The 288,358-nt window shown below is 43.8% G+C and overlaps 8 protein-coding genes across 10 annotated transcripts; 7 read left to right on the top strand and 1 right to left on the bottom strand.

Moving 5' to 3' along the window:
* The first annotated feature begins 48,078 nt into the window (after positions 1–48,078).
* On the top strand, positions 48,079–58,432 carry LOC123757272 (leukocyte elastase inhibitor). Its single transcript, XM_069323828.1, has 6 exons — positions 48,079–48,439; positions 51,571–51,906; positions 54,419–54,557; positions 55,378–55,621; positions 57,119–57,354; positions 57,658–58,432. Exons 2-6 carry the CDS (start codon positions 51,575–51,577, stop codon positions 57,997–57,999), a joined length of 1,293 nt encoding a protein of 430 aa, XP_069179929.1. The 5' UTR covers positions 48,079–48,439; positions 51,571–51,574; the 3' UTR covers positions 58,000–58,432.
* Positions 58,433–70,041: 11,609 nt separating this feature from the next.
* On the top strand, positions 70,042–78,524 carry LOC138364278 (leukocyte elastase inhibitor-like). Its single transcript, XM_069323826.1, has 6 exons — positions 70,042–70,180; positions 72,384–72,719; positions 74,720–74,858; positions 75,685–75,928; positions 77,426–77,661; positions 77,967–78,524. The coding sequence occupies exons 2-6, from the start codon at positions 72,388–72,390 to the stop codon at positions 78,309–78,311; spliced, it is 1,296 nt and encodes a 431-aa protein (XP_069179927.1). The 5' UTR covers positions 70,042–70,180; positions 72,384–72,387; the 3' UTR covers positions 78,312–78,524.
* A 21,205-nt stretch (positions 78,525–99,729) lies between these two features.
* Positions 99,730–111,879, top strand: LOC138364277 (leukocyte elastase inhibitor-like). The gene is made up of 6 exons (XM_069323825.1): positions 99,730–99,883; positions 104,714–105,049; positions 107,859–107,997; positions 108,824–109,067; positions 110,565–110,800; positions 111,106–111,879. The coding sequence occupies exons 2-6, from the start codon at positions 104,718–104,720 to the stop codon at positions 111,448–111,450; spliced, it is 1,296 nt and encodes a 431-aa protein (XP_069179926.1). The 5' UTR covers positions 99,730–99,883; positions 104,714–104,717; the 3' UTR covers positions 111,451–111,879.
* Positions 111,880–123,435: 11,556 nt separating this feature from the next.
* On the top strand, positions 123,436–134,814 carry LOC138364276 (leukocyte elastase inhibitor-like). Its single transcript, XM_069323824.1, has 6 exons — positions 123,436–123,575; positions 127,300–127,635; positions 130,800–130,938; positions 131,760–132,003; positions 133,501–133,736; positions 134,042–134,814. Exons 2-6 carry the CDS (start codon positions 127,304–127,306, stop codon positions 134,384–134,386), a joined length of 1,296 nt encoding a protein of 431 aa, XP_069179925.1. The 5' UTR covers positions 123,436–123,575; positions 127,300–127,303; the 3' UTR covers positions 134,387–134,814.
* Positions 134,815–146,283: 11,469 nt separating this feature from the next.
* On the top strand, positions 146,284–158,342 carry LOC123757271 (leukocyte elastase inhibitor). The gene is given in 7 exon segments (XM_069323823.1): positions 146,284–146,439; positions 151,264–151,599; positions 154,388–154,526; positions 155,354–155,570; positions 155,573–155,596; positions 156,994–157,229; positions 157,569–158,342. Coding segments are annotated over 6 exon segments (1,284 nt in total). The 5' UTR covers positions 146,284–146,439; positions 151,264–151,267; the 3' UTR covers positions 157,905–158,342.
* Positions 158,343–173,069: 14,727 nt separating this feature from the next.
* Positions 173,070–221,962, top strand: LOC123757270 (ipis-1). Of its 3 annotated transcripts, none has more exons than XM_069323822.1 (7): positions 173,090–173,202; positions 200,326–200,712; positions 207,899–208,249; positions 214,804–214,942; positions 220,351–220,594; positions 220,754–220,989; positions 221,273–221,962. In XM_069323822.1, the coding sequence occupies exons 3-7, from the start codon at positions 207,903–207,905 to the stop codon at positions 221,615–221,617; spliced, it is 1,311 nt and encodes a 436-aa protein (XP_069179923.1). In that variant the 5' UTR covers positions 173,090–173,202; positions 200,326–200,712; positions 207,899–207,902; the 3' UTR covers positions 221,618–221,962. The 3 variants fall into 3 exon arrangements, with proteins under 3 accessions (XP_045596766.2, XP_069179923.1, XP_045596765.2); XM_045740809.2 differs by lacking the exon at positions 200,326–200,712 and adding an exon at positions 174,155–174,343; XM_045740810.2 differs by lacking the exon at positions 200,326–200,712 and having other exon boundaries at positions 173,070–173,202.
* A 19,753-nt stretch (positions 221,963–241,715) lies between these two features.
* Positions 241,716–279,602, bottom strand: LOC123757358 (plasma serine protease inhibitor). The gene is made up of 6 exons (XM_045740925.2): positions 279,351–279,602; positions 258,880–259,250; positions 257,554–258,011; positions 253,294–253,520; positions 245,452–245,602; positions 241,716–244,713 (listed from the first exon to the last, which is right to left on the bottom strand). Exons 2-6 carry the CDS (start codon positions 259,230–259,232, stop codon positions 244,580–244,582), a joined length of 1,323 nt encoding a protein of 440 aa, XP_045596881.2. The 5' UTR covers positions 259,233–259,250; positions 279,351–279,602; the 3' UTR covers positions 241,716–244,579.
* LOC138364417 (uncharacterized) lies at positions 270,455–277,692 on the top strand. The gene is made up of 3 exons (XM_069324044.1): positions 270,455–270,528; positions 274,177–274,776; positions 274,902–277,692. The coding sequence occupies exons 1-3, from the start codon at positions 270,455–270,457 to the stop codon at positions 277,690–277,692; spliced, it is 3,465 nt and encodes a 1,154-aa protein (XP_069180145.1).
* Positions 279,603–288,358: the final 8,756 nt, after the last annotated feature.

Genomic DNA, 288,358 nt, shown 5'->3' with positions numbered 1-288,358 from the left:
TAATTTATAAGGGCGTTACCGCCCTTATATATTGAATCCACATCGAAATCCCCATTTACGTCACCTATCGCTGGGTTCATGTCTCGCTCCAAGACCGGCCCCCCACCCCATACCCAAGACTTTCCAATCAATTTGACCCAAAAAATTTCTTAGGCTATTAAAATCAGCTTTTCGAAAATCTGGCACTTTAACAGAATTTTCTCCTACAGGTCTATTCCATTCTATGCTAAATCTGATTTCTTTGTGATCACTGCTCCCTAGCTCACACCCTATTTCGATGTCATTAATTTGTGTTTCCCTGTTAGTTAACACTAAATCTAAAATATAATTTTCCCGCATTGGTTCCTTAATGTGTTGCGTAAGAAAGCAATCGTCAATTAATTCTAGAAAATCTTCTGCTTCACTATTCCCTGTTTTGTTCAACCAGTTTATTCCCCTAAAATTAAAGTCACCCATGACATAAATACTGTTAGATCTAGATGCTCTAGATATTTCATCCCATAGATGCTTTGCTTCCATTCTGTCTAAATTTGGTGGCCTATATATAACTCCTATTATAATATTATTAGCTTTTTCGTTTAATTCTATCCAAATAGTTTCTGTGTGTGGCTCAGTTTTGATTCCCTCTTTGAGACTACATTTCAAATTGTCCCTAACATATATGGCTACTCCACCTCCTCGTCTAATATATCTATCTGTGTGAAACTCCACCTCCTCGTCTAATATATCTATCTGTGTGAAATAGTTTAAATCCATTTATTTGATATTCAGCTAATAGTTCTCTATTTTCTACATTCATCCACGTTTCGGTAAGTGCAATAATATCTATTTTTTCTGTGCAGACAAGAGCATTTAATTCGTTAATTTTATTTCTTAGACTTCTACTGTTAGTGTAATATACCCTAAGTGAATTGTTATTTTGAGGCCCTTCTCTTTCCCTGATCATTTTGCCAATTCCTTTCTCCCACAAACACATACTTTTATTATCTCCTTCCTCCAAATCAATTCCCATACCTCTATCTACTAACAGTTTAAACCCAAACAAACACCTCTAACCACTTCTTCCAACGAATTCGCAACAGCAACAACCCCAGCTCTCGATAGATGCACCCCATCACGAGCATACATTTCATTTCTTCCATAGAAGTGTTCCCAGTTGTCTATGAAAGATATTGCATTTGATTTGCAATATCTTTCCAGCCGGCAATTGACACCAATTGCCCTCGACATCTATTCATTTCCCACTCCCTTTCTTGGAAGAATGCCACATATGATCGGGATTCCTCCCTTGCTCCTAACTAATTCAATGTCTGTCCTGAATCTCTGTATTAGTTCCTCACTCCTAACTCGTCCAACATCATTACCCCCTGCACTAATACAAATAATGGGTTTGTTCCCATTTCCTGTCATAATATCATTCATGTTTCCAACAATATCACCAATTCCAGCTCCCGGATAGCAAACCCTTAATCTGTTCCCCCTATCTCTGGCACAAAACGTTCTGTCTAAATACCTCACCTGGGAATCTCCCACAACCAAAATTCGCTTCGATTCTCCCTTTTCCTTTCGAGCAGTTTGAGGGACCTGAGCTTCAATGCTCCTCATTACTTTGTCTTTGCCAGCTCGTTGAACAACAGGTTCAACACAGCACTCGTCCTCTAATACGTCAAATGCGTTAAAAGTCCTTAGGTGTAGGCTATTAGTTGTCGGTTTTGCCAAGGTCTTCTTAAGACCCCTGTCTTTCACAACTTGCCAAGACGAGGACTTCTTAATACTGGTCCCGTCAGTCCTTCTTAATGAGGTCCCGTCAACACTGGCCTCCTCCTTCATTTCCTCCCGAATGCAGGCGATGAGTCACAATAACGTGGCTGAAGTATGATGACCAGACCACACACTAGAAATTGAAGAGACGACGACGTTTCGGTCCGTCCTGGACCATTCTCAAGTCGATTGTGACTTGAGAATCACAATCGACTTGAGAATGGTCCAGGACGGACCGAAACGTCGTCGTCTCTTCAATTCCTCCCGAAGTCTCAGCCGTCGTACCTCCTCCCGCAGGGAATCCATCTCTGCTCTCAGAGCTCCAACCAGACTCACCAAATCCTTCACTAATCCTTCCATTATTGCAATAATAATGTTATTAGAATCGGAGCTCCAGCTAACACAACCTCTCACTGTGACTGCACCTGAATTGCGGTATGACATTTGGGTTGCTGTTATACTTTTGCACTTATCACCAAATAATGATTACAGTTGTGGATAATTAAAATGTATATTCTTAAACCTCTGATTAGGTTAGGTGGGGATGGCTTGTCTAGTCATTTTTGAATAATAATATCAAATTCACATGCCAGTAGGACGCTAAAGGTTGCATTGGTTATCTGGTGACGTCACACTTAGTTGACCAGTCAGGTGCTGTGATACCTTGACACTTATATGCTAATGGCCATCAATACCTTATCCCTATACCTGAGGTCGCTTTTTGTGATGTCACTAAAGAACAACAACTGGTCTGTAGAATGTATTTGTTTGTTATATATAATAAGTTAGGTTAGGATGGTTTGATAGGGTTTATGAATAGCAGAAAATAGGAGCAATGAGCGAAAATACGAGCCATTGTAGCTGAATATCGACTCTGGTGAAGCACAGAGTACTGTTTAGGTATTAAGCCTGATTAAGAGTTCGCACTTATGTGTGAACCTCCTGGGGTCCGCATTTAGCACGTTGGCGCCTCGCACCGCATTAGGTATGATGACGTCAGAAAAGAAGGTAATTGCAGAAGGCCTTATTTCAAAACATGAGAGGCTTGCTTTTACTGAATGAGTAATTTTGATCTGTTATATGCTACAGTAAGGTGTGCGAGGTGTGTTTTGAGCGAATGTGAGACGTGTATACGGTTAGGGACAATATTGGATTACTACTGAACTTGCATTGAAATTGCCAATGCCCAGGGCCCTGTTTTTTTTCATAAAAATGATTGATAGCGGTTTTCATTTTTATTTTGCTCTATGACAAATAAACGATCCTTTAAGGAAGATTGTCAAAGCTTAAATTACATTCTCTAGAAAGACGAAGAAGAAGAAATAGGGGTGGCATGATACAGGTGTGACTGAATGGTCATAGTAAAGGGGGATATTAATAACCTATTAAACGTATCAACATGAAACAGAACGGGAATGAATTGGATAAGTTTTACATTTTGGAAAAAAGACCTGGGTAAATACTGGTTCAGTTACAGGGATGAACGCTGAGATACATGGTAGTTCATGCTCTGTGTTGCTTCCCCTTTTGCAATGGACGATAGTTGGAAGTAAATAGGAAATTTATAATCGACTAGGGTTGATGGTATTTTGCATTAGGTTTCTGGACCACTGTTGTAACGCAAAACACACGACTCACAGGCCGGCTTTTTAATCCCCTTGATTGTGCCTGTGCAGGAACGCCGAGCGGCTTGCTGGTGACGTCATTGACCATTGGCTATGCCTGTGCATGGGACCGGCCATGAAAGAAAATTCGAGAAAAACCCTGGGGCCAATGACCGGCTTTTTAATCCCCTTTAACATGCCTGTGCAGGGTCACTGAGCTAACGAAATTTTGGGATGACTGGAGGCGGCCGTTTAATCCCCTTGAGCGAAAATGGCAGGGGCCAATGTCCGGCATGGTGAAAACAGTTCGTAAAACCCAGGGGCCAATGACCGGCATGGTGAAAACAGTTCGTAAAACCCAGGGGCCAATGACCGGCATGGGAAAAAGAGTTCGTTAAACCCAGGGGCCAATGACCGGCATGGGAAAAAAAGTTCGTAAAACCCAGGGGTCAATGACCGGCATGGGAAAAAAAGTTCGTAATACCCAGGGGCCAATGACCGGCTTTTTAATCCCCTTTAACGAGCCTGTGCAGGGTTACTGGGGTAACGAAAAACACACGACTCATAGACCGTCCTTTTAATCCCCTTGAGATAAATGACAGGGGCCATAGACCTACTTTTCAATACCCCCCTTTATCATGCCTGTGCAAGGTCACTGAGCTAACGAAATTTTGGGATGACTGGAGGCGGCCGTTTAATCCCCTTGAGCGAAAATGGTAGAGACCAATGACTGGCCATGAAAAAAAATTCGAGAAAACCCTGGGGCCATAGACCGTCCATGAAAAAAAATTGAGAAAACCCAAGGGCCATAGACCGTGCTTGGGAAAATATTCGAGAAAACCCAGGGGCCATAGACCGTGCGTGCGTGGGAAGAAGCAAAACGCACGGGCATAGGCCCGGAGAAAACACAGGGGCCTATGCCCGTGCGTGGGAAAGTCTGGGAGACACAGTCGTTGAGTCACACAGTCTGGGAGCCACACAATCTGGGAGCCATACAGTCTGGTATCCACACAGTCTGGGAGCAACACAGTCTGAGAGCTACATAGTCTGGGAGACACACAGTCTGGGGGCAACAAAGTCTGGTATCCAAACAGTCTGGGAGCCAAACAGTCTGGGAGACACACAGTCTGGGAGCACAAAGGCTGGGAGCCACACAGTCTGGGAGTCACACAGTCTGCGAGCCACATAGTCAGGGAGCCACACATTCTGGGAGGCACACAGTCTGGGAGCCACACAGTCTGAGAGCCACACAGTCTGGGAGACACACAGTCTTTGAGTCACATAGTCTGGGAGCCACACAGTCTGGGAGACACACAGTCTGGGAGCACACAGTCTGGGAGTCACACAGTCAGGGAGTCACACAGTCTGGGAGCCACACAGTCTGGGAGCCACACAGTCTGGGAGTCACGCAGTCTGGGAGCCACACAATATGGGAGCCACACAGTCTGAGAACCACATAATCTGGGAGATACACATCTCGGGAGCCACACAGTCTGGGAGCCACACAGTCTGGGAGCAACACAGTCTGGTATCCAAACAGTCTGGAAGCCACACAGTCTGGGAGCCCCATAGTCTTGGAGACACACAGTCTGGGAGCCACACAGTCTGGAAGCCACACAGTCAGGACGACACAGTCTGAGAGTCACACAGTCAGGGAGATACACAGTCTGGGAGCCACACAGTCTGGAACACTCACAGTCTGGGCGCCCCACAGTCTGGGAGACACACAGTCTGGGAGCCCCACAGTCTGGGAGCCACACAGTCTGGGAGACTCACAGTCTTGGAGAAGCACAGTCTTGGAGACACACAGTGTGGGAGCCCCACAGTCTGGGAGACACACAGTCTGGGAGACACAGTCTGGGAGCCACACAGTCTGGGAGATACACAGTCTGGGAGACACAGTCTAGGAGCCACACAGTCTGGGAGCCACACAGTCTGGGAGACACAATCTGGGAGCCACACTGTCTTGGATAGACACAGTCTGGTTGCCACACAGTCTGGGAGACGCACAGTCTGGTATTCACACATTCTGGGAGACGCACAGTCTGGTATCCACACTATCTGGGAGCCACACAGTCTGGTATCCACACAATCAGGGAGCCACACAGTCTGGGAGCCACACAGTCTGGTATCCACACAGTCTGGGAGCCACGCAGCCTGGTATCCACACAGTCTGGGAACCACTCAGTCTGGTATCCACAAAGTCTGGGAGCTACACAGTCTGGGAGCCACACAGTCTGGGAACCACACAGTCTGGGAGAAACACAGTCTGGAAGCCACACAGTCTGGGAGCACCACAGTCTTGGAGACACACAGTTTGGGAGCCACACAGTCTGGGAGGCACACAGTCTGGAAGCCACACAGTCTAAGAGACACCCAGTCAGGGAGACACAATCTGAGAGCCACACCGTTTTGGATACACACAGTCTCGGAGCCATGCACTCTGGGAGCAACACAGTCTGGGAGACACACAGTCTAGAAACCACTCAATCAGGGAGCCACACAATCTGGGAGCCACACACTCTGGGAGTCACTCAGTCTGGTATCCACACAGCCTTGGAGCCACACAGTCTGTGAGCCACACAGTCTGGGAGCCACACAGTCTGTGAGACACACAGTCAGGGAGACACACAGTCTGGGAGCCACACAGTCTGAGAGCTACACATTCTGGGAGACACACAGTCTGGAAGCCACACAGTCTGGGAGCCACACAGTCTGGGAGAGACACTGTCTGGGAGCACACAGTCTGGGAGCCACACAGTCAGGGAGTCACACAGTCTGGGAGCCACACAGTCTACGAGTCACACAGTCAGGGAGCCACACATTCTGGGGAGACACACAGTCTGGGAAACATACAGTCCGGGAGCCACACAGTCTGAAAGTCATACAGTCTGGGAGACACACATCTTGGGAGCCACACAGTCTATGAGCCACAGAGTCTGGGAGACACAGAGTCTGTGAGTCACACAGACTTAGAGCCTCACAGGCTGGGAGACACACAGTCTTTGAGTCACACAGTCTGGAAGCCACACAGACTGGGAGCCACACAGTCTGGGAGAGACACAGCCTGGGAGTCACACAATCTGGGAGCCACACAATTTGAGAGCTACACAGTCAGGGAGCCACACAGTCTGGAAGCCACACAGTCTGGGAGTCACACAATCTGGGAGCCACACAGTCTGAGAGCCACATTGTCTGGGAGACACATCTTGGGAGCCAAACAGTCTGGGAGCCACACAGTCTGGTATCCATACAGTCTGGGAACCACACAGTCTGGTATCCATACAGTCTGGAAGCCACACAGTCTGGGAGTCACACAATCTGGGAGCCACACAGTCTGAGAGCCACATTGTCTGGGAGACACATCTTGGGAGCCAAACAGTCTGGGAGCAACAAAGTCTGGTATCCAAACAGTCTGGGAGCCAAACAGCCTGGGAGAAACACACAGTCTGGGAGCACACAGTCTGGGAACCACTCAGTCAGGTAGTCACACAGTCTGGGTGCCACACAATCTGCGAGTCACACAGTCTGGGAGACACACAGTCTGGGAGCACACAGTCTGGGAGTCACACTGTCAGGGAGCCACACAGTCTGGGAGCCACACAGTCTGAGAGCTACACAGTCAGGGAGCCACACAGTCTGGAAGCCACACAGTCAGGGAGATACACATTCTGGGAGACACACAGTCTGGGAGCCACACCGTCTGAGAGCCACACAGTCTGGGAGACACACATCTTGGGAGCCACACAGTCTATGAGCTACAAAGTTTCGGAGATACAGAGTCTGTGAGTCACACAAGCTAAGAGCCACACAGTCTGGGAGACACACAGTTTGAGAGCTACACAGTCAGGGAGCCACACAGTCTGGGAGCCACACAGTCTGGGAGCCACACAATCTGGGAACCCCACAGTCTTGGAGACACACAGTCTGGGAGCCACACAGTCTGGAAGCCACACAGTCTGGGAGCCACACAGTCTGGGAGTCACACAATCTGGGAACCCCACTGTCTTGGAGACACACAGTCTGGGAGCCACACAGTCTGGAAGCCACACAGTCAGGGAGACACACAGTCTGAGAGTCACACAGTCAGGGAGCCACACAGTCTGGAAGCGACACAGTCAGGGAGACACACAGTCTGAGAGTCACACAGTCAGGGAGCCACACAGTCTGGAAGCCACACAGTCTGGGAGACACACAGCCTGAGAGCCACACAGTCTGGGAGCCACACAGTCTGGGAGACTCACAATCTGGGAGACACACTGTCAGGGAGCACACAGTCTGGGAGCCACACATTCTGGGAGACACACAGTCTGGGAGACACACAGTCCGGGAGCCACACAGTCTGAAAGTCATACAGTCTGGGAGACACACATCTTGGAAGCCACACAGTCTATGAGCCACAGAGTCTGAGAGACACAGAGTCTGTGAGTCACACAGTCTGAGAGCCACACAGGCTGGGAGACACACAGTCTTTGAGTCACACAGTCTGGAAGCCAAACAGACTGGGAGCCACACAGTCTGGGAGCCACACAGTCTGGGAGTCACGCAGTCTGGGAGCCACACAATCTGGGAGCCACACAGTCTGAGAACCACATAATCTGGGAGATACACATCTCGGGAGCCACACAGTCTGGGAGCCACACAGTCTGGGAGCCACACAGTCTGGGAGCAACACAGTCTGGTATCCAAACAGTCTGGAAGTCACACAGTCTGGGAGCCCCATAGTCTTGGAGACACACAGTCTGGGAGCCACACAGTCTGGAAGCCACACAGTCAGGGAGACACAGTCTGAGAGTCACACAGTCAGGGAGATACACAGTCTGGGAGCCACACAGTCTGGAACACTCACAGTCTGGGCGCCCCACAGTCTGGGAGACACACAGTCTGGGAGCCCCACAGTCTGGGAGCCACACAGTCTGGGAGACTCAGTCTTGGAGAAGCACAGTCTTGGAGACACACAGTGTGGGAGCCCCACAGTCTGGGAGACACACAGTCTGGGAGACACAGTCTGGGAGCCACACAGTCTGGGAGATACACAGTCTGGGAGACACAGTCTAGGAGCCACACAGTCTGGGAGCCACACAGTCTGGGAGACACAATCTGGGAGCCACACTGTCTTGGATAGACACAGTCTGGTTGCCACACAGTCTGGGAGACGCACAGTCTGGTATTCACACATTCTGGGAGACGCACAGTCTGGTATCCACACTATCTGGGAGCCACACAGTCTGGTATCCACACAATCAGGGAGCCACACAGTCTGGGAGCCACACAGTCTGGTATCCACACAGTCTGGGAGCCACGCAGCCTGGTATCCACACAGTCTGGGAACCACTCAGTCTGGTATCCACAAAGTCTGGGAGCTACACAGTCTGGGAGCCACACAGTCTGGGAACCACACAGTCTGGGAGAAGCACAGTCTGGAAGCCACACAGTCTGGGAGCACCACAGTCTTGGAGACACACAGTTTGGGAGCCACACAGTCTGGGAGGCACACAGTCTGGAAGCCACACAGTCTAAGAGACACCCAGTCAGGGAGACACAATCTGAGAGCCACACCGTTTTGGATACACACAGTCTCGGAGCCATGCACTCTGGGAGCAATACAGTCTGGGAGACACACAGTCTAGAAACCACTCAATCAGGGAGCCACACAATCTGGGAGCCACACACTGTGGGAGTCACTCAGTCTGGTATCCACACAGCCTTGGAGCCACACAGTCTGTGAGCCACACAGTCTGGGAGCCACACAGTCTGTGAGACACACAGTCAGGGAGACACACAGTCTGGGAGCCACACAGTCTGAGAGCTACACATTCTGGGAGACACACAGTCTGGAAGCCACACAGTCTAGGAGCCACACAGTCTGGGAGAGACACTGTCTGGGAGCACACAGTCTGGGAGCCACACAGTCAGGGAGTCACACAGTCTGGGAGCCACACAGTCTACGAGTCACACAGTCAGGGAGCCACACATTCTGGGGAGACACACAGTCTGGGAAACATACAGTCCGGGAGCCACACAGTCTGAAAGTCATACAGTCTGGGAGACACACATCTTGGGAGCCACACAGTCTATGAGCCACAGAGTCGGGGAGACACAGAGTCTGTGAGTCACACAGACTTAGAGCCTCACAGGCTGGGAGACACACAATCTTTGAGTCACACAGTCTGGAAGCCACACAGACTGGGAGCCACACAGTCTGGGAGAGACACAGCCTGGGAGTCACACAATCTGGGAGCCACACAATTTGAGAGCTACACAGTCAGGGAGCCACACAGTCTGGAAGCCACACAGTCTGGGAGTCACACAATCTGGGAGCCACACAGTCTGAGAGCCACATTGTCTGGGAGACACATCTTGGGAACCAAACAGTCTGGGAGCCACACAGTCTGGTATCCATACAGTCTGGGAGCCACACAGTCTGGGAGACACACAGTCTGAGAGCTACATAGTCTGGGAGACTGTACACAGTCTAGGAGCAACAAAGTCTGGTATCCAAACAGTCTGGGAGCCACACAGCCTGGGAGAAACACACAGTCTGGGAGCACACAGTCTGGGAACCACTCAGTCAGGTAGTCACACAGTCTGGGTGCCACACAATCTGCGAGTCACACAGTCTGGGAGACACACAGTCTGGGAGCACACAGTCTGGGAGTCACACTGTCAGGGAGCCACACAGTCTGGGAGCCACACAGTCTGAGAGCTACACAGTCAGCGAGCCACACAGTCTGGAAGCCACACAGTCAGGGAGATACACATTCTGGGAGACACACAGTCTGGGAGCCACACCGTCTGAGAGCCACACAGTCTGGGAGACACACATCTTGGGAGCCACACAGTCTATGAGCTACAAAGTTTCGGAGATACAGAGTCTGTGAGTCACACAAGCTAAGAGCCACACAGTCTGGGAGACACACAGTTTGAGAGCTACACAGTCAGGGAGCCACACAGTCTGGGAGCCACACAGTCTGGGAGCCACACAATCTGGGAACCCCACAGTCTTGGAGACACACAGTCTGGGAGCCACACAGTCTGGAAGCCACACAGTCTGGGAGCCACACAGTCTGGGAGCCACACAATCTGGGAACCCCACTGTCTTGGAGACACACAGTCTGGGAGCCACACAGTCTGGAAGCCACACAGTCAGGGAGACACACAGTCTGAGAGTCACACAGTCAGGGAGCCACACAGTCTGGAAGCGACACAGTCAGGGAGACACACAGTCTGAGAGTCACACAGTCAGGGAGCCACACAGTCTGGAAGCCACACAGTCTGGGAGACACACAGCCTGAGAGCCACACAGTCTGGGAGCCACACAGTCTGGGAGACTCACAATCTGGGAGACACACTGTCTGGGAGCACACAGTCTGGGAGCCACACATTCTGGGAGACACACAGTCTGGGAGACACACAGTTCGGGAGCCACACAGTCTGAAAGTCATACAGTCTGGGAGACACACATCTTGGAAGCCACACAGTCTATGAGCCACAGAGTCTGAGAGACACAGAGTCTGTGAGTCACACAGTCTGAGAGCCACACAGGCTGGGAGACACACAGTCTTTGAGTCACACAGGCTGGAAGCCAAACAGACTGGGAGCCACACAGTCTGGGAGACACACAGCCTGGGAGTCACACAATCTGGGAGCCACACAATCTGAGAGCTACACAGTCAGGGAGCCACACAGTCTGGAAGCCACACAGTCTGGGAGTCACACAATCTGGGAGCCACACAGTCTGAGAGCCACATTGTCTGGGAGACACATCTTGGGAGCCAAACAGTCTGGGAGCCACACAGTCTGGTATCCATACAGTCTGGGAGCCACACAGTCTGGGAGCCACACAGTTTGAGAGCTACATAGTTTGGGAGACTGTACACAGTCTAGGAGCAACAAAGTCTGGTATCCAAACAGTCTGGGAGCCACACAGCCTGGGAGACACACAGTCTGGGAGCACACAGTCTGGGAACCACACAGTCAGGGAGTAACACAGTCTGGGTGCCACACAATCTGCGAGTCACACAGTCTGGGAGCCACACAGTTTGAGAGCTACATAGTCTGGGAGACTGTACACAGTCTAGGAGCAACAAAGTCTGGTATCCAAACAGTCTGGGAGCCACACAGCCTGGGAGACACACAGTCTGGGAGCACACAGTCTGGGAACCACACAGTCTGGGAGACACACAGTCTGGGAGCACACAGTTTGGGAGTCACACTGTCAGGGAGCCACACAGTCTGAGAGCCACACAGTCTGAGAGCTACACAGTCAGGGAGCCACACAGTCTGTAACCACACAGTCAGGGAGCTACATATTCTGGGAGACACACAGTCTGGGAGCCACACCGTCTGAGAGCCACACAGTCTGGGAGACACACTTCTTGGGAGCCACACAGTCTATGAGCCACAGAGTTTGGGAGATACAGAGTCTGTGAGTCACACAAGCTGAGAGCCACACAGTCTGGAAGACACACAGTTTGAGAGCTACACAGTCAGGGAGCCACACAGTCTGGGAGCCACACAATCTGGGAACCCCACAGTCTTGGAGACACACAGTCTGGGAGCCACACAGTCTGGAAGCCACACAGTCAGGGAGACACACAGTCTGAGAGTCACACAGTCTGGGGGCCACACAGTCTGGAAGCCACACAGTCTGGGAGCCACACAGTCTGGGAGCCACACAATCTGGGAACCCCACTGTCTTGGAGACACACAGTCTGGGAGCCACACAGTCTGGAAGCCACACAGTCAGGGAGACACACAGTCTGAGAGTCACACAGTCAGGGAGCCACACAGTCTGGAAGCCACACAGTCAGGGAGACACACAGTCTGAGAGTCACACAGTCAGGGAGCCACACAGTCTGGAAGCCACACAGTCTGGGAGACACACAGCCTGAGAGCCACCCAGTCTGGGAGCCACACAGTCTGGGAGACTCACAGTCTGGGCGCCCCACAGTCTGGAAGACACACAATCTGGGAGCCCCACAGTCTGGGAGCCACACAGTCTGGGAGACTCACAGTCTTGGAGAAGCACAGTCTTGGAGACACACAGTCTGGGAGACACACAGTCTGGGAGACACAGTCTGGGAGCCACACAGTCTGGGAGATAAACAGTCTGGGAGACACAATCTAGGATCCACATAGTCTGGGAGCCATACAGTCTGGGAGACACAGTCTGGGAGCCACACAGTCTGGGAGATACACAGTCTGGGAGACACAGTCTAGGAGCCACACAGTCTGGGAGCCACACAGTCTGGGAGACACAATCTGGAGGGCCACACTCTCTTGGATAGACACAGTCTGGTTGTCACACAGTCAGGGTGACGCACAGTCTGGTAGCCACTCAGCCTGGTTTCCACACAGCCTGGGAGCCACTCAGTCTGGGATCCACAAAGTCTGGGAGCTACACAGTCTGGGAGCCACACAGTCTGGGAACCACACAGTCTGGGAGCCACACAGTCTGGAAGCCACACAGTCTGGGAGCCCCACAGTCTTGGAGACACAGTTTGGGAGCCAAACAGTCTGGGAGCCACACAGTCAGGGAGACACACAGTCTGAGAGTCACAGATTCTGGAAGCCACACAGTCAGGGAGACACACAATCAGGGAGCCACACAGTCTGGGAGATACTCAGTCTGGGAGACACAGTCTAGGAGCCACACAGTTTGGGAGCCACACAGTCTGGGAGACACAGTCTGGGAGCCACACAGTCTCTGAGATACACAGTCTGGGAGACACACAGTCTTTGAGTCACACAGTCTGGGAGCCACACAGTCAGGGAGACACACAGAGTGGAAGCCACACTGTCCGGGCGCCATACAGTCTGGGTGTCACACAGTCTGGGGCCACACAGCTTGGGAGAAACAGTCTGTTAGTCACACAGTCTGGAAGCCTCACCGCCTTGGATACACACAGTCTTTAATACATACAGTTCGGGAGCCACACAGTCTGGGAGCCACACAGTCTGGCATGCACGCAGTCTGGTATCCATACAGTCTTTTAGCCACGCAGTCTGTGAGCCACACAGTCTAGCAGCCACACAGTCTGGGAGCCACACAGTCTTAGAGACAGTCAGTCTTGGAGACACAGTGTGGGAGCCACACAGTCTATGAGAGTCACAGTCTTGGAGACACACTGTCTGTGAGATACACAGTCTGGGAGTCACACAGTCAGGGAGCCAAACAGTCTGGGAGCCACACATTCTGGGAGCGTCACAGTCTGGGAGAAGCACAGTCTTGGAGACACACAGTCAGGGAGCCACACAGTCTGGGAGACTCACAGTCTGGGAGCCCCACAGTCTGGGAGACACACAGTCTTTTAGCCCCACAGTCTGGGAGCCACACAGTCTGGGAGACTCACAGTCTTGGAGAAGCACAGTCTTGCAGACACACAGTCTGGGAGCCACACAGTGTGGGAGCCACACAGTCTGGGAGACTCACAGTTTTCGAGCCTCACAGTCTGGGAGACACATAGTCTGGGAGACACACAGTCTGGGAGACACAGTCTGGGAGACACACAATCTGGAAGCCACACAGTCTGGGAGACACAGTCTGGGAGCCACACAGTCTGGGAAACAAAGCCTGGGAGCCTCATAGTCTGGGAGCCAAACAGTCTACGAGCCACACAGTCTGGGAGACACACAATCTGGAAGCCACACAGTCTGGGAGCCACACAGTCTGGGAGACTCACAGTCTTGGAGAAGCACAGTCTTGCAGACACACAGTCTGGGAGCCACACAGTGTGGGAGCCACACAGTCTGGGAGATTCAGTGTTTTCGAGCCCCACAGTCTGGGAGACACAAAGTCTGGAAGCCACACAGTCTGGGAGACACAGTCTGGGAGCCACACAGTCTGGGAGCCAAGCAGTCTGGGAGCCACACAGTCTAGGAGTCACACAGTCCGGGAGCCACACAGTCTTGGAGCTACACAGTCTGGGAGTCACACAGTCTGGGAGCCACACAGTCTGGGAGCCACACAGTCTGGGAGCCACACAGTCTGGGAGACACAATCTGGGGGGCCACACTGTCTTGGATAGACACAGTCTGGGAGCCACACAGTCAGGGAGACACACAGTCTGAGAGTCACAGAGTCTGGAAGCCACACAGTCCGGGAGCCATACAGTCAGGGTACCACACAGTCTGGGGCCACACAGCTTGGGAGAAACAGTCTGTTAGTCACACAGTCTAGGAGACACAGTCTGGGAGCCTCACCGTCTTGGATACACACAGTCTTTGATACATAAAATTCGGGAGCCACACAGTCTGGGAGCCACACAGCCTGGCGTCCACACAGTCTGGTATCCACAGTCTTGGAGACACGCAGTCTGGGAGCCACACAGTCTAGCAGCCACACAGTCTGGGAGCCACACAGTCTTAGAGACAGTCAGTCTTGGAGACACAGTGTGGGAGCCACACAGTCCATGAGACTCACAGTCTTGGAGACACACTGTCTGGGAGATACACAGTCTGGGAGCCACACAGTCTGGGAGCCACACAGTCTGGGAGCCACACATTCTGGGAGACACACAATCTGGAAGCCACACAGTCTGGGAGACACAGTCTGGGAGCCACACAGTCTGGGAGCCACACAGTCTGGGAGAAACAGTCTGGGACCCAAACAGTCTGGGAGCCACACAGTCTGGGAGCCACACAGTCTGGGAGACACAGTCTGGGAGCCACACAGTCTTGGAGACACGCAGTCTGGGAGCCACACAGTCTAGCAGCCACACAGTCTGGGAGCCACACAGTCTTAGAGACAGTCAGTCTTGGAGACACAGTGTGGGAGCCACACAGTCCATGAGACTCACAGTCTTGGAGACACACTGTCTGGGAGATACACAGTCTGGGAGCCACACAGTCTGGGAGCCACACAGTCTGGGAGCCACACATTCTGGGAGACACACAGTCTGGGAGACTCACAGTCTTGGAGACGCACAGTCATGGAGACACACAGTCAGGGAGCCACACAATCTGGGAGACTCACAGTCTGGGAGTCCCACAGTCTGGGAGACACACAGTCTTGGAGCCCCACAGTCTGGGAGCCACACAGTCTGGGAGACTCACAGTCTTGGAGAAGCACAGTCTTGCAGACACAGTCTGGGAGCCAAACAGTCTGGGAGACTCACAGTTTTCGAGCCCCACAGTCTGGGAGACACAAAGTCTGGGAGACACACAGTCTGGGAGACACACAATCTGGAAGCCACACAGTCTGGGAGACACAGTCTGGGAGCCACACAGTCTGGGAGCCACACAGTCTGGGAGAAACAGTCTGGGACCCAAACAGTCTGGGAGCCACACAGTCTGGGAGCCACACAGTCTGGGAGACACAGTCTGGGAGCCACACAGTCTGGAAGCCAAACAGTCTGGGAGCCACACAGTCTAGGAGCCACACAGCCCGGGAGCCACACAGTCTGGGAGCCACACAGTCTAGGAGCCACACAGTCTGGGAGCCACACAGTCTGGGAGCCACACAGTTTGGGAGCCACACAGTCTGGGAGCCACACAGTCTGAGAGTCACACAGTCTGGGAGTCACACAGTCTGGGAGCCACACAGTTTGGGAGCCACACAGTCTGGGAGCCACACAGTCTGGGAGCCACACAGTCTGAGAGTCACACAGTCTGGGAGTCACACAGTCTGGGAGCCACACAGTCTGGGAGCCACACTGTCTTGGAGCCACACCGTCTGGGAGCCACATCGTCTGGGAGCCACACAGTCTGGGCGACATACAGTTGTCATAGGCACCTCCCATTTCTAGACAAAATCAAAGGCTATTTTGCTCCCAAATCCTTTTAGGCCTGTAAGGCGTCAGGAAATAGCTGACCTTGCGGACAGTGAAGGTTGCGTGCGTGACACCTCTTATTCTGCCCGCGGGTGCGTATACACACGCCGGATGTTCTTTCTTCTTACTGTTCTCCATTTCAACACTGTTCTTTACACATGACCAGAGGCTTCCTAGACTTCAGTTACAAAACAAGAAACTTGCTCCGGCTGAGGCTTCGGGTGCGGCTGCGCTCTGTAATGACTACCGTTTGTTTCCTCCAGTGTTCTGAGCACTGTAGACAGCGTGTGAAACACTGTAATGGAAATTCCATCTCACGACTACATATAAAGTATAGTAGACTTATATGCTTCACCGTATAGAGGGATTGTATATGCATCACCGTTGAGAGGGATCGTATATGCATCACCGTTGAGAGGGATGGTATATGCATCACCGTTGAGAGGGATTGTATACTCATCACCGTTGAGAGGGATGGTATACACATCACCGTTGAGAGGGATGGTATACTCATCACCGTTGAGAGGGTCGGTATACACAACACCGTTAAGAGGGATGGTATACTCATCACCGTCAAGAGGGATGGTATACTCATCACCGTTGAGAGAGATGGTAGATGCATCACCGTTAAGAGGGATAGTATATGCATCACCGTTGAAAGGGATGGTATACTCATCACCGTTGAGAAGGATGGTATACACATCACCGTTGTGGGGGATGGAATACTCATCACCGTCGAGAGGAATTGTATACTCATCACCGTTTAGAGGATGGAATACTCATCACCGTTGAGAGGGATGGTATATGCATCTCAATTGAGAGGGATGGTATATGCATCACAGTTGAGAGGGATGGTATACTAATCACCGTTGAGAGTGATGGTATACTCATCACCGTTGAGAGGGATGGTATACTGATCACCGTTGAGAGGGATGGTATACTCATCACCGTTGAGAGGGATGGTAAACACATCACAGTTGGGAGGGATGGTATACTGATCACCGTTGAGAGGGATGGTATACTCATCACCGTTGAGAGGAATGGTACACTCATCACCGTTGAGACGGATGGTATACTAATCACCGTTGAGAGGGATGGTATACACATCACTGTTGAGATGGATGGTATACTCATCACCGTTGAGAGGGATGGTATACTCATCATCGTTGAGAGAGATTGTATACACATCACCGTTTAGAGGGATGATATACTTATCACCGTTGAGAGGGATTGTATACTCATCACCGTTGAGAGGGATGGTATACACATCACTGTTGAGAGGGATGGTATATATATCACCGTTGAGAGTTATGGAATACTCATCAGCGTTGAGAAGGATGGTGCACACATCACCGTTGAGACGGATGGTATACTAATCACCGTTGAGAGGGATGGTATATGCATCTCAATTGAGAGGGATGGTATATGCATCACAGTTGAGAGGGATGGTATACTGATCACCGTTGAGAGGGATGGTATACTCATCACCGTTGAGAAGAATAGTATACACATCACCGTTGAGAGGGATGGTATACTCATCACCGTTGAGAGGGATGGTATACTGATCACCGTTGAGAGGGATGGTATATGCATCACAGTTGAGAAGGATGGATTACTCATCACTGTTGAGAAGGATGGTATATGCATCACCGTTGAGAGGGATGGTATAATTATCACCGATGACAGGGATGGAATATATGTCGAAAAATCCGACACCATTTAATAATATTAGATGCAATTGCAGATAATATTGCTGCTGCGTTGTGTTCACAAGTTATCCCATAAAACGGCAGTCTCCGTGGTGTAGTGGTAAGACACTCGCCTGGCGTTCCGCGAGCGCTATGTCATGGGTTCGTATCCTGGCCGGGGAGGATTTACTGGGCGCAATTCCTTAACTGTAGCCTCTGTTTAACGCAACAGTAAAATGTGTACTTGGATGAAAAAACGATTCTTCGCGGCAGGGGATCGTATTCCAGGGACCCTTAGGATTAAGGACTTGCCCGAAACGCTACGCGTACTAGTGGCTGTACAAGAATGTAACAACTCTTGTATATATCTCAAAAAAAAAAAAAAAAAAAAAAAAAAAAAAAAATTTAGCTTGTAGTGGAATTTTCCGTCAATAGAAAACGGGATATCATTGCCACATACTATTATAAATTCACCACCTATTCTGGTGAGAATTATTCTTAAATACATTAGTCTTTGGACTTTTTACATCATAAAAACATCTCATTTGAATTAACTTAATTAACAGTATCAAAATAAAGTAAATGTGACCCTTCTATCAGTTACTGATATCTGAACATAATAGGCCAGTAGCGTCAGTGAGGAGGAAGAGGTCAGCCATTGTTGTTAAGACCAGGGGCCGGATTCAGGAAGGTACTTACGAAGGTTTTTCCTCTTAGCTAAGAACGAATTCCTTCTTAGCGCCTACGTGGCGGCTACGTCCGTATTCAATTAACTACCCTAAGTGGAAAAATCTTCGTAAGTTCATTCCGGGATTTAAGTGTGGTTTCGACCACTCGTAGCTTTACGTAAACTGGATATAAGTCATTTTTTCTCTACTATATAACACTGGGATCGATTTATGATATTGGAACATGACCAAAATATTATAGCTGGTGAATCTAGTGAAGAGGAATCCTTCGTGTTAGTTATATATGCATTCTCTGCTTGAAACTTGAAGTAAATATGTGTTTGATGATAGTAGAATTAGTTTTATAATAGCAAGATATTATACCCGTAGTTATTAAGTAAATAGAACACTGGTGAACATGAAATATGAGAGAAGGTGATGAGCCCTGCCTGATGGGATCATTTACTATCACCAAATGCGCCTGTTCACCTAGTAGTAAGGGTGTACCTTAGCTATACATACCCATTTCTAATTTATTTAGTTTGTTTTTATTTTTAAATTAAATCTGGGTGAGACATAAAATAAAAATATGCTGCACAAATGATGTTAGGTAAGGAAAAGGGTAAAAATGTAAAAAACTTTATTCATTGAATACTTAAAGCTATAATTATGACTATATAGATTAAAAAAGAGAGAGGGAAGTAGGGGTCCAAGACCTCTTCCTGTTATACAATTTGGGTGTGGAACAAGTAATTATCAAAAGAAGGCACCATGCCGGGAAGGCTATGTAGCAGTAAGGCAGTGAGGTGAGGCAGCTACTTATTTGAGAAATGCTTATTTTATTTACCTTATAAGCTGAGGCAACTTATTTTATTTGAGGAATACTCAGCTGATTCCTCTACATTTAGCATGGAACAAATTTGTGTCCAAGACCTCTTCCTGTTACACAATTTAGCTGTGTGTAACCAAACTAGAAGTGCTCTACAAATCAAGGGACACAAAATGTGGAATGACCTCCCGAATCATGTCAAAAGCTGTACCTCTCTCAACCAGTTTAAGAGTTAAACCAAGTACTGCCTAATTAACTCCATGTAACCTAACTTACCTCCTAAATGTCAACCCATGTCTTGCTATTTTTTAAACAACGCTGTTCAACATGTGCAATTGCTGATTTATGCTATGTTAACCCCCCTTTTGTATTTTTTATTCCTTCTTTCAACACAATTTATACCTAATCCCGATTACTATTAAGTTTTAGTCTGTGTTTTTTCCCCCCACACCTTGCCCGCAATGCTATGAGTATTAGTGGCTTTAGGTATTGTATGTACTAGCTCTGCCTATAAATCCAACATTATGTTTGTAAATCAACTGTATGTACTTTTCCTGAATAAAATGTATTTATTATTTATTTTTTAATCAGTAAGTATTAAAAGAAGGCACCAAGCTGGGAAGGCTATGTAGCACCATTGTGTGTAACAATAAACCAAATTTTTTTTAACAAATAATGCACCTGTATGGGAAAACAAATCCTGTCAGCTGTAAAAATATTGATGCAGTTATTTAAATGAAAAATATAATGAAAGAAATATTACTGGTTTATTTTTATCCTATCTTTTGGTACTGTACAGTATATCCAAGGAAGTGAAAAATTGAGACATAATGCACAATTTAATGAATGATTAGCATGGATTAGCAGTTCAAAAGAAATATGACTTGTATTACATATCAACATGAGATCTTAATGATCCATGGTCAACATGATTTAATAAGGATAATACAGTACTGTATTTGTAATAATACAAACTATAATTTAAAATCTTTATTACTGATTTTTTTTATTAAGAAGATTAGGTATACACAGCAATGTGCTGCTACCCTATTCTATATGGAATATTACACAGTGTAGATAAAAAACTAGCTATAAGTTTATCTAATACTCCCATCTCACAGGAGGGTTAGACATACTGTACATGGAATCAATTTAGAAAATACCAGCCTCAATACAAAAAACAAATCAACTCTGACTAAACAACTCTAAGCAATTTTCACAAGAGGTAAGCACTGAATCATGGAAACATTATAATTACTCTTACCAGTTTCTACAAAACTCCTCTCAAACAATGTATTTTTAAACATGTTTAGGTATACACAGCAATGTGCTGCTTCCCTATTCTGTATAAAGGACCACACAGTGTAGATCAAAAACCAGCTACAAGCTCACCCAACATCCTCACCTCACAGGATGGCCAGTCATATATGGAATTAGGAGAGAACAAAATACTTAATGCTGATCTATTAACCTCCACTGGCAAAATCTGGGAGCAGCACAAGAATATCTTCCAATATTCCTGAGTGTATGAAGTAATTACAGAGCTCAAAATACCTCATACCATTTGGTATGAAGTCACTGATAACAGGACAATCACAGATATAGTGTTGTAGAGTATGTTCTCTCAAGTTGGACTGAAAACAGATGTTTTTTTTCCACCAAGAGGGCTATAAACCCATGGAACCGCCTACCCGCTGAAGCCGTAAATGCCAAATTCCAGCTAAAAAATATCATTAAGACAATTGGCGGGCCCTTTAACAAGCCGCCGGCTTTCTGTCCTCTTCGAGGTCACTAGATAGTTAGTGGCCCTTGGGTAAATTCAGTAAATATATACAATAATTGTCAGCGCATCTTCCGAGCAACAAGGACAGCTACACAGTATCTCTTAGAATTACGTAGGTAAACAACAAATGTAACATATTTGTTTACTACAATGTCGGTGCTGGCTGTAGAAGTTGAAAAAACATTGTTTTACTTCGAAACATACTAATTTTATAAGAAAATTCGACGTAAATAGGAGGAAGTAGAGCTCCGATAAGCCAGCGCTAAATCTTCAATATGAAGAATGTTGCTGCTCTCTGATTGGCCAAACGAAACACAGTAGTGACCTCTATCGGCACGCAGGTGAACCAACAATTTTCTTCCTAAGTATACCTTATTGAATCGCACCTAAGCATCTTCTTAGGGCGCACTTAGGAACCTTCGTAGCAAACCCACTTACGAAGAAATACACAGAGCTTCCTGAATCTAGGTCCAGAGGCGCAGGGAGCAAATTCGGCTTCTATCATTTCTCTTGGACGAAGTGTAATGGAGATCATATTAGTTCTGTACCATCATCAACACGCTGTCAACAGTAATCAAGGGAAGTGTTCTACCGAAACCCGTTTATCTAATCATTTTTGGCCATTAATGTTAGGTAGACATTGGGCAAACCGGTTAGAATGCGAACTCACCTCATAAAAAAGGTAATTAAGCCTTGGTCCTTATCTGAATCATTATACAGTGTTTTCTCTGATATACCTGTCATATATTAGGATTCTGGCTTTACAGCTAGCGCCCTTTGACAGGAACAAGAAGAGGAAGCAAGCTTGGTACATCAGTTACTGGGTGATGGAAGCAGCCTCAAACAAGGATAATTTGGTGTCTACATCCTAGTTATATCTAGTGGACTAAGCCTGCTGTATAATAAGATAAGGAACCTCCTCAATGTATACTTATACATGTAGTTTAATACTGTAGTTTGATTGGCTGCATATATATAAATTCAATATAAACCCCCCCCCCCTAATGTGTATGGATCGATTTGTGAGATTACTGCAGAAATACAGTCCACTGAACATCATACCAATTGCTATCGAAATATATAAATTAACGTAAATATAAATTCTATATTAATTCATATAAATTAAATACAAATCTCACAGGTCGGTGCCCACAATATACATCTCAGTTGAAAGGGATGGTATACTCATCACTGTTGAGATGGTATATGCATCACCGGTGAGAGGGATGGTATAAACATCATCGTTGAGAGGGATGGTATACTCATCACCGTTGAGAGATGGTATACTCATCACCGTTGAGAAGAATAGTATACACATCACAGTTGAGAGGGATAGTGTACTAATCACCGTTTAGAGAAATGATATGCACATCACCGTTGTGAGGGATGGTACACTCATCACCATTGAGAAGGATTGTATATGCATCATCATTGAGAGGGATGGTATACTCATCACCATTGAGATGGATGGTATACTCATCACCGTTAAAAGGAATAGAATATGCATCACCGTTAAAAGGAATAGAATATGCATCACCGTTAAAAGGAATAGAATATGCATCACCGTTAAGATGGATAGTATACTCATCACTGTTGTGAGGGAGGGAATACTTATCACCGTGGAGAGGGATGATAAACTCATCCCCGTTGAGAGGGATCGTATATGCATCACTGTTGAAAGTGATGGTATATCCATCACCGTTGAGAGGGATTGGATACTCATAACCGTTGAGAGGGATTTTATATGCATCATAATTGAGAGGGATGGTATACTCATCACTGTTGAGAGGGATGGTATGCTCATCACTGTTGAGAGGGATGGTATATGCATCATAATTGAGAGGGATGGTATACTCATCACTGTTGAGAGGGATGGCATATCCATCACCGTTCAGAGGGATGGTATACTCATCACCGTTGAGAGGGACGGTACATGCATCACTGTTGAGAGGTATTGTATGCTCATCACCGTTGAGAGGAATAGTATACTCATCACCGTTGAGAGGGATAATATATGCATCACTGTTGAGAGGGATGGTATACTCATCACTGTTGAGAGGGATGGCATATCCATCACCGTTGAGAGGGATAGCATACGGTTATGAAAATGGTGGGCTTGCTATGGGGAACTGATACTATTAAGGGGTAAGGGTAGTTTGAATACAGAGTTATCAAATGAGGGAGAACTAAAAGGCCCGGCCCCCAAAATAAACTATCCACAGTAATAATAACTTGCTACTAGACCATGTCAGACTAAGGGTTGATCAATGCACTCCCACACAGGAAGAAGGGATACTCTGTTCTAATTTACTTATTTATTAACCCCTTAACAACCCCCCATATACACTCACACCAATAACAATAATAATAATAACTTTACCACACTATCTTACGGTAAAAGCCTTGGTCCACATAGACAGGATACAAGGTTTACACTGTGAACAAGCTAGGGTAAAGTACTACTGGATAAGCACTGAAGCTGGATGCAGCTTAGAGTAGTGAGACCATGTGGTACCCTAATACAAAACACAACACTTAGGGGGTACCCAAAACACTGGCAAATACTACCCCTAGGTCTCACCAATCGTTACTACCAGAGTAGGCACACTTAAACACACAGTACTTAACTTAATGGTACAGGAACTTAAAGTAAGGGAAATAAGAGAAGGGAGAAGAGGAGAAATGCAGCCACAGAGTAGGTCTTGTCCCCACGAACGCCAGCTAGACAAGAAGGCTTCCAGCGACCAGCTCAGGCCTCCCGCATTGTGGTGGTGCCGGGAGGAGCCTAATTGATCGTGCAGCTAAGCACATTAAAAATCTTCCCCTATGCAACATATTGTTACTTTACAAATGATTATAAAGTATTAGTAAACATAGTTGGTGCCTATGTTATTATTTAATAATCAACCCCAAGCTCAGTCTTTAAATGCTCTTTGAGAAACAAGAATAGTCTTACGTCTGGCAGGGAAGATACAAACCATTTCAGCTCGTGATGCGTCCAACAATACTATAGGAAAGTTTAAAAGCTCAATTTTGACCTCTGGTTTCCACTGAGGAACCCAAGGTCGTAACACATACTCATCACCGTTGAGAGGGATTATATATGCATCAATGTTGAGAGGGATGGTATACTCATCACTGTTGAGAGGGATGGTATACTCATCACTTTTGAGAGGGATGTTATATCCATCACCGTTGAGAGGGATTGTATACTCATCACTGTTGAGAGGGATGGTATATGCATCATTGTTGAGAGGGATGGTATGCTCATCACTGTTGAGAGGGATGGTATATGCAGCATAATTGAGAGGGACGGTATACTCATCACGGTTGAGAGGGATGGTATATCCATCACCTTTGAGAGGGAATGTATACTCATCACCGTTGAGAGGGATGGTATATGCATCACTGTTGAGAAGGATGGAATACTCATCACCTAGGAGAGGGATTGTATTCTCATCACTGTTGAGAGGGATGGTATACTCATCACTGTTGAGAGGGATGGTATATTCATCACTGTTGAGAGGGATGGTATATGCATCACTGTTGAGAGGGATGGTATACTCATCACTGTTGAGAGGGATGATATATCCATCACCGTTGAGAGGGATGGTATACTCATCACCGTTGAGAGGGATGATATATGCATCAATGTTTAGAGGGATGGTATAATCATCACTGTTGAGAGGGATGGTATACTCATCACTGCTGAGAGGGATAGTATATACCATCACCGTTGAGAGGCATAGTATACTCATCACTGTTGAGAGGGATGATATATACACCAATGTTGAGAGGGATGGTATACTCATCACTGTTGAGAGGGATGGTATACTCATTACTGTTCAGAGGGATAGTATACTCATCAGCGTGAGAGGGATGGTACACACATCCCCGTTGAGAGGGATTGTATACTCATCACCGTTGAGAGGGATGGTATACACACCACCGTTGAGAGGGATGGTATACTCATCACCATTGAGAGGGATGGTATATGCATCACTGTTGAGAGGGATAGTATACTCATCACTGTTTAGAGGGATGGTATATCCATCACCGTTGAGAGGGATGGCGTACTCATCACCGTTGAGAGGGATGGTATACTCATCACCGTTGAGAGGGTGGAATATGCATCACAGTTGAGAGGGATGGTAAACACATCACCGTTGAGTTGGATGGTATACTCATCACCGTTGAGAGGGGATAGTATATGCATCACCGTTAAGATGGATGGTATACTCATCATTGTTGAGAGGGATGGTATACTCATCACTGATGAGAGGGAAGGTACATCCATCACCATTGAGAGGGATGGTATACTCATTACCGTGGAGAGGGATGGTATATGCATCAAAGTTGATAGCGATGGTATATCCATCACCGTTGAGAGGAATTATATATGCATCACTGTTGAGAGGAATGGGATACACATCACTGTTGAGAGGGATGGTATATCCATCACCGTTGAGAGGGATGGTATATGCATCACTGTTGAGAGGGATGGTATATCCATCACCGTTAAGAGGGATAGTATACTCATCACCGTTGAGACGAATGGTATATGCATCTCTGTTGTGAGGGATGGTATACTCATCACTGTTGAGAGGGATGGTATATCCATCACTGCTGAGAGGGATGGTATACTCATAACCGTTGAGAAGGATGGTATACTCATCACTGTTGAGAGGGATGGTATATGCATCACTGTTGAGAGGAGTGGTATGCTCATCACTGTTGAGAGGGATGGTATATGCATCATAATTGAGAGGGATGGTATTCTCATCACTGTTGAGAGGGATGGTATATCCATAACCGTTGAGAGGGATGTTATACTCATCACCGTTGAGAGGGATGGTATATGCAGCACTGTTGAGAGGGACGGTATACTCATCACCGTTGAGAGAGATGGTATACTCATCATCGTTGAGAGGGGTGGTACATGCATCACTGTTGAGAGAGATGGTATACTCATCACTGTTGAGAGGGATGATATATCCATCACCATTGTGAGGGATGGTATACTCATCACCGTTGAGAGGGATGATACATGCATCAATGTTTACAGGGATGGTATACTCATCACTGTTGAGAGGAATGGTATATATGCATCACTGTTGAGAGGGATAGTACTCTCATCACTGTTGAGAGGGATGGTATATCCATCACCGTTGAGAGAGATTGTATACTCATCACCGTTGAGAGGGATGATATATATTCATCAATGTTGAGAGGGATGGTATACTCATCACTGATGAGAGGGATGGTATACTCATCACTGTTGAGAGGGATGGTATATCCATCGCCGTTGAGAGAGATGGTATACTCATTACCGTTGAGAGGGATGATATATGCATCAATATTGAGAGGGATGGTATACTCATCACTGATGAGAGGGATGGTATGCTCATCACTGTTGAGAGGGATGGTATATCCATCACCGTTGAGAGGTATGGAATATACATCACCGTTGAGAGGGATTGAATACACATCACCGTTGAGAGGGATGGTATGCTCATCACCGTTGAGTGGGATGGAATACTCATCACTGTTGAGAGGGATTATATATGCATCACAGTTAAGAGGAATGGTATACACATCACCATTGAGTTGGATGGTATACTCATCACCGTTGAGAGGGATAGTATATGCATCACCGTTAAGATGGATGGTATACTCATCACTGTTGAGAGGGATGGTATACTCATCATTGATGAGAGGGATGGTATATCCATCACCTTTGAGAGTGATGGTAAACTCATCACCGTCGAGAGGGATGGTATATGCATTACTGTTTAAAGGGATTGTATACTCATCACTGTTGAGAGGGATGGTATACTCACCACTGTTGAGAGGGATGGTATATCCATCACCGTTGAGAGAGATGGTATACTCATTACCGTTGAGAGGGATGATATAAGCATCAATATTGAGAGGGATGGTATACTCATTACTGTTGAGAGGGATGGTATATCCATCACCGTTGAGAGGGATGGTATACTCATCAGCGTTGAGAGGGATATGGTACACATATCCCCGTTGAGAGGGATTGTATACTCATTACCGTTGAGAGGGATGGCATACACTCCACCGTTGAGAGGGATGGTGTACTCATCACCGTTGAGAGGGATGGTATACTCATCACTGATGAGAGAGATGGTGTGCTCATCACTGTTGAGAGGGATGGTATATCCATCATCGTTGAGAGGGATGGTATACTTATCACCGTTGAGAGGGTTGGTATACTCATCACCGTTGAGAGGGATGGTATATGCATCACTGTTGAGAGGGATAGTATACTCATTACTGTTGAGAGGGATGGTATATCCATCACCGTTGAGAGGGATGGTATACTCATCAGCGTTGAGAGGGATATGGTACACATATCCCCGTTGAGAGGGATTGTATACTCATTACCGTTGAGAGGGATGGCATACACTCCACCGTTGAGAGGGATGGTGTACTCATCACCGTTGAGAGGGATGGTATACTCATCACCGTTGAGAGGGATTGGATACTCATAACCGTTGAGAGGGATTTTATATGCATCATAATTGAGAGGGATGGTATACTCATCACTGTTGAGAGGGATGGTATGCTCATCACTGTTGAGAGGGATGGTATATGCATCATAATTGAGAGGGATGGTATACTCATCACTGTTGAGAGGGATGGCATATCCATCACCGTTCAGAGGGATGGTATACTCATCACCGTTGAGAGGGACGGTACATGCATCACTGTTGAGAGGTATTGTATGCTCATCACCGTTGAGAGGAATAGTATACTCATCACCGTTGAGAGGGATAATATATGCATCACTGTTGAGAGGGATGGTATACTCATCACTGTTGAGAGGGATGGCATATCCATCACCGTTGAGAGGGATAGCATACGGTTATGAAAATGGTGGGCTTGCTATGGGGAACTGATACTATTAAGGGGTAAGGGTAGTTTGAATACAGAGTTATCAAATGAGGGAGAACTAAAAGGCCCGGCCCCCAAAATAAACTATCCACAGTAATAATAACTTGCTACTAGACCATGTCAGACTAAGGGTTGATCAATGCACTCCCACACAGGAAGAAGGGATACTCTGTTCTAATTTACTTATTTATTAACCCCTTAACAACCCCCCATATACACTCACACCAATAACAATAATAATAATAACTTTACCACACTATCTTACGGTAAAAGCCTTGGTCCACATAGACAGGATACAAGGTTTACACTGTGAACAAGCTAGGGTAAAGTACTACTGGATAAGCACTGAAGCTGGATGCAGCTTAGAGTAGTGAGACCATGTGGTACCCTAATACAAAACACAACACTTAGGGGGTACCCAAAACACTGGCAAATACTACCCCTAGGTCTCACCAATCGTTACTACCAGAGTAGGCACACTTAAACACACAGTACTTAACTTAATGGTACAGGAACTTAAAGTAAGGGAAATAAGAGAAGGGAGAAGAGGAGAAATGCAGCCACAGAGTAGGTCTTGTCCCCACGAACGCCAGCTAGACAAGAAGGCTTCCAGCGACCAGCTCAGGCCTCCCGCATTGTGGTGGTGCCGGGAGGAGCCTAATTGATCGTGCAGCTAAGCACATTAAAAATCTTCCCCTATGCAACATATTGTTACTTTACAAATGATTATAAAGTATTAGTAAACATAGTTGGTGCCTATGTTATTATTTAATAATCAACCCCAAGCTCAGTCTTTAAATGCTCTTTGAGAAACAAGAATAGTCTTACGTCTGGCAGGGAAGATACAAACCATTTCAGCTCGTGATGCGTCCAACAATACTATAGGAAAGTTTAAAAGCTCAATTTTGACCTCTGGTTTCCACTGAGGAACCCAAGGTCGTAACACATACTCATCACCGTTGAGAGGGATTATATATGCATCAATGTTGAGAGGGATGGTATACTCATCACTGTTGAGAGGGATGGTATACTCATCACTTTTGAGAGGGATGTTATATCCATCACCGTTGAGAGGGATTGTATACTCATCACTGTTGAGAGGGATGGTATATGCATCATTGTTGAGAGGGATGGTATGCTCATCACTGTTGAGAGGGATGGTATATGCAGCATAATTGAGAGGGACGGTATACTCATCACGGTTGAGAGGGATGGTATATCCATCACCTTTGAGAGGGAATGTATACTCATCACCGTTGAGAGGGATGGTATATGCATCACTGTTGAGAAGGATGGAATACTCATCACCTAGGAGAGGGATTGTATTCTCATCACTGTTGAGAGGGATGGTATACTCATCACTGTTGAGAGGGATGGTATATTCATCACTGTTGAGAGGGATGGTATATGCATCACTGTTGAGAGGGATGGTATACTCATCACTGTTGAGAGGGATGATATATCCATCACCGTTGAGAGGGATGGTATACTCATCACCGTTGAGAGGGATGATATATGCATCAATGTTTAGAGGGATGGTATAATCATCACTGTTGAGAGGGATGGTATACTCATCACTGCTGAGAGGGATAGTATATACCATCACCGTTGAGAGGCATAGTATACTCATCACTGTTGAGAGGGATGATATATACACCAATGTTGAGAGGGATGGTATACTCATCACTGTTGAGAGGGATGGTATACTCATTACTGTTCAGAGGGATAGTATACTCATCAGCGTGAGAGGGATGGTACACACATCCCCGTTGAGAGGGATTGTATACTCATCACCGTTGAGAGGGATGGTATACACACCACCGTTGAGAGGGATGGTATACTCATCACCATTGAGAGGGATGGTATATGCATCACTGTTGAGAGGGATAGTATACTCATCACTGTTTAGAGGGATGGTATATCCATCACCGTTGAGAGGGATGGCGTACTCATCACCGTTGAGAGGGATGGTATACTCATCACCGTTGAGAGGGTGGAATATGCATCACAGTTGAGAGGGATGGTAAACACATCACCGTTGAGTTGGATGGTATACTCATCACCGTTGAGAGGGGATAGTATATGCATCACCGTTAAGATGGATGGTATACTCATCATTGTTGAGAGGGATGGTATACTCATCACTGATGAGAGGGAAGGTACATCCATCACCATTGAGAGGGATGGTATACTCATTACCGTGGAGAGGGATGGTATATGCATCAAAGTTGATAGCGATGGTATATCCATCACCGTTGAGAGGAATTATATATGCATCACTGTTGAGAGGAATGGGATACACATCACTGTTGAGAGGGATGGTATATCCATCACCGTTGAGAGGGATGGTATATGCATCACTGTTGAGAGGGATGGTATATCCATCACCGTTAAGAGGGATAGTATACTCATCACCGTTGAGACGAATGGTATATGCATCTCTGTTGTGAGGGATGGTATACTCATCACTGTTGAGAGGGATGGTATATCCATCACTGCTGAGAGGGATGGTATACTCATAACCGTTGAGAAGGATGGTATACTCATCACTGTTGAGAGGGATGGTATATGCATCACTGTTGAGAGGAGTGGTATGCTCATCACTGTTGAGAGGGATGGTATATGCATCATAATTGAGAGGGATGGTATTCTCATCACTGTTGAGAGGGATGGTATATCCATAACCGTTGAGAGGGATGTTATACTCATCACCGTTGAGAGGGATGGTATATGCAGCACTGTTGAGAGGGACGGTATACTCATCACCGTTGAGAGAGATGGTATACTCATCATCGTTGAGAGGGGTGGTACATGCATCACTGTTGAGAGAGATGGTATACTCATCACTGTTGAGAGGGATGATATATCCATCACCATTGTGAGGGATGGTATACTCATCACCGTTGAGAGGGATGATACATGCATCAATGTTTACAGGGATGGTATACTCATCACTGTTGAGAGGAATGGTATATATGCATCACTGTTGAGAGGGATAGTACTCTCATCACTGTTGAGAGGGATGGTATATCCATCACCGTTGAGAGAGATTGTATACTCATCACCGTTGAGAGGGATGATATATATTCATCAATGTTGAGAGGGATGGTATACTCATCACTGATGAGAGGGATGGTATACTCATCACTGTTGAGAGGGATGGTATATCCATCGCCGTTGAGAGAGATGGTATACTCATTACCGTTGAGAGGGATGATATATGCATCAATATTGAGAGGGATGGTATACTCATCACTGATGAGAGGGATGGTATGCTCATCACTGTTGAGAGGGATGGTATATCCATCACCGTTGAGAGGTATGGAATATACATCACCGTTGAGAGGGATTGAATACACATCACCGTTGAGAGGGATGGTATGCTCATCACCGTTGAGTGGGATGGAATACTCATCACTGTTGAGAGGGATTATATATGCATCACAGTTAAGAGGAATGGTATACACATCACCATTGAGTTGGATGGTATACTCATCACCGTTGAGAGGGATAGTATATGCATCACCGTTAAGATGGATGGTATACTCATCACTGTTGAGAGGGATGGTATACTCATCATTGATGAGAGGGATGGTATATCCATCACCTTTGAGAGTGATGGTAAACTCATCACCGTCGAGAGGGATGGTATATGCATTACTGTTTAAAGGGATTGTATACTCATCACTGTTGAGAGGGATGGTATACTCACCACTGTTGAGAGGGATGGTATATCCATCACCGTTGAGAGAGATGGTATACTCATTACCGTTGAGAGGGATGATATAAGCATCAATATTGAGAGGGATGGTATACTCATTACTGTTGAGAGGGATGGTATATCCATCACCGTTGAGAGGGATGGTATACTCATCAGCGTTGAGAGGGATATGGTACACATATCCCCGTTGAGAGGGATTGTATACTCATTACCGTTGAGAGGGATGGCATACACTCCACCGTTGAGAGGGATGGTGTACTCATCACCGTTGAGAGGGATGGTATACTCATCACTGATGAGAGAGATGGTGTGCTCATCACTGTTGAGAGGGATGGTATATCCATCATCGTTGAGAGGGATGGTATACTTATCACCGTTGAGAGGGTTGGTATACTCATCACCGTTGAGAGGGATGGTATATGCATCACTGTTGAGAGGGATAGTATACTCATTACTGTTGAGAGGGATGGTATATCCATCACCGTTGAGAGGGATGGTATACTCATCAGCGTTGAGAGGGATATGGTACACATATCCCCGTTGAGAGGGATTGTATACTCATTACCGTTGAGAGGGATGGCATACACTCCACCGTTGAGAGGGATGGTGTACTCATCACCGTTGAGAGGGATGGTATACTCATCACCGTTGAGAGGGATGGTATACTCATCACCGGTGAGAGGGATGGTATATTCATCACAGTTGAGAGGAATGGTATACACATCACCGTTGAGTTGGATGGTATACTCATCGCCGTTGAGAGGGATTGTATATGCATCACTGTTGAGAGGGATGGTATATCCATCACCGTTGAGAGGGATGGTATATCCATCACCGTTGAGAGGAATGGTATATGCATCACTGTTGAGAGGGATTGTATACTCATCACTGTTGAGAGGGATGGTATATCCATCACCGTTGAGAGGGATAGTATGCTCATCACTGTTGAGAGGGATGGTATACTCATCACCGATATGAGCGATGGTATATGCATCTCTGTTGAGAGGGATGGTATGCTCATCACTGTTGAGAGGGATGGTATATGCATCATAATTGAGAGGGATGGAATACTCATCACTGTTGAGAGGGATGGTATACTCATCACTGTTGAAAGGGATGGTATATGCATCACTGTTGAGAGGGATGGTATATGCATCACTGTTGAGAGGGATGGTATATCCATCACCGTTGAGAGGGATGGTATACTCATCACCGTTGAGAGGGATGATATATGCATCACTGTTGAGAGGGATGGTACATGCATCACTGTTGAGAGGAATGGGATACTCATCACTGTTGAGAGGGATGGTACATGCATCACTGTTGAGAGGAATGGGATACTCATCACTGTTGAGAGGGATGGTACATGCATCACTGTTGAGAGGAATGGGATACTCATCACTGTTGAGAGGGATGGGACATGCATCACTGTTGAGAGGAATGGGATACTTATCACTGTTGAGAGGGATGGTACATGCATCACTGTTGAGAGGAATGGGATACTTATCACTGTTGAGAGGGATGGTATATCCATCACCGTTCAGATGTATGGTGATCCTCCCCAAGATCGGATGCCCACCCAGGCTCCTCAGTATCATCAGATCTTTCCCTGAGAACATTAAGGGCCCTGTGGTCTTTAATGGCTTAACATCAGATGCCTTCGACGTCCGAAGTGGAGTTAAGCAGAGCTGCGTCCTGGCTCCACCACTTTTCGGGATTTTCTTCGCAGTTATGCTGCAGCTCGCCTTCGGATCTGCCACGGAAGGCATCTACCTCTGGACCAGGTCGGATGGAAAGCTCTTTTACCTCGCCAGGCTGGGAGCCAAGACCAAGGTTCGGCTGAGGTGTCTGTGCGACTTCTTTTTTTGCTGACGACGCAGCAGTCACCGCCCTCTCAACCGAAGACCTCCAACGGCCCATAACCCGCTTCAGCGAGGCCTGTCAGGCTTTCGGACTCACCGTCAGCCTTAAGAAAACACAGGACAAGGAGTGGACACCCCTCCTGACATCGGCATCTCCGATTACAAACTGGAAGTCGTTCATGACTTCGTGTACCTGGGCTCCACAATCTCTGACTCCCTCTTTCTTGATACGGAGCTAAACAAACATATCGGTAGGGCATCTACTACCATGTCCAGACTGACAAAGAGAGAGTGGGCCAACAATAATCTGACTAAATGTACAAAGATGCAGGTTAATAGAGCCTGTGTCCTGAGCACTCTCATATATGGCAGTGAGTCGTTGAAAACTCCACGCCCGTCAGGAAAGACAGCTGAATGCCTACCACATGCGCTGCCTCTGACACATTTTGGATATCACCTGGCAGGACAAGGTGACAAACAACAGCGTCCTGAGGAGAGCTAGAATCACCGGCATGTACACAAATGCTGAAGCAGAGACGAATGCGCTGCCCCGGGCACGTTGTGCGAATGAGCGACGGCAGGATCCCCAAGGATCTCTTGTATGGAGAGCTGACGCAGGGAAAGCGTTCAACAGGCAAACCCCAGCTACGGTACAAAGACGTATCCAAGATGGACCTGAAAACCATGGACGTCGATCTTGCTATGTGGGAGACACTGGCTGCAGACCGTTAAGCCTAGGGGCAGTCTGTTCAAAGAAGTCTCTCCAAGTTCGAGGAGTCACTTGCCAAGAAATTGTAGGCAAAGAGGCAGAGAAGGATAGCCGGTAGCCAGGAAGACAGACCAGAATCAGACTTCATTTGTGCTCAGTGTATGGAGGATCGCTCTGGTTGTCAATCCTGGGTGCAGCGTCTGGTGTGACTGATGAGGCCAATCCGAGAGTGGCAGTCCATCAGTCACACCAGACGCTGCACCTGGATTGACAACCAGAGCGATCCTCCATAGTCTCCCAAGACTGAGTGATGACTACTACTATCAGAGGTATGGTATATGCATCACCGTTGAGAGGGATGGTATACTCATCACCATTGAGAGGGGTGGTATATGCATCACCGCTGAGAGAAATGGTATATGCATCACAGTTGAGAGGGATGGTATATGCATCACAGTTGAGAGGGGGTGGTATATGCATCACAGTTGAGAGGGGTGGTATATGCATCACAGTTGAGAGGGGGTAGTATATGCATCACAGTTGAGAGGGGGTGGTATATGCATCACAGTTGAGAGGGGGTGGTATATGCATCACAGTTGAGAGGGGGTGGTATATGCATCACAGTTGAGAGGGGTGGGGGAAAATGATCTGTGAGATTCATATTTATTGACTTTATATTAGCTAATATAGTAATATATATTTTACGTTAATTTATATTTTCGATAGCAAACTATGATGTTTAAAGTGGACTTTATGATATAAAAATTCCCACAAATAGTTTCCTTACACATTCTGGGAGGTTATGGATTATACATATAGTCTATCAATCAAAATTATTGATTGGTAGACATTCACTACAATATTACTAGGTGTTAAACTACAACTCCAATGTGTTAGTTAATACTAGGGAAGCCTTATCTGATAAGAAGGCTTCAGCATTAATGGTGTAGAGTAAGTGGGTAGCCTGCCAGTCACATGGTCTCCCTCTTTGAGTGGATCCACATTAATGACTTCACTTCTCAATTTATCTGCCAACGAGATTGCACAGTAATATTTGCTGCACATAAATAATTCTGTTACAGGTTTATTATAGTATTCTGAAATAAAGAGATGGGATTATTGCTCACCCTGTTTTGTGTCTCGCTAGCGTCCTAACTGGTTTGCCTTGGTTTGCCTAACATTACTGATCAGGAATGAATAATAAAAGGTTTCCGAATTAGGACACTTCCCTTGATAGTAGACGATGAATGTGTTGATAATTGGAGTACTTTACTTTCCATAACACTTGTATATGAAGTATAGAACACCTATTATATACATGCCTCACCTATGAAAGGTAAAAACATGCTTTTCTTAAACACCGCCATCTGTTGGATGTAAGAGCAACACACACGCTGTAATCTCCGAAAGTCCTTCACCAATTGCTTTGAAATTTTGACACTACGTTCTATTCAAATACGTGTGTTTTTATATACGTACTATATACATGCAACACCTATGACAGGTAAAAACATGTTTAAAAAAAAAAGCAGTGCCATATGTTGCACGTAAAACCAACACTTGCTATACTAAATATATCACGATTTCATTTCAATGTTTCCAATTGCATTGATAAATTGAATTTTCATAGATTTAGATTTATTTTAATTTTGACTGAATTGTTTTGTGAGACATTGTGTTGCAACTGAGCTGTGTGTTTCCATACCATTCATTTCGTGAGTATAGTTTATTTTATATTTTGTCATATTTTTCCTTTCGTTTTTTAAACTGTTCTGTTTATTTTTCAGTGATAGATCATTTGATGTTCCCATTTTTCTGATAGAAACATCAGATCAATTAGGAACGCATCGAAAGAGGGAGTGGGGAATGGTAGAGAGGACAGGTGGGTGGGAGTGGGGGGTGATGAGGGAGAATGAGGGAACGGTTTAGTGGGGGATGGTCGGGACGAGGGGATGGGGGAGTGGAAAATGGTGGGCGAGACAGTGGAATGGGGAATGGAGGGGAGGGCGAGGGGATGGGGAGAGTGGAGGATGGTGGGAAGGACGAGAGAACGGGGGAGTGGGGAAGATGAGGGGACGGGGGAGTGGGGGATGGTGAGGAGGACAAAGGGACAAGGGTGGGGGGAATGCTGGGGGGAGTGGGGAATGGGTGGGAGGACTAGGGGATTGGAGAGGGAGGAATGGTAGGAAGGACGGAGCTGGGAGAGAACAGGGGAGGGGTTGCTGTGGCTCAGCAGAGCGCATGCAGTGCTAAGGCACAGCAATATTTACAACTTTTTATTCAATCGATCTTTAACAAATCAGGGATCATTGTTTACTCATCAGGACTTAGACTATACACATGAATGTTAATACTATGTATCATTATATGTATCTGTTCTCAATAAATAAGTGTGTAAAGGGAAAAACACGATCATCATTATTACCAAGTTTTTTATTCAATCGATCTTTAAGAAATCAGGGAACATTGCATACACATTACGACTTAGACTACACACATGAATGTTAATACTCATTATCATTATCAGGACTTAGACTAGGGCCACATTTGACTTGTGCCACATTTATGCCTGGCGCCACCAACAGCCAAACATAGAAAACAAATACCTGCCTGCCGCACCAAGGATCAGCTGACAACATAAACACAACATCACGCCCCTACAGTGCGACACGTCTCCCTCCAACACACGCCTCTGTTTAGTCACAGCTCCTCTATCTACACCACAACACAACAAACACTTTGTTGTCCCGCCGCCACAGGACAAACACGAGAGCTGGAGGCATTACGACCACAGTGGAGCAAGGCTGTGTGGGATAATGAGGGTGTGGAGAGGTGCGCTTTGCTTTCATAGCCGTCAACCGCACCATCCGCTGGCAGACCTTTATCTCGCTTGAGTGGCTTGGCTTTAGTGGGTGGCTTATACTCAGTCAAAATGACAGGTGTGATAGGATGTCTGTTCTTAAATCGCTTTTTCCGTTTGGTGAACTGTCTTCCCAACTCCTTACCCGTTAAACCAAAGTACTTTTCCATCTTCAAATAATAATATAGCTCAGTTCAATGTCTTCTTAACTAACTTTATGATTCATTCAACTTTAAAAAATAGTCAAGTACGCCATCTTTACATCATTTCTAAACTAATGTTCTCCACATACAAATTCTCCGTCAGTCAGCCAGACTGTGTTGAACATGGTAAACATAACGTGATAACGTGTGTAGATTATAGTTTTAGTTTAAACGCACTTTTCATCATCCAGCATCTATGTTGAGAGACTCAATCAGTCAACTAGATTGGACTGAATAAGAGGGAGACATGTTCTCCACATACAAATTCTCACTCAGTCAGTCAGTCAGTTAGAGTGGGATGAACATAGTAATAATAACATGTGTGTATATTTTAGTTTAAAATCCATTCCATCGCCAGCCCTCTGTATGGAGAGACAGTCAGATGGAGGAGCATGGTATCTAGAGAAAAATAGTAATAGACAGACATTCAGTATTAATATCGCCCACCGCCACCCATCAAATAAATAAATATTAGTGTGTTTTTAGTTAAAATCTCAGATGAAGCGCGTGGAGATTGACTCAGCCGTTCATTGCCTTAACTGATCACTAACTGTAGGTGTTGAGCTAGGGGTTGTTAGAGTGACACCACCTCCTTCCCCATGGAGGTTGAAATGAACAGCGCTATTAGCTATCCAAGCTTTTCATCAATATTTCCGTGCAGTTTAAACATTATACACGCTTATCATTTAAGTAAAGTCTCTAACACTCTAAATTTCAAGTTTCATTTCTCTAGTCTCTAACATTCTTAAATCCATATTGTTTGCTGACGATACTACCCTCATCTACTCAGACTCCAAACCACACACACTGAATAATGTTGTAAATAATGAACTAAAAAAAAGTCTACTTATGGATGTCAACCAACAAACTCACACTAAACATAGTAAAGACCTACTATATCTTATTTAGAAGTAAATCAACAAATGCAATTCACCTTTAGATAGACAATGTTAACATCAAGAAATTAATGTACTTGCAACTGAGTCAGGCAATAATACTACTCTGCCTACAGCTCAACCTAAGCTAATTAATAAGAAGTCTAGAGTCAATACTAGAGGTCTTTTCGATCAAAGATCACAGAAGACCTTCATCACACAACAATTAGTTGAGCAGGCGATGAGTCACAATAATGTGGCTAAAGTATGTTGACCAGACCACACACTAGAAGGTGAAGGGACGACGACGTTTCGGTCCGTCCTGGACCATTCTCAAGTCGATTGAGAATGACATATCGACATATCGACTTGAGAATGGTCCAGGACGGACCGAAACGTCGTCGTCCCTTCACCTTCTAGTATGTGGTCTGGTCAACAATTAGTTGAGCAGTTGAAGTTAAAACCTGCCAAACGTGTGAAACTAAACATCTCTGCTTTCTTAACAAATAGTGGACCTCGTGAATACCAGGTAGTCAAGTTACTGGTACGACTCGGATCTTCCACTAATTCAATACAAGCTGTAGTAGTGGACTAGCTTCCTTCAGACCTGCAGGTCACAGGGCTCGCCCACACTGTGAAATATCTCAGACGTAACGGCATGAGGCTAGCGGATTATAAAATAAATTCTGACCGCCTCACAGACGTTGGTATCCTTATAGGAGCCGACTATTATTACAGATTTATTACAGGATGCACCCGACAACTAGGAATGATTTTTTTTTTTACATGCAAAGCATGCAATTTAAATAAAATAAAAACAAGAAAAGAACATAGAAAACATAACAGAACAAAACAATAAACCACCGGCCAGAAGGGCCGACAGCACAGTACAACAAATTACAAGCACGGTAAAACCATTGAAAAACACAGCAGACACAAAATAGAAACAATGACAAATAATCAAGCACAGTAACATTTCAAAACAAAACATAATAAAAGAAAACAAACATCAAGAGGTATAACATGAAACATGACAAGAAAATTACAATACACATCAAACAAACAAAAATAACAAACAAGTACAACATGTAATGCAACAATAAAACACCAGTGCAAAGATACAGCACATAAACAAGACATGAATAAAAACACTCACACCAAACCAACCGCCTCGCAACAAACAAAGGGAGAGGCCAATATGTACAATAATACCAAACATGCAAGCCATGCAATCAAGAAAATAAAACAGAGTAACATACACTACAACAAACAAGCACCGGCCTGAAGGACCGAGAACAAAACACAACATAAAGGACATCATGAAATAGAACAAGAAAATCGCACAGCACACACAAGCCAAAAATAAAAGCAAAAATAAAAATAAAACAAAGATAACAATAAAAACACAAAACACAACACATTCTAGCAATGCAGAAGTAGAGCACACATGGCAATGTAATAACACAAACACAAAAAGAGGAGTAAAAACGCCCCCACCAAAACACCGGCCTCGCAACAAATAAGGGAGAGGCACTGGCACAGAAAACAAGTCGGGCAAACAAAAGGCCAGAGGGTCACACAACACTACAGTAACATGAAATCAGCTGACATACTTGCCCGGGAACAAGACCTGGGGGAACCGCACATTGAACGCCTCCCAAAGCAGCCACCTCCCCCAAGAGGCTTGACCTCCCACCTGGGGCGCCATATCATCCGGAACCCTGGCAATAAACACTCGCAAACAGGGAACCCAAACGGTGTTACCCCGAAGGCGAGTAACCGCCACCCTACTCCATACACCGGGAACCTGCTCACCAGAAAAGTCCTCCGGCCATTCAGACAGCATGGCCTCGGCAACCACGACCTCCAGGTCCCCAAGTCGCCACCCCACAGGAGGGGGCCGGCCAGAGAGCACCACATGGGCACCAGCGGCCACGGGCACACCACCAGACGACAGCAGGAAACCAGGGCGGCGCTCATCCTTTCGTAAAGTCACTACCAGGGCCCCGCCCAGCACCAGCATCCACACCATCCCTGGCAGCGGAAGCCACCACACCCCACTGCGGAGATCCCCCTGGCGGTGTAGGAACAGAAGGCACACCTGAGACACGAGCATCAGCACCAGCAGGCACATGAACCTCCGCCACAACCACCTGTGGAGACAACGACGCATCCGGATCCACGCCGTCAACACCTGAAGATCCACAGTCACTGAAGTCCCCAACATCAGCCCAGGCAGTAGACGAACGCCTGGAGCGTTTGGGCTCTGGCCGGATATCGTCAGAGCCGGAAGCGGATCCAGAAGCACGGGCACCACTAGCCGGACAAACCGACGCCTGACGCAGAACGGCAGCAGCCTCTACCACAGGTGGAACTGGACCATACACAGCAGGAAGCTCTGCAGCCATCCCAGCACCCAGCACAGTAGGGACCCGAGGTGAGGAGGCAGGGCCAGGTTCAGCAGCCGAAGACGAGGGAGCAGACGGCGACACCCCACAGGGAGTACCAGGAAGGCCCACGGGAACAGCAGGAGTAACATCCGACGGCACCGCAACATCCGGAGGAGGGCCGGCGACAACCGGGGGAACATCGGGTGACGCTGGGGGATCCTCAGCAGCGAACGGGACGCTCACCTTCTCACCCTCGGAGTTCGCCTCCAAAGGGAGCAGCGGGAAATCCTCTTCATAGAACAAATTCACGGGAGCGACCGGATCAGCAGTACACCTGGCAGCCTGATGCCCCAACAAGCCACACCGGAAACAAGTACGGGGCTGCCGGGCATAAAACACCTGCACGTTGTACCCTAACAGCCGGACAGATGACGGAATGTCCGACCTCAATCGCATCCTGAGGGTCCGAATGATGGACTTCACACCCGAATACGTTCCAGACGATAGCGAGTTCAACCGCACACTGACGACGGAGCCGTACCTCTGGAAGAAACGCCGGAGCCGTACCTCTGGAAGAAACGCCGGAGGAGAGTCTCGGGAAACTCCAATGGAGGTGCCATGGACACTTATATAGGTCACAGCACCACTACGGTCCGAAATGGTCACAGACCCGTTGCCGTCCAGCAGCTGCAACGTACGCCCCTCGTACCTCCGGAGAAAATCACGGTTCACTGCCTCACCCACAAACTTGATGATTACACGGCGAGCAGTGACCAGCTGAACACCGTAGACGTCCTGGACCGGGACCCTCAGCATGCCACTCAAGACCAAGTCCACAAGCGGGTAACCTGCACGGCCAGTAAACTGTTCTAAACCTATGGAGTTCACCTGCACAATAGCTGGAAGATGGCTGCCCATCGTAAACACGCCACGTCCACACCACCAGAAACAGCAGGGAGGGTAGAGACACCCACACTCCCCTGCCGGCGAAAACGGCAACTACCCCAAACTGCCGGAGCGGTCAAGCGACACGTCTACACCAAACGGCAGCTCAGGTGCAACTCGGAATGAATTTGTTGTCATCTGCTGTAGGCAAATTGCTGACAGGACCGGTACTTTTCCAACAAAAATCTGCGTCAATTACCAAACAATTCAATAGTGGCGTGACTAGGCTTGGAACAGTCACCCATACATTTCAGAGACATATCTGAAGATAATGAGTCTGATCCACCTGTAGTAGTGTAAGAAGACACAAGTCGTGTCTGTTTTGCTTTTTTCAGCGGACACGACTTGTGTCGTGTGTTTTTCGTTACCCCGGTGAAGTAGTCAAGTCATTTTTCAGTGGACACGACTTGTGTCGTGTGTTTTTTCGTGACCCCGGTGACCCTTGCACAGACATCGCTAATGGTTAATGACATCACCAGGTAGCCTCTCAATGACCCAGTGCCGGCGGGGAAGTGATTCAAATAGCTTCGGCTATCACTTCCTTATGTCCGGTCGTGATGGTCAAGTGGATTAAGGTGTCCTGTAGTTACCAGTTGTGTTGCTCCTGGGAGTATGGGTTCGAGTCACTTCTGGGGTGTGAGTTTTCAGTCGCATATAGTCCTGCGGACCATTCAGGCTTGTTTGCATATATATATATATATATATATATATATATATATATATATATATATATATATATATATATATATTACAATGAATAAAAGCAAGCCTCTCATGTTTTGAAATAAGGCCTTCTGCAGTCACCTTCTTTTCTAACGTCATCATCCCTAATGCGGTGCGAGGCGCCAATGAGCTCAAAGCTTCTAGCCGACGTGCTAAATGCGGTTCCTAGGAGGTTCACACATTAGTGCGAACTCTTAATCACTCCCAATACCTCAACTGTACTCTGTGCTTCATCAGAGTCGATATTCAGCTACATTGGCTGGTATTTTCGTTCATTGCTCATATTTTCTGTTATTCATTTCATAAACCCTATCAAACCATCCTAACCTAACTTATTATATAACAAACAAATACATTCTACAGATTGTATTACTGATTTTGCACGCTCACGGGTAACTTTTGCCGACTTTAGGCTTTGCTGTTGGGAGTCACGCCAGGCTTTTAGACATTATATTTATACACACCTGTAGGGAATTTAATTGCAAACACAATGATACCAAAACGAGCGACGTAGCACGAGAATTAAGGTGAAAAAAGCTGAAACAAGTATACACATTTAGGTGTCACTGCGTGCTCGGTACATGACCCCTAAGTTTACCGGGCGCCTGCCCGGTGACCGATAGTGTTAAATAAATAAAGGGCAAACTCCTCATGCAAGAATGCTGGCAGAAAAATATGGAATGGATGATCTATTATCAATTGAGTTGCAAGATAAATGGCAAACACTCACAACGGATTTCAATCAATTAGGTGTTTTGAAATTTCCTCGTAATGCCTCAGGACAAAACTTACCCACAAATTTGCACGTCTTTTGCGATGCCTCTGGTAAAGCGTACGTCGCTGCAGCCTACTTAGTCAATAATGCACAATCATTTTTACTCACATCAAAAGCAAGAGTTGCTCCAATCAAGAAATCTTTACCCCAAATGGAGTTGACTGCATTGCTGGTGGGAGTACGATTGGCTAATTGCCTGACCAAGACACTCAATAATATTCACTTTGGTGAGATCGTAGTGTGATGAGACAATGAGGCAGTCTTGCAATGGGTAAGAAACAATAACAACAAAACTCCCTACGTCAGCAATTGAAATAAGTTTATTGAGGTAAAATACACACAAAGGGATGAGGTAGCTCAAGCTATTCTCACCCCGTTCAGTACATCGTGTTAATACATACATAGACACACAACGTCAGCAATCGTGATAGGGAAATACATGAATTATCTGCTAGATATAAACTTAGACATGTTCCTACCAAGGACAATCCAGCTGATAACCATTCAAGAGGTTTATCATTAAAACAGCTGATCAAGTCTCAGATGTGGTTTAATGGACCTTCATGGCTTGTTAGTGGTCAGTGGCCAAAACAAAAGCCACAAGTCATAGTGACCCATGACAGACCCAGAATCTCATCAGACCTTAGCTATTAACCCTCATAATTATTCCAAGTTGAGTAAGTTACTAAGAATAACAGCACATGTATTTGATTTTCTTGATAAGATAGGAATCAGACATAGATTTCCCAGTCCTATCCTCTTATTAGATCATACGTACACAACAAAAGACATTTGGTAGTGAATATGAAAATCTTCCAGACAAATTAACTAAGTCTCTAGGCATCTGGCACGATGCCAATACCTACAATATATTGAGGTGTGGAGGATGTCTGCTTCGTGCAGAAATTAATTTGGATACAAAAAATCCAAGACTAATACCACGTCACCACATTATCACAAAACTTCTAGTTTTACACCACCATCAATATGGTACTTTACATGGTGGAGTGTTAGACACCCTCACCGACCTCAGACAGAAATATTGGCTTCCCCAAGGTCTTCAAACTGTCAAATCACTTATTAAATCTTGTGTAATCTGCAGGAGGTTCGACACTCGAGTGTGTCCTTACCCAGGATCTCCACTACTCCCTAAGGAGAGAGTAGTCCACCTTCGTCCCTTTGAGACCACTGGTGTCGATTACATAGGAGCCTTGCTTCTCACTGGCACTCCAGATAAGGTACTAGTGAGAGCATATATTTGCCTTTTCACGTGTGCAACCACACGAGGCGTTCACTTGGAAGTGACTTCTGACATGAGGGCAGAAGCCTTTATCCAAGAATTTCGTAGATTTGCTGCACGCATATCCTGCCCCAAGCTAATGATTTCCGACAATGGATCAAATTTTGTGGCTGGAGAAGCCTGCCTACGAGAGATATGGAATCACTAAGAGCAAATAATTCATCATCCAATTTAAGGTAGTCATGATGATACCGTGTTGTGATGTCCAGTAACTAACCAGTTACAAGTCACAGTGACCCTGGACGTTCACCTCACTGTAGATTCGAAGTCTCCTTAATTTGAATGATTTAACCATTAATTTAATTTGAGTAGGCTACAGACTACACCATTATCACATCTAGAGAATATCTCTGAGTTTGCAAGACTTTGAGACTTAGTAACATAACCATTACACGTCATAGTGACACAAGTCCCTGAGTACATTGTAGGCTTTAGAAGTTATTAACTTTAGATGATTTAATAATTCAATGTTTCAACATTTAACATAAGTTCCCTAAGAAGACTTATTCTTATCTGTTTCTAACAGATTCGGGACATCCGTTATGCGCATACTAACGTACTAACATACAAACTTTAGAATAACTTCAGGGAAAGGGAAAGGAAAGGTACGTCAGTACTCAACATTGAACTGCGACCTGAGAATTCCCCCCCCCCCCGGAATTATGTTGGAAATAAACCAACATTTAATTACCGTTGTATGCTAAGCATAGTATATACAAATCCTACTAATTTGTAGAATTAACATCAATTAATATTTTCCTATATGCGTGTCATTTACTAAATTCTTCCCACATAGAGGGACCGTATTGTGTCAGATAATACCCAGCAGAGGTATAAATATTGTCAACGTGTCAGAGAACTGAATAATATTATCGCCTGTTGTCAGTATTCTTTACAAGAATTAATACCTGACAATATAACAACTAGTGATCTAATAACAACAAGTTATCAACTAAAAGATCACTATATAACAGTTTATGTTTTCCTAAACTAATATAGAGGAAGCAGAAAATTCTCTCCATTTCTCGTTAAATAAGAACACTGTTCATATTAATTATTATTTAACGAGAATTTAAATAATGTATAACTCCCTATAATTGCAACCCTATTCTCATTAATTTTTAAGTAGAGCAATTACAAGGAAAAGAATTTTCTGTTTCTACTGAAATATGTTTGTGCATGCGCGAGGAGAGGGGTTGAGGGAGGAGGAGGGAAACTTGGCCACGAGACACCGAGACGGCCATAAGTACAGAGAGTTTTTGCAGGGATATTCCTGCGCGGGCCCTAAGCCTCTGGTTGGCCGACTAACTGTTGCTTGTTTCTGTTTAACTTGGGTGGAGTATGAGTAGTTATGACTCGTATGGTCGCTTCAGTAAGATGTTGCCATATGTTTTTAACAACATATGGCAACATTTCTATTAATCGGGCCCGAAGTGCATAATTACTTCATCAGCTATCTAAGGATTGCATCGGCGGACAGCAATTACGTTAAGTGGTTTAGTTTTATTGTTCTGAGCTCTCAACATGTAAACTTTAACCTTAGTTCGTCGTTACATCATGCTCCCTCCTCTAAACACAAGTATGTTCCCAGTGAACCAAATTTACCCCTTCTATTAACCCATAGTGACATAATCTATTGTGTGTAATTTTTTTTTACACCATATTGAGTTTCCAGTGTGTTGAAGCAGCCTGAGGTGAGACAAATTCTCACGCACGCTAGCGGGTCACGTGTTCCCGCAGATTCTAGATGACGCCGTCGCCCAACCACGCTACCGTTCACTGTTACAGCTAAGCCGCTGATCTTTCGTTAATTTATTAATTAACTTCTCATAAATTGATGAGATTTAATAATATTTCGAATATATATTTAATTTAGGTGAGCTAGGATTTTAATCATATTTCGTATAGCCTCATGAACCTTTACATAAGAACAATTTTCTTGTCTAACATCTATTACTATATGATCTTATCATTAGCCACATTATTGAATACTTATACAAATTATATTTCTTAGTATATCTTATCAACCCTTTTCGAGGAAGAACCAGTCTCGATTAAGTGTACTAGGAGTAATTCTGCTTCTAGTGTTAACTCCAATTGTGAAGTTTGGTAATGCTCAACTTTTGAATAATAATTATTCTTACAGTCCATTAATGTCCAACAAGTAATTCTGGATGATTACATTATCTACAGAGACTGGTATCTCAGTCCATTTTATTGCATTAGTTATCTGTTTCCCTTTTCAGTATAAATAGGGTAGTCCTTGCAGTAATTCGATTCAATCAATTAAATATCATTATATTAAAAGTTAGCTTTTCGTTACGACACACATCACCGTTGAGAAGGATGGTATATGCATCATTATTGAGAGGGATGGTATACTTATCACTGTTGGGAGGGATGGTATACTCATCACTGTTGGGAGGGATGGTATACTCATCACTGTTGAGAGGGATGGTATACTCATCATCTTTGAGATGGATGGTATACTCATCATCGTTGAGGTGGATGGTATACTCATCACCGTTGAGAGGTATGCTATACTCATCACCGTTGAGAGGTATGGTATACTCATCACCGTTGAGAGGTATGGTATACTCGTCACCGCTGAGGGATGGTATACTCATCACCGTTGAGAGGGATGGTATACTCATCACCGTTGAGAGGGATGGTATACTCATCACCATTGAGAGGGATGGTATACTCATCACCGTTGAGAGGGATGGTGGACCATAACTGACCGCGCTCATCAATTCCTCACCTGAACCATTACTCATGCTCGCCTCTCGTAATATTAATAAGGTGTTGCATTACCCTCGGGATATTTCTGATAATAAACTCTTAGGAAATTAGGAGTGAATTTGTAAACATCATATTACTGAAGCAAGTATGCCACTGTCACGCTACAGAGAGAGAGACAGAGAGAGAGAGAGAGAGAGAGAGAGAGAGAGAGAGAGAGAGAGAGAGAGAGAGAGAGAGAGAGAGAGAGAGAGAGAGAGAGAGAGAGAGAGAGAGAGAGACGGAGAGACAGAGAGGCAGAGAGAGAGAGAGAGAGGGAGAGAGACAGACAGACAGACAGACAGACAGACAGACAGGCAGACAGGGAGAGAGAGAGAGAGAGAGAGAGAGAGAGAGAGAGAGAGAGAGAGAGAGAGAGAGAGAGAGAGAGAGAGAGAGAGAGAGACATAGAGAGAGAGAGAGACAGACAGACAGAGGGAATATGTTAAATTATTGTACCTGTTAAATAACCACTTTTCCTTTGAATATCTTATAAATTAATAAATCTTATGATTACTGTTATTATTATAGGCAGAAGGGCTTGTGTTGACGCAGCAACAAACCCAACGTTGCACACGAGGGGTGGCGGGGAGTCCACTGGGAGCGGCAAATCCACTCTACATGGAAAGAGTTGCACAGTTGCATAACCGCGAGAGTGGGAAGTTGATCCGTCATGTTGAGTGACGTCACGCGCTCGCTCGCGCGCACTCTCCGGTTTTCCCACCGGCAGAAGTTTTTCCTAGAACGGGTTACATATTTCCCTCTGGTCAACGTTCACTCTCCGGAGTGTATCGTTCACTCTGCGTCCTCAGCATCTTCCCATAGATGCACTTAAGCGCGTTCACGGACACTGTTGGCTGAGACTCGTTTGACGCGTGTGGCAGATAGACAGCATGTTGTCCCGATCAGAGCCCTGGCCCTCACCACTACAACCACACCACAACTATTACCAGACTACAACAGCGCTGCATGTGTGTGTCCCCTGCCAGAAGACACACACAACTGGAAGATGAAATGTATCATCCTGCGTCACTGGTCCAGAGCCGGGGCGCCACAGGATGCTAGAGGGAGGGAAAAAGGAACAGTGAGTGAAGGCGGACAGTCGGCAGGCGAGCGGGGCGGGTATATATGCTGGCCCTGAGCACCACCACACACAGTCACCAGCGTCCTCACCCACCACCGGTGCTTCTCCCGTCACTGTTGACCATCATACAGCTCCAGTGACACTGTCCTCGTCTCTTCCAGCAGCCATTAACCGGTTCCTCCAGGTTGGTTGGTCTTTGCTGTGTGGCTTTGATAAGGAAACAGTTCAAGGGGGCTGCATGGGTAACAGCTTCCCTGACTTTGCGCCCTGGAGAGACCGCCCCAGACCGACAACCAGAGCGCAACTCCATATTCTCCTGAGACTGATGGATGACCGCTACTACTAGTTCAAGTGTGGTGTTGATTCACGGAGTGGTGGTGTCATCACCAAGTGAGCTCATCACCTGCTCATCACCAGCAGCATCATTTGTTGATTACTCCCGCCTTGACACCAGACACCTGTGGCCGGTCATGGCCTCATGTCACTTGTGTCATAAGTTCACAGCACTAAAGGATGTGTTGTGACACTCTAACCAGATGGTGTCTGGTGTCAACCTCACACTAGAATGTGTCATATTACCTCGCCTCACGCGACTTGTGTCATAAACTATCGACATTGGAGGACTGTGTCATAATCTCACGAAACTTGAAGTTGTGTGGTGTCAAACTCCCGACACAAGTCGTGACACTAGTGCTCTGTCATACGTTCGTCACATTAGAGTGTTGTGTCATAACCTCACGACACTGGAGGATGTTTAGTGGCAGTCTCACGATACTTGGGTGTTGTGTCATAACGTTAAGTGTTGTTGTGTCAAGTTTGATCACGACACTGAACAGCTGTGTCATAAGCTTATGCCCGCCTACCTATTGGCTGGATAAGGTGTGTGTTGGTGTCATAAGCAACAACAACAGAAGTGCGTGGTGTCAGAATCTCATGACACTAAAGATTAATTGGCCGGTGAGCGTTAACAACTGTGGTTTGTGACTGACGTTGCCGACACAGAGGAAGCTTCAGGTAGTTTACTTCACTTATTAGGCAACCCATACCCACCCCCGTAGGCGGTAAAGGGCACTATACCCACCCCGTGGGCGGTAGTGAGCACAATACCCACCCCGTGGGCGGTAGTGGGCACCATACCCACCCTGTGGGCGGTAGTAGGCACCATACCCACCCCGTGGGCGGTAGTGGGCACCATACCCACCCCGTGGGCGGTAGTGGGCACCATACCCACCCTTTGGGCGGTAGTGAGAACCATACCCACCCCCGAGGGCGGTAGTGGGCACCATACCCATCATGTGGTTGGTAGTGGACCCCATACCCATCCTGTGAGCGGTAGTGGGCACCATACCCACCCCGTGGGCGGTAGTGGACCCCATACTCATCCTGTGGGCGTAGAGGGCACCATACCCACCCTTTGGGGGGTAGTGGACCCCATACCCATCCTGTGGGCGGTAGTGGGCACCATACCCATCCTGTGGGCGGTAGCGGACCCCATACCCATCTGTGGGCGGTAGTGGGCAACATACCCATCTTGTGGGCGGTAGTGGGCACCATACCCATCCTGTGACGGTAGTGGGCACCATACCCATCCTGTGGGCGGCAGTGGACCCCATACCCATCATGTGGGCGGTAGTGGACCCCATACCCATCATGTGGGCGGTAGTGGGCAACATACCCATCCTGTGAGTGCTAGTGGACCCCATACCCATCCTGTGAGCGCTAGTGGACCCCATACCCATCATGTGGGCGGTAGTGGGCAACATACCCATCCTGTGAGCGCTAGTGGACCCCATACCCATCCTATGGGCGGTAATGGACCCCATACCCATCCTGTGGGCGGTAATGGACCCCATACCCATCCTGTGGGCGGTAATGGACCCCATACCCATCCTGTGGGGGGTAGTGGGCACCATACCCATCCTGTGGGGGGTAGTGGGCACCCTACCCATCCTGTGGGCGGTAGTGGGCACCATACCCATCCTGTGGTCGGTAGTGGGCACCATACCCATCCTGTGGGCGGTAGTGGGCACCATACCCATTCTGTGAGTGGTAGTGGACCCCATTCCCATCCTGTGGGCGGTATTGGGCACCCTACCCATCCTGTGGGCGGTAGTGGGCACCATACCCATCCTGTGGGCGGTAGTGGGCACCATACCCATCCTGTGGGCGGTAGCGGACCCCATACTCATCCTGTGGGCGGTAGTGGGCAACATACCCGTCTTGTGGGGGGTAGTGGGCAACATACCCATCCTGTGGGTGGTAGTGGGCACCATACCCATCCTGTGGGTGGTAGTGGGCACCATACCCATCCTGTGGGGGGTAGTGGGCACCATACCCCATTCACTCTCCCTCTCGTTCCCTCTACCTCTCTCCGTCACTCCAGTTCTCTCTGCCTCTGTCACTCTAAATCTCTCTGGTTCTCTCCCTCTCTCCCGTTCTCTCTCACGTCTCTACCTCCTGTTCTCCCTCCCTCTACCTCTCTCCGTCCATCCTTTTCCTCTCCTAATGGGCAAAAGATGCTCGAGTAATATTCAGTCAACGTTATTGATGTTGAATCAATGGAATGGACGTTGATTCTTTAGGATAACAGCTGTTAACTCTGTTTAACACTCTATGGACAGTCAAACCCTCATTTTATATTTCACAGGACTTGCAGGTGGACGCATAGGAGCCGATCCTTCTTAATTAAGGAGAGGTCGACCCCAACCGTCCTATGGCTTTGACTGTAAAATCACAAATCAGGATGTAATGTTCTGTGAGAGGCTAGCCCTAAGCGTCTGGCTTCCCTTCTCTGACAGACAGACAGACATCCTAATTAATAGATACAGATAATCGGCTCAGAAACGGAATCCCAAAGCTGGTTTAGTGAAACAAGTTCAGCCTTGATGAGCCAGTTACATGGCCACGTCAACAGTCACAGGTTAATTAGTTTATTATGATCCCCATTAATCATATCTGGCGGGTGAGTGACAGAAAGGTTTCAGTTTCACATGAAGGGTTCAAGAGATTTAAGCAGTCACCGTGGTGTAGTGGTTTAGACCCTCTCCTGGCGTTTCGCGAGACCTTTGTTTCTAGGTTCGTGTCCTGGCCGGAGAGGATTTACTGGGCGCCAATCCTTAACTGTAGTCTCTGTTTAACCCAACAGTAAAATGGGTACCTGGTTGTTAAACGATTTGGCGGGTCGTATTCCAGGGAACATTGGATGAAGGACTTGCCCGAAACGCTACGCGTACTAGTGGCTGTACAAGAATGTATAAGAACTCTTGTATATAAAAATAAATAAAAATATAAAATAAAAATCTTGTCTTCCGGCAGAAATATGAGGTGGGAAGCTGTGGCGGGAGTTACCATGGCGACGGTTGTCGTGGCAACGGTGGCCAGCGTCGTCCCACAATGCCTCTCCGACAGTGGCAACTCCAGAGGCGTCAACACTGACCTCTCCGGCATCAACGACTTCAGCTTTGATCTCTACAGACAACTTTCCCGCAACACCCCGGCCGAGAACCTCTTTTTCTCGCCCTATAGCATTTGGACAGCGCTCACCCTGACCTACTTCGGGACGGCGGGAAGCACCAAGACCCAACTGGAAGCCGCGCTCAGGGTTACGGACAAGGCGTCAACACTGCGGTTGTGGCGCGCACTTGACGTAATGTGAGTAACGACTCTATCACCTCACTACATTATTATCATACACGATTTCTTCAAGCACATTACAATATTCACTTACACCAATAGTATTCCCAGACACAAAGATGCTTATAAACACTGATAATGAGTTCCCCAGCAACGCACATGCTACATGGCTGACCAGACCACACACTAGAAGGTGAAGGGACGACGACTTTTCGGTCTGTCCTGGACCATTCTCAAGTCGATTGTGATGAGGAAGTAGATGCAGGCAATAAATAAACTAGAGAGAAGTGAGGAGCAAAGTGTAGTAGAGGAGATAGTAGTAGGAATAGAAAATGCAGAGGGCCTATATGCCCATACTCCTATTATAACCACCGAATGAGGAGATAGTAATAGGAAAATTAAGAGGATAGTAAGGGAACGTAAAGGAAACAAAGAATAGAAAAGAGAGAAGAGAGAAAGAAAAGGAAAGAGAAAGAAAGAATTCGTCTTGTCCTCTCCAATACTTTGGCGAAACTGGCCGTACACTGAATTACAGACTTAAAGAACACAAGAGAAGTGTTAAGTCTGCAGACACTAACAATGCTCTCTTCAGTCATGTGAGGGATTCCAATCATCCTATTGATTGGTCTTCCTCTAAAATAATTTTTAGAGGAAGACCAATCAATTTTTTTTATTATTTTAGACTAATTTTTTTTTTAATTATTACTATCCTATTATTATTCCTACTACTATCTCCTCTACTACACTTTGCTCCTCACCTCTCTCTAGCCTATTTATTGCCTGCATCTTCTTCCTCATCACAATCGACTTGAGAATGGTCCAGGACGGACCGAAACGTCGTCGTCCCTTCACCTTCTAGTGTGTGGTCTGGTCAACTTACTTTAGCCACGTTATTGTGACTCATCGCCTGCATGCTACGTGACTCCTGCAGTGCAGTAGGCTACAGCCTCAGCTCACACGCGAGGAACTCGAATTCAATACTCCCGGGCAAGACACAAGCACCTGGCCACGTTTCCTTTCACCTGATGCACCTGTTCACCAAACAATTAATTGGTACCAAGCCAATTAAGAAAATTGCTGTGAGTTAGAATCCTGGGAGGTTGTACCCCCCATTTGGTGACTGATGAAAGAGTATGATTCGTTCATCATATTCTTATTTGTCTACGATCACCATCACTAGCACCAACACCATCACTAGCACCAACACCATCACTAGCACCAACACCATCACTAGCACCAACACCATCACTAGCACCAACACCATCACTAGCACCAACACCATCACTAGCACCAACACCATCACTAGCACCAACACCATTACTAGCACCAACACCATCACTAGCATCATCATCATCACTAGCACCAACACCATCACTAGCACCAACACCATCACTAGCACCAACACCATCACTAGCACCAACACCATCACTAGCACCAACACCATCACTAGCACCAACACCATCACTAGCACCAACACCATTACTAGCACCAACACCATCACTAGCACCAACACCATCACTAGCACCAACACCATTACTAGCACCAACACCATCACTAGCACCAACACCATCACTAGCACCAACACCATCACTAGCACCAACACCATTACTAGCACCAACACCATCACTAGCACCAACACCATCACTAGCACCAACACCATTACTAGCACCAACACCATCACTAGCACCAACACCATCACTAGCACCAACACCATTACTAGCACCAACACCATCACTAGCACCAACACCATCACTAGCACCAACACCATCACTAGCACCAACACCATCACTAGCACCAACACCATCACTAGCACCAACACCATCACTAGCACCAACACCATCACTAGAACCAACACCATCACTAGCATCATCATCATCACTAGCATCATCATCATCACTAGCATCATCATCATCACTAGTATCATCACCATTACTAGCATCATCACGATCACTAACACCAACACCATCACTGGCATCAACATCACTAGCATCATCACCATCACTAGCACCATCATTACTACTCCCACCATCACTAGCATCATCACCATCACTAGCACCATCATTACTACTCCCACCATCACTAGCACCAACACGATCACTAGTATCATCACTATTACTAGCATCACCATCACTAGCATCAACACCATCACTGGCATCAACACCATCACTAGCATCATCACCATCACTAGCACCAAAACCATCACTAGCACCATCATTACTACTCCCACCATCACTAGCATCATCACCATCACTAGCATCATCACCATCACTAGCACCAACACTATCCCTTGTATCATCACCATCACTAGCATCATCACATCACTAACACCAACACGATCACTAGCACCAACACTAGCATCATCACCATCACTAGCACCATCATTACTACTCCCACCATCACCACTACTGCCACCATTACCACTACTATTCCCACCATCACCACTACCACCACCATCACCACTACCACCACCACTAATGCTACCACCAATACTGCTACCATCACCACTACAGCCAGGCTCTCCCCCACACAGGTACGCCCAGCGAGCCAGCAGCCAGTCCCAATACACCTTCAACATCGCCAATCGTGCCTACTTTGACGACCTCCTTGACCTGCGACCTTGCATCTCCACCATCCTCCACAAGGAGCTCCAGAAGATCGACTTCTCAGACGTAAGAGATAAGGGTTTTTACTCATTATTTTCAAATACCTTTTATCATGTTTTTCTCGTATTTCTTGGCGGTAATTGACCTGTTAAATTTGGGTTAATTAGATTATTATGTGTCCGAACCGCCTTGCGATGTTGTGGGTCACTTAATGGCTTCAGGAACTGGACCCTAATGTTATGTAGTTAAGACAGTTATATATGTTGCGGATAAGTTTCAATTTTAATTTGCCTCGAAGTTACAATTGCAACGGCAATTGATTAAGTTATAATTAAAGAGATCAAGTTGCAATTGCATTGATTAAGTTACAATTGTAGAGATCAAGTTACATTTTCCGTGATTAAGTTAGAATAGCCGTGAAAAATTATCAGTTATAGTGATTTAGTTTCAGTTGTGTTAAGGAAGGTACTATTGCAATTATCAAGTTACAACTGTAGTGATTAAGTTTCAATTATTGCTAAGAAATTACAATTGTAGTTATTAAGTTAAAGTGACCAAGTTACAAGCGATCAGGTTAATTGCTTAACTTGGTTAAGCTGTTACTAAAATGATCATGGTAGTAGTCGTGATCAAGTACGAAGAGGTGAGTAGTCAGTGAAGTGTACACAAGGCAATCACAGTTACACTATTGTCACTTCGTTGTGTATTTGACTGGAGCGTCTGGTAGAGGACCACCTCCACCTTCCCCAGAGTCGGGCGGGTTATCTACAAGACTTGGGTTGGCCATCCCCATGTGAGGGGATGTTTTGGCTCATCTGTTGTGAAAAGTTTTCATTGTTGCCCATTTATCAAGATGAATATTAACGAGCAATTTGTTCATCACCAGCTTTACGGTTCTTCGGCCACCATCAACGAGTTCGTGTCCACCACCACCAAAGGCCTCATTCCGAATCTGGTGAGCCCTGATGACATGGTGGACGCCATCATGATGCTTATCAACGCCGCCTACTTCAAGGGCACCTGGAGGTACCAGTTCAAACCCTCGCACACACAACCCAGGCAGTTCTTTGTCTCCCCCGGCCACTCTGTCGACGTGGCCATGATGAGGATCAAGACAAAGCTCAGGCTAGGTAAGGTTACATCACCAGGTGAAGCTCGGCCAGTGTCCTTGTATTATCGTCATTATTATTAAGACATTTGATGGAGTTCCAGAAACACTGCAGGGTCGGAGGACCAGCGTGTAAATACGACGGAGGCATTGTAATGAAGTGAAGGGAGTAACTAGATTAAATACGGGTTATGGGATCTGATTCTAGTTGACTACACTTCAGTTACCATAAGCCTTGCACTGGCCTGTTTCTTAGTATAGGGAGAGTGAGAGACCTTCACTTCCAGATCTTAAGTGAGGCCGGCCTACTACGGTAACCACACTCCTGATAGTTACATTAGAATGGGAGTGATAGAGTCTTGATAACCAGAGAAAAGAGGGAGAGAGGCGGACTATATTCATTCTAAGGGGAGGAAAGATGAGATGTTTTACCCACTTAAGGTGTAGGAAAGGAGAATACAGCTACTGCTTATTAATTTATAGACATATCGGGTGTCTGATATCTTAATTCTTTACCCATTAATGATAACATTTACTCAGTTCTTCAGTAAATGCTTTGACTTTCTTACATCAAGTCTGTGTAATAATTTCGAGGTGGATAAAAGTGTGCATTTGACATATTTATGTCCCCCTTGATCAACCAACATTTCAACACAATATTTTAATGCATTACTGGTCTGGCGCTCCTAACTAATTTCCAGAATATATATAAATTTACTGGACTTCATCTAACTTTCCAAAGATACTAACATTAGTTCAGTCGCCGATAGAAAACTGTGTTGCTACACAATTGATCTACCGCTGACATATTCCGGACATTTTGGTACACAATACTACGCTTACACTCACCAAAGATCTTCTACCATGGACGCTACATGAGTCTTCCCTCCCAAATAGGGTCAGAGACCACTGTGCTTGGCTGTCCTGCAGCACCTCTGAGAGAGGCTTCCTCCCTGGAGTCTGGATCCGTATCTGAATATGGATCGGAAGTTATTCCTCTCTCAAGTGCTCCAGTATTTCAGATACTGGAAATGGAGAACTGGAGCACCTGAGAGAGACAGAGAATTCCATAGATATTCGAGCCACATTCAAATATTAATCCCAAATATAGAGAGCTAGTGCCCCTTTCAATTAGCCTGAGGTTTCTTTCCTGTCGGTCATGTCAAAGCAGTTATCAACTACATCCTCTCTATGTGACCCAACACAATCATGGGATTAGTAGGTCGTACTGTAATTAAAACCTTCATTAATGGCATTATACGAGCACTGATCAATTTTGACAAAACATTCTGCATTATTCCTGTCCACCAGATTTTATTTCGTGTCTTTTTTCTTGCATAGGGCCTCCAGTGCCTGCTTCTTTTCGCCCTTGACAACGTTCATAACAGGACATTATCACAAACTATTATGTAATAAGTGTATACAAATTTGACGCTGGTTCACACAAATACCAACTCACTAAAATCAAACTACAACCTCTATAAGATTGTACATGATAGCTCTTCCTCCACACTATCAGCCCACTCAGAGGAGCTGGCAGCCCAAGTTCTGGAAGTACCCTACGCCGGAGACGCCATTTCCATGTTGTTGTTACTGCCGGACGTCGAGGGAGAGGAAGGGTTCCGGCGCGTGGTGTCAGCGCTCACTTCCGGCACCCTGTTGAGAGCCACCCAGGAACGGGCCCATACTGACACGGTCGAACTTTTCCTGCCCAAGTTTAAGTTGGAACAGATGCTCGAGGATGATTTGAAGGAGGTAAGACATAAGCTAGTTCCAGCTTTACTGTGTAATTAACATGATCCAAACTTTAATAAATTTATTCCTAATGAAAAATATATAAAATTGCTCATTAAAATATATGTTTCTTGGGTCAGGCTTCAGATGAGCTGAGATACGATAGTAGCTTTCTAGACTGTGTTTAATCTGTTTAAGAGTGACAGTAGGGTGGAGATGATGGTGATGAGGACTATGATTTGGTTATAATTAAAAGATCAAGTGATTGATAAAAACAAAAACCAATACCATAATTAACACCCTTTGTGTCCCTTCCCTGACCAGGGCCTCAAGAACCTGGGAATCCGTGACCTGTTCAACGGTAGTTCAGCCGACCTGTCGCAGTTCTCAGTCAACAAGGAGCTCGTCGTCAGCAAGACAATCCACAAAGCTTTCGTCGAGGTGAATGAAGAAGGGACAGAGGCCGCAGCTTCGACGGCGGTGGTGGCCGTAGTCAGATCCGGCTTCAACAGGGCACATAGTTTCGTCTGTAACAGACCGTTCTTGTTCCTCATTCACGACAACCAAACTAAAAACGTTCTGTTCATGGGAGCCTACAAGAAGCCGCTGACAGGCTCCTACAGGAAGACGCAGACAGCCTACAGGAGAGGCAGTGGAAAAAAATAAATAGTCATGAGGAACGACATGGGTTGAGAATATTGAAAGCGGTAGAAATGCATTTAGAGAATGTAACACATAATGAGAATCAACAAGAGAAAGATAGATGAATGAAATGGAGACGTACAGAGACACAATACATGTCTTTACACAATACATGAAAGCCTCAAACAGAAATTAAACACAAAATGAAGACTGATACATAATATGCACAAAAAAAATCACCTTAACGTGATATAACAATGAGAAAATCAGTAAGACCCGTGTGTGCAAGTCCAAATCCTCCTCACAGCTCATACTGATGTTCTCACACATAAATGTACTAGAGTTGTATAGAATAAGGTGCCTCAGTACTGTATATATAAAGACATTATTTTATTTTAAATAAGCAAAATTTTATTTGTTTACTGTTATGAAGTTATAAATATATTTATAAAGTTAATTTATCAATGATTTAACCAACAATAGTTGATAAGCAATATAAATTGGTAAATAAATAAATAATTATTGTTAAATATTTGTAATTACTGATATAAAATGCTGATTTAAAGAACTTTGGAAATGTGTGAGGTGCTCATACTCTGTTTTTAGCAAGTATAATGACTAAACAATCAGTATTATGAAAAGAAATACTTTAATACGAGATTACTACATCACAAGCATTGCAAAGGTGTTAGATTATAATTCAACACTTCTAGTACGAGCATATAACACAAAATTTTAACTTTTAATAAGTTTATGGACATTTTACTAGGGTGAACTTTTGACACTACTAGTGTGAACTTATGACACTACTAATAGCGTGAGCTTATGGCACCACACTCCTAGTGTAGGCTTATGACACTACGTCTAGTGTGAGCTTATGACACTGCACTTTTAGTGTGAGCTTATGACACTACAATCCTTGCATGTGCCTATGATATTACTCTACTAGTGTCAACTTATGACACTACACTCCTAGTATAAGCTAATGACACTACACTCTCACTGAGTGTATCCCACCGATGCCACCATTTGCAATACTTGAAGAATGTAGGTAAGGAATTGGAAGGGAAATTCAAATGGAGAATGTGAGTAGGAAGAAATAGGTGTGAGAAAATTGTCGGGATTGATTAAAGAGGTGAACTACTTGGGACTTGTACTGTATTAGATTAAAAATTAATGTATGCAAAATTTATACAACTAAAATCCCTAGATTGGGTCGTAAAGCCAAGCTTTTTATGTCTTAATGGCAAACTGTGGGCTGTTAGGGGCAGGTGGAGGTTACTAAGGGTGAATGGAGAAGTTGCAGATGAGGTGTCACAATAACGTGGCTAAAATATGTTGACCAAACCACACACTAGAAAATGAAGGGACGACGACGTTTCGGTCCGTCCAGGACCATTCTCAAGTTGATTGAAGATCCACAATCCACCTGCAGACAATTCGACACATCAGCTTTTATTGTTAATACAAGGATAAGATTTAATAACTCAGTTCTATAACTGAAAACTGGTTCTGTTTAAATCAAGGATCAAAACATGTACACAGTCCAGCCTAGAACTCTAACTATAATAGCCAATATTCACATACTAATAAACACAAAAAATTATTAGATTTAGATAAAAAATCAATTTTAGAGGTTTATCTAAACCTCTAAATTTATTTAGAGGTTTAGATAAATGAGTGTCTAGATAACTTCAAAAGCTTCAGTGACTGAAAGATAAATAAAAATTTACTGAAATATGGGGCGTCGCCCCGCTCTGTGATGATAAACATACTTATTGGATACATTAAGGTTATACAAGCATGCAATTGACCAATCAACGCACTACAATAACACTCAATACTTATGGTTATCCAATCTGCGTGCCGGTGCCTGTCTGACATATTTGTCAGACAGGTTGTATAATTTCTCTTGGAGATAATAGGCACTCTATTTTTTATAATAAAATAGCAGCTTTGCTGTTCAATATGTTCTTAGTTGCATTGCAGTAGGATAAGATTAGGTGTGATGGAGGCTGCGTCACATGGTGTGCTCCACTCTACACTCTTATTTAGATAAAGTACTAGGAATTTTTCCTTATAGATATTGTCCAGGTACTCCCCCAGTTCTAGAGAGTAATAACTGTGATAATGATAAGTTAGTGTGGTGTCCTTTACTGAAAATGTTCGCAAAGCATCGTGTCACGTGTTCACTGCTTGTAAACATTCGCATTCTGCCCTTGGGCGTTGGTGGGCGCTAGAAGTCCGAGTTCGCTCCGTGAGCGAGGTAGCCTTCAATACACATTGATTGATTATTTGTATTGTATAGACATATGATTGAGATAAGATTTGATTATAATATAACTAGATATAAGATTTATAGATTAATGGTAGTTCTGGATAGTACTATTGATTCTTATTAAGGATTTGATTTAATCCTTACCGGAAATTGATTGATGTTCCAACAACTTTTTAATTAAGATATTCTTCTCGAAGCTTCTAGATCCTTGCAAAAGCATGCACTAAGTCACGTAGGCACCATGGGCCCTATGGCGTACAAAATCATAGTGGCATTGTAATGAAGGATCCAGATGTAGGATATAATTATTTTGTAGTGATTCTGATATGATTTTTATATGATATAGAAATAATGCCTTTTTTAGATAATGATATTATTATAGTGGGTAAAACTTCCCACAATAGGAATATATGTTAAATATGAACTGAAGAAACTAGTTGCTTACATGAAAGATCAATACTTAAACTGATCAGTGATCAGTACTGACTCACAATATTCATTGAATTTCTGAAACAAATAGGTGTTGTGACGTGAAACAGTATCGCAGCTACACTAGGCAGGTGTAATGTGGCTCTCATGTATTATCAAATAAAAAAAGTTATGTTTTGCCCCATGCAGTGTGAAAGTTGCACCGGGTAGAAAGAATAATCAAATAAAAACTAACAAAATTAACTATAATATTAAATATTAACGAACATGAAAAAATTATATCTAAAAGCGTGTTTGATTTTAGATAATGAAGGCCACATGGCCCTCATACAAGAAAACAATTGACGAGGTGTGTGAGGTCAGGAATATCCATACTCTTACTGGTGATGTCACATCCTCTGTCACCGAGGCCTGGAAGTTGAGGCCGGCAGCGTAACTGCTAGTTGGCCACAGGGAAGGAGCATGACGGTGGACGCCGGCAGGTGCACCTGACTTTGGCCTAGGGCTGGGTGGAGAGTGACTGGTAGGGTATCCCAGACATACGTCTGGGTCTGGTGTCGTATAGGTGATATGTAGAGTGAGGTACATGAAGGTGAGTAGGAAGAGGCAGTTTCCTCTGCTATGCGGGGAATTACGTGACGGTGTGAACTTCCATGAATCATTGAACATTAATTTTCCATCATCATTATATTCTGGGCATCCAGAAATGTTGTATACTAACCTATTTATACAAATATAAAATGTCATAATTATTTTGACTGCCTGAATCACTGAGCTTCAATACAAGACATTAAATTAATATTATAAAATTATGACTCATACTGAAAACTAAATACATACAACCACTTAAATTAATCCAAAGATTAATTCACAGTTCACTAATCCACACACTAGAAAATGAGGGGACGAAAACGTTTCGGTCCGTCCTGGACCATTCTCAAGTCGATTTGAGAATGGTCCAGGACGGACCGAAACGTCGTCGTCCCTTCATTTTCTAGTGTGTGGATTGGTCAACATACTTCAGCCACGTTATTGTGACTCATCGCCTGCATTAATTTACAGTGAATAATAGTTATTATTATTGTTTAAAGACATTCAAGAATATCTTCCGTGGGAAAGAAATTCATAAATAATTAACCTACACACCTCACAGTGAGTGATGAAGACGAGGAAGCATGTGTGTGAGGAGAGATGAGTTTGAGCGGTGTGAGGGAGGTATGAGGTAGTGAGGAAGGGAATGGAGGAGTGTAGAGGTTAACTCACCCGCAGTACATAGAAGACATTTTCCACGGGACGGGACGCTTGATACATGTGACTTTAAATATTATTTAGAATTTATTTATAAGAATTTAATTATAAGAATAATTTAATTGTAAGAATTTCATGAAATAATGATGTAATTTTGGTAAACGCAGAATATGCATAGCTAGTTTCTGTAACCTCTCCACCACCGGTCACAGGATGGGTATGGTGTCTCTGTAACTCTCCGCCACCATTCACTGAATGGGTATGGTGTGCCTTGTAACCTGTTCACCATCGGTCACAGGACTGTGTGGCTCTGTAACCTCTCCACCACCGGTCACAGGATTGTGTGACTGTAACCTCTCCACCACCGGTCACAGGACTGTGTGGCTCTGTAACCTCTCCACCACCGGTCACAGGACTGTGTGACTGTAACCTCTCCACCACCGGTCACAGGACTGTGTGGCTCTGTAACCTCTCCACCACCGGTCAACACTAGGAGAGAGGCAGGAATGTGTCAAGACGGGCGGCGTCAGAGGTATGTGATTCACTGAGGGTTCCATCTAGGGACAAGTGAACCAGAATGCACAGAAAGCAAGACTTACTATCATCTTGAAAATCTGGACATTGAACAAGGAGGTGCACGGCAGCAGTAGGGATGACACGCCAGAGGCAAATTTTCATTTTTGGGGCAATTTGCCACTGGCGTGTCGGGTTTCCTTATAAATTTCCCATTTGTCTCTGGCGTGTCGGGTTTCTTGATACACTTACCGCTTTGTCACACTCGTTTAAGGCCAAAATAATTTCAGAGATATTAGAAGTTTGTTAAGAGTTCTTATTGGGATAAATCAAAATTTTTCACAGTTCGGTTTTATGAAAATATATCAGAGTTCATATAATTATAGAAGTGTATTTGCGAGTTTATGACCAAAATTTGAAGAGACCATTTGAAGACCGATTTTCTTCAGAGTCCATTTTAGACTAAATTTCAAAGACCATATAAGACCAAAATTGAACAGGGATTATTTAAGACCCAAATATTGTCAGAGACCATTTTAAACCAAATAATTTCATAAGAGAGATTATTTTAGACCCAAATATTGTCAGAGTCCACTTCGAGATCAAATCCTGTCAGAGTCCAATAAAAGACCAAAATTAGTCAGAGTCCAGTTCATGACCGAAAATTAGGCAAGGTCTGTTTTGAAGACCGAAATTTGACAGCGACCATTTTCAGACAAAAAAAAGATACTAGTTTAAGCCCAAAATTTAACAGAGTCCATTTTAAGACCAAAATTCGTCAGAGTCCACTTTGAGACCAAAATATTTCAGAGTTTTACTTACACCTGAGTTCTTAAAGAGTTCTTATGGAGGAAATTCAAATATTGTCAGAGTCCGTTTGAAGACCGAAAAATTAACTGGGTTCACCTTGAGCCTAAAAATATTCAGAGACCATTTTCAGACCAATTTTCATCAGAGTCCAGTATAAGACCCAAATTTGTCAGAGACTGCATTTTTGCTACTAATATCCCAATTTAACCCAATTTTAATCAGTCAAATTTCAGATGAAGTAGATCAAATCCAGTGACACGTTATCAACAGCAAGTATATCAGATTTCTATCTATGCCGCTCTCAAGTATAACTAGACTCCTCTCTGTTGTCACTTCGAGCTGATACATGAACTAACTGAACAATATGGGTGCACACTTAGGACTCAAATTGCATTTAAAACGCTTGCAGCAATCTGCAATTAAATAACAATGTTAACAAAACAAGGCGAGTTCATGAGACAAATCTCCAAGTTACTTTAACACTCGTCTCCAAAGACGATAATCAAAACAATAGTATAAAAATTTACAGTAATTGATCTCAATGATTAATTACGTTAATTGTACTGTCAACTGGACAGTAAACAACAAAGTACTTTACGTTAATCACTAACTAGTATGTCAGACTATCAAACAAATCCAAACTGTAATTAGCTAGGAGTTGCGTGGTGACCGCCAGCCAGGTCGGACGTTCCTGAGGTCTCTCCGCTTCTGGCTAGTGTTTACGTTGGGTGATCGCTTGTTTGCCCTGCTAGTGGTGGTTTGCCACTGACAGGGTGACGTTTGCTTAGCCATGGGGACGTCTCAGCCTCCAATGACGAGGACGCTGTCAGCTGGTCTGGCGTTTACGGTGCCTGTGGACCATCCATTGGTTGCTGTCGCCCTGGTGGACGTGCTGCATGTGGAGCTGTCGGACCTGGTGGGCATCCAGCTGCTTCAGGGCCACCGTGCTGTAGTCAAGTTCCGCCTCCAGGCTGCCTTTCAGGCGTTTCTCGAGCGGTGTGAGGGGCGTGTTTACCCTCTCCCCGATACTGCTGGCTCCATTAAGGTAGTGAATCTCAGTGTCACCTTGACGTCTGTGACGGTGCATGGTGCCCCCTTCGAATTGCAGGGCGACTTTTTTAACCTCCTGTTTCGAACGGTTTGGGGCTGTGTTAAGTGTTCGATGGAATAAGGTCGTTGCCGGGCACTGTGTTGGTATGCTTGACGGCTCCCGCACCCTGACGATGTTGCTGAAGTGTAGTGTACCGTCGTCGATGTCCGTGTTGGGTTACACGCTCCGCTGCCAGTACCGGGGTCAACCGCGCACCTGTTATCGGTGTGGTCACGAAGGTCATCTGGCTGCGGCGTGCGACGTGGGAGCAACTGGTCGGGTGCATGTTCTTTGTGCGAAGGATTTTCCGCCCCTGTTGCGTTCGGACGGTGTGGGTGCTGTGCCTGAGGCGCCTGACTGCCTGTCTGCTGCTCCGCCTGTTGAGGCGAGTTCTCTGGCCCGTGCGACACGTCAGGTGACTGCTGTGGCCCCTGGGGTTGTTGAGCCGGTGTGTGAGGGTGACGGGGCGTCGCCTGCGCTGCGTGTAGTGCAGGGTGTCCCGGTGGAGGTTCATGTCCCACCCCCGCCTATGGATGTGGTAACGGCTCCCGGGGACGCGGGTTCTGCTGTTTTGGAGGGGGTGCTTCGGCAAGGTGAGGTGCCTGCCGTGCCTGTGTGTGTTAACGACTGTAGTTCTGCTCTTTCCATTCCTTTGCAGAAGCGTGCACGTCGGTGTTCTGAGGCTGTTTCCGTGGATGATGTAGACAGTGTGGGTGATGTGGCCTCTGTGGACTCTTCGGACGGTGCGGGTGTGGCCTGTGTGGATGTAACGATGGTGGCCGTGCCTGCGGCGGGGCCTGCTGGGCGTGGTGTGGTGCGGCCTGTCTCGAAGCGTTCGCGGCGGGCTCGGAGTGTGTCTCCCCTTCGTGGTGTGCCTTGGGAGGAGGTGGGGGAGTATGGTGCTCAGCTGGCGTCCCCCGCCGTGAATGATGGTGCTGTGCGGGGCTCCGAAGTTGCTACCTGTGTCCCCCTTCCTGTGTCACCTGCTGTTGGATCCCCGCAGTGGGGGGTTGTCCCTGATGATCGGGACCTCGTCGTGATGTTGCGGAAAGATGTGCGCCGGGGGGCCTCGGCTCCTGTGCCCTGTGGTGGGGTCGCTGCCGCGCCTGCATCCCCTGCTGTTCCCCCTCCTTCATTGCCCCGGTCTGGTGGTTACCTAGTCCCGTCTGCTGGGGTCGTGCCCTGTGAGGGTCCGGAGTTGGGCCCTTATTGGGATGCCCGGGTGCTTCCGATCCCATGGTGCTCGTCCACTATCTGGGTATCGTCTGAGAAGGTGTTTGTTTATAGGGTGCCGGATAGAATGTCTCAGCCGAGGGTACTGCCTGATGGCCGGCTGCCCGCCGACCTGTGGGTGATTTGGGAAGCGTACTGCTTGCGCTTTCCGATACGCAAGTTTCCGGAGAAGTATTAGTTCCCATCTTGAGCACACGGCTACGCCGTGCCTGGATCAGCTGCCGCCGTGACCACGCCTCCCCGCCCCCCGGTGCGGGGAGTCTCCCTCTAACGTTCGCCTCTGTTTTCGTCGCCACTCCTCTCTCTACGGCCCATCACATCTACTGCTTTTGACTTTTTTCTCCTCCTCACCATCAACGCGTCTCCTTACATCTGTCCTGGTGCAGTCATCGGGAGGGTTACCCCTTCATGCAAACTGCACCTATTCTCAAGAAGAAGTAATTAGCTAGCCATAATTACTCAGTCACTTGAATCATCATGCATTCAGTAAAGTAATTACATTAATTACTGTTAAACCGACAGATAATCGAAAACGAATTACATTAACACAATGCCGTCACTCTCGACAGCTTGCCAATCCAAACTATGTTAAATCAGCTTGATGATATTAACTACACTTAATTAACTTAAGTAATTAATTACTGTCAAATGGACAAATAATTAATTCAGAACAAATTATATTAACTAAACACTGCCAGGCGATGAGTCACAATAACGTGGCTGAAGTAGTTTGACCAGACCACACACTAGCAGGTGAAGGGACGACAACGTTTCGGTCCGTCCTGGACCATTCTCAAGTCGATTGTGATGAGGGAGGTGATACAGGCAATAAAAAGTCAAGAGAGAGGTGAGCTGATAGTATATTCATCACTGTTGAGAGGGAAGGTATACACATCATCGTTGAGAGGGATTTTATACACATCACCGTTGAGCAGGATGGTGCACTCATCACCGTTGAGAAATGGTATACGCATCATCAAGCAGAATTAAGGAGCTGAATGCTAAGCTTGCAATTAGGATAGCCAGAGATCCCCATTACAATGATATTGTTAAGAAAAAATTGAGCTCTGTGCTACTTTCAGGGGGAAACAGGAGAAGCAAAAAATGGCATCACAGATCAGTCTGCTACCTCGAAGAGCTTCACCTGCTTGAGCAAGCTCGTGAGCTCCTGCCTGTAGAGAGGTTACCTCCCTGGGAGGATGACTCATGTATGATTATCATCAATGAAATGGCAATGAAAAAATCCCACATGTTACCACAAGAAATGAGGCACAAATATCTCGAGGAAATTTATAAAGAAGCCGGAGATGAACTAGATCAAATCTACACAGACGGGTCATCTAATCCTGTCAATGGAAGTGCTGATGCAGCATACACGGTAATCAAGGATAATACTTTCCAAGGCAGAAATGAAGAAAAAGCGCGTATTGAGAACTATGCCTCTTGAACGCAAGCAGAGCTAACTGCCATTGTTATGGCGTTAAGGTTTCTTAACGGAACACTAATGGTGCAGTGATTTGCACTGATTCAAAAGCAGCACTGCAAAGCCTAAGTAAAAATCGGGCAGAAAATCTTGCAATAGTTGCTGAAATTAAGAGAGCTGTGAGAGTACTTACCAATGAGGGAAGAGTCATGAAGTTTCTGTGGATCCCCTCCCATGATGGAATATGTGGGAATGAACGAGCAGATGTGCTGGCTGCTGAAGGCGCTGAAGGAGACCATATTGAATACTTCATACCCAAGACTCTACTACAAATTAGAGGTATTGTCAGGCAACATCACCGTGACAAGGTAAATGAGGAAAGGAGGATAGAAGCACAAGCCAGTGAATCTGTACGATGGTACAACATGGTTGCAGCTGGTAATCCCAGTCATTATGGCCGAAGAGGAGGAGGACGAGAGAGAGAATCAGTAATAGCGAGAATCCGTCTTGGATACAAATATCCATGGAGATATGGAATGGAAACAACAGTTGATCAGCGAAATTGTAGAATCTGTGGTGAGAGTGATGGACACCGCCTTGACCACTATCTACGTGAATGTGAACACCTGAGAGACATCAGAAGTATCTGTAGAATAATAAACCCCACATTGTTCGAGTTAGGAAAACACTATTTGTCAAATATTGATACTGTTCCTAAAAGATTCCCCCACTTTGCACCCGCATGATAACGTAAGCTTTTAAGGGTTGATAGATGTTAACCTTCTTGTTTGAGGAGCTGTTCACTTGAGACAGTTAAGCAAGTTCCAGCTGTGTCTGGGTACAAGTGACAGGATGAATAGCCCAGCGGGTTTTTTTCCTATTGGGGAGTGTTGTACATGCTGCTATGGCGGCATGTCCACTCAAAAGATGAGTGGCGCTGCCCAATAAACTCGCCCCTCGGGGCAAAAATTTAAAATTTAATTTAAATTGAGAGGGTTGGTATACATTACCGTTGAGAGGGATGGTATACTCATCGGGGAGTCCACTGGGAGCGGCAAATCCGCTCTAAATGGAAAGAGTTACACAGTTGCAAAACCGCGAGAGTGGGAAGTTGATCAGACATGTTGAGTGACGTCACGCGTTCGCTCGCACCCTCACTCTTCTTTATTAAAACAGTTAACACTGAAAAGCATCACTGAACGTACTCAGAGAATGGGTAACGATGTGTATCAGTGCTATACCGACGGCTCTGTAGAAGAAGGTGGACGATGTACCGGATGTGCATGTAATATATTTGAACAATGTTCTTCTCTCGTACATACAGCAATGAAGCGCGTCAATGACTGGGCAAGTACAATTCAAACCGAGCTTGCAGGCCACTGCCAATTTTCTTGCAATGAACCTTGCCACTGAATTTATAAAAGACAAAGACAGTGGACTTATATACTGTGACTCGCAGAGTGCACTACTGGCATTGAACGCACATAGTAGTGACACCCGTAAAATAGTCAGTGATATTCGAATGAATGTTTTAGCTGCTAAAGAAAACAGAGTTGAAATTAAATTCCTATGGATACCATCACATGTTGGCATCTCAAGGCATGACACTGTTGATATGCTTGCAAAGACCGCCTGCAGAAAACCAGTGGTAGAAATTGATATGGGTGTTTCATTAGCAGTGACAAAGAGAATACTTAAACAAATATCTAATAAAGATCTCACCGACCTAACAAATTCACAAAGACCGGAAAGGTGTAGCATTAAATATTATGATAGATATCGTGAGGAGACATTCACATATAAGACTAATTGAACAAGAACCTGGCAATGTGATGTTATAGTGGCCAGAATACGCCTGGGATATAGACGTATTTGGCAGCTTTCTCAAAACCCAAATGTCCAGTACACAATGTGTCAACTTTGTGAAAGAGAAAACATGCACTTACTTGAACATTATATTGTAGAATGTCCCCTATTGACTGACTTTCGCCCTCCTGGGGTAAGGTATGCTGAACTGCGTAATTACTATATGAGTATTGGAACACTTGATGATATATCGGACTTGTAAACAAAAATAACCATGTAATGTATCAATTTTACAATGTATGTATGTGTTGTAACTATATAACCTGAGCTTGTAAAAGCACCTTAATCACCTTCAGTGATTAAGTGCTTAATTGCACACTAGTTTCTCTATCAGCAATCTTACCCTGTCAGAGTAAAATGTATGTGAATGCATGTGTGTGTATATATGTATGTATATATGTATATGTACGTATATGTGTGTGTGTATGTATATCTTGTAAGTATATATGGAAGCTGATCAGAATTACATTTCACCTATGTAAATGCACATTAATGACACTGTAAAAGACACATCGAACACTTTATGTAGGGCATACGTAAATCTGTGTATCTATGTATCTGCGTATGTAGGTTAACTTAGCATTTTAAAAGCACCGAATCACCTTCTGTGGTTGATTGTTCAATAAACCCCTAAACTATATGTTTAACACATCTCTAACCCTGTCCATGGAGAACAGAAGAAAATGTATATATGATGGTTAGCATTGTGAATGTGTGGCCACGTCTGTGGTAGAAAATAATAATAAAAAAAACTCTCCGGTTTTCCCACCGGCGGAAATTTTTCCTAGAACGGGTTACATATTTCCCTCTGGTCATCGTTCACTCTCCGGAGTGTATCGTTCACTCTGCGTCCTCAGCATCTTCCCATAGATGCACTTCAGCGCGTTCACGGCCACTGTTGGCTGAGACTCGTTTGACACGTGTGGCTGATAGACAGCATGTTGTCCCGATCAGAGCCCTGGCCCTCACCACTACAACCACACCACAACTATTACCAGACTACAACAGCGCTGCATGTGTGTGTGTCCCCTGCCAGAAGACACACACAACTGGAACATGAAATGTATCATTCTGCGTCACTGGTCCAGAGCCGGGGCGCCACAGGATGCTAGAGTGAGGGAAAAAGGAACAGTGAGTGAAGGCGGACAGTCGGCAGGCGAGCGGGGCGGGTATATATGCTGGCCCTGAGTACCACCACACACAGTCACCAGCGTCCTCACCCACCACCGGTGCTTCTCCCGTCACTGTTGACCATCATACAGCTCCAGTGACACTGTCCTCGTCTCTTCCAGCAGCCAATAACCGGTTCCTCCAGGTTGGTTGGTCTTTGCTGTGTGGCTTTGATAAGGAAACAGTTCAAGGGGGCTGCATGGGTAACAGCTTCCCTGACTTTGCGCCCTGGAGAGACTGCCCCAGACCGACAACCAGAGCGCAACTCCATATTCTCTTGAGAGTGATGGATGACCGCTACTACTAGTTCAAGTGTGGTGTTGATTCACGGAGTGGTGGTGTCATCACCAAGTGAGCTCATCACCTGCTCATCACCAGCAGCATCATTTGTTGATTACTCCCGCCTTGACACCAGACACCTGTGGCCGGTCATGGCCTCATGTCACTTGTGTCATAAGTTCACAGCACTAAAGGATGTGTTGTGACACTCTCACCAGATGGTGTCCGGTGTCAACCTCACACTAGAATGTGTCATATTACCTCGCCTCACGCGACTTGTGTCATAAACTATCGACATTGGAGGACTGTGTCATAATCTCACGAAACTTGAGGTTGTGTGGTGTCAAACTCCCGACACAAGTCGTGACACTAGTGCTCTGTCATACGTTCGTCACATTAGAGTGTTGTGTCATAACCTGACGACACTGGAGGATGTTTAGTGACAGTCTCACGATACTTGGGTGTTGTGTCATAACGTTAAGTGTTGTTGTGTCAAGTTTGATCACGACACTGAACAGCTGTGTCATAAGCTTATGCCCGCCTACCTATTGGCTGGATAAGGTGTGTGTTGGTGTCATAAGCAACAACAACAGAAGTGCGTGGTGTCAGAAGCTCATGACACTAGAGATTAATTGGCCGGTGAGCGTTAACAACTGTGATTTGTGGCTGACACAGAGGAAGCTTCAGGTAGTTTACTTCACTTATTAGGCAACCCATACCCACCCCCGTGGGCGGTAGTTGGCACAATACCCACCCCGTGGGCGGTAGAGGGTACCATACCCACCCCGTGGGCGGTAGTGGGCACCATACCCACCCCTTGGGCGGTAGAGGGTACCATACCCACCCCGTGGGCGGTAGTGGGCACCATACCCACCCCTTGGGCGGTAGAGGGTACCATACCCACCCCGAAGGTGGTAGTGGGCACCATACCCATCCTGTGAGTGGTAGTGGACCCCATACCCACCCTTTGGGGGGTAGTGGACCCCATACCCATCCTGTGGCGGTAGTGGGCATCATACCCATCCTGTGGGGGGTAGTGGGCACCATACCCATCCTGTGGGGGGTAGTGGGCACCATACCCATCCTGTGGGCGGTAGTGGGCATCATACCCCATTCACTCTCCCTCTCGTTCCCTCTACCTCTCTCCGTCACTCCAGTTCTCTCTGCCTCTGTCACTCTAAATCTCTCTGGTTCTCTCCCTCTCTCACGTCTCTACCTCCTGTTCCCCCTCCCTCTACCTCTCTCCGTCCATCCTATTCCTCTCCTAATGGGGAAAAGATGCTCGAGTAATATTCAGTCAACGTTATTGATGTTGAATCAATGGTATGGACGTTGATTCTTTAGGATAACAGCTGTTAACTCTGTTTAACACTCTATGGGCAGTCAAACCCTCATTTTATATTTCACAGGACTTGCTGGTGGATGCATAGGAGCCGATCCTTCTTAATTAAGGAGAGGTCGACCCCAACCGTCCTATGGCTTTGACTGTAAAGTCACAAATCAGGATGTAATGTTCTGTGAGAGGCTAGCCCTAAACGTCTGGCTTCCCTTCTCTGACAGACATCCTAATTAATAGATACAGATAATCGGCTCAGAAACGGAATCCCAAAGTTGATTTAGTGAAACAAGTTCAGCCTTGATGAGCCAGTTACATGGCCACGTCAACAGTCACAGGTTAATTAGTTTATTATGATCCCCATTAATCATATCTGGCGGGTGAGTGACAGAAAGGTTTCAGTTTCACATGAAGGGTTCAAGAGATTTAAGCAGTCACCGTGGTGTAGTGGTTTAGACCCTCTCCTGGCGTTTCGCGAAACCTTTGTTTCTAGGTTCGTATCCTGGCCGGAGAGGATTTACTGGGCGCCAATCCTTAACTGTAGTCTCTGTTTAACCCAACAGTAAAATGGGTACCTGGTTGTTAAACGATTTGGCGGGTCGTATTCCAGGGAACATTGGATGAAGGACTTGCCCGAAACGCTACGCGTACTAGTGGCTGTACAAGAATGTATAAGAACTCTTGTATATATAAATAATTAAAAATATAAAATAAAAATCTTGTCTTCCGGCAGAAATATGAGGTGGGAAGCTGTGGCGGGAGTTACCATGGCGACGGTTGTCGTGGCAACGGTGGCCAGCGCCGTCCCACAATGCCTCTCCGACAGTGGCAACTCCAGAGGCGTCAACACTGACCTCTCCGGCATCAACGACTTCAGCTTTGATCTCTACAGACAACTTTCCCGCAACACCCCGGCCGAGAACCTCTTTTTCTCGCCCTATAGCATTTGGACAGCGCTCACCCTGACCTACTTCGGGACGGCGGGAAGCACCAAGACCCAACTGGAAGCCGCGCTCAGGGTTACGGACAAGGCGTCAACACTGCGGTTGTGGCGCGCACTTGACGTAATGTGAGTACCGACTATCACCTCACTATATTATTATCATACACGATTTCTTCAAGCACATTACAATATTCACTTACACCAATGGTATTCCCAGACACAAAGATGCTTATAAACACTGATAATGAGTTCCCCAGCACGCACATGCTACATGGCTGACCAGACCACATACTAGAAGGTGAAGGGACGACGACGTTTCGGTCCGTCCTGGACCATTCTCAAGTCGATTGTGATGAGGAAGTAGATGCAGGCAATAAATAGGCTAGAGAGAGGTGAGGAGCAAAGTGTAGTAGAGGAGATAGTAGTAGGAATAATAATAAGATAGTAATAATTAAAAAAAAATTGGTCTAAAATAATAAAAAAAATTGATTGGTCTTCCTCTAAAAATTATTTTAGAGGAAGACCAAACAATAGGATGATTGGAATCCCTCACATGACTGAAGAGAGCATTGTTAGTGTCTGCAGACTTAACACTTCTCTTGTGTTCTTTAAGTCTGTAATTCAGTGTACGGCCAGTTTCGCCAAAGTATTGGAGAGGACAAGACGAATTCTTTCTTTCTCTTTCCTTTTCTTTCTCTCTTCTCTCTTTTCTATTCTTTGTTTCCTTTATCTCCTCATTCGGTGGTTATAATAGGAGTATGGGCCAATAGACTCTCTGCATTTTCTATTCCTACTGCTATCTCCTCTACTACACTTTGCTCCTCACTTCTCTCTAGCCTATTTATTGCCTGCATCTACTTCCTCATCACAATCGACTTGAGAATGGTCCAGGACGGACCGAAACGTCGTCGTCCCTTCACCTTCTAGTATGTGGTCTGGTCAACTTACTTTAGCCACGTTATTGTGACTCATCGCCTGCATGCCACGTGACTCCTGCAGCGCAGTAGGCTACAGCCTCAGCTCACACGCGAGGGACTCTAATTCAATTCTCTGGCAGGACACAAGCACCTGGTCACGTTTCCTTTCACCTGATGCATCTGTTCACCAAACAATTAATTGGTACCAAGCAAATTAAGAAAATTGCTGTGAGTTTGAATCCGGGGAGGTTGTACCCCCCATTTGGTGACTGATGAAAGAGTATGATTCGTTCATCATATTCTTATTTGTCTACGATCACCATCACTAGCACCAACACCATAACTAGCACCAACACCATCACTAGCACCAACACCATCACTAGCACCAACACCATCACTAGCACCAACACCATCACTAGCACCAACACCATCACTAGAACCAACACCATCACTAGTATCATCACCATTACTAGCATCATCACCATCACTAGCATCATCATCATCACTAGCATCATCACCATCACTAGCATCATTACCATCACTAGCATCATCACCATCACTAGCACCAACACCATCACTAGTATCATCACCATTACTAGCATCATCACGATCACTAACACCAACACCATCACTGGCATCAACACCATCACTAGCATCATCACCATCACTAGCATCATCACCATCACTAGCATCATCATTACTACTCCCACCATCACTAGCACCATCATTACTACTCCCACCATCACTAGCACCAACACGATCACTAGTATCATCACTATTACTAGCATCATCACCATCACTAGCATCAACACCATCACTGGCATCAACACCATCACTAGCATCATCACCATCACTAGCACCAAAACCATCACTAGCACCATCATTACTACTCCCACCATCACTAGCATCATCACCATCACTAGCATCATCACCATCACTAGCACCATCATTACTACTCCCACCATCACCACTACTGCCACCAATACCACTACTATTCCCACCATCACCACTACCACCACCCTACTGCCACTATCACCACCCTACTGCCGCTATCACCACCCTACTGCCACTATCACCACTACCACCACCATCTCCACTACCACCACCACCACTACTGCTAACATCACTACTACTACTCCCACCATCACCACTTCCATCACCACCACTACCACTACCATCACCACTACAGCCAGGCTCTCCCCCACACAGGTACGCCCAGCGAGCCAGCAGCCAGTCCCAATACACCTTCAACATCGCCAATCGTGCCTACTTTGACGACCTCCTTGACCTGCGACCTTGCATCTCCACCATCCTCCACAAGGAGCTCCAGAAGATCGACTTCTCAGACGTAAGAGATAAGGGTTTTTACTCATTATTTTCAAATACCTTTTATCATGTTTTTCTCGTATTTCTTGGCGGTAACTGACCTGTTTAATTAATTTTGGTTAATTAGATTATTATGTCTCCGAACCGCCTTGCGATGTTGTGGGTCACTGAATGGCTTCAGGAACTGGACCCTTATGTTATGTAGGTTAAGACAGTTATATATGTTGCGAATAAGTTTCAATTTTAATTTGTCTCGAAGTTACAATTGCAACGGCAATTGATTAAGTTATAATTAAAGAGATCAAGTTGCAATTGCATTGATTAAGTTACAATTGTACAGAGTAAGTTACATTTTCAGTGATTAAGTTAGAATAGCCGTGAAAAATTATCAGTTATAGTGATTTAGTTTCAGTTGTGTTAAGGAAGGTCCTATTGCAGTTATCAAGTTACAATTGTAGTGATCAAGTTTCAATTATAGCTATGAAGTTACAATTGTAGTTATTAAGTTAAAGTGACCAAGTTACAGGCGATCAGGTTAATTGCTTAACTTGGTTAAGCTATTACTAAAATGATCATGGTAGTAGTCGTGATCAAGTACGAAAAGGTGAAAAGTCAGCGAAGTGTACACAACGCAATCCCAGTTACACTATTGTCACTTCGTTGTGTATTTGACTGGAGCGTCTGGTGGAGGACCACCTCTACCTTCCCCAGAGTCCAGGCGGGTTATCTACAAGACTTGGGTTGGCCATCCCCAAGTGAGGGGATGTTTTGGCTCATCTGTTGTGAAAAGTTTTCATTGTTGCCCATTTATCAAGATAATTATTAACGAGTAATTTGTTCATCACCAGCTTTACGGTTCTTCGGCCACCATCAACGAGTTCGTGTCCACCACCACCAAAGGCCTCATTCCGAATCTGGTGAGCCCTGATGACATGGTGGACGCCATCATGATGCTTATCAACGCCGCCTACTTCAAGGGCACCTGGAGGTACCAGTTCAAACCCTCGCACACACAACCCAGGCAGTTCTTTGTCTCCCCCGGCCACTCTGTCGACGTGGCCATGATGAGGATCAAGACAAAGCTCAGGCTAGGTAAGGTTACATCACCAGGTGAAGCTCGGCCAGTGTCCTTGTATTATCGTCATTATTATTAAGACATTTGATGGAGTCCCAGAAACACTGCAGGGTCGGAGGACCAGCGTGTAAATACGACGGAGGCATTGTAATGAAGTGAAGGGAGTAACTAGATTAAATACGGGTTATGGGATCTGATTCTAGTTGACTACACTTCAGTTACCATAAGCCTTGCACTGGCCTGTTTCTTAGTATAGGGAGAGTGAGAGACCTTCACTTCCAGATCTTAAGTGAGGCCGGCCTACTACGGTAACCACACTCCTGATAGTTACATTAGAATGGGAGTGATAGAGTCTTGATAACCAGAGAAAAGAGGGAGAGAGGCGGACTATATTCATTCTAAGGGGAGGAAAGATGAGATGTTTTACCCACTTAAGGTGTAGGAAAGGAGAATACAGCTACTGCTTATTAATTTATAGACATATCGGGTGTCTGATATCTTAATTCTTTACCCATTAATGATAACATTTACTCAGTTCTTCAGTAAATGCTTTGACTTTCTTACATCAAGTCTGTGTAATAATTTCGAGGTGGATAAAAGTGTGCATTTGACATATTTATGTCCCCCTTGATCAACCAACATTTCAACACAATATTTTAATGCATTACTGGTCTGGCGCTCCTAACTAATTTCCAGAATATATATAAATTTACTGGACTTCATCTAACTTTCCAAAGATACTAACATTAGTTCAGTCGCCGATAGAAAACTGTGTTGCTACACAATTGATCTACCGCTGACATATTCCGGACATTTTGGTACACAATACTACGCTTACACTCACCAAAGATCTTCTACCATGGACGCTACATGAGTCTTCCCTCCCAAATAGGGTCAGAGACCACTGTGCTTGGCTGTCCTGCAGCACCTCTGAGAGAGGCTTCCTCCCTGGAGTCTGGATCCGTATCTGAATATGGATCGGAAGTTATTCCTCTCTCAAGTGCTCCAGTATTTCAGATACTGGAAATGGAGAACTGGAGCACCTGAGAGAGACAGAGAATTCCATAGATATTCGAGCCACATTCAAATATTAATCCCAAATATAGAGAGCTAGTGCCCCTTTCAATTAGCCTGAGGTTTCTTTCCTGTCGGTCATGTCAAAGCAGTTACCAACTGCATCCTCTCTATGTGACCCAACACAATCATGGGATTAGTAGGTCGTACTGTAATTAAAACCTTCATTAATGGCATTATACGAGCACTGATCAATTTTGACAAAACATTCTGCATTATTCCTGTCCACCAGATTTTATTTCGTGTCTTTTTTCTTGCATAGGGCCTCCAGTGCCTGCTTCTTTTCGCCCTTGACAACGTTCATAACAGGACATAATCACAAACTATTATGTAATAAGTGTATTCAAATTTGACGCTGGTACACACAAATACCAACTCACTAAAATCAAACTACAACCTCTATAAGATTGTACATGATAGCTCTTCCTCCACACTATCAGCCCACTCAGAGGAGCTGGCAGCCCAAGTTCTGGAAGTACCCTACGCCGGAGACGCCATTTCCATGTTGTTGTTACTGCCGGACGTCGAGGGAGAGGAAGGGTTCCGGCGCGTGGTGTCAGCGCTCACTTCCGGCACCCTGTTGAGAGCCACCCAGGAACGGGCCCATACTGACACGGTCGAACTTTTCCTGCCCAAGTTTAAGTTGGAACAGATGCTCGAGGATGATTTGAAGGAGGTAAGACATAAGCTAGTTCCAGCTTTACTGTGTAATTAACATGATCCAAACTTTAATAAATTTATTCCTAATGAAAAATATATAAAATTGCTCATTAAAATATATGTTTCTTGGGTCAGGCTTCAGATGAGCTGAGATACGATAGTAGCTTTCTAGACGGTGTTTAATCTGTTTAAGAGAGTGACAGTAGGGTGGAGATGATGGTGATGAGGACTATGATTTGGTTATAATTAAAAGATCAAGTGATTGATAAAAACAAAAACCAATACCATAATTAACACCCTTTGTGTCCCTTCCCTGACCAGGGCCTCAAGAACCTGGGCATCCGTGACCTGTTCAACGGTAGTTTAGCCGACCTGTCGCAGTTCTCAGTCAACAAGGAGCTCGTCGTCAGCAAGACAATCCACAAAGCTTTCGTCGAGGTGAATGAAGAAGGGACAGAGGCCGCAGCTTCGACGGCGGTGGTGGCCGTAGTCAGATCCGGCTTCAACAGGGCACATAGTTTCGTCTGTAACAGACCGTTCTTGTTCCTCATTCACGACAACCAAACTAAAAACGTTCTGTTCATGGGAGCCTACAAGAAGCCGCTGACAGGCTCCTACAGGAAGACGCAGACAGCCTACAGGAGAGGCAGTGGAAAAAATAAATAGTCATGAGGAACGACATGGGTTGAGAATATTGAAAGCGGTAGAAATGCATTTAGAGAATGTAACACATAATGAGAATCAACACGAGAAAGATAGATGAATGAAATGGAGACGTACAGAGACACAATACATGTCTTTACACAATACATGAAAGCCTCAAACAGAAATTAAACACAAAATGAAGACTGATACATAATATGCACAAAAAAAATCACCTTAACGTGATATAACAATGAGAAAATCAGTAAGACCCGTGTGTGCAAGTCCAAATCCTCCTCACAGCTCATACTGATGTTCTCACACATAAATGTACTAGAGTTGTATAGAATAAGGTGCCTCAGTACTGTATATATAAAGACATTATTTTATTTTAAATAAGCAAAATTTTATTTGTTTACTGTTATGAAGTTATAAATATATTTATAAAGTTAATTTGTCAATGATTTAACCAACAATAGTTGATAAGCAATATAAATTGGTAAATAAATAAATAATTATTGTTAAATATTTGTAATTACTGATATAAAATGCTGATTTTAAGAACTTTGAAAATGTGTGAGGTGCTCATACTCTGTTTTTAGCAAGTATAATGACTAAACAATCAGTATTATGAAAAGAAATACTTTAATACGAGATTACTACATCACAAGCATTGCAAAGGTGTTAGATTATAATTCAACACTTCTAGTACGAGCATATAACACAAAATTTTAACTTTTAATAAGTTTATGGACATTTTACTAGGGTGAACTTTTGACACTACTAGTGTGAACTTATGACACTACTAATAGCGTGAGCTTATGGCACCACACTCCTAGTGTAGGCTTATGACACTACGTCTAGTGTGAGCTTATGACACTGCACTTTTAGTGTGAGCTTATGACACTACAATCCTTGCATGTGCCTATGATATTACTCTACTAGTGTCAACTTATGACACTACACTCCTAGTATAAGCTAATGACACTACACTCTCACTGAGTGTATCCCACCGATGCCACCATTTGCAATACTTGAAGAATGTAGGTAAGGAATTGGAAGGGAAATTCAAATGGAGAATGTGAGTAGGAAGAAATAGGTGTGAGAAAATTGTCGGGATTGATTAAAGAGGTGAACTACTTGGGACTTGTACTGTATTAGATTAAAAATTAATGTATGCAAAATTTATACAACTAAAATCCCTAGATTGGGTCGTAAAGCCAAGCTTTTTATGTCTTAATGGCAAACTGTGGGCTGTTAGGGGCAGGTGGAGGTTACTAAGGGTGAATGGAGAAGTTGCAGATGAGGTGTCACAATAACGTGGCTAAAATATGTTGACCAAACCACACACTAGAAAATGAAGGGACGACGACGTTTCGGTCCGTCCAGGACCATTCTCAAGTTGATTGAAGATCCACAATCCACCTGCAGACAATTCGACACATCAGCTTTTATTGTTAATACAAGGATAAGATTTAATAACTCAGTTCTATAACTGAAAACTGGTTCTGTTTAAATCAAGGATCAAAACATGTACACAGTCCAGCCTAGAACTCTAACTATAATAGCCAATATTCACATACTAATAAACACAAAAAATTATTAGATTTAGATAAAAAATCAATTTTAGAGGTTTATCTAAACCTCTAAATTTATTTAGAGGTTTAGATAAATGAGTGTCTAGATAACTTGAAAAGCTTCAGTGACTGAAAGATAAATAAAAATTTACTGAAATATGGGGCGTCGCCCCGCTCTGTGATGATAAACATACTTATTGGATACATTAAGGTTATACAAGCATGCAATTGACCAATCAACGCACTACAATAACACTCAATACTTATGGTTATCCAATCTGCGTGCCGGTGCCTGTCTGACATATTTGTCAGACAGGTTGTATAATTTCTCTTGGAGATAATAGGCACTCTATTTTTTATAATAAAATAGCAGCTTTGCTGTTCAATATGTTCTTAGTTGCATTGCAGTAGGATAAGATTAGGTGTGATGGAGGCTGCGTCACATGGTGTGCTCCACTGTACACTCTTATTTAGATAAAGTACTAGGAATTTTTCCTTATAGATATTGTCCAGGTACTCCCCCAGTTCTAGAGAGTAATAACTGTGATAATGATAAGTTAGTGTGGTGTCCTTTACTGAAAATGTTCGCAAAGCATCGTGTCACGTGTTCACTGCTTGTAAACATTCGCATTCTGCCCTTGGGCGTTGGTGGGCGCTAGAAGTCCGAGTTCGCTCCGTGAGCGAGGTAGCCTTCAATACACATTGATTGATTATTTGTATTGTATAGACATATGATTGAGATAAGATTTGATTATAATATAACTAGATATAAGATTTATAGATTAATGGTAGTTCTGGATAGTACTATTGATTCTTATTAAGGATTTGATTTAATCCTTACCGGAAATTGATTGATGTTCCAACAACTTTTTAATTAAGATATTCTTCTCGAAGCTTCTAGATCCTTGCAAAAGCATGCACTAAGTCACGTAGGCACCATGGGCCCTATGGCGTACAAAATCATAGTGGCATTGTAATGAAGGATCCAGATGTAGGATATAATTATTTTGTAGTGATTCTGATATGATTTTTATATGATATAGAAATAATGCCTTTTTTAGATAATGATATTGTTATAGTGGGTAAAACTTCCCACAATAGGAATATATGTTAAATATGAACTGAAGAAACTAGTTGCTTACATGAAAGATCAATACTTAAACTGATCAGTGATCAGTACTGACTCACAATATTCATTGAATTTCTGAAACAAATAGGTGTTGTGACGTGAAACAGTATCGCAGCTACACTAGGCAGGTGTAATGTGGCTCTCATGTATTATCAAATAAAAAATGTTCTGTTTTGCCCCATGCAGTGTGAAAGTTGCACCGGGTAGAAAGAATAATCAAATAAAAACTAACAAAATTAACTATAATATTAAATATTAACGAACATGAAAAAATTATATCTAAAAGCGTGTTTGATTTTAGATAATGAAGGCCACATGGCCCTCATACAAGAAAACAATTGACGAGGTGTGTGAGGTCAGGAATATCCATACTCTTACTGGTGATGTCACATCCTCTGTCACCGAGGCCTGGAAGTTGAGGCCGGCAACGTAACTGCTAGTTGGCCACAGGGAAGGAGCATGACGGTGGACGCCGGCAGGTGCACCTGACTTTGGCCTAGGGCTGGGTGGAGAGTGACTGGTAGGGTATCCCAGACATACGTCTGGGTCTGGTGTCGTATAGGTGATATGTAGAGTGAGGTACATGAAGGTGAGTAGGAAGAGGCAGTTTCCTCTGCTATGCGGGGAATTACGTGACGGTGTGAACTTCCATGAATCATTGAACATTAATTTTCCATCATCATTATATTCTGGGCATCCAGAAATGTTGTATACTAACCTATTTATAGAAATATAAAATGTCATAATTATTTTGACTGCCTGAATCACTGCGCTTCAATACAAGACATTCAATTAATATTATAAAATTATGACTCATACTGAAAACTAAATACATACAACCACTTAAATTAATCCAAAGATTAATTCACAGTTCACTAATGCACACACTAGAAAATGAGGGGACGACAACGTTTCGGTCCGTCCTGGACCATTCTCAAGTCGATTTGAGAATGGTCCAGGACGGACCGAAACGTCGTCGTCCCTTCATTTTCTAGTGTGTGGATTGGTCAACATACTTCAGCCACGTTATTGTGACTCATCGCCTGCATTAATTTACAGTGAATAATAGTTATTATTATTGTTTAAAGACATTCAAGAATATCTTCCGTGGGAAAGAAATTCATAAATAATTAACCTACACACCTCACAGTGAGTGATGAAGACGAGGAAGCATGTGTGTGAGGAGAGATGAGTTTGAGCGGTGTGAGGGAGGTATGAGGTAGTGAGGAAGGGAATGGAGGAGTGTAGAGGTTAACTCACCCGCAGTACATAGAAGACATTTTCCACGGGACGGTGTGGGAAATTTTTACCCACCATATCTAATAATCATCTAAGAAATGTATAATTTCTATATCATATCTAAATCATATCAAAATCATATCTAAATCGTATCAAAATCATATTAGAATCATGAAAGATTCATTATATAGCTTGATCCTGGATGACAATGGCACCATGAACACGTACGCAACAGGGGCCCTTTTGATGCCTACGTGACTTTGTACATGATTTCTCAAGGATCCAGAAGCTTCTAGAAGGACTTCTTAATTAAAAAACTATTGGAACATTGATTCAACATCCGGTAGGATTAAAAATCGAATCCTTAATAAGAATCAGTGGTACTTTCAAATACTACTTATAATCTTTAAATCTTATATCTAATTATATTATAATCACATCTTATCTTAATCATAAGTCTAGACTGTAAAAATAATCAATCAATATTCATTGAAGGCTACCGTGCTCAGAGAGCATGGCAGGGCGATGGGGGGAGTGAAGCGCCCACCAACAAAGCCCGAGGCACTCCGCGTTTGTTTACAAATGAGTGAACAAGTGACTGATCCTTAGCGAACATTACCAGCTCAAGGACACCTTATTTAACATTTTTATCGCCAGTGAATACTCTCTAGAACTGGGGGAGTACCTGGACAATATCTACAAGGAAAATCATAGAACATTCATAAAATAAGAGTGTATAGTGGAGATCACGGTGACACGGTTTCCTCCACCTTCATTCTTTATCTTTATCAAATATCATTCTTCTGCAACGCAGTTAAAGAAAAATCCAAGTAGCAACGCTACCAGATCATCATACAGCAACGCTGTAGCAAAATATCGTGCCTAAACTCAACAAGAGAGAGTTAATCAGTCTGGCAAACTTGTCAGACAGGCACCCCGACTGGCAGAGAAGTATATTGAGGGTTATTTGGTGTATGATTGGCCAATTGTATGCTTGTGTAACTTTAATATCCTATAAATCTGTCTGTTGGTTAAAAAGCGAGGCTAAGCCTCACATTTCAGTAAGTTTATTAAAATTGTAGTGTAGCTGTGAATCTTATCCAAGCACTGAACCTCATGAGTGTCCATTGTGCCAGAAAGAATTCAGCCTCAATAAGTAAAAACCTCACAAGTGTCCATAGTTGGAAAAGATTCAGTCAAGCTAACTGTATAAACTGAATATGTCTGCATATATATTTGAATATATAAATTAAGTTATCAATTGCTTGCTTAGTTAATTTTTAAGTTATCATATAAGTTCATTTAATTGAATATAATTTCTAGTACTTACTTAATAGTATTAAGACTACATTTAAGGTCATTTATTATACTTTTACAATTTAATTTGTTGTTTATAGTATAAGTACATATTGGCTGTTAAGTTATGGTGCTAGGTTAGACTATGTATGTTTAAATCCCTGATTTAAACAGAGCCAGTGTTCAGTCAGATAACTGAATTTATTAAATCTTATCCTTGTATAAAATACAAGCTGATGTGAGATCCCTGTCTACAGGTGGATTGGAACTTCTATCAACTAAGTCATTCACCCCACCTGTCCCTTACAGCCCACAGTTTGTCATTAGGAAAAGAGGATCTAGGATTTACAACCCTAGCTAGAGATTTTAGTTGAATTAATTTGCAGACAGTAAATTTTTAATTTAGTTCAGTACAAGTCCCTGGTAGTCTCCTCTTATATCAATCCCAGCAGGTTTTTCCCACATTAATGGTCCTTCGAACCGGATAATAATGGTCCTTTGTACCTAGATATTTATGATCATTCGTTTACCGAATATTTCAATGCCAAATACATAAGAAACTTCTTGATTTTGCATTGGAATAATTCTTACATATTCTAGCCTAACCTAGCTATCAGCCAATATTTATCATAGCTATATATCTAAGTAAACATATTGTTTGCAGTGGCTTAAGCCACCATATCCATTAACTAGTAAGCATTCATAGCATACTAATATTGTTTTGTGTTAAGAAACCACAGTACTTAAGTATATCAGTGTCACAGACACAACTGCATCTTAATCATAAATACCAATTACAGTACCTACCTCATTGTGGTAACATTACATGTATATTTAAGTGTATTATCTAGCATTATCTCTAATCTACTGATTTTCAGAGCTGCTCATTACATAATATTCTTTAAAAAAGTGTTATCATCACTGTAAGAGCATTCCTTACAATCTAACCATAATCAACTATATCATACCCTATTCAAGGTAAAACCAGTAGGCATTCTACTGTATTTTATCAATCAATTATTATGGTAACAGATTTTGTAATAATTTTGCAAAAATAGTGCCATTTACTATTTTTAAAAAATTATTACAGGATTTACCAACTTGGTGCATTCGGGTCACAAATCAAATTATTACAGTACTTTTGATAATTGAACACCTGCTACAACCAGATTCCAGGGAGGAAATGAAGGACGATCTTTGGAATCATTACCTAAGTAGACAGGAAAGCTCATTTATCAAAATACATTAACATCATACATATTTATCAGAAAAAAGAGAAAAATCTCGGAATCTCCGAAACTCGGAAAAGGTCAAAATGACTAACAGTATTCCACCAGCAACTGAAACAGAAAAGAAAAGGACACAAAGTGTCTAAAAAATCACTTGAATCTACAGCCTACAGACCATTTAAATCAGGTGATAGACAAATGTCATCATCACTTGGCTACAATAGTCTACAATTGGGGATTAAGACCAATCTTAATCTCACATCACAATCTGAAAGGCTAACAACACATTGACAATGTCAATACAAATATTATCATCCATCTAAGATAACTATCTTAATCCAAGAATATAGTCTTGATCACCTAATCTCATGCTTTCACTGGAGTGAAAGCAGCCTCAGAAAATCTGAAGTTAATCAAGCATCTCAAAGAGACTTACTTAATAGAAAAGGCAAAGCCGAGAAAAAAAGAAAAAGCAAAATGCTTCATCACATCATGAATAATGTAGATACACATTATTACAGATACAATTCATCCTTTAAGGAAATCCTTGGAGGAGTACAAGTGTTACATGCTTGTATGACCTACTTGCATGTAATTACTTACCTACAAGTTTTACATACTTGTAACAACATCTTATCACAAAGCCAAATCTTTGATGGACTTCGAGCTTACGTACAAAGATTACGAAGCCGAGGAAAACTTAGATCTCAAGAAAAAATCCCCAAAGGTGAATCCAAGGACAAAAGCAAAAATGTCCAGAATGGCAGTCAAAAATCAAGGCAACAAAACTCCTCTTCTGCAAAGTGGAAACAGAATAATGTTGGCTCTTATGCTATATCCCCCACAGTTAACAGAACTGTAGGAAACCAAGCTCCTAAGACAGATAAGACAAAAGGAGCTACAAGTGCCCCAAAATGTTTATTCTGTCAAGAAGCACATACCATTTATCAATGCACAGTTTATGTAGGCCGTGCCAGTCGAATCGATCGACTGAAATCTCTGAACAGGTGCATCCGTTGTCTACGGAAGCACGATACAAGTGAGTGTATCACTCAATTGCAAAACTGCAATATTGTCATAAAAGTGTACATCACACAGCACTCTGTAGTGATATTAACACTCAATCCAGATCACAGACTTCCAATAATCAACATGCATCTCAGGCAAAGCCCAAAGATGATAATACCACAACAGCCGTACAATTCTGTACAGTAATGAGCAATGTCAACGACTTGGATACAGAAATTGTTACAGCAGCCATATTGCCTACTGCACAGCTAGAACTATGCAATCAAGGAATTTGTATTCCAACTAGAGGCTTTTTTGATCAAGGGTCACAGAAAACCTTTATCAGTAAAAAGATGGCAGAAGATTTACAACTTAAATCTTCAAAGCAAGTATCTACCTCCATATCAGGGTTTTTTACTAATTCTGGTCGTAGAACCTTTCCAGTAGTAAAACTCAATGTCTGTCTAGGTACATCCCAAAGGACAGTAGAAGCCATAGTAGTTGATAAAATTCCTACTGAAATGGAAGTGACTGGTCTGACAGCCACAATTAAATTCCTAAAAGAAAAAGGAATAGAATTAGCAGATCCTCTACTCGATTCTGACTACATAGGGGATATCGGAATCCTGATTGGAGCTGACTACTATCATCGATTCATTCTAGGATCAGAAGAATCTATGGGTATGAATATACTCAAATCAGCAGGAGGCATATTGATGACAGGACCTATACTAGATCTTGAACCTTCAACTCCTGAAAAATCACATCATACAGAAACTGTAATAGTGGCATGACTAGGCAAAGAACAGTCACCACTTAAAATCCCCCACATGATTGATGATGGATTAGAATCTGTACATCAATTGTGGGAACTTGATGCCATAGGAATAATTCCTGAACAACCAAGTTTTGATGATGTCTGTGCATACAATCAATACTTAGAAACTGTACAGTACCATGATGGACAGTACTGGGTAAGGCTACCATGGAAAATCAACCATAAAACCTTACCTACCAATTATCACATGGCTTATAGTCAATTTAAAGCACAACTAGCAAAGCTAAGAAAAAGGCCTGAGCATTTAAAACTCTATCATGAGATTATTGCTCAACAATTAAAGAATAAATTCATCGAAGTCGTGAAACATGACAATAAGCAAACAGGCCATTTTTTACCTCACATGGCTGTAATGAGAGAATCAAAAACAACTCCTTTACGGATAGTTTTTAATTGTAGCTCTAAATCTGGACCCCAAGGAACCAGTCTAAATGATTGTTTACAAACAGGTCCAAGTCTAACTCAGAAATTGTATGACATACTGTTGAAGTTTAGACTTAACAAATATGCGTATTCAGCAGATATAAGTAAGGCCTTTCTAAGAGTTGGCTTACAAGAAGAAGATAGAGACTTCACTAAGTTTCTATGGGTAGAGAACCCAGAAGATATCAATAGTCCTCTAGTGACTTTCAGATTCTCATCAGTTCTTTTTGGCGCGACAAGCAGTCCATTTCTATTGCAAGCAACTCTAGATACTCATCTGAAGAAATCATCAAGTCCCTGTAAGACTGAAATCAGTCAAAATCTATATGTAGATAATTTTCAAGGGACAGTTAACAGTACTACTGAACTGTTACAATTATATCAAGAGGCCAACAAGGAGCTACAAGGTGCCAACATGCCACTACAATCTTGGGCCTCTAATAATGCAACATTGAATAATCAAATAGCAAGAGATTACCCTGAATATCACGTACCAGAATCACAAAAGGTGTTAGGTATGGATTGGGATTTAATCTCGGACACAATATCGATCAAATCTGTGCCAGTAAATTACAACATCACTACAAAAAGGGATTTGCTTTCACAAGTTAGCAAAGTATTCGACCCACTTGGTCTACTAAATCCTTTGACTATCAAGTGGCGTTTATTGGTGCAACAAGCATGGAAAGCTAAGGTTGGTTGGGATGATCCACTACCAATCCAGTTACAAAAAGCTTGGATGGAAGTGGCTCAAGAACAAACTTTAGTTGAAAAGATAATCTTTCCGAGACACATAGTCGAGGAAAATGAAGAAGTATCACTACATGTATTCGCAGACTCGTCAGCCAAAGCTTTTGGAGCTTGTGCTTACTTAGTGACTTCTAATCAATCATATCTTATCACCTCTAAGGCCAGAGTCGCTCCATTAAAAAAGAGGACTTTGCCTCAGATGGAACTAACAGCACTGCTAACTGGTACACGCTTAGCTGTGCATATCAAACAAGTCTTGTCTACCATGAACATCAAGGATGTCATCATATGGTCTGACAATGAAGCTGTCTTACAATGGGTACGAAACGACAACTGTCCAACTCCATATGTAAAAAATCGCGTCTCGGAAATTAAAGAAATTTCCGCAGGCTTTCAATTGTTGCATGTACCAACGAAGGATAATCCAGCTGATCTCTTATCAAGAGGTATGACATTTAAACAATTTGCAAAGGCAGATATTTGGTTTCATGGGCCTCGATGGTTAGTGAATGGTAGTTGGCCTGAACAAAAGCCACACGTCATTACGACACAAACCATAACTACCACCAGGCAGCAAGCTCAAATATCAGTCTTGGATTGTACTCGTTACTCCTCGCTCATCAAATTAATCAATGTAACACAGAACGTGTTTCATTATCTCAGGAAAAAAGGTATAAAATACACTTTCCTGATGCACTTATCTATTGGGTAAGACAAGCCCAGAGAGAAACTTATGGGAATAACTATGAAAATCTTCCGCATAAGTTAAAACACAATCTCGGTCTGTGGATAGACCAAGAAAATCACAACATTCTGCGTTGTGGAGGGAGACTTAAACACGCAGATATCAATCTAGATACCGTGCATCCATGGCTTTTACCAAAAAATCATTGGATCACAAGGTTGATTGTGTTGCATACACATCAACAAATCATCAAACATGGAGGAGTGTTAGACACACTCACACAAATCAGACAGCTGTACTGGATTCCTCAGGGAAGACAGTCAGTCAAATCAATCTTAAAGAATTGCATGATATGCCGAAGGTACGATGCAAGAACTTGCTCTTATCCAGGGCCACCACCCCTGCCAAAGGAACGAGTGGTCCATCTACAACCTTTCGAAACGACAGGAGTAGATTATACAGGAGCAATATATCTAACAGGGACTGCAGATAAGCAACCTATCAAGGCATACATCTGTCTGTTCACCTGTGCTACCACCAGGGCAGTACATCTAGAGGTAACACCCGATATGACTGCTCAATCATTTATTCAAGCTTTCCGCAGATTCGCAGCATGCCGATCATGCCCTAAGCTGATGATTTCAGATAACGGAGCAAACTTGGTAGCTGGAGAAGCATGTCTACGGGAAATCTGTTCCCATCCTGCAGTTACTTCCACACTGGAACAGCGTCATTGCAGATGGAAATTTATCCCTCCGAGAGCCCCATGGCATGGAGGATTTTATGAACGGTTAATAGGAACTGTAAAAAGATCCTTGAGAAAATCTCTACACCGTCAGAAAATCAATCTTCAAGAACTCCAGACAGTAATCACGGAAATAGAATCAAGGGTGAATAACCGGCCGTTGACTTACTTGTCTGAGGATCCTACTCAACATGAGCCATTAAGTCCTGCCCACCTAATGTATGGAAGACTTCTGACTCCAGTACCATCTCTAGTGGATGATGAGATCAGAGATCCCTCATATGTGGGTCAGAGCGAGTTGGTTCAGGGGTATAAGCATCTGTCCAGCATAATCCAAAAATGGAATGATGTTTGGACAAAAGAATATCTTACATCTCTACGAGAACATCACTATGGGGCCAATGTCCCACATAATATATCTAATCTCCAATCTGGCGATATTGTCTTGGTAGACAGTGATGGCCCTAGGGCTGACTGGCCATTAGGTAAAGTTGTCTCAGTCCATCCAGATAGTCAGGGGATTTTGAGAATAGTCAAAATCCTGTCTAAAGGAACAACTTCCCTGAAGACATTGGACAAACTCATCCACATGGAATCAGTGAGCCAGCTGCAGTTAGATCCTGAGAGACCTCAAGACACTCTAACTCCACAAGACCCACAGACTCCTAACAGACACAATCGTCCACAACGGACAGCAGCAGAAAAGTGCAAGCAAAATTTGCACTTGTATTATCAATCCAATGGAGAGTAAATAAATACATATGGTTACTATTGTCCTAAGTATTGGACTCTGTGCCAGTTCTCTCCCTCTGGAAGATGTGGGAAATTTTTACCCACCATATCTAATAATCATCTAAGAAATGTATAATTTCTATATCATATCTAAATCATATCAAAATCATATCTAAATCGTATCAAAATCATATTAGAATCATGAAAGATTCATTATATAGCTTGATCCTGGATGACAATGGCACCATGAACACGTACGCAACAGGGGCCCTTTTGATGCCTACGTGACTTTGTACATGATTTCTCAAGGATCCAGAAGCTTCTAGAAGGACTTCTTAATTAAAAAACTATTGGAACATTGATTCAACATCCGGTAGGATTAAAAATCGAATCCTTAATAAGAATCAGTGGTACTTTCAAATACTACTTATAATCTTTAAATCTTATATCTAATTATATTATAATCACATCTTATCTTAATCATAAGTCTAGACTGTAAAAATAATCAATCAATATTCATTGAAGGCTACCGTGCTCAGAGAGCATGGCAGGGCGATGGGGGGAGTGAAGCGCCCACCAACAAAGCCCGAGGCACTCCGCGTTTGTTTACAAATGAGTGAACAAGTGACTGATCCTTAGCGAACATTACCAGCTCAAGGACACCTTATTTAACATTTTTATCGCCAGTGAATACTCTCTAGAACTGGGGGAGTACCTGGACAATATCTACAAGGAAAATCATAGAACATTCATAAAATAAGAGTGTATAGTGGAGATCACGGTGACACGGTTTCCTCCACCTTCATTCTTTATCTTTATCAAATATCATTCTTCTGCAACGCAGTTAAAGAAAAATCCAAGTAGCAACGCTACCAGATCATCATACAGCAACGCTGTAGCAAAATATCGTGCCTAAACTCAACAAGAGAGAGTTAATCAGTCTGGCAAACTTGTCAGACAGGCACCCCGACTGGCAGAGAAGTATATTGAGGGTTATTTGGTGTATGATTGGCCAATTGTATGCTTGTGTAACTTTAATATCCTATAAATCTGTCTGTTGGTTAAAAAGCGAGGCTAAGCCTCACATTTCAGTAAGTTTATTAAAATTGTAGTGTAGCTGTGAATCTTATCCAAGCACTGAACCTCATGAGTGTCCATTGTGCCAGAAAGAATTCAGCCTCAATAAGTAAAAACCTCACAAGTGTCCATAGTTGGAAAAGATTCAGTCAAGCTAACTGTATAAACTGAATATGTCTGCATATATATTTGAATATATAAATTAAGTTATCAATTGCTTGCTTAGTTAATTTTTAAGTTATCATATAAGTTCATTTAATTGAATATAATTTCTAGTACTTACTTAATAGTATTAAGACTACATTTAAGGTCATTTATTATACTTTTACAATTTAATTTGTTGTTTATAGTATAAGTACATATTGGCTGTTAAGTTATGGTGCTAGGTTAGACTATGTATGTTTAAATCCCTGATTTAAACAGAGCCAGTGTTCAGTCAGATAACTGAATTTATTAAATCTTATCCTTGTATAAAATACAAGCTGATGTGAGATCCCTGTCTACAGGTGGATTGGAACTTCTATCAACTAAGTCATTCACCCCACCTGTCCCTTACAGCCCACAGTTTGTCATTAGGAAAAGAGGATCTAGGATTTACAACCCTAGCTAGAGATTTTAGTTGAATTAATTTGCAGACAGTAAATTTTTAATTTAGTTCAGTACAAGTCCCTGGTAGTCTCCTCTTATATCAATCCCAGCAGGTTTTTCCCACAGACGGGACGCTTGATACATGTGACTTTAAATATTATTTAGAATTTATTTATAAGAATTTAATTATAAGAATAATTTAATTGTAAGAATTTCATGAAATAATGATGTAATTTTGGTAAACGCAGAATATGCATAGCTAGTTTCTGTAACCTCTCCACCACCGGTCACAGGATGGGTATGGTGTCTCTGTAACTCTCCGCCACCATTCACTGAATGGGTATGGTGTGCCTTGTAACTTGTTCACCATCGGTCACAGGACTGTGTGGCTCTGTAACCTCTCCACCACCGGTCACAGGACTGTGTGACTGTAACCTCACCACCACCGGTCACAGGACTGTGTGACTGTAACCTCTCCACCACCGGTCACAGGACTGTGTGGCTCTGTAACCTCTCCACCACCGGTCAACACTAGGAGAGAGGCAGGAATGTGTCAAGACGGGCGGCGTCAGAGGTATGTGATTCACTGAGGGTTCCATCTAGGGACAAGTGAACCAGAATGCACAGAAAGCAAGACTTACTATCATCTTGAAAATCTGGACATTGAACAAGGAGGTGCACGGCAGCAGTAGGGATGACACGCCAGAGGCAAATTTTCATTTTTGGGGCAATTTGCCACTGGCGTGTCGGGTTTCCTTATAAATTTCCCATTTGTCTCTGGCGTGTCGGGTTTCTTGATACACTTACCGCTTTGTCACACTCGTTTAAGGCCAAAATAATTTCAGAGATATTAGAAGTTTGTTAAGAGTTCTTATTGGGATAAATCAAAATTTTTCACAGTTCGGTTTTATGAAAATATATCAGAGTTCATATAATTATAGAAGTGTATTTGCGAGTTTATGACCAAAATTTGAAGAGACCATTTGAAGACCGATTTTCTTCAGAGTCCATTTTAGACTAAATTTCAAAGACCATATAAGACCAAAATTGAACAGGGATTATTTAAGACCCAAATATTGTCAGAGACCATTTTAGACCAAATAATTTCATAAGAGAGATTATTTTAGACCCAAATATTGTCAGAGTCCACTTCGAGATCAAATCCTGTCAGAGTCCAATAAAAGACCAAAATTAGTCAGAGTCCAGTTCATGACCGAAAATTAGGCAAGGTCTGTTTTGAAGACCGAAATTTGACAGCGACCATTTTCAGACAAAAGAAAGATACTAGTTTAAGCCCAAAATTTAACAGAGTCCATTTTAAGACCAAAATTCGTCAGAGTCCACTTTGAGACCAAAATATTTCAGAGTTTTACTTACACCTGAGTTCTTAAAGAGTTCTTATGGAGGAAATTCAAATATTGTCAGAGTCCGTTTGAAGACCGAAAAATTAACTGGGTTCACCTTGAGCCTAAAAATATTCAGAGACCATTTTCAGACCAATTTTCATCAGAGTCCAGTATAAGACCCAAATTTGTCAGAGACTGCATTTTTGCTACTAATATCCCAATTTAACCCAATTTTAATCAGTCAAATTTCAGATGAAGTAGATCAAATCCAGTGACACGTTATCAACAGCAAGTATATCAGATTTCTATCTATGCCGCTCTCAAGTATAACTAGACTCCTCTCTGTTGTCACTTCGAGCTGATACATGAACTAACTGAACAATATGGGTGCACACTTAGGACTCAAATTGCATTTAAAACGCTTGCAGCAATCTGCAATTAAATAACAATGTTAACAAAACAAGGCGAGTTCATGAGACAAATCTCCAAGTTACTTTAACACTCGTCTCCAAAGACGATAATCAAAACAATAGTATAAAAATTTACAGTAATTGATCTCAATGATTAATTACGTTAATTGTACTGTCAACTGGACAGTAAACAACAAAGTACTTTACGTTAATCACTAACTAGTATGTCAGACTATCAAACAAATCCAAACTGTAATTAGCTAGGAGTTGCGTGGTGACCGCCAGCCAGGTCGGACGTTCCTGAGGTCTCTCCGCTTCTGGCTAGTGTTTACGTTTGGTGATCGCTTGTTTGCCCTGCTAGTGGTGGTTTGCCACTGACAGGGTGACGTTTGCTTAGCCATGGGGACGTCTCAGCCTCCAATGACGAGGACGCTGTCAGCTGGTCTGGCGTTTACGGTGCCTGTGGACCATCCATTGGTTGGTGTCGCCCTGGTGGACGTGCTGCATGTGGAGCTGTCGGACCTGGTGGGCATCCAGCTGCTTCAGGGCCACCGTGCTGTAGTCAAGTTCCGCCTCCAGGCTGCCTTTCAGGCGTTTCTCGAGCGGTGTGAGGGGCGTGTTTACCCTCTCCCCGATACTGCTGGCTCCATTAAGGTAGTGAATCTCAGTGTCACCTTGACGTCTGTGACGGTGCATGGTGCCCCCTTCGAATTGCAGGGCGACTTTTTTAACCTCCTTTTCGAACGGTTTGGGGCTGTGTTAAGTGTTCGATGGAATAAGGTCGTTGCCGGGCACTGTGTTGGTATGCTTGACGGCTCCCGCACCCTGACGATGTTGCTGAAGTGTAGTGTACCGTCGTCGATGTCCGTGTTGGGTTACACGCTCCGCTGCCAGTACCGGGGTCAACCGCGCACCTGTTATCGGTGTGGTCACGAAGGTCATCTGGCTGCGGCGTGCGACGTGGGAGCAACTGGTCGGGTGCATGTTCTTTGTGCGGAGGATTTTCCGCCCCTGTTGCGTTCGGACGGTGTGGGTGCTGTGCCTGAGGCGCCTGACTGCCTGTCTGCTGCTCCGCCTGTTGAGGCGAGTTCTCTGGCCCGTGCGACACGTCAGGTGACTGCTGTGGCCCCTGGGGTTGTTGAGCCGGTGTGTGAGGGTGACGGGGCGTCGCCTGCGCTGCGTGTAGTGCAGGGTGTCCCGGTGGAGGTTCATGTCCCACCCCCGCCTATGGATGTGGTAACGGCTCCCGGGGACGCGGGTTCTGCTGTTTTGGAGGGGGTGCTTCGGCAAGGTGAGGTGCCTGCCGTGCCTGTGTGTGTTAACGACTGTAGTTCTGCTCTTTCCATTCCTTTGCAGAAGCGTGCACGTCGGTGTTCTGAGGCTGTTTCCGTGGATGATGTAGACAGTGTGGGTGATGTGGCCTCTGTGGACTCTTCGGACGGTGCGGGTGTGGCCTGTGTGGATGTAACGATGGTGGCCGTGCCTGCGGCGGGGCCTGCTGGGCGTGGTGTGGTGCGGCCTGTCTCGAAGCGTTCGCGGCGGGCTCGGAGTGTGTCTCCCCTTCGTGGTGTGCCTTGGGAGGAGGTGGGGGAGTATGGTGCTCAGCTGGCGTCCCCCGCCGTGAATGATGGTGCTGTGCGGGGCTCCGAAGTTGCTACCTGTGTCCCCCTTCCTGTGTCACCTGCTGTTGAATCCCCGCAGTGGGGGGTTGTCCCTGATGATCGGGACCTCGTCGTGATGTTGCGGAAAGATGTGCGCCGGGGGGCCTCGGCTCCTGTGCCCTGTGGTGGGGTCGCTGCCGCGCCTGCATCCCCTGCTGTTCCCCCTCCTTCATTGCCCCGGTCTGGTGGTTACCTAGTCCCGTCTGCTGGGGTCGTGCCCTGTGAGGGTCCGGAGTTGGGCCCTTATTGGGATGCCCGGGTGCTTCCGATCCCATGGTGCTCGTCCACTATCTGGGTATCGTCTGAGAAGGTGTTTGTTTATAGGGTGCCGGATAGAATGTCTCAGCCGAGGGTACTGCCTGATGGCCGGCTGCCCGCCGACCTGTGGGTGATTTGGGAAGCGTACTGCTTGCGCTTTCCGATACGCAAGTTTCCGGAGAAGTATTAGTTCCCATCTTGAGCACACGGCTATGCCGTGCCTGGATCAGCTGCCGCCGTGACCACGCCTCCCCGCCCCCCGGTGCGGGGAGTCTCCCTCTAACGTTCGCCTCTGTTTTCGTCGCCACTCCTCTCTCTACGGCCCATCACATCTACTGCTTTTGACTTTTTTCTCCTCCTCACCATCAACGCGTCTCCTTACATCTGTCCTGGTGCAGTCATCGGGAGGGTTACCCCTTCATGCAAACTGCACCTATTCTCAAGAAGAAGAAGTAATTAGCTAGCCATAATTACTCAGTCACTTGAATCATCATGCATTCAGTAAAGTAATTACATTAATTACTGTTAAACCGACAGATAATCGAAAACGAATTACATTAACACAATGCCGTCACTCTCGACAGCTTGCCAATCCAAACTATGTTAAATCAGCTTGATGATATTAACTACACTTAATTAACTTAAGTAATTAATTACTGTCAAATGGACAAATAATTAATTCAGAACAAATTATATTAACTAAACACTGCCAGGCGATGAGTCACAATAACGTGGCTGAAGTAGTTTGACCAGACCACACACTAGCAGGTGAAGGGACGACAACGTTTCGGTCCGTCCTGGACCATTCTCAAGTCGATTGTGATGAGGGAGGTGATACAGGCAATAAAAAGTCAAGAGAGAGGTGAGCTGATAGTATATTCATCACTGTTGAGAGGGAAGGTATACACATCATCGTTGAGAGGGATTTTATACACATCACCGTTGAGCAGGATGGTGCACTCATCACCGTTGAGAAATGGTATACGCATCATCAAGCAGAATTAAGGAGCTGAATGCTAAGCTTGCAATTAGGATAGCCAGAGATCCCCATTACAATGATATTGTTAAGAAAAAATTGAGCTCTGTGCTACTTTCAGGGGGAAACAGGAGAAGCAAAAAATGGCATCACAGATCAGTCTGCTACCTCGAAGAGCTTCACCTGCTTGAGCAAGCTCGTGAGCTCCTGCCTGTAGAGAGGTTACCTCCCTGGGAGGATGACTCATGTATGATTATCATCAATGAAATGGCAATGAAAAAATCCCACATGTTACCACAAGAAATGAGGCACAAGTATCTCGAGGAAATTTATAAAGAAGCCGGAGATGAACTAGATCAAATCTACACTGACGGGTCATCTAATCCTGTCAATGGAAGTGCTGATGCAGCATACACGGTAATCAAGGATAATACTTTCCAAGGCAGAAATGAAGAAAAAGCGCGTATTGAGAACTATGCCTCTTGAACGCAAGCAGAGCTAACTGCCATTGTTATGGCGTTAAGGTTTCTTAACGGAACACTAATGGTGCAGTGATTTGCACTGATTCAAAAGCAGCACTGCAAAGCCTAAGTAAAAATCGGGCAGAAAATCTTGCAATAGTTGCTGAAATTAAGAGAGCTGTGAGAGTACTTACCAATGAGGGAAGAGTCATGAAGTTTCTGTGGATCCCCTCCCATGATGGAATATGTGGGAATGAACGAGCAGATGTGCTGGCTGCTGAAGGCGCTGAAGGAGACCATATTGAATACTTCATACCCAAGACTCTACTACAAATTAGAGGTATTGTCAGGCAACATCACCGTGACAAGGTAAATGAGGAAAGGAGGATAGAAGCACAAGCCAGTGAATCTGTACGATGGTACAACATGGTTGCAGCTGGCAATCCCAGTCATTATGGCCGAAGAGGAGGAGGACGAGGGAGAGAATCAGTAATAGCGAGAATCCGTCTTGGATACAAATATCCATGGAGATATGGAATGGAAACAACAGTTGATCAGCGAAATTGTAGAATCTGTGGTGAGAGTGATGGACACCGCCTTGACCACTATCTACGTGAATGTGAACACCTGAGAGACATCAGAAGTATGTGTAGAATAATAAACCCCACATTGTTTGAGTTAGGAAAACACTATTTGTCAAATATTGATACCGTTCCTAAAAGATTCCCCCACTTTGCACCAGCATGATAACGTAAGCTTTTAACGGTTGATAGATGTTAACCTTCTTGTTTGAGGAGCTGTTCACTTGAGACAGTTAAGCAAGTTCCAGCAGTGTCTGGGTACAAGTGACAGGATGAATAGCCCAGCGGGTTTTCTTCCTATTGGGGAGTGTTGTACATGCTGCTATGGCGGCATGTCCACTCAAAAGATGAGTGGCGCTGCCCAATAAACTCGCCCCTCGGGGCAAAAATTTAAAATTTAATTTAAATTGAGAGGGTTGGTATACATTACCGTTGAGAGGGATGGTATACTCATCGGGGAGTCCACTGGGAGCGGCAAATCCGCTCTAAATGGAAAGAGATGCACAGTTCAATAACCATGAGAGTGGGAAGTTGATCAGACATGTTGAGTGACGTCACGCGTTCGCTCACACCCTCACTCTTCATTATTAAAACAGTTAACACTGAAAAGCATCACTGAGAGTACTCAGAGAATGGTTAACGATGTGTATCAGTGCTATACCGACGGCTCTGTAGAAGAAGGTGGACGATATACCGGATGTGCATGCAATATATTTGAACAATGTTCTTCTCTCGTACATACAGCAATGAAGAGCGTCAATGACTGGGCAAGTAGAACTCAAACCGAGCTTGCAGGCCACTGCCAATTTTCATGCAATGAACCTTGCCACTGAATTTATAAAAGACAAAGGCAGTGGACTTATATACTGCACTACTGGCATTGAACGCACATAGTAGTGACACCCGTAAAATAGTCAGTGATATTCGAATGAATGTTTTAGCTGCTAAAGAAAACAGAGTTGAAATTAAATTCCTATGGATACCATCACATGTTGGCATCTCAAGGCATGACACTGTTGATATGCTTGCAAAGACCGCCTGCAGAAAACCAGTGGTAGAAATTGATATGGGTGTTTCATTAGCAGTGGCAAAGAGAATACTTAAACAAATATCTAATAAAGATCTCACCGACCTAACAAATTCACAAAGACCGGAAAGGTGTAGCATTAAATATTATGATAGATATCGTGAGGAGACATTCACATATAAGACTAATTGAACAAGAACCCGGCAATGTGATGTTATAGTGGCCAGAATACGCCTGGGATATAGACGTATTTGGCAGCTTTCTCAAAACCCAAATGTCCAGTACACAATGTGTCAACTTTGTGAAAGAGAAAACATGCACTTACTTGAACATTATATTGTAGAATGTCCCCTATTGACTGACTTTCGCCCTCCTGGGGTAAGGTATGCTGAACTGCGTAATTACTATATGAGTATTGGAACACTTGATGATATATCGGACTTGTAAACAAAAATAACCATGTAATGTATCAATTTTACAATGTATGTATGTGTTGTAACTATATAACCTGAGCTTGTAAAAGCACCTTAATCACCTTCAGTGATTAAGTGCTTAATTGCACACTAGTTTCTCTATCAGCAATCTTACCCTGTCAGAGTAAAATGTATGTGAATGCATGTGTGTGTATATATGTATGTATATATGTATATGTACGTATATGTGTGTGTGTATGTATATCTTGTAAGTATATATGGAAGCTGATCAGAATTACATTTCACCTATGTAAATGCACATTAATGACACTGTAAAAGACACATCGAACACTTTATGTAGGGCATACGTAAATCTGTGTATCTATGTATCTGCGTATGTAGGTTAACTTAGCATTTTAAAAGCACCGAATCACCTTCTGTGGTTGATTGTTCAATAAACCCTTAAACTATATGTTTAACATATCTCTAACCCTGTCCATGGAGAACAGAAGAAAATGTATATATGATGGTTAGCATTGTGAATGTGTGGCCACGTCTGTGGTAGAAAATAATAATAAAAAAAACTCTCCGGTTTTCCCACCGGCGGAAATTTTTCCTAAAACGGGTTACATATTTCCCTCTGGTCATCGTTCACTCTCCGGAGTGTATCGTTCACTCTGCGTCCTCAGCATCTTCCCATAGATGCACTTCAGCGCGTTCACGGCCACTGTTGGCTGAGACTCGTTTGACACGTGTGGCAGATAGACAGCATGTTGTCCCGATCAGAGCCCTGGCCCTCACCACTACAACCACACCACAACTATTACCAGACTACAACAGCGCTGCATGTGTGTGTGTCCCCTGCCAGAAGACACACAGAACTGGAAGATGAAATGTATCATCCTGCGTCACTGGTCCAGAGCCGAGGCGCCACAGGATGCTAGAGGGAGGGAAAAAGGAACAGTGAGTGAAGGCGGACAGTCGGCAGGCGAGCGGGGCGGGTATATATGCTGGCCCTGAGTACCACCACACACAGTCACCAGCGTCCTCACCCACCACCGGTGCTTCTCCCGTCACTGTTGACCATCATACAGCTCCAGTGACACTGTCCTCATCTCTTCCAGCAGCCATTAACCGGTTCCTCCAGGTTGGTTGGTCTTTGCTGTGTGGCTTTGATAAGGAAACAGTTCAAGGGGGCTGCATGGGTAACAGCTTCCCTGACTTTGCGCCCTGGAGAGACCGCCCCAGACCGACAACCAGAGCGCAACTCCATATTCTCTTGAGACTGATGGATGACCGCTACTACTAGTTCAAGTGTGGTGTTGATTCACGGAGTGGTGGTGTCATCACCAAGTGAGCTCATCACCTGCTCATCACCAGCAGCATCATTTGTTGATTACTCCCGCCTTGACACCAGACACCTGTGGCCGGTCATGGCCTCATGTCACTTGTGTCATAAGTTCACAGCACTAAAGGATGTGTTGTGACACTCTAACCAGATGGTGTCTGGTGTCAACCTCACACTAGAATGTGTCATATTACCTCGCCTCACGCGACTTGTGTCATAAACTATCGACATTGGAGGACTGTGTCATAATCTCACGAAACTTGAAGTTGTGTGGTGTCAAACTCCCGAAACAAGTCGTGACAGTAGTGCTCTGTCATACTGTAACGGGGGGTGGGGGGAAATAGCTCTAACTTGTCCATTATTCCACCCCCCAGTTAACTAACGAGGCCGGGGGAAACAGCTCTCTCTAGTCCGTTATACCGTCCCCAGTTAGCTAACTATTCTAGAGCACCTCCAGAATTCCTAAGGCAACCTCTCTCGTTCAACACCTTGTAACCTAGGTATTTGACTACCTAGGTGCTAAGACTACAAGGCGCCGTAACTTGATCAACTACCCGAAACTCTAGAGAGAACTCTAGAATACATTTCACTGCCACAAACGTATAAGAGGAAACGAAAGGAAAGAAATGAATAGTGAAGTAATTAGTGAGGGTTTGGGGTGAGAGAGGTGGGAGGGGCGAGGAGGGTCATTAGTTGAAAGTGAGAGTTTAGAGAGGGGTGGAGGGAGAGGTGTAGATAGGTAGAAGTAGAAGAGTAGATAGTAGTAGAAGAGTAGATAGTAGAAGACGAAATGCTGCCACCATCCATTCATGATCATTACATACAAGACAAGGAATGGAACTTGTCTGTATCACAAAATTCTCAAAAGATGTTCTCAAGACATTATTAGTATGTCCCATCTTTCCTGTACTCAGTAAAATCAGGGAACCAATAATCCCAGAGGCTTTCTCACCTCAACTCAACTCTAGGGGACACAAAGGCAATTTAAATAATAAATTCAATTATATTTCACATACTAAGTATCATAATTTAAGCAATGTTCAAGATCTATATATGTAAAGTGAGTCATCCTCCAAGAATCTGAGAACACTACAACTGACTGCCCCTGATCATCACACAACACTTGTAAAACACGACAAGTCACCTTAATGTTCAACTCACCAAGTGCCTGCCTATAGCTGGATTGAGAGGGGGGGGGAGAGAGTCTGCAGCTGTCAGGCAGCTTCACCCCCATCCGACCGACAGCCTGTCTCGGCTGTTGTCCTCCTGCTCTGCTGCCTGGTCTTCTGTCTTGTTAATCCTCTCGAATCGATAGCTCTCCGAGTATATATTGGGGAACCTAGTAGTTAACTCCGCCCACAAGTAGATAGCCTCCGGCTCTCTACCAAGCCACTCCTTAAATGTCGGCATGTTTGAAGGCTACCAGGCTCCAATTATAAGATTAGTAGAAGTAAGGTGAAATTCGCATGATCTGACCTCAGGTCACTTGGGGTCATTAACTATTAGAGGTGTGAAACTCAGGCCGACCAAGCTGGCGCCTTCTCAAATTCCTGTCTGTGACTCATGTACTCTATGTATTAAATACAACTAAACCAAACACTTTTACAGTGTTTCAATACGTTCGTCACATTAGAGTGTTGTGTCATAACCTCACGACACTGGAGGATGTTTAGTGGCAGTCTCACGATACTTGGGTGTTGTGTCATAACGTTAAATGTTGTTGTGTCAAGTTTGATCACGACACTGAACAGCTGTGTCATAAGCTTATGCCCGCCTACCTATTGGCTGGATAAGGTGTGTGTTGGTGTCATAAGCAACAACAACAACAACAACAGAAGTGCGTGGTGTCAGACGCTCATGAGACTAGAGATTAATTAGCCGGTGAGCGTTAACAACTGTGGTTTGTGACTGACACAGAGGAAGCTTCAGGTAGTTTACTTCACTTATTAGGCAACCCATACCCACCCCCGTAGGCGGTAGTTGGCACCATGCCCACCCAGTGGGGGGTAGTTGGCACTATGCCCACCCTGTGGGCGGTAGTGGGCACCATACCCACCCCGTGGGCGGTAGTGGACACCATACCCATCATGTGGGTGGTAGTGGACCCCATACCCATCCTGTGGGCGGTAGTGGGCACCATACCCACCCCGTGGGCGGTAGTGGACCCGATACCCATCCTGTGGCGGTAGTGGACCCCATACCTATCCTGTGGGCGGTAGTGGGCACCATACCCATCCTGTGGGCGGTAGTGGACCCCATACCCATCCTGTGGGCGGTAGTGGGCACCATACCCATCCTGTGGGCGGTAGTAGACCCTATACCCATCCTGTGGGCGGTAGTGGGCACCATACCCATCCTGTGAGCGGTAGTGGGCACCATACCCATCCTGTGGCGGTAATGGGCACCAAACCCATCCTGTGGGCAGTAGTGTACCCCATACACATCATGTGGGCGGTGGTGGGCACCATACCCATCATGTGGGCGGTAGTGGACCCCATACCCATCCTGTGACGGTAGTGGGCACCATACCCATCCTGTGGGCGGTAGTGGACCCCATACACATCATGTGGGCGGTAGTGGGCACCATACCCATCATGTGGGCGGTAGTGGGCAACATACCCATCATGTGAGCGCTAGTGGAAACCATACCCATCCTGTGAGCGGTAGTTGACCCCATACCCATCCTGTGGGCAGTAGTGGACCCCATACCCATCATGTGGGCGGTAGTGGACACCATACCCATCATGTGGGTGGTAGTGGACCCCATACCCACCCCGTGGGCGGTAGTGGGCACCATACCCACCCCGTGGGCGGTAGTGGACCCCATACCCATCCTGTGGCGGTAGTGGACCCCATACCCATCCTGTGGGCGGTAGTGGACACCATACCCATCCTGTGGGCGGTAGTGGACCCCATACCCATCCTGTGGGCGGTAGTAGGCACCATACCCATCCTGTGGGCGGTAGTGGACCCCATACCCATCCTGTGGGCGGTAGTGGGCACCATACCCATCCTGTGAGCGGTAGTGGGCACCATACCCATCCTGTGACTGTAGTGGGCACCAAACCCATCCTGTGGGCGGTAGTGGACCCCATACACATCATGTGGGCGGTAGTGGACCCCATACCCATCCTGTGGGCGGTAGTGGACCCCATACCCATCCTGTGGGCGGTAGTAGGCAGCATACCCATCCTGTGGGCGGTAGTGAGCACCATACCCATCATGTGGGCGGTAGTGGACCCCAGACCCATCCTGTGGCGGTAGTTGGCACCATACCCATCCTGTGGGCGGTAGTGGACCCCATACACATCATGTGGGCGGTAGTGGGCACCATACCCATCCTGTGGCTGTAGTGGGTACCAAACCCATCCTGTGGGAGGTAGTGGACCCCATACACATCATGTGGGCGGTAGTGGGCACCATACCCATCATGTGGGCGGTAGTGGGCAACATACCCATCCTGTGAGCGGTAGTTGACCCCATACCCATCCTGCGGGCGGTATTGGGCACCCTACCCATCCTGTGGGCAGTAGTGGGCACCATACCCATTCTGTGGGCGGTAGTGGGCACCATACCCATCCTGTGGGCGGTAGTGGGCACCATACCCATCCTGTGGGTGGTAGTGGGCACCATACCCATCCTGTGGGGGGTAGTGGGCATCATACCCCATTCACTCTCCCTCTCGTTCCCTCTACCTCTCTCCATCACTCCAGTTCTCTCTGCCTCTGTCACTCTAAATCTCTCTGGTTCTCTCCCTCTCTCACGTCTCTACCTCCTGTTCCCCCTCCCTCTACCTCTCTCATTCCATCCCATTCCTCTCCTAATGGGCAAAAGATGCTCGAGTAATATTCAGTCAACGTTATTGATGTTGAATCAATGGTATGGACGTTGATTCTTTAGGATAACAGCTGTTAACTCTGTTTAACACTCTATGGACAGTCAAACCCTCATTTTATATTTCACAGGACTTGCTGGTGGACGCATAGGAGCCGATCCTTCTTCATTAAGGAGAGGTCGACCCCAACCGTCCTACGGCTTTGACTGTAAAATCACAAATCAGGATGTAATGTTATGTGAGAGGCTAGCCCTAAGCGTCTGGCTTCCCTTCTCTGACAGACAGACATCCTAATTAATAGATACAGATAATCGGCTCAGAAACGGAATCCCAAAGTTGGTTTAGTGAAACAAGTTCAGCCTTGATGAGCCAGTTACATGGCCACGTCAACAGTCACAGGTTAATTAGTTTATTATGATCCCCATTAATCATATCTGGCGGGTGAGTGACAGAAAGGTTTCAGTTTCACATGAAGGGTTCAAGAGATTTAAGCAGTCACCGTGGTGTAGTGGTTTAGACCCTCTCCTGGCGTTTCGCGAGACCTTTGTTTCTAGGTTCGTGTCCTGGCCGGAGAGGATTTACTGGGCGCCAATCCTTAACTGTAGTCTCTGTTTAACCCAACAGTAAAATGGGTACCTGGTTGTTAAACGATTTGGCGGGTCGTATTCCAGGGAACATTGGATGAAGGACTTGCCCGAAACGCTACGCGTACTAGTGGCTGTACAAGAATGTATAAGAACTCTTGTATATAAAAATAATTAAAAATATAAAATAAAAATCTTGTCTTCCGGCAGAAATATGAGGTGGGAAGCTGTGGCGGGAGTTACCATGGCGACGGTTGTCGTGGCAACGGTGGCCAGCGTCGTCCCACAATGCCTCTCCGACAGTGGCAACTCCAGAGGCGTCAACACTGACCTCTCCGGCATCAACGACTTCAGCTTTGATCTCTACAGACAACTTTCCCGCAACACCCCGGCCGAGAACCTCTTTTTCTCGCCCTATAGCATTTGGACAGCGCTCACCCTGATCTACTTCGGGACGGCGGGAAGCACCAAGACCCAACTGGAAGCCGCGCTCAGGGTTACGGACAAGGCGTCAACACTGCGGTTGTGGCGCGCACTTGACGTAATGTGAGTACCGACTCTATCACCTCACTACATTATTATCATACACGATTTCTTCAAGCACATTACAATATTCACTTACACCAATAGTATTCCCAGACACAAAGATGCTTATAAACACTGATGATGAGTTCCCCAGCAACGCACATGCTACATGGCTGACCAGACCACACACTAGAAGGTGAAGGGACGACGACGTTTCGGTCTGTCCTGGACCATTCTCAAGTCGATTGTGATGAGGAAATAGATGCAGGCAATAAATAAACTAGAGAGAAGTGAGGAGCAAAGTGTAGTAGAGGAGATAGTAGTAGGAATAAGAAATGCAGAGAGCCTATTGGCCTATACGAGGCTGCTCCTATTATAACCACCGAATAAGGAGATAGTAATAGGAATAAGAAGAGAATAGGAAGGGAACGTAAAGCAAACAAAGAATAGAAAAGAGAGAAGAGAGAAAGAAAAGGAAAGAGAAAGAAAGAATTCGTCTTGTCCTCTCCAATACTTTGGCGAAACTGGCCGTACACTGAATTACAGACTTAAAGAACACAAGAGAAGTGTTAAGTCTGCAGACACTAACAATGCTCTCTTCGGTCATGTGAGGGATTCCAATCATCCTATTGATTGGTCTTCCTCTAAAATAATTTTTGGAGGAAGACCAATCAATTTTTTTTTTTTATTTTTTTAGACCAATTTATTTTTATTTAATTATTACTATCCTATTACTATTACTGCAGAAGGCCAATAGGCCTTCTGCAGTTCTTATTCCTACTACTATCTCCTCTACTACACTTTGCTCCTCACCTCTCTCTAGCCTATTTATTGCCTGCATCTTCTTCCTCATCACAATCGACTTGAGAATGGTCCAGGACGGACCGAAACGTCGTCGTCCCTTTACCTTCTAGTGTGTGGTCTGGTCAACTTACTTTAGCCACGTTATTGTGACTCATCGGCTGCATGCTACGTGACTCCTGCAGTGCAGTAGGCTACAGCCTCAGCTCACACGCGAGGGACTCGAATTCAATTCTCTGGCAGGACACAAGCACCTGGTCACGTTTCCTTTCACCTGATGCACCTGTTCACCAAGCAATTAATTGGTACCAAGCAAGTTAAGAAAATTGCTGTGGGTTAGAACCCTGGGAGGTTGTAGCCCCCATTAGGTGACTGATGAAAGAGTATGATTCGTTCATCATATTCTTATTTGTCCACGATCACCATCACTAGCACCAACACCATCACTAGCACCAACACCATCACTAGTATCATCACCATTAGTAGCATCATCACCATCACTAGCACCAACACCATCACTAGCATCATCACCATCACTAGCACCAACACCATCACTAGCACCAACACCATCACTAGTATCATCACCATTACTAGCATCATCACCATTACTAGCACCAACACCATCACTAGCATCATCACCATCACTAGCACCAACACCATCACTAGCACCAACACCATCACTAGTATCATCACCATTAGTAGCATCATCACCATCACTAGCACCAACACCATCACTAGCACCAACACCATCACTAGAACCAACACCATCACTAGCACCAACACCATCACTAGCACCAACACCATCACTAGCACCAACACCATCACTAGCATCATCACCATCACTAGCACCAACACCATCACTAGCATCATCACCATCACTAGCACCAACACCATCACTAGCACCAACACCCTCACTAGAACCAACACCATCACTAGCACCAACACCATCACTAGCACCAACACCATCACTAGAACCAACACCATCACTAGCACTAACACCATTACTAGCATCAACACCATCACTGGCATCAACACCATCATTAGCATCATCACTATCACTAGCACCATCATTACTACTCCCACCATCACTAGCATCATCACCATCACTAGCACCATCATTACTACTCCCACCATCACTAGCACCAACACCATCACTAGTTTCATCACCATTCCTAGCATCATCACCATCACTAACACGAACACCATCACTAGCATCAACACCATCACTGGCATCAACACCATCACTAGCATCATCACCATCACTAGCACCAACACCATCACTAGCATCATCACCATCACTAGCACCAACACCATCACTAGCATCATCACCATCACTAGCACCATCATTACTATTCCCACCATCACTAGCACCAACACCATCACTAGCACCAACACCATCACTAGCACCAACACCATCACTAGCACCAACACCATCACTAGCACCAACACCATCACTAGCACCAACACCATCACTAGCATCATCACCATCACTAACACTAACACCATCACTGGCATCAACACCATCACTGGCATCAATACCATCACTGGCATCAATACCATCACTACCACCAACACCATCACTAGCATCATCACCATCACTAACACTAACACCATCACTGGCATCAACACCATCACTGGCATCAATACCATCACTACCACCAACACCAACACTAGCATCATCACCATCACTAGCACCATCATTACTACTCCCACCATCACCACTACTGCCACCATTATCACTACTATTTCCACCATCACCACTACCACCACCATCTCCACTACCACCACTACTACTGCAACCATCACAACTACCACTACCACCACCACCACTTCTGCTAACTTCACTACTACTACTCCCACCATCACCACTTCCACCACCACCACTACTGCTACCATCACCACTACTGCCACCATTACCACTACTATTCCCACCATCACCACTACCACCACCATCACCACTACCACCACCACTAATGCTACCACCAATACTGCTACCATCACCACTACAGCCAGGCTCTCCCCCACACAGGTACGCCCAGCGAGCCAGCAGCCAGCCCCAGTACACCTTCAACATCGCCAATCGTGCCTACTTTGACGACCTCCTTGACCTGCGACCTTGCATCTCCACCATCCTCCACAAGGAGCTCCAGAAGATCGACTTCTCAGACGTAAGAGATAAGGGTTTTTATTCATTATGTTCAAATGCCTTTTGTCATGTTTTTCTCTAATTTCTTGGCGGAAAATTGACCTGTTTAATTAATTTTGGTTAATTAGATTATTATGTGTCCGAACCGCCTTGCGATGTTGTGGGTCACTGAATGGCTTCAGGAACTGGACCCTTATGTTATGTAGGTTAAGACAGTTATATATGTTGCGAATAAGTTTCAATTTTAATTTGCCTCGAAGTTACAATTGCAACGGCAATTGATTAAGTTATAATTAAAGAAATCAAGTTGCAATTGCATTGATTAAGTTACAATTGTACAGAGTAAGTTACATTTTCAGTGATTAAGTTAGAATAGCCGTGAAAAATTATCAGTTATAGTGATTTAGTTTCAGTTGTGTTAAGGAAGGTACTATTGCAGTTATCAAGTTACAATTGTAGTGATTAAGTTTCAATTATTGCTAAGAAATTACAATTGTAGTTATTAAGTTAAAGTGACCAAGTTACAAGCGATCAGGTTAATTGCTTAACTTGGTTAAGCTATTACTAAAATGATCATGGTAGTAGTCGTGATCAAGTACGAAGAGGTGAGTAGTCAGTGAAGTGTACACAAGGCAATCACAGTTACACTATTGTCACTTCGTTGTGTATTTGACTGGAGCGTCTGGTAGAGGACCACCTCCACCTTCCCCAGAGTCGGGCGGGTTATCTACAAGACTTGGGTTGGCCATCCCCATGTGAGGGGATGTTTTGGCTCATCAGTTGTGAAAAGTTTTCATTGTTGCCCATTTATCAAGATAATTATTAACGAGCAATTTGTTCATCACCAGCTTTACGGTTCTTCGGCCACCATCAACGAGTTCGTGTCCACCACCACCAAAGGCCTCATTCCGAATCTGGTGAGCCCTGATGACATGGTGGACGCCATCATGATGCTTATCAACGCCGCCTACTTCAAGGGCACCTGGAGGTACCAGTTCAAACCCTCGCACACACAACCCAGGCAGTTCTTTGTCTCCCCCGGCCACTCTGTCGACGTGGCCATGATGAGGATCAAGACAAAGCTCAGGCTAGGTAAGGTTACATCACCAGGTGAAGCTCGGCCAGTGTCCTTGTATTATCGTCATTATTATTAAGACATTTGATGGAGTCCCAGAAACACTGCAGGGTCGGAGGACCAGCGTGTAAATACGACGGAGGCATTGTAATGAAGTGAAGGGAGTAACTAGATTAAATACGGGTTATGGGATCTGATTCTAGTTGACTACACTTCAGTTACCATAAGCCTTGCACTGGCCTGTTTCTTAGTATAGGGAGAGTGAGAGACCTTCACTTCCAGATCTTAAGTGAGGCCGGCCTACTACGGTAACCACACTCCTGATAGTTACATTAGAATGGGAGTGATAGAGTCTTGATAACCAGAGAAAAGAGGGAGAGAGGCGGACTATATTCATTCTAAGGGGAGGAAAGATGAGATGTTTTACCCACTTAAGGTGTAGGAAAGGAGAATACAGCTACTGCTTATTAATTTATAGACATATCGGGTGTCTGATATCTTAATTCTTTACCCATTAATGATAACATTTACTCAGTTCTTCAGTAAATGCTTTGACTTTCTTACATCAAGTCTGTGTAATAATTTCGAGGTGGATAAAAGTGTGCATTTGACATATTTATGTCCCCCTTGATCAACCAACATTTCAACACAATATTTTAATGCATTACTGGTCTGGCGCTCCTAACTAATTTCCAGAATATATATAAATTTACTGGACTTCATCTAACTTTCCAAAGATACTAACATTAGTTCAGTCGCCGATAGAAAACTGTGTTGCTACACAATTGATCTACCGCTGACATATTCCGGACATTTTGGTACACAATACTACGCTTACACTCACCAAAGATCTTCTACCATGGACGCTACATGAGTCTTCCCTCCCAAATAGGGTCAGAGACCACTGTGCTTGGCTGTCCTGCAGCACCTCTGAGAGAGGCTTCCTCCCTGGAGTCTGGATCCGTATCTGAATATGGATCGGAAGTTATTCCTCTCTCAAGTGCTCCAGTATTTCAGATACTGGAAATGGAGAACTGGAGCACCTGAGAGAGACAGAGAATTCCATAGATATTCGAGCCACATTCAAATATTAATCCCAAATATAGAGAGCTAGTGCCCCTTTCAATTAGCCTGAGGTTTCTTTCCTATCGGTCATGTCAAAGCAGTTACCAACTGCATCCTCTCTATGTGACCCAACACAATCATGGGATTAGTAGGTCGTACTGTAATTAAAACCTTCATTAATGGCATTATACGAGCACTGATCAATTTTGACAAAACATTCTGCATTATTCCTGTCCACCAGATTTTATTTCGTGTCTTTTTTCTTGCATAGGGCCTCCAGTGCCTGCTTCTTTTCGCCCTTGACAACGTTCATAACAGGACATTATCACAAACTATTATGTAATAAGTGTATACAAATTTGACGCTGGTTCACACAAATACCAACTCACTAAAATCAAACTACAACCTCTATAAGATTGTACATGATAGCTCTTCCTCCACACTATCAGCCCACTCAGAGGAGCTGGCAGCCCAAGTTCTGGAAGTACCCTACGCCGGAGACGCCATTTCCATGTTGTTGTTACTGCCGGACGTCGAGGGAGAGGAAGGGTTCCGGCGCGTGGTGTCAGCGCTCACTTCCGGCACCCTGTTGAGAGCCACCCAGGAACGGGCCCATACTGACACGGTCGAACTTTTCCTGCCCAAGTTTAAGTTGGAACAGATGCTCGAGGATGATTTGAAGGAGGTAAGACATAAGCTAGTTCCAGCTTTACTGTGTAATTAACATGATCCAAACTTTAATAAATTTATTCCTAATGAAAAATATATAAAATTGCTCATTAAAATATATGTTTCTTGGGTCAGGCTTCAGATGAGCTGAGATACGATAGTAGCTTTCTAGACTGTGTTTAATCTGTTTAAGAGAGTGACAGTAGGGTGGAGATGATGGTGATGAGGACTATGATTTGGTTATAATTAAAAGATCAAGTGATTGATAAAAACAAAAACCAATACCATAATTAACACCCTTTGTGTCCCTTCCCTGACCAGGGCCTCAAGAACCTGGGCATCCGTGACCTGTTCAACGGTAGTTTAGCCGACCTGTCGCAGTTCTCAGTCAACAAGGAGCTCGTCGTCAGCAAGACTATCCACAAAGCTTTCGTCGAGGTGAATGAAGAAGGGACAGAGGCCGCAGCTTCGACGGCGGTGGTGGCCGTAGTCAGATCCGGCTTCAACAGGGCACATAGTTTCGTCTGTAACAGACCGTTCTTGTTCCTCATTCACGACAACCAAACTAAAAACGTTCTGTTCATGGGAGCCTACAAGAAGCCGCTGACAGGCTCCTACAGGAAGACGCAGACAGCCTACAGGAGAGGCAGTGGAAAAAATAAATAGTCATGAGGAACGACATGGGTTGAGAATATTGAAAGCGGTAGAAATGCATTTAGAGAATGTAACACATAATGAGAATCAACACGAGAAAGATAGATGAATGAAATGGAGACGTACAGAGACACAATACATGTCTTTACACAATACATGAAAGCCTCAAACAGAAATTAAACACAAAATGAAGACTGATACATAATATGCACAAAAAAAATCACCTTAACGTGATATAACAATGAGAAAATCAGTAAGACCCGTGTGTGCAAGTCCAAATCCTCCTCACAGCTCATACTGATGTTCTCACACATAAATGTACTAGAGTTGTATAGAATAAGGTGCCTCAGTACTGTATATATAAAGACATTATTTTATTTTAAATAAGCAAAATTTTATTTGTTTACTGTTATGAAGTTATAAATATATTTATAAAGTTAATTTGTCAATGATTTAACCAACAATAGTTGATAAGCAATATAAATTGGTAAATAAATAAATAATTATTGTTAAATATTTGTAATTACTGATATAAAATGCTGATTTTAAGAACTTTGAAAATGTGTGAGGTGCTCATACTCTGTTTTTAGCAAGTATAATGAATAAACAATCAGTATTATGAAAAGAAATACTTTAATACGAGATTACTACATCACAAGCATTGCAAAGGTGTTAGATTATAATTCAACACTTCTAGTACGAGCATATAACACAAAATTTTAACTTTTAATAAGTTTATGGACATTTTACTAGGGTGAACTTTTGACACTACTAGTGTGAACTTATGACACTACTAATAGCGTGAGCTTATGGCACCACACTCCTAGTGTAGGCTTATGACACTACGTCTAGTGTGAGCTTATGACACTGCACTTTTAGTGTGAGCTTATGACACTACAATCCTTGCATGTGCCTATGATATTACTCTACTAGTGTCAACTTATGACACTACACTCCTAGTATAAGCTAATGACACTACACTCTCACTGAGTGTATCCCACCGATGCCACCATTTGCAATACTTGAAGAATGTAGGTAAGGAATTGGAAGGGAAATTCAAATGGAGAATGTGAGTAGGAAGAAATAGGTGTGAGAAAATTGTCGGGATTGATTAAAGAGGTGAACTACTTGGGACTTGTACTGTATTAGATTAAAAATTAATGTATGCAAAATTTATACAACTAAAATCCCTAGATTGGGTCGTAAAGCCAAGCTTTTTATGTCTTAATGGCAAACTGTGGGCTGTTAGGGGCAGGTGGAGGTTACTAAGGGTGAATGGAGAAGTTGCAGATGAAGTGTCACAATAACGTGGCTAAAATATGTTGACCAAACCACACACTAGAAAATGAAGGGACGACGACGTTTCGGTCCGTCCAGGACCATTCTCAAGTTGATTGAAGATCCACAATCCACCTGCAGACAATTCGACACATCAGCTCTTATTGTTAATACAAGGATAAGATTTAATAACTCAGTTCTATAACTGAAAACTGGTTCTGTTTAAATCAAGGATCAAAACATGTACACAGTCCAGCCTAGAACTCTAACTATAATAGCCAATATTCACATACTAATAAACACAAAAAATTATTAGATTTAGATAAAAAATCAATTTTAGAGGTTTATCTAAACCTCTAAATTTATTTAGAGGTTTAGATAAATGAGTGTCTAGATAACTTGAAAAGCTTCAGTGACTGAAAGATAAATAAAAATTTACTGAAATATGGGGCGTCGCCCCGCTCTGTGATGATAAACATACTTATTGGATACATTAAGGTTATACAAGCATGCAATTGACCAATCAACGCACTACAATAACACTCAATACTTATGGTTATCCAATCTGCGTGCCGGTGCCTGTCTGACATATTTGTCAGACAGGTTGTATAATTTCTCTTGGAGATAATAGGCACTCTATTTTTTATAATAAAATAGCAGCTTTGCTGTTCAATATGTTCTTAGTTGCATTGCAGTAGGATAAGATTAGGTGTGATGGAGGCTGCGTCACATGGTGTGCTCCACTCTACACTCTTATTTAGATAAAGTACTAGGAATTTTTCCTTATAGATATTGTCCAGGTACTCCCCCAGTTCTAGAGAGTAATAACTGTGATAATGATAAGTTAGTGTGGTGTCCTTTACTGAAAATGTTCGCAAAGTATCGTGTCACGTGTTCACTGCTTGTAAACATTCGCATTCTGCCCTTGGGCGTTGGTGGGCGCTAGAAGTCCGAGTTCGCTCCGTGAGCGAGGTAGCCTTCAATACACATTGATTGATTATTTGTATTGTATAGACATATGATTGAGATAAGATTTGATTATAATATAACTAGATATAAGATTTATAGATTAATGGTAGTTCTGGATAGTACTATTGATTCTTATTAAGGATTTGATTTAATCCTTACCGGAAATTGATTGATGTTCCAACAACTTTTTAATTAAGATATTCTTCTCGAAGCTTCTAGATCCTTGCAAAAGCATGCACTAAGTCACGTAGGCACCATGGGCCCTATGGCGTACAAAATCATAGTGGCATTGTAATGAAGGATCCAGATGTAGGATATAATTATTTTGTAGTGATTCTGATATGATTTTTATATGATATAGAAATAATACCTTTTTTAGATAATGATATTATTATAGTGGGTAAAACTTCCCACAATAGGAATATATGTTAAATATGAACTGAAGAAACTAGTTGCTTACATGAAAGATCAATACTTAAACTGATCAGTGATCAGTACTGACTCACAATATTCATTGAATTTCTGAAACAAATAGGGGTTGTGACGTGAAACAGTATCGCAGCTATACTGGGCATGTGTAATGTGGCTCTCACGTATTATCAAATAAAAAAGTTCTGTCTTGCCCCATGCAGTGTGAAAGTTGCACCGGGTAGAAAGAATAATCAAATAAAAACTAACAAAATTAACTATAATATTAAATATTAACGAACATGAAAAAATTATATCTAAAAGCGTGTTTGATTTTAGATAATGAGGGCCACATGGCCCTCATACAAGAAAACAATTGACGAGGTGTGTGAGGTCAGGAATATCCATACTCTTACTGGTGATGTCACATCCTCTGTCACCGAGGCCTGGAAGTTGAGGCCGGCAGCGTAACTGCTAGTTGGCCACAGGGAAGGAGCATGATGGTGGACACCAGCAGGTGCACCAGACTTTGGCCTAGGGCTGGGTGGAGAGTGACTGGTAGGGTATCCCAGACATACGTCTGGGTCTGGTGTCGTATAGGTGGTATGTAGAGTGAGGTACATGAAGGTGAGTAGGAAGAGGCAGTTTCCTCTGCTATGCGGAGAATTACGTGACGGTGTGAACTTCCATGAATCATTGAACATTAATTTTCCATCATCATTATATTCTGGGCATCCAGAAATGTTGTATACTAACCTATTTATACAAATATAAAATGTCATAATTATTTTGACTGCCTGAATCACTGCGCTTCAATACAAGACATTAAATTAATATTATAAAATTATGACTCATACTGAAAACTAAATACATACAACCACTTAAATTAATCCAAAGATTAATTCACAGTTCACTAATCCACACACTTGAAAATGAGGGGACGAAAACGTTTCGGTCCGTCCTGGACCATTCTCAAGTCGATTTGAGAATGGTCCAGGACGGACCAAAACATGGTCGTCCCTTCATTTTCTAGTGTGTGGATTGGTCAACATACTTCAGCCACGTTATTGTGACTCATCGCCTGCATTAATTCACAGTGAATAATAGTTATTCTTATTGTTTAAAGACATTCAAGAATATCTTCCGTGGGAAAGAAATTCATAAATAATTAACCTACACACCTCACAGTGAGTGATGAAGACGAGGAAGCATGTGTGTGAGGAGAGATGAGTTTGAGCGGTGTGAGGGAGGTATGAGGTAGTGAGGAAGGGAATGGAGGAGTGTAGAGGTTAACTCACCCGCAGTACATAGAAGACATTTTCCACGGGACGGGACGCTTGATACATGTGACTTTAAATATTATTTAGAATTTAATTATAAGAATAATTTAATTGTAAGAATTTCATGAAATAATGATGTGATTTTGGTAAACGCAGAATATGCATGGCTAGTCTCTGTAACCTCTCCACCACCGGTCACAGGATGGGTATGGTGTCTCTGTAACTCTCCACCACTATTCACTGAATGGGTATGGTGTGCCTTGTAACCTGTTCACCATCGGTCACAGGACTGTGTGACTCTGTAATCTCTCCACCACCGGTCACAGGATTGTGTGGCTCTGTAACCTCTCCACCACCGGTCAACACTAGGAGAGAGGCAGGAATGTGTCAAGATGGGCGACGTCAAAGGTATGTGATTCACTGAGGGTTCTATCTAGGGACAAGTGAACCAGAATGCACAGAAAGCAAGACTTACTATCATCTTGAAAATCTGGACATTGAACAAGGAGGTGCACGGCAGCAGTAGGGATGACACGCCAGAGGCAAATTTTTGTTTTTGGGGCAATTTGCCACTGGCGTGTCGGGTTTCCTTATAAATTTCCCATTTGTCTCTGGCGTGTCGGGTTTCTTGATACACTTACCGCTTTGTCACACTCGTTTAAGGCCAAAATAATTTCAGAGATATTAGAAGTTTGTTAAGAGTTCTTATTGGGATAAATCAAAATTTTTCACAGTTCGGTTTTATGAAAATATATCAGAGTTCATATAATTATAGAAGTGTATTTGCGAGTTTATGACCAAAATTTGAAGAGACCATTTGAAGACCGATTTTCTTCAGAGTCCATTTTAGACCAAATTTCAAAGACCATATAAGACCAAAATTTAACAGGAATTATTTAAGACCCAAATATTGTCAGAGACCATTTTAGACCAAATAATTTCATAAGACCGAAATGAGACAGATTATTTTAGACCCAAATATTGTCAGAGTCCACTTCGAGATCAAAACCTGTCAAGAATTCAATAAAAGACCAAAGTTAGTCAGCACTTCGAGATCAAAACCTGTCAAGAGTTCAATAAAAGACCAAAATTAGTCAGAGTCCAGTTCATGACCGAAAATTAGGCAAGGTCTGTTTTGAAGACCGAAATTTGACAGCGACCATTTTCAGACAAAAGAAAGATACTAGTTTAAGCCCAAAATTTAACAGAGTCCATTTTAAGACCAAAATTCGTCAGAGTCCACTTTGAGACCAAAATATTTCAGAGTTTTACATACACCTGAGTTCTTAAAGAGTTCTTATGGAGGAAATTCAAATATTGTCAGAGTCCGTTTGAAGACCGAAAAATTAACTGGGTTCACCTTGAGCCTGAAAATATTTAGAGACCATTTTCAGACCAATTTTCATCAGAGTCCAGTATAAGACCCAAATTTGTCAGAGACCGCATTTTTGCTACTAATATCCCAATTTAACCCAATTTTAAACAGTCAAATTTCAGATGAAGTAAATCAAATCCAGTGACACGTTATCAACAGCAAGTATATCAGATTTCTATCTATGCCGCTCTCAAGTATAACTAGACTCCTCTCTGTTGTCACTTCGAGCTGATACATGAACTAACTGAACAATATGGGTGCACACTTAGGACTCAAATTGCATTTAAAACACTTGCAGCAATCTGCAATTAAATAACAATGTTAACAAAACAAGGCGAGTTCATAAGACAAATCTCTGGACAAAACTCCAAGTTACTTTAACACTCGTCTCCAAAGACGATAATCAAAACAATAGTATAAAAATTTACAGTAATTGATCTCAATGATTAATTACGTTAATTGTACTGTCAACTGGACAGTAAACAACAAAGTACTTTACGTTAATCACTAACTAGTATGTCAGACTATCAAACAAATCCAAACTGTAATTAGCTAGGAGTTGCGTGGTGACCGCCAGCCAGGTCGGACGTTCCTGAGGTCTCTCCGCTTCTGGCTAGTGTTTACGTTGGGTGATCGCTTGTTTGCCCTGCTGGTGGTGGTTTGCCACTGACAGGGTGACGTTTGCTTAGCCATGGGGACGTCTCGCCCTCCAATGACGAGGACGCTGTCAGCTGGTCTGGCGTTTACGGTGCCGGTGGACCATCCATTGGTTGGTGTCGCCCTGGTGGACGTGCTGCATGTGGAGCTGTCGGACCTGGTGGGCATCCAGCTGCTTCAGGGCCACCGTGCTGTAGTCAAGTTCCGCCTCCAGGCAGCCTTTCAGGCGTTTCTCGAGCGGTGTGAGGGGCGTGTTTACCCTCTCCCTGATACTGCTGGCTCCGTTAAGGTAGTGAATCTCAGTGTCACCTTGACGTCTGTGACGGTGCATGGTGCCCCCTTCGAATTTCAGGACGACTTTATAACCTCCTGTTTCGAACGGTTTGGGGCTGTGTTAAGTGTTCGATGGAATAAGGTCGTTGCCGGGCACTGTGTTGGTATGCTTGACGGCTCCCGCACCCTGACGATGTCGCTGAAGTGTAGTGTACCGTCGTCGATGTCCGTGTTGGGTTACACACTCCGCTGCTTGTACCGGGGTCAACCGCGCACCTGTTATCGGTGTGGTCACGAAGGTCATCTGGCTGCGGCGTGCGACGTGGGAGCAACTGGTCGGGTGCATGTTCTTCGTGCGGAGGATTTTCCGCCCCTGTTGCGTTCGGACGGAGTGGGTGCTGTGCCTGAGGCCCCTGACTGCCTGTCTGCTGCTCCGCCTGTTGAGGCGAGTTCTCTGGCCCGTGCGACACGTCAGGTGACTGCTGTGGCCCCTGGGGTTGTTGAGCCGGTGTGTGAGGGTGACGGGGCGTCGCCTGCGCTGCGTGTAGTGCAGGGTGTCCCGGTGGAGGTTCATGTCCCACCACCGCCTGTGGATGTGGTAACGGTTCCTGGGGACGCGGGTTCTGCTGTTTTGGAGGGGGTGCTTCGGCAAGGTGAGGTGCCTGCCGTGCCTGTGTGTGTTAACGACTGTAGTTCTGCTCTTTCCATTCCTTTGCAGAAGCGTGCACGTCGGTGTTCTGAGGCTGTTTCCCTGGATGATGTAGACAGTGTGGGTGATGTGGCCTCTGTGGACTCTTCGGACGGTGCGGGGTTGGCCTGTGTGGATGTAACGATGGTGGCCGTGCCTGCGGAGGGGCCTGCTGGGCGTGGTCTGGTGCGGCCTGTCTCGAAGCGTTCGTGGCGGGCTCGGAGTGTGTCTCCCCTTCGTGGTGTGCCTTGGGAGGAGGTGGGGGAGTATGGTGCTCAGCTGGCGTCCCCCGCCGTGGATGATGGTGCTGTGCGGGGCTCCGAAGTTGCTACCTGTGTCCCCCTTCCTGTGTCACCTGCTGTTGGATCCCCGCAGTGGGTGGTTGTCCCTGATGATCGGGACCTCGTCGTGATGTTGCGGAAAGATGTGCGCCGGGGGGCCTCAGCTCCTGTGCCCTGTGGTGGGGTCGCTGCCGCGCCTGCATCCCCTGCTGTTTCCCCTCCTTCATTGCCCCGGTCTGGTGGTTACCTAGTCCCGTCTGCTGGGGTCGTGCCCTGTGAGGGTCCGGAGTTGGGCCCTTATTGGGATGCCCGGGTGCTTCCGATCCCATGGTGCTCGTCCACTAGCTGGGTATCGTCTGAGAAGGTGTTTGTTTATAGGGTGCCGGATAGAATGTCTCAGCCGAGGGTACTGCCTGATGGCCGGCTGCCCGCCGACCTGTGGGTGATTTGGGAAGCGTACTGCTTGCGCTTTCCGATACGCAAGTTTCCGGAGAAGTATTAGTTCCCATCTTGCGCACATGGCTATGCCGTGCCTGGATCAGCTGCCGCCGTGACCACGCCTCCCCGCCCCCCGCTGCGAGGAGTCTCCCTCTAACGTTCGCCTCTGTTTTCTTCGCCACTCCTCTCTCTACGGCCCATCACATATAACGCTTTTGACTTTCTTCTCCTCCTCACCATCAACGCGTCTCCTTACATCTGTCCTGCTGCAGTCATCGGGAGGGTTACCCCTTCATGCAAACTGCACCTATTCTCAAGAAGAAGTAATTAGCTAGCCATAATTACTCAGTCACTTGAATCATCATGCATTCAGTAAAGTAATTACATTAATTACTGTTAAACCGACAGATAATCGAGAACGAATTACATTAACACAATGCCGTCACTCTCGACAGCTTGCCAATCCAAACTATGTTAAATCAGCTTGATGATATTAACTACACTTAATTAACTTAAGTAATTAATTACTGTCAAATGGACAAATAATTAATTCAGAACAAATTATATTAACTAAACACTGCCAGGCGATGAGTCACAATAACGTGGCTGAAGTAGTTTGACCAGACCACACACTAGCAGGTGAAGGGACGACAACGTTTCGGTCCGTCCTGGACCATTCTCAAGTCGATTGTGATGAGGGAGGTGATACAGGCAATAAAAAGTCAAGAGAGAGGTGAGCTGATAGTATATTCATCACTGTTGAGAGGGAAGGTATACACATCATCGTTGAGAGGGATTTTATACACATCACCGTTGAGCAGGATGGTGCACTCATCACCGTTGAGAAATGGTATACGCATCATCAAGCAGAATTAAGGAGCTCAATGCTAAGCTTGCAATTAGGATAGCCAGAGATCCCCATTACAATGATATTGTTAAGAAAAAATTGAGCTCTATGCTACTATCAGGGGGAAACAGGAGAAGCAAAAAATGGCATCACAGATCAGTCTGCTACCTCGAAGAGCTTCACCTGCTTGAGCAAGCTCGTGAGCTCCTGCCTGTAGAGAGATTACCTCCCTGGGAGGATGACTCATGTATGATTATCATCAATGAAATGGCAATGAAAAAATCCCACATGTTACCACAAGAAATGAGGCACAAGTATCTCGAGGAAATTTATAAAGAAGCCGGAGATGAACTAGATCAAATCTACACTGACGGGTCATCTAATCCTGTCAATGGCAGGGCTAGTGCAGCATACACGGTAATCAAGGATAATACTTTCCAAGGCAGAAATGAAGAAAAAGCGCGTATTGAGAACTATGCCTCTTCAACGCAAGCAGAGCTAACTGCCATTGTTATGGCGTTAAGGTTTCTTAACGGAACACTAATGGTGCAGTGATTTGCACTGATTCAAAAGCAGCACTGCAAAGCCTAAGTATAAATCGGGCAGAAAATCTTGCAATAGTAACTGAAATTAAGAGAGCTGTGAGAGTACTTACCAATGAGGGAAGAGTCATGAAGTTTCTGTGGATCCCCTCCCATGATGGAATATGTGGGAATGAACGAGTAGATGTGCTGTCTGCTGAAGGCGCTGAAGGAGACCATATTGAACACTTCATACCCAAGACTCTACCACAAATTAGAGGTATTGTCAGGCAACATCACCGTGACAAGGTAAATGAGGAAAGGAGGATAGAAGCACAAGCCAGTGAATCTGTACGATGGTACAACATGGTTGCAGCTGGCAATCCCAGTCATTATGGCCGAAGAGGAGGAGGACGAGGGAGAGAATCAGTAATAGCGAGAATCCGTCTTGGATACAAATATCCATGGAGATATGGAATGGAAACAACAGTTGATCAGCGAAGTTGTAGAATCTGTGGTGAGGGTGATGGACACCGCCTTGACCACTATCTACGTGAATGTGAACACCTGAGAGACATCAGAAGTATGTGTAGAATAAGACACCCCACATTGTTTGAGTTAGGAAAACACTATTTGTCAAATATTGATACTGTTCCTAAAAGATTCCCCCACTTTGCACCCGCATGATAACATAAGCTTTTAAGGGTTAATAGATGTTAACCTTCTTGTTTGAGGAGCTGTTCACTTGAGACAGTTAAGCAAGTTCCAGCTGTGTCTGGGTACAAGTGACAGGATGAACATCCCAGCGGGTTTTCTTCCTATTGGGGAGTGTTGTACATGCTGCTATGGCGGTATGTCCACTCAAAAGATGAGTGGCGCTGCCCAATAAACTCGCCTCTCGGGGCAAAAATTTAAAATTTAATTTAAATTGAGAGGGTTGGTATACATCACCGTTGAGAGGGATGGTATACTCATCGGGGAGTCCACTGGGAGCGGCAAATCCGCTCTAAATGGAAAGAGATGCACAGTTCAATAACCATGAGAGTGGGAAGTTGATCAGACATGTTGAGTGACGTCACGCGTTCGCTCGCACCCTCACTCTTCATTATTAAAACAGTTAACACTGAAAAGCATCACTGAAAGTACTCAGAGAATGGGTAACGATGTGTATCAGTGCTATACCGACGGCTCTGTAGAAGAAGGTGGACGATGTTCCGGATGTGCATGCAATATATTTGAACAATGTTCTTCTCTCGTACATACAGCAATGAACAGCGTCAATGACTGGGCAAGTACAACTCAAACCGAACTTGCAGGCCACTGCCAATTTTCTTGCAATGAACCTTGCCACTGAATTTATAAAAGACAAAGGCAGTGGACTTATATACTGTGACTCGCAGAGTGCACTACTGGCATTGAACGCACATAGTAGTGACACCCAGAAAACAGTCAGTGATATTCGAATGAATGTTTTAGCTGCTAAAGAAAACAGATTTGAAATTAAATTCCTATGGATACCATCACATGTTGGCATCTCAAGGCATGACACTGTTGATATGCTTGCAAAGACCACCTGTAGAAAACCAGTGGTAGAAATTGATATGGGTGTTTCATTAGCAGTGACAAAGAGAATACTTAAACAAATATCTAATAAAGATCTCACAGATCTAACAAATTCACAAAGACCGGAAAGGTGTAGCATTAAATATTATGATAGATATCGTGAGGAGACATTCACATATGGGACTAATAGAGCAAGAACCCGGCAATGTGATGTTATAGTGGCCAGAATACGCCTGGGATATAGACGTATCTGGCAGCTTTCTCAAAACCCAAATGTCCAGTACACAATGTGTCAACTTCGTGAAAGAGAAAACATGCACTCTCTTGAACATTATATTGTAGAATGTCCCATATTGACTGACTTTCGCCCTCCTGGGCTAAGGTATGCTGAACTGTGTAATTACTATATGAGTACTGGAACACTTGATGATGTATCGGACTTGTAAACAAGATTAACCATGTAATGTATCAATTTTACAATGTATGTATGTGTTGTAACTATATAACCTGAGCTTGTAAAAGCACCTTAATCACCTTCAGTGATTAAGTGCTTAATTGCACACTAGTTTCTTTATCAGCTATCTTACCCTGTCAGAGTAAAATGTATGTGAATGCATGTGTGTGTACATATGTATGTATATATGTATATGTACGTATATGTGTGTGTGTATATATATGTATAAAGTATATATGGAAGCAGATCAGAATTACATTTCACCTATGTATATGCACATTAATGACACTGTTAAAGACACATTGAACACTTTATGTAAGGCATACGTAAATCTGTGCATCTATGTATCTGCGTATGTAGGTTAGCTTAGCATTTTAAAAGCACCGAATCACCTTCTGTGGTTGATTGTTCAATAAACCCCTAAACTATATGTTTAACACATCTCTAACCCTGTCCATGGAGGAGAGAAGAAAATGTATATATGCTGGTTAGCATTGTGAATGTGTGGCCACGTCTGTGGTAGAAAATAATAATAAAAAAAACTCTCCGGTTTTCCCACCGGCGGAAATTTTTCCTAAAACGGGTTACATATTTCCCTCTGGTCATCGTTCACTCTCCGGAGTGTATCGTTCACTCTGCGTCCTCAGCATCTTCCCATAGATGCACTTAAGCGCGTTCACGGCCACTGTTGGCTGAGATTCGTTTGACGCGTGTGGCAGATAGACAGCATGTTGTCCCGATCAGAGCCCTGGCCCTCACCACTACAACCACACCACAACTATTACCAGACTACAACAGCGCTGCATGTGTGTGTATCCCCTGCCAGAAGACACACAGAACTGGAACATGAAATGTATCATCCTGCGTCACTGGTCCAGAGCCGGGGCGCCACAGGATGCTAGAGTGAGGGAAAAAGGAACAGTGAGTGAAGGCGGACAGTCGGCAGGCGAGCGGGGCGGGTATATATGCTGGCCCTGAGCACCACCACACACAGTCACCAGCGTCCTCACCCACCACCGGTGCTTCTCCCGTCACTGTTGACCATCATACAGCTCCAGTGACACTGTCCTCGTCTCTTCCAGCAGCCAATAACCGGTTCCTCCAGGTTGGTTGGTCTTTGCTGTGTGGCTTTGATTAGGAAACAGTTCAAGGGGGCTGCATGGGTAACAGCTTCCCTGACTTTGCGCCCTGGAGAGACCGCCCCAGACCGACAACCAGAGCGCAGCTCCATATTCTCTTGAGACTGATGGATGACCGCTACTACTAGTTCAAGTGTGGTGTTGATTCACTGAGTGGTGGTGTCATCACCAAGTGAGCTCATCACCTGCTCATCACCAGCAGCATCATTTGTTGATTACTCCCGCCTTGACACCAGACACCTGTGGCCGGTCATGGCCTCATGTCACTTTGTGTCATAAGTTCACAGCACTAAAGGATGTGTTGTGACACTCTAACCAGATGGTGTCTGGTGTCAACCTCACACTAGAGTGTGTCATATTACCTCGCTTCACGCGAATTGTGTCATAAACTATCGACATTGGAGGACTGTGTCATAATCTCACGAAACTTGAGGTTCTGTGGTGTCAAACTCCCGACACAAGTCGTGACAGTAGTGCTCTGTCATACGTTCGTCACATTAGAGTGTTGTGTCATAATCTCACGATACTGGAGAATGTTTAGTGGCAGTCTCACGATACTTGGGTGTTGTGTCATAACGTTAAGTGTTGTTGTGTCAAGTTTGATCACGACACTGAACAGCTGTGTCATAAGCTTATGCCAGCCTACCTATTGGCTGGATAAGGTGTGTTGGTGTCATAAGCAACAACAACAACAACAGAAGTGCGTGGTGTCAGACGCTCATGACACTAGAGATTAATTAGCCGGTGAGCGTTAACAACTGTGGTTTGTGACTGACACAGAGGAAGCTTCAGGTAGTTTACTTCACTTATTAGGCAACCCATACCCACCCCCGTAGGCGGTAGTAGGCACCATACCCATCCTGTGGGCGGTAGTGGACTATATACCCATCCTGTGAGCAATAGTGGGCACCATACCCATCCTGTGGGTATTAGTGGGTACCACACCCATCCTGTTAGCGGTAATGGGCACCATACCTATCCTATGGGCGGTAGTGGGCACCATGCACATCCTGTGGGCGGTAGTGAACCATATACCCATTCTGTGAGCGGTAGTGGGCACCATACGCATCCTGTGGGCGGTAGTGGGTACGATACCCATCCTGTGGGCGGTAGTGGGCACCATACCCATCATGTGGGCGGTAGTGGGTACGATACCCATCCTGTGGGCGGTAGTGGACCATATACCCATCCTGTGAGCGGTAATGGGCACCATACACATCCTGTGGGCGGTGGTGGACACCATACCTATCCTGTGAGCGGTAGTGGACACCATACCCACCCCGTGGGCACCATACCCACCCTGTGGGCGGTAGTGGGCACCATACCCACCCCATTGGGCGGTAGTGGGTAACATACCAACCCCATGGGCGGTAGTGGACACCATAACCACCCCGTGGGCACCATACCCACCCTGTGGGCGGTAGTGGGCACCATACCCACCCCATTGGGCGGTAGTGGGTAACATACCCACCCCGTGGGCGGTAGTGGGCACCATACCCATCCTGTGGGGGGTAGTGGGCATCATACCCATCCTGTGGGTGGTAGTGGGCACCATACCCATCCTGTGAACGGTAGTGGACACCATAGCCATCCTGTGAGCGGTAGTGGACACCATACCAACCCCGTGGGCGGTAGTGGGCACCATACCCATCCTGTGGGGGGTAGTGGGCATCATACCCATCCTGTGGGTGGTAGTGGGCACCATACCCATCCAGTGAGCGGTAGTGGACACCATAGCCATCCTGTGAGCGGTAGTGGACACCATACCAACCCCGTGGGCGGTAGTGAACACCATACCCATCCTGTGAGCGGTAGTGAACCATATACCCCCATTCACTCTTCCTATCGTTCCCTCTACCTCTCTCCGTCACTCCAGTTCTCTCAGCCTCTGTCACTCTAAATCTCTCTGGTTCTCTCCCTCTCTCCCGTTCTCTCTCACGTCTCTACCTCCTGTTCTCAGTCCATCCCATTTTCTCTCCTAATGGGGAAAAGATGCTCGAGTAATATTCAGTCAACGTTATTGATGTTGAATCAATAGTATGGACGTTAATTCTATGGGATAACAGCTGTAAACTCAGTTTAACACTCTATGGACAATCAAACCCTCATTCCATAGTTCACAGGACTTGCTGGTGGACGCATAGAAGCCGATCCTTCTTAAGGAGAGGTCGACCTCAACCGTCCTATGGCTTTGACTGTAAAATCACAAATCAGGATGTAATGTTCAGTGAGAGGCTAGCCCTAAGCGTCTGGCTTCCCTTCTCTGACAGACAGACATCCTAATTAATAGATACAGATAATCGGCTCAGAAACCGAATCCCAAAGTTGATTTAGTGAAACAAGTTCAGCCTTGATGAGCCAGTTACATGGCCACGTCAACAGTCACAGGTTAATTAGTTTATTATGATCCCCATTAATCATATCTGGCGGGTGAGTGACAGAAAGGTTTCAGTTTCATATGAAGGGTTCAGGAACTGGACCTCAACCATTTCTAAACTAAGCAACTTACATCTGTGACGAGCTAGTCACGTGTAATTTTGTGTGTAGTTACCTAAGTGTAGTTACAGGATGAGAGCTACGCTCGTGGTGTCCCATCTTCCCAGTGCTCTTTGTCGTATAACTACTGACGGTTTTGGCATTCACCACATTCTCACTTAGCTTGTTCCAGCTGTCTACCACTGTGTAAGTGTGTGTATATGTATGTGTGTACGTGTGTGTATTTATATATATTCACCTAGATGTGCTTGCGGGGGTTGCGCTCAGCTCTTTCGGCCCGCCTCTCAACTGTCTATCAATGCTACTAACTTCTAACTATTTTTTTCCAGACACTGACACACACGCACACACACACACACACACACACACACACACACACACACACACACACACACACACACACACACACACACACACACACACACACACACACACACACACACACACACACACACACACACACACACACACACACACACACACACACACACACACACACACACACACACACACACACACACACACAGGAAGCAGCCAGTAACAGCTGTCTAACGCCCAGGTACCTTTTTTCTACTAGGTAACAGGAGCATCAGGGTGAAAGAAACTATGCTCATTTGTTTTCCGCGATCGCCAGGGATCGATCCCACATCCCTAGGATTACGAATCCCGGGCGCTGTCCACTCAGCTACCAGGCCCCCCTAAAGTGTGTGTGTGTGCGCGCGCGTGTGTGTGTGTGTGTGTGTGTGTGTGTGTGTGTGTGTGTGTGTGTGTGTGTGTGTGTGTGTGTGTGTGTGTGTGTGTGTGTGTGTGCGTGTGTGTGTGTGTGTGTGTGTGTGGGTGTGTGTGTCTGTGTCATTAATGAATATAGTTACATCAAGTTTTAAGATTTAAGCAATCCCCGTGGAGTAGTGGTTAAGACCCTCGCCTGGCGTTTTGTGAGCGCTTTGTTTCTGGGTTCGTATCCTGGCCGGAGAGGATTTACTGGGCGCCAATCCTTAACTGTAGTCTCTGTTTAACCCAACAGTAAAATGGGTACCTGGTTGTTAAACGATTTGGCGGGTCGTATTCCAGGGAACATTGGATGAAGGACTTGCCCGAAACGCTACGCGTACTAGTGGCTGTACAAGAATGTATAAGAACTCTTGTATACAAAAATAATTAAAAATATAAAATAAAAATCTTGTCTTCCGGCAGAAATATGAGGTGGGAAGCTGTGGCGGGAGTTACCATGGCGACGGTTGTCGTGGCAACGGTGGCCAGCGTCGTCCCACAATGCCTCTCCGACAGTGGCAACTCCAGAGGCGTCAACACTGACCTCTCCGGCATCAACGACTTCAGCTTTGATCTCTACAGACAACTTTCTCGCAACACCCCGGCCGAGAACCTCTTTTTCTCGCCCTATAGCATTTGGACAGCGCTCACCCTGACCTACTTCGGGACGGCGGGAAGCACCAAGACCCAACTGGAAGCCGCGCTCAGGGTTACGGACAAGGCGTCAACACTGCGGTTGTGGCGCGCACTTGACGTAATGTGAGTAACGACTCTATCACCTCACTACATTATTATCATACACGATTTCTTGAAGCACATTATAACATACACATACACCAATAGTATTCCCAGACACAAAGATGCTTATAAACACTGATGGTGAGTTCCCCAGCACGCACATGGAACATGGCTCCTGCAGCGCAGTAGGCATACAGCCTCAGCTCACACGCGAGGGACTTGAATTCAATCCTCTGGCAGGACACAAGCACCTGGCCCACGTTTCTTTTCACCTGATGCATCAGTTCACCAAGCAATTAATTGGTACCAAGCAAGTTAAGAAAATTGTTGTGAGTTAGAACCCTGGGAGGTTGTAGCCCCCATTTGGTGACTGACCAGAGTGCATGATTCGTTCATCATATTCTTATTTGTCCACGATCACCATCACTAGCACCAACACCATCACTAGCACCAACACCATCACTAGCACCAACACCATCACTAGCACCATCACCATCACTAGCACCAACACCATCACTAGCACCATCACCATCACTAGCATCATCACCATCACTAGCACCAACACCATCACTAGCACCAACACCATCACTAGCACCAACACCATCACTAGCACCATCACCATCACTAGCACCAACACCATCACTAGCACCATCACCATCACTAGCACCAACACCATCACTAGCACCAACACCATCACTAGCACCAACACCGTCACTAGCATCATCACCATCACTAGCATCAACACCATCACTAGCACCAACACCATCACTAGCATCAACACCATCACTAGCACCAACACCATCACTAGCACCAACACCATCACTAGCACCATCACCATCACTAGCACCAACACCATCACTAGCACCAACACCATCACTAGCATCATCACCATCACTAGCATCAACACCATCACTAGCACCAACACCATCACTAGCATCAACACCATCACTAGCACCAACACCATCACTAGCACCAACACCATCACTAGCACCAACACCATCACTAGCACCAACACCATCACTAGCACCAACACCATCACTAGCATCATCACCATCACTAGCATCAACACCATCACTAGCACCAACACCATCACTAGCATCAACACCATCACTAGCACCAACACCATCACTAGCACCAACACCATCACTAGCACCAACACCATCACTAGCACCAACACCATCACTAGCACCATCACCATCACTAGCACCAACACCATCACTAGCACCAACACCATCACTAGCACCATCACCATCACTAGCACCAACACTATCACTAGCACCAACACCATCACTAGCATCATCACCATCACTAGCATCAACACCATCACTAGCATCATCACCATCACTAGCATCAACACCATCACTAGCACCAACACCATCACTAGCATCATCACCATCACTAGCATCATCATCATCACTAGCACCAACACCATCACTAGCACCAACACCATCACTAGCACCAACACCATCACTAGCACCAACACCATCACTAGCATCATCGCCATCATTAGCACCAACACCATCACTAGCATCAACTCCATCACTAGCATCATCACCATCACCATCACTAGAACCAACACCATCACGAGCATCATCACCATCACTAGCATCATCACCATCACTGGCACCAACACCATCACTAGCACCAACACCATCACTAGCACCATCACCATCACTAGCATCATCAACATCAATAGCATTATCACCATCACTAGCACCAACACTATCACTAGCATCATCACCATCACTAGCATCATCACCACCACTAGCACCAACACAATCGCTAGCACCAACACCATCACTAGCATCATCACCATCACTAGCACCAACACCATCACTAGCATCATTACCATCATTAGCATCATCACCATCACTAGCATTATCACCATCACTAGCATCATCGCCATCACTACCACCATCACCCTACTTCTACTGCTGTCACCATCACAAGCATGATCTCCATCACTAGCATCATCACCATCACTAGCATCATCACCATCACTAGCATCATCACCATCACTAGCATCATCACCATCACTAATAACATCACCATCACTAATATTATCATCATCACAATCACTAGGATCATCACCATCACTAGCACCAACACCATCACTAACATCATCACCATCACTAGCACCAACATCATCACCATCACTAGCATCATCACCATCACTAGTATTATCACCATCATTTGCATCATCATCACCATCACTAGCATCATCATCATCATCACCATCACTAGCACCAACACCATCACTAGCACCAACACCATCACTAACTTCAACACCATCACTAGTACCAACATCATCACTTGCAGCATCACCATCACTAGCATCATCACCATCACTAGCACTATCACCATCACTAACAACATCAGCATCACTTGCCTCATCACCATCACTACCATCATCACCATCACTAGCACCAACACCATTACTAACACCATCACCATCACTAGCACTAGCAGCATCACTATCACTAGCAGCATCACCATCACTAGCATCATCACCATCACTAGCAGCATCACCATCACTAGCAGCATCACCATCACTAGCACCAACATCATCACTATCACTAGCATCATCACCATCACTAACATCACCACCATCACTACTACTACTACCATCATCACCACTACTACAACTATTACCAGCACTATCAACACCACCACTCTCACCACTACTACTACCACCATCATCACTCCCAGCACCACTTTCACCATCACAACAACTACCACCATTCCCACTACCACCACTACGACCATCACCACTATCATCACTAACACCATCACCACTATCATCATTACTACCATCACCACTATCATCACTACCACCACCCTACTGCCACCATCACCACTACCACCACCCTACTGCCACCATCACCACTACCACCACCATCTCCACTACCACCACCTCTACTGCTAACATCACTACTACTACTCCCACCATCACCACTACCACCACCATCTCCACTACCACCACCACTTTAGCTAACATCACTACTACTACTCCCACCATCACCACTTCCACCACCACCAATACTGCTACCATCACCACTACTGCCACCATTACCACTACTATTCCCACCATCACCACTACCACCACCATCACCACTACCACCACCACTAATGCTACAACCAATACTGCTACCATCACCACTACAGCCAGGCTCTCCCCCACACAGGTACGCCCAGCGAGCCAGCAGCCAGTCCCAATACACCTTCAACATCGCCAATCGTGCCTACTTTGACGACCTCCTTGACCTGCGACCTTGCATCTCTACCATCCTCCACAAGGAGCTCCAGAAGATCGACTTCTCAGACGTAAGAGATAAGGGTTTTTACTCATTATTTTCAAATACCTTTTATCATGTTTTTCTCGTATTTCTTGGCGGTAATTGACCTGTTAAATTTGGGTTAATTAGATTATTATGTGTCCGAACCGCCTTGCGATGTTGTGGGTCACTTAATGGCTTCAGGAACTGGACCCTAATGTTATGTAGGTTAAGACAGTTATATATGTTGCGGATAAGTTTCAATTTTAATTTGCCTCGAAGTTACAATTGCAACGGCAATTGATTAAGTTATAATTAAAGAGATCAAGTTGCAATTGCATTGATTAAGTTACAATTGTAGAGATCAAGTTACATTTTCCGTGATTAAGTTAGAATAGCCGTGAAAAATTATCAGTTATAGTGATTTAGTTTCAGTTGTGTTAAGGAAGGTACTATTGCAATTATCAAGTTACAATTGTAGTGATTAAGTTTCAATTATTGCTAAGAAATTACAATTGTAGTTATTAAGTTAAAGTGACCAAGTTACAAGCGATCAGGTTAATTGCTTAACTTGGTTAAGCTATTACTAAAATGATCATGGTAGTAGTCGTGATCAAGTACGAAGAGGTGAGTAGTCAGTGAAGTGTACACAAGGCAATCACAGTTACACTATTGTCACTTCGTTGTGTATTTGACTGGAGCGTCTGGTAGAGGACCACCTCCACCTTCCCCAGAGTCGGGCGGGTTATCTACAAGACTTGAGTTGGCCATCCCCATGTGAGGGGATGTTTTGGCTCATCTGTTGTGAAAAGTTTTCATTGTTGCCCATTTATCAAGATAATTATTAACGAGCAATTTGTTCATCACCAGCTTTACGGTTCTTCGGCCACCATCAACGAGTTCGTGTCCACCACCACCAAAGGCCTCATTCCGAATCTGGTGAGCCCTGATGACATGGTGGACGCCATCATGATGCTTATCAACGCCGCCTACTTCAAGGGCACCTGGAGGTACCAGTTCAAACCCTCGCACACACAACCCAGGCAGTTCTTTGTCTCCCCCGGCCACTCTGTCGACGTGGCCATGATGAGGATCAAGACAAAGCTCAGGCTAGGTAAGGTTACATCACCAGGTGAAGCTCGGCCAGTGTCCTTGTATTATCGTCATTATTATTAAGACATTTGATGGAGTCCCAGAAACACTGCAGGGTCGGAGGACCAGCGTGTAAATACGACGGAGGCATTGTAATGAAGTGAAGGGAGTAACTAGATTAAATACGGGTTATGGGATCTGATTCTAGTTGACTACACTTCAGTTACCATAAGCCTTGCACTGGCCTGTTTCTTAGTATAGGGAGAGTGAGAGACCTTCACTTCCAGATCTTAAGTGAGGCCGGCCTACTACGGTAACCACACTCCTGATAGTTATATTAGAATGGGAGTGATAGAGTCTTGATAACCAGAGAAAAGAGGGAGAGAGGCGGACTATATTCATTCTAAGGGGAGGAAAGATGAGATGTTTTACCCACTTAAGGTGTAGGAAAGGAGAATACAGCTACTGCTTATTAATTTATAGACATATCGGGTGTCTGATATCTTAATTCTTTACCCATTAATGATAACATTTACTCAGTTCTTCAGTAAATGCTTTGACTTTCTTACATCAAGTCTGTGTAATAATTTCGAGGTGGATAAAAGTGTGCATTTGACATATTTATGTCCCCCTTGATCAACCAACATTTCAACACAATATTTTAATGCATTACTGGTCTGGCGCTCCTAACTAATTTCCAGAATATATATAAATTTACTGGACTTCATCTAACTTTCCAAAGATACTAACATAAGTTCAGTCGCCGATAGAAAACTGTGTTGCTACACAATTGATCTTCCGCTGATATATTCCGGACATTTTGGTACACAATACTACGCTTACACTCACCAAAGATCTTCTACCATGGACGCTACATGAGTCTTCCCTCCCAAATAGGGTCAGAGACCACTGTGCTTGGCTGTCCTGCAGCACCTCTGAGAGAGGCTTCCTCCCTGGAGTCTGGATCCGTATCTGAATATGGATCGGAAGTTATTCCTCTCTCAAGTGCTCCAGTATTTCAGATACTGGAAATGGAGAACTGGAGCACCTGAGAGAGACAGAGAATTCCATAGATATTCGAGCCACATTCATATATTAATCCCAAATATAGAGAGCTAGTGCCCCTTTCAATTAGCCTGAGGTTTCTTTCCTGTCGGTCATGTCAAAGCAGTTACCAACTGCATCCTCTCTATGTGACCCAACACAATCATGGGATTAGTAGGTCGTACTGTAATTAAAACCTTCATTAATGGCATTATACGAGCACTGATCAATTTTGACAAAACATTCTGCATTATTCCTGTCCACCAGATTTTATTTCGTGTCTTTTTTCTTGCATAGGGCCTCCAGTGCCTGCTTCTTTTCGCCCTTGACAACGTTCATAACAGGACATTATCACAAACTATTATGTAATAAGTGTATACAAATTTGACGCTGGTTCACACAAATACCAACTCACTAAAATCAAACTACAACCTCTATAAGATTGTACATGATAGCTCTTCCTCCACACTATCAGCCCACTCAGAGGAGCTGGCAGCCCAAGTTCTGGAAGTACCCTACGCCGGAGACGCCATTTCCATGTTGTTGTTACTGCCGGACGTCGAGGGAGAGGAAGGGTTCCGGCGCGTGGTGTCAGCGCTCACTTCCGGCACCCTGTTGAGAGCCACCCAGGAACGGGCCCATACTGACACGGTCGAACTTTTCCTGCCCAAGTTTAAGTTGGAACAGATGCTCGAGGATGATTTGAAGGAGGTAAGACATAAGCTAGTTCCAGCTTTACTGTGTAATTAACATGATCCAAACTTTAATAAATTTATTCCTAATGAAAAATATATAAAATTGCTCATTAAAATATATGTTTCTTGGGTCAGGCTTCAGATGAGCTGAGATACGATAGTAGCTTTCTAGACTGTGTTTAATCTGTTTAAGAGAGTGACAGTAGGGTGGAGATGATGGTGATGAGGACTATGATTTGGTTATAATTAAAAGATCAAGTGATTGATAAAAACAAAAACCAATACCATAATTAACACCCTTTGTGTCCCTTCCCTGACCAGGGCCTCAAGAACCTGGGCATCCGTGACCTGTTCAACGGTAGTTCAGCCGACCTGTCGCAGTTCTCAGTCAACAAGGAGCTCGTCGTCAGCAAGACAATCCACAAAGCTTTCGTCGAGGTGAATGAAGAAGGGACAGAGGCCGCAGCTTCGACGGCGGTGGTGGCCGTAGTCAGATCCGGCTTCAACAGGGCACATAGTTTCGTCTGTAACAGACCGTTCTTGTTCCTCATTCACGACAACCAAACTAAAAACGTTCTGTTCATGGGAGCCTACAAGAAGCCGCTGACAGGCTCCTACAGGAAGACGCAGACAGCCTACAGGAGAGGCAGTGGAAAAAATAAATAGTCATGAGGAACGACATGGGTTGAGAATATTGAAAGCGGTAGAAATGCATTTAGAGAATGTAACACATAATGAGAATCAACAAGAGAAAGATAGATGAATGAAATGGAGACGTACAGAGACACAATACATGTCTTTACACAATACATGAAAGCCTCAAACAGAAATTAAACACAAAATGAAGACTGATACATAATATGCACAAAAAAATCACCTTAACGTGATATAACAATGAGAAAATCAGTAAGACCCGTGTGTGCAAGTCCAAATCCTCCTCACAGCTCATACTGATGTTCTCACACATAAATGTACTAGAGTTGTATAGAATAAGGTGCCTCAGTACTGTATATATAAAGACATTATTTTATTTTAAATAAGCAAAATTTTATTTGTTTACTGTTATGAAGTTATAAATATATTTATAAAGTTAATTTGTCAATGATTTAACCAACAATAGTTGATAAGCAATATAAATTGGTAAATAAATAAATAATTATTGTTAAATATTTGTAATTACTGATATAAAATGCTGATTTAAAGAACTCTGAAAATGTGTGAGGTGCGCATACTGTTTTTAGGAAGTATAATGACTAAACAATCAGTATTATGAAAAGAAATACTTTAATACGAGATTACTACATCACAAGCATTGCAAAGGTGTGAGATTATAATTCAACACTTCTAGTACGAGCATATAACACAAAATTTTAACTTTTAATAAGTTTATGGACATTTTACTAGGGTGAACTTTTGACACTACTAGTGTGAACTTATGACACTACTAATAGCGTGAGCTTATGGCACCACACTCCTAGTGTAGGCTTATGACACTACGTCTAGTGTGAGCTTATGACACTGCACTTTTAGTGTGAGCTTATGACACTACAATCCTTGCATGTGCCTATGATATTACTCTACTAGTGTCAACTTATGACACTACACTCCTAGTATAAGCTAATGACACTACACTCTCACTGAGTGTATCCCACCGATGCCACCATTTGCAATACTTGAAGAATGTAGGTAAGGAATTGGAAGGGAAATTCAAATGGAGAATGTGAGTAGGAAGAAATAGGTGTGAGAAAATTGTCGGGATTGATTAAAGAGGTGAACTACTTGGGACTTGTACTGTACTAGATTAAAAATGAATGTATGCAAAATTTATACAACTAAAGTCCCTAGATTGGGTCGTAAAGCCAAGCTTTTTATGTCTTAATGGCAAACTGTGGGCTGTTAGGGGCAGGTGGAGGTTACTAAGGGTGAATGGAGAAGTTGCAGATGAGGTGTCACAATAACGTGGCTAAAATATGTTGACCAAACCACACACTAGAAAATGAAGGGACGACGACGTTTCGGTCCGTCCAGGACCATTCTCAAGTTGATTGAAGATCCACAATCCACCTGCAGACAATTCGACACATCAGCTTTTATTGTTAATACAAGGATAAGATTTAATAACTCAGTTCTATAACTGAAAACTGGTTCTGTTTAAATGAAGGATCAAAACATGTACACAGTCCAGCCTAGAACTCTAACTATAATAGCCAATATTCACATACTAATAAACACAAAAAAATTATTAGATTTAGATAAAAAATCTATTTTAGAGTTTTATCTAAACCTCTAAATTTAGTTAAAGATTTAGATAAATGAGTGTCTAGATAACTTGAAAAGCTTCAGTGACTGAAAGATAAATAAAAATTTACTGAAATATGGGGCGTCGCCCCGCTCTGTGATGATAAACATACTTATTGGATACATTAAGGTTATACAAGCATGCAATTGGCCAATCAACGCACTACAATAACACTCAATACTTATGGTTATCCAATCTGCGTGCCGGTGCCTGTCTGACAAATAGCCAGATTGTATAATTTCTCTTGGAGATAATAGGCACTCTATTTTTTATAATAAAATAGCAGCTTTGCTGTTCAATATGTTCTTAGTTGCATTGCAGTAGGATAAGATTAGGTGTGATGGAGGCTGCGTCACATGGTGTGCTCCACTCTACACTCTTATTTAGATAAAGTACTAGGAATTTTTCCTTATAGATATTGTCCAGGTACTCCCCCAGTTCTAGAGAGTAATAACTGTGATAATGATAAGTTAGTGTGGTGTCCTTTACTGAAAATGTTCGCAAAGCATCGTGTCACGTGTTCACTGCTTGTAAACATTCGCATTCTGCCCTTGGGCGTTGGTGGGCGCTAGAAGTCCGAGTTCGCTCCGTGAGCGAGGTAGCCTTCAATACACATTGATTGATTATTTGTATTGTATAGACATATGATTGAGATAAGATTTGATTATAATATAACTAGATATAAGATTTATAGATTAATGGTAGTTCTGGATAGTACTATTGATTCTTATTAAGGATTTGATTTAATCCTTACCGGAAATTGATTGATGTTCCAACAACTTTTTAATTAAGATATTCTTCTCGAAGCTTCTAGATCCTTGCAAAAGCATGCACTAAGTCACGTAGGCACCATGGGCCCTATGGCGTACAAAATCATAGTGGCATTGTAATGAAGGATCCAGATGTAGGATATAATTATTTTGTAGTGATTCTGATATGATTTTTATATGATATAGAAATAATACCTTTTTTAGATAATGATATTATTATAGTGGGTAAAACTTCCCACAATAGGAATATATGTTAAATATGAACTGAAGAAACTAGTTGCTTACATGAAAGATCAATACTTAAACTGATCAGTGATCAGTACTGACTCACAATATTCATTGAATTTCTGAAACAAATAGGTGTTGTGACGTGAAACAGTATCGCAGCTACACTAGGCAGGTGTAATGCGGCTCTCACGTATTATCAAATAAAAAAGTTCTGTTTTGCCCCATGCAGTGTAAAAGTTGCACCGGGTAGAAAGAATAATCAAATAAAAACTAACAAAATTAACTATAATATTAAATATTAACGAACATGAAAAAATTGTATCTAAAAGCGTGTTTGATTTTAGATAATGAAGGCCACATGGCCCTCATACAAGAAAACAATTGACGAGGTGTGTGAGGTCAGGAATATCCATACTCTTACTGGTGATGTCACATCCTCTGTCACCGAGGCCTGGAAGTTGAGGCCGGCAGCGTAACTGCTAGTTGGCCACAGGGAACGAGCATGATGGTGGACGCCGGCAGGTGCACCTGACTTTGGCCTAGGGCTGGGTGGAGAGTGACTGGTGGGGTATCCCAGACATACGTCTGGGTCTGGTGTCGTATAGGTGATATGTAGAGTGAGGTACATGAAGGTGAGTAGGAAGAGGCAGTTTCCTCTGCTATGCGGGGAATTACGTGACGGTGTGAACTTCCATGAATCATTGAACATTAATTTTCCATCATCATTATATTCTGGGCATCCAGAAATGTTGTATACTAACCTATTTATACAAATATAAAATGTCATAATTATTTTGACTGCCTGAATCACTGCGCTTCAATACAAGACATTAAATTAATATTATAAAATTATGACTCATACTGAAAACTAAATACATACAACCACTTAAATTAATCCAAAGATTAATTCACAGTTCACTAATCCACACACTTGAAAAGAGGGGACGAAAACGTTTCGGTCCGTCCTGGACCATTCTCAAGTCGATTTGAGAATGGTCCAGGACGGACCAAAACATGGTCGTCCCTTCATTTTCTAGTGTGTGGATTGGTCAACATACTTCAGCCACGTTATTGTGACTCATCGCCTGCATTAATTCACAGTGAATAATAGTTATTCTTATTGTTTAAAGACATTCAAGAATATCTTCCGTGGGAAAGAAATTCATAAATAATTAACCTACACACCTCACAGTGAGTGATGAAGACGAGGAAGCATGTGTGTGAGGAGAGATGAGTTTGAGCGGTGTGAGGGAGGTATGAGGTAGTGAGGAAGGGAATGGAGGAGTGTAGAGGTTAACTCACCCGCAGTACATAGAAGACATTTTCCACGGGACGGGACGCTTGATACATGTGACTTTAAATATTATTTAGAATTTAATTATAAGAATAATTTAATTGTAAGAATTTCATGAAATAATGATGTGATTTTGGTAAACGCAGAATATGCATGGCTAGTTTCTGTAACCTCTCCACCACCGGTCACAGGATGGGTATGGTGTGCCTTGTAACCTGTTCACCATCGGTCACAGGACTGTGTGGCTCTGTAACCTCTCCACCACCGGTCACAGGACTGTGTGGCTCTGTAACCTCTCCACCACCGGTCACAGGACTGTGTGGCTCTGTAACCTCTCCACCACCGGTCAACACTAGGAGAGAGGCAGGAATGTGTCAAGACGGGCGGCGTCAGAGGTATGTGATTCACTGAGGGTTCCATCTAGGGACAAGTGAACCAGAATGCACAGAAAGCAAGACTTACTATCATCTTGAAAATCTGGACATTGAACAAGGAGGTGCACGGCAGCAGTAGGGATGACACGCCAGAGGCAAATTTTCATTTTTGGGGCAATTTGCCACCGGCGTGTCGGGTTTCCTTATAAATTTCCCATTTGTCTCTGGCGTGTCGGGTTTCTTGATACACTTACCGCTTTGTCACACTCGTTTAAGGCCAAAATAATTTCAGAGATATTAGAAGTTTGTTAAGAGTTCTTATTGGGATAAATCAAAATTTTTCACAGTTCAGTTTTATAAAAATATATCAGAGTTCATATAATTATAGAAGTGTATTTGCGAGTTTATGACCAAAATTTGAAGAGACCATTTGAAGACCGATTTTCTTCAGAGTCCATTTTAGACTAAATTTCAAAGACCATATAAGACCAAAATTTAACAGGGATTATTTAAGACCCAAATATTGTCAGAGACCATTTTAGACCAATTAATTTCATAAGAGAGATTATTTTAGACCCAAATATTGTCAGAGTCCACTTCGAGATCAAAACCTGTCAGAGTCCAATAAAAGACCAAAATTAGTCAGAGTCCAGTTCATGACCGAAAATTAGGCAAGGTCTGTTTTGAAGACCGAAATTTGACAGCGACCATTTTCAGACAAAAAAAAGATACTAGTTTAAGCCCAAAATTTAACAGAGTCCATTTTAAGACCAAAATTCGTCAGAGTCCACTTTGAGACCAAAATATTTCAGAGTTTTACTTACACCTGAGTTCTTAAAGAGTTCTTATGGAGGAAATTCAAATATTGTCAGAGTCCGTTTGAAGACCGAAAAATTAACTGGGTTCACCTTGAGCCTAAAAATATTCAGAGACCATTTTCAGACCAATTTTCATCAGAGTCCAGTAAAAAACCCAAATTTGTCAGAGACCGCATTTTTGCTACTAATATCCCAATTTAACCCAATTTTAAACAGTCAAATTTCAGATGAAGTAAATCAAATCCAGTGACACGTTATCAACAGCAAGTATATTAGATTTCTATCTATGCCGCTCTCAAGTATAACTAGACTCCTCTCTGTTGTCACTTCGAGCTGATACATGAACTAACTGAACAATATGGGTGCACACTTAGGACTCAAATTGCATTTAAAACACTTGCAGCAATCTGCAATTAAATAACAATGTTAACAAAACAAGGCGAGTTCATGAGACAAATCTCCGGACAAAACTCCAAGTTACTTTAACACTCGTCTCCAAAGACGATAATCAAAACAATAGTATAAAAAATTACAGTAATTGATCTCAATGATTAATTACGTTAATTGTACTGTCAACTGGACAGTAAACAACAAAGTACTTTACGTTAATCACTAACTAGTATGTCAGACTATCAAACAAATCCAAACTGTAATTAGCTAGGAGTTGCGTGGTGACCGCCAGCCAGGTCGGACGTTCCTGAGGTCTCTCCGCTTCTGGCTAGTGTTTACGTTGGGTGATCGCTTGTTTGCCCTGCTGGTGGTGGTTTGCCACTGACAGGGTGACGTTTGCTTAGCCATGGGGACGTCTCGGCCTCCAATGACGAGGACGCTGTCAGCTGGTCTGGCGTTTACGGTGCCTGTGGACCATCCATTGGTTGGTGTCGCCCTGGTGGACGTGCTGCATGTGGAGCTGTCGGACATGGTGGGCATCCAGCTGCTTCAGGGCCACCGTGCTGTAGTCAAGTTCCGCCTCCAGGCTGCCTTTCAGGCGTTTCTCGAGCGGTGTGAGGGGCGTGTTTATCCTCTCCCCGATACTGCTGACTCCATTAAGGTAGTGAATCTCAGTGTCACCTTGACGTCTGTGACGGTGCATGGTGCCCCCTTCGAATTTCAGGACGACTTTTTTAACCTCCTGTTTCGAACGGTTTGGGGCTGTGTTAAGTGTTCGATGGAATAAGGTCGTTGCCGGGCACTGAGTTGGTATGCTTGACGGCTCCCGCACCCTGACGATGTTGCTGAAGTGTAGTGTACCGTCGTCGATGTCCGTGTTGGGTTACACGCTCCGCTGCCAGTACCGGGGTCAACCGCGCACCTGTTATCGGTGTGGTCACGAAGGTCATCTGGCTGCGGCGTGCGACGTGGGAGCAACTGGTTGGATGCATGTTCTTCGTGCGGAGGATTTTCCGCCCCTGTTGCGTTCGGACGGTGTGGGTGCTGTGCCTGAGGCGCCTGACTGCCTGTCTGCTGCTCCGCCTGTTGAGGCGAGTTCTCTGGCCCGTGCGACACGTCAGGTGACTGCTGTGGCCCCTGGGGTTGTTGAGCCGGTGTGTGAGGGTGACGGGGCGTCGCCTGCGCTGCGTGTAGTGCAGGGTGTCCCGGTGGAGGTTCATGTCCCACCCCCTCCTGTGGATGTGGTAACGGCTCCCGGGGACGCGGGTTCTGCTGTTTTGGAGGGGGTGCTTCGGCAAGGTGAGGTGCCTGCCGTGCCTGTGTGTGTTAACGACTGTAGTTCTGCTCTTTCCATTCCTTTGCAGAAGCGTGCACGTCGGTGTTCTGAGGCTGTTTCCGTGGATGATGTAGACAGTGTGGGTGATGTGGCCTCTGTGGACTCTTCGGACGGTGCGGGTGTGGCCTGTGTGGATGTAACGATGGTGGCCGTGCCTGCGGAGGGGCCTGCTGGGCGTGGTGTGGTGCGGCCTGTCTCGAAGCGTTCGCGGCGGGCTTGGAGTGTGTCTCCCCTTCGCGGTGTGCCTTGGGAGGAGGTGGGGGAGTTTGGTGCTCAGCTGGCGTCCCCCGCCGTGGATGATGGTGCTGTGCGGGGATCCGAAGTTGCTACCTGTGTCCCCCTTCCTGTGTCACCTGCTGTTGAATCCCCGCAGTGGGGGGTTGTCCCTGATGGTCGGGACCTCGTCGTGATGTTGCGGAAAGATGTGCGCCGGGGGGCCTCGGCTCCTGTGCCCTGTGGTGGGGTCGCTGCCGCGCCTGCATCCCCTGCTGTTCCCCCTCCTTCATTGCCCCGGTCTGGTGGTTACCTAGTCCCGTCTGCTGGGGTCGTGCCCTGTGAGGGTCCGGAGTTGGGCCCTTATTGGGATGCCCGGGTGCTTCCAATCCCATGGTGCTCGTCCACTATCTGGGTATCGTCTGAGAAGGTGTTTGTTTATAGGGTGCCGGATAGGATGTCTCAGCCGAGGGTACTGCCTGATGGCCGGCTGCCCGCCGACCTGTGGGTGATTTGGGAAGCATACTGCTTGCGCTTTCCGATACGCAAGTTTCCGGAGAAGTATTAGTTCCCATCTTGCGCACACGGCTACGCCGTGCCTGGATCAGCTGCCGCCGTGACCACGCCTCCCCGCCCCCCGGTGCGGGGAGTCTCCCTCTAACGTTCGCCTCTGTTTTCGTCGCCACTCCTCTCTCTACGGCCCATCACATCTACTGCTTTTGACTTTTTTCTCCTCCTCACCATCAACGCGTCTCCTAACATCTGTCCTGGTGCAGTCATCGGGAGGGTTACCCCTTCATGCAAACTGCACCTATTCTCAAGAAGAAGAAGTAATTAGCTAGCCATAATTACTCAGTCACTTGAATCATCATGCATTCAGTAAAGTAATTACATTAATTACTGTTAAACCGACAGATAATCGAAAACGAATTACATTAACACAATGCCGTCACTCTCGACAGCTTGCCAATCCAAACTATGTTAAATCAGCTTGATGATATTAACTACACTTAATTAACTTAAGTAATTAATTACTGTCAAATGGACAAATAATTAATTCAGAACAAATTATATTAACTAAACACTGCCAGGCGATGAGTCACAATAACGTGGCTGAAGTAGTTTGACCAGACCACACACTAGCAGGTGAAGGGACGACAACGTTTCGGTCCGTCCTGGACTATTCTCAAGTCGATTGTGATGAGGGAGGTGATACAGGCAATAAAAAGTCAAGAGAGAGGTGAGCTGATAGTATATTCATCACTGTTGAGAGGGAAGGTATACACATCATCGTTGAAAGGGATTTTATACACATCACCGTTGAGCAGGATGGTGCACTCATCACCGTTGAGAAATGGTATACGCATCATCAAGCAGAATTCAGGAGCTGAATGCTAAGCTTGCAATTAGGATAGCCAGAGATCCCCATTACAATGATATTGTTAAGAAAAAATTGAGCTCTTTGCTACCTTCAGGGGGAAACAGGAGAAGCAAAAAATGGCATCACAGATCAGTCTGCTACCTCGAAGAGCTTCACCTGCTTGAGCAAGCTCGTGAGCTCCTGCCTGTAGAGAGGTTACCTCCCTGGGAGGATGACTCATGTATGATTATCATCAATGAAATGGCAATGAAAAAATCCCACATGTTACCACAAGAAATGAGGCACAAGTATCTCAAGGAAATTTATAAAGAAGCCGGAGATGAACTAGATCAAATCTACACAGACGGGTCATCTAATCCTGTCAATGGAAGTGCTGATGCAGCATACACGGTAATCAAGGATAATACTTTCCAAGGCAGAAATGAAGAAAAAGCGCGTATTGAGAACTATGCCTCTTGAACGCAAGCAGAGCTAACTGCCATTGTTATGGCGTTAAGGTTTCTTAACGGAACACTAATGGTGCAGTGATTTGCACTGATTCAAAAGCAGCACTGCAAAGCCTAAGTAAAAATCGGGCAGAAAATCTTGCAATAGTTGCTGAAATTAAGAGAGCTGTGAGAGTACTTACCAATGAGGGAAGAGTCATGAAGTTTCTGTGGATCCCCTCCCATGATGGAATATGTGGGAATGAACGAGCAGATGTGCTGGCTGCTGAAGGCGCTGAAGGAGACCATATTGAATACTTCATACCCAAGACTCTACTACAAATTAGAGGTATTGTCAGGCAACATCACCGTGACAAGGTAAATGAGGAAAGGAGGATAGAAGCACAAGCCAGTGAATCTGTACGATGGTACAACATGGTTGCAGCTGGTAATCCCAGTCATTATGGACGAAGAGGAGGAGGACGAGAGAGAGAATCAGTAATAGCGAGAATCCGTCTTGGATACAAATATCCATGGAGATATGGAATGGAAACAACAGTTGATCAGCGAAATTGTAGAATCTGTGGTGAGAGTGATGGACACCGCCTTGACCACTATCTACGTGAATGTGAACACCTGAGAGACATCAGAAGTATCTGTAGAATAATAAACCCCACATTGTTCGAGTTAGGAAAACACTATTTGTCAAATATTGATACTGTTCCTAAAAGATTCCCCCACTTTGCACCCGCATGATAACGTAAGCTTTTAAGGGTTGATAGATGTTAACCTTCTTGTTTGAGGAGCTGTTCACTTGAGACAGTTAAGCAAGTTCCAGCTGTGTCTGGGTACAAGTGACAGGATGAATAGCCCAGCGGGTTTTTTTCCTATTGGGGAGTGTTGTACATGCTGCTATGGCGGCATGTCCACTCAAAAGATGAGTGGCGCTGCCCAATAAACTCGCCCCTCGGGGCAAAAATTTAAAATTTAATTTAAATTGAGAGGGTTGGTATACATTACCGTTGAGAGGGATGGTATACTCATCGGGGAGTCCACTGGGAGCGGCAAATCCGCTCTAAATGGAAAGAGTTACACAGTTGCAAAACCGCGAGAGTGGGAAGTTGATCAGACATGTTGAGTGACGTCACGCGTTCGCTCGCACCCTCACTCTTCTTTATTAAAACAGTTAACACTGAAAAGCATCACTGAACGTACTCAGAGAATGGGTAACGATGTGTATCAGTGCTATACCGACGGCTCTGTAGAAGAAGGTGGACGATGTACCGGATGTGCATGTAACATATTTGAACAATGTTCTTCTCTCGTACATACAGCAATGAAGCGCGTCAATGACTGGGCAAGTACAATTCAAACCGAGCTTGCAGGCCACTGCCAATTTTCTTGCAATGAACCTTGCCACTGAATTTATAAAAGACAAAGACAGTGGACTTATATACTGTGACTCGCAGAGTGCACTACTGGCATTGAACGCACATAGTAGTGACACCCGTAAAATAGTCAGTGATATTCGAATGAATGTTTTAGCTGCTAAAGAAAACAGAGTTGAAATTAAATTCCTATGGATACCATCACATGTTGGCATCTCAAGGCATGACACTGTTGATATGCTTGCAAAGACCGCCTGCAGAAAACCAGTGGTAGAAATTGATATGGGTGTTTCATTAGCAGTGACAAAGAGAATACTTAAACAAATATCTAATAAAGATCTCACCGACCTAACAAATTCACAAAGACCGGAAAGGTGTAGCATTAAATATTATGATAGATATCGTGAGGAGACATTCACATATAAGACTAATTGAACAAGAACCCGGCAATGTGATGTTATAGTGGCCAGAATACGCCTGGGATATAGACGTATTTGGCAGCTTTCTCAAAACCCAAATGTCCAGTACACAATGTGTCAACTTTGTGAAAGAGAAAACATGCACTTACTTGAACATTATATTGTAGAATGTCCCCTATTGACTGACTTTCGCCCTCCTGGGGTAAGGTATGCTGAACTGTGTAATTACTATATGAGTATTGGAACACTTGATGATATATCGGACTTGTAAACAAAAATAACCATGTAATGTATCAATTTTACAATGTATGTATGTGTTGTAACTATATAACCTGAGCTTGTAAAAGCACCTTAATCACCTTCAGTGATTAAGTGCTTAATTGCACACTAGTTTCTCTATCAGCAATCTTACCCTGTCAGAGTAAAATGTATGTGAATGCATGTGTGTGTATATATGTATGTATATATGTATATGTACGTATATGTGTGTGTGTATGTATATCTTGTAAGTATATATGGAAGCTGATCAGAATTACATTTCACCTATGTAAATGCACATTAATGACACTGTAAAAGACACATCGAACACTTTATGTAGGGCATACGTAAATCTGTGTATCTATGTATCTGCGTATGTAGGTTAACTTAGCATTTTAAAAGCACCGAATCACCTTCTGTGGTTGATTGTTCAATAAACCCCTAAACTATATGTTTAACATATCTCTAACCCTGTCCATGGAGAACAGAAGAAAATGTATATATGATGGTTAGCATTGTGAATGTGTGGCCACGTCTGTGGTAGAAAATAATAATAAAAAAAACTCTCCGGTTTTCCCACCGGCGGAAATTTTTCCTAGAACGGGTTACATATTTCCCTCTGGTCATCGTTCACTCTCCGGAGTGTATCGTTCACTCTGCGTCCTCAGCATCTTCCCATAGATGCACTTCAGCGCGTTCACGGCCACTGTTGGCTGAGACTCGTTTGACACGTGTGGCTGATAGACAGCATGTTGTCCCGATCAGAGCCCTGGCCCTCACCACTACAACCACACCACAACTATTACCAGACTACAACAGCGCTGCATGTGTGTGTGTCCCCTGCCAGAAGACACACAGAACTGGAAGATGAAATGTATCATTCTGCGTCACTGGTCCAGAGCCGGGGCGCCACAGGATGCTAGAGGGAGGGAAAAAGGAACAGTGAGTGAAGGCGGACAGTCGGCAGGCGAGCGGGGCGGGTATATATGCTGGCCCTGAGTACCACCACACACAGTCACCAGCGTCCTCACCCACCACCGCTGCTTCTCCCGTCACTGTTGACCATCATACAGCTCCAGTGACACTGTCCTCATCTCTTCCAGCAGCCATTAACCGGTTCCTCCAGGTTGGTTGGTCTTTGCTGTGTGGCTTTGATAAGGAAACAGTTCAAGGGGGCTGCATGGGTAACAGCTTCCCTGACTTTGCGCCCTGGAGAGACCGCCCCAGACCGACAACCAGAGCGCAACTCCATATTCTCCTGAGACTGATGGATGACCGCTACTACTAGTTCAAGTGTGGTGTTGATTCACGGAGTGGTGGTGTCATCACCAAGTGAGCTCATCACCTGCTCATCACCAGCAGCATCATTTGTTGATTACTCCCGCCTTGACACCAGACACCTGTGGCCGGTCATGGCCTCATGTCACTTGTGTCATAAGTTCACAGCACTAAAGGATGTGTTGTGACACTCTAACCAGATAGTGTCTGGTGTCAACCTCACACTAGAATGTGTCATATTACCTCGCTTCACGCGACTTGTGTCATAAACTATCGACATTGGAGGACTGTGTCATAATCTCACGAAACTTGAGGTTGTGTGGTGTCAAACTCCCGACACAAGTCGTGACACTAGTGCTCTGTCATACTGTAACGGGGGGTGGGGGGAAATAGCTCTAACTTATCCATTATTCCACCCCCCAGTTAACTAACGAGGCCTGGGGAAACAGCTCTCTCTAGTCCGTTATACCGTCCCCAGTTAGCTAACTATTCTAGAGCACCTCCAGAGTTCCTAAGGCAACCTCTCTCGTTCAACACCTTGTAACCTAGGTATTTGACTACCTAGGTGCTAAGACTACAAGGCGCCGTAACTTGATCAACTACCCGAAACTCTAGAGAGAACTCTAGAATACATTTCACTGCCACAAACGTATAAGAGGAAACGAAAGGAAAGAAATGAATAGTGAAGTAATTAGTGAGGGTTTGGGGTGAGAGAGGTAGAGAGGTGGGAGGGGCGAGGAGGGTCATTAGTTGAAAGTGAGAGTTTAGAGAGGGGTGGAGGGAGAGGTATAGATAGGTAGAAGTAGAAGAGTAGATAGTAGTAGAAGAGTAGATAGTAGAAGACGAAATGCTGCCACCATCCATTCATGATCATTACATACAAGACAAGGAATGGAACTTGTCTGTATCACAAAATTCTCAAAAGATGTTCTCAAGGTCATTATTAGTATGTCCCATCTTTCCTGTACTCAGTAAAATCAGGGAACCAATAATCCCAGAGGCTTTCTCACCTCAACTCAACTCTAGGGGACACAAAGGCAATTTAAATAATAAATTCAATTATATTTCACATACTAAGTATCATAATTTAAGCAATGTTCAAGATCTATATATGTAAAGTGAGTCATCCTCCAAGAATCTGAGAACACTACAACTGACTGCCCCTGATCATCACACAACACTTGTAAAACACGACAAGTCACCTTAATGTTCAACTCACCAAGTGCCTGCCTATAGCTGGATTGAGAGGGGGGGGGGAGAGTCTGCAGCTGTCAGGCAGCTTCACCCCCGTCCGACCGACAGCCTGTCTCGGCTGTTGTCCTCCTGCTCTGCTGCCTGGTCTTCTGTCTTGTTAATCCTCTCGAATCGATAGCTCTCCGAGTATATATTGGGGAACCTAGTAGCTAACTCCGCCCACAAGTAGATAGCCTCCGGCTCTCTACCAAGCCACTCCTTAAACGTCGGCATGTTTGAAGGCTACCAGGCTCCAATTATATGATTAGTAGAAGTAAGGTGAAATTCGCATGATCTGACCTCAGGTCACTTGGGGTCATTAACTATTAGAGGTGTGAAACTTAGGCCGACCAAGCTGGCGCCTTCTCAAATTTCTGTCTGTGACTCATGTACTCTATGTATTAAATACAACTAAACCAAACACTTTTACAGTGTTTCAATACATTCGTCACATTAGAGTGTTGTGTCATAACCTCACGACACTGGAGGATGTTTAGTGGCAGTCTCACGATACTTGGGTGTTGTGTCATAACGTTAAGTGTTGTTGTGTCAAGTTTGATCACGACACTGAACAGCTGTGTCATAAGCTTATGCCCGCCTACCTATTGGCTGGATAAGGTGTGTGTTGGTGTCATAAGCAACAACAACAACAACAGAAGTGCGTGGTGTCAGACGCTCATGACACTAGAGATTAATTAGCCGGTGAGCGTTAACAACTGTGGTTTGTGACTGACACAGAGGAAGCTTCAGGTAGTTTACTTCACTTATTAGGCAACCCATACCCACCCCCGTAGGCGGTAGTTGGCACCATGCCCACCCAGTGGGGGGTAGTTGGCACTATGCCCACCCTGTGGGCGGTAGTGGGCACCATACCCACCCCGTGGGCGGTAGTGGACACCATACCCATCATGTGGGTGGTAGTGGACCCCATACCCATCCTGTGGGCGGTAGTGGGCACCATACCCACCCCGTGGGCGGTAGTGGACCCGATACCCATCCTGTGGCGGTAGTGGACCCCATACCTATCCTGTGGGCGGTAGTGGGCACCATACCCATCCTGTGGGCGGTAGTGGACCCCATACCCATCCTGTGGGCGGTAGTGGGCACCATACCCATCCTGTGGGCGGTAGTAGACCCTATACCCATCCTGTGGGCGGTAGTGGGCACCATACCCATCCTGTGAGCGGTAGTGGGCACCATACCCATCCTGTGGCGGTAATGGGCACCAAACCCATCCTGTGGGCAGTAGTGTACCCCATACACATCATGTGGGCGGTGGTGGGCACCATACCCATCATGTGGGCGGTAGTGGACCCCATACCCATCCTGTGACGGTAGTGGGCACCATACCCATCCTGTGGGCGGTAGTGGACCCCATACACATCATGTGGGCGGTAGTGGGCACCATACCCATCATGTGGGCGGTAGTGGGCAACATACCCATCATGTGAGCGCTAGTGGAAACCATACCCATCCTGTGAGCGGTAGTTGACCCCATACCCATCCTGTGGGCAGTAGTGGACCCCATACCCATCATGTGGGCGGTAGTGGACACCATACCCATCATGTGGGTGGTAGTGGACCCCATACCCACCCCGTGGGCGGTAGTGGGCACCATACCCACCCCGTGGGCGGTAGTGGACCCCATACCCATCCTGTGGCGGTAGTGGACCCCATACCCATCCTGTGGGCGGTAGTGGACACCATACCCATCCTGTGGGCGGTAGTGGACCCCATACCCATCCTGTGGGCGGTAGTAGGCACCATACCCATCCTGTGGGCGGTAGTGGACCCCATACCCATCCTGTGGGCGGTAGTGGGCACCATACCCATCCTGTGAGCGGTAGTGGGCACCATACCCATCCTGTGACTGTAGTGGACACCAAACCCATCCTGTGGGCGGTAGTGGACCCCATACACATCATGTGGGCGGTAGTGGACCCCATACCCATCCTGTGGGCGGTAGTGGACCCCATACCCATCCTGTGGGCGGTAGTAGGCAGCATACCCATCCTGTGGGCGGTAGTGAGCACCATACCCATCATGTGGGCGGTAGTGGACCCCAGACCCATCCTGTGGCGGTAGTTGGCACCATACCCATCCTGTGGGCGGTAGTGAACCCCATACACATCATGTGGGCGGTAGTGGGCACCATACCCATCCTGTGGCTGTAGTGGGTACCAAACCCATCCTGTGGGAGGTAGTGGACCCCATACACATCATGTGGGCGGTAGTGGGCACCATACCCATCATGTGGGCGGTAGTGGGCAACATACCCATCCTGTGAGCGGTAGTTGACCCCATACCCATCCTGCGGGCGGTATTGGGCACCCTACCCATCCTGTGGGCGGTAGTGGGCACCATACCCATTCTGTGGGCGGTAGTGGGCACCATACCCATCCTGTGGGCGGTAGTGGGCACCATACCCATCCTGTGGGTGGTAGTGGGCACCATACCCATCCTGTGGGGGGTAGTGGGCATCATACCCCATTCACTCTCCCTCTACCTCTCTCCATCACTCCAGTTCTCTCTGCCTCTGTCACTCTAAATCTCTCTGGTTCTCTCCCTCTCTCACGTCTCTACCTCCTGTTCCCCCTCCCTCTACCTCTCTCATTCCATCCCATTCCTCTCCTAATGGGCAAAAGATGCTCGAGTAATATTCAGTCAACGTTATTGATGTTGAATCAATGGTATGGACGTTGATTCTCTAGGATAACAGCTGTTAACTCTGTTTAACACTCTATGGACAGTCAAACCCTCATTTTATATTTCACAGGACTTGCTGGTGGACGCATAGGAGCCGATCCTTCTTCATTAAGGAGAGGTCGACCCCAACCGTCCTACGGCTTTGACTGTAAAATCACAAATCAGGATGTAATGTTCTGTGAGAGGCTAGCCCTAAGCGTCTGGCTTCCCTTCTCTGACAGACAGACATCCTAATTAATAGATACAGATAATCGGCTCAGAAACGGAATCCCAAAGTTGGTTTAGTGAACAAGTTCAGCCTTGATGAGCCAGTTACATGGCCACGTCAACAGTCACAGGTTAATTAGTTTATTATGATCCCCATTAATCATATCTGGCGGGTGAGTGACAGAAAGGTTTCAGTTTCACATGAAGGGTTCAAGAGATTTAAGCAGTCACCGTGGTGTAGTGGTTTAGACCCTCTCCTGGCGTTTCGCGAGACCTTTGTTTCTAGGTTCGTGTCCTGGCCGGAGAGGATTTACTGGGCGCCAATCCTTAACTGTAGTCTCTGTTTAACCCAACAGTAAAATGGGTACCTGGTTGTTAAACGATTTGGCGGGTCGTATTCCAGGGAACATTGGATGAAGGACTTGCCCGAAACGCTACGCGTACTAGTGGCTGTACAAGAATGTATAAGAACTCTTGTATATATAAATAATTAAAAATATAAAATAAAAATCTTGTCTTCCGGCAGAAATATGAGGTGGGAAGCTGTGGCGGGAGTTACCATCGCGACGGTTGTCGTGGCAACGGTGGCCAGCGTCGTCCCACAATGCCTCTCCGACAGTGGCAACTCCAGAGGCGTCAACACTGACCTCTCCGGCATCAACGACTTCAGCTTTGATCTCTACAGACAACTTTCCCGCAATACCCCGGCCGAGAACCTCTTTTTCTCGCCCTATAGCATTTGGACAGCGCTCACCCTGATCTACTTCGGGACGGCGGGAAGCACCAAGACCCAACTGGAAGCCGCGCTCAGGGTTACGGACAAGGCGTCAACACTGCGGTTGTGGCGCGCACTTGACGTAATGTGAGTACCGACTCTATCACCTCACTACATTATTATCATACACGATTTCTTCAGGCACATTACAATATTCACTTACACCAATAGTATTCCCAGACACAAAGATGCTTATAAACACTGATGATGAGTTCCCCAGCACGCACATGCTACATGGCTGACCAGACCACACACTAGAAGGTGAAGGGACGACGACGTTTCGGTCTGTCCTGGACCATTCTCAAGTCGATTGTGATGAGGAAGTAGATGCAGGCAATAAATAAACTAGAGAGAAGTGAGGAGCAAAGTGTAGTAGAGGAGATAGTAGTAGGAATAAGAAATGCAGAGAGCCTATTGGCCTATACGAGGCTGCTCCTATTATAACCACCGAATAAGGAGATAGTAATAGGAATAAGAAGAGAATAGGAAGGGAACGTAAAGCAAACAAAGAATAGAAAAGAGAGAAGAGAGAAAGAAAAGGAGAGAGAAAGAAAGAATTCGTCTTGTCCTCTCCAATACTTTGGCGAAACTGTCCGTACACTGAATTACAGACTTAAAGAACACAAGAGAAGTGTTAAGTCTGCAGACACTAACAATGCTCTCTTCGGTCATGTGAGGGATTCCAATCATCCTATTGATTGGTCTTCCTCTAAAATAATTTTTGGAGGAAGACCAATCAATTTTTTTTTTATTTTTTTAGACCAATTTATTTTTATTTAATTATTACTATCCTATTACTATTACTGCAGAAGGCCAATAGACCTTCTGCAGTTCTTATTCCTACTACTATCTCCTCTACTACACTTTGCTCCTCACCTCTCTCTAGCCTATTTATTGCCTGCATCTTCTTCCTCATCACAATCGACTTGAGAATGGTCCAGGACGGACCGAAACGTCGTCGTCCCTTTACCTTCTAGTGTGTGGTCTGGTCAACTTACTTTAGCCACGTTATTGTGACTCATCGGCTGCATGCTACCTGACTCCTGCAGTGCAGTAGGCTACAGCCTCAGCTCACACGCGAGGGACTCGAATTCAATTCTCTGGCAGGACACAAGCACCTGGTCACGTTTCCTTTCACCTGATGCACCTGTTCACCAAGCAATTAATTGGTACCAAGCAAGTTAAGAAAATTGCTGTGGGTTAGAACCCTGGGAGGTTGTAGCCCCCATTAGGTGACTGATGAAAGAGTATGATTCGTTCATCATATTCTTATTTGTCCACGATCACCATCACTAGCACCAACACCATCACTAGCACCAACACCATCACTAGTATCATCACCATTAGTAGCATCATCACCATCACTAGCACCAACACCATCACTAGCATCATCACCATCACTAGCACCAACACCATCACTAGCACCAACACCATCACTAGTATCATCACCATTACTAGCATCATCACCATTACTAGTACCAACACCATCACTAGCATCATCACCATCACTAGCACCAACACCATCACTAGCACCAACACCATCACTAGTATCATCACCATTAGTAGCATCATCACCATCACTAGCACCAACACCATCACTAGCATCATCACCATCACTAGCACCAACACCATCACTAGCACCAACACCATCACTAGAACCAACACCATCACTAGCACCAACACCATCACTAGCACCAACACCATCACTAGCATCATCACCATCACTAGCACCAACACCATCACTAGCACCAACACCATCACTAGAACCAACACCATCACTAGCACCAACACCATCACTAGCACCAACACCATCACTAGAACCAACACCATCACTAGCACTAACACCATTACTAGCATCAACACCATCACTGGCATCAACAGCATCATTAGCATCATCACTATCACTAGCACCATCATTACTACTCCCACCATCACTAGCATCATCACCATCACTAGCACCATCATTACTACTCCCACCATCACTAGCACCAACACCATCACTAGTTTCATCACCATTCCTAGCATCATCACCATCACTAACACGAACACCATCACTAGCATCAACACCATCACTGGCATCAACACCATCACTAGCATCATCACCATCACTAGCACCAACACCATCACTAGCATCATCACCATCACTAGCACCAACACCATCACTAGCATCATCACCATCACTAGCACCATCATTACTATTCCCACCATCACTAGCACCAACACCATCACTAGCACCAACACCATCACTAGCACCAACACCATCACTAGCACCAACACCATCACTAGCACCAACACCATCACTAGCACCAACACCATCACTAGCATCATCACCATCACTAACACTAACACCATCACTGGCATCAACACCATCACTGGCATCAATACCATCACTGGCATCAATACCATCACTACCACCAACACCATCACTAGCATCATCACCATCACTAACACTAACACCATCACTGGCATCAACACCATCACTGGCATCAATACCATCACTACCACCAACACCAACACTAGCATCATCACCATCACTAGCACCATCATTACTACTCCCACCATCACCACTACTGCCACCATTATCACTACTATTTCCACCATCACCACTACCACCACCATCTCCACTACCACCACTACTACTGCAACCATCACAACTACCACTACCACCACCACCACTTCTGCTAACTTCACTACTACTACTCCCACCATCACCACTTCCACCACCACCACTACTGCTACCATCACCACTACAGCCACCATTACCACTACTATTCCCACCATCACCACTACCACCACCATCACCACTACCACCACCACTAATGCTACCACCAATACTGCTACCATCACCACTACAGCCAGGCTCTCCCCCACACAGGTACGCCCAGCGAGCCAGCAGCCAGCCCCAGTACACCTTCAACATCGCCAATCGTGCCTACTTTGACGACCTCCTTGACCTGCGACCTTGCATCTCCACCATCCTCCACAAGGAGCTCCAGAAGATCGACTTCTCAGACGTAAGAGATAAGGGTTTTTATTCATTATGTTCAAATGCCTTTTGTCATGTTTTTCTCGTATTTCTTGGCGGAAAATTGACCTGTTTAATTAATTTTGGTTAATTAGATTATTATGTGTCCGAACCGCCTTGCGATGTTGTGGGTCACTGAATGGCTTCAGGAACTGGACCCTTATGTTATGTATGTTAAGACAGTTATATATGTTGCGAATAAGTTTCAATTTTAATTTGTCTCGAAGTTACAATTGCAACGGCAATTGATTAAGTTATAATTAAAGAAATCAAGTTGCAATTGCATTGATTAAGTTACAATTGTACAGAGTAAGTTACATTTTCAGTGATTAAGTTAGAATAGCCGTGAAAAATTATCAGTTATAGTGATTTAGTTTCAGTTGTGTTAAGGAAGGTACTATTGCAGTTATCAAGTTACAATTGTAGTGATCAAGTCTCAATTATAGCTATGAAGTTACAATTGTAGTTATTAAATTAAAGTGACCAAGTTACAAGCGATCAGGTTAATTGCTTAACTTGGTTAAGCTATTACTAAAATGATCATGGTAGTAGTCGTGATCAAGTACGAAGAGGTGAACAGTCAGAGAAGTGTACAGAAGACAATCCCAGTAACACTATTGTCACTTCGTTGTGTATTTGACTGGAGCGTCTGGTGGAGGACCAACTCTACCTTTCCCAGAGTGCTGGCGGGTTATTTACATGACTTGGGTTGGCCATCCCCAAGTGAGGGGATGTTTAGGCTCATCTGTTGTGAAAAGTTTTCAATGTTGCCCATTTATCAAGATGAATATTAACGAGCAATTTGTTCATCGCCAGCTTTACGGTTCTTCGGCCACCATCAACGAGTTCGTGTCCACCACCACCAAAGGCCTCATTCCGAAACTGGTGAGCCCTGATGACATGGTGGACGCCATCATGATACTTATCAACGCCGCCTACTTCAAGGGCACCTGGAGGTACCAGTTCAAACCCTCGCACACACAACCCAGGCAGTTCTTTGTCTCCCCCGGCCACTCTGTCGACGTGCCCATGATGTGCTCAAGACAAAGCTCAGGCTAGGTAAGGTTACATCACCTGGTGAAGCTCGGCCAGGGTCCTTGTATTATCGTCATTATTATTAATATGATGGAGCCCCAGAAACACTTCAAGTCTCAAGACCAGCGTGTAAAAACGACGGAGGCATTGTTATGAAGTGAAGGGAGTAAGCACATTAATACGGGTTATGGGATCTGATTCAAGTTGACTATACTTTAGTTACCATTAGCCTTGCACTGGCCTGTTTCTTATTATTGGGGAAGTGAGAGACCTTCACTCCCAGATCTTAAGTGAGGCCGGCCTACTACGGTAACCACACTCCTGATAGCTACATTAGAATAGAAGTGATAGGCTCTAGATAACCATGAAAAAGGGGGAGAGAGGCGGATTATATTCATTCTAAGGGGAGAAAAGAGATATTAACGATAACATTTACTCAGTTTTTCAGTAAATGCATTGACTTTCTCACATCAAGTCTGTGTAATAATTTCGAGGTGGATAAAAGTGTGCATTTGACATATTTATGTCCCCCTTGATCAACCAACATTTCAACACAATATTTTAATGCATTACTGGTCTGGCCCTCCTAACTAATTTCCAGAATATATATAAATTTCCTGGTCTCCATCTGACTTTCCAAAGATACTACCATTAACTCAGTCGTCGATAGAAAACTGTGTTGCTACACAATTGATCTACCGCTGACATATTTCGGACATTTTGGTACACAATATTACGCTTGCACTCACCAAAGATCTTCTACCATGGACGCTACATGAGTCTTCCCTCCCCAACAGGGTCAGAGAGCATTGTGCTTGTCGGTCCTGCAGCACCTCTGAGGGAGACTTTTCCCTGGAGTCTGGATCCGTATCTGAATATGGATCAGAAGTTATTCCTCTCTCTCAAGTGCTCCAGTATTTCAGATACTGGAAATGGAGCACTGGAGCACCTGAGAGAGACAGAGGATTCCATAGATATTCGATCCACATTCAAATTTGGTTCCCAAATATAGAGAGGTAGTGCCCCTTTCAATTAGCCAGAGGTTACTTCCCTGTCGGTCATGTCAAAGCAGTTACCAACTGCATCCTCTCTATGTGACCCAACACAATCATGGGATTAGTAGGTCATACTGTAATTAAAACCTTCATTAATATCATTATACGAGCACTGATCAATTTTAACCAAACATTCTGCATTATTCCTGTCCACTGGATCTTATTTCGTGTCCCTTCTTCCTGCATAGGGCCTCCAGTGCCTGCTTCTTTTCGCCCTTGACAATGTCCATAACAGGACATAATCACAAACTATTATGTAATAAGTGTATTCAAATTTGACGCTGGTACACACAAATACCAACTCACTAAAATCAAACTACAACCTCTATAAGATTGTACATGATAGCTCTTCCTCCTCACTATCAGCCCACTCAGAGGAGCTGGCAGCCCAAGTTCTGGAAGTGCCCTACGCCGGAGACGCCATTTCCATGTTGTTGTTACTGCCGGACGTCGAGGGAGAGGAAGGGTTCCGGTGCGTGGTGTCAGCGCTCACTTCCGGCACCCTGTTGAGAGCCACCCAGGAACGGGCCCATACTGACACGGTCGAACTTTTCCTGCCCAGGTTTAAGTTGGAACAGATGCTCGAGGATGATTTGCAGGAGGTAAGACATCAGCTAGTTCCAGCTTTACTGTGTAATTAACATGATCCAAACTTTAATAACTTTATTCCTAATGAAAAACATAAAATTGCTCATTAAAATATCCGTTTCTTGGGTCAGGCTTCAGATGAGCTGAGGCACGATAATAGCTTTATTATCGTTTATAAAAGGAACACACGCGGAATTACTAATGAACCCTTAATCTGTTTAAGAGAGTGATGTTGGGGGGAGGAGATGACGGTGATGGGGACTATGATTTGATTACAGTTAACAGATCAAGTGATTGATAAAAACAAAAACCAATACCATAATTAACACCCATTGTGTCCCTTCCTTGACCAGGGCCTCAAGAACCTGGGAATCCGTGACCTGTTCAACGGTAGTTCAGCCGACCTGTCGCAGTTCTCAGTCAACAAGGAGCTCGTCGTCAGCAAGACTATCCACAAAGCTTTCGTCGAGGTGAATGAAGAAGGGACAGAGGCCGCAGCTGCAACGGCGGTGGTGGCCTACGTCAGATCCGGCTTCAACAGGGCGCATAGTTTCGTCTGTAACAGACCGTTCTTGTTCCTCATTCACGACAACCAAACGAAGAACGTTCTGTTCATGGGAGCCTACAAGAAGCCGCTGACAGGCTCCTACAGGAAGACGCAGACAGCCTACAGGAGAGGCAGTGGATAAAATAAATAGTCATGAAGAACGACATGGGTTGTGAATATTGAAAGCGGTAGAAATGCATTTAGAGAATATAACACATAGGGAGAATCAACAAGAGAAAGATAGATGAATGAAATAGAGACGTACAGAGAATTTCTAAAGATTTTCTTTACACAATACATGAAAGCCTCAAACGGAAATTAAGCACAAAATGAAGACTGATACATAATATGCACAAAAAATCACCTTAACGTGATATATCAATGAGAAAATCAGTAAGACCCGTGTGCGAAGTCCGAATCCTCCTCACAGTTCATACTGATGTTCTCACACATAAATGTACTAGAGTTGTATAGAATAAGGTGCCTCAGTACTGTATATATAAAGACATTATTTTATTTTATATAAGCAAAATTGTTTTTGTTTACTGTTATGAAATTATAAATATATCTATAAAGTTAATTTGTCAATGATTTAACCAACAATAGTTGATAAGCAATATAAATTGGTAAATAAATATAACACTACACCATTATCACATCTAGAGAACATATCTGAGTTTGCAAAACTTTGAGACAGTAACATAACCATTTCACGTCATAGTGATACAAGTCTCTGAGTACATTGTAGGCTTTAAAAGTTATTAACTTTAGATGATTTAATAATTCAATGTTTCAACATTTAACATAAGTTCCCTAAGAAGACTTAGAGTCTTATCTGTATCTGACAGATTCGGGACATCCGTTATGTGCATACTAACGTACTAACATACTAACATTCAATAGAAATGGAAAAGAATTTTCCGTTTCTATTGAAATATGTTTGCGCATGCGCGAGGAGAGGGGTTGAGGGAGGAGGGAAACTTGGCCACGAAACACCAAGACGGCCATAAGTACAGAGTTTTTTTTTTTTTTGCAGGGATATTTCTGTGCGGGCCCTAAGCCTCTGGTTGGCCCACTATGTTTTGCTTGTTTCTGTTTTACTTGGGCAGAGTATGAGTATTTATCACTCATATGGTCGCTTCAATAAGATGTTGCCATACGATATAAGATGTGTCTCGTGGCCAAGTTTAACAACTTCTTTTGCTCTGTTGAATCTAAGTTGAAATCTTAATAGGTTTGTAACTGTGCACTGTGTTAGATAATGGAGAGGTGACGCTTGCGCAAGCTACGCGATCGGCCATTGCTATTAATCGGCCCCGAAGTGCATAATTACTCCATTAGCTATCCAAGGATTGCATCGGCGGACAGCAATTACGTTTAGTGGTTTAGTTTTATTGTTCTGAGCTCTCAACATGTAAACTTTACCCTTAGTTCGTCGTTACATCATGCTCCCTCCTCTAACCACTCGTATGTTCCCAGTGAACCAAACTTACCCCTTCAATTAACCCATAGGTGACATAATCTATTGTGTGTAAGCAATTTTTACACCATATTGGGTTTCCAGTGTGTGTTGAAGCAGCCTGAGGTGAGACAAACTCCCTCGCCACTCTAGCTGGTCATATGTTCCAGCAGATTCAAGATGACGCCGTCGCCCAACCACGCTACCGTTCACTGTTACAGCTAAGCAGCTGATCTTTCGTTAATTTACTAATTAACTTCTCATAAATTGATGAGATTTAATATTTCGAATTTATATTTCATTTACGTGAACTAGGATTTTAATCATATTTCTTATAGCCTCATGAACCTTTAGATAGGAACAATTTTCTTGTCTAACATCTATTGCTATATAATCTTGTCATTAACCAAATTATTGAATACTTATACAAATTATATTTCTTAGTATATCTTACCAACCCCTTAATATATCTTACCAATACCCATCCAGTGAGCGGTAGTGGAGCCCCCCATACCCATCCTGTGAGCGGTAGTGGACACCATGCCCATCCTGTGATCGGTAGCGCACCCCATACCCTTCCTGTGAGCGGTAGTGGACACCATACCCATCCTTTGAGCGGTAGCGGACCCAATACCCATCCTGTGAGCGGTAGTGGACACCATACCCATCCTGTGAGCGGTAGTGGACCCCATACCCATCCTGTGAGCGGTAGTGGACACCATACTCATCCTGTGAACGATAGCGGACCCCATACCCATCCTGTGGGCGGTAGCGGACCCCATACCCATCCTGTGAGCGGTAGTGGACCCCATACCCATCCTGTGAGTGGTAGTGGACCCCATACCCATCCTGTGAGCGGTAGCGGACCCCATACCCATCCTGTGAGCGGTAGTGGACCCCATACCCATCCTGTGAGCGGTAGTGGACCCCATCCTGTGAGCGGTAGCGGACCCCATACCCATCTTGTGAGCGGTAGTGGACCCCATACCCATCCTGTGAGCGGTAGCGGACCCCATACCCATCCTGTGAGCGGTAGTGGACACCATACTCTTCCTGTGAACGGTAGCGGACCCCATATCCATCCTGTGAGCGGTAGTGGACACTATACCCATCCTGTGAGCGGTAGCGGACCCCATACCCATCCTGTGAGCGGTAGTGGACCCCATACCCATCCTGTGAGCGGTAGCGGACCCCATACCCATCCTGTGAGCGGTAGTGGACCCCATACCCATCCTGTGAGCGGTAGCGGACCCCATACCCATCCTGTGAGCGGTAGTGGACACCATACTCATCCTGTGAACGGTAGCGGACCCCCATACCCATCCTGTGAGCGGTAGTGGACACCATACCCATCCTGTGAGCGGTAGCGGACCCCATATCCATCCTGTGAGCGGTAGCGGACCCCATGTTCATCCTGTGAGCGGTAGCGGACCCCCATACCCATCCTGTGAGCGGTAGCGGACCCCATACCCATCCTGTGGGCGGTAGCGGACCCAATACCCATCCTGTGAGCGGTAGTGGACCCCATACCCATCCTGTGAGTGGTAGTGGACCCCATACCCATCCTGTGAGCGGTAGTGGACCCCATCCTGTGAGCGGTAGCGGACCCCATACCCATCTTGTGAGCGGTAGTGGACCCCATACCCATCCTGTGAGCGGTAGCGGACCCCATACCCATCCTGTGAGCGGTAGTGGACACCATACTCTTCCTGTGAACGGTAGCGGACCCCATATCCATCCTGTGAGCGGTAGTGGACACCATACCCATCCTGTGAGCGGTAGCGGACCCCATACCCATCCTGTGAGCGGTAGTGGACCCCATACCCATCCTGTGAGCGGTAGCGGACCCCATACCCATCCTGTGAGCGGTAGTGGACACCATACTCATCCTGTGAACGGTAGCGGACCCCCATACCCATCCTGTGAGCGGTAGTGGACACCATACCCATCCTGTGAGCGGTAGCGGACCCCATACCCATCCTGTGAGCGGTAGCGGACCCCATGTTCATCCTGTGAGCGGTAGCGGACCACATACCCATCCTGTGAGCGGTAGCGGACCCCATACCCATCCTGTGAGAGGTAGTGGACACCATACCCATCCTGTGAGCGGTAGCGGACCCCATACCCATCCTGTGAGCGGTAGTGGACCCCATACCCATCCTGTGATCGGTAGCGGACCCCATACCCATCCTGTGAGCCGTAGTGGGTACCATACCCATCCTGTGAGCAGTAGTGGGCAACATACCCATCCTGTGAGCGGTTGTGGGCACCATACCCATTCTGTGAGCGGTAGTGAACCATATACCCCCATTCACTCTTCCTATCGTTCCCTCTACCTCTCTTCGTCACTCCAGTTCTCTCTGCCTCTGTGACTCTAAATCTCTCTGGTTCTCTCCTTCTCTCCCGTTCTCTCTCACGTCTCTTCCTCCTGTTCTCCCTCCCTCCCTCCTTCTCTCTCCGTCCATCCCATTTTCTCTCCTAATGGGGAAAAGATGCTCGAGTAATATTCAGTCAACGTTATTGATGTTGAATCAATAGTATGGACGTTAATTCTATGGGATAACAGCTGTAAACTCAGTTTAACACTCTATGGACAATCAAACCCTCATTTCATAGTTCACAGGACTTGCTGGTGGACGCATAGGAGGCGATCCTTCTTAAGGAGAGGTCGACCCCAACCGTCCTATGGCTTTGACTGTAAAATCACAAATCAGGATGTAATGTTCAGTGAGAGGCTAGCCCTAAGCGTCTGGCTTCCCTTCTCTGACAGACAGACATCCTAATTAATAGATACAGATAATCGGCTCAGAAACGGAATCCCAAAGCTGGTTTAGTGAAACAAGTTCAGCCTTGATGAGCCAGTTACATGGCTACGTCAAAAGTCACAGGTTAATTAGTTTATTATGACCCCCATTAATCATATCTGGCGGGTGAGTGACAGAAAGGTTTCAGTTTCACATGAAGGGTTCAGGAACTGGACCTCAACCATTTCTAAACTAAGCAACTTACATCTGTGACGAGCTAGTCACGTGTAATTTTGTGTGTAGTTACAGTGTAGTTACAGGATGAGAGCTACGCTCGTGGTGTCCCATCTTCCCAGTGCTCTTTGTTGTATAACTACTGACGGTTTTGGTATCAACCACATTCTCACTTAGCTTGTTCCAGCCGTCTACCACTGTGTATGTGTGTGCTTATGTGTGGGCACTCACCTATTTGTGCTTGCGGGGGTTGAGCTCTGGCTCTTTCGGCCCGCCTCTCAACTGTCTATCAATGCTACTAACTACTAACTATTTTTTTCACACACACACACACACACACAAACTACACTTAGGTAATTACTTAGGTAATTACACGCACACACACACACACACACACACACACACACACACACACACACACACACACACACACACACACACACACACACACACACACACACAGAAAGCAGCCCGTAACAGCTGTCTAACGCCCAGGTAACTATTTATTGCTAGGTAACAGGGGCATCAGGGTGAAAGAAACTATGCTCATTTGTTTTCCGCGATCGCCAGGGTGCGATCCCAGATCCCTAGGATTACGAATCCCGGGCGCTGTTCACTCAGCTACTAGGCCCACTGAAGTGTGTGTGTGTGTGTACTCACCCAGTTGTGCTTGCGGGGGTTGAGCTCTGGCTCTTTGGTCCCGCCTCTTAACCGTCAATTAACAGGTGTACAGGATCCTGAGCCTATTGGGCTCTATCATATCTACACTTGAAACTGTGTATGGAGTCAGCCTCCACCACATCACTTCCTAATGCATTCCATTTGTCAACCACTCTGACACTAAAAAAGTTCTTTCTAATATCTCTGTGGCTCATTTGGGCACTCAGTTTCCACCTGTGTCCCCTAGTGCGTGTGACCCGTGTGTTAAATAGCCTGTTTTTATCAACCCTGTCGATTCCCTTGAGAATCTTGAATGTGATGATCATGTCCCCCCTAACTTTTCTGTCTTCCAACGAAGTGAGGTTTAATTCCCGTAGTCTCTCCTCGTAGCTCATACCTCTCAGCTCGGGTACTAGTCTGGTGGCAAACCTTTGAACCTTTTCCAGTTTAGTCTTCACATCCCACAATGTGTGTGTGTGTGTATTCTTAATGAATATAGTTACATCAAGTTCTAAGATTTAAGCAGTCCCCGTGGAGTAGTGGTTAAGACCCTCGCGTGGCGTTTCGTGAGCGCTTTGTTTCTGGGTTCGTATCCTGGCCGGGGAGGATTTACTGGGCGTCAATCCTTAACTGTAGTCTCTGTTTAACCCAACAGTAAAATGGGTACCTGTTTGTTAAACGATTTAGCGGGTCGTATTCCAGGGAACATTGGATGAAGGACTTGCCCGAAACGCTACGCGTACTAGTGGCTGTACAAGATTGTATAAGAACTCTTGTATATATAAATAATTAAAAATATAAAATAAAAATCTTGTCTTCCGGCAGAAATATGAGGTGGGAAGCTGTGGCGGGAGTTACCATGGCGACGGTTGTCGTGGCAACGGTGGCCAGCGTCGTCCCACAATGCCTCTCCGACAGTGGCAACTCCAGAGGCGTCAACACTGACCTCTCCGGCATCAACGACTTCAGCTTTGATCTCTACAGACAACTTTCCCGCAACACCCCGGCCGAGAACCTCTTTGTCTCGCCCTATAGCATTTGGACAGCGCTCACCCTGACCTACTTCGGGACGGCGGGAAGCACCAAGACCCAATTGGAAGCCGCGCTCAGGGTTACGGACAAGGCGTCAACACTGCGGTTGTGGCGCGCACTTGACGTAATGTGAGTACCGACTCTATCACCTCACTACATTATTATCATACACGATTTCTTGAAGCACATTACAATATTCACTTACACCAATAGTATTCCCAGACACAAAGATGCTTATAAACACTGATGATGAGTTCCCCAGCACGCACATGGAACATGGCTCCTGCAGCGCAGTAGGCTACAGCCTCAGCTCACACGCGAGGGACTCGAATTCAATCCTCTGGCAGGACACAAGCACCTGGCCCACGTTTCTTTTCACCTGATGCATCAGTTCACCAAGCAATTAATTGGTACCAAGCAAGTTAAGAAAATTGCTGTGAGTTAGAACCCTGGGAGGTTGTAGCCCCCATTTGGTGACTGATGAAAGAGTATGATTCGTTCATCATATTCTTATTTGTCTACGATCACCATCACTAGCACCAACACCATCACTAGCATCATCACCATCACTAGCATCATCACCATCACTAGCACCAACACCATCACTAGCACCAACACCATCACTAGCATCATCACCATCACTAGCACCAACACCATCACTAGCATCATCACCATCACTAGCATCATCACCATCACTAGCATCATCACCATCACTAGCACCAACACCATCACTAGCATCATCACCATCACTAGCATCATCACCATCACTAGCATCATCACCATCACTAGCACCAACACCATCACTAGCATCATCACCATCACTAGCACCAACACCATCACTAGCATCATCACCATCACTAGCACCAACACCATCACTAGCATCATCACCATCACTAGCACCAACACCATCACTAGCATCATCACCATCACTAGCATCATCACCATCACTAGCACCAACACCATCACTAGCACCAACACCATCACTAGCATCATCACCATCACTAGCACCAACACCATCACTAGCACCAACACCATCACTAGCACCAACACCATCACTAGCACCAACACCATCACTAGCACCAACACCATCACTAGAACCAACACCATCACTAGCACCAACACCATCACTAGCACCAACACCATCACTAGAACCAACACCATCACTAGTATCATCACAATTACTAGCATCATCACCATCACTGTGTGGCTCTGTAACCTCTCTACCACCGGTCACAGGATTGTGTGACTCTGTAACCTCTCTACCACCGGTCACAGGATTGTGTGACTCTGTAACCTCTCTACCACCGGTCACAGGATTGTGTGACTCTGTAACCTCTCTACCACCGGTCACAGGATTGTGTGGCTCTGTAACCTCTCCACCACCGGTCACAGGACTGTGTGGCTCTGTAACCTCTCCACCACCGGTCAACACTAGGAGAGAGGCAGGAATGTGTCAAGACGGGCGGCGTCAGAGGTATGTGATTCACTGAGGGTTCCATCTAGGGACAAGTGAACCAGAATGCACAGAAAGCAAGACTTACTATCATATTGAAAATCTGGACATTGAACAAGGAGGTGCACGGCTACTAGTGGGACAAGCATTTCTAAATACGACATTGCTGAATATAATATTCGAGAGTTTCTTTGTTTTCTTTTTTGCAAAGTTTACACTTTAGTGTATTCGACACGAATTTAATTTGATGTGTGTGGCTATGAATCTGGTTCGAATCCAGAAGCAGGCCTCATTAAAGATCGCAAGAACAGTTCAACATGCTGCAGAATGCATGGGGCAATAATATTTATTATTATTATTATTATTATTATTATTATTATTATTATTATTATTTTCTACCACAGACGTGGCCACACATTTACAATGCTAACTAGCATATATACATTTTCTTCTGTCCCCATGGACAGGGTTAGAGATGTGTTAAACATATAGTTTAGGGGTTTATTGAACAATCAACCACAGAAGGTGATTCGGTGCTTTTAAAATGCTAAGCTAACCTACATACGTAAATACATAGATACACAGATTTACATATGCCTTACATAAAGTGTTCGACGTGTCTTTTACATAGTGGCATTAATGTACATTTACAAAGGTGAAATGTAATTCTGATCAACATCCATATATACTTTATACCCATACATATACATACATATATACACACACATGCATTCACATACATTTGTCTCATTTACTCTGACAGGGTGAGATAGCTGATAAAGAAACTAATGTGCAATTAAGCACTTAATCACTGAAGGTGATTAAGTTGCTTTTACAAGCTCAGGTTATATAGTTACATCATATACATACATTGTATAATTAATCTATTGCATGGTCAATCTTGGATACAAGTCCAATATATCATCAAGTGTTCCAGTACTCATATAGTAATTACAGAGTTCAGCATACCTTAGCCCAGGAGGGCGAAAGTCAGTCAGTATGGGACATTCTACAATATAATGTTCAAGAGAGTGCATGTTTTCTCTTTCACAAAGTTGACAGATTGTGTACTCGACATTTGGGTTTTGAGAAAGCTGCCAGATACGTCTATATCCCAGGCGTATTCTGGCCACTATAACATCACATTGCCGAGTTCTTGTTCTATTAGTCCCATATGTAAATGTCTCCTCACGATATCTATCATAATATATAATGCTACAACTTTCAGGTCTTTGTGAATTTATTAGGTCGGTGAGATCTTCATTAGATATTTGTTTAAGAATTCTCTTTGTCACTGCTAATGAAACACCCATATCAATTTCTACCACTGGTTTTCTACAGGCAATAATATTGAAAGGTATTGATATAAAAACAGTTTCTTTGGTAACAATAATAATTTATTCATCAAAAAACTAGGTCTAATACAGACACAACAATCTTGACATAACATTAGTGACACGTTATCAACAGCAAGTATATCAGATTTCTATCTATGCCGCTCTCAAATATAACTACAGACTCCTCTCTGTTGTCACTTCGAGCTGATAAATGAACTAACTAAAGAATATGGGTGCACACTTAGGACTCAAATTGCAATTAAAACGCTTGTAGCAATCTGCAATTAAATTACACTGTAAACAAAGCAAGGTGGGTTCATGAGACAAATATCCGGACAAAACCCCAAGTTACTTTAACACTCGTCTCCAAAGGCGATAATCAAAACAATAGTATAAAAATTTACAGTAACTGATCTCAGTGATTAATTACGTTAATTGTACTGTCAACTGGACAGTAAACAACGAAGTACTTTACGTAATCACAAACTAGTCTGTCAGATTATCTAACAAATCCAAACTGTAATTAGCTAGCCATAATTACTCAGTCACTTGGATCATCATGCATTCAGTGAGTAATTACATTAATTACTGTTAAACCGACAAATAATCGAGAACAAATTACATTAACTCAATGCCGTCACTCTCGACAGCTTGCCAATCCAAACTGTCAAATCACCTTGATGACATTAATTACACTTAATTAACTTGAGTAATTACTGTCAAATCGACAGATAATTAGTTCAGAACTAATTACATTAAACACTGCCACTCACGACAACTCTTCAATTCGTATGTGACTTAAATTTGATGACATTAATTACCATTAATTAATGTGAGTGATTAATTACTGTCAAACGGACAGATAATTGATGCAGAACGAATTATGTTAGCTCAATACTGTCAAAGTTATGTGAATTCCCTTGATGCTAATTACCCTTAATTAACTTCTCACTGAATCCTTAATTCCCAATTAAAGATTACACCATGTCCTTGTCGCGTGGAGTCTCACCTGAGCTGCCCTGTGGTGAGGACGTGTTGCCTGGCCGCTCCGGTAGTTTGGGGTGTTTGCCGTTTTCGTCGGCAGGGGGTGTGGGTGTCTCTACCCTCCCTGCTGTTCCTGGTGGTGTGGACGTGGCGCTTTTGCGATATGCAGGCATCTTCTTCCTGTAGTGAGGGTCAACTCCATAGGTTTGGAGTTTACAGGCTGTGCGGGATACCCTCTCGTGGAGTTGGTCATGAGTGACATGCTCAAGGTCCCGGTCATGGACGTCTACGGTGTTGAGCTGGTCACTGTTCACCGTGTGATCATCAAGTTTGTGGGAGAGGCAGTGTACCGTGACTTTCTCCGACGGTACGAAGGGCATACTTTGCAGCTGCAGGACGGCAACAGGTCTGTGGCCATTTCGGACCGCAGCGGTGCAGTGACGTATGTGAGTGTCCATGGTGCCCCCATGGAGTTTCCTGAGACCCTCCTCCGGTGCTTCTTCCAGAGGTATGGCCCCGTCGTCAGTGTGCGGATGCACTCGCTGTCTTCTGGGAAATATTCGGGTGTGAAGACCAACATTCGTACCCTCGGGATGCGACGGAAGTCGGACATTCCATCCTCTGTCCGACTTTTAGGGTACTACGTGTGGGTGTTGTATGCCCGGCAACCCTGTAATTGTTTCCGGTGTGGCATGTTGGGACATCAGGCTGCCGGGTGCACTGCTGATCCAGTTGCTCCAGTGAATTTATTCCGTGAAGAGGATTTCCCGCCACTCCCTCTAGAGGAGGCATCCGGGGATGAAGGGGTGAGCGTCCGGTTCGCTGATGCGGCTCCCTCTGCGTCACCCGACGTTCCTCCGGTTGTTGTTGACCCTCCTCCGGGTCTTGCAGTGTCGTCGGATGATCTACCCACTCCTGTCAATGTACCCGCTGCTCCCGTGGGCCTTCCTGGTGCTCACTGTGGGGTGTCGCCGTCTTCTCCCTCGTCTTTGGCTGATGCGCCTGGCCCTGTGTCCTCGCCTCAGGTCCCAGATGTGCTGGGTGTTGGGGTGGCTGCGGAGCATCCTGCTGTGTGTGGCCTGGTTCCCCCTGTGGTAGAGGCTGCTGCAGTTCTGCGTCGGGCGTCGGTTCGTCCGGCTGGTGGTATCCGTGTTTCTGGGTCAGCTTCTGGCTCTGACGATATCCGGCCGGAGCCCAAACGTTCCCGGCTTTCGTCTTCTGCCTGGGCCGATGTTGGGGACTTCAGTGACTGCGGGTCTTCGGGTGTTGACGGTGTGGATCCGGATGCGTCGTTGTCTCCGCAGTTGGTGGTGGCGGAGGTCCATGTGCCTGCTGGTGCTGGTGCCTGTGTCTCGGGTATGCCTTCTGTTCCTTCACCGCCAGGGGTCTCTCCGCAGTGGGGTGTGGTGCCTTCCGCTGCCAGGGATAGTGCGGATGCTGGTGCTGGGCGTGGCCTGGTAGTGACTTTGAGAAAGGATACGCACCGCCCTGGTTCCCTGAAGTTGTCTCGTGGTGTGCCCATGGCCGCTGGTGCCCCTGTGGTGGTGCCCTATGTCCGGCCCCCTCCTGTGAGGATGCGCGTTGGGGACCTGGAGGATGTTTGCCAGCGTCTGTGATGCCGCCGGGTCATTGGGCAGTGATTGCCGAGTTCATGTTGTCTGCAAGGCCGGAGGACTTTCATGGTGGGCAGGTTCCATGTGTGTGGGATAGAGTGGCGGTTACTCGCCTCCAGAGTGATACCATCTGGGTCCCCTGTTTGCGGGTGTTTGTTGCCAGGGTTCCGGATGAAATGGCGTCCTCGGTGGGTGGTCCAGACCCTTGGGGTGGCTGCGTTGGGAGGCGTTCAATGTGCGGTTCTCCAAGGTCTTGTTCCCGGGCAAATATGTCAGCTGATTTTAGTTTTTTTTTTTTTTTTTGCTAAATGTAGTGTGTGCCCCTATGGCGTTTTGTTTGCCCTAATGTATTATTTGTCCGCGCCTCTCCCTTATTTGTTGCGAGGCCGGTGTTTTGGTGAGTGTTTTTATTCCTGTATTTGCGTTTGTGTTATTACTTTGCCCTGTGTGTTCTATTCATGCTCTGAGTGTTGTGATTGTTTGTTGTATGCTGTGCTTTCTTGTTGGATTTCGTGTTGTTCATGCTGATGTACTTTGTTTGTCGGTCCTTCAGGCCGATGATTTTGTTTGTTTTGTTCTATACTGATATAATGTTTTATTGTTTTGTTTGCTTTGCTTGCATGTTTGTAATTGTTTTCTGTTTTGTGTCTTGATGTGTGTTTCTCATGTTTACCTTGTTCCCTTCTCATGTTGTGTTACTTGTTGTACTGGGCTGTTGATCCTTCTGGCCGGCGGTTTCTTGTTCTGTTTTGTTATATTTCACTTGTTGTTTTATTGTATTTATTGTCTTTCCTTTGCATGATTGCATGTAAAAATAAAAAAAAATAAAAAAAAAGTCCTTGTCGCGCAGACAAGCAAAACACAGTACACGGGTTACACCACTCACTGATAATATATATAACACTGCTCAAAAATCACACACAATACAATTTCAACTAATAATTAATAATCCCACATATTAATACACAGTAATAACATACACAGGGTATCACAACAGATCACCCCTTACCTCTCCTGGGATTACTGGTTACTCCTGCAATGAGAAAACACATACATGAAAATAATATTCACCGAACGGTATAATTGAACCGAAACAATTACCACACAATTAGTACCTCAGAGTATATATATGTGTTCCCTGGTGTATTACATACACACATTAGCGACTAAAATACCAGCAGTTCCATCCAACATGTTGTATCGCTTTCAACAGGTGCGTACCCCTCAGCCTTGCTTACTTCATATATCAGGTGCTTAGGGAAATTTCAGCCGGTACCTGACTTAACATCAGTCCAGAGACGTCAGCACAATGCATAATTAACGTTCTCATGTAAATCCGGTCTTCTCTCAATTACACATCCACATTCATTCATGCACTGAAACTGCAGTACTGAAGATCTGAAGATCACCCAAACTCCTCCACACGTGGTTATGGCAGACCACGGCGAGTGTGATCCGGTGTGACACAGGGTGCTGGACAGGTTATGTGGCGAATTCTTCCATTTCCGGTACACAGCACGGAAACAGCGAGCGAGCTGGGCTTGGCTACCTCGCTGACCCAGGAATTCAGAAGGGTGGCTTCTCACACACACACAACGAGCGTGATAAGGCTCGTTCGTACAGGCGTGTGGTGAGACGATGGCGACACGGTGAGGCGGGAATACAATGTCCACCTTAGTGGGCTGTAATTTCCAAAATTACCACAGGAAGATTCCACAAAACACTGAGAAACCTTCCTTATCCCCCCTCAGTTAGTTCTCGTAGTCATATAGTAACCGATCACAGATCTATACAAAGCAGTCATGTTGCCCCTGCTCATCGCGTGGTGAGACAATATATTTACTTCTCTCAAATCGCAAATTAAATCTTCCATAACAGTAACAGACAGCTACACAGTATCTCTTAGAATTACGTAGGTAAACAACAAATGTAACAAATTTGTTTACTACAATGTCGGTGCTGCCTGTAGAAGTTGAAAAAACATTGTTTTACTTCGAAATATACTAATTTTATAAGAAAATTCGACGTAAATAGGATCGGCAGTAGAGCTCCGATAAGCCAGCGCTAAATCTTCAATATGAAGAATGTTGCTGCTCTCTGATTGGCCAAACGAAACACAGTAGTGACCTCTATCGGCACGCAGGTGAACCAACAATTTTCTTCCTAAGTGGACCTTATTGAATCGCACCTAAGCATCTTCTTAGGGCGCACTTAGGAACCTTCGTAGCAAACCCACTTACGAAGAAATACACAGAGCTTCCTGAATCTAGGTCCAGGTCTGGTTCTATGCTTCCCACAGACACCAAACAATAAATGTCTAGTTGAACAGCCTGACAGCTGAGTGGACAGCGCTTCGGATTCGTAGTCCTGAGGTTCCGGGTTCGATCCTCGGTGGAAGCGGAAACAAATGGGCACAGTTTCTTTTACCCTGATACGCCTGTTTACCTAGCAGTAAATAGTTACCTGGGAATTAGACAGCTGCTTCCTGGGGGATGTGTAACAAAAAGGAGGCCTGGTCGAGGATCGGTCTGCGGGGACGCTAAGCCCCAAAATCATCTCAAGATAACCTCTCAAGATTGAAGAATTTCAGAATTTAGAAAGAGTGCACTGTGCACTCTTGTTGGAATGCTCCCTGACGGCTTGCACCTCAACACACAGTCTAGAAGCAAGCTGGTAAATACTTCCTCTCACATCCTGTGGAAAGTGATAACGTACGGTCGGCCGAGCGGACAGCTCTGGACTTGTGATCCTGTGGTCCCGGGTTCGATCCCGGGCGCCGGTGAGAAACAATGGACAGAGTTTCTTTCACCCTATGCTCCTGTTACCTAGCAGCAAATAGGTACCTGGGTGTTAGTCAGCTGTCACGGGCTGCTTCCTGGGGGTGGAGGCCTGGTCGAAGACCGGGCCGCGGGGACACTAAAGCCCCGAAATCATCTCATGATACCGGTGTTATCTGCGGTGAATAGATATGGTTGTATGGTTTCTTGTTAATAATTACCTGTACATAATATTGAAGTGCATGTGGTGATGGTTTTGTCTAGTGTTGTTTAACCCTCTTTCCCGTTTGGTTGTCTATTACTGCTCAGTTCTTGGTAACTTCACCCTGACTTGTGTGTTAGATCTATGAAGATAAAGGCACTAAGGCCCTATAAAGAGAGAGACAGACGAAAAAGAACCAGAGTTACTGGCTGAGTGAGTCTTTAACACTCCATTATGTGGAAGTAGTGTACCACATCAAATTGTTTGCATGTGTGATAATGGTATGATAGACAGAATACTTAGGAGCTACAAGCACTTTGCCCCAAGAGTGTAACACTTACATGCTGTGTTTACTATATTAACTTGCAATGTTAAATGTGATTCTTGTACTGTGATTTGTGGATTTGTACTCACTGGATGTGCGCGCCCCTTGAGGGCCTTGAAGTAGAGGAGGGTAGAAATAGCCTAAGCTACTTGATCCCTTTGAGATGTATTTTATTGTCTCAGTACTTGAACTTTTACTTGAATGTTATATGCTGTTACTTGCTGTTATATGCCTACCAATTTTCCATTCTCGATGGTAAACAATGATTTTACCTATATTGCACCTAAGTTTTCAAATAGATTCTTATTAATCCAGAATAACATATATTTCCAAAGTTATATACTAATGTTAATAAAGACATTTAATTTGAATGCTTGCATTAAAGACATTCAGATATGATGCACTTGTGTGATGATTCGTTAACAGTTATCTCATGTTACTTGGAAACCCCAGAGTCGGCAGGCGGGGCGGGGCGGGTATATATGCTGGCCCTGAGGAACACCGGACAGTCACCTGCGTCCTCACCCACCACCGCTGCTTCTCCCGTCACTGTTGACCATCATACAGCTCCAGTGACACTGTTCTCGTCTCATCCAGCAGCCATTAACCGGTTCCTCCAGGTTGGTTGGTCCTTGCTGTGTGGCTTTGATAAATAAATAGTTCAAGTGTATAGTGTTGATACACTGAGTGTTGTCGTGGTGGTGTCCAGATGAGACCGGAAGTGTGGTGATTATCTGAGCTCATCGTTTGTTGTTTACTCCCGTCTTGACACGAGACACCTGTGGCCGGTCTTGGCCTCATGACACTTCTCTTGTCATAAGTTCATCGAATCAGATGACGAGTTTTGTCAATGCTCACTATATTAGTGTTGCCTCACATCACTGGGGGATGTGTTGTGTTGTAAGCTCACTACACAAGTGTTGTGTGGTAAGCTAACTACACCAGTGTTGTGTGGTAAGCTCACTACACCAGTGTTGTGTGGTAAGCTCACTACACCAGTGTTGTGTGGTAAGCTCACTACACCAGTGTTGTGTGGTAAGCTCACTACACCAGTGTTGTGTGGTAAGCTCACTACACCAGTGTTGTGTGGTAAGCTCACTACACCAGTGTTGTGTGGTAAGCTCACTACACCAGTGTTGTGTGGTAAGCTCACTACACCAGTGTTGTGTGGTAAGCTCACTACACCAGTGTTGTGTGGTAAGCTCACTACACCAGTGTTGTGTGGTAAGCTCACTACACCAGTGTTGTGTGGTAAGCTCACTACACCAGTGTTGTGTGGTAAGCTCACTACACCAGTGTTGTGTGGTAAGCTCACTACACCAGTGTTGTGTGGTAAGCTCACTACACCAGTGTTGTGTGGTAAGCTCACTACACCAGTGTTGTGTGGTAAGCTCACTACACCAGTGTTGTGTGGTAAGCTCACTACACCAGTGTTGTGTGGTAAGCTCACTACACCAGTGTTGTGTGGTAAGCTCACTACACCAGTGTTGTGTGGTAAGCTCACTACACCAGTGTTGTGTGGTAAGCTCTCTACAGACCGTTGGAAAACTTTCTGTATATTACTGACAAAAGGGGAAGTTGTGCGACCATCGCTGAGAGCAGAGTGGGCTCGGAGAGTGAGTGGTGCCATGAACGACCTCGTCGGAGGAGTGAACGAGGCAGTTTGAGGCATGCATGAAGCAGAGATTACAACACCGCTCACCTGTGGATGTTGGACTCGAGTGCGGCATCAACCTCTTAAATCCAGCTCCCACAGGAAAGGTAGATAATCTGAGGAGCTTGTTGGGATTTACGCCTTGTTCTTGAACCGTTTGAGGTAGTCGACATTTTTCTTTTTCCTAGAACACGATCCGACAAGCTTTCCACATCGAAGGACTATTGGCAGAATAATCCCGGCAACCCGTCCTCGACTCAAGTCCATTACATCTAGCGGTCGATCCCACAGATGCATTCATAAATTTTTACATGCTATTCATTCAAAACGGGAATTTTCTCAAATATAAATTAATATTATATTATATTAGCATATTGTGCATATATATGCATAGGTTAGGTTAGGTTAGGTTAGGTGTTTAAGTTCTGTTGACGATTATTTGTATTTGTAGTACGTGGGGTTGAAGCATTTACAGCGTTGTGGTTCGAACAAAATTCGTCAGTGAAGCACTTTTTTTTTTTTTTTTTTTTTTTTTTTTTGAGATATATACAAGAGTTGTTACATTCTTGTACAGCCACTAGTACGCGTAGCGTTTCGGGCAAGTCCTTAATCCTATGGTCCCTGGAATACGATCCCCTGCCGCGAAGAATCGTTTTTTCATCCAAGTACACATTTTACTGTTGCGTTAGACAGAGGCTACAGTTAAGAAATTGCGCCCAGTAAATCCTCCCCGGCCAGGATACGAACCCATGACATAGCGCTCGCGGAACGCCAGGCGAGTGTCTTACCACTACACCACGGAGACTGCTTGTTCCGGAAGTGATCTGACGAAATCAGTTGTGAGTCATATGTAAACCATTTTTCAATCATAAACCAGCCCGTCCTCCAAACAAAGACCCAAAAGTGATTCCATGCACTCACCAAACCCTCTGTTTATGAATGAAAAGCAGTTTACACGCGGCTCGCAATTGATTTTGTTCGAATAGTTCCGGAATAAATGCTTCACTGACGAATTTTGTTCGATCAACAACACTGTAAGTGCTTCACCCACGTAATACAAATACAAATAATCGCCAACAGAATTTAAACACCTAACCTAACCTATGCCTATATGTGCACAATATGCTAATATATTATAATATTTATTTATATTTGAGAAACTGCCCATTTTGAATGAACAGCATGTAAAAAATTATGAATGCGTCTGTGAGGTCGACCGCTGGATAGAATCGACTTGAGTCCAGGACGGGTTGCATAAACAGGGTGTTTGGCGGGTGCATGGAATCCCCCGCCAAACTCAGGTCTGAGGTGGAGTATCTCTAGTCTCCAAGATTCCAACTCCACCTCCTTCTTCTTCTTTTTCTTGATTTAAGTGTGAGACTGAAGCCTGCTTGGTTCACAGGTCCCACCTCCACCTCTCCAGGTACCGACAAGCTAATCAAACTGAGCTGTGCCTCACGGCCTAGCCACAGATGCTACATAATGTATATGGGATCAATGTGGGTATTTCCCTGGAAACACAAACCGAAACTGTCCCTATTTTCCGCTGGTTACAACTTGTAATAAAGTTGTTACATCTTGGCTTAACGTGTTTATGACGTATTAGAACGTTGTTACAACTTGCTATATTGGTTGTTATAACTGGTTAGGTGGTGTTAAAACTTGTTCGAACGTTGTACCAACGTCGTAGTTTCGGTGCGTGTTTGCCGGGTTACATCTTTCACTCACAAAACATGTCTCCTCGTGCACACTCGTCGTCCCTGGGACCGCGGGTGGGTGACCACTGTGGTACTTCTCCTTGTGCACACTCGTCGTCCCTGGGACCGCGGGTGGGTGACCACTGTGGTACTTCTCCTTGTGCACACTTGTCGTCCCTGGGACCGTGGGTGGGTGACCACTGTGCTCCCAGCAGCTTCGACTGGCCAAGGTTCTTGAACCACAGGCGGGAGGTTCATTGTCTTCATTCCAAGGATGAAGACATTAATGTTGCAACTCACATAAATCATAAACTCTGTCAGGTGTGTGAGGTGGTCGTCAGTGATGGCGGACACGACCAGTCACGTGTCACGGACACATCACGGCGTCCCTCGCAACTGTTGTAGTCGAAGTACGGCTGCGTTCTTGACACCGTCCTGGTGCTATTTACTGTTAACCTATGAATGGTTATAGGTTAATGACAATATCATCATTGATAAATTGGGCGGCACTGCTCGATGTAGCCAGGCTCCTATTAGACCACGTCACTTCTTCCTTGGTCAGTGGCAGGCGCCTGTCTGTCTCCTGTCGATGTCCTGCTTAAAATTATCTTTTAAGATCATTTTAAGCAGCTAGATCATCGACCGACTTAAAGGCCTGCTGACCAGCTAGCCTCGACGATCCTTTACATGACTCCACCAGTCAAAGATTAGCATCTTCATTGCCTTTCCAATGATTGGATCCTTCACATAAGTCTTATGACATCACCAAGGGCAAGTGGATCCGTATACCGCCCTGGCTCCCAATGCCGAGGATAGCTACTATCTAATTACATTTTATTTATTTATTTATTTATTTTTATATATACAAGAAGGTACATTGGGTTTATGAGAGTACATAGCATTGATGTTTTTACATTCTTGTAAAGCCACTAATACGCATAGCGTTTCGGGCAGGTCCTTAATCTAACAGATAAATTTAAGTGGGTAACTTGTAGCAAAACTGAAAAATGCTAACAAGTACATTGTAAGAAAATTTGAAGAAAATTAGTAAGTACATTACAGTGAAATTTGAGGATTATCAACAGGTACATTGTAGCATAATTTGAGGATTATTTTACTACAATGCACTAATATTAGTACATTGTAGTAAAATTTTCATTCAACATAACAACCATGATACAAGATGATAGCAGTGATTACAATAGTGAAGTTGTATGGCTTAGCCACATATATTGGGGGATTGGGTAGCACAAGATACAGTGTGAGTTTAAAGCACTAGGTAGGGAACTATGAGGATAAAATTAGGTACTTCTTGGTTTTACTTTTGAATAAGGCGTAGGTTGGACAGACTTTCAATTCGTTAGGGAGTGAGTTCCATAGACCAGGTCCCATTATTTGCATAGAGTGTTTACAAGATTTAATTTGACTCTGGGGATATCAAAGATATATTTATTTCTGGTTTGGTGATTATGGGTTCTATTACATCTGTCAACGAAGAGTTTCAGATGAGGATTTGCATCTAGGAACAAGTTTTGTACATGTAAATGGCACAAGAGAATATGTGGAGTGAGTTTATGTTTAGCATATTTAGGGATTTAAACAGGGGGTTGTGTGTTGTCTGAAAACAGAGTTTGTTATTGTTCTGATAGCAGAGTTTTGCTGGGTGATGATGGGCTTGAGGTAGTTTGCAGAAGTTGAGGCCCATGCACAGGTACCGCACGTAAGATAGGGATAGATTAGTGTGTATTATAGTGAGAGGAGAGCAGAGTTTGGAACATATAGTTCCAAATAATTTGAGAGTAAATTTGTCAAACATGAGCGGGCCTTATTAAAACCATGCTGTAAAACCCTCAATGATCTCTTAACATAAAAATACGTGCATTTTTCTATTATCAATTCATGCAATTTACCAACAATAAATATTACATTAGTGAACAGAATAATAGAGCGACGCAAGAGATCTGTCTCTTTCCTTGAACATTGGCATGGAAAAATCTTCAAGAATGCTTAGGGCCTGCAATAGTGTTTGTTTTTACAATTCTTAATGAATATGGAGTTCTAGGAATCAGGGCCTGGTGCAGAGTGCATAGGCATACTCTCTATGACTTCTTCAAAATCCAATGGGGATAGGGCGACATCTGATATACAGTATATGGTTTGATTTTGGTATCACATTCATTAAAAATTTGTTTGGGTTATCACTCTTCACTGTGATTAGTGGCTCACTGAAAACAGATTCGTATTGATTCCTACGTATTTCACATATTTCTTTGTTGTCATCTGTGAAAATTCCATCTCCCTTTTGCAGGGGCCTGATACTAGCTGTGGTTTTTGTTCTAGAATTTGCATAGAAGAAAAAATATTTTGGCTTCCTCTTTTACACTGAGGGTCTTTTGCTCTCTTTGCCTCTCCTGGATTTTATCATTCTTGTAGTTTTAGTTCAATGATTTTTATTTCTCTACCTAGTCTTCGTCGTGCTTGAGATAGGGCTGTTCCAACTGTTCCACGATCCGTTTTCTTCACCTATAGGGGAACACCATTCCCGTTCCAATCTGCATCTCTTCCTCTTTTGTTTTCCTTAGGGGTATATGGATTGTGCCATACACCCATAAAAAAGGGTTGTAGCTCAAGCCACATACTCCAAACAAAAATTAGTTTTACTAAGAAGAACTAGTGCTAGTGAGCTTATTTCTTTCGTGCACTACTTCAGGTTTGCATTTCCTAGATATTCATCTCAGCTGATTTCTGTGAGGTCTTCGTTTATTTGTTTCCAGTTAATCTGCTTATTATTAAAATTTAATAAATTTTAATAAATTTAATAAAATTTAATTGAAGTCTGAACTTCAATTAAGTTGTGATCTGAGTAACAGGTATTTGTAATCATTATGTTCATCATCAGTTCATCGTTATTTGTGAAAATGACGTCCTGCGTGTTCTCTTTCCTAGATGATTCTACAATTTGTTGGTTTAAGGCAAATTTGTCACAATTCTGGATTAGATAATTTGCACGTGACTGTTCATTTAGGCTACTTCCTGGTATTCTCTCGGATATAACTATTAGATATGTTTTTCCATTTCAGGTGCCGTAAATTGAAGTCCCCAAGCAGAATGATGTTTGAGGTTGGATTTGTGAGGTGTTCTTAGCAGTGTTCTATTTTCATTAGTTGGTCTTTAAACTGCTGAGAATTTGCCTCTGGTGACTTATATACATGCTTATATGCAGGGACAATAACCACATTTAGGATCTCAATTTTTTTATTATCAGCACTTCCACCATATCGTTTGTGGTTATTAGCAGCTCAGTTATTGATATACAGCAGTCTTTGATGTACAGGCTGACCCAACCCTGTAGTCTGTGTTTCCTGTCACATGTCAAAAGATTGTACCCCCCGAATCAATATTTCATTAGCATAGTAGTCCTTTGTGAGGGTTTCCTTTATACTAGTTTTTTTTTTTTTTGCAGGGATATTCCTGCGTGGGCCCTAAGCCTTTGGCTGGCCCACTAAGTGTTGCTTGTTTCTGTTTTACTTGGATGGAGTATGAGTATTTATTACTCGTATGGTCGCTTCAGTTTTATACTATTTGACAGTATAATTATAAGGTGTGCAGGATAGATGTAATTGTTAATGTAATAATGTCCATGAGGTTGTGGGAAAATTGTCAGGATTGATATAAGAGGAGAACTACTCAGAACTTGTACTGTACTAAATTAAAAAATAACTGTATGCAAAATTAATACAACTAAAGTCCCTAGCTAGGGTTGTAAAGCCTAGCTCCTCTTGTCCTAATGATAGACTGTGGGCTGTAAGGGGCAGGTGGGGTCCCTAAGGGTGAAAGGAGAAGTTGATTGAAGATCCACAATTCACCTGCAGACAATTCAAGACATCAGCTTGTATTGTTAATACAAGGATAAGATTAAATAACTCAGTTCCTGAACTGAACACTGGTTCTGTTTAAATCAAGGATCTAAATGTGTACACAGGTCATCCTAGCACCATAACTACAACAGCCAATATTCACATACTAATAAACACAACAATTTGTATTATAGAGATATGATATATATAAATATGCAATTAAAGGACCATAATATGGTCTAGGTGCTGGTATCTAGGCACAAGATATTATATTCAATATGATAACTTATATGATAAATTAAAGATAATTAAGTAAGCAATTGTTACCTTAATGTATATGATCAATTATATATACATATATTCAATTTATATGAAGAGTTTCAGTCAGGCATTCCTTGACTTTCAATGACTGAGGTTGAATAATTAATGAGTGTCCTAATAAATTGAAAAGATTCCATTTCTCAAAGATTAATAAAAGCTTACTGAAATATGGGGCGTCGCCTCGCTCTGTAACGACAAATAGATTTATTGGATAGATTAAGGTTACACAAGCATGCAATTGGCCAATCAACACACTACAATAACACTTAATATACTTAATCTGAATGCTGGTGCCGTCTGACAAGTTGCCAGACTGGATAACTCTCTTGTCGAGTTTAGACACTATATTTTATATCACAGCTGTGCTGTTTTTTATTCTGGTAGCTTTGCTAATTGATTATGTCCTTAATTGCGTTTGCCGTAGGAAAAGATTGCAGTACGATAAGAAAAAATAAGATTGCAGCGACACTTCGACCCACTCTACTCCCTTATTTAGATAAAAGTACTAGGAATTTTTCCTTATGGATATAGTCCAGATACTCCCTCAGTTCTAGAGAGTAATCACTGGTGATAATGATAAGTTAGTATGGTGTTCTTTACTGAAAATTTTCGCAATTCACCATCACGTGTTTTCACTCTGTAAAAAACGTTCTTCCTTGGGCGCTACAGTCATAGGCGCTTGAAGTCCGAGTTTGCTCCGTGAGCGAGGTAGCCTTCAATGAATACTGATTGATTATTTTTACTGTCTAGACATATGTTTGAGATAAGATGTGATTATAATATTGTTAGATACAGGATTTATAGATTATTTGTAGTACTTGATAGTACTTTTGATTCTTATTAAGGATTTGATTCAATCCGTACCAGAAATCAATTGATGTTCCAATAGTTTTTAATTAAGATATTCTTCTAGAAGCTTCTAGATCATTGAGGAATCATGCACACAGTCACGTTGGCACCAAGGGCCCTATGGCGTGTGTGATCATAGTGGCATTGTCACGTAAGATCCAGATGTAGGACTTAATGAATCTAAAGTAATTCTGATATGATATAGAAATAATACATTTCTTAGATAATATTATAGATATAGTGGGTTAAATTTCTCACATCTTCCAGAGGGAGAAAACTGGCACAGAGTCCAATATTAAGGACAATAGTAACCTTATGTGTTCATTTACTCTCCATCGGATTGATAATTTAAGCGCAAGTTTTGCTTACACTTTTGTGCGGCTGTCCATTGTAGATGAGTGTGCCTGTTAGGAGTCTGTGGGTCATGAGGAGTTACAGGTTCCGGAGGTCTGCCAGGATCTAACTGTAGCTGACTCACTGATTCAATGTGAATGAATTTGTCCAATGTCTTTAGGGAAGTAGTTCCTTTAGATAGGATTTTGACAATTCTCAAAATCCCCTGGCTATCTGGATGGACAGAGACGACTTTACCCAATGGCCAGTCAGCTCTTGGGCCATTACTGTCTATCAAGACAATATCGCCAGGATGGAGATTAGATTTATTATGAGGGACATTGGTCCCCATAGTGATGTTCTCGTAGAGATGTCAGATATTCTGTTGTCCATACATCATTCCATTTTTGGATTATGCTGAACAGATACTTATACCCCTGAACCACCTCGCTCTGACACACATATGAGGGATCTCTGAGCGCATTATCCACTAGAGATGGAACTGGAGTCAGAAGTCTGCCATACATCATGTGGGTAGGACTTAATGGCTCATGTTGAGTAGGATCATCAGACAAGTACGTCAGCGGTTGATTATTTGCCCTTGATTTAATTTCCATGATTACTGTCTGGAGTTCCTGAAGATTGATTTTTTGACAGTGTAGAAAATCTCTCAAGAATCTTTTGACAGTTCCTATTAACCGTTCATAAAATCCTCCGTGCCGTGGGGCTCTTGGAGGGATAAATTTCCATCTGCAATGACACTGTTCCAGTGTGGAAGTAACTGCAGGATGGGAACAGATTTCCCATAGACATGCCTCTCCAGTTACCAAGTTAGCTCCGTTTTCTGGAATCATCAGCTTAGGGCATGATCAGCGTGCTGCGAATCTGCGGAAAGCCTGGATAAATGATTGAGCCTTCCTATTGGGTGTTACCTCTAGATGTACTGCCCTGGTGGTGGCACAGGTGAACAGATGTATGCCTTGATAGGTTGTTTATCTGCAGTCCTTGTTAGATATATGGCTCCTGTATAATCTACTCCTAACGTCTTGAAAGGATGTAGGTGGACCACTCGTTCCTGTGGTAGCGGTGGTGGCCCCTGGATAAGAGCAAGTTCTTGCATCGTACCTTTGGCATATCATGCAAATTTTCAAGATTGATTTGACTGACTGTCTTCCCTGAGGAATCCAGTACTGCTGTCTGAGATGTGTGAGTGTGTCTAACACTCCTCCATGTTTGATGATTTGTTGATGTGCATGTAACACAATCAATCTTGTGATCCAATGATTCTTTGGAAAAAGCCATGGATGCACAGTATCCATGGATGCACAGTATCCATGGATGCACAGTATCCATGGATGCACAGTATCCATGGATGCACAGTATCCATGGATGCACAGTATCCATGGATGCACAGTATCCATGGATGCACAGTATCCATGGATGCACAGTATCCATGGATGCACAGTATCCATGGATGCATGTTTAAATCTCCCACCACAACGCAGTATTTCGTGATTTTTTTTTTTTTTTGGTCTATCCACAGTCCAAGATTTTGTTTTAACTTGTGAGGAAGATTTTCATTGTCATTGCCAAAAGTTTCTCTCTGGGCTTGTCTTACCCAATAGATAAATGCTTCTGGAAAGGTGCATTTTATGCTTCTTTTCATGAGATAATGAAACACGTTTTGTGTTACTTTGATTAATTTGATGAGCGAGGAGTGACGAGTACAATCCAAGACGGATGTTTGAGCTTGCTGCCTGGTGGTAGTTATAGATTGTGTCGTAATGATGTGAGGTTTTTGTTCCTGCCAACTACCATTCACTAACCATCGAGGCCCATGAAACCAAATATCTGTCTTTGCAAACTGTTTAAACGTCATCCCTCTTGATAAGAGAGCAGCTGGATAATCTTTTGTTGGTACATGCAACAATTGAAAGCCTGCAAAAATTTCCTTCATATCTGAGACACGATTTCTTACATATGGAGTCAGACAGTTTTCATTCCGTACCCATTGTAAGACAGCTTCATTGTCAGACCATATAATGACATCTTTAATGTTCATGGTAGACAAGACTTGTTTGATATGCACTGCTAAGCGTGTGCCAGTTAGCAATGCAGTTTGTTCCATCTGAGGCAAAGGCCTCTTTTTTAATGGAGCGACTCTGGCCTGAGAGGTGATTAGATATGATTCATGGGAAGTCACCAAGTAAGCACAAGCTCCGAAAGCTCTGGCTGATGAGTCTGCGAAGACATGTAGTCTTCGCAGACTTCATCATTTTCCTTGACAATGTGTCTCTGAAAGATTATCTGTCCGACTAAAGTTTGTTCTTGAGCCATCTCCATCCAAGCTTTTTGTAACTAGGGTGGTATGCCATTTGATTGTTATAGGGTTTAGTATACCAAGTGGGTCGAATACTTTGCTAACCTGTGAAAGAAATTCCCTTTATGTAGCAATGCAATAGTTTACTGGTATTGATTTGATTGATATGATGTCTGAGAGTAGGTTCCATCCCATACCTAACACCTTTTGTGATTCTGGTACGGGATATTCAGGGTATATTCATACTCTTGCTGTTTGATTATTCGATGTTGCATTATTAGAGGCCCATGATTGTAGTGGCATGTTGGCACTTTGCAATTCCTTGTTGGCCTCTTGATATTTGTAACAGATCAGTTGTACTGTTAACTGTCCCTTGAAAATTATCTATGTATAGATTTTGACTGATTTCATCCTTATAGGGACTTGATGATTTTTGCAGAAGAGTGTCTAGAGTGGCTTGCAGCAGAAATGAGCTAAATGTAGTGCCGAAGAGTACAGAGGAAGATCTGTAAGTCACAATAGGACTATTTAGATCTTCTGGGTTCTCTACTCATAGAAACTTAGTGAAGTCTCTATCATCTTCCTGTAACCCAACTCATAGAAAAGCTTTGCTACTTTCTGTTGTGTACGTATATTTGTTAAGTCTGAAATTTTGCAGTATGTCATTCAATTTCCGAGTCAGACTTGGACCTCTTTGCAAATAATCATTCAAACTGGTTGCTTGGGGTCCAGATTTAGAGCTACAATTAAAACTATCCGTAAAGGAGTTGTTTTTGATTCTCTGATTACAGCCATGTGAGGTAAAAAATAGCCTGTTGGCTTGTTGTCATGTTTCACAACTTAAATGAATTTATTCTGTAGCTGTTGAGCAATAATCTCATGGTAGAGGTGTAAATGCTCAGGCCTTTATCTTAGCTTTGCTAACAATGATTTACATTGACTATAGGCCACATTATAGTTGGTAGATAAGGTTTTATGGTTAAGTTTCCAAGGTAACCTTACCCAATATTGCCCATCATGGAACAGTACAGTTTCTAAGTACTGATTATATGTACAGACATCATCAGGACTTGGTTGTTCAGGAATTATTCCTATTGCATCAAGTTCCCACAATCTATGTACAGATTCTAATGAGTCATCAATTATGTGGGGGATATTAATTGGTGACTGTTCTTTGCCCAGTCAGGCCACCATTACAGTTTCTGTATGGTGTGATTTTTCAGGAGTTGAAGCTTCAAGATCTAGTACTCTTGTTTGAATGCAAGGTACTTGATTGATTAGTTTCACCTGTGCAGCAGGTACATATACAAATACAAAATACAAATATTTATTCAGGTAAAGTACATACATACAAGGTGAAATACAAAAGTTGATGGATTTATAGATAGAGCTAGTACATACAATGCCTAAAGCCACTATTACGCAAAGCGTTTCGGGCAGGAAAAACACTAAGACTAAAACTTAATACTAATTGAGATTAATTAAAGTATAAATTGTGTTGAGAAAAAATAAGAAAAAAATGTAAAATGGGGGGGGGGGGAACATGGCAGAAAAAAACAAAAATACAATTTGGTCAACAAACAGCATTGTTTAAAATCGTAGACATGGGTTGACATTTAGGGGTGAGGTAGGTTACATTGAGTTAATTAGGTGGTACTTAGTTTTCATCTTAAACTGGTTGAGAGAGGTACAGTCTTTAACATAATTGGGAAGGTCATTCCACATTCGAGGTCCCTTGATTTGTAAAGCATTTCTAGTTTGACTAAGTCGTACTCTTGGAATATCAAATAGGTATTTGTTTCTGGTGTGGTGCTCATGGGTTCTGTTACAACCTTCTAGGAAGCTTTTAAGGTCAGGATTGACATTACAGTTCAGCATTTTATATATATTAAATACACATGAGAGGATGTGCAGTGACTTAATATCTAACATATTCTGAGATTTGAGTAAGGGTACCGAGTGATGTCTGGGGCCAGAGTTAGATATTGTTCTAATAGCAGCTTTGTGTTGAGTAATTAGAAGACGTAAATGATTTTGGGTAGTAGAACCCAAAGCACAAATACCATAGTTGAGATAAGGATAGATGAGAGAGTAATAGAGTGTCACCAGGGCAGGGCGTGGTACATAATGTCTGATCTTAGAAAGAATGCCAACAGTTTTTTAAACTTTTTTTATATATTTAGAATGTGTCCCTGGAAATTCAGCTTGTGGTCAATGAGAACGCCAAGGAATTTGCCATCTACTTTGTTACAAATTTGGGTATTGTTAATCCTGAGATTTATTTGATTTAAGGATTTATTGCCAAACAAAATATAGAAAGTTCTGTCAATATTGAGGGTGAGTTTGTTGGCAGTTAGCCAGTGATGGACTTTCTTTAGCTCAGTATTCACTGTGACATTTAGAGCAAGGGGGTCAGGACTGGAGTGAATGAAGGTCGTGGTAATGTATCTATAGTAATTGTTTTTTCTACTAAGGCATTTACATTGCTCTGTACCTTACATACTTGTACAGCTGGTGAAGAATTATCTTCCGTTGGCTTTGTCTGTGATCTAGATTGATTATTGATTCTGTTGGCACAGTCTCTATAAACTGTGCTCTGTAATATGGTAAGTGCTTCCTGACAGAATGAACTTCTGGGTGCACTTGTAGCTCCTTTTGTTTTATCTGTCTTGGGAGCTTGATTTCCTACAGTTATATTAACTGTGGGTGATATAGCATATGAGCCAACATTACTCTGTTTCCACTTTGCAGAAGACGAGTTTTGTTGCCTTGATTTCTGATTACCAGTTTGGACATTTTTGTTTTTGACTGAGGATTCACTTTTAGTGATTTTATCTTGTGATATAATATTGCTACAAGTATGTACCACTTGTAGATATGTAATTACATGCAAGTAGGTCATACAAGCATGTAACACTTGCACTCCTCCACGGATTTCCTTAAAGGATGAATTATATTTGTAATGATGTGAATTTACATTATTCATGATTTAATGAAGCATTTTGCTTTTTATTTCTCGGCTTTGCCTTTTCTATTTAATAGGTTTCTTTGAGATGCTTGATTGCCTTCAGATTTTCTGAGGCTGTTTTCACTCCAGTGAATGATTAGATTAAGCGATCAAGATTATATTCCGAGATTAAGATTTTTATCTAAGATGAATGTTAATATTTGAATTGACATTGTCAATGGGCTGTTAGCCTTAAGATTGTAAATTAGTGATGAGCGGTTGTTTAGCCATTCAGATTGTGATGTGAGATTAAGATTGGTCTTAATCCCCAATGGTAGACTATTTTGTCCAAGTGATGATGACATTTGTCCATCACCTGATTTAAGTGGCCTGTAGACGGTAGATTAAGATTAATTATTAGCTGTTTAGCTAAGTGATGATTTTGTCATTCAACTGATTAAAGTGGCCTGTAGGCTTTCAAGTTTCTCGATTAGTATATTCACAGTACTTATCATGTAACAACTGCATGGCTTGGTCATGCATCATCTGTTAATGACAAGTCAACCAGGCTTCTCTGTTTAATAGGCCTTGTAGATATAGAAATTTAGTAGCCTTTTTGAGAGAAGGCTTGGAGTTTATTAATAAATCAAAAGCTCTCCTGAAGGCATCCCATTTATCTTCAGCTTTGCCCTCAAAATATGGAAAATTAGGAGCAAAATGCCATTTTCTTCATCCTCGAAAATGCAGGAACATGTTGGCGAGGGGTACATGCCGTTTTGGAACAGGGTGTAGATACTTCCACCCTAAATTATGTCAATTTTCAATTAGGGACAAAAAATGCTACAATCTTCAGTGTCCGGAATTCCACGTGAGAGGTACACAGCGTTATAGACGGGAAGATCAATATGACACTACTTGAAATTTTTTAGAGGAAGGCAGAAACAGAGTAGTAAATATAAGAGAGAGGAACAGTCAGATGGAACCACTACAGGATTACAGAGGGGAAGGGAGATACCCACAAGACTGGAATACAAACTATCAACAAGCACACAGGTACTACACCACACAACACCCGTCCTACTACCAAAACTGGACGAATCACTTCCAAAACAACACACCCTGGACGCAAACAGAGTGGCCTCCTTACCAGAGCCTCAGATATTAACACCAAGTAAGGCATCCAGCACTACCACTAACACGATAACATCATTTATATTTGCCAACATCCAGGGTATAAAAACACGCAAATCCAACAAAGTTCACTTTATTGATGGTCTCCTTCATGAGGCAAATGCAGTGTTTGCAGCCCTAACAGAAACCCACACAAAGGACTACCATGATGGTGAAATATGGATCTCAGAGTACAATCTTTTCAGATGTGATAGGAAACACCGGCTTCAGGGAGGGGTCAGCCTCTACATCAAAGACACACTCATCTGTACTGAGCTGCTAAACACCTCAAATGATATGGTGGAAGTGCTGATAATCAAAATAGAGATTCTAAATGTAGTTATTGTCCTTGTATATAAGTCCCCGGAGGCAAACCCTCAGCAGTTTAAAGACCAACTAATGAAAATAGAACACTGCTTGGAAAACCTCACAAATCCAGCTCCGAACATCATCCTGCTTGGGGACTGTTACCTATCGTACGTTACGGCTCGTGATCCTACAGCAGCCAAACTTTAATAAGTCTAGGGATACGACACAACTGCTGTTCTCAATAGCGAATCACCAGTATAACCCCTTACTAGGTAATGAGCACAACAATAGAATCTTCATAGGACTGAAGAATAAAGACTAAGCATATGTATATAATTTATATTAAATAAATCTCAAAGGCAAACAGATGATTATATGGTCACAATATATCACATTAAAAAATATCACTGTAACTTCCAGACATTAAATCAATACTAAGAATAATTATATGGCTAGAATAAAAGAATGACTTAACTCCAACAAGTGTTATCTCCCCGGTTTCTGCTCAGCTACTGAACTACAATATGAGAGTCAAAAAACACATTGCCTTGCCCCGCGAATAAATTGCCAAAGTTACAATATTTATTATTTCAACAATGGAGCACTATATTGTGACAAGAGAAATCTTAAACTAACTTAATGAATAATTAGTACATATTGATATAGACAACAAAAGTACGTGTTTCTTTACATAGTAATTAAAATATGCATACAGAATAGCATAATGGCATGCACACCCAGCAACGGACGATCCCACGACAATTTGCCAGATACAGTTCACTCAATTATTATTTCACTCTGTTACCCACTGATGATCACATATAAATCATTAGTTCCCGTGGGAAAACTGATCACACAAAGAAATAAACAATCATTCCCACGATACGCTGGGCCTAACGCCAACACTGTAACATGAATGTGCATTTGCATAGAACATATAAGTATAACAATATACATGCTTGTAATTTACATACAATTATAAATGTACATATTAATATATTCACTTACGTATCTTATAAGGGTACGTAACAGGGACTTCAACCTTCGGCACCTGAAATGGAAGACCATAGCTGATACAGTTATATCAGAGATAATACCAGGAAATAGCCTAAATGAACAGGCACATGCAAATGACCTGCTACGGATGTGCGACAGGTTTGCCTTAAACCAGCAAATAGTAGAACCAACTAGGAAGGAGAATACGCTGGACCTCATTTTCACTAATAATGATGAGTTGATCAGGAACATAATGATTACAAATACCTGTTACTCAGATCACAACTTAATTTAAGTTATGACAACCATGGGGAGTAGACCTTCAAAACCAGTCCCAAGCCCTAGTGAAGGAGATTTCAGCAAATTCAACTTCAATAATAAACAGATAAACTGGGAGCAAATAAACCAGGACTTCACAGAAATAAACTGGGAAGAACAGCTAGAAAATGCAAACCTGAACCAGTGCCTGGAAAAAATAAGCTCAGTAGCACTAGAAATATGTTCAAACCGCATACCCCTAAGAAAAAAAAGGAAGAGATGCAGATTGGAACGGGAACGTCGTTCCCTATATAGGCGAAGAAAACGAATCGCGGAACAACTTGAGAGTCGCACCCTATCTCAAGAACGGCGAAGAAGGTTAGGTAGAGAAATAGAAACAATTGAACGCAAGCTACAAGAATCATATAAAACCCAGGAGAGGCAAAGAGAGCAAAAGGCCATCAGTGAAATAGAGAGAAATCCGAAATATTTTTTCTCCTATGCAAAATCAAGATAAAAAACCACATCTAGTATCGGGCCCCTGCGAAAGGGAGATGGAACTTTCACCGATGACAACAAAGAAATGGGCGAGCTACTGAGGAAGCAGTATGACTCTGTTTTCAGTGAGTCATTAAATGCACTAAAGATTGATAACCCAAATGAATTTTTCATGGATATGATACCAACATCGAATCATATATCAGACATCACCCTATCCCCACTGGATTTTGAAGAAGCCATAAACAGTATGCCTATGCACTCTGCACCAGGCCCGGATTCTTGGAACTCCATATTCATCAAGAACTGTAAAAAACCACTATCGCAGACCCTTCACATTCTGTTGAGACAAAGCCTAGATACTTGCGTTATTCCTGATATACTAAAAACAGCAGAGATAGCACCACTCCATAAAGGAGGAAATAAGGCAGAGGCAAAAAATTACAGACCGATAGCACTAACATCGCACATTATAAAAATTTTTGAGAGAGTGCTAAGAAGTAAGATCACAAAATACATGGAATCACAGTATCTCCATAACCCCGGAGAACATGGTTTCAGAACAGGGCGCTCTTGCCTGTCGCAGTTGCTGGACCACTATGATATGGCATTAGATGCTATGGAAGACAAACATAACGCTGATGTAATTTATACAGATTTCGCAAAAGCTTTTGATAAATGTGACCATGGCGTTATTGCACATAAAATGCGTTCAAAAGGAATTACCGGAAAAATTGGCAAATGGATCTACAATTTCCTGATGAACAGAACCCAATGTGTAATAGTCAACAAAATAAAATCCAGCCCATCAACCGTGAAGAGCTCAGTCCCCCAGGGTACTGTGCTTGCTCCAGTACTTTTTCTCATCCTCATATCGGACATAGACAAGAACACAACCTATAGCACTGTATCATCCTTTGCAGATGACACTAGGATCTTCATGAGAGTAGGCAACATAGAGTACACGGCAAACCTCCAGTCAGATGTAGATCAGGTCTTTCTATGGGCTACAGAAAATAATATGGTGTTTAACGAAGATAAGTTCCAGCTCATGCGCAATGGAAAAAATGAAAATATAAAAACGGAAACCATGTACAAAACTCAGGCAAATCATAACATAGAACGAAAAGGCAATGTAAAGGATCTGGGTGTACTCATGTCGGAAGACCTTACCTTTAAAGAACACAATAAAGTAGCCGTCACAACTGCAAGAAAAATGACAGGCTGGATAACAAGAACTTTTCACACTAGAGATGCTATACTGATGATGCCACTTTTCAAAACGCTTGTGCTCTCTAGAGTGGAGTACTGCTGCACAATGACAGCCCCTTTCAAAGCTGGAGAAATTGCTGACCTGGAGTGCGTGCAGAGATCCTTTACTGCTAGAATCCACTCAGTAAAACATCTAAACTATTGGGACAGACTAAAGAGCCTAAATCTGTACTCGCTTGAGCGCAGGTGGGAGAGATATATAATAATTAACACGTGGAAAATATTAGAGGGGCTGGTCCCAAACCTGCACACAGAAATAACATCACATGAGACCAGAAGACATGACAGGATGTGCAGAATACCCCCGTTGAAAAGCGGAGGTGCAACAGGTACTCTGGAGAGAACTCTATCAACATCAGAGGCCCGAGACTGTTCAACACGCTTCCGCTACACATAAGGTGCATAACTGGCAATCCCCTCACAATGTTCAAGAGAGAACTGGATAAGCACCTCCAAAGGATACCTGATCAACCAGGCTGTGACTCATACATCAGGCTGCGAGCAGCCACGTCCAACAGCCTGGTTGATCAGTCCAGCAACCAGGAGGCCTGGTCGACGACCGGGCTGCGGGGACGCTAAGCCCCGGAAGCACCTCAAGGTAACCTCAAGGTAAGGTGTTTGATTTGATCAAATTTCTCAACTGCAGCCTTGACTGTTATTCAAGGTGATTAAATCAAGAGATACTTGACTAGATATGTTTTGACATCTGTCATTAAGTTGAGTCAAGTGATTTTGTAGCCACTTAAGTGTCCTTTTTTCATATTTCTGTAGCAGGTGAAGAACTGGTAGTCTATGACTTTTCAAAGTTTTAGAGACATTTTCTTTTTTGATAAAAATATGTATTATGCTAATGTATTTTGATAAATAAGCTATCCTGACTACTTAGGTAATGATTCCAAAGATCATCCTTCCTTTCCTCCCTGGAATCTTGATTCAGCAGGCAGCACAATTATCAATGTGTAAGAATTTGGTTATATTCATCCAAATGCATCAAATCAACAAATTATTTAATAATTGTACAAAAATAGTAAATACCACTATTTTTGCAAAATAATTACAAGATATAGTATGCTAGTAGGGGTTTGATAAGCTCCTGTAGAATTCACTACTGGTTTCACCTGTAATTGAGTTTGCTACAGTTGATTATGGATATATTGTAATGAAATGCTCTTATTGCGTTATAAAACATTTTTAAAGAGTGCTTAGTAATGAGCAGCTCTGAAAATCCATTGATTAAAGATAATGCTGGATAATACACTTAAATGTGTGAATATTATGTTACCACAAGTGTGGTATAATGGTATATATGAGATAAGATGCAGTATGTCTGTTACTGAAAAAAATAATTACTGTCGTGTTTTAACACAGAACAGTTACTAGTATGCTATGAATGCTTACTAGGTAAGAGATATGGTGGTCTTAAGCCACCATAAACAATTTGTTCACTTAGATATAGAGACGTTATAGATATTGGCTGCTAGGCTAGATTATGTATTAATTATTCCAATACAGAATAAAGAAGTTTTTTATGTATTTTGACATTGCAATATACGGTTACAAGAAGGAGCATAATGTGGTCCAAGTGCACTGGAATAATATGGATGCTCTAGTTTCTAGACTATCCAGTTTGAAGGACCATAAATGTGGGAAAATTGTCAGGAGTGATATAAGAGGAGAACTACTTAGGACTTGTACTGTACTAAATTAAAAATTACTGTATGCAAAATTAGTGCAACTAAAGTCCCTAGCTAGGGTTGTAAAGCCTAGCTCCTCTTGTCCTAATGATAGACTGTGGGCTGTAAGGGGCAGGTAGGGTCCCAAACGGTGAAAGAAGAAGTTGATTGAAGATCTACAATCCACCTGCAGACAATTTAACAATCAGCTTGAATTGTTAATACAAAGATAAGATTAAGTAATTCAGTTCTATAAATGAACACTGGTTCTGTTTAAATCAAGGATTTAAACATGTATGCAGTCCAATCTAGCAACATAACTACAACAGCCAATATTCACATACTAATAAACACACAAACACTGGGGGTCTGGTAGCTGAGCGGACAGCTACCGAGCATGCAGGACTCGTAATTCTGTGGCCCTGGTTCGATTCCCAGACCAGGTAGAAACAAATGTTTAAAGTTTCTTTCACCCTGATGCTCCTGTTACCCTAGCAGTAAATAGGTACCTGAGAGTTAGACAGCTGTTATGGAGCTGCTTAATGGGCGTCTGAGTGTATGGGTAAAAAAATAGTAGTTACAGTTGATTGATTGACAGTTGAGAGGCAGACCGAACGAGCAGAGCTCAACCCCCGCAAGAACAACTAGGTGAATACAACAATTTGAATTTTAGAGATATGATATATTTAAATATGCAAGTCTAGGTGCTGGTATCTAGGCACAAGAGATTATATTCAATATGATAACTTATATGATAAATCAAAGATAATTAAGTAAGCAGTTGTTAACTTAATGTATATGATCAATTATATATACATATATTAAATTTGAATGAAGAGTTTCAGTCAAACACTCCTTGACTTTCAATGACTGAGGTTGAATAATTAATGAGTGTCCAGATGAATTGAAAAGATTCAATGGCTGAAAGATTAATAAAAACTTACTGAAATATCGGGCGTCGCCTCGCTCTGTAACGACAAACAGATTTATTGGATAGATTAAGGTTACACAAGCATGCTGTGTAAGTAATTTTTCTGTGTAAGTAAACAAAATGGTCAATCAACACACTACAGTAACACTCAATATACCTAATGTGAATGTCAGTGCTGTCTAACAAGTTGCCAGACTGGATAACTCTCTTGTCGAGTTTTGGCACTATATTCTATGTCACAGATTGCTGTTTATTATTCTGGTAGCTTTGCTAATTGATTATGTCCTTAATTGCATTTGCAGTAGGATAAGATTAGGTGTGGTTGAGGCGGCATTGCTTCGAGCCACTCTACACCCTTGTTTAGATAAAAGTAATAGGGATTTTTCCTTATAGATATAGTCCAGGAACTCCCTCAGTTCTAGAGAGTAATCACTGGTGATAATGATAAGCTAGTGTGGTGTCCTTTACTGAAAATGTCCGCAAGGCACCGTCACGTGCTTTCACTCTGTTTGTAAACAACGTTCTCCCTTGGGTGCTCCAGTCCTAGGCGCTTTCAATCCGAGTTCGCTCCATGAGCGAGGTAGCCTTCAATGAATATTGATTGATTATTTTTATTATCTAGACATATGATTGAGATAAGGTGTGATGATAATATAATTAGATACAGAATTTATAGAGTATTTGTAGTACTTGATAGTACTGTTAATTCTTATTAAGGATTTGATTCAATCCTTACCGAAAATCGATTGATGTTCCAATAGTTTTTTAATTAAGATATTCTTCTAGAAGTTTCTAGATCATTGAGAAATCATGCACAAAGTCATGTAGGCACCATGGGCCCTATGGCGTACGTGATCATAGTGGCATTGTCATGTAGGATTTAATGAATCTGAAGTGATTTTGATATGAAAAGTAAAGTAAATTTTAATCAGGAAAGTACACACACAGTTGATTTACAAACATAATGTTGGATTTATAGATAGAGCTAGTACATACAATACCTAAAGTCACTAGTATACCTAGCATTTCAGGAAAATATGATTTTGATATGATATAGAAATAATACATTTCTTAGATAATAATATAGATATAGTGGGTAAAATTTCCCACAGAGGTCTGATAAAGATGTTTTGTGCCCTCTATAATCCTTTTTTTGAGATAACACTAGCAGGATGAGTATGGGGTGCACAATAAACTAGCCACCTCCAGCAGCATCAATAACAAATCAAACCCTACTGGGTGCCATCTTGACGAAAATAATACATAAAATGCAGACTTAATCTGGTATCACTCTCATCACCTAAGTTTATACAGCCAAATATAATTGAAAGTCCTTAATGCTGGTTGAGGGAAAAATTACCTGGATTGATAAAAGAGGAAAATTAAATAGGAACATAAATCCAGTTACTAGAACCATAAATTTACAATTGAATTTACAGTAAATAATTCATAAAACTGCAAAACTAAATATGCTATTTCATAGCTGAAGGTAAGGTTCCTATGTTCGGGGTGTAAGACCAACTCCTCTAGTCCTTTATTCTGGTAATGAGCTGTACCAGGTGGAATTCTCAAGGCTGAGCTAGGTCATTGATAGCAGAACCACAATATACCTACTGGTATGTCAACACATTTAGCTTGTATATTTCACAAGGAAAAATTGAAAAAGACAGTTCTATAACTGTAAACACTGGTATGGTTCATTATCAAAGATCTGAATTAGGTACATAGTTTAACCTAGTTCTAGAAATATTGTAACAGCTAATTATCGATTATAAATTTATGTTCTAGTTTTGGATTTATGGTCATATGTAATTCTCCTCTTTTATCAATCCAGGTATTTTTCCACATTTTTGGTCCTTCGAGCCAGATATAAAAATACTTTACTAGAAACTATAACTTTATCCAAACAATGTTTTTGATTTTCTAGATTCTTGATATTATATGGACACAGTCACAGGCATTGAGCCCGATGGTATACTTGACCAAATGGTCATGAAAGCTTTTGATGTTGATACAGATGATCCCTAAATCATCAGTAGATATGATTCTGAAGTAAATTATAGATATGATACGGAAATATTACATTCCTTAGATATGGATATGGTGAGTGGAATTTTCCACACTGGTTGTATGACTGAAGATGGCTGAAAAATAGGGGGAATCTTTGAAAATCTGCCTTTCCTTTCTTTCCTCGAAGTCATTAGAGATGGTGGCGGTTAGCAACTGCTTCAGGTGTCAGCTCCCATGTCTCGCCAACTTATTTTTTATTTATTTATTTACATATACAAGAGTTCTTACATTTTAGTTCAGCCCCTAGCACGCATAGCATTTCGGACAAGTCTTTAATCCTAATTTCCCCCGGATAATCTAATAGTCCTGCCTATCGAACCATTGGCAGTTTAATGCAGTGACTGTTTTTTCTCTTAATAAAATTTACATATAAAATTGCATATTGAGTTAGCTTTATTAAACCACTGCTTTCCTTAAACTAAGATGAGGTTCATTTCTGGCCCTTCAGCTTTGGAATTAGCCTTGCTGTGTATCTTCCACTTTATGTTGCCTTGTCTGTGTTTTATCAAGTGGTATTTACATGATGGTTCTGCATAATCATGAGTATCTTTGGCTTGAACTTAGTTTTCCACTGTCGGGAACAGGAAACCTGTTAGGCTTATCAAGGGGCTCTCTAGGCCAACTACTGACCGTTGCCAGGATGTGGGTCACCACAGTTGCCTAACTCCTGAGAATCTACCTACTGCTAGGTGGAGGCATCAGGTGAAAGGAAACGACCGCAAGCACGTGTGTGTTGCAGCGACTGCACTGACCACTCTGCCCGAGACTGCTTCATTGTGATTACCTGTTTAGGGCAAGAACATGCTCCCCGCTGTTATTATTCCTGCTACCTACCATTGAGTTGACAGGTGCTTCCTACTGACTGTCCTCTGCTGCTTTTTCAAGAACTTAAAAATGACAATTATGCTCCACCTGTTGATGTTTAGAAACTTGGAAATGACTAACATCGTGCCTGTTGATGAGTTGAAGGATGTTTTGCTTTGTTAGTGGTTTGAAGTGACCTTTTCCTCTACCTGTTGTTGGTTTTAAAATAAATTTCTACATGTATGTGTGCTCACCTAATTGTACCCACACAGCCAAGTGTGTGTGTACTCACCTAGTTGTGCTTGCGGGGGTTGAGCTCTGGCTCTTAGGTCCCGCTTCTCAACAGTTAATCAACTAGTGTAGAGATTCCTGAGCCTATTGGGCTCCATCATATCTACATTTGAAACTGTGTATAGAGTCTGTCTCCACCACATCACTGCCTAATGCATTCCATTTGTTAACTACTCTGACACGGAAAAAACTCTTTCTAATGTCTCTGTGGCTCATTTGGGTACTAAGTTTCCACCTGTGTCCCCTTATCCTAATCCACCTATATTAAAGAGTTTGTCTTTGTCAACCCTGTCAATTCCCCTGAGAATTTTGTAGGTGGTTATCATGTCTCATGGTTATTATGTATTCACCTTGTTGTGCTTGTGGGTGTTGAGCTCTAGCTCTTTCGGTCCATGTCTCAACTGTCAATCAATCAACTTTTTTCACATGCACCCAGTAAGCAGCTCAAAACAGCTGTGTAACTACCAAGTACGTATTTACTGCTAGGTGAACAGACGTATCAGGGTGAAAGAAACTCTGCCCATTTGTTGCTGCCACTGCCGGGATCGGTTCCCTGACCCTAGGACTACGAATCCCGAACTCTGTCCACTCAGTCATCAGACCCCCCTGTGTGTGTGCATGCATGTGTGTGTACTCACATAATTGTGTTTGCGGAGATTGAGCTCTGGCTCTTTGGTCCCGCCTCTCAACGGTCAATCAACTAATGTACAGGTTCCTGAGCCTATTGGGCTCTATCATATCTGCACTTAAAGCTGTGTATGGAGTCAGCCTCCACCACATCACTTCCTAATGCATTCCATTTGTCTACTACTCTGACACTAAAAAAATTCTTTCTAACGTCTCTATGGCACATTTGGGCACTCAATTTCCACCTGTGTTCCCTAGTGCGAGTGCCCCTTGTGTTAAAAAATCTGTCTTTATCTACCCTATCAATTCCTCTGGGAATCTTATATGTGGTGATCATGTCCCCTCTAACTCTTCTGTCTCCCAGTGACGTGAGGTTTAATTCCCGTAGTCTCTCCTCGTAGCTCATACCCCTCAGTTCGGGTACTAGTCTGGTGGCAAACCTTTGAACCTTTCCCAGTTTAGTCTTATGCTTGACTACATATGGACTCCATGCTGGGGCCGCATACTCCAGGATTGGTCTGACATATGTGGTATATAATGTTCTGAAAGATTCCTTACACAAGTTTCTAAAGGCCGTTCTTATGTTAGCCAACCTGGCATATGCTGCTGATGTTATCCTCTTGATATGAGCTTCAGTGATAGGTCTGGCGTGATATCAACCCCCCAGGTCTTTCTCTCTCTCTGACTCTTGAAGTATTTCATCTCCCAAATAATACCTTGTATCTGGTCTCCTGCTCCCTACCCCTATCTTTCCCTACCCCTATCTTCATTACATTACATTTGCTTGGATTACACTCTAACAACCATTTGTTCTACCATTCCTACAGCTTGTCCAGGTCTTCTTGAAGCCTCAAGCAGTCCTCCTCTGTCCTAATCCTTCTCATAATTTTGGCATCGTCAGCAAACATTGAGAGGAATGAGTCTATACCCTCCGGGAGATCATTTATGTATATCAGAAACAGGATAAGTCCGAGTACAGAGCCCTGTGGGACTCCACTGGTGACTTCACGCTAATCTGAGGTCTCACCCCTCACTGTAACTCTCTGCTTCCTATTGCTTTGGTACTCCCTTATCCACTGGAACGCCCTGTGTGTGTGTGTGTGTGTGTGCGTGCATGTGCATGTGTATTCACCTAGTTGTGCTTGTGGGGGTTGAGCTCTGGCTCTTTTGGCCCGCCTCTCAACTGTCAATCAATTAACTTTTTTTGCACCAGAGCCCAATAGGCTCAGGAATCTGTACACCAGTTGATTGACAGTTGAGAGGCGGGACCAAAGAGCCAGAGCTCAACCCCCGCAAGCACAATTAGGTGAGTACACACACACACACACACACACACACACACACACACACACACACACACACACACACAGGGGCCTCGTAGCCTGGTGGATAGGGACTTCGTAGCCTTTTGGATAAGGGGCCTCGATGCCTGGTGGATAGCGCGTAGGACTCGTAATTCTGTGGCGCGGGTTCGATTCCCGCACGAGGCAGAAACAAATGGGCAAATTTTCTTTCACCCTGAATGCCCCCTGTTACCTAGCAGTAAATAGGTACCTGGGAGTTAGTCAGCTTTCACGGGCTGCTTCCTGGGGTGTGTGTGTGTGCTGTGGGGGGAAAAAAATAGTAGTTAGTAAAAAGTTGATTGACAGTTGAGAGGCAGGCCAAAAGAGCAAAGCTCAACCCTCGCAAACACAACTTGGTGAATACACACACACACACTCACACATTTCAAAGCGTTATATGACAAAGAGTGCAGGGTAGACGAGACACCACGAGCGTAACTCTCATTCTATAACTACACTTAGGTAATTACACACACACACACACACACACACACACACACACACACACACACACACACACACACACACACACACACACACACACACACACACACACACACACACACACACATACACACACACACACACCCCTAGGAAGCAACTCGTAGCAGCTGTCTAACTTCCAGGTACCTATTGTTATGGTCCCAGGTAGCTGAAAAAGCGAGTCTACCCTTGAGAGTTATTCTGCAAGACCTGATCTAACTAAGAGGTCAAGGAGACATAGATCTGAATATATATATGTTAAACACTGGGTTAAATTTGACAGCCAGTTTAAGAGTAAGGGCAGTGATTAAGAATGTAAATAAACGACTGGTCATGAGATGTGGAGAGTTTGCTGGGAGTGTGAGGCTCGCTTCTGGAGGGCTTTGACCCCACTTGAGCACCAGACATCGTGAGGGGAAGCTGCACTCCGTGTGAGCTCCTGTTAGAGAGGAACCCCTAGTTGATGTACCTTCAAGAGGAAGGAAGTGTGCAGACGTTTCAGCTGTGGAATCAAGCTGGGAATCAAGTGTGGTCTCAAGTCCTGGACGACAGGAAGAGTTGTGAAGCCGTCCTGCTACATTTTCGTGGGCAGCAGTGCAAGCGCCCTGGTCAGACGCCATCGAGAGAGAGCGAGAGCGCCCTGCAAGAGACCTTTTGTGGAAAACACAAGTTTAACCAGTTAATAGTGATTACCTATAGTTGGTCGTGTGCCCAGCGACCGTAGCCGATGTTTATTATTATGTTAGGCATGTTTTGTTAAGGCAGAAAGCCTAAATAAGAGAGTAGTAGCGAGAGAGCCAGCTGAGGGACGAGCGGCACATCCTCCCACGCCAAACACCAGAGGGCAACTGAGGGCCAGCCGCCAGCTGCCTCGAGGACCGCCCAGCGGGCGGAGGATGAACCAGCCCAAACGGTGGGGGAGTCCACACCCACGACGTTCAGGAGACAGAGAAATGTTGGGTGGAAACATTAATTGTGTGGTTTATTTTGTTTATGTGTTTATAGAGGAACATTTTTATTGGCATATCAATGGGTTGCAGGTTTGTTCTGAGGAAGGAGTTGATGGGAATACCCTGAGGCCAGAGAAGAAGTTGATGATTGGAACTTCAAGCCTGTAAGGGTAGATGTTGTACTCTGTGGAAGAGCAAGCCACATAGTGAGGAATTGTACCTCATACTGTGAGAAGAGGAGCAGTGAAGTCTCACATGGTTCTGTGGAAACGGTAGTGGAGTACCACTGGAGTCGAAGGAGGATTTCGTGGTGCAGCAGCCTAGAAGAGCTACAGAGGATTCTGGTAGATAAACCTGGAAGAACCTGATGATGTCAGGGTAGTGAACTTGCAGATGTGGGAAGGAAGTTCTTGTTGACTACTTGTAGGGAGTTGGTAGAGTGCTTGATTGTCGTTAGCATGCAAGACCCAGTGAAAGGTGGGTGATTGATTATCATTTCTATGTCAAGGAATACCTATACTGAAGTTTACAGGGAGTTACAGCTATAGGCTGGATTACCTACAGATATATATATATATATGTCGTACCTAGTAGCCAGAACGCACTTCTCAGCCTACTATGCAAGGCTAGATTTGCCTAATAAGCCAAGTTTTTCTGAATTAATATATTTTCTCTATTTTTTTTCTTATGAAATAATAAAGCTACCCATTTCATTATGTATGAGGTCAACTTTTTATTATTGGAGTTAAAATTAACGTAGATATATGACCGAACCTAACCAACCCTACCTAACCTAACCTAACCTATCTTTATAGGTTAGGTTAGGTTAGGTAGCCGAAAATGTTAGGTTAGGTTAGGTTAGGTAGGTTAGGTAGTCGAAAAAACATTAATTCATGAAAACTTGGATTATTAGGCAAATCGGGCTTTGCATAGTAGGCTGAGAAGTGCGTTCTGGCTATTAGGTACGACATATATATATATATATATATATATATATATATATATATATATATATATATATATATATATATATATATATATATATATGTATGTATATATATATATATATATATATATATATATATATATATATATATATATATATATATATATATTATTAAATATGACCGAAAAAGTAAGATTAATAATTCTAACACGAATTTTCTCAATCTTTCGTACATTACGCTTCACTGTTGGAGGTAAATCAAAAATCACTTCTCCAAAATTCATTTTTATTTCTAGTCTGACGCGACACGGGCGCGTTTCGTAAAACTTATTACATTTTCAAAGACTTCACAAATACACAACTGATTAGAACTTGCGTTTCCCTGATTTTATATCTACATTTGAGTGAGGTGGGAAGGGTGATGTGGCATTACATTTGAGTGAGGTGGGAAGGGTGATGTGGCATTAACACAAGACAGAACACTAGGGGATATTAATAGGGTATTAAAAGTATCAACACAAGACAGAACACGAAACAATGGATATTGAATAGAAGTGTTTGTAGAAAGCCTATTGGTCCATATTTCTTGATGCTTCTATATTGGAGCGGAGTCTTGAGGTGGGTAGAATATAGTTGTGCAATAATTGGCTGTTGATTGCTGGTGTTGACTTCTTGATGTGTAGTGCCTCGCAAACGTCAAGCCGCCTGCTATCGCTGTATCTATCGATGATTTCTGTGTTGTTTACTAGGATTTCTCTGGCGATGGTTTCGTTGTGGGAAGAGATTATATGTTCCTTAATGGAGCCCTGATGCTTATGCATCGTTAAACGCCTAGAAAGAGATGTTGTTGTCTTGCCTATATACTGGGTTTTTTGGAGCTTACAGTCCCCAAGAGGGCATTTGAAGGCATAGGCGACGTTAGTCTCTTTTAAAGCGTTCTGTTTTGTGTCTGGAGAGTTTCTCATGAGTAGGCTGGCCGTTTTTCTGGTTTTATAGTAAATCGTCAGTTGTATCCTCTGATTTTTGTCTGTAGGGATAACGTTTCTATTAACAATATCTTTCAGGACCCTTTCCTCCGTTTTATGAGCTGTGGAAAAGAAGTTCCTGTAAAATAGTCTAATAGGGGGTATAGGTGTTGTGTTAGTTGTCTCTTCAGAGGTTGCATGGCTTTTCACTTTCCTTCTTATGATGTCTTCGACGAAACCATTGGAGAAGCCGTTATTGACTAGGACCTGCCTTACCCTACAGAGTTCTTCGTCGACTTGCTTCCATTCTGAGCTGTGGCTGAGAGCACGGTCGACATATGCGTTAACAACACTCCTCTTGTACCTGTCTGGGCAGTCGCTGTTGGCATTTAGGCACATTCCTATGTTTGTTTCCTTAGTGTAGACTGCAGTGTGGAAACCTCCGCCCTTTTCTATGACTGTTACATCTAGAAAGGGCAGCTTCCCATCCTTTTCCATCTCGTAAGTGAAACGCAGCACGGAACTCTGCTCAAATGCCTCCTTCAGCTCCTGCAGATGTCTGACATCAGGTACCTGTGTAAAAATGTCGTCAACATACCTGCAGTATATGGCCGGTTTCAAGTTCATGTCGACTAAGACTTTTTGCTCGATGGTACCCATGTAGAAGTTTGCAAACAGGACACCTAGGGGAGAACCCATGGCGACCCCATCTACTTGCTTATACATGTGCCCATCCGGGCTCAAGAAGGGTGCCTCTTTAGTACAAGCTTGGAGTAGTTTCCTCAGAATATTTTCTGGTATGTCAAGAGGAGTACAGGCTGGATCACGATACACTCTGTCGGCTATCATTCCGATTGTCTCGTCCACAGGTACGTTGGTAAACAGCGATTCTACGTACAACGAGGCTCTTATTCCTGTGGCCCGTGTGCCCCGCAGTAAGTCAACAAATTCCTTTGGAGACTTCAGGCTTGCCCAGACAGGTACAAGAGGAGTGTTGTTAACGCATATGTCGACCGTGCTCTCAGCCACAGCTCAGAATGGAAGCAAGTCGATGAAGAACTCTGTAGGGTAAGGCAGGTCCTAGTCAATAACGGCTTCTCCAATGGTTTCGTCGAAGACATCATAAGAAGGAAAGTGAAAAGCCATGCAACCTCTGAAGAGACAACTAACACAACACCTATACCCCCTATTAGACTATTTTACAGGAACTTCTTTTCCACAGCTCATAAAACGGAGGAAAGGGTCTTGAAAGACATTGTTAATAGAAACGTTATCCCTACAGACAAAAATCAGAGGATACAACTGACGATTTACTATAAAACCAGAAAAACGGCAAGCCTACTCATGAGAAACTCTCCAGACACAAAACAGAACGCTTTAAAAGAGACTAACGTCGTCTATGCCTTCAAATGCCCTCTTTTGGACTGTAAGCTCCAAGAAACCCAGTATATAGGCAAGACAACAACATCTCTTTCTAGGCGTTTAACGATGCATAAGCAACAGGGCTCCATTAAGGAACATATAATCTCTTCCCACAACCAAACCATCGCCAGAGAAATCCTAGTAAACAACACAGAAATCATCGATAGATACAGCGATAGCAGGCGGCTTGAAGTTTGCGAGGCACTACACATCAAGAAGTCAATACCAGCAATCAACAGCCAATTATTGCACAACTATATTCTACCCACCTCAAGACTCCACTCCAATATAGAAGCATCAAGAAATATGGACCAATAGGCTTTCTACAAACACTTCTATTCAATATCCATTGTTTCGTGTTCTGTCTTGTGTTGATGAAATTAATACCCTATTAATACTCTTGTTCTGTCTTGTGTTGATGAAATTAATACCCTATTAATACCACATCTTGTTCTGTCTTGTGTTAATGCCACATCACCCCTTCCACCTCACTCAAATGTAGATATAAAATCGGAGATGCGTAAGTTCTATTCAGTTGTGTATTTGTGAACTAAAGTCTTTGAAAATGTAATAAGTTTTACGAAACGCGCTCGTGTCGCGTCAGACTAGAAATAAAAATGAATTTTGGAGAATTGATTTTTGATTTACCTCCAACAGTGAAACGAAATGTACGAAAGATTGAGAAAATTCATGTTAGAATTATTAATCTTACTTTTTCGGTCATATTTAATAATATATGTCTACAAGAAAGACTGCTACCAAAATATACTAATATATATATATATATATATATATATATATATATATATATATATATATATATATATATATATATATATATATATATATATATATATATATATATATATATATATATATATATATATATATATGTGTGTGTGTGTGTGTGTATATCACGAAAATAAACACGTGATTAAGAATGTGACAATGTCAGACCACGGAGGAAAATGAAACAGGAATTTCCTTAAGTACTTTCGTATATTAAATACATCTTCAGAAGGAATGAATTTAATATACGAAAGTACTTAAGGAAATTCCTGTTTCATTTTCCTCCGTGGTCTGACATTGTCATATATATATATATATATATATATATATATATATATATATATATATATATATATATATATATATATATATATATATATATATATATATATATATATATATATATATATATATATATATATATATATATATATATATATATTAGTATATTTTGGTAGCAGTCTTTCCTGTAGACATATATTATTAAACATGACCAAAAAGTAAGATTAATAATTCTAACACGAATTTTCTCAATATTTCTTATGTTTCTTTTCAGTCGATGGTAATTGAAAAATCAGATCTCCAAAATTCATTTTTATTTCTAGTCTGACACGACACTTGAACGTGTTTCGTAATAACTTATTACATTTTCAAAGACTTTAGTTTACACACACACACAACTATAACTTGCAAACACTAAACAGATTTCTTACTATGCTATAATTCAAACGGCTTTTCATTTTATATACTTGCATTTGGGTGAGGTGATATGTTACAACAGTTTTGGATGAGGTGAAAACAAACTTTCAACACAAGATAGAACACGAAATATTGGGTAATATTGGGTAAAGTTAAAGGGGAAGAATGGAAGTAAATGCAAAGGGCCTATTGGCCCATATTTCTTGATGCTTCTATATTGGTGCGGAGTCTTGAAGTGGGTAGAATATAGTTGTGCATTAATTGGCTGTTGATTGCAGGTGTTGACTTCTTAATGTGTAGTGCCTCGCAGATATCAATCCGCCTGCTATCGCTGTAGCTATCGATGATTTCCGTGTTTTTTGTTAAGACTTCTCTGGTGATGGTCTGGTTATGGGAAGAGATTATATGTTCCTTAATGGAGCCCTGTTGCTTATGAATCGTTAATCGCCTGGAAAGAGATGTTGTTGTCTTGTCTATATACTGAGTTCTTTGAGGCTTACAGTCCCCAAGTGGGCATTTGAAGGCATAGACGACATGGTCTCTTTCAAAGCGTTCTGCTTTGTGTCTGGAGAGTTTCTCATGAATAGGTTGGCAGTTTTCTTGGTTTTATAGTAAATCGTCAATTGTATCTTCTGATTTTTGTCTGTAGGGATAACGTTTCTATTAACAATATCTTTCAGGACCCTTTCCTCCGTTTTATGAGCTGTGGAAAAGAAGTTCCTGTAAAATAGTCTAATAGGAGGTACAGGTGTTGTGTTAGTTGTCTCTTCAGAGGTTGCATGGCGTTTCACCTTCCTTCTTATGATGTCTTCAACGAAACCATTGGAGAAGCCGTTGTTGACTAGGACCTGCCTTACCCTACAGAGTTCTTCATCGACTTACTTCCATCCTGAGCTGTGGCTGAGAGCACGGTTGACATAAGTGTTAACAACACTCCTCTTGTACCTGTCTGGGCAGTCACTGTTGGCATTGAGGCACATTCCTATGTTTGTTTCCTTAGTGTAGACTGCAGTGTGGAAACCTCCGCTCCTTTCCATGACTGTTACATCTAGAAAGGGCAGCTTCCCATCCTTCTCCATCTCGTAAGTGAAACACAACACAGAATTCCGCTCAAATTCCTCCTTCAGCTCCTGCAGATGTCTGACATCAGGTACCTGTGTAAAAATGTCGTCAACATACCGGCAGTATATGGCCGGTTTCAAGTTCATGTCGACTAAGACCTTTTGTTCGATGGTACCCATGTAGAAGTTTGCAAACTGGACACCTAGGGGAGAACCCATGGCGACCCCATCTACTTGCTTATACACGTGCCCATCCGGGCTCAAGAAGGGTGCCTCTTTAGTGCAAGCTTGGAGTAGTTTCCTTAGAATGTTTTCTGGTATGTCAAGAGGAGTACAGGCCGGATCACGATACACTCAGTCCGCTATCATCCCGATTGTTTCATCCACAGGTACGTTGGTTAACAGTGATTCTACGTCCAACGAGGCTCTTATCCCTGTGGCCCGTGTTCCCCGCAGTAAGTCAACAAATTCCTTTGGAGACTTCAGGCTAAAGGCGCAAGTGATGTAAGGAGTCAGCAAGCCGTTGAGTCGCTTCGTCAGTCTGTACGTGGGTGTGGGTATCTGGCTGATGATTGGCCGAAGTGGGTTTCCAGGCATGTGTGTCTTGACATTTCCATACGCGTATCCAGATTTGTATTCCCCAATAATCTTTGGCAGATGGAGTCCGGATTTCTTGGCGTTCACAGTTTCGATCAATTTGTTGACCTTTGCTTTCAATTCGGCTGTAGTGTCCTTCGTTGCCCTTTGGAATTTAGTTTAGTCAGAGAGTATGAGGTTCATTTTCGCCAGATATTCGTCTTTTTTAAGAATGACGTATATTGGCGACTTGTCACCTCTCCTGACGACTATCTCCTTGTTCTCACAAAGGCTCTTAGCTGCCGCTTTGAGCTCGGGGGACAGTATGGTGCTTCTGTAGTTGCCGCGATTCTTTCCTCCTTCTGTTATAAGTTCTGCTTGTAAGGTGTCCTTGGTGGTGACCTTCTTTTGTGTCTCGAGGTCGAATATATCGTCCAACAGGATTTCCAACTCCACTTTCCAGGCCATCTCACTTGGTCTGGACATAACGTGACAGTTTATACCCAGATTTAGTTTATACCCTTATATTACATGTGAATGCTTTGAATATGTTCTGTTTTGTTATTAAATCTGTGTAGTTAACAGGTGTCCTAGTGAGGCTTCCCAGAAAGTAGAAAAGAGAGAGAGAGAGAGAGAGAGAGAGAGAGAGAGAGAGAGAGAGAGAGAGAGAGAGAGAGAGAGAGAGAGAGAGAGAGAGAGAGAGAGAGAGAGAGAAACCATAGCTGTAGACAGGGTAGTACGGAGCAATTTTTCAGAAAAGAGGATTGAGGAGGTCATACCAAATAAAGATAGAGTGGGGAGTCACGGCGGCTCGAGTGGGTGTGTGCACGTGACAACGAGGTCAGTATTGGAGCCACACCCCCCCTAAACGTGTGATGTTGAACCCCCTCTCCAAGTACCAGAAGCACCCAAGGTGATCTCCTAGTAAAGTGTAAGCACCCAAAGGAATCTTGGGTTGGTTGTCTGTAAGGAAGGACGGATAACCAACCAACATCAACATCACCATAATACTACTTACTGGTAAGTGAACAGGAGGTATCAGGGTGAAAGAAACTGCCCATTTGTTTCCGCCATCGCCTGGGACTGTTCCCCGTACATTAGGATTAGGAATCCCAAACACTGTCCACTCAGGCTCGCAAAATTTGTGTGTGTGTATCCTTGGTGAATATAATCACATTAAGGTTTATGACCTTGTCTTCCGGCAGAGATATGAGGTGGGAAGCTGTGGCGGGAGTTACCATGGCGACGGTTGTCGTGGCGACGGTGGCCAGCGTCGTCCCACAATGCCTCTCCGACAGTAGCAACTTCAGAAGTGGCAACTCCAAAAGTGTCAACACTGACCTCTCCGGCATCAACGACTTCAGCTTTGATCTCTACAGACAACTTTCCCGCAACACCCCGGCCGAGAACCTCTTTGTCTCGCCCTATAGCATTTGGACAGCGCTCACCCTGACCTACTTCGGGACGGCAGGAAGCACCAAGACCCAACTGGAAGCCGCGCTCAGAGTTACGGACAAGGCGTCAACACTGCGGTTGTGGCGCGCACTTGACGTAATGTGAGTAACGACTCTATCACCTCACTATATTATTATCATACACGATTTCTTCAAGCACATTATAACTTACACAAAACAATTATATTTCCCAGAAACATTTTTTTCAGGTGTTTCAAAACAATTGTTAAATTCCCAACACGTGTGTAAAACACATCCAACGGAAGAAACGGACTCCTGGTTCAACCTTAAAGCCGAGCGGACGTCTGGACACCTCCTCCGCCTAGGGGCCGCCTGGTCACGTCTTGTTTTCGTGTTTTGGCTATGCTACTGCCGTTTGGCATCCCTTTTAAGCGGTCCGATTGTACGACGCCTGGCGAACATATCGCCTTGGGTCACAGGATTGTTGATAGATTTTTTTTTTTTTTGAGTGTACTGGCTGGTTCTCCTGGCGGGGTGACGGTGTTCGGGGGCCTGCTTGGCCGAGAGGTGCCGGGGGTTGGCGGGTCTTGGTGGACTCCTGGTGTGCCCTCAGTCGTGGTGGGCGGCCGGCTTCTGCTCTGCCGGAGGACACTGGATGACTTTTTGCGTTTTAGTTGGGGACCGAGTTTTGGTTTTGCTACCTGGTGTTCTCTGTGTGGGGCGGGGCCTTTGCTTGTCACCTTGAGGGACTCCTGGGTCTCCCCAATCATCTACCTGACTGTGCGTTTATTTGCTGTATAGCATATTAATTTCTAGTGATTGGCGTCACTCGTTTTGCGATTTGGCTTGGCGTTCCACCTTTCCAGGCTTCGCGAATCACCCTTAACGGGTACGCCGGGGCGCATCCGATCCTACGATCGTCATCGCCCCTAAATCAACGCAACAATAACAACGGAAGAAACATGAACAACTGATACAGGTTCTAAACTATGTTACGAGGCATTAGAAATAAAGAAATAAAGCAACACCAATGGCTAAAATAGCCATCGATGTTCCCAAACAAACAAATTAACCAAACCAAACCATCAATTAACAAACGTCTTGTAGAAAACTGTAGAGCAACCTCAGATGATTAGTGAGTACCAAGCAACACCCACAACACACAATGGATACCAAACAACACACACCAGCACACAATGGATACCAAACAACACACACCAACGCACAATGGGTACCAAACAACACACACCAACGCACAATGGGTACCAAACAACACACAATGGGTACCAAACAACACACAATGGGTACCAAACAACACACACCAACGCACAATGGGTACCAAACAACACCCACCAGCACACAATGGGTACCAAACAACACACAATGGGTACCAAACAACACCCACCAGCACACAATGGGTACCAAACAACACACAATGGGTACCAAACAACACACAATGGGTACCAAACAACACCCACCAGCACACAATGGATACCAAACAACACACACCAGCACACAATGGATACCAAACAACACACACCAACGCACAATGGGTACCAAACAACACCCACCAGCACACAATGGGTACCAAACAACACACAATGGGTACCAAACAACACCCACCAGCACACAATGGGTACCAAACAACACACAATGGGTACCAAACAACACACAATGGGTACCAAACAACACCCACCAGCACACAATGGGTACCAAACAACACAAAATGAGTACCAAACAACACACAATGGGCACCAACCAACACACACCAGCACACATTGGATACCAAACAACACCCCTCGTGTCTGGGGTGCCCTCTGTGTCCGGGGTGTCTTCCGTGCTACCATCACCACCACTACTACTACCATCACCACCACTACTACTACCATCACCACCACTACTACTACCATCACCATTAATACTACTACCATCACCATTAATACTACTACCATCACCACCAATACTGCTACCATCACCACCACTACTGCTACCATCACCACCACTACTGCTACCATCACCATTAATACTACTACCATCACCACCACTACTGCTACCATCACCATTAATACTACTACCATCACCATTAATACTGCTACCATCAACACCAATACTGCTACCATCACCACCACTACTACTACCATCACCACCAATACTACTACCATCACCACCACTACTACTACCATCACCATTAATACTACTACCATCACCATTAATACTACTACCATCACCACCACTACTGCTACTGTCGGAAAATCCGACAGCATTTAATATATCATACAGACAGATAATAGCTGTATTGTATAAAAAAGTTACCCATAGAAAACGTAACTTGTAGTGGAATTACCGTCTATAGAAAACGGGATATCATCACCACATACTATTATAAATCACCACCTATTATGGTGGGAATTATTCTTAAATACATTAGTCTTTGGACTTTACCATCATAAAAACATCTCATATAAATTAACTTAATTATCAATATTAAAGTAGAGTAAATGTGACCCTTCTATCACTTTCTGTCATCTGGACAATGTAAGCCAGTAGCATCAGGGGTGAGGGAGGGGCAGCCATTGTTGTTGTCACCTCCGAGACGCGTGGAGCAAATTCGGCTCCTATTATATCTGGACAATGTCGGCCAGTAGCGTCAGTAGTATGGAGTGTTAGACATTGTTTTTGTTGATACTAAGACCAGAGGCTCACGGGAGCAAATTCGGCTCCTGTTAATTTTACTTGGACGAAGTGTTATGGAAACCAAAGGTGTACCATTATCAACACGCTGTCAACAAATCAAGTTAAGTTCTTTCCGAAACCCATGTATCTTTCATTTATGGCCATTAATGTCATTATATAGGGTGATCCGGTTAGAGCACGTGGTAGCCTCAAACTAAAGGTAATTAAGCCAGGTCTTCATTGTTCCATGTACAGTGTTTCTCTGATATACCTGTCATACATAGGATTCTGGCTTTACAGCTAGCGCCCTTTTGACAGGTCAAGACGAGGAAGCATGCTTTGTGCATCAGTTACCAGGGTGATGGAAGCTACCTCAAAGAGGGAAAATGTGGTGTCTACAACCTAGTTATACCTGGTGGACTAACCTGCTGTACTATAAAATAAGGAACCTTTTCAATGTATGTAGTCTAATACTGTAGTTTGATTGGCTGCATATATATAAATTAAATTTATATAAACCCCCCTAATGTGTAGAGGATCGATTTGTGAGATTATGAGATTATTGCAGAAATACAGTCCACTTATCATTATACAAATTGCTATCGAAGTATATAAATTAACGTAAATATAAATTCATATAAATTAAATAAATATAAATCTCACAGGTCGGTTCCCACAGCTACCATCACCACCAATACTGCTACCATCACCACCACTACTACTACCGTCACCATTAATACTACTACCATCACCACCACTACTACTACCATCACCACCACTACTGCTACCATCACCACCACTACTACTACCATCACCATTAATACTATTACCATCACCATTAATACTACTACCATCACCATTAATACTACTACCATCACCACCACTACTACTACCATCACCATTAATACTACTACCATCACCATTAATACTACTACCATCACCACCACTACTACTACCATCACCATTAATACTACTACCATCACCATTAATACTACTACCATCACCATTAATGCTACTACCATCACCACCACTACTACTACCATCACCACCACTACTACTACCATCACCATTAATACTACTACCATCACCATTAATACTACTACCATCACCACCACTACTACTACCATCACCATTAATACTACTACCATCACCATTAATACTACTACCATCACCATTAATGCTACTACCATCACCACCACTACTACTACCATCACCACCACTACTACTACCATCACCACCACTACTGCTACCATCACCACCACTACTGCTACCATCACCATTAATACTACTACCATCACCACCACTACTACTACCATCACCACCACTACTACTACCATCACCACCACTACTACTACCATCACCACCACTACTGCTACCATCACCACCACTACTGCTACCATCACCACCACTACTACTACCATCACAACAGTAGGGAAAGTAGGGAAATTGAGGACTAGAGACGTCCATGGCTACCTGGGCAGGTGGACAGGTGGTCCACCTAAACCCAGGTGGTGTGGGTGCGAACCGTCTCAGCACTGTGAGTGGTGCCCCGGTCTCAGCACTGTGAGTGGTGCCCCGGTCTCAGCACTGTGAGTGGTGCCCCGGTCTCAGCACTGTGAGTGGTGCCCCGGTCTCAGCACTGTGAGTGGTGCCCCGGTCTCAGCACTGTGAGTGGTGCCCCGGGGCTATCACACACAATGTCATAATGACTGTGAGGGGTCAGATGAGATGTGGAAACATTCATGTCGTATGATGAGGTGACGGGCTGGCTGCCTGTGTGTAGCCCATTTTACATTAAATAATTGTTATGAGGATCAACTCATTACCTTAACGTTTCAGGAAAAAACAGACCCCATCTTCCCTCCTGGGTGAGTCTAGTTCATTGGCTGGAAACAAGATATTAAGAAAACGGTGCACAGGTGTCCTCTGACGTAATGATGAGTACTATGACCGGTGACATCAGATGGTGTGGTTATGAGACAGGGGAGTAGGTCCAAACTATCAGTACTCTCACTCCCTTTGATCGCAGAAGTCGTAACGCCTGATCACACCTCTAGAGGGTGTTGGGTGACCTCATCCTGTCACAGCTGTTGATGCGGTTGGGGCACACACACGCACATTTTTTTTAACTCTCACTCAGAGACTTTGGTGATGGATCTCAATGCATCAGGAAAATTATTATTATGCCCTATCCACGAGAGCTGGGTGAGATATGTTCATCATGTTGAACACTCAGACAGACCGAGTGAGAATTTGTATGTGGGAACATATTAACTGAATATAATAGCAGATGTGTTTACTTTCCCTATCTACTGATGTTTTTGAGGAGAAATGCAGGAAGACCGGCGGAGAGATGGTGAGAAGGTGACTTAGGGAATTGGACAAGTGATAGGTGACAGGGCAGGTGGTGCCAGGTGAGAGGGATGGCCCCCATACATCACATTATCAACCCTCCCTACACCGAGAGCACACACTTCGACTACAGCTCCGAGTTTTAACCTGTGGCGAGGGTGAGACATCCTTTAGATTGGCTGTGTGGCTTTTAAATGATTGACGCCTGGTTTGATGTATGTAAATAATTGGTGTGCCGAACTCAACACACCATTTTAAGTGTTTCCTCTCGCTCTGTGGTCTACATAATGTTCATGAAATATTACTATAGCCTTTGCATAGAACAGACCTTAAGCAGTTTAGCGACAGGTGATGGATGGAGGGAGGGAGTCTTGGAGCTGGGGGTGGGTACCATCGGATGTGGAGTGAGTAGGGGAGAGTGTGTGACTGACACTGGTCATTAACCTCCCAACCTCTGGTTAGTGAGGGTGTAATGGCTGACGTCTGCGTATCATCTGATAGAGGCGTGACAGAGAGAGATCTCGACAGAGGTCCTTTGGTTAATGTGCGTTTTTTTTAACTCTCCGAGGTTGAGTGAGGGATAGTGGACACCCTCTGTGGACTACAAATGAACCAGAAATATTGTTATGGTCCTGCAGATGTCTCTGGTACTACAAAAAAACTATATGAGCATCCCTTCCACACCTTATCTTGAGGTTATCTTGAGATGATTTCGGGGCTTTAGTGTCCCTGTGGCCCAGTCCTCGACCAGGCCTCCACCCCCAGGAAGCAGCCCATTACAGCTCACTAACACCCATGTACCTATTTTACTGCTAGGTGACAGGGGCATCAGGGTGAAAGTAACTCTGAAACTTGTTTCTCTCCGGCGCTCGGGATCGAACCCGGGACCACAGGATCACAAGTCCAGTGTGCTGTCCGCTCGGCCGACCGGCTCCCCCGCTCGGCTGACCGGCTCCCCGGCTCGGCCAACCGGCTCCCCATACTTACCTTATTAGCCTTAATACATTATTCTATCTATCTATCTTTTTATCTATTATCTATCTTACACTCCTAGGCACACTCGTCTCCTTCCTCTCTTTTTAAAGTATTGTTCCCACCCTCTGAACGATGGCGAATAGCTGCGTATTTTACATCACGTCCCATGTATTTTGCATCCCGTCCGCACATTTTGCATCATGTTTACACATTCTGGGATCACGTCTGTGCATTCTTGGATCATGGCTGCGCATTTTGCATCCCGTCCCCTACATCTGTACACACACGGACAAGATATAAATCTACACACTCTAAACACACTTTCGTACCCAGATTAGGACTAGACACGTCCGTGGAGGGCACCACTCACAGATCTGAGATTGTTCGCCCCCACTCCACCTGGGCTTAGATGGACTACCTATCACCTGCCAAGGTGACCACGGACGTCTCTAAGCCTCAATTTCCCTACTACCATCACCATCATTACTGCTACCATCACCACCACCACTGCTACCATCGCCATCACTATTACTTCCATCACCACCATTGCTGCTACCATCACCACCACTACCACTACCAACACCATCACTACTGCTACCATCACCTCCACTACTGCTACCATCACCACCACTGCTGCTACCATCACCACCACTACCACTACCATCACCACTACAGCCAGGCTCTCCCCCACACAGGTACGCCCAGCGAGCCAAGAGCCAGCCCCAGTACACCTTCAACATCGCCAATCGTGCCTACTTTGACGACCTCCTTGACCTGCGACCTTGCATCTCCACCATCCTCCGCAAGGAGCTCCAGATGATCGACTTCTCAGACGTAAGAGATCGTCTTTTTACTCATTATCAATTTAACTAACCAACTTTGATTTTTTGTGATGTTGCCTTTCTTGCCCAAACAATCTAATAACAATAAACCCTTCCATTGTGGCCGACATCATATGACAATTTTTGGTCCACTCGAGCTTACATCATATAAAGTTATTTGCTTTAGAAATTTATAAAACTGGGATCTGCTTATAAATATCAATTATTATAAAGTTTTGACATCCCTCTGGCTATTACTACCTAATAAATTGATACATCTTGTTATTATACATAAAGTTATTAATTATACATAAAGTTATTAATTATACACAAAGTTATTAATTATTAATTTTTGGGCACGTGAATTCATCATGCCCAAAAAATCGTTAAAATATTAATTTGAGAAAACTGTGTATTATTTGTTCTTCTCACTCACATCTATTTTAATTTCCCCTCATCCCCACAAAAAAGAAAATGTAAAATAAAAAGAAATGCTTTTACGAAATTTCGGAAACTAATATCCGATCTACAATTAATGAATATAATAATCTGTTTATACAAGAAAGAACATAGTATTCTCGGTATTTTAACTCTTCACATTCAAATTAGAAACTCATATAATTATTTGTTTAGGATGTTTTAGGATCACACACCCGCTTGTGTGCATGAGTGTGTGTAACACCTGGAACGTGAGACGTGCGCACTCCAAGGATTAACGGTGTTAGCTTGTTTTCTCACAACTAGCTTCTTGAATCAATAAATAAGGCTTATCAGTTACTTCCCATTGTTTATATTGTTCCAGTTTATAAGGAAATAAGAAAATTGCTTAACAGTTTTAACCTTTTAGTTGTAAAATAAGCGTTAGTAGTTTTCAAAACACTCTTGGAATGGCTGATAATATGTAACATTCCTGTATGCATAATGACTGATATTATCTTCACTATTAACCAGAATGGGGATTTAATGCTGTCATGAAAAATACATATTCTGTTGCATTTCTAAATATCATTTACAAAATAAAAATTACATATAACAAACAACAAACAAGATAAAGGCACTCACAAGGCCATCTCCACAAACCTTATTACTTTTCTCTTCATTTATTCTGGTACTAGTTGTACCCGGCCACGCGTTACTGTGGCTCAGCAACACATGTGCGATGCTGAGCCACAGCAACCTTCCCCTGTCTCTCAGTCCTCCACACCATTCCCCCCTCCCCCATCCCCTCATCCTTCCAACCATTCCTCACATCCTCGTCCCCTCATCCTCCCAACCATTCTCCACACCCCTGTCCCCTCGTCCTCCCCACCATTCTCCCCCATCCCTTTGTCCTCCCCACCATCCCCCTCTCCAGCATCCCCTCATCCTCCTAACCATTCCCCACTCCACCATCACTGCGTCCTCCCCACCATTTCCCACTCCCCTGTCCCCTCGTCCTCCCTACCATTCCCTCCTCCCCTGTTCCCTCGTCCTCCCCATCATCCTCCTGTCCCCTTGTCCTCCCCATCATTTCCCACTCCCTCGTCTGATGCATTCCCAAATGATGAGATGTTTCCATCAGAAAATTGTGAACATCAAATGATCTGATGTTCACATCACTGAAATATAAGAAAAACAGTTAAAAAACAAAATGAAAAACAATGAAAAAATAAAAAATCAACTATACTCAGGCAATGAAGGGTATGGTAGAAACACAGCTCAATTTCAATGCAACATCACACAAAATAATTAAATCAATTTGAAAATAAATCGAAATCTCTGAAAATTCAATTTGCCAATGTAATTGAAAACATTGAAATGGAATTGTAATATATTTAGTTCAGTGTGTGTTGTTCTTACTTGCAACAGATGGCGCTGTTTCTTAAAAAAGAATATTTTAACCTGTCACAGGTGTGGCGTCTATACCTATACTTACGAAATGAATGGTATAGTAAACAGCACAGCTTAATTCTAATGCAATGTCACACAAAATAATTAAGTCAAAGTGAAAATAAATCGAAATCTAATAAAATTAAATTTATCAATGCAATCGGAAACACTGAAATGGAATCGTAACATATTTAGTAAAGCGTGTGTTGCTATTACGTGCAACAGATGGAGCTGTTTTTCAAAAGAAGCAAATTTTTATCTGTCACAAGTGTGTGGCATCTATATATTAGGTATATAAAAACACACGCATATTCGAATGGAACGTTGTGTCAAAATTTCAAAGCAATCGTTGAAGAACTTTCAGAGATTACAGCGTGTGTTGCTCTTACATCCAACATATTTTCTTCAATATAGGTGTGGGTGTATTTGAGGAGAGGGAGGGAGTGCTGTTGATGGTCTTGCTTCTGGGCTTTGGGGACAATAGCACTTGGAGGACAGTATATCAGTTGCGAATTATTCCCTAACACTGTTTTTAAAACAAAAGCATGTTTTTTCCTGTCACAGGTGAGGCATGTATATAGTAGGTATATAAAAACAGGCGCCTATTCGAATGCAACGTTGTGTCAAAATTTCAAAGCAATCGGTAAAGAGGTTTCGAAGATTTCGCTCACAGGAAAAACACATGACAACCCCCTGTTTATGAATGAAAAACAGTTTACACACGATTCAGAACTGATTTCGTTCGAGCACTTCCAGAACAAGTGCTTCACTGATGAATTTTGTTCGAACTACAACGCTGTAAATGCTTCACCTACGTACTACAAATACAAATAATCGCCAACAGAGCCTAAGCACCTAACCTAATCTATGCCTATATATGCACAATATGCTAATATTTTATAATATTAATTTATATTGAGAAAATTCCCGTTTTGAATGAACAGCATGTAAAAATTTATGAATGTGTCTGAAGTCCATTATGAATGTAATGGACTTGAGTCGACGAGGGGTTGTACATCTAGCGGTCGACCCCACAGATGCATTCATAAATTTTTACATGCTGTTCATTCAAAACAGGAATTTTTTAATGAACACTGATTTTATTGTCCACCCCTGAAGGTTATCAAGGCCTTGCTGTAACTTCCTGTAGTCCTCCTCTATTTTTATATTACTTACCCAGTCCATCCTCAGAGCAAATCCATTACTGTGAGAAACCACACCCTTCCACCTCAAACCACCTGGATAATTTATCCAGGTGTTTCACTGCGTTTGGTCCCTGAGGACACGTTGACTCTTCCACCTCAAACCACCTGGAAGGGTGTGGTTTCTCACAGTAATGGATTTGGTCTGAGGATGGACTGGGTAAGTAATATAAAAATAGAGGAGGACTACAGGATGTTACAGCAAGGCCTTGATAACCTTCAGGGGTGGACAAATATATGGTTCCTGGAATTCAATCCCACCATGAACTGAATTCTAGCAACGTTCTAGATCATCACAACTAACTAGATAGTTGTGATGATCTGAAAGCATATTACGGTTTCAGTAATAGTCTACATGTAAACTGGCAAATTAACATTTGTCGTAAACCAGAGATTATTCTTAAGTTATAACATTAATGTAATAGAAAACATTAGTTAAAAATATGAAACTGTAAGCTGAAGACTTTTTTTTTTTAAGAATTTGTGTTTTCTGTAAACGGAATTCATGGGCAAACTGAGACAGTTTTTGATTTCCGTATTTCACATTAACGTCAATAATACATGATATTAACGTAACAAACGCAATGAAACCTGACCTAACCAAACCTTAACATAAAATAACCTTGGATAGAGTAGATAATAGCACAAATGATGTAGTTGTTCCCAATCCATTCCCTTGAGGTGATCACCTCCCTGAGGACAAGTTTACTCATCAGCTTTGCATCTTCTGCAAATATAAATACGTAAGAGCTGACTCCCTCGGTAAGTCGTTCACATAAATTAGGAACAGCAGCAGTCCCAGGACCAGGACCAAACTTGAAACCTTCTCTCTGTGACTTTTTCTGTCCTCGCTTTTCCAGACCTTCAAATCGCATACTATTAGAATTTTAGTTCTTGTTCCCCTTGCCACTGTGACTGCATTTTGCTGTGCTTTAGGCAAATTCGTTGAGTTTATCATATTCTTCCTTTGATGGGGGACTGAAAATCTCCAATACCGCTAATTCCACCTGCATTTGTCTACATTACTTTTATATTACTCATCATAACTAGCCTGCTTTTATTTTTCCTATTGTTCATGTGGCTGTATCTCCATGTCTCACTGGGGAAAGGAAGGGGGGGGGGGGGTATGATTATCTAGTTACTCGTTCCTGCTCGTTTGTATAGGTGCCATATGAGGCTGGTCAACCCTACCATCTCCCTCTGTAGTACTCTCTCTTGCTTCATTATGCTGGAGAGCCCCACTATCTCCCTCTGCAGTATTCACTGCTCTCAGGTTTGTTTCTTGTTCACTGCATTCCCTGATACTCTTTGCTGTCTCCCTTTCTGTCTAATAAACATTCCATGGAAATTTTCATCCCTCAAATATCTCTCCTGATTTTTCTGCCAGTATATATTTAACTAGTTCGCTGTTCATAAAACTATATTTCACTGATCGACATCTTTTACTCTGAAACGTACTTAGCCTGAAAAATAGTCCATTTCCATTGTTTCATCTCTAGCCTGAATTTTCTGAAGAGTTTGTTGCTTCATTTTGGACTTTTATCCTCATTTGTTATGTCTCTCCTTATGACTCTGATCGATTGTATATTACCCGAGAGATTTCCCTCTCCAACTCCTGCCTTGTACATTTCTTGACTTGAGTACTCACAACTTCTAACACTGTTGCATTATCTCCTTTCCCTCTGAACCTTTTGTTGCTTCAGAAAAGACTTTATTTGACTCCCCAAGTCTTAGTTACGTACTATATTTGTTTTTCTCTTCTGTTAGACTACTTACTCTCTTTTTTAGCCTTCCCTTACCCCTCCATCATTTAATATTGTTCTGTAACTCATTTATATTTGCACCTCTCATCTGAGATTTCTTTCAGATCCCGTACTTGCTTCAAGGATGCAATACAGAGTTAGTCACGCCTGTCAAGTTTTACATTTAGGTCTTCAATGATCTCATTCTTTTTTTCTACTCTCGCCTGTATTTTATTAATTTGCTTCCCAGAGAAGCTACCTCTTCTTTCCACGTTTTTATCTCTTCCTCCCTTTTCTTTCGGTGTATAAGAACGGACCAATACTTAACCTGCGAGTCAAGACGTACCACATGCCTCTTGACAATATTATTTTATGTTATTTGCATCCCTTTCGTGTCATTTCACCTTCTGCTAGCCACTTATCACATATTTTCTTCAATATAGGTGTGGGTGTATTTGAGGACAGGGAGGGAGTGCTGTTGATGGTCTTGCTTCTGGGCTTTGGGGACAATAGCACTTGGAGGACAGTATATCAGTTGCGAATTATTCCCTAACTTTGCTGGTTGTTTATGATGTCGAACATTTAAGATGAATTCTTTTCATCACCAGCTTCATAGAGCCTCGGCCACCATCAACGAGTTCGTGTCCACCACCACCAAAGGCCACATTCCGAATCTGGTGAGCCCTGAAGACATGGCGGACGCCGTCATGATACTCATCAACGCCGCCTACTTCAAGGGCACCTGGAGGTACCAGTTCAAACCCTCGCACACACAACCCAGGCAGTTCTTTGTCTCCCCCGGCCACTCTGTCGACGTGCCCATGATGAAGATCAAGGCCAAGTTCAGGCTAGGTTAGGTTAACACAGTTTATATTTAATTTTATTACTGTCATTATCTCTTTTTCTTTACTTTCAAAGTAATAAGACTATTATTTTAGCAGACAAAGACCAAATCACTGAAATCATACCACCTCTATACAATTGTACATTACATATCTTTCTCCACGTCAGTTCATTCAACGGAGCTGCGTGCCAGAGTTCTGGAAGTGCCCTATGCCGGCGACGCCATCTCCATGTTGCTGCTTCTGCCGGATTTAGAAGGAGTGGAAGGGTTCTCACACACGGTGTCAGCGCTCGCTTCCAACACCCTACTGGAGGTCACCAAGGGGAATGCCCAAGCTGTGACGGTCGACCTCCTCCTACCCAAGTTTAAGATGGAACAGATGTTCAATGAGGACTTGATGGAGGTAAGACAGGGAGAGAAGGAAGGAAGGGATAGAGAGAGCATGGTGGGTAAATTATACAAATATTTGACATAAGATATGTAGTAAACTCTTACACAACTGAACTTGTGTATATATTTTAAGCTAATAAAAACCCAAGTCTTACTTAAAGGAATGCCAGGGATGCATAAAAAATGAGACATATTCAAAGAGATAAACAAAGAAACAATGAGAGAGACTGAAAGACAGAAACCACTGCAAAAACCAATACCATAATTAACACCCTTTGTGTCCCTTCCCTGACCAGGGCCTCAAGAACCTGGGAATCCGTGACCTGTTCAACAGTAGTTCAGCCGACCTGTCGCAGTTCTCAGTCAACAAGGAGCTCGTCGTCAGCAAGACTATCCACAAAGCTTTCGTCGAGGTGAATGAAGAAGGGACAGAGGCCGCAGCTGCGACGGCGGTGTTGACGTATGTCAGATCCGGCTTCAACAGGGCACATAGTTTCACCTGTAACAGACCGTTCTTGTTCCTCATTCACGACAACCAAACGAAGAACGTTCTGTTCATGGGAGCCTACAAGAAGCCGCTGACAGGCTCCTACAGGAGCACCCAGACAGACAACGGGAATAGCTGTGCAACAAATATATAGCCACAATGGATGAGATCATTTGTAGAGACAGAGGCATGAATTTAAAGAAGAGAGAGAATCAACGAGAAAAAGACAGAAAAAATGGTAGATTAATAACGCGGAGACAGAGAGAAAGATAGTTTATATAGAGACGGGCACCAAGGCTATGAATGAGAATCATGATAAGCAATCACACAAGGTCACCTCGAAGACGAATTAAGACAAAATTGACATCGATACAAATATAATATACAGATGAATAGTCATGTTGGTCGATGTTGCAATAACAGACATTATTTAATGTCAAATAAGAAAATACATATATGTTCCCTATTATCAAGTTCTAAATATATTGTTAAAACTTAATTAGCCCGTGATTTAACCTATACATTTGATAAGCAATATTAATCGCTCACTATTAAGAAATTATAAATACATTTCAAAAGTTAATTAGTCAATGATTTAACAAAAAAAATCGATAACAATATAAATTATAATATTATTACTATATAATTAAATATCATTGTCTTTGTAACTGCTGATAAGAAGTGTTTATATGCAAGACATGTTGAAAGTTTGAGAGCTGTGTAAATTGTGTGAGCAAATGTTAAGAATATACACACGGTATTACGAAGAGAAATGTAAATGCTTAGGTGAGATATTACCACACCACAAGCTTTCAAGAGGTGTGAGAGTGTAACACAATATACTTTTAGTGTGAGGTTATGCTGCAACACTTTTAGTGTGAACTTAAGACGCATTAAATGAGAACTTAACACAATACTCTTAGTGTGAGCTTATGACAATACAAATACCTTTAGTGCGAGCTCTTACGGCGTTCGGATTTATTCTACCACGACTAAAAGTGTTGCTCAGACTGTATCAGCTGGACAGTGACATTGTAAATGATCTACACCGTAGGTTAAAAGAAAGACTAAAACCATTGAGAACACTTACTGGTAAGAATATTGGTATCAATATTAAATATGCTAGACTATTCTATATGATGTTTGTTAGATCTCTCGTTGATTATAATGCTTTTCACTTAATTAATTTCCCCTCCTCTGTGTTGGACAAACTTGAAGTAGTACAGAATGAAGCCATGAGGATAATTCTTGGTGCCCCAAGATGCACAAGAATCATCAACATGCGGGAAGAACTGAAGCTTCCAACCATACTAGAGAGAATCATGCAAGTCAACACTACCTTTTGCCTTAAAGTCATGAGAGATCCTACATCTCCTGCATTGCTCAGAGACAAAATATTTAGTGCTGTTAACACCCTATTGACTGGTGCCGACATACCAACTCACTCTTTTTATGATAAATGGCTGAGCAACAATGCTTACAATCTCATTAAACTTAACATTCCTTTTAAGTGCAATCTACCTGTCTCTGATATTCCTCTCTATCTATACCCCACCATTCAAGTATCATACACACCTGTCATCAAGAAAGATAATGAGAATCTTGCTCTTCTCAAAGCTGTCACACTTGAAACAATTGCCTCCTCCATCGAGAATTTAAGATCTCACGAGCACTGTGTCTACACCGACGGCTCAGTCCAATCCTCTACTGGACGGACTGCAGCAGCATGTAGGTTTTATATAAATAATATTTGCACAAAGACTGTCAGTGTCAGGTTAAACAACTGGCTGACCTCCACACAAGCAGAACTAGCAGCATTACACCTAGCTACCAGTACATTAAAAAACATTGGAGGAGGAATAATATTTTGTGATTCAAAGTCTGCTCTTCAAGCAATCGAAAACTTCTCTTGGTAGATCGACAGCAAGAACCTCATACTCCCAATTATAAATGACCTAATTGCTGCACAGAGTAAAGGGTCTCGAATCTCCTGTGTATGGATACCTTCACACATAAATATAACCCATCATAATGAGACAGACATTGCAGCCAATTTAGCGTGTAACAAGGATGAAGTTGAATTAGATATAGGTATCCCCATCTCTGCTGTCAAAACTGTATTGGTCCAAACACTCAGATCTGATAAGAAAGAAATTACTGACTCCCAGCGACCTGAAAGTACTAGTATAAAAAGCTATGATCTGTTCAGATCTGAAACCTATATCTATGGGCAGCACAAAACGTCCACTAGACTGTGCGACACAGTGGTTGCAAGGATCAGGTTGGGTTACCGTTACCTGTGGCAGGTGGCTGCAGGTGACGGGTCTCCCAATCCTGAGCACTCCAGTTGCAAACTCTGTGACCAGGAACTACGGCACGATCTCCCGCACTACATCACCGAATGCGCAGTTATTAGACCTTGCAGACCAGTTGGCATGAGTTACCTGGAGCTTTGCAATTACTTTATTCACTCTCGTATTCTTGAAGATATCCTCACAGTGTACCCAAAATTTGCCAGTGCAGGCTACTAAACATATGGCCCTGTATGACTAACCATCCTGCGGGATGTGGACTTTTATTACCACTGCTGCCTTATTCAATCTTGTGTTGATGATATCCTCAAAATGCTTCTGGAGTCTGCCAGTGCAGACTGCCTATCACATGCCTCTGTATGACTAACCATCCTGTGTGATGGGGATTTTTTAGCATCACCTAGTTAGCTTTTTTGACACACTGTACTCCACTTCATATAATCTAGGGTAGCTGCACTAATGCAGATGTATTTCATGTATTAATAAAAAAAAATGGCAGAACTATGTAAGTGGGACCCTCCATGGGAGCAAAGATGGAACGACACGAGGAGAGATATTGCTACCATGGACTGAGAGGGAATCTTGCAAGAGAGACATCCGTACAGAAAAAGGAAAGTGGTAAAAGAGAAGAGGACCCACTCGTGCTCACTGTCAGAGCACGAGTGAGGATGGTGCAGGGACCGCGCAAGGTAGCGAAGGCAGTAACGATCATATAGAGACAGAACTTCAGTTTCAGCATACAGGCTCAGGTTGGGGATGAATGAAAGGCACCAGAGCTGAGGCGTAACACAGTATGGTGCAGAGCATCAAGAAGATGAAGAGTCGCTGGAGAGATGGAGGAGTAGTCGGGGCAGCCATAATCGAGAGAGGAGTGCAGACAGAGGAGTGTGCGCCTCTCAGCTTCCCTGGAAGTATGAGACAAGACTAAGTAAAGTCCTTAGAGCATTCACCTCGGAAGTCAGATATACGAGGTGACCAAGACAAACTAGAGTCAAAGATCAACCCCAAAAGTTTGGCTCAATCTTTATACAGAAGGGGACTACCACAGAGCGACAGTGGTGGACGAAGAACGACCTGCTACCGAATAAAAGTTATACCACATGTCGTAGTTGTAGAGAACTTGAAGCCGTGATCGGCTTCATGTTCTCTCTCTGGTTTTGCTATGTCAATGATATTTTTGCTTTTTGGCCTAGACCTTAGTCTTTTCCAGCCTTTCTTCTCCTCTCTTAACATTCTGGCTCCTATCAATTTCAAAGTTGAATGGGAATCTAATTCCCTTCTTCCTTTTCTTGACGTTCATGTTCACAGCTCTCTGTTCGGGTTCTTTTTCTCTGTGTACCGCAAACCCATGCATAGTGGTATGCACATTTACCTATTTTCCTACCACTCTCCTTCTGTTAAGAAAAGTGTTCTCGTCTCTCTCTTTATTTACAAATCTTACTCTCGCCTTAGTTGCCCCTTAAATTTTATCACCTGCATATTCTCAAGCTGAACGAAATTTCTTTCATCCCAAACTTAACAAATTTCTAACAAACGTGACAAGACATAGCCTACCCTCCCTTTCTCTTTCCCTTATTTTCTCTTTCTCTTTCTCGTTCTTTCTCCTCTTATTCTTAGTTTTCCATTCTTCGGTTCCCCCATTATTACACCCATCCCATTCATACCTTTCTTCTTGTTCTTACATTTTGCCTTGCTCTTACCTTCTAGGAATTACCTCCTCTTACCTGCTCCTCACCTCACTGTTGCTCCCACTCCCTCCCTATCAGCTTATTCATGCCTGTACCACCTCGTGGGTGGCTTAATCTTTATCAAACAATCATCAATCAATATCGCTCCCTTCACAATCGACTTGATAATGGTCCAGGACGGACCGAAACGTCGTCGTGTCCTCATTTTCTGCTGTGTGGTTTGGTCAATATTTGGGTAGTCATTTGTGGACCGTAGCAGCTAATATATCTCTCTCTCGCTCTTTCACTCCCTCTCTCTCGCGTGATTTTTTTTTTTTTTGGTTAGTTCTAAGAGGAGCCTAAAGTGCGTCTTAATCTATAATGGAAATTCATATAGTCCAGTTCTCATTGGTCATTCAATACATCTCAAATAAGAATACGGACACACCTAAATAATTCTAGAGTTACTCAAACATGATGACCATAACTGGATCATCTGTGTGGATCTTAAAATGGTTAACTTTTTTCTTGGTCAACAAAGAGGATACACCAAATATCCATGTTGAAGTGATTCTGGAAATCATTGTAATTAAATCCCATTTTATGGAGATTGATCGAAAATTGGTGTAGGCTGTAGAGCAAAAACCTAGACATGATAGGCATTTGATATTAAGTTCATCACCCACAAAAGAAACCAGTGTCAGATACAAGTCAGCAGAAGTTGTGCTGATAATGTAATGAATACACAAGAATATCCACTCCTATCTTTCACCACAGTCATATATACAACCTCTCATCTCAACAAGTACGTTTCATTTTATACGTTATGGTCCCCAACGTACAAATTACAAGGTCTATGAGAAGTAGCGGCTCACAAATAATATCCATGTTTTCTATGCATCGGTAGGTTTGGATACGAGAGTTGCTTGAGTTCGTGAGTTTCTGGTTATAACGCTTTGTATTTTGTACGTTGAGGTAAATCAAGAGAACGGCCTGAAATATAGGCGTTGTGTGAGTGTCAGGCCAGAGTACAAAACCTATTACAGTTCAGTAAATGGTAGCAGATAAAAGTAGATTATACTACACGAGTTGAACCCCCAATATAATAGATATAATACCCCAATACCAGAGGGTTATTGTGGATCAATAAACATAATGATATTATTTATCCTTGCACAATAATAACTCAATAAAGTTGCTTTTATAATAAATTCACCTAACTAGGCTATAACCCCTAATATAAAGTGTTTGTATCATATAGAAATATATAACACTAGCTTATAATATAAATTAGTGCACACTATCGTGACTGACCATATAAACACCAAAACTGGCAACAATCACTAAGTAACGTAGAAGTAAAAGTAAATTTCACTACAGTACTAAAATGTCTGTAATAAATAATAATTTGACTAGGAATAATCACTTTAAAGTCCCTAATTTCTTTGCGAAATAAATTGCAATTAACAAAGCCACACAAATGTGTAATAATAATCTATAGGTTCTGGTGTGAATGTTCTTAAAAAAACAAAAAAAAACTAAATGGCCACTCGCGTTAGCATAGTCACAGGAATAGATGTAAGCAATGCTCACCTTGATACATGTAACACAGTACATAATCCAAATGCACAACCAGGTATATACCCCAGAGGAATCATTCAAAATTGCACTGGATAGCTTTCATTGCTCTGTTGTCTTCATCTGAGATGAAAACTTCAACGCTGTAGTGCAACACCCGCTATGTTAAATGGCTAACAAGTTAGGGCTTGTTCTATCCAACTGAATACTACCCCTTTTTAGTAGTCCCAGTTGGAAGTCCGGCGTGAATATTGCAATACGTGCTCATTCAGGCTTCCAGGCTAAATAACAAGCACAGACTCCTGCAACGACCTGAATAGGTCACTGACAAGGACTCGCAGCGACCTGAATGGGTCACTGACAACGACGCACCTCGACCAATTTCCAGGAAACAAAAAAATATGTCATTCAATGAAGTATTCCTAACCTTTGTCAATATTCCAAACACGAGTTTCTTCACTGTCAACCCGGTCTGCGAGAAGTGCACCTTCAGGTAACTACTGTTTCAGATGAGATAACTGCTCCTCTAAAACTGGTTCCGGCTGACTTACAGAACTATAATTAAGACTAAAACTCAATGTACACAAAGCAACGCAGATGAACATTTACCACACAATACCACATAAACATATGTATCACCTGATAATACACTTATTATAGAAATATATACCTCCTAGCTTAAATTACATATTATTTTTGCAGTCCTGCATACTGGAAATAGATGAGTATGACTCTCAAGAAGGCAGAGCGGTATAGGAATCTGCAGTATCATAACAGATCTTACTAAGCAACATTAATTATTGGTGATAGTGTCCGTAGCGTGTGGGGAGGGGAAGCACACGAGAGCACGAACTCTGTGAAAAACAACACATATCTCGGGATATTTCAGTGATACAGGAACTAAACACAGTCAGATAACTCATAAAGTGCATCTCAACATATTAAACAATATACCATAGTGATTGCCATCCGACTTTTGTGCTTTAAGGAAATAACAAGTGAAGTTTGTAGAGTCCACCTCGTGGTGCCAGAACCCGCCCCATAGACCCACGTCCCGTGTGCCCACCGTGTGTGTGTGGGTGGGTGTGTGTGTGTGTGTGTGTGTGTGTGTGTGCTTACTACCAAATTGGTTTCCAACAAGTGTAATAGGAGAATGTGGATCGAGAAATTAGTAATAGAGAAAGTGAATACTATTGCAAGTCGGAAATAAAGCAGAAAATCCCTTATTGTAATACAAGCGAATAAATATTTTGTTTGCTGATGATACTACCCTCATCTACTCCAACCCCAACCCACATACACTAAATGATGTTGTTAATACTGAACTAAAAAAAGTCCACTTATGGATGTCAACCAACAAACTAACACTTAACATAGAAAAGACCTACTACATCCTATTTGGAAGCAAATCTACAAATGCAATTCAGCTTTAGATTGACAATGTAAACATTAGCAATAAAAATGATGGAAAGTTTCTTGGTATATTCCTAGACAAGAGACTCAACTTCAGTATCCACATACAACACATAACTAAGAAAGTCTCTAAAACAGTTGGTATACTCTCCAAAATCAGATATTATGTTCCTAACTCTGCTCTCATCTCTCTATATTATGCACTAATCTATCCCTATCTCAACTATGGTATCTGTGCATGGGGTTCAACCACTGCAAACCACCTCAAGTCCATCATCACCCAGCAAAAATCTGCTATCAGAATAATATCAAATTCTGCTTTCAGACAACACACAGCCCCCTTGTTTAACTCCCTAAACATGCTAAACATAATCTCACTCCACAAATTCTCTTGTGTCAACTACATTTACAAAACCCTGTTCTTAAATGCAAATCCTTGTCTGAAACTCTTCCTGGACAGATGTAATAGGACCCATTATCACCACACCAGAAATAAATATCTCTTTGATATCCCCAGAGTTAAACTTAATCTGTGTAAACACTCTATGCAAATAAAGGGACCCAGTTTATGGAACTCATTCCCTACTGAATTGAAAAGCTGTCCAACTTTTACATCATTCAAAATCAATACTAAAAAGTACCTAATTTCATCTTCATCGTTCTTCACTTTTTGCCTTAAAATTGCACTGTATCAATTGCTACCCAATCTCCCAACCTTTATGTTCCCAATTTGAACATCTTTACCATTGTGATCATTGCTGTCTTCTTATATGTGCTGCCAATCTGTTGTATGATGTTTATAAATCTTGTTTATCTGTATCTTTTGCTACCCAGTCTCCCAATCTTTATGTACCCATTCTGAACATCTTTACCATTGTGATCATTGCTGTCTTATATGTGCTGTCAATCTGCTGTATGGTATCTATTAATCTTGTTTAAATTACTAATCAAGCTGTCAATGTAATCAATCAGAGCTTTAATATAACAATGTGCTTTAATATACTTACTTATCTCTCTCATCTCATTTTTCTCTTGTAATGAATCTTTATCATTTATCAATTCTGATTGAAATTACCTACTTAAAATTATCTGTTAGATTAAGGACCTGCCCGAAACGCTGCGCGTACTAGTGGCTTTACAAGAATGTAAATACTGTACTATCCAATGTATTCTCACAAACCCAATGTACCTTCTTGTATATATATAAATAAAATAAAATAAAATAAAATAAAATAAATATATCAGTGTATAACCCAAGTAACTGGCAAGTGAGGGCCTCCAGCCGCGGCCTGGGACAATAACGTGTTAACTGTACAGCCTCTGGGACCCTCGACCGTGCGATTAGTACTGACCAGACAGTAGAACAAATAAACATATATATTGTTACAAATATAAGGTATACATATAATATTATAAATATATAGATATATACAACAAAACAAGGCAAAATGGGAGTAAATAAACAAATTTGTGCCCACTGTAACAACTCCTTAAAGACGAAGGTAACGGGAATTGAATGTTATATCTGTAAGACTAGATTCCATTCGGCTTGTACAGGAGTGAGTAACACTACGGCACTGAGAGCTGGCCACTTGCTTTGGGTGTGTAAAAATGACCTGCAAGCTTGGAATATCCTAAAAAAAACTTCTAGATAACATGACGCATGATCGGAAAACATCATTCATTGGAAGCCTACCAGCCATCCAGAAGGAGTGGGAAAGGAACAACAACAATTCTAATATACAAGGGGCGGAGGCTATAGTCAGGGATGAAACTGAGGCTGAAACTCAGGAAGTTGTAAACTCTGACTCAGTAGGCCAAGATGTAGATGACAGTAAACTAGAAAGTGTACCAGACAGCACTGACAGCTCGATAGGTACAGACACTACGACGGTTCCCGATAGAGGAATTCAGAACAGAAGGACAGACTTATGCAAATTTTATGCAAAGGGCATATGCAGACATAGATATGCTGGTAATAAGAAAGGATTAGAATGCAGTTACCAACATCCCAAAAAATGTTTAAATATGCTTAGGAAAGGTGAGTGTCGATTTGGATCAATATGTAGGTTTTTCCATCCTGACATGTGCCAAACCTCACTGGAGGACACAAAATGCTATGACCTCAGCTGCCCACACTTTCACGTGAAAGGCACGGAACGCTACATAAAGAGTGGCAAGCAGGATAATGAATTTGGAGGAAACTATAAATTTTTTATACCAGACCGACAGAGAATTCAAAAGGAGCAGCATGGAGAGTGTATGGAACTGGATGCCAGATCCACTTGCATTCCAGAATTACAGATACAATTACACACCGAAAGGGAACTACAACTACGACAGGCAACTGCCCTACAACAATCAGTACTGGTCAGAACAAACTCATTATGTCCACGCATAATGGGCTTGCCGAAAAAGTCTTCCATTCAAACTATCACTAATAGAGTAACCTCATTCATCTTTGCCAACATACAAGGACTAAAAACAAGAACAAATAACAAAGTACAGTTCATAAATGGCCTCCTCACGGAGTCAAATGCAGTATTTGGAGCTTTCAAAGAAACCCATGCAGGGGAATTGTTGGACAGTGAGATCTAGATTCCAGGATATAACCTATACAGGTGTGATAGGAAAATTAGGTCACATGGAGGAGTGGGTTTGTATATTAGGGAAGACCTTGTATGCTCGGAGCTCCTAAACGTTACAAATGAGGTGGTAGAGGTACTGGGATTAAAAATAGAGAAAATAAATTTAGTGATTATTCTAATATACAAACCGCCAGTCCAACGGCTGAGGAATTCACAGAACAGATAAACAAAATAGAGAATAGTCTTGATAATTTGGAGAACCCGATACCTGATATTATCTTCCTAGGTGACTTCAACTTGCCTAGTCTCAGGTGGAAAATAGCAAACAATAATATTATACCAGGAAATCTATCGGGACCTAACCAACCACAGATTAGAGAACTACTTAGATTCTGTGACAAATTTTCACTCAATCAGCAGATATCGGAGCCAACGAGAAATGAAAATATTCTAGATCTGGTCTTTACGAACAATGAAGACATTATCAGAGACATTACGATATCAGATACCACATACTCAGATCACAAGCTCATTGAAGTGCAAACGACCATCAATACTCAGAATAGACCTAAAACTTTGATAAAGCGAGAGGGGCTATTCAGTAAATTCAATTTTAATAATAAAAGGATAGACTGGGAGATAATAAACAGGGAACTTACAAATATTCCATGGGAAACTGTTCTAAGTAATACAAGTCCTACAGAAGGAATAGAAAAACTGACTTCGGAAGCGTATCAAGTCTGTCTGAAACATGTTCCTTTGAGAAAAGCCAGAAAGAGATCTAACGTAGAAAGAGAACGCAGACGACACTATAAACGCAGGAAAAAAATAACGGAACTGCTTATGCAGACACGAATTTCCCGTCAAAGAAGGAATAATTTAAATAGGGAGATTGAAGAAATCGAGCGGAAATTGAAACACTCATATGAAACTGAAGAAAGGCAGTTAGAACAGAAAGCAATTCAGGAAATAAAGAAAAATCCAAAATATTTCTTCTCATATGCGAAATCAAAAGCAAAAACCACTGCCAGTATTGGACCTATTCGTACAAGTGAAGGTTCATACACGGAGGATGACAAAGAAATTAGTGAAATCCTAAAAAAGCAGTATGAGGACATATTTAGCACTTCAATAAACAACATGAAAGTGGAAGATCCAGACAATTTCTTTATGCGGGATATTCAAACCCTTGTAAATATAACTGATATCAACACGAGCGCACTAAATTTTGAAAGAGAAATTGAAAACATGCCCATGCACTCGGCCCCAGGTCCAGACTCATGGAATTCAATATTTATAAAGAAATGCAAAGTACCAGTAGCACAGGCACTCAGTATAGTGTTGAGGAAGAGCTTGGACACGGAGGAGATACCAGATGCACTTAAAGTAGCAGACATAGCCCCTCTACACAAGGGAGGGAGCAAAGCATTGGCAAAGAATTATAGACCAGTTGCACTAACATCGCACATCATAAAATTATTTGAGAGAGTGATTAGGAGTCAGGTCACCAATTTCATGGAGACCAATGACCTTCACAACCCAGGCCAACAGGGATTTCGAGCGGGAAGATCGTGCCTCTCACAGCTACTTGAGCACTACGACAACTGAGGCATTAGAAGAAAAACAGAATGCTGATGTTATATACACGGACTTCGCAAAGGCTTTCGATAAATGTGACCATGGCGTGATAGCAAACAAAATGAAGTCAATGGGAATAACCGGTAAAGTAGGACGCTGGATACTCACTTTTCTGTCAAACAGGACTCAGCGAGTAACGGTCAACCATATAAAATCTAGTCCAAGTGCAGTTAAAAGCTCTGTACCTCAGGGTACAGTCCTTGCACCGCTGCTATTCCTTATTCTCATATCAGATATAGACAAAAATACAAGTCACAGCTTCGTAACATCCTTTGCAGATGACACAAAAATCAGTATGAAAATTACCTCGGCTGAAGACATTGAAAAACTTCAAGCTGATATGAATAAAGTTTTCGACTGGGCATCAGAAAATAACATGATGTTTAACAGTGATAAATTCCAGGACCTAGATTCAGGAAGCTCTGTGTATTTCTTCGTAAGTGGGTTTGCTACGAAGGTTCCTAAGTGCGCCCTAAGAAGATGCTTAGGTGCGATTCAATAAGGTCCACTTAGGAAGAAATTTGTTGGTTCACCTACGTGCCGATAGAGGTCACTACTGTGTTTCGTTTGGCCAATCAGAGAGCAGCAACATTCTTCATATTGAAGATTTAACGCTGGTTTATCGGAGCTCTACTGCCTCCTATTTACGTCGAATTTTCTTATAAAATTAGTATATTTCGAAGTAAAACAATGTTTTTTCAACTTCTACAGCCAGCACCGACATTGTAGTAAACAAATATGTTACATTTGTTGTTTACCTACGTAATTCTAAGAGATACTGTGTAGCTGTCCTTGTTGCTCGGAAGATGCGCTGACAATTATTGTATATATTTACTGAATTTACCCAAGGGCCACTAACTATCTAGTGACCTCGAAGAGGACAGAAAGCCGGCGGCTTGTTAAAGGGCCCGCCAATTGTCTTAATGATATTTTTTAGCTGGAATTTGGCATTTACGGCTTCAGCGGGTAGGCGGTTCCATGGGTTTATAGCCCTCTTGGTGGAAAAAAACATCTGTTTTCAGTCTTACTTGAGAGAACATACTCTCCAACACTATATCTGTGATTGTCCTGTTATCAGTGACTTTATACCAAATGGTATGAGGTATTTTGAGCACTGTAATTACTTCATACACTCAGGAATATTGGAAGATATTCTTGTGCTGCACCCAGATTTTGCCAGTGGAGGCTAATAGATCAGCATTAAGTATTTTGTTCTCTCCTAATTCCATGTATGACTGGCCATCCTGTGAGGTGAGGATGTTGGATGAGCTTGTAGCTGGTTTTTTATCTACACTGTGTGGTCCTTTATACAGAATAGGGAAGCAGCACATTGCTGTGTATACCTAAACATGTTTAAAAATACATTGTTTGAGAGGAGTCTGGTAGAAACTGGTAAGAGTAATTATAATATAATGTTTCCATGATTCAGTGCTTACCTCTTGTGAAAATTGCTTAGAGTTGTTTAGTCAGAGTTGATTTGTTTTTTGTATTGAGGCTGGTATTTTCTAAATTGATTCCATGTACAGTATGTCTAACCATCCTGTGAGATGGGAGTATTAGATAAACTTATAGCTAGTTTTTTATCTACACTGTGTAATATTCCATATAGAATAGGGTAGCAGCACATTGCTGTGTATACCTAATCTTCTTAATAAAAAAAATCAGTAATAAAGATTTTAAACTATAGTTTGTATTATTACAAATTCAGTACTGTATTATCCTTATTAAATCATGTTGACCATGGATCATTAAGATCTTATGTTGATATGTAATAGTCATATTTCTTTTGAACTGCTAATCCATGCTAATCATTCATTAAATTGTGAATTATGTCTCAATTTTTCACTTCCTTGGATATACTGTACAGTACAAAAAGATAGGATAAAAATAAACCAATAATATTTCTTTCATTATATTTTTCATTTAAATAACTGTATCAATATTTTTACAGCTGATAGGATTTGTTTTACCATACAGGTGCATTATTTGTTAAAAAAAATTTGGTTTATTGTTACACACAATGGTGCTACATAGCCTTCCCAGCTTGGTGCCTTCTTTTTTTTTTTTTTTTTTTGAGATATATACAAGAGTTGTTACATTCTTGTACAGCCACTAGTACGCGTAGCGTTTCGGGCAAGTCCTTAATCCTATGGTCCCTGGAATACGATCCCCTGCCGCGAAGAATCGTTTTTTTCATCCAAGTACACATTTTACTGTTGCGTTAAACAGAGGCTACAGTTAAGGAATTGCGCCCAGTAAATCCTCCCCGGCCAGGATACGAACCCATGACATAGCGCTCGCGGAACGCCAGGCGAGTGTCTTACCACTACACCACAGAGACTATTAATACTTACTGATTAAAAAATAAATAATAAATACATTTTATTCAGGAAAAGTACATACAGTTGATTTACAAACATAATGTTGGATTTATAGACAGAGCTAGTACATACATTACCTAAAGCCACTAATACTCATAGCATTTCGGGCAAGGTGTGGGGGAAAAAACACAGACTAAAACTTAATAGTAATCGGGATTAGGTATAAATTGTGTTGAAAGAAGGAATAAAAAATACAAAAAGGGGGTTAACATAGCATAAATCAGCAATTGCACATGTTGGTGAACAGCGTTGTTTAAAAAATAGCAAAACATGGGTTGACATTTAGGAGGTAAGATAGGTTACATGGAGTTAATTAGGCAGTACTTGGTTTAACTCTTAAACTGGTTGAGAGAGGTACAGCCTTTGACATGATTCGGGAGGTCATTCCACATTCTGGGTCCCTTGATTTGTAGAGCACTTCTAGTTTGGTTACACACAGCCAAATTGTGTAACAGGAAGAGGTCTTGGACACAAATTTGTTCCATGCTAAATGTAGAGGAATCAGCTGAGTATTCCTCAAATAAAATAAGTTGCCTCAGCTTATAAGGTAAATAAAATAAGCATTCCTCAAATAAGTAGCTGCCTCACCTCACTGCCTTACTGCTACATAGCCTTCCCGGCATGGTGCCTTCTTTTGATAATTACTTGTTCCACACCCAAATTGTATAACAGGAAGAGGTCTTGGACCCCTACTTCCCTCTCTCTTTTTTAATAATCTATATAGTCATAATTATAGCTTTAAGTATTCAATGAATAAAGTTTTTGACATTTTTACCCTTCTCCTTACCTAACATCATTTGTGCAGCATATTTTTATTTTATGTCTCACCCAGATTTAATTTCAAAATAAAACCAAACTAAATAAATTAGAAATGGGTATGTATAGCTAAGGTACACCCTTACTACAAGGTGAACAGGGGCATTTGGTGATAGTAAATGATCCCATCTGGCAGGGCTCATCACCTTCTCTCATTTTTCATGTTCACCAGCGTTTATTTACTTAATAACTACTGGTATAATATCTTGCTATTATAAAACTAATTCTACTATCATCAAACACATATTTACTTCAAGTTTCAAGCAGAGAATGCATATATAACTAACATGAAGGACTCCTCTTCACTAGATTCAATTTTTATAATCTTTTGTTTATGTTCCAAAATCTTAAAATCGATCCCAGTGTTATGTAGTAGAGAAAAATTGAGTTATATCCAGTTTACGTAAAGCTACGAGTGGTCGAAACCACACTTAGATCCCGGAATGAACTTACGAAGGTTTTTCCACTTAGTGTAGCTACTTGAATACCGACGTAGCCGCCACGAAGGCGCTAAGAAGGAAAACATTCGTAGCTAAGAAGAAAAACCTTCGTAAGTACCTTCCTGAATCCGGCCCCGTTCCTCCATTTTTGCTCTCTTTTATAGGCCTTCTGCCATAATAAAATATGCCTAATATATCAATAAAGATTCGCTACGATCGCTGGGCACACGATCAACTATAGGCAATCACTGTAAACTTGTTAAAATTGTGGTTATCACAAAAAGGTCTCCTGCAGGGCGCTCTCTGACGGGGCGGCGACACTCAGGGCGCCTCAGGCTACCCACAGAACTGCTTTAACTGCCCCCTCTACACCTTCTGCAGTTCCTGACTTGAGCTGACACTCATCCTAACTTATTCCTGAGTCGAGACGTCTGTCCACTTCCTTCCTCTTGAAGGTATATCAAACAGGGGTTCTTATTCACCAGGGGCTCAAACGGAGCACGCCCTCCCCTCACGATTTCTTCAGCTCAAGTGCTCAAGCTCCTCACGTCTCCAGCAAACTCTTCACATCTCATAACCAGTCAATCCTGATTCACTACCCATATTCTTAAACTGTCTGTCAAATTTACCCAATTGTTTTACGTATGTATCTTCATGTCTATATTTCCGTGACCTCTTAGTTAGGTCAGGCCTGATAGAATAATTCTCAAAGGGGAGACTCGTTTTTCAGCTACCTGGGATCATAACAGTGAGTGCAACTATACAACTAGGCGAGTACAACTATACAACATACAACTAGGTGAGCACAACTATACAATATACAACTAGGTGAGCACAACTATACAACATACAACTAGGTGAGCACAACTATACAATATACAACTAGGTGAGTACAACTAGGTGAGCACAACTTTACAACAGCCTCACTCATTGAAATCGAAATTCTCCTCACACTCAGGATACACGTTAGTATATCCATCAAGACGCTAGTACACGTATCAACAAAGAATTAACGTTTTCCGCATATCTGGGGAATATTAGTCCTACCTGGAAAATCATGGTTCCTGCACCCAATCCAACTGTGTCTGAGCCAAGAGCAATACAGACCGTGACGCAACGGGCCCAAGTCGTCTGCCGAGTGATGGTTATCAAACAATACAGCGCTAGCGGGTCGAGTCGTGTGCTGGGCGATGACTACTAATAATGCCTGCTTTCATAACTCTCACTCTATTTCCCGTTTCCAAACTTTCACCTATGCCTCTCCATCCTCTTTACTCCCCCGACCCCCCAAAAAACTAATAATGCAGCTCCGAGACGGGTCTATAGTCGTCTGCAAAGTGATGACTTCTCACAATGTAACTCTAATTTCTATAGGGTCGCCGACAGATGTTAGCTTGACTAGATATGTAAAGTTTCTTGAGCTTTGAATACTCGGAGTCTATTTCCGAGTATTCACGAGGACAAATATCTTAATGAATCTCCATTGAAGCCTTCTCCTTCCTCAGTGGCACGACCATACGTCCCTCCACAAAAATGCAGTTCCGCTTAGTGTTTTGTCTCGCTAGGCTCTGAGGTCACCCACACAATTGAGCCGGCATGCTTTTTGGTCATCAGGAATGTAAACTGTGACCAAGCCAGCAAGTCCCCACACTACTCCATGATCAAGGTAACTGCCTCCAAGCTACAAGCACCTGCACTTGTTTCCTGACAGTGTTTCACAGTGGCGAGAAAATTAAGACATAATTAGGCTTTCAACATTTATATGATTTTTACTAACACAAAACAGTATAATCAAATTGAAAAAATATATAAAAGTCCATGAAAACCATATTAACATGAAAAGGGGGAATCAGTAGCAGTGTGTACTGTTATTCTGCTCCTTCATAATTATCAACTGACTATCATTTCAGAAAAAAACAAGCAATACACATATTTCATAGCATCAATGTAATTAAAATATATGCAAATACTATTATTATAATACTATATGCTTCCAGCCACTGGGATATCAACATATAAATGTGACCGATACCTGAGCACTAATAATAGAATTTAAAGATAGAATCAGTAGGAGCCTTGAGGAGGATTCGAACCTGCTCACCCGGGTACTTCCAAGCACAAGCACTAAACCTAAATATTACGTTAAAGTGTTCATTGAACAACAGAATTTTGAATCACCTCTGGAGAATTTTAACAGCAAAAATCACATATCTTGATATTACATGCATTATAATATTAATATAAATAATAATATTTTATTTACAAGAAGGTACAATGGGGTTGGTAAGATTACTTTAGGGTGAGATTTATACATTCATGCAAAGCCACTAATACGCGTACGTAGCGTTTCGGGCAGGTCCTATTAATCAAACATATCAAGTAAGGTGAAAAAGTACATGGTAGCCAGATTTTATATCAACAATATAAATTGACAGAGGTGATTACACTGGTAAAGATTAAGTGCTTAATTAGTCTTAAGTACTAATATTGGGGAAGAGGGTAGTACAAGATACAGTAGGAGTTTGAGCCTGACTCCCAGACTTATATTAAATCACGTGACTTGACCACGCATTCTTAATCTGAAGTAAACTCTGGACATTGTATGAGAATAACAAGATGACACAATACATTAATACCAATACAGTAGTCTAACTCTGAAAATTAAATCACCCTTCTTCCACTCGGAGAATTCACATTAGTAAGATGGGCCGATGAGGCTTGCAGGAAAGAAAACACAGACTATGACTTTGGAACAGCTAATACAACTGTTAAGAACCTACAAATTATAGAGATTACTTCAGATTTAGAAAAACTAAGAAAAGCCCAAAGTCCTGAAAGCTGCAGTGTTTAAAGCTATGGCAACCTTTGTAATACCAAGTGCTAAGTATTGTCAGCACAGTAAGCGAACCAGACAATGTGATGCAATCGTTGCGCGAATTCGTCTTGGCTATAGGCACATCTGGCAAGTTAATGAGGCTGAGCCACTATCAGAATATTCGGCGAGTCATAAATACTCATACTCCGCCCAAGTAAAACAGAAACATACAACACTTAGTGGGCCAGCCAGAGGCTTAGGACCCGTGCAGGAATATCCCTGCCCCCCCCCCCCCAAAAAAAAAAAAAGAATATTCAGCCTGTAAACTGACAAACTATTAAATTATTCACTTGCACACTGCATTTGTGGAAAATTCCACTCATGTTAATATTATTATTATCTAAGGAATGTATTATTCCATATCATATCTATATATCAGAATCATTATCAATTGATCATATCTACTGTATCTACATCAGCATCCTGCATGACCATTGGTCAAGTACATTATTGGACTTAATACCTATATAATATTGTAGGTGTGATCTCGAGAATCTAGAAACTTCCAGGTAATCAAAAATATTGCTGGAACCAAAGTTCCAACCATAAAGCTTCCAGAGATGTAATTTCAAAATCCTTAATTAAGAACAAAAGGTACTATCAAGTACTGCCAAATAATCTTTAAATCCATTAAGGAATTATTATTTATCACAACAATCAATCTAAATAAACAAAATATTCAATTTAATAATCATTGCCGGCACCTTGACTGATGTCACGGGTCGACGCCGGTGGGGCTGAAGCGCCCAGGGGCCAGATTCAGGAAGGAACTTACGAAGGTTTTTCCTCTTAGCTAAGACATTTTCCTTCTTAGCGCCTTCGTGGCGGCTACGTCCATATTCAAGTAGCTACACTAAGTGGAAAAACCTTCGTAAGTTCATTCCGGGATTTAAGTGTGGTTTCGACCACTCGTAGCTTTACGTAAACTGGATATAAGTCCTTTTTTCTCTACTACATAACACTGGGATCGATTTATGATATTGGAACATGACCAAAATATTATAGCTGGTGAATCTAGTGAAGAGGAGTCCTTCGTGTTAGTTATATATGCATTCTCTGCTTGAAACTTGAAGTAAATATATGTTTGATGATAGTAGAATTAGTTTTATAATAGCAAGATATTATACCCGTAGTAATTAAGTAAATAGAACACTGGTGAACATGAAATATGAGAGAAGGTGATGAGCCCTGCCTGATGGGATCATTTTCTATCACCAAATGCCCCTGTTCACCTAGTAGTAAGGGTGTACCTTAGCTATACATACCCATTTCTAATTTATTTAGTTTGGTTTTATTTTGAAATTAAATCTGGGTGAGACATAAAATAAAAATATGCTGCACAAATGATGTTAGGTAAGGAGAAGGGTAAAAATGTCAAAAACTATATTCATTGAATACTTAAAGCTATAATTATGACTATATAGACTATTAAAAAAGAGAGAGGGAAGTAGGGGTCCAAGACCTCTTCCTGCTATACAATTTGGGTGTGGAACAAGTAATTATCAAAAGAAGGCACCATGCCGGGAAGGCTATGTAGCAGTAAGGCAGTGAGGTGATGCAGCTACTTATTTGAGAAATGCTTATTTTATTTACCTTATAAGCTGAGGCAACTTATTTTATTTGAGGAATACTCAGCTGATTCCTCTACATTTAGCATGGAACAAATTTGTGTCCAAGACCTCTTCCTGTTACACAATTTAGCTGTGTGTAACCAAACTAGAAGTGCTCTACAAATCAAGGGACCCAGAATGTGGAATGACCTCCCGAATCATGTCAAAGGTTGTACCTCTCTCAACCAGTTTAAGAGTTAAACCAAGTACTGCCTAATTAACTCCATGTAACCTAACTTACCTCCTAAATGTCAACCCATGTCTTGCTATTTTTTAAACAACGCTGTTCACCAACATGTGCAATTGCTGATTTATGCTATGTTAACCCCCCCTTTTGTATTTTTTATTCCTTCTTTCAACACAATTTATACCTAATCCCGATAACTATTAAGTTTTAGTCTGTGCTTTTTTCCCCACACCTTGCCCGAAATGCTATGAGCATTAGTGGCTTTAGGTATTGTATGTACTAGCTCTGTCTATAAATCCAACATTATGTTTGTAAATCAACTGTATGTACTTTTCCTTGAATAAAATGTATTTATTATTTATTTTTTAATCAGTAAGTATTAAAAGAAGGCACCAAACTGGGAAGGCTATGTAGCACCATTGTGTGTAACAATAAACCAAATTTTTTTTTAACAAATAATGCACCTGTATGGTAAAACAAATCCTGTCAGCTGTAAAAATATTGATGCAGTTATTTAAATGAAAAATATAATGAAAGAAATATTACTGGTTTATTTTTATCCTATCTTTTTGTACTGTACAGTATATCCAAGGAAAGGAAAAATTGAGACATAATGCACAATTTAATGAATGATTAGCAGTTCAAAAGAAATATGACTATTACATATCAATATGAGATCTTAATGATCCATGGTCAACATGATTTAATAAGGATAATACAGTACTGAATTTGTAATAATACAAACTATAATTTAAAATCTTTATTACTGATTTTTTTATTAAGAAGATTAGGTATACACAGCAATGTGCTGCTACCCTATTCTATATGGAATATTACACAGTGTAGATAAAAAACTAGCTGTAAGTTTATCTAATACTCCCATCTCACAGGATGGTTAGACATACTGTACATGGAATCAATTTAGAAAATACTATACCAGCCTCAATACAAGAAACAAATCAACTCTGACTAAACAGCTCTTCGCGATTTTCACAAGAGGTAAGCACTGAATCATGGAAACATTATATTTTAATTACTCCTACCAGTTTCTACAAGACTCCTCTCAAACAATGTATTTTTATACATGTTTAGGTATACACAACAATGTGCTGCTTCCCTATTCTGTATTAAGGACCACACAGTGTAGATCAAAAACCAGCTACAAGCTCACCCCACATCCTCACCTCACAGGATGGCCAGTCATACATGGAATTAGGAGAGAACAAAATACTTAATGCTGATCTATTAGCCTCCACTGGCAAAATCTGGGTGCAGCACAAGAATATCTTCCAATATTCCTGAGTGTATGAAGTAATTACAGAGCTCAAAATACCTCATACCATTTGGTATGAAGTCACTGATAACAGGGCAATCACAGATATAGTGTTGGAGAGTATGTTCTCTCAAGTAGGACTGAAAACAGATGTTTTTTTTCCACCAAGAGGGGTATAAACCCATGGAACCGCCTACCCGCGGAAGCCGTAAAAGCCAAATTCCAGCTAAAAAATATGTGTCCTCATAGCCATCCTCCTACCACCGTAACCAGCAATGGGAAGCGGCTCTGGTGAGGTTGCGTATTGGCCATACACGCTTAAATCACGGTCACTTAATGGAGCGCCGCCCTACTCCTTATTGTCTAAATTGCATTGTCCCTCTTACGGTCGTGCATATCCTTGTTGAATGTCCTGACTTCCAGGACGAGCGTGTGTCTTGTATTGTTTCCGACCGTCCTTCGAGGTCGATTGTCCCTCGATAGAATTCTTGGTGAATTGCATACTTTTGATATCATTCGCCTTATGCGTTTCTGTTCTCGTGTTAGCATCCTTTGTGATATTTAGCGCCCTCTGATTATCCCGCACATTTGATGGGGCTACATAGCCTTCCTGGTTCGGTGTCTCCTTTAGATAATTACTTACTTACTTACCACCCAATAACTTGGGTATAACATATTTCATTCTGCACAATTTATCGTTTTACTTCATTTACAATACAATTAACAAATAAATTATAATAACAAATAAGTAACGATAACATATAAATTACAAAAACAAATATATCGCAATATAACAAATCACAATAACACAAATAAATCACAATAGACAAGGAATATCACAATACAACAGCACAACGAAACAATAAATAATAAGATATTACACTTGGTAAAAGTGCGTTATAAACATGCATTATAAACACGCCTACGTAGTTAAGTGTAACAAGGAAAATCGTTCCAACTCCATTGAATTCTTAAGTGTTAAATTTGGCCTTATAAAGATGTGGATGGAGGTGGCTTCCAGGAGTTCTTCTTTCAGTGCAGTTCAGTTTCTTTGCTTTTGTTTTTTTGACCACCCATGCAGAGTAGTAGCATTTCCTGACATTTCTTCGACTCATTTGCGTTTTTATCTTACGTCTATTTTCCTTTCATTCAATTTAAGGAGTTTGTACTTGCTAACCTAATCTATTTCCCTCGATATCTTGTATGAACTGATATCTTGTATGAACTAATATCTTGTATGAACTAATATCTTGTATGAACTAATATCTTGTATGAACTGATATCTTGTATGAACTGATATCTTGTATGAACTAATATCTTGTATGAACTAATATCTTGTATGAACTAATATCTTGTATGAACTGATATCTTGTATGAACTGATATCTTGTATGAACTCCTTCTATTTTATCTCACTGGTGATGGCAGCCTCCTTGGTGTCCAGTGTGATCGACCATCCTTAGTTATGTGTTTGTGGCGAGGGAGTGTTTATGGTAATGTGAGTGTGACCGTGGTAATGTGTGTGTGATCGTGGTAATGAGAGTGTGACCGTGGTAATGAGAGTGTGACCGTGGTAATGAGAGTGTGTGACCGTGGTAATGTGTGTGTGACCGTGGTAATGTGAGTGTGACCGTGGTAATGAGAGTGTGTGACCGTGGTAATGTGAGTGTGACCGTGGTAATGTGAGTGTGACCGTGGTAATGTGAGTGTGACCGTGGTAATGTGTGTGTGACCGTGGTAATGTGTGTGTGACCGTGGTAATGTGTGTGTGACCGTGGTAATGTGAGTGTGACCGTGGTAATGTGTGTGTGACCGTGGTAATGTGAGTGTGACCGTGGTAATGTGTGTGTGACCGTGGTAATGTGTGTGTGACCGTGGTAATGTGTGTGTGACCGTGGTAATGTGTGTGTGACCGTGGTAATGTGTGTGTGACCGTGGTAATGTGTGTGTGACCGTGGTAATGTGAGTGTGACCGTGGTAATGAGAGTGTGACCGTGGTAATGTGAGGACATACGAGTGTCACGTCCGTTACAGTCTGGAGTACAGTCTGTGATCAGACGTCACAGTCTGTGTCCGTGACCACAAACAGTTCGTAATATAGCAACAAACATCAGTGAATGTCCGTGGTCACAGGTTAATATCGGCCAGTGTCCGTGTCTTACGTCCGTAATAAAGCCATGTCCGCGTCCCGTGTCCGTGGTAAATCAGTGACCAAGGGGGAAGTCATTTTTCCAGTGATCTCGCGGGGACGTCCGTGGTTAGTAGAATGTCATGGAACGACGACAGACGCATACACATGTCCGTAAATTGTTGGTAAGGACGTGAGAGTCCGTGGGTGATTAGGGAGCGTCCGTGGGAGGCCGGTTGAGAACTCCTGTTAGGACGGGGACGTCCATAAGGTTGTCCACAAGGAGGAAGACGAATGGACGGTCGTAGGTGACCTTGGACGGTCCCAGGCGCGTCCCCAGCAGACCTGTGAAGAGAGACAATGAACGCTGCAGTATTGGACGGGAAGAAAGTTAAGGCGTTCACAACTACCTTGTCGACACCAAGCTGACAAGACCCTCTGGCCCAGATGGGCTGAAACTGATACAAGGTGACGCCTTACAAAGACAAGGGGACCCTTACTGAACCCAGGGGACCCTTACTGAACCCAGGGGACCCTTACTGAACCCAGGGGACCCTGACAGAGCCCAGGGGACCCTGACAGAGCCCAGGGGATCCTGACAGAGCCCAGGGGACCCTGACAGAGTCCAGGGGACCCTGACAGAGCCCAGGGGACCCTGACAGAGCCCAGGGGACCCTAGCAGAGCCCAGGGGACCTTGACAGAGCCCATGAGAACCTGACAGAGCCCAGGAGACCCTGACAGAGTCCAGAGGACTCTGACAGAGCCCATGAGACCCTGACAGAGCCCAGGGGACCCTGACAGAGCCCATGAGACCCTGACAGAGCCCATGCGACCCTGACAGAGCCCAGGGGACCCTGACAGAGCCCAGGGGACCCTGACAGAGCCCAGGTGGCCCTGACAGAGCCCAGGGGACTCTGACAGAGCCCATGAGACCCTGACAGAGCCCCAGGAGACCCTGACAGAGTCCAGGGGACCCTGACAGAGCCCAGGAGACCCTGACAGAGTCCAGGGGACCCTGACGGAGCCCAGGGGACCCTAACAGAGCCCACGTGACCTCTGACAGAGCCCAGTGTGAGACGCACCTGTGGCAGCGGCGGCTACGGTGCCCTCCTCTGAGACAGTGACGGTGGCCTGGTGGATGGCGGTGTTGAGCTGGAGGCCGCTGGTGTTGGTGAAGGATCTCAGGTCAGCCGCCCCCGTGAAGATGTCCACCACTCCCAGGTCACTCAGCGCCTGCAGGGGGGGGGAGCACGTCACTCACTGTTACTCTCAGCACCAGTACACGTCACTCACTGTTACTCTCAGCACCTGTACATGTCTCTCACTGTTACTCTCAGCAGTGAGAGTAACTCTCGCTACCAACCTTTGCAATAGGTGACCGGTGTCTGAAAGGCCGGGCCCAGGAGGCGAAGCTCGTCTTGCAGGATTATTTAGGCGAGTATACATTATATCCCCCACCCCACACACACACACTGAGTGTGGGAGCCGGTGGCCGAGCGGACAGCACGCTGGACACGTGATCCTGTGGTCCCGGGTTCGATCCCGGGCGCCGGCGAGAAACGATGGGCAGAGTTTCTTTCACCCTATGCTCCTGTTACCTAGCAGTAAATAGGTACCTGGGAGTTAGTCAGCTGTCACGGGCTGCTTCCTTGAGGGTGTGTGTATGTGGTGTAGAAAAAAAAGTAGTAGTAGAAACAGTTGATTGACAGTTGAGAGGCGGGCCGAAAGAGCAGAGCTCAACCCCTGCAAGCACAACTAAGTGAATACAACTAGGTGAATACAGTTGCATGTGTATGGCTCTGTTGCAAATGCATATGTTGTGTACACACAAAACATTACACACACTCTTGCTGCACAACAAGAAAAACAACAGTGAAGGAACAAGTAATGAAACTGAGGATAGGGGCAGACAAATTCACTACAAACGACATGGAGGTGTGCAATAAGAAATTCCAGGAGGTCTTCACAGTAGAGCAGTGGAAGTCCCAGAGATGGGAGAGGGAATATCTAACAAAACACCACTAGAATTTTTATAACCAGTGGGGAGGTGAGGAAGCATCTGCTAGAGTTGAAAGTGACAAAGTCTATATGCCCAGATAAAATCTCACCATGGATACTGAAGGAAGGAGCAGAAGCTCTGTGCCTGCCACTCTTCATGGTGTATAACAAATCACTGGTAACAGGTGAAATGCCAAAAATTTGGAAGACGGCTAATGTAGTCCCAATATACAAGAAGGAGGATAGACAGGAGGCACTGAACTACAGGCCAGTTTCCCTAACTTGCATACCATGCAAGATGGAGAAGATTGTGCGAAAAAAGCTAGTGGAACATCTGGAGCGAAAGAACTTTGTAACGCAGCATCAACATGGGTTCAGGGATGGCAGGTCCTGCCTCACAGGATTAATTGAATTCTATGACCAGTACAAAAAAAATCAGGCAAGAAAGAGACGGCTGGGCAGACTGCATAGTTTAGGATGTTTCAGAAAGCCTTTGACACAGTACCACACAAGAGACATGTACAAAAGCTGGAGATGCAGGCAGGAGTGAAAGGGAAGGTTCTCCACTGGATAAGGGAGTACCTAAGGAACAGAAGATAGCGAGTCACTATGAGGGGTGAGGTCTCAGATTGGCGAGACGTCACCAGTAGAGTCCCACAGGGATCAGTCCTTGGACCTATACTGTTTCTGATACATGTAAATGATCTCCCAGAGGGTATAAAATCGTTCCTCACAATGTTTGCTGATGATGCAAAAATTATGAGGATTAAGACAGAGGAAGACAGTATGAGGCTACAAGATGACCTAGACAAGATGAAGGAACGGTCCAACAAATGATTACTAAAGTTGAACCCAAGTAAATGAAAGGTAATGAAACTAGGTGGAGGAAATAGGAGGCCAGACACGGAATACCGAATGGGAGATGAAGACCTTCAAGAAACGGACAGAGAGAAAGATCTAGGAGCTGATATCACGCCAAACATGTCTCCTGAAGCCCACATCAAAATAATAACATCGGCGGCGTATGCAAGGCTGGCTAGCATCAGAACTGTCTTCAGAAACCTGTGTAAGGAATCTTGTATACCACGTATGTAGGGCCAATTTTGGAGTATGCGGCCCCAGCATGGAGCACATACCTTGTCAAGCACAAGACGAAACTGGAAAAAGTTCAGACATATGCCACTAGGGTAGTCTCAGAACTAAGAGACATGAGTTACGGGGAAAGGCTGCGTGAAATGCACCTCACGTCGCTGAAAGATAGAAGAGCTCGGGGAGACTTGATCACAACATACAAAATTCTCAGGGGAATTGACAGGGTAGGCAAGGATGGACTATTTAACACGGGTGGTACGCGAACAAGGGGACACAGGTGGAAGTTGAGTACCCAAATGAGCCACATAGTCATTAGAAAGAACTTTTTCAGTGTCATAGTTAGTAAACGGCAAGCACAACTAGGTGAGTACACACACACACACACACACGCACGCACACGTACACACACACACACACACACACACACGCACACGTACACACACACACACAGTTACAAGAGTAACTGGTAGGGTGCTCCAATGAAAAAGGGAGTACCTAAGCAATAGGAAGAAGAGAGTTACAGTGAGACCTCAGATTGGCGTGAAGTTACCAGCGGAGTCCCACAGGGCTCTGTACTCGGTCCTATCCTGTTTCTGATATACGTAAATGATCTCCCAGAGGGTATATACTCATTCCTCTCAATGTTTGCCGATGAGGCCAAAATTATGAGAATCATTAAGTCAGAGGAGGACTGCTTAAGGCTTCAAGAAGACCTGGACAAACTGAAGGAATGGTCCAACAAATGGTTGTTAGAGTTTAACCCGAGGAACCTTGTAAGACCATCACCACTGAACAGAAGTGTTCAAAAAATGGTTTTGATAAAAACGTGCATAGAATGCAACATGAAGGTAGATTACCAACAGAGCTTTCAATGCCAACTCTGTTCAGCAGCCATACACAAAAAATGTGCCAACATGACTAACAATTCAAGGAGAAATGGTCCCAGTGACCACTCTGTGTACTGGCTCTGCAAAAAGGATGATGTAACTTTTTTGAAATTGATGGAAATCCTGGATAAAACTCCCGCCGAAAACAGAGAATTACTAATTAAGGCCTGCATAGCAATTTCTAATGTCTTCAAACAAACTGTACATGACACCAAGGTACAACCAGCTGTAGCACAGAGCTCGGTGGCAGCGGCGCCTGAGCAGGGCGCGGAGTCGGGGATGCCTGAGCAGGGCGCGGAGTCGGGGATGCCTGAGCAGGGCACGGAGTCGGGGACCCCTGAGCAGAGCGCGGTGTCACAGGCACCGGAGCAGAGCGCGGTGTCACAGGCACCGGAGCAGAGCGCGGTGTCACAGGCACCGGAGCAGAGCGCGGTGTCACAGGCACCAGAGCAGAGCGCGGTGTCACAGGCACCGGAGCAGAGCGCGGTGTCACAGGCACCGGAGCAGAGCGCGGTGTCACAGGCACCGGAGCAGGGCACAGTGTCGGGGGCGCCGCAGCAGAGTGCGGTCCCTGGCAGAGGGACACAAACAAAACAAGGCTCCAAAATCTGTTGGTATTACAGATGGGCTACCTGTAAGCATGGGGAATCGGGAAGAATAAATGGAACATGTACACACGATCATCCTAGAAAGTGCAGAAACCTCCTCAATACAGGTAAATGTACCAAAAGCTGTGAATTCTTTCACCCAGAAATTTGCAAGAACTCTTTGGACAGGAAAGAGTGCTTCAATGCTGAATGTCCAGCTTTTCATATAAGAGGTACCAGGCGAATAAAACCGACAGACTACCACTATGAAAACAGCCACTACTCCATCAACCGGGATAATTTTTTAGCAAGAGGAGGAGGAGAAGAATGGCTAAAAATGACCAGACTCTACCACCAACTCGGTCAAATGCTAGAGAGGACGCAAACACAGTGGCCTCCTTACCAGAGCCTCAGATATTAACACCAATTAAAGCATCCAGCACTTCCACTAACACGATAACATCATTTATATTTGCCAACATCCAGGGTATAAAAACACGCAAATCCAACAAAGTTCATTTTATAGATGGTCTCCTTCATGAGGCAAATGCAGTGTTTGCAGCCCTAACGGAAACTCACACAAAGGACTACCTTGATGGTGAAATATGGATCACAGAATACAATCTCTTCAGATGTGATAGGAAACACCGGCTTCAGGGTGGGGTCAGCCTCTACATCAAAGACACACTCATCTGTACTGAGCTGCTAAACACCTCAAATGATATGGTGGAAGTGCTGATAGTCAAAATAGAGATCCTAAATGTAGTTGTTGTCCTTGTATATAAGTCACCGGAGGCAAACCCTCAGCAGTTTAAAGACCAACTAATGAAAATAGAACACTGCTTGGAAAACCTCACAAATCCAGCTCCGAACATCATCCTGCTTGGGGACTTCAACCTACGGCACCTGAAATGGAAGCACCTGGCTAATACAGTAATATCAGAAAGAATACCAGGAAGTAGCCTAAATGAGCAGGCACATGCAAATGACCTGCTACGGATGTGCGATAGGTTTGCCTTAAACCAGCAAATAGTAGAACCAACTAGGAAGGAGAACACGCTGGACCTCATTTTCACTAATAATGATGAGTTGATCGGGAACATAATGATTACAAATACCTGTTACTCAGATCACAACTTAATTGAAGTTCTGACAACCATGGGAAATGGACCTTCAAAACCAGTCCAGATTCCCGGTGGAGGAGATTTCAGCAAATTCAACTTCAAGAATAAACGGATAAACTGGGAGCAAATAAACCAGAACTTCACAGAAATAAACTGGGAAGAACAGCTAGGAAATGCAAACCTGAACCAGTGCCTGGAAAAAATAAGCTCAGTAGCACTAGAAATATGTTCAAACCGCATACCCCTAAGAAAAAAGAGAAAGAGATGCAGATTGGAACGGGAACGTCGTTCCCTATATAGGCGAAGAAAACGAATCGCGGAACAACTTGAGAGTCGCACCCTATCTCAAGAACGGCGTAGAAGGATAGGTAGAGAAATAGAAACAATTGAACTCAAGCTACAAGAATCATACAAAACCCAGGAGAGGCAAAGAGAGCAAAAGGCCATCAGTGAAATAGAGAGAAATCCGAAATATTTTTTCTCCTATGCAAAATCAAGATCAAAAACCACATCTAGTATCGGGCTCCTGCGAAAGGGAGATGGAACTTTCACAGATGACAACAAAGAAATGAGCGAGTTACTGAGGAAGCAGTACGACTCTGTTTTCAGTGAGCCATTAAATGCACTAAAGATTGATAACCCAAATGAATTTTTCATGGATATGATACCAACATCAAATCACATATCAGACGTCGCCCTATCCCCACTAGATTTTGAAGAAGCCATAAACAGTATGCCTATGCACTCTGCACCAGGCCCGGATTCTTGGAACTCCATATTCATCAAGAACTGTAAAAAACCACTATCGCAGGCCCTTCACATTCTGTGGAGACAAAGCCTAGATACTGGCGTTATCCCTGACATACTAAAAACAGCAGAGATAGTACCACTCCATAAAGGAGGAAATAAGGCAGAGGCAAAAAATTACAGACCGATAGCACTAACATCGCACATCATAAAAATTTTTGAGAGAGTGCTAAGGAGTAAGATCACAAAATACATGGAATCACAGCATCTCCATAACCCCGGACAACATGGTTTCAGAACAGGGCGCTCTTGCCTGTCGCAGTTGCTGGACCACTATGATATGGCATTAGATGCTATGGAAGACAAACAAAACGCTGATGTAATTTACACAGATTTCGCAAAAGCTTTTGATAAATGTGACCATGGTGTTATTGCACATAAAATGCGTTCAAAAGGAATTACCGGGAAAATAGGCAGATGGATCTACAATTTCCTGACTGACAGAACCCAATGTGTAATAGTCAACAAAATAAAATCCAGCCCATCAACCGTGAAGAGCTCAGTCCCCCAGGGTACTGTGCTTGCTCCAGTACTTTTTCTCATCCTCATATCGGACATAGACCAGAACACAACCTATAGCACTGTATCATCCTTTGCAGATGACACTAGGATTTTCATGAGAGTTGGCAACATAGAGGACACGGCAAACCTCCAATCAGATGTAGATCAGGTCTTTCTATGGGCTACAGAAAATAATATGGTATTCAACGAGGATAAGTTTCAGCTCATGCGCTACGGAAAAATTGAAAATATAAAAACAGAAACCACGTACAAAACGCAGGCAAATCATAACATAGAACGAAAAGGCAATGTAAAGGACCTGGGTGTACTCATGTCGGAAGACCTTACCTTTAAAGAACACAATAAAGTAGCCGTCGCAACTGCAAGAAAAATGACAGGTTGGATAACAAGAACTTTTCACACTAGAGATGCTATACCGATGATGATACTTTTCAAAACGCTTGTGCTCTCTAGAGTGGAGTACTGCTGCACAATGACAGCCCCTTTCAAAGCTGGAGAAATTGCTGACCTGGAGAGCGTGCTGAGATCCTTTACTGCTAGAATCCACTCAGTAAAACATCTAAACTACTGGGACCGACTAAAGAGCCTAAATCTGTACTCCCTTGAGCGCAGGCGGGAGAGATACATAATAATTTACACGTGGAAAATAATTGAGGGGCTGGTCCCAAACCTGCACACAGAAATAACACCACATGAGACCAGAAGACATGGCAGGATGTGCAGAATACCCCCGTTGAAAAGCAGAGGTGCAACAGGTACTCTGAGAGAGAACTCTATCAACATCAGAGGCCCGAGACTGTTCAACACGCTTCCACTACACATAAGGGGCATAACTGGCAAACCCCTCACAGTGTTCAAGAGAGAACTGGATAAGCACCTCCAAAGGATACCTGATCAACCAGGCTGTGACTCATACGTCAGGCTGCGAGCAGCCGCGTCTAACAGCCTGGTTGATCAGTCCAGCAACCAGGAGGCCTGGTCGACGACCGGGCCGCGGGGACACTAAGCCCCGGAAGCACCTCAAGGTAGCCTCAAGGAGGAAATATAATGTAATGAAGATAGGAGTAGGGAGCAGACCAGATAGAAGGTATCATTTGGGAGAAGAAATTCTTCAAGAATCAGAGAGACTAAAAGATCTGGGGGTTGATATTACGCCAGACCTGTCCCATGAAGCCCATATCAAGAGGATAACATCAGCAGCATATGCCAGGTCTTTAGAAACTTGTTTAAGGAATCATTCAGAACCTTGTATACCACATATGTCAGACCAGTCCTGGAGTATGCGGCTGCAGCATGGAGTCCATACATGGAGCATGGAGTCAAGCATGAGACTCAATTGGAGAAGGTTAAGAGGTTTGCTACCAGACAAGTGCCGAACTGAGGAGCATGAGCTATGCGGAGAGAGTATGGGAATTAAACCTCAGGTCGCTAGAAGACAGAAGAGTTAGGGGGGGACATGATCACGACATACAAGATTCTCAAAGGAATTGACAAAGACAGTTTATTTAACACCAGGGGCACACGCATTATGGGACACAGATGGAAACTGAATGCCCACAAGAGCCATAGAGACTTTAGAAAAAAAAATTGTTTAGTGTCAAATTAGTTGACAAATGGAATGCATTAGACAGTGATGTGGTGGAGGCTGACTCCATACACAGTTTCAAATGTAGATATGATAGAGCCCAATAGGCCTAGTAACCTGTACACCAGTTGATAAAGAGTTCAGAGGCAGGCCCAAAGAGCCGAAGCTTAACCCCTGCAAACACAACTAGGTGAATACACACACATACACACACACACACACACACACACACACACACACACACACACACACACACACACACACACACACACACACACACACACACACACACACACACACACAGGATAACTAAAGAACCAACCTGCTTGAGCAGGTCAGAGATGGAGGAGGTCACGGAGAACTTAGGTAAGGTGATTTCTATTTCAGTGAGAGCCATGAGGCTCCTGGCCTCGAGCAGCCTCCTCCTGCTGAGCTTCTCCACCACCAGCTCCGGCAGCCCCACGTCCACCGCCGGTAGCAGCACCAACAGTGAGAACCCGGACTCGTAGGGCAGCTCCAGCACGGAGGCGTCCAGCGGGGTGCTGTAGGCTGCGGGGATAACAGTCACGGCGTCACTTCACTACTCCAATAACACAACAAAGTAAACAAAAGAGAGAGAGAGGAATTCTTAGACTGTACATTCCTCGATGGTCAGTTGTGATTGAGTGGAGACAACTGACCACCTGACCCTGCATGACTAACCATCCTGTGTGACCGGCGGCTCTTTAGCATCAGAGCTACCGTATTCACTCTCGTGTTCTTGATAATATCCTCATAATGCACCCAGAGTTTGCCAGTGCAGACTACTGATGACGGGGTGCTGTATACGACCAGTCCTGTGTGATGGGGCGTTGTTACATCACGTAGCTACTTCTCAACACCCGCTGTGCTTCCCTTCATATAGTCCAGGGCAGCTCCACAAATGGTCATGAACCTGTATTTGTTAATGGCAAACATCTTAATACTGTCCCACACAAGAGACTCCTCTACAAGCTACAGAAGCACGCTGGAGTACCGGGAAGGTGTAGAGCGAGGGGAGTACCTCTCGGGAGGGGAACAAAAGGTTACAGTGAGATCGGAAACATGAGAGTGGAGACGGTTAACCATTGGTGTCCCACAGGGGTCAGTGTTAGAGGGGTAACGGGTGGTGTCCCACAGGGGTCAGTGTTAGAGGGGTAACGGGTGGTGTCCCACAGGGGTCAGTGTTAGAGGGGTAACGGGTGGTGTCCCACAGGGGTCAGTGTTAGAGGGGTAACGGGTGGTGTCCCACAGGGGTCAGTGTTAGAGGGGTAACCAGTGGTGTCCCACAGGGGTCAGTGTTAGAGGGGTAACCAGTGGTGTCCCACAGGGGTCAGTGTTAGAGGGGTAACGGGTGGTGTCCCACAGGGGTCAGTGTTAGAGGGGTAACCAGTGGTGTCCCACAGGGGTCAGTGTTAGAGGGGTAACCAGTGGTGTCCCACAGGGGTCAGTGTTAGAGGGGTAACCAGTGGTGTCCCATACACAAATGGTCATGAACCTAAGTGTGTTAATGACAAAAATCTTGACACTTCATATCAGTATTCTCTAACGATGCAAAAGTAATGAGAGTAATAACAGTTGGGACACAGGGCGTGACACCGAGCAAGAACCTCACCACACACACTCATCAGGTGGTCTGAGAGTGACTACTCAACTGTAACTCAGGCAAATTCAAGAATTATGAGGTTAGGAGCACGAGTGAGTAACCCCGAACAATAGTACTGAGTAAAGATAAGGCAGATTACTGCGTCAGAAAAAGAGTAATACACGTATATAGACGTACCACCAGAAGCCCATACCAGCACCATGAGGGCAGAGGTACACCTCACCAACACCCACTTGACAACCTACATCACGGCAGCCGACTTTTTCCTCTTATGAAGTTTATTTACTGTTTACTAACAAGGGTTACACTAATAAATGGAGAGTTGTGAAGGGTAGAGAAGGTGGTGAAGGGTAGAGTAGGTGGTGAAGGGTAGAGTAGGTGGTGAAGGGTAGGGAAGGTGGTGAAGGGTAGGGAAGGTGGTGAAGGGTAGAGTAGGTTGTGAAGGGTAGAGAAGGTGGTGAAGGGTAGAGTAGGTTGTGAAGGGTAGAGTAGGTGGTGAAGGGTAGAGTAGGTGGTGAAGGGTAGGGAAGGTGGTGAAGGGTAGAGTAGGTGGTGAAGGGTAGAGTAGGTGGTGAAGGGTAGAGAAGGTGGTGAAGGGTAGAGTAGGTGGTGCAGGGTAGAGTAGGTGGTGAAGGGTAGAGTAGGTGGTGAAGGGTAGAGAAGGTGGTGAAGGGTAGAGTAGGTGGTGAAGGGTAGAGTAGGTGGTGAAGGGTAGAGTAGGTGGTGAAGGGTAGAGTAGGTGGTGAAGGGTAGAGTAGGTGGTGAAGGGTAGGGAAGGTGGTGAAGGGTAGGGAAGGTGGTGAAGGGTAGAGTAGGTGGTGAAGGGTAGAGTAGGTGGTGAAGGGTAGAGTAGAGGTGGTGAAGGGTAGAGTAGAGGTGGTGAAGGGTAGAGTAGAGATGGCGAAGGGTAGAGTAGATGGTGACGGGTAGAGTAGGTGGTGAAGGGTAGTGTAGGTGGTGAAGGGTATAGTAGGTGGTGAAGGGTAGAGTAGGTGGTGAAGGGTAGAGTAGGTGGTGTAGGGTAGAGTAGGTGGTGAAGGGTAGAGTAGGTGGTGAAGGGTAGAGTAGGTGGTGAAGGGTAGAGTAGGTGGTGAAGGGTAGAGTAGGTGGTGAAAGATAGAGTAGGTGGTGAAGGGTAGAGTCGGTGGTGTAGGGTAGAGTAGGTGGTGAAGGGTAGAGTAGGTGGTGAAGGGTAGAGTAGGTGGTGAAGGGTAGAGTAGGTGGTGAAGGGTAGAGTAGGTGGTGTAGGGTAGAGTAGGTGGTGAAGGGTAGAGTAGGTGGTGAAGGGTAGAGTAGGTGGTGAAGGGTAGAGTAGGTGGTGAAAGGTAGAGTAGGTGGTGAAGGGTAGAGTAGGTGGTGTAGGATAGAGTAGGTGGTGAAGGGTAGAGTAGGTGGTGAAGGGTAGAGTAGGTGGTGAAGGGTAGAGTAGGTGGTGAAGGGTAGAGTAGGTGGTGTAGGGTAGAGTAGGTGGTGAAGGGTAGAGTAGGTGGTGAAGGGTAGAGTAGGTGGTGAAGGGTAGAGTAGGTGGTGTAGGGTAGAGTAGGTGGTGAAGGGTAGAGTAGGTGGTGAAGGGTAGAGTAGGTGGTGTAGGGTAGAGTAGGTGGTGAAGGGTAGAGTTGGTGGTGAAGGGTTGAGTAGGTGGTGAAGGGTAGGGAAGGTGGTGAAGGGTAGGGAAGGTGGTGAAGGGTAGGGAAGGTGGTGAAGTGTAGAGTAGGTGGTGAAGGGTAGAGTAAGTGGTGAAGGGTAGAGTAGGTGGTGAAGGGTAGAGTAGGTGGTGAAGTGTAGAATAGGTGGTGAAGTGTAGAGTAGGTGGTGAAGGGTAGAGTAGGTGGTGAAGGGTAGAGTAGGCGGTGAAGGGTAGAGTAGGTGGTGAAGGGTAGAGTAGGCGGTGAAGGGTAGAGTAGGTGGTGAAGGGTAGAGTAGGTGGTGAAGGGTAGAGTAGGCGGTGAAGGGTAGAGTAGGTGGTGAAGGGTAGAGTAGGTGGTGAAGGGTAGGGAAGGTGGTGAAGGGTAGAGTAGGTGGTGAAGGGTAGAGTAGGTGGTGAAGGGAAGACGATGAAGGAGGGGGATGTGTAGGAGAGGGAAGGTGGTAGAGAGTAAGGAAGGAGATGGAGAGGCAGGTTTGTAGAAGGGGAACCCCGCGCTGCCCGGGTAGTTACAGAGATGAAGCAATAGTGTAGATGGTTACAGTGATGAGGATGGTCGTGTGTAGTGTGGATGGTTACAGTGATGAGGATGGTCGTGTGTAGTGTGGATGGTTACAGTGATGAGGATGGTCGTGTGTAGTGTAGATGGCCACAGTGATGAGGATGGTCGTGTGTAGTGTGGATGGCCACAGTGATGAGGATGGTCATGTGTAGTGTGGATGGTTACAGTGATGAGGATGGTCGTGTGTAGTGTAGATGGCTACAGTGATGAGGATGGTCGTGTGTAGTGTGGATGGTTACAGTGATGAGGATGGTCGTGTGTAGTGTAGATGGCTACAGTGATGAGGATGGTCGTGTGTAGTGTGGATGGCCACAGTGATGAGGATGGTCATGTGTAGTGTAGATGGCCACAGTGATGAGGATGGTCGTGTGTAGTGTGGATGGTTACAGTGATGAGGATGGTCGTGTGTAGTGTGGATGGTTACAGTGATGAGGATGGTCGTGTGTAGTGTAGATGGTTACAGTGATGAGGATGGTCGTGTGTAGTGTAGATGGTTACAGTGATGAGGATGGTCGTGTGTAGTGTGGATGGTTACAGTGATGAGGATGGTCGTGTGTAGTGCAGATGACAACACTGCTGCAGGTTGTGTTGAGTGAAGACGAGGCGAGCGCCACCTGAGCAACACCGGGTTTCCCCTTAGTGGTAAACAAGCACATACAGGTGAACAAACTATGACTGCCAAATTCCCCTCATAAACAACAGCCAAGAGAAGAGTGTAGTCCTTAAGACGAGCAAGGAGAGCAGACCTCACCGTAGTTGAACCTGCCCACAGTGGTCATCATGGGCACGAGGCCCAGTGGCCGGTCCGGCGCCGCGTAGAATGTTCTGGTAACGGTGTTCCCGGCGGGGAACTGCGTCTTCCACGCGCCCCTGAAGAACACGGCGTTGAGAAGCACGAAGTCTACGTTGGTCAGTAGTTGTGGCTCCACCAGGCTGGTGATCTCGCCCCTGGTGGCCTGGCTGACGTCCGTGTTGATCCTCTCGGCCGCCTCGACGGGTCTGGAGAAGTCGAGGAGTCTCAGTTCCGGTAGATACGACGTCAGGCAGGTGTTGAGGATCATGTCCTGGGAGAAGTAGGCCTTGTTAGTGCTCTGGAAGGTGGAGGTGCTGCTGCTCCTGCTCCTGCTGGTGTATCCGTTGTTGCTGATCTTGCTGTTAATCCTGACGCCGGAAGGCTTAGCCGTGGTAACTCCTCCTGCTGTTGATAACCTGCCGGGGTTAGAGGTCTCTTAACTACAAACATCTACAGTTAATATACTCTTTTGTCTTAACACTCTGAGACTTATTTCATGAGACAGTTATAGTCTTTCTCGAGGTGTTGTTCACACAAGGAACGTTGCATTAAATTCACCACTATAATTAATATGTATCCGTATTAACATTATACTTTATTCACACATAGAGTAATCACACTCACGTGATGTGTCAATGAGAAAATCCGTAGGAGCCGTGAGGAGGATTCGAAGCTGTGCGGTGGGTATTCTCACGCACACGTCCCAGACAACCAGCTAGGCCACAACATGGTCAGAAGGATTGCAGCCAGGAGTTCTACTAAACACACGAGGGTTTCCTGAGGCTTCCACTGAAGCCGGACCAGGATTTTCACACAATCTCCCAATGCACTCTGGCTCTGTAATCCAGATATTTTCTACCTGTGAAGCTCCTCTTTCAATACACAGAGAGTAATGATTTTCTCACTGATACATCACGTTAGTGTGATTACTCTGTGTATTGAAAGATGAGCGTCAGAGGTAGAACATTTCTGGGTGACAGAGCCAGAGTGCATGGGGGGGGGGGAAGTGTTCGAAAATCCTGTTCTGGCTTCAGTAGAAGTCTCTGTACACGTTTGTGAGCTCAATAGAACTCTAGGTTGCAATCCTTTTGACCATGTCGAGACCTGGTTGTCTGGGGCGTGTGTGTGGGAATATCCACAACATAGGTTCGAAACCTCTTCACAGCTTCGACAGATTTTCGCAGTATACTAAATGTTATTTGAAGGAAATAATAATTATTACTGTTCTTCATTTAAATAATAATGTTATTAATTTTTCCATTCGTGGTGTGTGTGTGAGCTTACATTTGGTCCAGGAACCTCCAGTGGCTGAATGTGGAGATCTTGGTACTGAGCCGGAGAGCTCCAGCCAACTGGTCCTTGGTTCGACCCTCGGCACCGAAGAAGGCGAGGCAAAGAGCGCTCCAGATACTGTAGGGTGAGATTACCGTGTTCTCTCCTGGCTGCTTCTCTTGCTGGGCACTCACCACCCTCTTGAAGAGGTTCATCCCGAACTTGGCCACGCCCTTAGAGAACTCCGGATGGGGCACCTCGGGCACCTCCTCCATGAAGCAACTATGGATATCTGCGCGAGCAAGAGGCGTCAGGGAGACCAGAACGACGGCCAGCACGAACTGGAGCAGGTCACGGTACGTCATCCTCACCGGACACGATCACTGTAAACAAAGACAACATCAGCAGACGTTTTTTCTTGTGGAAAACTTCTCACATCACATATAAAACCTTTAATACAGTATATAGTAAGAAATTACTTCTGTTCTTGTGTTAATAAAATCATAAATTAAATTAAATAATTTAGCCCCAAAAGGAAAGTAATGATACTTTCAAGAAAACGTATAGTCGTAAATGTTTGCCACGTCACCTAGAAATCCTCTCGCAACACGTGATTACATACTGTAACAATAACAGTTCCAGTCTGAGCACTGAATTGGGAAATTATATTGGGAAATATTTCTATAAATTAAATTTAATTATGAGTATTCAAATAAACTAAATAAAACCCCTATTTCCGTGAATCAATCAAAACGAATTTGGGGACCCGGCCCCCGGTCCTAGGAGGTGAGGGGAGGGGGCATTTTGAGTCTAACAGGGAGGACGTGTCTGGTTGATCGCTCACAACAGTAAACTTTTACGTTGTTCTCCGAGTGTTCGACGGCCACATTACTGCACGCCATCTCCCAGGATAAGTGTCTTTCCTGACGCACATTTTAATATGTTTTGAGCTCTTAGCATAGTTAAATTATCACCGGTTATGATAGATGACCAACCCGTCCTCGACTCCAGTCCATTCCATCCAGCGGTCGACCCCACAGACGCATTCATAATTTTTTACATTTACATAAATTCAAAACGGGAATTTTCTCATATATAAATATAATATATTAGCATATTGTGTGTATATATATATATATATTGACTTAGGTTAGGTGTTTAGGTTCTGTAGGCGATAATTTTATTCCGTGGGTGAAACATTTACAGCGTTGTGATTCGAACAAAATTCGTCAGTGAAGTACTTGTTCCAGAAGTGATCGAACGTCATCAGTTGTGAGTCGTGTGTAAACTGTTTTTTCATTGATAAACAGGGTGGGGGGGGGGTTGGCGGGTGTATGAAATCGCTTTTGGGTCTTTGGAGGACGGGCTGCGTGTAGCCTTAACACCAACACCTGGTACATTCCCCCACACGTGTAGCCTTAACACCAACACCTGGTACATTCCCCCACACGTGTTGCCTTAACACCAACACCTGGTACATTCCCCCACACGTGTAGCCTTAACACCAACACCTGGTACATTCCCCCACACGTGTAGCCTTAACACCAACACCTGGTACATTCCCCCACACGTGTTGCCTTAACACCAACACCTGGTACATTCCCCCACACGTGTTGCCTTAACACCAACACCTGGTACACTCCCCCACACGTGTTGCCTTAACACCAACACCTGGTACATTCCCCCACACGTGTTGCCTTAACACCAACACCTGGTACATTCCCCCACACGTGTTGCCTTAACACCAACACCTGGTACACTCCCCCACACGTGTTGCCTTAACACCAACACCTGGTACACTCCCCCACACGTGTTACCTTAACACCAACACCTGGTACACTCCCCCACACGTGTTACCTTAACACCAACACCTGGTACACTCCCCCACACGTGTTACCTTAACACCAACACCTGGTACACTCCCCCACACGTGTTACCTTAACACCAACACCTGGTACACTCCCCCACACGTGTTGCCTTAACACCAACACCTGGTACATTCCCCCACACGTGTTGCCTTAACACCAACACCTGGTACATTCCCCCACACGTGTTGCCTTAACACCAACACCTGGTACACTCCCCCACACGTGTAGCCTTAACACCAACACCTGGTACATTCCCCCACACGTGTTGCCTTAACACCAACTCCTGGTACATTCCCCCACACGTGTTGCCTTAACACCAACACCTGGTACACTCCCCCACACGTGTTACCTTAACACCAACACCTGGTACACTCCCCCACACGTGTTACCTTAACACCAACACCTGGTACACTCCCCCACACGTGTTGCCTTAACACCAACACCTGGTACACTCCCCCACACGTGTTGCCTTAACACCAACACCTGGTACATGTCGGAAAATCCGACACCATTTAATATATCATACAGACAGATAATAATTGCTGCTGTATTACCAACAAGTTACCCATAGAAAACGTAACTTGTAGTGGAATTACCGTCTAAAGAAAACGGGATATCATCACCACATACATATTCACACACATATTCACCACCTATTATGGTGGGAATTATTCTTAAATACATTAGTCTTTGGACTTTACCATCAGAAAAACATCTCACATAAATTTACTTAATTATCAATATTAAAGTAGAGTAAATGTGACCCTTCTATCACTTATTGATATCTGGACAATGTAAGCTAGGCGTCAGGGTGAGGAAGGAGGGGCAGCCATTGTTGTGTCACCTCCGAGACATGTGGAGCAAATTCGGCTCCTATCATATCTGGACAATGTCGGCCAGTAGCGTCAATAGTATGGAGTGTTAGACATTGCCATTGTTTATACTAGACCAGAGGCATACGGGAGCAAATACGGCTCCTGTTAATTTTACTTGGACGAAGTGTTATGGAAACCAAAGGTGTACCATTATCACACGCTGTCAACAAATTCAAGTTAAGTGTCTTTCCGAAACCCGTATATCTATCATTAGTGGCCATTAATGTCATTGGGTAGGGTGAACCACTTAGATCACGAAATCGCCTCATACTAAAGGTAATTAAGCCAGGTCTTCAATGTTCCATGTATAGTGTTTTCTCTGATATAGCTTGTCATATATAGAACCTGGCTTCACAGTTAGCGCCCTTTTGACAGGTCAAGACGAGGAAGCAAGGCTTTGTACATCAGTTACCTGGGTGATGGAAGCTACCTCAAAGAGGATAATTTGGTGTCTACACCCTAGTTATACCTGGTGGACTAACCTGCTGTACTATAAGATAAGGAACCTTTTCAATGTATGTAGTTAATACTGTAGTTTGATTGGCTGCATATATATTTAATTTAATATAAACCCCCCTAATGTGTAGAGGATCGATTTGTGAGATTATGACATTATTGCAGAAATACAGTCCACTTATCATTATACAAATTGCTATCGAAGTATATAAATTAACGTAAATATAAATTCATATAAATTAAATAAATATAAATCTCACAGGTCGGTTCCCACAGTACATTCCCCCACACGTGTTGCCTTAACACCAACTCCTGGTACATTCCCCCACACGTGTAGCCTTAACACCAACACCTGGTACATTCCCCCACACGTGTTGCCTTAACACCAACTCCTGGTACATTCCCCCACACGTGTTGCCTTAACACCAACACCTGGTACACTCCCCCACACGTGTTGCCTTAACACCAACACCTGGTACATTCCCCCACACGTGTTGCCTTAACACCAACTCCTGGTACATTCCCCCACACGTGCTGCCTTAACACCAACACCTGGTACACTCCCCCACACGTGTTGCCTTAACACCAACACCTGGTACATTCCCTCACACGTGTTGCCTTAACACCAACACCTGGTACATTCCCCCACACGTGTTGCCTTAACACCAACACCTGGTACACTCCCCCACACGTGTTGCCTTAACACCAACACCTGGTACACTCCCCCACACGTGTTACCTTAACACCAACACCTGGTACACTCCCCCACACGTGTTACCTTAACACCAACACCTGGTACACTCCCCCACACGTGTTGCCTTAACACCAACACCTGGTACACTCCCCCACACGTGTTACCTTAACACCAACACCTGGTACACTCCCCCACACGTGTTACCTTAACACCAACACCTGGTACACTCCCCCACACGTGTTACCTTAACACCAACACCTGGTACACTCCCCCACACGTGTTGCCTTAACACCAACACCATACAAGCAGAGCGGCCACAGAGTGTGTCTGTGGCCGCTCTGCTTGTATGGGGAGGGAAAGCGCGTGCAATGTGAATGCACGCATGCACGCACGCATGCACGCACGCTTACAATAGAGCGCTACATCTCGCACGCAAAACTGAACTATTTACGGACATTTAACGTTGCTTGAAAACACTTTGTTGTTATTGATAAAATACCTTAACTTCTTGTACTTATCCACATTTTTATAATATATAAAGAAAATTTTACAAAGAAATATTACAAATTAAACGCACTCCAGATTTTAAAATTGTCTCATTTTATACACACAGTGTCATGGTAACGAGGTGTTAATTTTAACACCTGTTAATTTTCGTGATTTACACACATACAGTGAACATGTACACAGTGTATGTGTACATGTATACTGTGTACATATACACATACAGTGAACATGTACACATACAGTGTACATGTACACATACAGTGTACATGTAAACTTTACTTGTGAACTGCAGTATTTCTGTTTCTCTGTAATATCCATTTTTTTAAATATCATATCAAGTAAAATATAAATAACTCAACTAAATACACAATGTTGCATTAATATGCAAAGTAATTACAGAAAAAACATAAAATGTGCAACAAGTAATATGATCTACATCACGGGGAGCTGGACAACCTGCCAACCTGTGGAAGGAAGTACACATCATTCTCATTTCTGAGCCGAAACATCCTGACAATTACAGACCCATTTCATTAACATCATACATTAGTAAAACTGCAGAACGGATGGTCTTAAATAGGCTACTGTGGGAGATTGGAGACCTGCATAAACACATATTTGGCTTCACTAGAGTAACTGCATAGCAACATTACTAGGAACAGTTAAGTCAGCGCCGGCTATAATGATCTTCCTTGATTTAGAAAACGTATTCGATAAGGCAATACTACACACGTTAATTAAAAAAAATGTGTCACGGGGAAAATGATAACATGGATTCAATATTATCTTAGTCACAGGTATGCCAGAGTAAAGCTGCAAGCCAACTGTCACACTACTAGATGACAACCAAGTTATCAAGACAACCGACTAGATGATCATTGAAATTGAAATTGAATTGAAATTGAAATAAGTTTATTGAGGTAAAATACACACAAAGGGATGAGGTAGCTCAAGCTATTCTCACCCCGTTCAGTACAACGTGTTAGTACATACATAGACACACATCACAAGCAATAAACCTGTTACCAAACATTCTGAGAGATAAACATGTACATTTCCTCCTTCACAAGTAGTATGGTATCAGACGTACACAAATACTTTTATGACCTAGTTATACGGATAATTCAACAAAATATTACAGTCTTGGTGCAAAATTCTTATATCTCTCAAGAATATCATCAACCTTTCCTTTGTGACACATCCAGGCTATTTGCTCAGGAACAGTCCTTATCTCAGTGTTTCTATATACATTAATCAACGGACAATCAAGAACATAATGGGCAAGGGTGTGAGACCTTAACATACCACATAGTTTACACTTCGTGTCATTATCATGAACGCCTATCCCATATTCCCAGTAATATTTGTACCCAAGCCTGAGCCGCATGTACACAGAGTCACTCCAAGCATTTCTCCTTTTTCCATAAGTGAAAAGGGTGTTTTGACTCACATACATGTAGTGTTGCATGGTTAGACTTCTCTCATACATTATCCCTCTCCTCTTCACTCCTGCCTGTGCCTGAATATTTCTGATTTTGCTTCTTATTTGTCTCATTGTGAATTCACATTCAATGTCAATTTGTGGTTTTGATGTGGCACGTTTGGCCAAGTCATCCGCCACCTCGTTGAGCACTATTCCAACATGAGATGGAATCCACATGAATTTCACACTATGACCTTTCAGCTGTATCTCAGCTATTCTTCTCTTACAATCCTCAACTATAGACATGAAGACTGGGTTTCGACTGTTTAAGGACTCCAGTGCTCCTCGGCTATCGACAAATACAAAAACATTTTTGTCGTCATGACGTACTTCCTCCAAACACGCCAGAATGGCCTGCAGTTCAGCTTGTGTGGATGATATATAATTACTAAGCCGGAGTTCAATTTTCCTGTCCACAGTCCCAAACTCCGTATATTTCCTTATTAGGACACCACACCCTGCCCTGCCATCCTCCGCCACCGACCCGTCGCAATATACATGTAAACTGTTGCCTCTTGGTAACCGGGATATCATGCTTCCATACATACACCGTAATTGTCCCGGTTCATGATGAATCTTTTTCACATTGAGGGGTACAATTTCGACGTCTATTTTCTGTACTTTCCAGGGAGCAGATATATTACACTGTCGAGAGGGTTTACAGCAGTCAAGTACATCGTATTCCCTGAGGTCATGAGCTAATCCCCTCGTGTAGCGTGTCTCCCTCAGTTTCCTGGAAGTGTGTACGTCACTCAAGCAGGTCTGAACGCTCTCAAACAGCTTATCCCTTCCTTTTCTCCGCATGAAACGAATAGCTACTCTAGTGTTAATGTCACGGACTCTATCACACACACTCTGTAAATTTAATTCCATTCTCATTATTTCAATCATTGCATTTCTTTGACATCCAAGAATAATCCTCATAGCCTCGTTCTGTATCAGCTCTATTTTTTGAATTCTGCCTTGGCCTGTGTAAGACAAAACGGGTGCTGCGTAGTCTATCAGGGACCGAACAGTGCTTATGTATAACATCCGTAAGATAGGTACCCCAACACCTTTACCAGAAAAAGCCAGTGCTTTTAGAGGATGCAGACGGGCATGGGCTGCATGAGAATGGGACTCCACAAGGAGGAGTCCTCAGTCCTAGTCTTTTTAATATACTGAAAACCTCGCTACCATGACATATGTAGAAGGGGTTAAATTGCTAAGTTGTCTGCGATAAAGCATTAGTCATTACAGGTCCTTCACTTTTAAATAAAGCATAAGAAGCGTTAAATAAAGTTACATCTGAATGAAGCATTTTAGGGCTAAAAATATTTGCACAGAAGTCTAAGGTAATGAGACTAGGCGGCAACACTCCAGACAGGCACCTACACATTCAAGACATTAACCTTCAGTGGGTTACACAATATCAATATCTCGGAGTGTGGATAGATTCTAAAATGACATTCAACAAGCAAATTCAATATCTGAAGGAGAAAGCAAAATCAGGACTAAATATAATGAGAGCAATCACAGGGTCCCGTCTAGGAGCGGGACACAAAGTGTTAAGAATGTTTTATATACACGCCGTTCGTTCCCTAGTTGAGTATGCAGCGCCTGCCTTACTCACTCTTTCTCCTGGTCAGTGGGCAAACGTTGAGGTTATTCAAAATAATGCAATGCGAGTCATAACAGGAGCTCCCAGATGGATTAAAATACTGAACCTAAGACTAGAAACCAAGCTAACGTCGATTGAAATATGGGTAAAAGGGATTGCTGCATGCATGCTGACCAAGATATTAACTAGACCAGGAATCAGTTCACTTAAAGATATAATCACTGGAGCAATAATTCGGGGCAGAAGAGCCTCCAATAGCAACAGGTGGACCCATTGTGCATTAAACACGAGCAATAATTATTGCTCACTGGAGCAATAATTCGGGGCAGAAGAGCCTCCAATAGCAACAGGTGGACCCATTGTGCATTAAACACGATCAATGCATTCGATAGTACAAATACAGTCACTGAGAAGGGTGTTGACGAAATATATGCAGACTTCGTCATGCAAGCCTCGTGGGAATCGCTGCCAGCAGACTTTAATATTATGGCTCTTGAAGGTAAAAATAACCAGACACATCCTCATCTGCTACGCAATATTGCACATTTGAATATAGAAGCAAACTTGGCATCTGACAGCTTCACATACTTCACAGATGGATCAGTAGGCCAGCTGGGACAACAATCCGTAGCTGCAGTTATTGTAGGAATTTTTCAGCCCGTCCTCCAAAAATGGGAAGGTAAATGTAACAGCCCCATAAGTGCAATTATGTACTGTGTATACCAGTCAGGAATTGTACTTATTTTCACTTAGTATTAAACCATACTGTCAAATATATTGTGAATATTTGAGTTTACCTGAAAAGCTGAATAGAAAACCATGACCTAACCTAACCGTCCTAGTTTTTGAAGATAAGCATTTTATTGCTTTTTAATAACAATTAATACTTAACCTATAGCTAAATATTTCAGTTTTATAAAACAAAACTAGAGTATTTTAATAAATTGTAAAGTAACTCAGGATATTTTCAAATTTTGTATAAAATCTCTGTTATTTAATAAAACTGAAAAAGAAATTAGTGATATTTAAAACTTTTACATATAGTAAACCTAACTATATTACCCTGGCCAGTACGCAATTCCATCGAGGGCAATCCACAAAGTATTCAACAGGAACGTGCCAGCAATCCTTGCAGGTGACTTTAATGCCCCCAATGGTAGAAATGACTGTCAAAGGTAGACTCCTGAACAACCTCCTAACGCCAAAGAACCTAACCTTCCTCGGCCCTTTTTTCCACTCTTACGTCGGCGTTCACCCGGGAACTCCGGACCTAGTTCTGTTAAACCATGACTGTGTCATCTTTCACTCCCAGAATCACCCCAGGTGATTCTGGAGTGGATTCAACCCATCAACATGGGTTCAGGGAGGGTAGATCTTGCCTTACAGGCTTGATAGAATCTACGATCAGATGACAAAGATTAAACAAGAAAGAGAAGGATGGGCGGACTGCATTTTTTTGGACTGTCGGAAAGCCTTTGACACAGTACCCCATAAAAGGTTGATGCATAAGCTGGAGAAACAGGCAGGAGTAACTGGTAGGGCGCTCCAGTGGATAAGGGAGTACCTAAGCAATAGGAAGCAGAGAGTTATAGTGAGGGGTGAGACCTCAGAATGGCGTGAAGTCACAAGTGGAGCCCCACAGGGTTCTGTACTTGGACCTATCCTGTTTCTGATATACGTAAATGATCTCCCAGAGGGTATAGACTCATTCCTCTCAATGTTTGCTGACGACGCCAAAATTATGAGAAGGATTAAGACAGAGGACAGCTTGAGGCTTCAAGAAGACCTGGACAAGCTGCAGGAATGGTCGAACAAATGGCTGTTAGAGTTTAACCCAAGTAAATGTAATGTAATGAAGATAGGGGTAGGAAGCAGGAGACCAGATACAAGGTATCATTTGGGAGATGAAATACTTCAAGAGTCACAGAGAGAAAGACCTAGGGGTTGATATCACACCAGACCTGTCCCCTGAAGCTCATATCAAGAGGATAACATCAGCAGCATATGCCAGGTTGGCTAACATAAGAACGGCCTTTAGAAACTTGTGTAAGGAATCTTTCAGAACATTATATACGACATATGTCAGACAAATCCTGGAGTATGCGGCTCCAGCATGGAGTCAATATCTAGTCAAGCATAAGACTAAACTGGAAAAGGTTCAAAGGTTTGCCACCAGACTAGTACCCGAGCTGAGAGGTATGAGCTACGAGGAGAGACTACGGGAATTAAACCTCACTTCGTTGGAAGACAGAAGAGTTAGGGGGGACATGATCACCACATTCAAGAGTCTCAAGGGAATCGACAGGGTTGATAAAGACAGGCTATTTAACACAAGGGGCACACGCACAAGGGGACACAGGTGGAAACTGAGTGCCCAAATAAGCCACAGAGATATTAGAAAGAACTTTTTTAGTGTCAGAGTGGTTGACAAATGAAATGCATTAGGAAGTAACGTGGTGGAGGCTGACTCCATGCACAGTTTCAAGTGTAGATATGATAGACCCCAATAGGCTCAGGAACCTGTACACCTGTTGAGTGACGATTGAGAGGCGGGTCCAAAGAGCCTGAGCTCAACCCCCACAAGTACAACTAGGTGAGTACAACTAGATGAGGTGGGATTGTGGGATCTGACCACATCCCGATAATTATCCATCTTCAATCAACCCCCACCAGGACCATAAGTACCCCCAGACCCCAACTCAGCACCCTTAGACTCCGCCCTTACATGGATTCCCTGGGAGACGATCCGGTAACAGTCTTACAAGACTGCCTGACCCACGACATAGATGCAGCAGTGGATCTCCTCCATACCCGCATCACTGAAGCAACACTTGCAAATTGCGACCTAACCAACACAAGAGTCATATAACAGTACAACCCAACAAGGGAAATCAGGGAAAAAATGAGATCTTACCAACAAGAGTGCATCAGAAGGACCCCTACCGGCCTCCCCCATTTACACACGATTCAGGCCCTCAGGCGAGAAGTAATAGGGCTCATGCTCCTTCACAAACGCCATATCTGGGCCTCATTGGTCAACCAGGCCAACAATTACAAGAGTGAGCCAGCCGCGATATGGAGGAAAATTAAACAACTCCTGGGCTCGACTATCACCCTTCTCATCCATACACACACACACCAACGCCAACAACGAGGTGGTCACGACTAGGACTGAGGACCCCCGGCACCAGGACAACTTCATCGGAGAGATCTGCTGGCGCGGAATGTTCACCGAAAACCTTAACCAGGTTAACCTTGAGAACCATCGGAGGGTGGGCCTGTGGGCCCGGGAAAACGAGGAAAACCTTCACAGCAGACCAACCATCGACGATGCCCAACTCGATCCATCCCACCCCATCACTAGACCGATCACTCTTTTAGAGTTAAGGGAGGTCCTGAAGAATACCAAGAATAGAGCTCCGGGGCTCCGAGCTCCTCATCTAACTCAAGTTCCTTCCCAATAACTACATCCAAAGCCTTCTTAACATCTATAATGCCAGCCTGGCATTCGGACACCTACCCACTGTTCTTAAGACCGCAAAGATATTTTTCATTCCCAAACCAGGCAAGAGCAGATACTCCCCTGTGAACTACCGACCGATCTCCTTGCTAGAAACGACAGGGAAATGCTTTGAGAAGATAATGTCTAACAGAATTAATTACTATATGGAATACCACACCTATTCACAGGAAAAACAGTTCGGGTTCAGGTACCAGAGGTCAACTCAACATGCAATTAACGTAATCTACGACGCAGCCGACAGCGTTCGCAAACAAAAGCAAACGGCAATAAAAGCGACAAGAGATGTACACAAGGCATTTGACAGCCTCTGGCACGACGGTCTCCTCTTCAAGCTGACCAACCTGCCTCACCACAACTGGACCCTCCTGAGACTGATTAACAACTTCCTAAATAACAGAAGGATTATTCCAATGTTTAACACAAAAACAGCAGCTGCATTCGCAGCTATGGCGGGGGTCTCCCAGGGGTCAAGCATCAGCCCTGTTCTCTTTAGCCTCTTCGTGAATGATTTGCCACGCCCCATCCACAATGATACAATTATCACCTAATTCGCAGACGATATCATTCACGTTGTCACGTCGATGCCTGCAGGACAAAATGCAAAACACGACATGGTGATAAGGAAGGTCAAGGAGGAACTAGCCGCCACTGCAACGTAGGAGAGGGAGTGGAAAATCGTGACCAACCCCAGCAAGATCCAACTTTGCTCGATAGGCTGCTGGACTAGCTCCCTGGGAGCTGTCAACATTGGAGGCACGCTGACAAGGGTACAGAACTCAACCACGATCCTGGGATATAACATAGCAAGGCTCCCGAACTCTAATGAACATATTAACATTAAGGCAGCAATTGCCAAGACTCAACTAGTCAGGCTATACCGCTCCCATCAGGCCCCGCAACATGTAAAACTACACCTCTACAAGATGCTCATTCGGCCAACCTTAGAATACCCGTACACCCCACTCACTCTGGTAGAGAAATCGAACATGTTGAAACTGCAACGGGTCCAGAACAGGGCGCTCAGATTTGTGGCAAGTGTGTCACTCTTAGACAGAGTGCGCACAGAAGACCTTCATACCAGACTGAGGATTGACCCACTGAATGTTCGCCTACATTGCCTCTCGATCAAACAGCTATATAAAATGAAAAGTATGTACATGCCAAACCGTGACAATCCCTTTGTTGTCCTCAACACGACGAATTACGCTATGCTCGACCAGCCCCACAGGTCGAGGAGGATGTCCCTCTAACGAAGGGTACGAAGATACATCCACGACAGAGCCTACCCCAGGCCCAGGATCTTAAGTAACCTACCACAAGAGGACGAATGGCATCCACCAGCCCCACTGTACACCTAAGTCCTACCACCTGAAACCCACCGATTAAGGATTTAAAAACTCCACTCAACCACCAACCACTGATAAAAAAAACAAGCAAACAAGCACAGCTCTCCAGGAAACACGGCGAGTGGCTACTTAATCAGCCACCACCCGCACCATGGCTGCTCACCGCCAGCTGATCAAAAAAAAAAAGAGCCTCCTACTAACCACCATGAATCACCTCCACATTCATCCATCACTTCTCATCACAATCAACCCCAAAGTGGTTGGGCCACTTACCTGTAACCCCCCTCCTCTCCCTCACACCCTAATCCTTTTCAAGTTTTCCAACATCCTCCCCTATCCTTCCCTTCCCGACTTACCAGTACTATGATCTTGAAACTACGAAAATGCAAACTGAACTTTAAAACTTCATCCTAAAATTCTGAGTGTCTTAACAGAAAACGAGGAGAATAAATGGGGAGGTAAACGTAGCAGCCCCATAAGTGCAATTATGTACTGTGTATGGCAGTCAGGAAATGTACTTATTACACTTAGTATTAAAACGTAGTGTCAGTTCAGAGGATGGATTGTAATTTCTATAGTTATAAACTCTCAAACAGACGTTCAGCGTCACAGAGATGCTAGCCACTCAAAAAGCTTTGGAACATGTTCTTGTTGACCACCGACATGTTGTCATACATACAGATTCATTTACATGTATGATAACATACATACTCGTTCACCACAAAATCCCTGTCACTCAGTACAAAATCACTGCCACTCAGTACAAAATCACTGTCACTCAGTACAAAATCACTGTCACTCAGTACAAAATCACTGTCCCTCAGTACAAAATCACTGCCACTCAGTACAAAATCACTGTCACTCAGTACAAAATCACTGTCCCTCAGTACAAAATCACTGCCACTCAGTACAAAATCACTGTCACTCAGTACAAAATCACTGTCACTCAGTACAAAATCACTGCCACTCAGTACAAAATCCCTGTCACTCAGTACAAAATCCCTGTCACTCAGTACAAAATCCCTGTCACTCAGTACAAAATCACTGTCACTCAGTACAAAATCACTGTCACTCAGTACAAAATCACTGTCACTCAGTACAAAATCACTGCCACTCAGTACAAAATCCCTGTCACTCAGTACAAAATCCCTGTCACTCAGTACAAAATCCCTGTCACTCAGTACAAAATCACTGCCACTCAGTACAAAATCACTGCCACTCAGTACAAAATCACTGTCACTCAGTACAAAATCACTGCCACTCAGTACAAAATCACTGCCACTCAGTACAAAATCACTGCCACTCAGTACAAAATCCCTGTCACTCAGTACAAAATCACTGTCACTCAGTACAAAATCCCTGTCACTCAGTACAAAATCCCTGTCACTCAGTACAAAATCACTGCCACTCAGTACAAAATCACTGCCACTCAGTACAAAATCACTGTCACTCAGTACAAAATCACTGCCACTCAGTACAAAATCAGTGTCACTCAGTACAAAATTACTGTCACTCGTGATGACCTCCATCATCTCATGCAGGTCGGCGTTCAATCCCCGACCGTCCAAATGGTTGGGCACCATTCCTTTCTCCCGTCCCATCCCAAATCCTTATCCTGACCCCTTCCATGTGCTCTATAGTTGGCTTGGCGCTTCCTCCTGATAGTGCCCTTCCCTGCCTGGGGCCTGACGGCTGAGTAGGCAGCGTTCGGCATTCGTAGTCCTAAGGTTCCGGGTTCCATCCCCGGCGGAGGCGGATACAAATGGGCAGAGTTTCTTTCAGCCCGATGCCCCTGATACCTAGCAGTAAATAGGTACCGTACCTGGGAGTTAGACAGCTGCTACGGGCAGCTTCCTGGGGGGTGTGTAACAAAAAGGAGGCCTGGTCGTGGACCGGGCCGCGGGGACGCTAAGTCCCGAAATCATATCAAGGTAACCTCAAGATATTCCCTCAACAACAAATTCCCCATCACTCATCACAGAGTTAACCAACATCACTATCAACAGTCAAATGGTCATAACAAAGGGGATATTAATAGGGTATTAAAAGTATCAACACAAAATAGAACACGAAACAATGGGTATAAATTGGATAAGTTTAGATTTAGGAAAGACCTGGATAAATACTGGTTCGGCAACAGGGGTGTTGATATGTGGCACCAATTGCCACGTAACATAATAGAAGAAGGATCCCTTGATTGTTTCAAGTGTAGGTTAGACATATATGTATGTACATATATGCATGTACATAAAACGTATGTACATATATATATATATACAATGTATGTATGAGTTCATGTAAGTGTGGGGTATATATACAAACATATATATATAACTGAAAACTCACACCCCAGAAGTGACTCGAACCCATACTGCCAGGAGCACTCTGCATCTGGCGTACAGAACACCTTCACCACTCGACCAACACGACCAGACAAAACGAGGATTGATTTGAGGTGATTTGATAAAATACCATGCCCAAGATTACCATCAGAGTGCCGGTGGGAGGATGGGGAATTAGCCTCGGCTACCATCCTCTTCTGTCTGGTCGTGTTGGTCGAGTGGTTAAGGTGTCCTGTATGCCAGATGCAGAGTGCTTCTGGCAGTATGGGTTTGAGTCACTTCTGGGGTGAGTTTTCAGTTGCATATATGCCTGGAGACCGTTCAGGCTTCTTCACAAACATACATACACATATATATATATATATATATATATATATATATATATATATATATATATATATATATATATATATATATATATATATATATATATATATATATATATATATATATATATATATATATATCAGTTGCATATTGGCTTGGGAACCATTCAAGGTTGATCGCATATATGAATAAGATTAGGTAGATATAAATAGGAGCTGCCTCGTATGGGCCAATAGGCCTTCTGCAGTTAAATTCATTCTTATGTTCTTATGTAACTCAAATTCACAGGCAATCAATACAAATTCACAGTCATTCACCACAGATTCACAGTCATTCACCACAAATTCAATGTCAGTCAACACAAATTCAGTCAATCAACACAAATTCAGAGACAATCAACACAAATTCAGAGCCAATCAACACAAATTCAGAGTCAATCAACACAAATTCAGAGTCAGTCAACACAAATTCAGAGTCAATCAACACAAATTCAGAGCCAATCAACACAAATTCAGAGTCAATCAACACAAATTCAGAGTCAATCAACACAAATTCAGAGCCAATCAACACAAATTCAGAGTCAATCAACACAAATTCAGAGCCAATCAACACAAATTCAGAGTCAATCAACACAAATTCAGAGTCAATCAACACAAATTCAGAGCCAATCAACACAAATTCAGAGCCAATCAACACAAATTCAGAGTCAGTCAACACAAATTCAGAGCCAATCAACACAAATTCAGTCAATCAACACAAATTCAGTCAATCAACACAAATTCAGAGTCAATCAACACAAATTCAGTCAATCAACACAAATTCAGAGTCAACCAGCACATATTCAGAGTCAATCAACACAAACTCAAAGTCAATCAACACAAATTCAAAGTCAGTCAAGACAAATTCAGAGTCAATCAACACAAATTCAGAGCCAATCAACACAAATTCAGAGTCAATCAACACAAATTCAGAGCCAATCAACACAAATTCAGAGCCAATCAACACAAATTCAGAGTCAATCAACACAAATTCAGTCAATCAACACAAATTCAGAGTCAATCAGCACATATTCAGAGTCAATCAACACAAATTCAAAGTCAATCAACACAAATTCAAAGTCAGTCAAGACAAATTCAGAGTCAATCAACACAAATTCAGAGCCAATCAACACAAATTCAGAGCCAATCAACACAAATTCAGAGCCAATCAACACAAATTCAGAGTCAATCAACACAAATTCAGAGTCAGTCAACACAAATTCAGAGTCAATCAACACAAATTCAGAGCCAATCAACACAAATTCAGAGTCAATCAACACAAATTCAGAGTCAATCAACACAAATTCAGAGTCAATCAACACAAATTCAGAGTCAATCAACACAAATTCAGAGCCAATCAACACAAATTCAGAGTCAGTCAAGACAAATTCAGAGTCAGTCAAGACAAATTCAGAGTCAATCAACACAAATTCAGAGCCAATCAACACAAATTCAGAGTCAATCAACACAAATTCAGAGTCAATCAACACAAATTCAGTCAATCAACACAAATTCAGAGTCAATCAACACAAATTCAGAATCAATCAACACAAATTCAGAATCAATCAACACAAATTCAGAGTCAATCAACACATATTCAAAGTCAGTCAAAACAAATTCAGAGTCAATCAACACAAATTCAGAGTCAATCAACACAAATTCAGAGCCAATCAACACAAATTCAGAGTCAATCAACACAAATTCAGAGTCAGTCAACACAAATTCAGAGTCAATCAACACAAATTCAGAGTCAGTCAACACAAATTCAGAGTCAATCAACACAAATTCAGAGTCAATCAACACAAATTTAGAGCCAATCAACACAAATTCAGAGTCAATCAACACAAATTCAGAGTCAATCAACACAAATTCAGAGTCAATCAACACAAATTCAGTCAATCAACACAAATTCAGAGTCAATCAACACAAATTCAGTCAATCAACACAAATTCAGTCAATCAACACAAATTCAGAGTCAGACAACACAAATTCAGAATCAATCAACACAAATTCAGAGTCAATCAACACATATTCAGAGTCAATCAACACAAATTCAAAGTCAATCAACACAAATTCAGAGTCAATCAACACAAATTCAGAGCCAATCAACACAAATTCAGAGTCAATCAACACAAATTCAGAGTCAGTCAACACAAATTCAGAGTCAGTCAACACAAATTCAGAGTCAATCAACACAAATTCAGAGCCAATCAACACAGATTCAGAGTCAATCAACACAAATTCAGAGTCAATCAACACAAATTCAGAGTCAGTCAACACAAATTCAGAGTCAATCAACACAAATTCAGAGCCAATCAACACAAATTCAGAGTCAATCAACACAAATTCAGAGCCAATCAACACAAATTCAGAGTTAGTCAAGACAAATTCAGAGTCAATCAACACAAATTCAGAGTCAATCAACACAAATTCAGAGTCAATCAACACAAATTCAGAGCCAATCAACACAAATTCAGAGTCAGTCAAGACAAATTCAGAGTCAATCAACACAAATTCAGAGCCAATCAACACAAATTCAGTCAATCAACACAAATTCAGAGTCAATCAACACAAATTCAGAGTCAATCAACACAAATTCAGTCAATCAACACAAATTCAGAGTCAATCAACACAAATTCAGAGTCAGACAACACAAATTCAGAATCAATCAACACAAATTCAGAGTCAATCAGCACATATTCAGAGTCAATCAACACAAATTCAAAGTCAATCAACACAAATTCAAAGTCAGTCAAGACAAATTCAGAGTCAATCAACACAAATTCAGAGCCAATCAACACAAATTCAGAGCCAATCAACACAAATTCAGAGCCAATCAACACAAATTCAGAGTCAATCAACACAAATTCAGAGTCAGACAACACAAATTCAGAATCAATCAACACAAATTCAGAGTCAATCAGCACATATTCAGAGTCAATCAACACAAATTCAAAGTCAGTCAAAACAAATTCAGAGTCAATCAACACAAATTCAGAGTCAATCAACACAAATTCAGAGCCAATCAACACAAATTCAGAGTCAATCAACACAAATTCAGAGTCAGTCAACACAAATTCAGAGTCAATCAACACAAATTCAGAGCCAATCAACACAGATTCAGAGTCAATCAACACAAATTCAGAGTCAATCAACACAAATTCAGAGCCAATCAACACAAATTCAGAGTCAATCAACACAAATTCAGAGTCAATCAACACAAATTCAGAGCCAATCAACACAAATTCAGAGTCAGTCAAGACAAATTCAGAGTCAATCAACACAAATTCAGAGCCAATCAACACAAATTCAGTCAATCAACACAAATTCAGAGTCAATCAACACAAATTCAGTCAATCAACACAAATTCAGAGTCAATCAACACAAATTCAGTCAATCAACACAAATTCAGAGTCAGACAACACAAATTCAGAATCAATCAACACAAATTCAGAGTCAATCAGCACATATTCAGAGTCAATCAACACAAATTCAAAGTCAGTCAAGACAAATTCAGAGTCAATCAACACAAATTCAGAGTCAATCAACACAAATTCAGAGTCAATTAACACAAATTCAGAATCAATCAACACAAATTCAGAGTCAATCAAAACAAATTCAGAGTCAATTAACACAAATTCAGAATCAATCAACACAAATTCAGAGTCAATCAAAACAAATTCAGAGTCAATTAACACAAATTCAGAATCAATCAACACAAATTCAGAGTCAATCAAAACAAAATCAGTCACATAAACAAAAATAAACATTAAATCAGCAGTGACGTCAACGAATCTTCACAACAATCTGCTCATCGCATCATCGCAGTCATCAGACAACCACACACACTCATCATAAGATGAAGGTCGCTGACGTAAGGTCACAGACCGCGAGTTTGTGAGCCACTCTCTGTAACTTTAAGGTCACTCACTACACGTTTAAGGTCACTTCTTACCCCCAATAACAAAGTCATCTCTTGAAAACTAAGGCCACACCATCCCGTCACCATCATCACAAAATTACGACAACGTTGCTCATCACAAGCTGTCATCACCGCACTAAGTCCATGCTCACGCTCCACTAAATCTAATTCACTACAATTAGTGAATTCAATTCATTAATTACGGTTCACTAATTACAATTCAATTACAATTCACATTACGGTTTTCACCACAAATCTCGGCTTTTACCACAAAATGTATCAATTATACAATGTATGTATGTGATGTAACTATATAACCTGAGCTTGTAAAAGCACCTTAATCACCTTCAGTGATTAGGTGCTTAATTGCACACTAGTTTCCCTATCAGCTATCTCACCCTGTCAGAGTAAAAGAGACAAATGTATGTGAATGAATGTGTGTGTATATATATACATATATATGTATGTGTACAAAGTATATATGGAAGCTGATCAGAATTACATTTCACCTTTGTAAATGCACATTAATGACACTATGTAAAAGACACATCGAACACTTTATGTAGGGCATACGTAAATCTGTGTATCTGTGTATTTACATATGTAAGTTAGCTTAGCATTTTAAAAGCACCGAATCACCTTCTGTGGTTGATTGTTCAATAAACCCTTGAACTATATGTTTAACACTTCTCTAACCTTGTCCATGGAGGACAGAAGAAAATGTATATATTCTGGTTAGCATTGTAAATGTGGGGCCACGTCTGTGGTAGAAAAAAAAATAAAAAAAATAAAAAAAAATCACAGCTTTCACCCCAAAATCACAGCTTTCACCACAAAATCACAGCTTTCACCACAAAATCACAGCTTTCACCACAAAATCACAGCTTTCACCACAAAATCACAGCTTTCACCACAAAATCACAGCTTTCACCACAAAATCACAGCTTTCGCCACAAAATCACAGCTTTCACCACAAAATCACAGCTTTCACCACAAAATCATGACTTTCACCACAAAATCACAGCTTTCACCACAAAATCATGACTTTCACCACAAAATCATGACTTTCACCACAAAATCACAACTTTCACCACAAAATCACAACTTTCACCACAAAATCATGACTTTCACCACAAAATCATGACTTTCACCACAAAATCATGACTTTCACCACAAAATCTCGGTTTTCAGCACAAAAGTACGACCTGCACCACAAAATCTTTGCTAATCACTACAAACCCATCAGACAGTTCAGCCAATTACCGCAACAAAGTCCCCCCCTCCTGCCGGAGAGTGGTGGCAGCACACCACATCAGTCCCACGACCGCAGGAAGTAACACCACAATTAAGGTAATTAGCCAGGGAGCCGATCACAACAGCTGCGGCAGTTAGTCACATAATTACGACGGTTAGCGTGAGAGGAGAACAATTAGCCACGAGACAAACACGTCTGTCTGAGCCAAATTATCCACTGTACAACAGTCAGATGTGTAAAATAATACCCAGGTGTGGAGGCGGCAGGTGTGCTAATATCCGGGTGTAGTAATATGCAGGTGTGGAGGCGGTAGGTGTGCTAATATCCGGGTGTAGTAATATGCAGGTGTGGAGGCGGCAGGTGTGCTAATATCCAGGTGAACAGGACTGAGGCTGGAGCCACACTACAGCTCCTCTCAGCCACCCAGCCAGCCAGAACAGTCAACGCCCTCACACACACACGCACACACACACACATGCACGTACACGTACACGTACACGCACGCACACACACACACACACACAATGTCTCAGACGCTCTCTCTCACACATACGCCGCCAGACACGAGCGAACACTGTCTCAATGGAGAGGTGTGTTGTATTATTAAGTGATCTGCAAATACACGCGCGCGCGCGCACACACACACACACATGCTCAGAACAGCGCAAGGAAAGAGAGAGAGAGATGTTAGAGGCTGGGAGATGATCTCTCACCAGCTTCCGGGTGATCAACCTAAAACATTACTCACTCACAGACTACAACAACAACAATCACAGACTACAACAACAACAATCACAGACTACAACAACAACAATCACAGACTACAACAACAACAATCACAGACTACAACAACAACAATCACAGACTACAACAACAACAATTACAGACTACAACAACAACAATCACAGACTACAACAACAACAATCACAGACTACAACAACAACAATCACAGACTACAACAACAACAATTACAGACTACAACAACAACAATCACAGACTACAACAACAACAATTACAGACTACAACAACAACAATCACAGACTACAACAACAACAATCACAGACTACAACAACAACAATCACAGACTACAACAACAACAATCACAGACTACAACAACAACAATCACAGACTACAACAACAACAATCACAGACTACAACAACAACAATCACAGACTACAACAACAACAACAACAACAACAAACTGGATGGCAGACAGTTACAGCCAGAAACCAACACTGACAAAGTAGTTCGTCCTCCTAAGGTTTCCTAACGTCAAGAAATTGTCGTACTAAAGTGCCCTTATCCTAACCTACCAGAGGACCCAAAACAGAAAACGGAACAGTATGCAAATTTCGCAAGCTGCTTCCATTTTCTAATACGACGAGAGCCATTAACCAGGACTACAAACTGTATCCCACCCCAAACTGTCCATATATAACAGCTTTTCAACAACCATCTACCATTCGAAAAAAAACAATATCCTCACCTTCAAAGACGCAGGGCAGAAAAAACTCTCTTAAAAAACAGGTAGAGTCCAGTACTTCTGAAAGTGACCTTGATGAGTCAGTTTCAAGTACACCAAGATCATCAACTACAGTTTCAACTTCGACGGTGAGTTCATCTCACTATATGGATACCTCAGTAGTATCAGCAAGTTCCAACAACCTAGAGGACTAAAGATCCTGCAATGGAATGAGCAAGGGCTGCGCACAAAATTGCAGCACTTGCAATGCATAGCAGCAACCAAAGGCAGTGACATCCTGCTACTACAGGAGAGCTTGCGTCCAGACGGATTAGAACCTAAAAACTCAGGTTATCGAGACTTCTTTCTTCCATGGGTCAACGGGCATTCCAGGGGATGTACCATCTATGAGAAATGCGACCTGATCTCCAAGCCCATACTCAGCCCACTCGATTGTGGGCCAGGGACAGACGTGATGGGAGTATCCATTGAGCTAAGACACGACAAGCTTGAAGTGTTTAAAGTTTACAGGTCTCCACATGCTGAAATGGATCTCTCAGTGTTATTTGGACACGCGACCACCTCAACCACAATAATTTGTGGTGATTTTAATGCCAGTGCGATGATGGGCACTGGGCTTGAACATAACAAATGAGGCCGGCACTCACATTGCACATCTACTAAACCAGCTACCAGAAATTAAATCCTAAATCAGAATGAACACACCCACTTCCAAGGAGATACACTACACCTTACCTTCATTTCAGCCTCCCTCAGAGATGCAGCAACATGGTCACTTGAGCCCACACTCACAAGAGACCACTATGGGGTCCAAACTGATCAAATTTATTATTATTATTATTTTTAATATATACAAAAGTTCTTACATTCTTATAAAACCACTAGCACGGTGAACAGAGGCTACAGTTAAGCATTGGCGCCAAGTAAATCCTCCCCGGCCAAGATACGAACCCAAGCCAAAGCGCTCACGAAACGCCAGGCGAGTGTGTTACCATCTCGTCTCGTGGATTGATTCGTTGGGAATCATCTTGAGGTTATCTTGAGATGATTTCGGGTCTTAGCGTCCCCGCGGCCCGGTTCTCGACCAGGCCTCCTTTTTGTTACCCCCCAGGAAGCAGCCGATAGCAGATGTCTAACTCCCAGGTATCTATTTACTGCTAGGTAACAGGGGCATCAGGGTGAAAGAAACTCTGCCCATTTGTTTCCGGCTCCACCGGGGTTCGAACCCGAAACCTCAGGACTACGAATCTGAAGCGCTGTCCACTCAGCTGTCAGGCTCCATCATCTGTCGTATTCTTCCCAATCATGCCAATAATTTATTCATCCCAATGAATCATCCCAATGATTGATTCATTGGGAATCAATGGATCCAAAAAGGGAAGATCCAAAGAGATATGAAGAGTTAAGTTGGTAGAAGACTCCGAAGAGAACTTCCTAACACAACACACCAGGGAAGAAACAGGAGGAAGAGGTGGAGACCAGCCAGCGAGGCCAGACCTGGTCTTCACTCAGAGCAAGATGGACAGTGAACATCTTGCACGGAATACCAATGTTCTGGTGCTGGTGGTCACTGTGTGTTGGGCTTTGATTATGTAGTTGTTATAAAAGCTAACAAGAGAAAGAGAAGAGAGGAATGGAAGATTTGCTTTCCAAAAGGTGAGATCCTGAAAGAAAGAAACCGATGGAGGAATTAAAAAACACACATGATGAGCTTCAAACCAAAAGCCAACCTGGGCACTGTCAGGTACCCCTTATAGCACTCAATGCAGTTTCACTTATTGCCAGAGATGCAACAAGGAAAATTGAGCATTTCTTCAGGCTAGGTAGGTTTCAGCAAGGAAGAAATCGACAAGTAAAAGTAATTTGTATGAACAGCAACCCAATTAAGTATATACTGGCAGAGATGAGATATTTAAGTAAAGAGGAAAAGTACTTTACAATGTTTATTAGACCGGACATGTCTATGGAGGAAAGGAAGGCAGCAAAGAGAATCAGAGAGGAAAAGCAAATGAGAAATGACAAGAAATGAAAAATGGCACAAGAACGGGCACAGGATGAAGCAAATCTGGCACCAGAGTACAACATGGAAATTGTGGGGGCAGACCAGCGTAAACATGAAACAGAGAGCACTACAGCAGGAGATAGCAGGGCTCCCAGCCTAACGAGGCATCTTCTCAGATTAGTAGGCAAGAGTGACTGGTCCACAATTCTCTGCTTTCCTTTAACAGATATAGAAAAGCAGCCACATAAACAAAGACCCCTACAGAAAAACAAAAGCATTTCAATTGTCACGAGTAGCATAAAAGTAATGAATGCAAATACAGATTTGTGTACTAATAAACATTGAGTTCTTGCTAATAAAGAAATATAATTACAGAAAAGAGTAGTGGAAGTAAACCGTACATGATAACGGAAACTGACTAGTGTTATAGTCAATCTTTCCATGAGGGTATCAAGTTATAAGAGGATATCGGGTGCACAGAGGGGGAGGTGGGTGTACATCTGTTGCTGCAGCTGCACTGGAGGCTGGAGCAGATATAGCAGAGGGATAAATAGCAAACAAATAGCAGAGGGAGCCGACCAACAAGAGTATGTACAGGAATAGCAAGAGTGAGAGGCGTGAAGATAGTGGTAGCAATGAGTTATAATCCCCACCAGACAACAGAAGGCTTGGGGGAAGAATACGAATAGATGCAATTAGAACTGTCTAAAGGTGATGGAAAAAGCAGCCACAATAGTAAGGGGAACAAGAGCTCAAATCCTAATACTGGGGAAATTCAACCACAGAGAAATAGAAATAGGAGTCAGGAAGCCAACCCAAATTTGGCGCCCTTCATACACAGTGTTGACCACCAGCGGCGCCTCCACACTCCTGGTGGGTCCAGGGAAGATCACAGGCTATATAATGTTTATCATGTCCAGGGGTATAGCGTGCATGTGGGGTGACCCAAGACTGGTTCGATTCTCATCTTCCTCCAATGATTTCTCATAGAAACACGACACTGGAGATTTCCTTGTATGTTATTGCACAATATTGTGGACCATTTAATAATTTATGCTTTCAAACTAAACGGTTGACTTTTACCATCATCGACTCAAGCAATTTTCTCACAATAGACGTTAAGTTAATTGGTCGATAGTTCGGTGCAAGTGATCTATCCCTCCACGACTCTGGTACCCTCCACGACTCTGGTACCCTCCACGACTCCGGTACCCTCCACGACTCCGGTACCCTCCACGACTCCGGTACCCTCCACGACTCTGGTACCCTCCACGACTCCGGTACCCTCCACGACTCTGGTACCCTCCACGACTCCAGTACCCTCCACGACTCCAGTACCCTCCACGACTCTGGTACCCTCCACGACTCTGGTACCCTCCACGACTCTGGTACCCTCCACGACTCCAGTACCCTCCACGACTCTGGTACCCTCCACGACTCTGGTACCCTCCACGACTCTGGTACCCTCCACGACTCTGGTACCCTCCACGACTCTGGTACCCTCCACGACTCTGGTACCCTCCACGACTCTGGTACCTTCCACGACTCTGGTACCCTCCACGACTCTGGTACCCTCCACGACTCTGGTACCCTCCACGACTCTGGTACCCTCCACGACTCCAGTACCCTCCACGACTCCGGTACCCTCCACGACTCTGGTACCCTCCACGACTCCGGTACCCTCCACGACTCTGGTACCCTCCACGACTCCGGTACCCTCCACGAACATGTTGGCCCTAGGTGAGTACATAGTAAATCTAAGCAAATACGTGTGGACGAGTACGTGATGACGAGTACGTGATGACGAGTACGTGATGACGAGTACGTGTTGACGAGTACGTGTTGACGAGTACGTGTTGACGAGTACCTGTTGACGAGTACGTGTTGACGAGTACGTGTGGACGAGTACGTGTAGGTGAGTACGTGTAGACCAGTACGTCTAGATGAGTACGTGTAGACGAGTACGTGTAGACGAGTACGTGTTGAGTACATCTAGACGAGTACGTGTTGAGTACATCTAGACGAGTACGTGTAGACGAATACGTGTGGACGAGTACGTGTAGACGAGTACGTGTTGACGAGTACGTGTAGACGAGTACGTGTAGACGAGTACGTGTAGGTGAGTACGTGTGGACGAATACGCACGTAAGTCCCGTTCCTGGCATACCACAACCTGTTTTGGGGAAGTCCACCACCGCCATATCCGCTCTTTCACTCGTGAGATGAAAGTAGCGGTGTTTCTCTCCCTCTTCCCCGCGCCCGCCCGCGGCTCCCGCTGGGGCTGTGTTGTCGCTCATCAGCGTGTTCCTGTGGCTGTGTTTACTGCTTGCGTCAAGTGCTTTTCCTGCTGTGGTCTCGACACGAGGCCGGGTGCCCTGAACGGTTAGGATGTCTATCGCCATGATTTCCCTCTTCAACAAGATTTGAAAGTCGTATTATATCCTGGTTTTCAATTACTTCTGGACGCATAGATGAGGACAATGAAGGAACAGTGCCCAATCGGCCCACCTGCCCTGGGGGGAACAGTGCCTGGTCGGCCCACCTGCCCTGGGGGAAACAGTGCCTGGTCGGCCCACCTGCCCTGTGGGGAACAGTGCCCGGTCGGCCCACCTGCCCTGGGGGAACAGTGCCCGGTCGGCCCACCTGCCCTGGGGGAACAGTGGCCCAATCGGCCCACCTGTCCTGGGGGAACAGTGGCCCAATCGGCCCACCTGCCCTGGGGGGAACAGTGCCCAGTCGACCCACCTGCCCTGGGGGTCACAGTGCCTGGTCGGGCCACCTGCCCTGGGGGAACAGTGCCTGGTCGGCCCACCTGCCCTGGGGGAACAGTGCCTGGTCGGCCCACTTGCCCTGGGGGATCAGTGCCTGGTCGGCCCACCTGCCCTGGGGGAACAGTGCCCGGTCGGCCCACCTGCCCTGGGGGGAGCAGTGCCTGGTCGGCCCACCTGCCCTGGGGGAACAGTGCCTGGTCGACCCACCTGCCCTGGGGGAACAGTGGCCCAATCGGCCCACCTGCCCTGGGGGGAACAGTGCCCGGTCGGCCCACCTGCCCTGGGGGGAACAGTGCCTGGTCGGCCCACCTGCCCTGGGGGAACAGTGGCCCAATCGGCCCACCTGCCCTGGGGGAACAGTGCCTGGTCGGCCCACCTGTCCTGGGGGATCAGTGCCCAGTCGGCCCACCTGCCCTGGGGGGAACAGTGCCTGGTCGGCCCACCTGTCCTGGGGGAACAGTGCCCAGTCGGCCCACCTGCCCTGGGGGAACAGTGTCTGGTCGGCCCACCTGCCCTGGGGGAACAGTGGCCCAATCGGCCCACCTGCCCTGGGGGAACAGTGCCTGGTCGGCCCACCTGCCCTGGGGGAACAGTGCCTGGTCGGCCCACCTGCCCTGGGGGGAACAGTGGCCCAATCGGCCCACCTGCCCTGGGGGAACAGTGCCTGGTCGGCTTACCTGCCCTGGGGGAACAGTGCCTGGTCGGCCCACCTGCCCTGGGGGGAACAGTGCCTGGTCGGCCCACCTGCCCTGGGGGAACAGTGCCCAGTCGGCCCACCTGCCCTGGGGGAACAGTGCCCAGTCGACCCACCTGCCCTGGGGGGAACAGTGCCTGGTCGGCCCACCTGCCCTGGGGGAACAGTGCCCAGTCGGCCCACCTGCCCTGGGGGAACAGTGCCCAGTCGACCCACCTGCCCTGGGGGGAACAGTGCCCAGTCGGCCCACCTGCCCTGGGGGGAACAGTGCCCAGTCGACCCACCTGCCCTGGGGGGAACAGTGCCTGGTCAGCCCATCTGCCCTGGGGGGAACAGTGCCCGGTCGACCCACCTGCCCTGGGGGAACAGTGCCTGGTCGGCCCACCTGCCCTGGGGGGAACAGTGCCCAGTCGACCCACCTGCCCTGGGGGAACAGTGCCAGATGCTTGGTGCCAGGCTTACCCAAGCCTCAAGGGTGACACACGAGCAGTATGGGTGTGTCGAGGCTAGCGGAGGTCAGCCCCAGTGCCACCTTTTAAGAAAGTCATGAAGTGTAAAATGGACGCTATGTTTTGCGTAGAGTTTGTAGCTGGATTTTTTTTCAGTGGAAACTTGAAACGCTGAACCTCTCGTATCGTGTAGGAGCGGTCAACGAGGAGCGGAATGCACTAATAAATGTGGTAGAAGCCACCTCCATCCACAATTTTAGAGCCAGAATCGACAAAAAATTAAAACGTCAGAATAGTTCAGTTGCAACGCACCTCGTTAGCATGCTGGGTCTAAAGAGCTAGAGCTCAGTTCCCCGTGATCACGTCTAGGTGAGGACAGAGAGCGTGCCCGACGCCCTCCCCCTGGGTTCAGGCGGGCAGCTCGGGCCCCAGATGTAGGGCAGTGTGTCGCGGGCCGCCCCGGCCGCCTGCGTCACTCAGCCTCAGTATTGTCAAGCTTATTGTACCCTGCACCACCACCACCATGCTCTCCTGTGACCAGGCACCACGGTGTGTCGCATATACTGGCGGTCAGGCATGTGTCCGGAGTATAACCGCCCCCACAGGCTTGTGTCCGGAGTATAACCGCCCCCACAGGCTTGTGTCCGGAATATAACCGCTCCCACAGGCTTGTGTCCGGAGTATAACCGCCCCCACAGGCTTGTGTCCGGAGTATAACCGCTCCCACAGGCTTGTGTCCGGAGTATAACCGCCCCCACAGGTTTGTGTCCGGAATATAACCACTCCCACAGGCTTGTGTCCGGAGTATATCCGCCCCCATAGGCTTGTGTCCAGAGGGTGTACCCAGACAAAACGCTGGTTCAGCCTAGACGCCGAGCGGACGTCTGGACATCTCCGCCTGGGAACTGCCGGATCACGTCCTGTTTTCGCGTTTTGGCTTTGCTACTGCCGTTTGGCATCCCTGTTCAACGGTCCGATTGTACGACGCCTGGCGCTCATATTGCCTTGGGTCACGGGATTGTTGATAGATTTTTTTTTGCGTGTTCTGGCTGGTTCTCCCGGCGAGGTGACGGTGTTCGGGGGCCGGCTTGGCCGAGAGGTGCCGGGGGTTGGTGGGTCTTGGTGGGTTCCTGGATTGCCCTCAGTCGTGGTGGGCGGCCGGCTTCTACTCTGCCGGGGGACACTGGATGACTTTTGCGTTTTAGTTGGGGGCAGAGTTTTGGTGTTGCTACCTGGTGTTCTCTGTGTGGGGCGGGGCCGGTGCTTGTCACCCTGATGGACTCCCGGGGCTCCCCAATCATCTGCCTGACTGTGCGTTTATTTGCCATATGGCATATTAGTTTTTAGTGATTGGCGTCACTCGTTTTGCGATTTGGCTTGGCGTTTCACCTTTCCTAGCTTCGTGACTCACCCTTAACGGGTACACCCGGGGCGCATCCGATCCCACGGTCGTCGTGGGATCGATCCCACGGTCGTCGTCGCCCCTAAATCAACAACAACAACAACAACAACAACAACAACAAGAACAACAACTTACCCAGACAAAACATTGAGTGTGTGAGCAAGTTTGGTCTTGACATAGACCTTGGGGGCCGCCGGTGTGGAGCATGTGTGACACGCTCCTCAGTGTTGCAGGTTCTCTGGCTCCTCTGATCATGCTCAACCATATCATTTGCAGGATAACACTTTATACTATATTTCACAATAGTTACTCCATGATTTATGGTGAATATGATCGTCTGTTTTTTATCGGTAGGAAATGGAACTTGATACTTGGCTGTCCTATTACTACCAAAGTTCTCAACACGCGGAAAGAATTAAATATACTTAGCATTAGAGATAGAATATTTGAAATT

The sequence above is a fragment of the Procambarus clarkii genome, chromosome 13 (genome assembly GCF_040958095.1).
Source record: "Procambarus clarkii isolate CNS0578487 chromosome 13, FALCON_Pclarkii_2.0, whole genome shotgun sequence".
In the NCBI taxonomy this organism is placed as follows: domain Eukaryota; kingdom Metazoa; phylum Arthropoda; class Malacostraca; order Decapoda; family Cambaridae; genus Procambarus; species Procambarus clarkii.
Note: the sequence above shows the minus strand (reverse complement) of the source record. Positions and strands in the feature narration are given on the sequence as shown.

Bases quoted from the DNA above. Each gene is read 5' to 3' on its own strand.
- LOC123757272 (XM_069323828.1), top strand. From the start codon at position 51,575: ATGAGGTGGGAAGCTGTGGCGGGAGTTACCATGGCGACGGTTGTCGTG. The intron at 54,558-55,377 runs GTAAGAGATAAG...GTTCATCACCAG, and splicing joins AGAAGATCGACTTCTCAGAC to CTTTACGGTTCTTCGGCCAC. The intron at 55,622-57,118 runs GTAAGGTTACAT...CCACACTATCAG, and splicing joins CAAGACAAAGCTCAGGCTAG to CCCACTCAGAGGAGCTGGCA.
- LOC138364278 (XM_069323826.1), top strand. From the start codon at position 72,388: ATGAGGTGGGAAGCTGTGGCGGGAGTTACCATGGCGACGGTTGTCGTG. The intron at 72,720-74,719 runs GTGAGTACCGAC...TCCCCCACACAG, and splicing joins TGGCGCGCACTTGACGTAAT to GTACGCCCAGCGAGCCAGCA. The intron at 75,929-77,425 runs GTAAGGTTACAT...CCACACTATCAG, and splicing joins CAAGACAAAGCTCAGGCTAG to CCCACTCAGAGGAGCTGGCA.
- LOC138364277 (XM_069323825.1), top strand. From the start codon at position 104,718: ATGAGGTGGGAAGCTGTGGCGGGAGTTACCATGGCGACGGTTGTCGTG. The intron at 107,998-108,823 runs GTAAGAGATAAG...GTTCATCACCAG, and splicing joins AGAAGATCGACTTCTCAGAC to CTTTACGGTTCTTCGGCCAC. The intron at 109,068-110,564 runs GTAAGGTTACAT...CCACACTATCAG, and splicing joins CAAGACAAAGCTCAGGCTAG to CCCACTCAGAGGAGCTGGCA.
- LOC138364276 (XM_069323824.1), top strand. From the start codon at position 127,304: ATGAGGTGGGAAGCTGTGGCGGGAGTTACCATGGCGACGGTTGTCGTG. The intron at 130,939-131,759 runs GTAAGAGATAAG...GTTCATCACCAG, and splicing joins AGAAGATCGACTTCTCAGAC to CTTTACGGTTCTTCGGCCAC. The intron at 133,737-134,041 runs GTAAGACATAAG...TTCCCTGACCAG, and splicing joins TCGAGGATGATTTGAAGGAG to GGCCTCAAGAACCTGGGCAT.
- LOC123757270 (XM_045740810.2), top strand. From the start codon at position 207,903: ATGAGGTGGGAAGCTGTGGCGGGAGTTACCATGGCGACGGTTGTCGTG. The intron at 214,943-220,350 runs GTAAGAGATCGT...TTTCATCACCAG, and splicing joins AGATGATCGACTTCTCAGAC to CTTCATAGAGCCTCGGCCAC. The intron at 220,990-221,272 runs GTAAGACAGGGA...TTCCCTGACCAG, and splicing joins TCAATGAGGACTTGATGGAG to GGCCTCAAGAACCTGGGAAT.
- LOC123757358 (XM_045740925.2), bottom strand. From the start codon at position 259,232: ATGACGTACCGTGACCTGCTCCAGTTCGTGCTGGCCGTCGTTCTGGTC. The intron at 258,012-258,879 runs GTAAGCTCACAC...TAACCCCGGCAG, and splicing joins TGGAGGTTCCTGGACCAAAT to GTTATCAACAGCAGGAGGAG. The intron at 245,603-253,293 runs GTTGGTTCTTTA...CCCCCCCTGCAG, and splicing joins TCTCTGACCTGCTCAAGCAG to GCGCTGAGTGACCTGGGAGT.
- LOC138364417 (XM_069324044.1), top strand. From the start codon at position 270,455: ATGCCTGCAGGACAAAATGCAAAACACGACATGGTGATAAGGAAGGTC. The intron at 270,529-274,176 runs GTAGGAGAGGGA...TCAAATTCACAG, and splicing joins GAACTAGCCGCCACTGCAAC to GCAATCAATACAAATTCACA. The intron at 274,777-274,901 runs GTCAGTCAAGAC...ACACAAATTCAG, and splicing joins TCAATCAACACAAATTCAAA to AGTCAATCAACACAAATTCA.